General features: G+C 40.8%; 18 protein-coding genes, 4 long non-coding RNA genes and 1 pseudogene across 36 annotated transcripts; 12 read left to right on the plus strand and 11 right to left on the minus strand.

The window, feature by feature from the left end:
* Window positions 1-2,029: 2,029 nt before the first annotated feature.
* On the plus strand, window positions 2,030-2,952 carry LOC138928956 (uncharacterized). 3 transcript variants are annotated; one of them, XR_011445366.1, is made up of 3 exons: window positions 2,030-2,171; window positions 2,226-2,476; window positions 2,541-2,952. It is a non-coding gene; the product is annotated as an uncharacterized lncRNA (long non-coding RNA). The 3 variants fall into 3 exon arrangements; XR_011445367.1 differs by having other exon boundaries at window positions 2,033-2,171; window positions 2,223-2,476; XR_011445368.1 differs by having other exon boundaries at window positions 2,035-2,171; window positions 2,267-2,476.
* Window positions 2,953-5,321: 2,369 nt separating this feature from the next.
* LOC138929035 (G-protein coupled receptor Mth-like) lies at window positions 5,322-5,796 on the minus strand. The gene is made up of 3 exons (XM_070287570.1): window positions 5,676-5,796; window positions 5,434-5,616; window positions 5,322-5,378 (listed from the first exon to the last, which is right to left on the minus strand). The coding sequence occupies exons 1-3, from the start codon at window positions 5,750-5,752 to the stop codon at window positions 5,363-5,365; spliced, it is 276 nt and encodes a 91-aa protein (XP_070143671.1). The 5' UTR covers window positions 5,753-5,796; the 3' UTR covers window positions 5,322-5,362.
* A 28-nt stretch (window positions 5,797-5,824) lies between these two features.
* LOC108080746 (probable G-protein coupled receptor Mth-like 6) lies at window positions 5,825-7,188 on the minus strand (the record flags this gene model as incomplete). The annotated part of the gene is made up of 5 exons (XM_070286241.1): window positions 6,709-7,188; window positions 6,486-6,657; window positions 6,239-6,397; window positions 5,910-6,161; window positions 5,825-5,841 (listed from the first exon to the last, which is right to left on the minus strand). Coding segments are annotated over exons 1-5 (1,080 nt in total), but the record flags the coding sequence as incomplete, so codon positions are not given.
* A 957-nt stretch (window positions 7,189-8,145) lies between these two features.
* On the plus strand, window positions 8,146-10,878 carry Fip1 (Factor interacting with poly(A) polymerase 1). Its single transcript, XM_017175729.3, has 4 exons — window positions 8,146-9,721; window positions 9,784-9,876; window positions 9,946-10,016; window positions 10,078-10,878. The coding sequence occupies exons 1-4, from the start codon at window positions 8,287-8,289 to the stop codon at window positions 10,600-10,602; spliced, it is 2,124 nt and encodes a 707-aa protein (XP_017031218.1). The 5' UTR covers window positions 8,146-8,286; the 3' UTR covers window positions 10,603-10,878.
* A 2,145-nt stretch (window positions 10,879-13,023) lies between these two features.
* LOC108080814 (uncharacterized) lies at window positions 13,024-91,521 on the minus strand. The gene is made up of 14 exons (XM_070287330.1): window positions 91,445-91,521; window positions 45,670-46,629; window positions 42,804-43,201; window positions 29,642-29,741; window positions 20,708-20,818; window positions 19,671-20,505; window positions 17,011-17,101; window positions 15,937-16,943; window positions 15,623-15,799; window positions 15,370-15,562; window positions 15,037-15,301; window positions 14,801-14,978; window positions 14,481-14,492; window positions 13,024-14,414 (listed from the first exon to the last, which is right to left on the minus strand). The coding sequence occupies exons 2-14, from the start codon at window positions 46,301-46,303 to the stop codon at window positions 13,196-13,198; spliced, it is 5,220 nt and encodes a 1,739-aa protein (XP_070143431.1). The 5' UTR covers window positions 46,304-46,629; window positions 91,445-91,521; the 3' UTR covers window positions 13,024-13,195.
* Window positions 21,325-23,117, minus strand: LOC108080815 (cilia- and flagella-associated protein 53). Its single transcript, XM_017175717.3, has one exon. It carries the CDS (start codon window positions 23,014-23,016, stop codon window positions 21,424-21,426), a length of 1,593 nt encoding a protein of 530 aa, XP_017031206.1. The 5' UTR covers window positions 23,017-23,117; the 3' UTR covers window positions 21,325-21,423.
* Window positions 33,702-34,835, plus strand: LOC108080742 (actin-related protein 2/3 complex subunit 1A-B-like). Its single transcript, XM_041774395.2, has one exon. The coding sequence runs from the start codon at window positions 33,702-33,704 to the stop codon at window positions 34,596-34,598; it is 897 nt and encodes a 298-aa protein (XP_041630329.2). The 3' UTR covers window positions 34,599-34,835.
* On the minus strand, window positions 47,540-48,508 carry LOC138928883 (uncharacterized). The gene is made up of 2 exons (XR_011445292.1): window positions 47,787-48,508; window positions 47,540-47,716 (listed from the first exon to the last, which is right to left on the minus strand). It is a non-coding gene; the product is annotated as an uncharacterized lncRNA (long non-coding RNA).
* Window positions 91,522-93,074: 1,553 nt separating the features above from the next.
* On the plus strand, window positions 93,075-117,457 carry 5-HT2A (5-hydroxytryptamine receptor 2A). The gene is made up of 8 exons (XM_017175721.3): window positions 93,075-94,229; window positions 105,845-106,962; window positions 110,396-110,620; window positions 110,678-110,876; window positions 111,690-112,130; window positions 115,280-115,651; window positions 115,844-116,140; window positions 116,656-117,457. Exons 2-8 carry the CDS (start codon window positions 105,924-105,926, stop codon window positions 116,840-116,842), a joined length of 2,760 nt encoding a protein of 919 aa, XP_017031210.1. The 5' UTR covers window positions 93,075-94,229; window positions 105,845-105,923; the 3' UTR covers window positions 116,843-117,457.
* On the plus strand, window positions 97,833-98,596 carry LOC108080819 (MICOS complex subunit mic25a). The gene has a single exon (XM_017175722.3). The coding sequence runs from the start codon at window positions 97,966-97,968 to the stop codon at window positions 98,476-98,478; it is 513 nt and encodes a 170-aa protein (XP_017031211.1). The 5' UTR covers window positions 97,833-97,965; the 3' UTR covers window positions 98,479-98,596.
* LOC121503281 (uncharacterized) lies at window positions 102,324-102,847 on the minus strand. Its single transcript, XR_005991349.2, has 2 exons — window positions 102,785-102,847; window positions 102,324-102,713 (listed from the first exon to the last, which is right to left on the minus strand). It is a non-coding gene; the product is annotated as an uncharacterized lncRNA (long non-coding RNA).
* A 1,446-nt stretch (window positions 117,458-118,903) lies between the features above and the next one.
* On the plus strand, window positions 118,904-122,520 carry LOC108080782 (uncharacterized). Its single transcript, XR_011445133.1, has 6 exons — window positions 118,904-119,042; window positions 119,123-119,372; window positions 119,451-119,555; window positions 121,846-121,961; window positions 122,029-122,221; window positions 122,506-122,520. It is a non-coding gene; the product is annotated as an uncharacterized lncRNA (long non-coding RNA).
* A 4,674-nt stretch (window positions 122,521-127,194) lies between these two features.
* LOC108080769 (micronuclear linker histone polyprotein) lies at window positions 127,195-148,547 on the minus strand. 4 transcript variants are annotated; one of them, XM_070286599.1, is made up of 7 exons: window positions 148,399-148,542; window positions 130,171-130,382; window positions 129,236-129,578; window positions 128,840-128,958; window positions 128,190-128,759; window positions 127,765-128,120; window positions 127,195-127,622 (listed from the first exon to the last, which is right to left on the minus strand). In XM_070286599.1, exons 3-7 carry the CDS (start codon window positions 129,449-129,451, stop codon window positions 127,522-127,524), a joined length of 1,362 nt encoding a protein of 453 aa, XP_070142700.1. In that variant the 5' UTR covers window positions 129,452-129,578; window positions 130,171-130,382; window positions 148,399-148,542; the 3' UTR covers window positions 127,195-127,521. The 4 variants fall into 4 exon arrangements, with proteins under 4 accessions (XP_070142700.1, XP_070142699.1, XP_070142701.1 ...); XM_070286598.1 differs by having other exon boundaries at window positions 130,171-130,385; window positions 148,399-148,536; XM_070286600.1 differs by lacking the exon at window positions 130,171-130,382 and having other exon boundaries at window positions 148,399-148,547.
* Window positions 130,662-132,048, plus strand: MED31 (mediator complex subunit 31). Of its 2 annotated transcripts, XM_017175635.2 has the most exons (4): window positions 130,680-130,778; window positions 131,024-131,212; window positions 131,348-131,437; window positions 131,498-132,048. In XM_017175635.2, exons 2-4 carry the CDS (start codon window positions 131,185-131,187, stop codon window positions 131,998-132,000), a joined length of 621 nt encoding a protein of 206 aa, XP_017031124.1. In that variant the 5' UTR covers window positions 130,680-130,778; window positions 131,024-131,184; the 3' UTR covers window positions 132,001-132,048. The 2 variants fall into 2 exon arrangements, with proteins under 2 accessions (XP_070142702.1, XP_017031124.1); XM_070286601.1 differs by lacking the exon at window positions 131,024-131,212 and having other exon boundaries at window positions 130,662-130,778.
* Window positions 130,741-133,313, plus strand: slx1 (Nuclease slx1). Its single transcript, XM_017175633.3, has 2 exons — window positions 130,741-130,778; window positions 132,322-133,313. Exons 1-2 carry the CDS (start codon window positions 130,766-130,768, stop codon window positions 133,224-133,226), a joined length of 918 nt encoding a protein of 305 aa, XP_017031122.1. The 5' UTR covers window positions 130,741-130,765; the 3' UTR covers window positions 133,227-133,313.
* On the minus strand, window positions 133,323-134,376 carry Dlip2 (Dorsal interacting protein 2). The gene is made up of 2 exons (XM_017175634.3): window positions 133,920-134,376; window positions 133,323-133,866 (listed from the first exon to the last, which is right to left on the minus strand). Exons 1-2 carry the CDS (start codon window positions 134,326-134,328, stop codon window positions 133,571-133,573), a joined length of 705 nt encoding a protein of 234 aa, XP_017031123.1. The 5' UTR covers window positions 134,329-134,376; the 3' UTR covers window positions 133,323-133,570.
* rpk (ripped pocket) lies at window positions 134,502-136,451 on the plus strand. Its single transcript, XM_017175627.3, has 2 exons — window positions 134,502-135,581; window positions 135,636-136,451. Exons 1-2 carry the CDS (start codon window positions 134,586-134,588, stop codon window positions 136,386-136,388), a joined length of 1,749 nt encoding a protein of 582 aa, XP_017031116.1. The 5' UTR covers window positions 134,502-134,585; the 3' UTR covers window positions 136,389-136,451.
* On the plus strand, window positions 136,902-142,510 carry Karybeta3 (karyopherin beta 3). The gene is made up of 5 exons (XM_017175626.3): window positions 136,902-137,267; window positions 138,160-138,309; window positions 138,368-139,462; window positions 139,862-141,215; window positions 141,286-142,510. Exons 1-5 carry the CDS (start codon window positions 137,187-137,189, stop codon window positions 141,921-141,923), a joined length of 3,318 nt encoding a protein of 1,105 aa, XP_017031115.1. The 5' UTR covers window positions 136,902-137,186; the 3' UTR covers window positions 141,924-142,510.
* Window positions 143,530-146,224, plus strand: spartin. 2 transcript variants are annotated; one of them, XM_017175630.3, is made up of 5 exons: window positions 143,530-143,710; window positions 143,780-143,874; window positions 144,214-145,372; window positions 145,441-145,747; window positions 145,811-146,224. In XM_017175630.3, exons 3-5 carry the CDS (start codon window positions 144,229-144,231, stop codon window positions 146,040-146,042), a joined length of 1,683 nt encoding a protein of 560 aa, XP_017031119.1. In that variant the 5' UTR covers window positions 143,530-143,710; window positions 143,780-143,874; window positions 144,214-144,228; the 3' UTR covers window positions 146,043-146,224. The 2 variants fall into 2 exon arrangements, with proteins under 2 accessions (XP_017031119.1, XP_017031117.1); XM_017175628.3 differs by lacking the exons at window positions 143,530-143,710; window positions 143,780-143,874 and adding an exon at window positions 144,001-144,150.
* Window positions 146,691-211,038, plus strand: smash (smallish). 8 transcript variants are annotated; one of them, XM_070286596.1, is made up of 15 exons: window positions 146,691-146,796; window positions 147,417-147,552; window positions 159,323-159,375; window positions 171,484-171,538; window positions 181,054-181,093; window positions 191,671-192,055; window positions 193,184-193,390; window positions 194,968-195,110; window positions 195,285-195,441; window positions 196,265-197,545; window positions 204,475-205,609; window positions 206,109-206,485; window positions 206,541-207,478; window positions 207,602-207,810; window positions 210,850-211,038. In XM_070286596.1, exons 6-15 carry the CDS (start codon window positions 191,948-191,950, stop codon window positions 210,858-210,860), a joined length of 4,566 nt encoding a protein of 1,521 aa, XP_070142697.1. In that variant the 5' UTR covers window positions 146,691-146,796; window positions 147,417-147,552; window positions 159,323-159,375; window positions 171,484-171,538; window positions 181,054-181,093; window positions 191,671-191,947; the 3' UTR covers window positions 210,861-211,038. The 8 variants fall into 8 exon arrangements, with proteins under 8 accessions (XP_070142697.1, XP_017031108.1, XP_070142696.1 ...); XM_017175619.3 differs by lacking the exon at window positions 210,850-211,038 and adding an exon at window positions 208,485-209,610; XM_070286595.1 differs by lacking the exon at window positions 210,850-211,038 and adding an exon at window positions 208,073-208,217 and having other exon boundaries at window positions 207,602-207,834.
* On the minus strand, window positions 181,837-182,826 carry LOC108080747 (uncharacterized; annotated as a pseudogene).
* Window positions 183,448-184,094, minus strand: LOC108080773 (uncharacterized). Its single transcript, XM_017175636.2, has 3 exons — window positions 184,029-184,094; window positions 183,661-183,978; window positions 183,448-183,603 (listed from the first exon to the last, which is right to left on the minus strand). The coding sequence occupies exons 1-3, from the start codon at window positions 184,092-184,094 to the stop codon at window positions 183,448-183,450; spliced, it is 540 nt and encodes a 179-aa protein (XP_017031125.1).
* On the minus strand, window positions 184,304-186,746 carry LOC108080749 (uncharacterized). The gene is made up of 4 exons (XM_017175603.3): window positions 186,713-186,746; window positions 184,894-185,024; window positions 184,519-184,836; window positions 184,304-184,459 (listed from the first exon to the last, which is right to left on the minus strand). Exons 2-4 carry the CDS (start codon window positions 184,960-184,962, stop codon window positions 184,304-184,306), a joined length of 543 nt encoding a protein of 180 aa, XP_017031092.2. The 5' UTR covers window positions 184,963-185,024; window positions 186,713-186,746.
* Window positions 211,039-212,862: the final 1,824 nt, after the last annotated feature.

Below are 212,862 nucleotides of genomic sequence, written 5' to 3' on the forward strand. Positions count from 1 at the left end.
ACCGCACAGAAAGTCAATTGCTGCTGCAGCGCCACCTGGCGACAGACCGAGTGATTCATCTTTAATGATTTCTTCTCGCCTGCTTTCTTTCTCCTCCCTTTTATCCTTCACTTTCCTCCATTTTGAAACTATGAACAGGAAGGAAGAGGAAGAGGAAAGTCCAATGATATTGAAATATTTGCGGTCAGCCGGAAGTCACTTATTTGACCTAGTTCTCCTCTTGCTGTCTCTCTCTCTTTTTTGCTATCTCTATCTCTTTCGATTGGTAAATGATGGCCTGTTCTTCACACTTTTTAATTAATAAACATAAAAGCGAAAACGACTTGAATAGCGGGAAATAAAAGGCAGCTGAATGGAATTGCGTGTCCATCTTCCACCTTTAATTGAGGTTAAGTGAGCGGACATTAAATTGTTTATAGGGCAAGGTTGCGACGAAACTGCTCAAACTATTTGTAAAATATTAGCTTTTTATGCGAGAAATGAATCGAATTGAAGGACAACTCTGACGGTGGTCAGTTATTGGAATAAAATGAATTAAAGCAAGGTAAGATTCGTCTGCCTTAATTTCTGAAACGGATTTTTGACGTTTTTAATTGTGTTTTTGTTTATAACGTTATATAAGGTTATATAAAATATGGATACATTTTCCAAAGGAGTTTTAAGCTATCTTCAATTAATTAATTTAATTAATTTTTGGTTTGCATACATAGGAAAAGAAAAGGAAATACACGGCTACATATAAGCCATTTATGCAATATAGAACATTATTAAACTGAGTTCAATTTGTTAGTTTTCTTATTTATTCAATTGGTTGAAAATACCGTATTCTCATTTGAAATTTCCCGCCTTTGTTAATATAGTAGTATATATTTTTCACCTGGCAATGCCAATTACGTTATATGACTACGTATTTTATAACGATAATTTATTGGCGCGAATATTCGAAATGTAACGATAACAAACGATTGAAATTATTCATATGCGCGAAAATAATGTTCTATTTCTATTTTGATAATTTTTGTAGATTTTTATATAAATTGGTAGCTATAAAAAGAGCATTTTAAAATTGTTGAATTTACAGTTATCTCTAGCTATATACGCTTAAATATGTATGTTTATTTATTAAATTATAAAATTATATTAATTATTAGTTTCACAATTTGAGTGTCTTTCGATTTGCATATAAAATTTAACCTTTATTTTAAAATTATAAAAAATTGATAAGTTTTAAGGAGATGGAAATACTATGTTCAAAACACTAAGAAGTTATTCATTTATTATTTCTTCGATTGTTCCTATGGTAGCATTACTTTAAGGTCGTTGTTAATAGAAACAATACATCTGCCAAGTTTCATAGCATAGCTTTGAAACAGATTGACGAGATTGCGTAGAAATGGACAAACGAGCATTAAACCGGCGCTCAACTATACAATTTTTGGTCATTAAATAAAATTGAAAATTATAAGCTTGGTATTCAAGTCCTCAGGGAACTTACTTTTACTGATCCCTTGATAACTTTAATTGGCAATCGGACCCCTATACGCATTTAGTTCCATAAGTCACCCAGCCCTTATCAATCAACTTCTAAGTATTAAAAATCTGAGCTTTAAAATTCATTCTATGTTAATAAACACAACCAGCTTTTAATTTTCTATACATATTTACCTTTTGTATTGGTCTAGTCTTCTTTTATTCTCATCTTTTCCACAAACTGCGACAAGATAAATATGGTTATTTCAAAATTTTGGTTAATTTTAGATGCTCACCTCTCCTTTAGAAGCCGAATCGTGTTGCGCTTCAGAATAAACGACACGAAGATAATGATGCCAAGGGAATAATCGATGTACCGACTTATCCTTTCAAGAATTATACAATTAAGATAGAGCAAGATTAGACGCAGGCTCCATTGCACATCCATGATAAAGAAGATACGCATAATTACTTTACATCTATGATTAGGTTATGAAATAATCAATGTTCCCGAAGTATGTTTAAGTTTTTTTCTTACGTATGTATTCTAGAGCTTGTTATGGCCTGGTTGTGATCGGAAAAGTAAAGTAGAGAGTTTTTTACTTTCATAATACTAATGGTCGTCAGTATAAAAAGCATTCCGTTCAGTGCAATTAGAGTTACAATTGGCCAAACAAAGAATGCATCCCAAGTCGAACCTGGTGATTAAACGAAATTATTTTCGTGAATTTCAAATCTAATCATTGCTCTAGTAGAAGCCCACGTTTTAAGTCACAATACTCCCATCCAACTCCAGGTATCCAGCCAACTTTGCTGGGATCGTCATCCCACAACTGGTCCATCAGGAAAAGGAGTCCTGTCATGGAAGCCGCCGTTCCCCAGGAGAAGATGCTGTAGGTCAGGAAGCTATGTCGAGATTCATCTTGAGTTATCGATGGCAAACCTTTCCACATCCGATAGCTCAAGGCAGAAAGCCAAATAAATCTTGCCATAAGGAAGAAGTAAAGCAAGTAACCTGAAATTTATTAAACTTAGATATATTTTAATAGTCCTCATATATATTTCTTTAGTTATATCAGATACAGTCAATTTTATTTGAAATACAGATTTCTTTAAACTTGACATATGGCATGATAGATTGATTTGGCTGTCGATAGATTGTGATCGATTAATATTTAACTTTATGGGCTCGCAAATGCCTCTTTTACTATAATGGAAACGTTTGACTTAAATAAGGATATTTCAAAACAAACCTCGTAGAAGGCAAAACTTCAAGGGTATGTGGAAGTGCATCAGCCACTTATGGAGCAGAAACATGAATATAGTGAGCATGTAACTGATGAAGACCTTGCCGTGCAGATTCCGGAGCTTTTTCACGCTGAGATACACTGCTGTCGTCAGAATCAAAAATGCTTTCGAAAGCAAAATGACTGAAAAGAATAAAAAAATAGGTTGGGACAAGGTCTTTATAAATAGGCGATATATACTCACGCTCATTCGCTCCCGGTTGCAGGGTCTCTGGGTTCTGGTTGAAAACGCTTTCATGAAAAGCCACCACAAGAGAGCCTCTGTTTTCTGAACTGAACTGGTCCGGGTGCAGGCAGTCATATCCCCTAAATGCCTGCTTCTCGCTGTTGTAGTCCTTGAGCAACGCACTTCCGTTCTAAGGATCTCTAATTAGTCTGAGAAACATAGGACAGATGTGACAACAAACCTCGAACAATGTATACTCGTGTTCCTTCCAAATATCCCTGAAGCGCATTGCATCTCTTAACACTATGAAATCGCTGAGCAAGTTTCTTCTGACCACAGATCCGTTAAGGAGAGTCACGTTCAAGTAGGGATTGATGTTGCTTAGTTTGTCCATCAGGCCATCAGTGCATTCGCCATTGGGCTGCATGTCCTTGAATCGGCAACAGATCCAGATACAGGCCTTCAGGTGGCAGACACATCCTCGCGTGTGCCTTTTCGCACTATTATTGACTCCCCTTTCCGTCTCTATGTAGTCATATTGGCCAGTCAAATGAAAAGGAACTAACAAGTTATCCTTGTATAGGTAAGACCCATTTGGAAACTGCGGACTGAACGACAAATCCACAGTTTCCAAGTAGTTGCAGCCGTGAATTTTCGCCTCCGATATGTGCAGGATCAAAAGCACAATAAATGTATTAAAAAGCTTCATTATGCTTAGGAACACTTTCCGCAGAGACCAAATTTGGACTAAGTCCTAATGATTGGGGGCTGAGAATAACATGCGATATTAATGAAAACCATAAAAGCGAAAAAGGCGAGTAGGTCTATAAAGAGGGAATTACACATGCACTGGCCAAAAAAACTGGGATACGATACTGGGATACATGTTAAATATATGAACAAAAGGTATATTTGCTTGGTTTCATTTATTTATACGTCAAGTGCCGTTTTGCGTAATCTTTTTTTCAAGAGTATGTGGAAAATGGGAATATCTAAATAAGGAAACACTTTCAAGAGTTTTTATACTGAATGGTGGTATAACATGTTTTTAAAAATAAAATTAAATTCTCAGCATAAGTAACATTTGTATTCTCGGCTTAATAACATATATTCTCTCGGTGTAGCACTATTCCTTTGGGGACTTGTTTTTGAGAAATTCCCTTATCGATTTAATTAGCCATATCAGTATTAAAAAACATACAAATATAAATGGGGCTATCCAGAAACTGCTAGGAATTTTAAAAAGAATTTAAAATCAACACCCACATTATTTTCTACAATTCGTTATGGAATGAAATTTTAACCTTTTAGTTTTATGATCCATTTAAATCGCTCTTGTAAGGTATCAAAGGATCATAATTAATGGCAGAATTTTCTTTATATTTCTATGATTTACTTATTCTCTGTATTAAATATCTATTCCTGGCTACGGTGTGCATCATGCGCTTCGGTCTATCCCTAACTTTCCTCTCGCTCTGCTGAGGATTCAATTTTCTCTCTGTATCTAGCCCGAATTCGGGTGTGGCTAGTCTTAATGTACCATAACCTAGGAGTGCCTTTTCATACCTTTTTTTATCGTTGAATTTTTTGTGTGTCATTTTTTCCTATCCTTGTTTTTCCGCCATTTGATTGCCATACTAATAAATTGAGATTTTCCGATACCAAAGCAATGTTGATGAAACTAAAAAGAATTAGGATATGGTTCGATGAAGGAAAATGTTGCCAAAAAATGTTGAGTAACCCATTGATGCTACCAACACAAAATTTAATTTACCGATCGTTTCTATGCCAGCTTTATAATAAAGTCTTTCGATGTGCATAATATAATATAATTTAGAACAATATCTAGAATAGAGTAAAAAATTACTCTTCCACTGCTTTGCAAATTTTTTACTAAAATTATTTTATTCTGATAGTTATAAGCCGACAGAAATACGTCTCAATAGTCGTCGCTCCAGTTCAACAACGGTACTCAAATTGGGCGACGAAGAGGTGGCACGCCGCTCTCCTGATAATAAAAAAAAAAAACATAGAATCCATAAAAATAGTATTTTTAGTGCAGCCCCTAATATCATAATAGAGGATAGTCAACACCCTGAAAATTATCAATGAAGTAACAAAAGTACTTTGAATGCTTAAAAAATGTTAACATCAGTTTCAATATTCCGCACTCTACGGAAACCTTATCGAAAACTGGCTGTCAACTATACAATTTTTATAGTTCAATAAAATATATGTATCCCATGATCAACGTTAATTAGCATAGGGACCTCCATAAATCACCCAGTCCTTATCAAAAAACTGCTAGTTATTACAATCAATTTATGTAAGTATGTGTTAAAGTATATGAATAATTTAAATTTTATATATATAATAACCTTTCGTATTGTACCAGCCTGGCCAAAGTCTTCTCTTATTCTCATCTATTCCGTATACTGCGTTGAGATAAATAGGATTATTCCAAAAGTTGGTCAATTGTAGAAGACTCACCTTTCCATTAGAAACCGAATCGTGCTGCGCTTCAGAATAAACAACACGAAGATAATGATGCCAAGGGAATAATCGATGTACCGACATATCCTTTCCAGTGTTGCCCAACCAAGATAGACAAAGATGAGGCGCACGCCCCAGGGCACATCCATGATAAAGAAGATACGCATAATTATTTGATATCTATGATATGGTTAAGGATTAATCAAAACTAATGTATTATGGTTCAGTGATATCCTTACGTATGCATTCTAGATCTGAGATTTGTTTTGCTGTTGTTGTGATCGGAAAAGTACAGCAGAGAGTTTTTTACTTTCATAATACTAATGGTAGTCAGTATAAAAAATATACCGTTTAGTGAAATTAGTGTTACAAGAGGCCAAACAAAGAATGTATCCCAAGTCGAACCTGGTGATCAAAAAAACATTTTTCGTGAATATTTTGTAAATCAAATCATAGCTATAGTAAAAGCCCACGTTTTAAATCACAATACTCCCATCCAACTCCAGATATCCAGCCAACTTTGCTGGGATCGTTATCCCAGAACTGGTCCATCAGTAAAAGGAGTCCCGTCATGAAAGCCGCAGTTCCCCAGGAGAAGATGCTGTAGGCCAGAAAGCTATTTCGAGATTCAGTTTGTTTTATCGATTTAAAATCTTTCCACATTTGAAAGCTCAACGCAGAAACCCAAATACGTCTGGCCATAGAGAAGAAGTATAAAAAGTAACCTGAAATTCGAGTGTAGTCAAAAATATAAAATTAAATGTCTTTCTTAAATCATATTTTCATTGTAAGGACAACGAACCTCGTAGAACGCAAAAGTTTAAGGGTATTTGAAAGTGTACCAGCCACATATGGAGCAGAAACATGAATATAGTGAGCATGTAACTGATGAAGACCTTGCCGTGCAGATTCCGGAGTTTCTGCACCTTGAGATACACTGCTGTCGTCAGAATCAAAAATGCTTTCGAAAGCAAAATCACTTAAAAGATTAAAAAAAAAGAATAATAATGAAGGAAAGGAAAAAGTCTATCTTAATTGGAGATACTCACGCTCATTCGCTCCCGGTTGCAGGGTCTCTGGGTTCTGGTTGAAAACGCTTTCATGAAAAGCCACCACAAGAGAGCCTCTGTTTTCTGAACTGAACTGGTCCGGGTGCAGGCAGTCATATCCCCTAAATGCCTGCTTCTCGCTGTTGTAGCCCTTGAGTAACGCACTTCCGTTCTAAGGATCTCTAATTAGTCTGAGAAACATAGGACTGGTGTGACAACAAACCTCGAACAATGTATACTCGTGTTCCTTCCAAATATCCCTGAAGCGCATTGCATCTCTTAACACTATGAAATCGCTGAGCAAGTTTCTTTTGACCACAGATCCGTTAAGGAGAGTCACGTTCAAGTAGGGATTGATGTCGCTTAGTTTATCCATCAGACCATCAGTGCATTCGCCATTGGGCTGCATGTCCTTGAATCGGCAACAGATCCAGATACAGGCCTTCAGGTGGCAGACACATCCTCGCGTGTGGTTTTCCGCTTTAATTTTGACTCCCCTCTCCGTCTCCATGTAGTCATACTGGCCAGTCAAATGTAAAGGAACTAACAAGCTATCCTGGTATAGGTAGGACCCATTTGGAAACTGCGGACTGAACGAGAGATCCACAGTTTCCATGTAATTGCAGCCGGGAATTTCCGCCTTCGATAAGTGCACCATGAAAAGCACAATAAATGTATTAAGGTATCCCAAGTAGAGCTTCATTCTGCTGTGAAACGCTTTCGGCAGAGACGAAATGCGGACTAAGTTTCAATGATTGGTGGCCGAGTAAAATATACTCTTTTGACAGCGATTTTTGGGAATAACAGAGAGCGCAAAGAGCGATTAGGTCTATACAGAGGGAATCGCTCAAGCACTGACCAAACTAGAACTACATAGGTATATTTCTAAGCTTAATTTGTATGCAACTTCTTAACTTATTATAAAATACATATTTAACCAGTCAGAGCCAGAGAAAAAAAAAACAACCATAAATAGGGGTAGTTTATTTATAGTTTTATTTCTTTTGTTTTACTTCAAGGTAATATATAATGGTTTTAAAAATATTCGAAAATTCCAAGTTTAATTCTCTTAATTTAAATTCTCTCTGTGTAGCAATATTCCCTAAGGGACTTGATCACGAAGATTTTAATTTCATGGTAATATATAGCAACAACAAAATAATATTGGGGTTCTCCAGAAACCGCTGGGGAATATAAAAACAAGCCCTAACACAATTTTCCACAATTTGTACACGAGTAAATATTTCTAAAATGTTTGCTGTAAGGTTGGTGACGCACTTAAATTGATTTTTTAGAATAATTCTTAGAAACGTAAAACATTTTAGAACAGAAAAGATGCTTAAATTTGCTAGAAAAGGTAAAATTGTTGTTAAAAATTTTAAAAAATACAAATATTACCTTTTTGACTTTATTTTTACTTTCTTTTCATTATGAATTTCATCTGCGGCCCCTAATCCATATTTATTTTTAATAATGGAAAATTTACTGGTGACAAAATTCACAGGTAAAAGTTAACTAACATTTCAAATTTCAGATAGGGCTGCCAGAGTTTTCGATAGTGAGTACCCAGCGTTGCCAGTGCTTTCGTTTACGAATCAGCGTTGCCAGTAGCCAACAATCGCGGTTTTTTTCTGGGATTTCGCGCATTTCGATGTTTTTTGGGGTAAATCATACGGTCACACTGGAGAAGAAGATTATGTTTAAGCATAAACTTGTTACTATAATTGTTACTAAAATCCTGGGAATATAACCATTATAAGAACAGGAGTCTGAAGCTTGGCCGAGATTACTGAAGCAGAAGATGGCGGACGACACCAACGAAGACAGCTGGCTCTACGGCACCTCCAACCCGGACTCGACTACCGGCGAATTGGGCAACGGCGGCGGCGGCGACGCGCTTACGGCGGAGCACGAGGCTGCGGCAGAGGCCCAAGCTCTGGCGGCCGTTGTGGCGGGCGATAAGCCGGGCTCCGCGTCCGGGGTCGATGCGGGGGGACAGTCGCCGCTCTTTCCCAAGGAGGAAGTGCCCGAGTACTCCGAGTTTGACGATCCCGCGCAGGAGATGGAGGAGGACGAGGAAGCCCTACCGGACACCACGGACAGCAGGAGCAGAAGGGAACGCGACCGCGATCGGGATCGGGATCGGGATGCGGACCGGGCAGACGCACATTCCTCACCAGAGCCGGAGGACGGGGAAATGATAGATGGCCCCAGTTCAAGAAGGGAGAGAAACGGGTCGGGCTCCGACGATGATGACGACGACGACTCGGACGACGATATCAACGTGGTGATTGGCGACATCAAGCAGGCGCCCAGCACCTACAACATCAAACAGCGTCCAAATCTGCTGGCTGGAGGCACTGGAGCCGCCGGCGACAAGGCTAAACCCGCCGGCCAGGCGGGCAAGTTCAGCATCGAGGACTTTGAGGGCGCCGGGACCATAAATGGAGTGGCCGTACACGAGTTCAGCATCGATTCACTGGAGGAGAAGCCGTGGCGCAAGCCGGGAGCAGACATCACGGACTACTTCAACTACGGCTTCAATGAGGAGACGTGGCGCGCTTACTGCGAGCGCCAGAAACGCTTCCGGGTGGCGGAGAGTGGCGTTGGCCTGGCCAGCCTCACGCAGAACGTATCACTTAACCAGAGCACTCCGATTGGCATCCTCACAGATGGCGGCATGGGCATCGGCCCGCCCGGCATGCACAGCATTCAGCCCATGGTGGGATTGGGTGGAGATGGAGGCATGCAGATGCCGCCGCCGGGAATGCCGCCGCCCATGATGCAGCACCAGTCACGGTCGGGCCTGATGCAGCGGCCACCGAGGCCGATCTCCACAACGGGCAGCGAAAGGGGTGGCGAGCGAGGAGGAGGCGGTGGCGTCAAGGAAAATGCTATTCAGGTGATGACCGCCGAGTGCCGAGAGTACTCGCGTGGTCTCGGGCCGATGGCTCCCAACTTCCCGCCACCCGGCGCCTCCGAAGAGCCCTTCTTCCATGAGCCGGAGCCCTTCGATTATGGTTACGAACCCACCCAAGAGTCGCAGTGGGGCAACGATAATGCAGGCTGGGTGCCTAGCGGTATCAAGGAACTGACCCCTGGCCATGCTCACATGCAACAGCCGCCGCCAGGAATGCCGCCTCCGGGAATGGGAGTGCCACCGCCACAGATGGGCGGCCCGCCGCCTAATTTACGGGGAATGATGCCACCCAACATGCGCATGCCGCCAAATATGGGTGAGTCCCTGACTATTGTGTATAGGGTTCTTCAAAGCTAACACTTGTGATACATATTTCAGGCATGGGACCGCCTCCAGGAATGATGATGGGGGGGAATGGACCTCCACAAATGCGAATGGGCATGGCACCGCCACAGAGAATGGCCATGGGCGGTAAGAACGAAGTCCATTTTTAAGGTAAAAGCTGCGTTTATATTTATTTTAAATTTGTTTGCTTCGCAGATCGTGGCAGTTACGAGGACGACCGTGAGCGTAGACGTCGCGAAAAGGACAAGCAGCTGAAGAGGGATCAGGTATGGGTCAATGATAGCTTTTAATATTATTAAACTAATAGCAGATTAATGTCCTTAACAGCTACGTAAGGATTTTCTGGACATGCTGAGGGAACGACATGACATCGAGCGACACACGCGGTGGTACGACGTGAAAAAGAAGTTTGAAGCGGATCCGAGATACCGAGCTTTGGACTCGTCGTATCGCGAGGAGTACTTCGAGGACTATCTGCATATGTTAAAGGAGGAGAAGCGCAAGGAGCGAGACTTCAAGGAACGGGAGAGGCATCGCGAAAAGGAGCGATCGCGGGACAAGGACAAGGAAAAGGATAAAGATAAGGATAAGGACAAGGACAAAGACAAGGACAAGGAGAAAGAAAAGGATAAAGATAAGGACAAAGACAAGGACAAGGATAAGGACAAAGAGAGCTTGCGTCGCGAGCGCTCCCGATCCCGCGAAAAGTCCAGCCGCCGCAAGTCCAAGTCCCGCGAGAAGGATCGTAGCGAACGCAGCAGCAAAGGAAGTGGCAGCAGCTCCTCGACATCCACTTCCACTCGCAGCGAGAAGAAAAAGTCACATCGCAAGGACAAGGAAGAAGAGGAATAGCATTTGCTTAGGTACTATTTGGATGACGCCCAAGAAGCAACTCCCTAGGCTGCCCACCCTAAACAAATAACAAAAATCCAAACGAATATCTGAAAATTCACTTCCAATAAACGAAGAAAGCCGTAATTGGCGATAGAGGAAAGAAACTGAGAGTTGTGTGAAGTAAAATACACTTTGTATATTGTAAAGGAAACCAAGTAGTCTTAATTGGGTATTTCGATGTTAAATGATGGAAATCCTGTTACACATTAAACCATGGTGGGTCAAAAATGTGTACACTTTGTTTTTGTACTCCTGGAGGAGTTGTGTTTCTCCAAAAAGCCTTTGTTTTTCAGATAAGATGGCATAACTCGCCAATACAACGTAGAGCTGAAAGAGTGGCCATCTATATTTTTTTATATTTAATTATTTTATTTTGCATAGAACTGATTTTGCAATTAAAATGTACACAATTGGTATTTGTTCTGCACTTCTCAATTATTTGTTCATAAATCACACCCTTGACAATGCTCCCATTAAAGTCAATATTTTGTTCTTCACAATGAACTAGTGAGTGAAAAAAGTGACACAATAAAATAATTAAAAATTGTCTGCATATTTAATTCCACAAAAAAAGGGCAAGATTTACCGCGGCATCATTTAATCCCATTCATGTCAGACAATTGATGCGGTATTGTGTCTGCGACACTTTAAATAAGAACATCATGCTGATTTTTAATAGGTTTATGCATTTATTTATTTGTGTACACATAAATGTGTTGTTCCGGTGGAGAATGGGATTCACATTTGAAATAAAACAACAAGTGACAGCCACACAAGTGCGGTCTTAATTAACACGAAATAAATGTGTTTGGTTTTCACAGATTCATGAACGGCACAAGGAAAGTAAATACATATTTTATTAATCTGCTGAATTAGTAGTGTATGGCTTTGACTTAATTGACATGGTAATTGTCGCAATAACCCATGAATTTTGAATAAACCAAATATTGGATAATTAGGTGTGACTGAAACGGATTTTCTTAGGTCTAAGGTCGGGTTAGTTGTAAAAGTTTTGTGGGTTAGTTTGAGTTGGCTTTGAATTACATTCTGCTTGAGTTAGCTAGGACTAGGGACTATATGTAGGTATATATATATATTAGAACTGATATTTTAGTTTGATTTCCTCTATGTGGATAGACTTCAGTTAATGCTTGACACACATGCACTTGATGGGAGTAGTTTACAATTTGACTACGCTAAGACATCATGATCGTAGAGCGGTTACAAAATATACCATATATCGTAGACAGTGAGACAAACCTTTATCGATCTCCTATTGGCACCCGCCTACTTGGTTTGTGTTTATTTAAAAGTAACAACGATTGTCTTTAGAAAACTAAATTCACGTATGCGAGACTTATTCGATAAATATGTTTGAATATCCGCTAATATCCGCTAGTATTCCGACTGAATTCAAACTCTAATTACTTCTTTGATTCTCAAAAGGAACATCATGTACACATATTTCCATGTGCTTTTTATATACTCTATATATTTAGTTTAATTGAAAAATCCATGCTAGTGGAACAGAGAAACAGCCCGAATGCTCAGATCAGATATACACATAATAGTATGTAGGTAGTCATTATGATTACTTGACAGGTTCAGTATAAAAGTTTAAGATATTTTGCAATGAGTTTACTTAGTTTTCTTTGAGTCTTCTTAAGAGTGTTTAATACTTTTCAAGAAGTGTTTTAGCTAGTGGTAAGTTACCATTATTTACTTATAGAAAGAAACTTGGAAAAATGAACAATGAGAATCTACATATTGGAAAGTTAAAATTAGTTTAAATCAGACTCTAAAGGTATGTTTGGTTGCTCCAGAAGGCTTCAACAAATAACAAAATATATAAATATTAAAAAATAATTTCAGAGATAGCAAGTAGAAAAGTTATCCAATGAAACAAACCCAATCAATTATAATTAGATCAATTACCTTGATTTGTACTACTTTGGCAACTTGAAATGAATAAACGCGAACTCATTTGATTGAATCTATGTAGGCTCTAGGATCTACGTATTCGACTTGGCGATTTGCCGATGCATTCTATGAAAAATGGACAATGACTCGGGTTCTAACCACAACTTGAACTAATTCTCAACTAAATTGTACTTTCATTTGCAGCTGGAACCAAGTTGGCATTCGTTGAGGTACTTTGCTTTCCACATCACAACATTGACAAATCATTCACATACTCGCTCACACATCACTCTGGTGGCTAGACTTTAAGGACTTGAGTTAGGTAAGAATCGGAGCGAAAATTTGAATTCAACACTGTAAAATAAACTAAATTATTTAATAGTTTCAAGAACGAAATCTAAAGATCTTTCATATGGAATGTTTAAAGAAGGGAAAATAATAATACCTTTATATAGTTTTAGTAATATTAATATATGTATAACTAAAAGTTTACTCATAATCTTTTTGTAATTGCCACCATTTTACACTCACTCCGACTTGCACACTCACTCGCTCACACACTCAAACTGGGTTCGGATGAGACCTAAAGCTTTGTTCGGCCGCCCTTTTTTTGGGGGTCTTAGATTGTGCCCTATCTGCTTAGCAACTGCTCCACATTCAGGGTCAGCTCCTGGCCGGATCGGCTCCCGTTATTGTTGTTGGGCGCCACTCCGTTGGAGTTTGAATTGGAATTGGGGTTGGTGTGGCTGCTATTGGCACTGTGGGCGTACATCCCGTTCAGGGTTCGAGAGGGCGCCGGTGATGTGGGGGCAGACAGCTGGGGAGGACTCAAGGGCGGCAGCGAGGGCAGCGGCGGCGACTGAGCCTCCAGCGTCGAGGGCGGACTGCGGTTAAGGTTGCTGTCCAGGCTACTATGGTGTTGTGAGGAGGCCGGCGATAGCGGGATCTCCTCGATCTTCTCCAGATCCTGGGTGATCGAGGCCGAGTTTTGCTTATGGGCTCGGGTCAGCGTTCCCTTGGGACTGCGGGAGGTGTCGTGCAGGAGCGGTATGTCCAGCATGGAGCACTTGACCCCAGTCCCTCCGCCGCCAGCAGCAGCACCAGAACTAGCCACCAGGGAAGAGTAGTTGGTGGCCTGCAGGGAGTGCTGGTGGTGCTGCTGCTCTCCCTTCGCCTGCTGGTCGTCGCGATCCAAGCTGAACTGGCGACGCAGCAGGCGACTGGAGCCGGGCTTGCTGTCGAAGCGGGCAGCGCCTCCAACGCTACCGCTGCCGCTTCCGGTTCCGGCCATCGCGGGGCAGACGCCGCCGCTGCCCTGTCCGCTGCAATGTCCGCTTCCTGCCCCGCCCCCCGAATTTCCGTAGAGGTATTTGCCGTCGTAAAACTGCGTGAGGTTGCTTTCACTGGGACTGAGGCATTTGTAGTGGTTGTACGGAGAACTGAGGTCCATCATCTCCTCAATTTTCTTGTACAGCCTGGAACTGGATCCTCCTGTGGAGTTTGGCAGCCGGTTGAAGCTGTTTGGGTTCAGCAGATTATCCGGCGTAAGTTCGGAGAGCTTGCGGGACTGGGGACTTGTACTGCTCGGCGTTGTCTTGCCCGGGAACTCCGGGCACAGCGTTGCGTTGGGGCTGATGGTGTTGGTGGAGTTGGAGTCCAGGGAGTACGAGTTGGGCAGATTTGCCCCAGAGCCCAGATCAGCGTTCGTCGGCGGAGTAATCTCCACCTTTACCTCCACGGACTCTCCGGCCAGCGAGGAGCTTTGGGACGAAGACGGGTTCGTGCTCGTCCGGGATTTGTTGGCCTGTGCCTTGAGGGTGATCGAGTTCCGGATGAGGGACTCATCCAAGCTGGGGGATTATTAAAATATTAATTATAAAACCTAAATAATCGTGGAGTAGCTTTTGGAAACCTACCCATGTGACTCTCTAAAGAGGGTGGAGGAATGCATATGGTAAAATTTAGATATTAGATTAAGGATTAGCATAAAACTAAACTAATATTAGACAGTAAAAGCTGAACTGATAAATCAATTAAAAATTAATTGAACAATTAATAAAAAGTCGTCACTAATATTTAATTACAATTTTTATATCAACCGAAAGAAGTTTTAAAAAAATAATCCTTTTTGCAAGTAAATGGTCTTGATAAACCATTTGGACATCTTCACAGATAAATAAATAAATAAATCAAACCTTTAATCTAGGAAAGGAGCATTTAATTAACAAATACTCACCCGATCGGCGGTGGTGCTGGCAACGGCTTATCGAATCCCTTCTTGCCCAGCAACCAAAAGGTGTTCATCATGCCCTTGCCCTTGATGTCGATGAGGCCCCTTGGCTCGATGGCATAGCCACCTCGGGCCTCCAGTCGGTCCCTTGTCTCCTGAGACATGTGTATGCGCCAAGAGGAACCTGAGAAAACAGAATTCTCTGGTGACACATGGCCCAAATGGGGATGAGCTCCAATTACCCGTAGACTCCATTCGCGATGCTGTGTTCACAGTGTCCCCGAACAGACAGTATCGCGGCATCGTGAGACCAACTACTCCTGCACAGCAGGGACCTGTGTGAAGTCCTATCCTTAGCTGTAGAGGAACACCTGGCAGATGTTTCACATTGAAGCGACCACTCTGGTGGAGCAGGTCCAGGGCCATGGTGGCGATCTGCTCGGCGTGATCGGGTATCTTCACGGGCAGCCCACTTACGACCATGTAGGCATCGCCAATGGTCTCCACCTAATTGGCAAAATATTTAGGTGTTAATTAAACATAAATAATATCTCAAGACTATATTTATATTTTACCTTGTACACATTGTAGGCATTGATCGTGGCATCGAAAATCGTGTAGAGATCGTTGAGCAAATCCACAACCTGCACGGGACTGCAGTGGGCAGCGATTGTTGTAAAACCAACAATGTCGCTAAAGTATATAGTCACGTCGGAGAACTCCTCCGGGTCGACGGCCAAGCCCATTTTTAGTTTCTCAGCCACCGAGCTGCGGATAAGTTATTTGATCAGTTTTGCTTAGTTTATAGGAAAACTTGTAAGTTCAAACCTTGGCAGCATGCGATTCAGCAGCTGTTCAGTCTTCTTTCGTTCAATGTCCAGTTGTTCGGTGCGCTCCCGAATCAGTTCCTCCAGATTGTTTGAGTACTTCTCGAGCATTTGGAACATGGTGTCTACAAAGTTCACTTTGCGGCCGTGGTTCAGCATCTTGAAGCGTTCATAAACTCTAAAAAAAGGAATGGGTAACCCATTAGTAATTCTTAATTATGAAAATTATGAAATATCTAAGACTCGTTTACTAAAATATTTCTTGTGATCTATTAGATATTGTATCTATTAGTATTATTATATATACAAACTTACGAGTTAAAATCGGGTCGCATGTCAGGCTGCTCGGCCCAGCACTGGCGCATGATATTGATGGCCTCCGGCGGAGCGGCTCCCTTGGACACAGAGGGCCGTATCAGTGGCGGTGGCTTCTTGATCTTGGCTATAATATCCTCCGGCGAGAGGGAGAGCATGCAGTAGGGTTCGCCCCTCACCACCACCTCCTGCATGATGATCCCAAAGGAGTAGACGTCTCCGAGTTGGGTGCCCAACTGGATGCGTCCATGTTGATGGTGATGATGGTGCTGCTGCTGGTGGTGCTTCATGCTGCGCAGCAGCTCCGGAGCAGTCCACAGCAGTTCCTTGGCGCTCCTGGGCATGGGTGGCAGCCCCTGGGACTCGTAGAAGGAGCTCAGACCATAGTCGGTGATCTTGAGTACCCACCGGGCGTCCACCACGCAGTTCCTAGAGGTCAGTGCTCCGTGAACCCTCAAGGGAGAGGTGTGCAGGTACCGCATGCCCCTCACCAGGTCCGTGAGTAAGCTCAGTCGGAATGACCAGTCCAGCTTGATTTCATCCATGATCAACACGTCCTGCAGGGATCCCCGCGAGCAGTAGTCAAAGACCATGGCAGTCCGGTTGGGATCTGAGAGCCATCCTATTAGTGGATTGATATTTTCGTGCCTCAAACCATGGGCCATCACAAGGAGATCCATCGCCTTGGCTCGCAGCTCTGCGGATCCATTCATATGCACTTCCTTGAGTTGCACCAGGTCGCCATTGTATCTCGCCCTCATGTCCAGATGGGCGGGATTGTGCCTGGCCAAGCTGCCCGTGGCGGAGGATATACTCTTTCCATTCACAGTGGCTGCGGTGGTTCCTCCAGAATTACCCGGAGCAGCTGCTCCAGGTATCACGAAACCAAGATTCTTTAGGGAGCCAATAGAGCCCTTGAGCAGATCCGGCTTATCCACCTCCGGGCCACCGAACTCCTGCAGCTGTTGCAGCCAACAGCAGAGCATGGCCTCGATGCCCTCGTCAACCTAAAACGAAGAGGAAGTATTGTATAGGAGAAAGAGATGGAATTTAGTTTGAGAGCTAAGTTCTTACCCTTCGAGAATCCACGGGGAACACAAAGTCACTCGCGGAGAGCACTATCTTGTTGGGTCCCTTGGACAGCCGCTTTCGCAGGAAATAGTTTCTGAAAGAATTCAGTCATTACATTAACTTTTGTTTTTTAAGAAGCTGGAAATAGTTCAAGGTCAGTTTACATATACATATTATATATAAAGATATATCATCTTTAGATACTAAATAAAAACTAAATATTCATTGAAGTAATCTCTCAACTTTAAATAGGCAAAGACTTCACCTATTTAGCAGGTCCTCTCAATTATCTATGGTATCCCATTAGGCAAATTCTTAGCCACTACTTCAGGACAGCGTGATCCTTTATATTCGGCCAATGCAATCTGCATCCATTAACACAGAAGCCCTATACCTTAACCCACTAGCCCCAATGAACGACCCTCGTGTCGTTGCGGTTGGGACCATAAAAACTTTTTACTACTACCTGCTTACTCGCACCCAACACCTCGAATTGGCCAGAAGCTCTGGAAAAATAGGAGGAGCCTGCGAAACCGCAAATTCATGCAGCAATTGTTATGCCAGAAGTTCGCCACGTGGCCGGAGTCAAGTTGGGTTAAGTGTATTAGGGGCATTAATGGGCTGCTCGCTGTTTCAGCAGGAAAAACTCTTTGGGCCACGTGTGTCGCTTGTTAACTAGATTTCCAGATCCGCCCACCCGAAAAATAACAGACAGCGGATTCACTATTCTCATGAATGGCCGAACTTCTCGGCAAACTGGGTAAAAGTTTAACTAGTTTTAGGGTATTGACAATGCTTGATTTGAAGCAATTTTAAGGTAAATCAAAAGAACAAATAATTTAGATAAATATTCATAATTTATGAATTTTATTTATTCCGATTTTTGAGATATTAAAGCACGTAAAGAGAATAAATTAAATGAATTTTTATTAAACCACAAAACATTCAAACTTTTCAGGAGTAATTAAGGGATTTTAAAATTTTCAGCAAAACCAAGCTTTATTTTTATAAATGAAATATTAATATTATTAATAGTTGATGTGAATAAACGAAATATGAAAACCTTGAATGTTTTTTTTCTACATTTTAAACAAACTACATTGAAACCATCCCTCTTTCCTCATTAGCAAAATCCGTTTAAGGGAAGCTCGTCGAGCGTGAATGATAATGCTTTTATATAAAAAATGTACACACAAATTTTAGAAAGTCCCCCCTGGAACACCAATGCTTATACTTTTGTTTTTCCATTTTGTGTGCCGCGGATTATCCCAGCACTTTGTCAAATGGAACGCCCAAGGGTATTTAAGCATCGTTATAGTAGAGTAACTTTTTTATTTTCGCCTCGGCTGGGGCTTTGCTCCTTTCCCGCACAGGTGTGTCCTTCCCGGGCTGGTTGTCCATTTGTTGGATCCCTGTTTTTTGCCCTGTTTTGTTTCGTGTCGCTCTCGCTAATTAAAACTTCATGAGTTGCATTTTAGCTGACGGTGAAAAAAAGCCCTCGGTTCGTTGCGGTTTAAAGTTGCCAGCGATGTTAACTAGCTTAAATCGGGCTATTTGTGCTGCGATTAATGAGGGCTTGCCTGGATCTGGATCTGGGTTTGAGTGTTAACACCCGTGGGCCACAGGAAATGTTCTGACGGCATGCCGAGCAGTAAATGATTTGTCCTACCGCACTTGACGGCGTGTTTTTGTGTATAAATGTCAAACGGCAGGCGGCGCTTTGATGAATGTAATTAATTAATTAAATGCTTGCTTTAATAGAACCCACATTGTGCGGGCTTGAATGGATGAATAGTGGGAGCTGAATGTGCGGTCGGGTATTGATTTTCCACGCATGATTTCCAGCAGCCGCAGACTAAAATCTGACATTAACAGAGCTGATGCTGTATGGTATATATACATATTGCCCGCTGAGTGTTTGACTTTGGCCTGAATAAATTATTATAAGTGTGCATTAACAATTAGCTGAATACTAAGTGGGTTAAGTGATTCAAAAATTTCAATTGGAATTGATTAATATGATGGAAAATTCTTTACGTTGCTCTCTGTTTGGTTTCTGTTTCCATTTAAACAATTTTCCGGCCATGCCTGAATACATCATCTGGCCAAATACAATTAAAAGCGAAATTACATTTTATGTTCGCAGTGAAAACTACAACTGGCACAGCAATTGGCAGTAGCTAGGAAAAAGGGAAAATAGAGCTGCGAGGCTGAATGGAAATTGCCACGCGCAAAAATACGTTATGCCCAATCCGATCCCGATCCAAGGATATTGGGGCCATTGCGTGGGACAAGGATTTACAGAAAGATGAACGAGGGGCAGCCTTTCGGGCGTGCTAATTGAATATTTGCAGGCGAGAGAAAAGTTTGGAGAACCGCGGTAAAGGGGAACCCCGGAGGGAATCTTAATTACGCAACAACAGTTGTTTCATCTTGAATTTTAAATGCGAATTGGTGGGTTCCAGCCCTCGAAGTCCCTGGAATTTTAGCCTTGAGTCATAGCCAAAAACTTTAAAGCAATCATAAATTCCATTTTGAAATAAATTAAATATTTTAAACATTTCAAAATGATTAATCCAAGGAGAATCGTTTAAATCTTTGGTTAGATAAGAAACTAATAGAACGTTTGATAGTATTTCGTATACAGTTTTTAAAATACTCACCTCATGGCAATCCCGGCTGCCACACTGGCCACCACGATGATGACCAGCAGGCCCACGCAAATGGCCACTATGGTCCAGCAGATGGCGCCGCACTGCCATAACTGGACACTGCTGACCAGCAGCCACTCATCGTACCCAGGCTGCACGGAGTGGGTTATGTATGAGCCGGTGCCTCCACCGGCCGCCGACCCATTCTCCCAACCCCGCCTGTCGCTCTCCAGGATGAGCAGGGGTCGCCACTTGTAGGTGGCCAGCGGGACATCCCTAACGATGTCCAGCACAACGAAATCATATTTGGGAATTTCTTCCACTCGATCCGATTGCGTTGCCGTAGTCACAACCAGGTCATACAGGGGGACGAGGTTGCGGTACGGATACAGCTTGTCCAGACTGGCATTGTGACGGCCAGTGGCCAATGGTTCCGCGTGGCTCCCGTTCTCCCCGCCTCCATTGGGCGTGCGAAAATTCTGCATTGTTGCCATCAAACCGGCCGCATTCAGAAAGTGTCGATGTCTGTCGCTTAGCAGAGTCAGCACCAACAGATTGCTGCTCACCATTGCCGACTGGGAGCTGGTATTCCGGTCGGAGTGCCCCTCCCTCTGCCCCTGCCTCTCCGTCCGCCCAATGCGTGTCAAATATTTGTAGAACCGATGCTCGACATCCAATGAGCTGGCCACCATGTCGATGAGGAGTATTTTGGTGTGCTGCCTCCAACGCCCCGAGGCCTCCACCTCCTCCTGCTCCTGCTCTCGCTCCTGTCGCGCCCACTCGGGTCCGATGCTGGAGAGGAGGCGTAGATTGCTTGCATCGTTCAGCGGGGCCGTGATGATAATTGCTGAAAGTTGAAGCCACACAGAGCAAAAGTTTTAATATTTTCTTCACATTATAAAAGTTATCTTAGAAAACAAATGAAACAGTAAGTGGTTTAAAATGCATTTCGAATATGTTTTAATATTTTGTCTCAATCAAGGGATTAAATATTTTTATTTATGGCCCTCAGTGCAGTGGATCCAGTGGCCAGGAGACGCGCTACTCACCTTTACCCGGCTTATCCTGCCCATGCAGGTCACGTATTGTGCTGCCAATTTCGATGCGATACGGCACATGCAAGTTGGCCGCTATGGCCAGTCCTAGGCCCCAATTGTCGTCTGAAAAATAGAATGAAAAAAGGCACTGAATAAGGGCGAGTGAGAACGGGAGGCGGAGCCGGGGACACTGTCGGATGTTGAAATTAAATTGCGTTTTTGTGGCACGTAAAGCGATGGTGTCATGTGTGTCCTGGCTGTTCCCTGATGCACCCCCTGTGCAATTTTACAGCCCGTCCTGGGTTCATAATGAGCATTTTCATGGGGTTTTGTATGCGGCTTGCTTATGCAGTCCGAATTCATTGTGACCAAAGGTGGATATGGAAGAGGATTGTGGGTATAATTAAATGCGGTACAAAAGAGTCCTAGGGGCAATCTTAAGAAGGGATTCGGATAAGGTCACTTCATGGAGTTTACCAACATTTAAAGGGAAGTTATATTATAGTATTTTGAGTTCGAATAGTAAATTTCACAGACTTATGGTAAGGAATCATATTGTGCGCGGCAAACAAATTTAAAACTTAACATTAAAAATGGTCAGTTAAAATGTAATGAAATTGTTCACAATATTATCTTGCAGCTTTAAATTTATTTTACAATTGCCTCAAGAATATAACATTTAAACAATTTCAGAATGCTGCCGGAAGAATGCATACAGCGAACTTGCACTAGCCGAACTTGCAATGACAGTTCCTGAAGCCGGGCTTCTGAGTCATTGGGAGTGCCTCAATGGCTCCCTTCTTCGCCTTGGGCTTCGGACCCTCGGGAGGAACGTCCCAGCCACCGACGTCAGCCATGAATCCGCAGTGCTTCTCCGCCGCCTTGGGACAATGACACTTGTCCAAACTGGCGGCAGCTACTCGAGCGTTGAACTCCTGCTCCGTGGTGGGGGCTCTGGGTATATATTGAATTGGATTGCAGGCCAGCACCCGCCAGTTGGGATGCGGAGCCAGGTAATCAATGCCGCTGTCCAGGATCTCCTTGGCCATTTTTTTGCAAACCACAGGATCGTCTATGGCGGCCATTAGGCGACTGTCGAACTTCTTTTCCTCCTCCGCCTGGATGCGCTTCATCTCTGCGATCTGGGCGTCCAGGTCTGCCTTGTAGCGGAGCTTTCGGCACATGATCATTTCGTGGGTGACCTCTGGATGAACGAAGCGATTCTCTGGCATTTTGTTCTCACGCAGCTCTGCATCCCAGACGAGCCTTCTCTCGTAGTCCTCACATATTTGCTTACGCAGGATTTCGTAGCACTTGTCGGCCTCTTCGCGCTTCAGCCGAATCCTTTCCTTGATATTGACCTTGGTGCAGACGTCCAGCTGGAAGAGGTCGGCGGTGCGCTCGTCCATCATCTTCTCGATGCCCAGCTCCAGGGACTGCATGCGGCGCAGATAGGCCAGGTACTCCAGAGTGGCTCTGTTGAGGTCCTTCTTGGACTGGGCAATCCTTTCATAGGCCTCAGCCTCCAGGCGCTGCGTTTCGAGGCAGAAGGCCCGATGCTCAGCCTTGTCTGCCTCCCACTCGGCCAGGCGAGCGCAGTGCTTCCGCTGAATCTCCTTGAGGAGCTCGGCCTGGTAGGCCAGCTGATCCACAGGGGCAGGCTGGTGCTCCTTGTCGAACTCCTCCAGGCGGATCTCCTCCAGCAGAGCGTTTATGACCCGCTCCTCCTCCAACTTCTCCGCAAGCGCCTCCTTTCGCTTCTCCTCGTGCTCAGCCACTTGGATGCCCAGGACGTGTTTAACTTGCTCCTGAACCTGCTGGCGCTTCAAGTCCTCGTCCGCCTGATTGCAGTCGTACTGGGCCCACCGTCGGCGATTCAGCTCCAACCACTCTTGCTCCAGCTGGCACTCTCGCCGCTTCTTTCGCTGATTCTCGAGGATCTGCTCCTCCTGGATTATCTTAGTCTCAATGAGGTCCTGATGGCGCATAGCCTGTCGAATCTCATAGCAGTCCAGCATCATCCTCTGCAGGTGCTTCTCCTCGAGGAACTTCTTCTGCTGCTTGGCCACCTGTTCCTGGATGGCGTTCACGTGTTCCTTGCGCTCATTCATGCGTGTCTTTACGGTGTTGGAGAACTCCTCTTCGTAACGCTTGTGCTCCTCGTCGAGCATCTTCTTCAGCCTCTGGCTACGCTCTTGCAGCTCCTCGGCACTGACTTGCTTCGCCTTGGCTACCAGTAGCCCGATCTGAGTGTGCAGGCTCTTCCGGTCCGTTCGCTGGATAAAGTCGAAGTGGTCCGCTCCACGACCAGAGTTATTCATCGTGGCGAGGCTATAAATCTGACTAATCAAAAAGTATATATGGAAAGGTATGGATCATGCTATGATAATTTTCTAGATGTGACTGGGTTTTAAGAGATTCGTGACGCTAATGTCAACGTAACAGCTTAAAAAGGTTTCTTTTATATTTTAATTAAAGTGATTAACTGCAGAAGAGCCCACGGGTGGTACCTCCTTGTAGCAAACCATTTCCCGATACACAACTGCCTTTTTCGTCGGATAAATGAACTTGATTTATGATGGCCCTCAGAGGGCAAAGCCACATACACAAGTACACCTTGGCAGTCCCCTTTGGGACTCCATAAAACTGACTAATATCCGCAGGGCAAGTGGTTCATAGATCATGTATAATGCTGAGCCCATAAAGTGCACTATTCCGCCAATAGATTTTCCCGCATTGTCATGCCAATGGGCAGATCTCTGAAACGGTCTCACGGCTCTGCAAAATAATTTATTATCGAAAAAACACAAAAATATGGCTAAAATCTGGGCAAACCCGTAGAAAAGCATGCATTTTCATAGCAGCTAATGAGACACAGCCCATACGCAGCGCTGTCAAAGGCATTTAATACAATTACGCAGCTTCACTGAGCTCCCGAAATTAAATTACTCTCAGGTGAAAAAGAGATTGTATTCTCTGAGCAAAATATTTAAAAACGCCTCTGGTTGATGCCAGGATTTGGCAGGCTTTTCATTTCCTTTTTCCACTTTCCCTTCCCTCTATCAACTCAATTAGCAATGCAGCTGACAACACGCTAATTAACTGAGATGTGAGCTGGAAAAACTTGCCAAAACTTGAAGGCAGCCACGTGTACAGGGAAAGCAGCAGAAGAAAATGGGAAAGAAGACGGGATGTTAAGCTTGTGCACTGAACAAAAATATAATATATTTCATGTCGAACACAGTCGACTTTAGCTTTCTTAGTAGTTTTTGAATTAATTTAAAATATAAGAAATATTATTAAATTAAAGTCAAAGTTTTACGAGTAAAGAAAGGTGTTTCCAAGGATTTTCCCGAGTGTGAGGCGCAACTTTATGGCTCAGCTAGGAGTGGGGAGTGAAAAGGAGGTAGTGAACTGCTTCTGCTCCTGCCCTTGCTCCAGCCCCTGCCCCTGCTCCTGCTCCTGCTCCTGCTCCTGCTCCTGCTCCTGCTCCTGCTCCTGCTCCTACGATTGGCAAGTGCATGTTTGCCCAAGTGCAAAATTGTGCAATTACGCAGCGCAGCAGCGACTGGCAGGGCCAAGACGTATACTGGGGAGCGGCCGAAGACGACATCCTGCGATGGCTCAGTGTGAGCCTTAGCCATATGCACTCCGACTGGGATTTTCTTTTCGCTGCCCCTGCCAGCTCCAACCCTGCCGCATTCAGGACAAAGTTGTGCGGTTGAATTTTCAGGCAATTTGCATAGTTTCCACGAACAATAACAAAACGTAATAACTGCTGGGACAAAGATAACCCGGTCGCGTGTGTGTGCGGGTGTGCGTAATAAGCCGCTGCAGCTGTTCTGTTATGTTCTGTTTAAACTGGAAGGCCGAAGGGCAGAGGGCTGCTCCTGATTTGTTTCGAGCTCCTTTTGATGCGATTCCTCAATGGCAGGGATTTCCCATTATCCGCATTTCTATATGAACTGTGAACTCAGCTCGTGTGTGGTTAATTCCTCTGCATTGCTCCTGCAAGGCCAAGGCTTTCCGCACACACGCTAGTGCTGCAGGAAAAGCCATAGGAAAAGCGCATACTTAACGCCAACTGTCTGCTGCACTCACAGTCGCACACACACACACACGCGTGGCACTCTCATGTGAACACAGATGAGTGCTCTTCATGCTCGTATTTGCATTTGTGCTTTTTCATTTTATGCATTTAAATATTCATGCGCTCGACTCAAAATTTAAATTGCGGCGCGTTCACTCGTAGCTGTGTCTGACATAATATACGCAAACAGTTGCGGCGAAATAAAAAGGTAGCTTCAACATTTTTTGTTTTGCTAATGAATAGGAAAACGTTGATTTATCTTGAACGTTTCTTGAAGTTGTTGGCAACATAAAGGCTTTCAGTCAAACGTAAACTTTTATTTAAGAGGCCAGTTTATACAATTTATTTATCAAAGGGGTAATACACCTTCATAATATGGACTATTTTAATGCATTTTTGAAATATTATTTCTCAGATATCGGACTAAACAAAGTCAACGGAACTTAAAGAATATTATGGCTTTTTATTAAGAATTTTTAAATATATATTCTTAGAATAATAGAGTAAATATTATTTGGTTTTCATTCTTTGCAAACCAAATTACTAATATTTTGACCACTGCTGTACTTGGTAGCCACACATATACATAACTACAGTGCATTTTAAATGTTTGTATGGGTTAGCCACCAGGTTTGGTCAGCCAAGCGTTGTTATTTACCAGAAACTCAACAGCAGAGGCAACAAAAAAAAAAACAGCATTCCAAAAGGGTTTCCAACCAACAAAATAAGTCAAAAAGAGAAGAATTGCATTAGAAATTCCATAATATAACAGAAGCCGCACAATTCTGCCCCACCGAGCGTCGCAATCCAGGCGGGTAAACGAAATAAATGCGACGTGCAGCGCTTTTACTCTCAGTTAGGGCTAGTTAGGAAGTTGCTTCTTTCTCCCTTTGTTGTTGCCAAAATAAAAAAATCGAAAAGATAAACGGTAAAAATTGTGGCTGAAAACACGCAGAAGCACAAATAAACGGCCAGGCAGGTAAATAAATTGGCCACAACCATAAAAAAGGGGGAAACAAACTGTAGCAGATTGTAGATGCATACGGGATCCGCTTCCATTTATCTCTAAGCCGCGGAACGCCCGTGCCTGTTCCGTCCAAATGCAATCAACACATGTCGCACGTGGCGTATACGTTATATCATTTGCATAGGCATACGCCATGCGCCATGTGTCATGCGAAATGATGTCAACAATTGAATCCCAAATGCGAGCTGGCTGAGGAAGCTTTATATTCGAGTTGAAGGGAAAGAGTCCCAGCCGACGACCTCTTGCCATTAAATGGCCATCATAAACTTGTTCCTCCATCAAAACCAAGTTTCAGTTCACAGATGGCACCGCACATGTTCCATCAAACGGCACTTGTGTTAACCCAAAAGGCTGCCAAAACTTTGGGTGCACATTACTTAAAATATTCACACATTTACTGGGTCCGGAGGGACATTAAAAATTAAGCCATCATTTACCCAGAACGCCTGCCACGAAAGATATGTATGCCACAGAGTTTCTTTTTATTTAATTGAGCATTTTCAAGCCTTATCGGCACAACTTCAGCCTGGAAAAACACAACCCAGAACTTTAACATAATTATGTTAATATGCGTGTGTGTGCTTTTCTGGTAGTGGAAAAACTTGCCGAGTACTTTCCAGCTGTACTCTTGGCAGTTTTCATTGTTAATGGGGGCGGCGGGTGAAAAAGTTGCTGCAGTCCATCGAAATGCAATTAAAGTTGCAAATTGCTTTTGCGCGTACACACAATTTACATAATGCAGGCGATATAATCTTTGAGCACAAAGTTTCCCGCCAAGTTCTGAGCAGTTCAATTGATTGGATCCCCCACATTGTCATGGTCCTCGTCAATGGCTTGTTGTTGATATGTAGATATGCAGATAAAGATACAGATAGACGAGCAATGAAATTTTCTTTTGGATCACACGGCCAAAGTCACAGTGAAAGTCAAACCAATCAGCGTGAAAGCCGGGCCAATAAATCGCCGGCATATGGCTCTTGGTTCCTGGCTCCTGGCCAGTAGACACCTTTTTATGGCCTTCGACTCCATTAGCTGTCACTTAGCGTAAAGCAAACCATAAATAGGCGGACGGCAACGGCAACTCGCGCTAATTACGCTGTCATAAAGGCGAATCCGCGCCGATGTTGATGGGCGTTGCCCAAAAGTCGGCCTGCCCGACCCATCACGTTAATTGTTAAACACTTGAGATTAATGTCCAGTTGCGGGCGAGGGGTGGGTATTCAGCAGCATCCTCCGGTTTATGGCCTATTTATAGACAAAGATGTTGCAGCATTATTCATAAAAATGTTTCCAGTCTCCACCTAAGGCAACCCAGCAGGATTCATGGGGGCATAAATCAAAGGAGGTGCGTGTGGCGTCCTCCTCTTCCTGTTTGGCCAACTAAGCGCCCATCAAGGACCTCAGACCCGGGTCCTGGCGCTTCCATTCCTCATTCACCCAGCACAGATGTGCGTTCTCTTGGCGTGAATCTGACTCGGTCACGTTCTATGGATACTAAATGTGTTTGATGTGTGCGTTTCTGGTGGGTTTCTGAGTTTCAGAAGAACACTGTCCAAAAAGGGAGATTTTTGTATTTCAATTTAATTTTTTTTTCAAATAAACATGAAACTTTTCTTGCTCTTTTTTTTACATTTATTTTTAATGTATTATTATTTTTGAATAATTTCCTTAAGTTTAACTGCATATAAATAGACTGTTTTGGAATCATCATCTTAAGAATATGTCAAAATGTCGTTGACTAATAAAAGAAAGACTATCCTCAAACTTTTACAACTCACAAAACTACCCTCTTTGGTGTACACTTGAAGATTTCTCCATCTTTAGGTTACTTTCTTGGTTCTATTCCAACACAGAACTTTAACTGCTGTCTGACTGATTTTATTAGCTGGCATTTGATTCTCCAGCCCCACTCCAAGATGGTCGGTAGCTCCTTTATGCCCACACCAGCGATGACATCTCAATTTGCGTAAGGTTTCTCTGTTTGTTTTGCTCTGGATTTACATTTTGTGCCCCGATGTCTCAGCTCTGCGTTTGCGGTTTGCGTTGGCTTTTATTTTATAACTTTGTTTTTATGCCATTTCTCAGTTGCTCAGCTGCTGTCACATAATTTGCACTTTTTACTTTCTTCTGCTTTGTTTTGCCACAGATAAATGGAGAGGAGGCAAGAGGTCAATAAACTTGGTCAGTTGAGAAATGGCCGGCACTTGGGTAAAAAGAGTGAGATAAGTACACTCGGAAAAATTCATCTGCTTGCAAAAAAATTAGAGTAAATTAGTTAGCTCTATCTTAAATAGATCTGAGAGATCTGGCATAGATAGACATTGCTTCATATGCTTACCTTAAGATTTGATATCATACAAATATTGGATAAATAAAATTAAAAAGAGCTTCACAAACTAATAAGGTATATGTGAATTTGTCAAGGACCCCTCTTCATCAGTGCTTATTTGGTATTGAAATCGTTGAGTAATCGAAATTAATTGTCAGAAGATGTTTGCCAAGTGACTTCTGTTTTCGATTAACCTTTAATTAAATGGCTCCGTGTGATTGGCAGTTAAGCTAATTAGGCGACATGAGAGATATTTAAGCAGGGAAAGCTGGCTGGTACATAGTTCGCCTGATTTGCCGCGGCCACCTAATTAAATTTCAAATGCGGCAGTGTCAACTTAATGGTCCTCTTTCCGCCTGCTCGTTGCCCCGCCCCCTGTCACCATATCCACAGTATATATATCTCGCTATCTTTATGTGCCTGTCAGCGTTTGTGCAAACACTCGACACACACACATACTGCCCCCACACTAACACAGCGGCAGTGTTAATCATAATAATGTCACCACTAATTGCATTGCGTATACGCACACGTGTACTTAGACTTCTCTACGAGCAGCTTCCTTCTGTCCACATTCCGCCACCTCCTCTCTTTCCTCCGCCCCCTAATTCCTGACGACCCCATAATTTGGCATTACGTGGGCGCGACCCTGCCATAGCCACGCCCACATCTGTCGCTCGTCGGGCTCCTCCGGCAAATGTGTTTATTTAACATTTAAGCAAGCAGCTTTTGCCTTCTAACCATAAAATGGGAATTGGGAATGAGCGACCTGGGATACCGTGGGATACGATGGGTTGGGATCTGGCTAGTTGGCTTCCCTCTTATATGTGCGCTTATAATTGAGCGGGGAAAATTAGTCAGAATAGTTGGCTTGGTTGCCGAGAAAACAACAAACTTTTGGCGCAAGTCATTAGAGCTTAAATAGAAATGATTAAACTTTGTAGAGAGTTTTTATTATAATTTTTTTTGAGAATTTCGATAGGCAAAGGTGGAGTTCCTGGAAAAAAATATATGTAAAGCCAAAGTGTATATCAAAGCAAAAATTAAAAACTAATTAAATCTAAAAATTTTTACGAAACTAAAACGTTTAGATCAAGTTTCTTGTGACCTTTTTGAATTCATAAATTTTGAATATAATGAATAAAAATTTCAATAGAAAAAGCTCTAAACTTTGTAATAACAATAATAGCATAAGCTTTAAAAAAACAAAATATATATTTTAACTATTGTTTAGTAAATGCCGTTAAAGTTTGTGGCTTATTTATCCCAGACTTGTTTAAAAATTGATAAAATCCGCCTAGTTCTCATGGTGCCAGAAAGCCATTTAAAAGTTTAATCACTGACTCAAACTCTCCGGCACCATTACGATTTCAATTTAATTTCAAATGGAACAAAAGCAATTTCAATGCAAATGAAATGCCAAGTGATCGGCTATTAAAATGAGCGGAGCAAAAACCAAAAGCTGGGTAAAAGTTTAGAAAGGAAATGGGTAAAACTTACCGCCGACATAGATATCAACTTGCGACCAGTTCAGCTTGGCGGAAATACTCTGCACGGCCAGGGAAATTGCCTCGAATGATGGCAGAAAATTGCTGGAGATCTGTAAGAGAGAGATAAGTTCTATTTTAGACAGTCGCACGCAAGGAGATGCTTTTCCGAGTTACGGCCCAGAAATGGCATAAATGAACAACTGGGAAGTCGGGGGGCCCAGGCCCCCGGCCCCCGGCCACCCTATAAACATAACTCTCTCCCGGCCCCAGCCAGGGGTTCGCCATTGTGTTTATTCTGTTGTTGGCTCTGTTGCTTCCCATTCCCTGGCCCTTGCCACCACTTCAGCAACACCTTTTGTCTCTGTGGGAGGCTGTAAATGAAAATCTAAACACTCTAGTGTTCACTGGCTTGTTTGTTAAAGTGAAACAAATTAAATGCTCAAGCAATTAAAGAATGCCGAGGGAGAGACAGAGGGGTTTGGATGTACACTTGGCAATGGGAAAAGGTGTGCATCTTGTGGCTAGGAATCTTAGTTAGTGTTTAAGTTAAAGCATTCTTAAGCATTTATTATTCACTATTTATATTCTACATACTTACTTCTTTGCATCAGTAATAATGATTAGACATGGTGACGTGATTTGTGTTGATTTTTGTTTTTTTTTTTTTGCTTGTAGGACCCATCAGACAAATATCCAAGCAACATGGCCATAGACAATTCAATCATGTTTAATCAAAGCATTAGAGCAACTGGCTCCAATCAATAATCGAGGCCGAGTCCCCTCATATACAAGTATTTCCCTCCCCTACCACTCGTAATCATCGTCGTGCTGGAGCATAAAAGGTCCTTGCTCGTTGGAACTTGGGTGGGAAAAAATTCGATTTTCCCTTGGCATTGATAAGGGCCAGTTCAGCCGCCGGGTCGGTGGAGGCTCAGCTCGTCGATGGAAGACAGCGGACTGTCAGGAACCCAGCTTTAAGTTGGTTTTTGTACCTTTTTGACCTTTTTTTCCCCCAACTTGTTTTTCATTTTTGTTTAGACTCATTTGTCGGCATGATTTGAGTTTGAGTTCGGCAGGACAGCTGCCTGTTGGATGTTAGCCGTTGGCCTGTTGGCCGCTTCATTATTTTGGCAGACGAAATAAATTGAAAAACGTTTGAGAAAATACGTGTAGGCAGCTTGGACACATACAATTTTCTACAAAATTGAATTTCAAAAGCAGCAGCGACAACAACAACACCGGAAGCAATCAGAGGGTCCAGTGCTGGGGGGAGGGAGTTGCTTCTAAATTGAAAGGCTTTCGATGTGATTAGGCAATGATTTTTCACAATTGCTCTTTCTTGTTTTTCTTCTTTCATCCCTAAGCATTATGAAGAATAAATAATGCTCATAATGACGATTAGCTTTTGGCCAACTGACCGTACACTTTTAATATATATTTGAAGAATACATATATCTTAACCTGACTCTTACCTCTATCCCAATATCTAGGTGTTATTGGCATTAAGTAGCATTTTGATTTATTTTTTGAAGTCCAAATGAGCCGAAACCCCCTTGTAATTTAGTGGCATTGTTAACAATTATTGGTTCCTGCCTTGCTGGTCCTTTTGCCACCAATAAGCCGTGCCAAAGTTCGAAAAACTTTCGACCGGGCAACAATAGAGGGAGAGTGCTCCTACAGAGGGGCGGCGTAATGCGGCAAATTGTTAAAACAATTGCAACAATTTGGCATCGAAGTGCATTTCGGACGTCTATTGACACAACGTGACCAGCCATTGCAACCAGGGCATTTACTGGTATTAAGTACACCCCTTTGGCGCCCCCTCGATGCCACGCCCCTGGAAGCTGGCTAAGTGCACTTGGGAAATTTAAAAGGAAACTATGGGAAAGTGGGACGCTGCTGTAGCTTTGTTGTTCGGACTTTGTTTTATGGCTCGGACAAATTGTTTAACGTTCAATCAATTTAATTAATTTGGCTGGCGGAAGGAAATATATATTATTTTGTCAAGCAGCCGGAAAATGAGTTTTCCTTGCGCTTTTTCCCTCCAGCCTGCCTGATTTCTTCTTCCTGTTCTTTGGCATTTATTCACAGGTGAATTGCTTTTGGCCCCCAGCCGAAATGTTATGCAAAGGAGGCGAGAGCGCCAAAAAAAAGAATCAACATTAATCACAGCTCAGCAAATATTTGACATTTGCCAGCCTCTTTGGCAGATTGTCGAAGGCGCAGAGGCCAAAATTCCAGGGTCTCAAACCCGCCAAAATCCGATGCTTGGCTTATCCCCAATTCAACTCAGGCGGCGTCTTTTGTAGCTATATTTTAAGCATACATATATATTTTTGTTGTGCGTGTATATCTTTTGCTGCTTTACAACTCGCTACACATAACAGCTTTGTAAACTTATTCACATGTTATTAATTCAGTTAGGGGCGTGTGCACATCCACACAAAACATTTCAATTGGTCTTTTGTGGCCATTTCTATATACACACGCATAGCGAGGACGAATTTATTTATGAGGGCTTATTAAATTTATTTCTGTTGAAGGGTTGACAATGAGATTAGGGCAACACTTTGAGGGGTAAGATGGAGGTCTAACGATAGTTTTCAATGCTGGTTAACCCTCATCTAATGGCAGATATATACTTTGCTCTAAACTCTTCTTGCTAATCAAGAAGTGACCAAAATAGGGACAGCTTTAAAGGTTCAAGGTATTTAAAGTCTGTAAATGTAATACATTTTCCTCGAAATAAAGTTCAAAAGGGATCGTAAAGTTCAGTTTCTTTTGAGGCTGTCAGGGAATTCGGTTGCTTATTCATTTTCAATAAGAAATAACCAACAGCTGGCGCAGCCAGATAAAAATTAATGGCGGAATTCTGTTCGTTTTTTTTGAGGGCCGTCATTATTATCAATACGCAATAAGAGAAAAGCAAAACTTTGGCGACGGGCACTTAATTCGCTGTCATTTAACCGAGGATAAATGACCAGGACATGCGGCTGCAGCAAACCCATTAAGATGCCGCAAAAGAGCAGACGAACGATGAAGTTTTGGCCTACATCGGACAGCTCTTTTCTTCTGCAATTCCAGGAGGTGATAGTCTCCAGACAAGGTCGGAGATAGTGGCGAACAGGACCCGGACACAGGGAGGAAAGCACTTTTATTGTGTGGCAAAGTGGCAGCAAACATTGAGGTGCTATAAAGTTACACAGAAGCAAGGGCAGGGAAGCGTCCCAGCTGGCTGACTGACTGTCCAAAATGGCTGTCATCTTGGCCAACACATACATATCCTGGAACCCATACAGATGCAAAACACACTCGCACGTGCTGCCATTCCCAAATTGTTTTCACTCTCTCCTAAGCACATGGCAAATGCCTGCAGTTTTCCTCCGCTCCTCGGCAGTCCTTCGCCCAAATTGAATTCGATTTGAATTACGAAATGCTTGTTTGATTGTTTCTTGTTTCCTGTAATTCTGGTTTGCTTTATGTATTCGCCCTGCCTAGGAAATGGCTTTTTAATGCCAAGCAACTATTCAAAAGGTCCTCACTCGACGATGAGGTCATCCGGCATTTTGCCATTTGTAATACAAGCATCCTTTTAAAATCGGTTTAGCTGAGCTCTTCGACAAGGAAATGGTAACAGAAATTATGATATTCTTAGTAGTCAACAAAGCTATGCCCAAGTCTTCGGATTAGTCTCGGAGCATAAAAGAAACTCAACTTAAATCAGATTGAAACTTATGGAATGATAAAACAAGAAAGAAAGCTAACTTTGGCCAGCCAAAGTTTGTATACCCTTGCAGGTAACAATTAAAATATATCATAATTAAGGCAAAAATGCATTAATTTCGATTCGGAAAGCAGTTTTGTGTTAGTTTTTATTCATTTAAAAAAACTGCATACCAAATTTAAAATTTTAAGAAATCAAAATTTTTTGACATTTTTGCTAATTTTAATGATGTAACCCCTTATCAATTTTCACAAAATTGGCCAAAAAATCGATTTCTTCCGGACATGTCTAGAATGATTCCCCTGTTGATGCTGATTAAGAATATATATGGTTTATGGGGTCGGAAATGATTCCTTCACTTACAAAAATATTATTTTGTATTATTACGCTGGTGCTGCTGCGGATTAATCGGGCAGCCACCTGCGTCAAGTGGTCGCCGGCGGAAAACAAGTTTGCTGTGGGATCTGGAGCCCGTCTCATCTCGGTGTGCTACTTCGAGTCGGAGAACGACTGGTGGGTGTCGAAGCATATCAAGAAGCCTATCCGCTCGACGGTCACCTCGTTGGACTGGCACCCGAACAACGTGCTCCTGCTGGCCGGCTCTACCGACTACAAGGTTCGCGTCTTCTCGGCGTTCATTAAGGACATTGAAGAACCGCCATCTCCGACGCCTTGGGGCAACCGCAAGCCTCTTGGCCAGCTGATGGCCGAGTTCCGCAACTCGCTGACGTCGGGCGGCGGCTGGATCAACAGCGTGAGCTTCTCCAGCGACGGCAACAAGGTCTGCTGGGTGGGGCACGACAGTTGCGTCAGCATCGCGGATGCCACCAACGGGAACACGGTGATCCGCTGCCGGATCGGCTACCTGCCCTTCCTCTCCTGCGAGTGGGTCTCACCAACCTCCGTCGTGGTAGCCGGCTACAGTTGTGTACCTCTGCTATACAGCTTGACCGCGGATGGGAAGCTGGTGCTCAGCGGAAAGCTGGACAAGTCGCAGAAGCGCGAGTCCAGCGGCATCACTGCCATGCGCATCTTTCAGTCAATGGACCGCAACATGCGCACGGAGAATACGGACACGGTGGTGGACTCAATTCACCAGAACGCCATCACCAGCGTCCGCTTGTATGCCGGGGACAAGGACAGTGCCACCAAGGTGTCCACCTCGGGCGTCGACGGCCAGCTGGTCATCTGGAACGTCGAGCAGGGCGGCATAAACGGCGGCATGCGCAACCTACAGATCTAGTTCAGATCAAGACGGTCCAAATTTACATGTTATTGTCGTCTGTTAGCGAGTGTGTTGGCGTTGGCCTGGCCAAGTGCGCAGTATTTTGCCAAAATGTTTTCCAAAAGCGCTTCTCCCATTGTTTTGTACCGTGCGAAAGCCTTTTTACATAAATTAACTGAAGAGACTCGTTCTTTTCTCGCTACTTCTTCCACTTACAAGGGTTCTGAAAAGTCTGTGTATGTGTTTTAAAGTGTTTCAACTCTATAGCAAACTGAATAAAATGTTTTTTATTCGCCAAAAAAAAAAATAAAAATAAAATCTGATTTTTTATATTAAAAAACTTCTTAATTTTTTTAAAATTAAAAATATCATAACTCGGCCAAAAGAGCATTAATTTTAAATCGGAAAACTGTTCCGTGCAAGATTTTCTACAGTTAATAAATCTACATACTTCATTTAAAAATTTTGAAAATTCAATTTTTTATCAAAATCAAAAATTTTAATGATGTAACCCCTTATCAAATTTCGCAAAAATGGCCAAAAAATCGATTTCTTCCGGACATGTCTAGAAAGATTCGCATGTTAATGCTGATCAAGAATATATGTTGTTTTATGGGGTCGGAAACGTCTCCTTCACTGCGTTGCAAACTTCTGACTGAAATTATATAATACCCTGCAAGGGTATAAAAATAAATAATACACACCTATTAAAGGGACTATATAGGTACTATTTTCTTAAGCAAATAAATATCAAGGATACTTTATGATTACCAAAAATAAAATATATTTTAACTTTGAAAAAGCCTTATGAAGACGTAATAAGTAGACTGCCTTGTGTGTCCTCGAACCTATTCAAAATTGGTTTACTCATAAATAGTTATGTTTGGTGAAGGGCTATTAAAATATCTAATTCTTGTAAGGTATCAGGTGTAAATTAAATTACTGTGACAGCTGCAAACAGAGTTCATAATATTTTATGGCCAGAGAGGCAGTAAAGATGAATGACAGGCGGGATTAGGTGACCTTCTTTGCCACACCTGATGGGGCCCATATAAAGTGATTTGACTGCTTGTTAAACGATTTAATTTTTGAAGGCTCTGATCCGACCCGGAGCGCTGGCTCTGACCATTAAGCACTCGCTTTTGGGCCACGTGTGTGCAGCACTTTGTTGGGCCAACTTTATGAATAATTGAGCGATGCCTAAGTGGCAACCTCTTTGGGCCGCCTGCCTTTTTATGAGCAACTCTCTGCTCTACCGGCGAAATAAAGGACTGAAAATACTGAAGAAAATGTGCGAAGCGAGAGGGTTTCTCGCAAAATAAGCATCATTGAATTTATTATGATTTTTATGCAAATTGCTGCATCCCCAAAGGGCGCACGATGAATGCAATTAATGTGGGAAGCGGCGCAAAAAGGTTTTATGTCCCTGCCACTTAGCGTAACGAAGGGCTTTCACCAGAGAGTGTCTCAAAGGTCACCTCCTCCGAGCCCCTCCTGCCCCGATTTTTCATCCCTGCTCTATCTTTCTGGCCAACTAATTGTCAGCTGCCGTAGCTCGAAATCCGTTCCTGGAAGAGCTTGATTATTCAGCTACCGACAGCTGTGGCTTGGAAACAATATTTACCAGCTTTGAATATGCAGAGGGGGCCAATCGTTTGATGGGGGAAAATTCAACAGTTCGCAGTTGCTGAAATAAATCTGCTGAGCACTTGGTTAAAACTTCGACGATGACTTGGCTTATTTCGGAACAAGTGGTCTTAATGCACGTTTAATGTAAATTTATAATGCTGCTGCAATGGCAGCAGGGATATCATAAATCATTCAGATATTATATAGATATTTTGTTAGCTTAAAGCAGGAATACGAGGTTTAGCCCAAAAGTACTGATTTGGTTTAAGTATAGTCAACATATAACTAAATAAATAAACCACCGCATCTTTGCTTAATGTTTTTCGCAAACACCGAAATAATACTTTATTTACAGGGAATTAAATCTGATTGCTCCTGCTGGTTACAGTTGTCCTGCGAGCTGGTGTCGTGTGCACTTAACTTCCTGCCGCAGATGAATCAAATATGCCACACGCACACACAGTCACGTGGATGAAAATGAAATTGTTCTTAATTTGCGTGATGCGAATCAAAAATCAATGGAATACCGCAAATCAAAAATCAATATAACCAGCAGACCGGCAGACAGGTGTGGAGTCGACACGAACACACACCGGTGCCCAAAAGTAAACTCAGTCACAGATACGAATGCGAATTCGAATACAACTGAATACCTGAGTACCAGGCGATTGACTGACCTGCATGTGTAATGTGGCACCTGCAGTCCAGTGCGATAAGTGGAATTATAATTCCTGAGGTGGCGAAGTCAAGTTAAATGGAGTATATATAACACCCTAAGGTGAGTATATTTTCGAGTGAATCTTTTTGTTGATAAGTTGATTTTTCGGACAGTCCCTTTGAAATCCACTATCCATATATTTTGTATAATATGTAAATCACCTTTTCTGTTCATCATTCTCCCTATTTTCTGCATATTTCTAAAAATTTGGCTGATTATAAGTCGGGGCATTGACCGCAACATGGCATCATCATAATAAATAAGCCAATACCAGCTCCTCCTACATCTTCATCCCTTGGCTTATGGCGCTGCTGCTTCTGCTGCAGCACACGCTGTTGATGATGATGCTGGCAAACAAAGCTCCATTTGCCTTGCTATTTACTGCAAAATATTACGTATACGCCGGGTAGGGAGTGGCACTGCGAAGCATTTAGAAAGCTGCAATGACTTGGGCATGTGGGAGGGATAGGTGGTCCTATATGTGCGCACTATATGTGGGACCGTTGACAGCTGGTGCTGCAAGTTCTGCTGAAATTGGGGAAAAACACAAACAAAGCGCAAAAAGGGATACAGGACGCTGCACTTAATTGTGTTTGTGTCTGCTGACTCACAATGGAGTTTCCATTTATGCGAAATGGAAAGTGCCAACTTGGAAAGGAGCTTAAAATTTGATTAGTCAGCTGGCTGAGCGAACGAGACACGTTTTATTGGAGTGTTGGCAGGACTTTAAGCCATCTAGCTTTATATAATTCGATTGCATGGAAAGCACATGCAGAAATTGCAATTCCGTCTATGCGAAAATCGAATTACAAGAGTGCCAAAAAAAAAGCACACAGTCCAAAAGCGATTCGCTGAAGTGCCAAAATTCAATTTGAACACTTCCCATCGCTGGCATTCCGCGCGAATCCATCGAACCCGTGGTCGAAACGCGTAAACAGCAATCAATCATGAACACGTAGCCTAGTCGGGAGCACCAGCGACTAGAGAAGGCGAACAGCAAGTGCTAAATCAGCGACGACTATATGGCACACGCAGGAAACGCAGCCAAGGGCAAAGTGTCCAGTGATGATATGGCTATGGATAGGTAACCAGGATCAATGCAGTCGAAAAGTGTTGTATATTCTATATTTGTTGTTAATTTTATGCTTAGTTTAAATGTTTTTTATGTAGATTTAACTAACAACAAAAGTGTCCGCAAGGGATACCCTGAAAGACTCGGTATCCGTATTATTTACTAGTGTTTGTACTTCTACACAATCATAGTCATCCACCCACTTATTGTTGTGGACACCAAACACAAATACCAAACCAAGCTCCCAATCGCAGTTGGTCATATCAGTGCCTGGCCAGAACGGATGCCATCGTTATCACTGATGCAGCTCTCCGCTCCCCCCGCTTGCCATGCAGTTGTCAATTGTCAAACTGATTGAGTGAAAGGCAAATGCACAGTGGGACAAAGGAGCTGGATCTGGGCTGGGATGGCTATGGATGGAATGACATGCCAAGTGTTTGCTCCGCACTTTTGCCATGATAAACTGCAGGGCCAACTGACAGGCTGACAGACTTACTGACTGACTGACTGAATGACTGTTTGACTGCATGCATGCATGAGTGAACGACTGACAAACCGAATGCTGTCCAATCTCTGACTTGACTGTACCCTCGTGTGACTTGATTCGCCTGCGTTCCCTGCAAATTGTTAGATAAATGCCCAAGTCGATCAAGATTGGCAATGCAGAGCTGCCGGGTAGCCGGGTAGCGCATCCCTGTGCGATTCCAGTTGTCTCCTGGGGATTCAAGACTGTCCCTCCCTCGACACCCCTTCAGAGCCCCCATTCAATTGAAATGCAACATTAATCTTCATTAAGCTGTTTGCAAGCTCTCTGTGGGGAATTAGTTAGGTTGCAAGGATAACAATGGTGCACAGAGGAAAGTGAACCGCACAATTTCAAGTAGTTCATCACAAATTGAAGGGAAGTGCTTAATAAATAATAAATAGAGTCTCAAAAGTAATCAAAATAAAATTAAAATAAATAAAAGAAATAGTTTCCATTGAACTTATATTCTTTTCTGTGTATATACAAGTATATTCACATATTCAGATGTGTGCGGGTCAAACTCAATTTACCGTATTAAGCAATTCGAGCGGAACAAACAGCAGCAACAATACAAACATTACTTGAAAAACCACAAGAGTTAACAGAATGCAGCAAAAGTTACAAAATGCTGTAAATTGCATGAAATTGATATGAAAAAAAAAGTCCTGGGAATCTGGGCAGAATATTCGCTGTATGGAAGGAAAAACGGGGCTCAGTTGGGTGGCAAACTTTGCTCGGCCTTCCCGGCCACTTCAAATTCAATGACCGTTATGGAAAACTAAGCCCGAAATGTGTTTGATGGGGGTTTTTCCTGGTGCGTTATTGCGGGTAAGTGTGTGCCTGTAAGAGCGTTTATTCCATTGTGGCATACACTAAGCGCCTTGTAGAACAGCGCACAGTATGTTTTTATTATTCAAAAATGAAAATTAAATTTATAACTAATGGTTTTTTTTAGAGAAACCTAGTGGGTAGGCTTGCAATTAATTAAATATGAGAATATACAGAAATTTTAATAAAATCAACAGTAAAGTCATACTTAATATTAACTTGTAGTTAAAACTTTGAAGACAAAAAGAAAGAGATTACAAAATTAAATAAATAAATAAAAAAATCATTCATGACTTCGCACATTGCCTTAACATTGTAGGCCCACATGGCGTATACGCAATTCTGTGCCATGTAATGCCGTGCCATCGCTTTAAGCTGGCCGTCTTTTCCCACCCCCTACTTTCTACCACCCAAACCACTGCAACAATGCCCCAATTTCTACCCACTTTAAAGGCATTTCAGGGAGCTGGCGGGCATTCCCAAGTCACTGGCAGTTTGCAAATTTTTCCAACTCTCCAAAGGCCGCCCAGGGAACGATCGATGGGAACGATGGGAGGGATCCAAGTGGGGGGCAAAGGGCGCATCGCATCAATTGTAACACTGGTGCGGCGGTTGTGTCGCTGATTTAGGGGCAGCTGCAAGGGTTCCACGGCGCAGGATGGGCGAGTTTTGTTGCGCTTTCAGCGCATAAATATTGCAAGGCGCATAAAAATCACACTTAATTGCACGTTTTGTTACTTTGTCGCCATGGCTGGCCGTTGGATTTTCTGATTTTTGCTGTTAACCCGTTTTAAGTTCCCTAGGGTTTTTTTCTTTACGGCTTTCTGTAGTTGTGCGTACACTGTAGCCAGAAAGAAATCCTGCAGGCATTTATTAGTGTTTTATTAGACAGCAAAGGACCTTTTTTAATTGAACTAACATGAATTTATACGGATTGTCATAATAATACAACTCCCAAAAAACATACGAATAATTTTAAGTACATATTTGATTTACTGAACCAGTTAAAGTATGATTTTTTTAACATAGGGACAACAGGCTTTAATCACAAAGAGACATAATGTATTGGTCAGGATTCTAGATACTTTTTTTATAATCGGCTTGTAACAGCTCAGCTTGTTCCGAACGAAACCGTCAATGGTATTTGTGCTTTCTAACATGGCCTTGTTTTTTTCTGTTTTTCAATTAAAAACACTTTTATCCGCTACAATGTTTTTAGCGGTCCAGATTGATAAAAGTCATGGAGCCTCGACCCCCCCGTCGAATATATATATCTATATCTATATGTATGTGACTGCGACCTGTGTACATATTTTTGTTCATGTTATATGTACAAGCTCTTTAAAATGTGGTTTACCATTCGAGGCCATTCAATTCGATGTGAAAAGTCGCCATATTTTTTGTTTGATGACACAAATGTTGAGGTTTTTCTCTGGCACTTCAATTATATTAGACGACAGCAAAAAGCGCTTTCATTCCGCACTTAATTCAATTAAATTTGTGTACTCACAAAAAAGAAAAATCAATTAATTATGGCCATTCACTGGGGGATTAGTTGCTTCTTTTTGTGAGACATTTCACGTAGGAGAAATATGTACATAAGGGAAGGTAAATAATTAAAGCGGCAGTAAACAATCTTTTTGAGCAGGTCAAGCGAAAAAATAAGCTGCAGGAATAAAACTGTGAAGCATACTATTGCGGGCAGCAAAGAGAATATTAAAGTGGAAAAATCCATGAAAGGAGGAGCGTTATTAGTGAGTTTAGCTTTAGATGATGGTGCACTTATGCAGCGCTAGGTGGCGCTTTAGTGGTCCCTTTTTCACGAGCTGCGACGGTAGTACTTTCAAGGAATCGTGCATTTTTCGTGTAGTTGGCACTTTTAGTAACCGGCCATGCTGCACTTGATGTGCATTTCTCTCCGTCTCCATCCCGATAATAAAGCGAACTCAGCTGAGCTCAGCTCAGTTCAGTTCAGCTGAGCTCATAAAAACATACGAACGAACACACAGACAGACAGCTGCCAGGCTAAGCAACATTTTTGTTTATGATTGTGCCGAGTTTTATGGGCGTGATGTGTCGCTGCAGGGGCATGTCGGGTGCTGGATGTTGGAGGCGTTGGTATCCGGGGAAAAGGGGGCGTGGCACGTGCCCAGAATGGCCTCGACCAGCAGCTCTCAGTGAGTGATTTAAATGGCCGCCAGCAGCAGGGCAGCCTCCATTGCCGGGCTATTGGCATGCATAAAAATCAGAAATTATGGCTCTTTAACAATGTGAAATATTGTAGGACATCGTCGTCACTAACATCATCATCGCCGCCTGATTTGCATGGAAATAATATGCATTTCGCAACCAGACCCCATCCATCTTGGCCCTCTAAGCCAGCAGTTCATTATTTGGCCATTGCTCATGATGCTTGTGCTGCTCGCCAGGGAGCCAGAAGCGAATCCGTTTGTCAATCATTCCGTCACAGTATGTCAGTGCATTTCGGGTCTCGCAGATTTTCATTAATAACTTTGCTGGCATTTTCAACAAGTTAACAAACTTCGCCAAGAATTTCGCCCAAGCACTTGTCAATCAATTGTCAAAGCACCCAGTCCGGGCGGGATCATAAAAATATGCAAAAGTAACGAGCTGAATTTTATGTTGCACAACTTTGTGTGACAGTTTGGCCAGAAGTGGGAGCGGTGGCTTCTGGATTCGCAAGTTATCCTTCTGGGCACTTGTTGGTGTAGCCAAGTGCAGGGGCGGAAAGGTGAAACTAGAGCAACACTTGCCGCAAAAAGTAATTTCATGCCAGCGTCGACTTTCATCAAGCAATTTTCCAACATATTTCGGCCTTCTCCGCAGCCACCTCCAAAACTCAGCCTTTGGCCTGGCTTTTCCATTTCCTGTTTTCCCGTAACCTTCAGCACCCAGCCACAGACTTGACTTGATGAAGTTCTGTGGTGCGCACTAGCCCTCTGTCTCTCTTGCCAGCTTTTCCCTTAGTTTGAAGAATTGCGCTGGCAAATTGCAAAATTCTGCTGCAAAATGCCTGCGGCTCTTTCTAGGCATGTTCAAAGCTATTTGGCTTAAATTGCTGCTTAATTAACACACCACATTTTGTTGCCTGAATTCACATGTATATTAATCCAAGAAATATGAACACGTTTTGGGTGCGCCACAAGCCAATTTTTGTGAGTAGTGAAGGAAGCTTGGGATTTAAGTGGAATGCAAATTTTATATATGCTATATATTTTTTTAAATATTTTATTGAAAATTTCATATTAAATATATTCTAAAAACACAAATAAGTATCTCTTGGCATTCGACGGAACACACAATTTACCCCACGGAAACTCATTCAAATCGAATCGCTCATTTGAGGAACGTGTATTCAAACTTCCGATGATTGCCCTTATTTTTATCTTCCCATCAAAGATTTCCCTTTGTGTGTAAGGACGTACTCACTTTCATTCGCGGGCACGGCCAGAGGACGACGGTCTTATTATAATCGTGTGCCAGTTGCTCGGCCAGCTGATGACAGTGACCCAAGAAGCTGCGGGCGTCGCTCCACCGATTGGATAGGGCCTCCTCGCCCGCTGACAACGGTTTCGTCCTGATCTCCTGCTGACGATGATGATGTTGCTCCTGCTTCTGCTTCTGCTGCTGCTCCTGTTGCAAATGCTGACGCGGCTGCCTGGGCGGGTCAACGTTCACATTCGCATTGGGACTCCCAGTCCCACGGCCATTCGAGCCCTTGTTCACGTCCACGTCCACGTCGGTGTCTACATTAATGCCCGCATTTAAAGTCTTTACAACGCTCGTGTATTTGGGCAGCTCGAGTAATTTAATGAAGCCACTTAAATCTGTGCGCCGTCGTCATCGTCATCATCGTGCAAGGCAAGAAGAAAAGAAAGAGAAACATTTTATGTGGCATATAAAAACTGCTGCATATTTAAGCTGACTCGGTGAGTGTGTGTGTTTTTCTGCGAGTGTAGGTGTGCTTGTGCTTAAGCGGTGAAGTAACTGTTACTGCTGATGAAGGCAGCGGGAATCTGTCTGCAACAGCAGCAATATTAGCAGCTCAAGTCCCTAGCCCCGGTCTAGTGCTGCCAAATATGTATTGTTAGTGCTTACTAGTCTAAGGTAAAACATATAAATTATAATTATAAATAAATAAACAGAAAGAAAGTGAGCTCAAACTGGGAAGAAATTTAAGAGCTTTCGATATTATCTTTCTTTAACTATTTCATTCCTTTCTGTTTGGTTAGTAGGATACCTATATTAAATTTTCAAACAATATAATAGTCATAAAACAAAAAATAAGCCCAAAGCTAGCCCATGTCGACAGCCCTGTTTCGCTGCCGCCCCCTGTCCATCGTTCGACTTCAAGTGGCTTCTCTGGAGCTCTCGTCATGGCCTGCTGGCGGCTGCCATTGCAAGTAACTGGCCAAGTAGCCGACAAGTGGCCAGAGTTATGAAAGCCGGCGATTCACATGCCCCGGGACCGAAGGAGGTGCTTGACAGCGGCGCAACACTCTGGGAATTCTGGCGTAGGCACTGGGATGTCTGAGGGGATCCGAAAACCATAAAATACCGCTCTTGAAGGATCTCGGTTAATTCGCCGGCTTAAGAACTTTTGGCCGGGCAATAACGGTCGCTGTAAATTAAAAACTTGGGCGCACCAACTTTTAACTTATGTTCCTGAATATTTATGCCGCATTAGGGCCAGACCCTAATGATTAGCTCCTTAAATGAGTTTTCCCATAGATCGCGATAAGCCGAAAGTTCGCTTAGACTCAGTGCGGCACTTTCATTTGTTAAAGTTTCCTGCTCGACTGCCAAAGTCCCCGCCTGGCTATTAGTTTTATTCTTTCAATTTACTCTCTCTTCGCTCTGCTCGGCTCTTCCTAGTTAGTTAGTTTCAAAGTAAACACGGGTATCTACACATGGCCAACTTTTGTCCTCCACTTATTTGGCGCCAAAGTTTCTGCCGATTGCAACAATTTCGCAGTTGCCGCCTGTCAGTACGAAAAGTTTAAATTTGATATCTTTAATTTAGAGCGCTGTCTCGGAGGTGTCATAAATAAAAGGTGAAACTTGCCTGCTCCCGCAGTCATCTAAATTGATTTAAGTGCCCCGACAAAGAAATTCAATTTGCAAGCCAAACTAACGCAACATTTCCATTCCGTACAAATAAATTCCATTTGCAGTAATTTAACCTGTCTGTCTTGCCTTGTTGCGAGTTTTTATGTTTTGCAAAATAAAGAAATGGATTCTAGTTGCATATGGCCGTATTCCATTCGGCTTCTCCAACCCCCTTGCCCGGCCCCCAGTGACAATTTATGGCCATGTAGGAGTCTGCGAGTTTATTTGCTGACCAACGTTGGCAATGGCACAAGGCATTCTACCTTAGAGCGAAATTAAAAGGGGCCTTGTCCTGGGAAATAGTTGGATAATGTATTATGTAAGAGAGCTAGGATTGATTGGGCGCTAGCCCATGTTGCTGTTGTGTAAGCCCACATGAATGCCGGTCGTTCTGTGTGTTGCAATTGAATTGACAGCGTTGCGTATTTGCCATGTTGTCCAATTACTCTCGTAATTGATGTACCAGCAACGACAGCTGCTAATCTCTTCTCTATTCTCCTTGCCCCTCTAAAAAAAACCTTTGGAAAGACTTGAGCTACCATATATTATATATTTCTTCTTTTTAGAGAAAGGACTGCTTAGTAATGGTAGGGATATATGGTATCAGAAAGTTATTCACGACCAGCATCGTAATTAAAGTTCAAACTTTCCCGGAAAAGCAGTACGTGCTTAAATTAGTTAAAATGGGCTTGGGCAAAACGTGGGTTATTTATGGCGGGCAGCGTGAAAAAAATGGAAGAAAAATCAAGGCAAAGTGCATGCAAATTGAGTTAACGGAAGACTTGCAAGAAGTTAAATCATCTTCGTCCTGCGACACTTCCCGCAGAAGTTTTCTTCGAATCTTGATAGCTTCAAATTTAATTCCTGCGCCTGATTTGTATTTTCTCACTCAATTAGCAAAGTTCCCCCATAACTTCCACTCTGTTGGCTGACGGTAAATATTTACCCCAAGCAAACATTGCTCCGATTCATCTTCATAAACTGCCTCCCTTGGCCGACTCCGCTTCGTGTAGAATTTTTTGGCCCAAACAAAAAAATAAGGAAACTTGAGCATCCGTCGACACACATACACAAATCATCGATAAAACACGACGTCTAAATGCATGTCGGCAGGGATTTTCGGGCAAACAAGCATGCTTTGGGATGTTTTTTGGGATGTTGCTGATGGGTTGGCTCTTGTACTCACCCACGTCACGTAGAAAATCCACGCTGGCATTAGACAAATGCAGTTGGAAAAAGTCGAGGAAATTGTGAAAGCCCTGTTGCACATGCATCATATCCGTGTGCAGCGTAGGGGGTATTAAAACGCCCAGCCTCAGATGTTCCTGTCGCTTCTGACGGCGCTGTCCCTGTTGCTGCTGCTGCAGCTGCAATTGCTGGTGTTGCTGTTGCTGCTGGGGGCGCTGATGTTGCAGTTGCTGCTGCTGCTTCTGCTGCTGTTGTGTTGCGGGCTGTTGCTTTTGACGTTTCTGACGTTCAGCTTCACGCGCATTACGTGGGCTGTTTGCTTGTGTTGCTGTTGGCCAAATTGAATTGCTGCTGGGCGCTGTTGTTGCTGCTGTCGTTGCTGCGGATGTCCGCGTGGCCGCAACTGATGTTGCAGCAAAATCTGTCGCTGTCTTGGGCGCTTTCAGCACAAGGACACTCACCGCCGAGGAGCTGGACAAGCCAAAGGAGGAAGTGGCAACGGAGGTTGCGACGAAGGAGCTGGAGGAGGGATAAGATCTGAAGGCTAGGGAGGCGGCTCTGGGGGAATTGAGAAAGAAGAAGGCTGTCAGCAGCAGAAATAATTTAGCAATTTGACAGATTGTTAACTTCATTTATGTTGCGTATTTTTGTTTGCTTGGTTTCTCGATGTTGCTGCCGTTGCCGTTGTGATTGCTCTTGTCGTCGATTCTTGCAATTCAATTGTAGTTGTTGCTAGCTGCCACCCGATGTTGCCCACTGCCAAGCTGAGTGGGCCCTTTTCAGTTCCACCCACTTGGCCGTTTACATTTTGTTGGCCCTGATGTTGCAGTCGCCGTTGTTGCTGTTGCCGCTCTTGCCGTTCGCTCTATTATTGTTGTTAATGAACTTTGACGTAGCTTTGTTTGAATTTGCCATAATTGTGTTTCTATTGCTGGCAAATTGCAGTTTTTGGTGTTGCCTGCAAAAAAAAAAAAAACAGGAAAGTGAAATTGCATTTCTCATTAAAAGTTTTTAGTTGAAAGATTTAAATTGTGGTTTAAAGTGGGCACTTTTCGCAATTCAAAGTATTTTCCCTAAAATAAATAAGTGCTTTTCAGCATCTTCGCCCACTCTCTACTTCAACCAGTCCTATGTCTTCCTGTTTAATTTGCTAGATGACAGGCCCTCGTCAATAGGTTTTCCAGTGCACACACCTGCCGTCATGATTTATTTAAAGCCTCCATCAGGCGCCCCGACATCCGGGTTCAACCCGAGCCCAGGGGCGATGGAACTTTCCGACTCCCTGACATTTTCATTAAAAAATACGCACACAAATTAATTAAATTAAAATTTCAAATTAGTTTAAAAGTTCAGCTAGCACACGCACACTTACACAGAGGCGCAGAGCAGACAAACTCACACACAGACATTTACAGTCTGTCACGCACGCGCTTCCGTTGATGTGTCGTCTGTGTGCTAGTGTTGGTGTTGTCTGTGGGCGTTTTCATGCACGCCCTTCAGTTCCATTCCTCCCGGATTCCCGAAGTATTCCTCCGGGCACCGGGATAAGTTCCCGCGGAATCCCGCGGGACCGTCCATACAACGCGGCGAGGAACTTTCATACATAGGGTACTCCTGGCGAGGATCTCGAAATTCCGCCAGGAATCCGCACCAATCCCCCGGGACAGTCCCCGGGAATTTCGAACTCGAATCCTGCAGGAATCGACGAGGAATCCCGCGGGAAAGGCTGGCGGGCATCGTCAAGGAAACCTGCGGGAATCGTCGAGAAATCCCGCGGGATTCGCTAGCGGAATCCGCCAGGAATCCCAGATGAAAACCTATAGAAAATTCCTTAAAAATCCCCCCTTCCTAGTAAAAATCAGATGTAATTTATTCCTTATTTATTTATGGATTGTAAATTTTTATTTATGTTCACTTTTTCTGGTAGCATTACATATTTCTGCATAATTAAACATATGTATGTACATACATATATGTATTTATGTAACTGCGTGTCACGGAGCCTTCTCTGCCGGCTGCTGGGTCCTTTAAGGAACTTGTTCTATCTGTAAATTAAATACATACATACATATGTCAAATCGTAAATTGCAGTACTTTGCACAAATTTATACATACCAACTTATACTGGACAAAAAAACTTCGTAAATCCGTACTAAATCCCATTCACACCGTCTAGGTTGAAGTCGCATCCATTTTAATCGTCAATTCTGCAATTAAAATTAATAATTGAATGCAAATAAGTTCCACTTACCTTATAATATTTCATTTTTACGCAACTAATACGCAAAACACTTCTGAATGCAACAGCAGTCAACTCAAAATGCAAAGAGAATTAGAAGACAAAACCGAAGACCGAAAATTCTCGCGTGTCAGGGTATAGCCGACAAGGCAATGCCTTGTAATTAGATTCACAAAGGGCTGATAATCAAACGTGAACATTTCGGCCAAGTCAAAAGCACATTTTCTTAAGTGCTTATATACCACATGATTTTATACGTAAAAATTAATTAAATATAATCTTTAATATTTTTAAATATTCCTACTTATTTTAAAAAGGTCATTCTGCCGTCGGTGCAATACTCTTTGTTTTTTACACCAATTTTCTTTCCTCCCTTCCTTCCATCTCCATCTCTCTCTAATTTACGAACTCTCGCAACCGCTGCTTCGAACAGAGATCGAAAACAATAACAAATATGAGGATCGAACTTCGTGAAGCCCTCGGCAGTAGCCGAGCGTAGGTAGAATTTGTTTCGGCTATTTTGTTTCGAACTTCGCTGAACGAGGCCCATGTAATTTGTTTTTGTTTTTCGAACATACCGCGAGGAATCGGACGGGCCAGGAATTCTGGAACTGAAGGGCGTTTAAGCACTCACCCACACACGACTCTGGGCTCATACACATACACTGAGTGAAAATCCTTTTAAATTGGATTTCAATTAAGCCACAATCCTAGAATTTACTTTTTATTGCAGCTAGGTTTTTATATATAGAAAAAGGAAGTAAATTTAAAATAATTATAAAGTTAATGAGGTACAGAATTTAATGCAAATAAAAACCTTTTTTTCTCTCTGTTTCCCGGAGCTACTCAGAGCGGAAGAGGATACGCCAAGCTGTGCATAATTCAGGGCGAGCATTTTTTAGCTACGCCAGTCGCTATAAAAACCGAATAGCCATAAAATTGATTGAGCCTAAATAAATATTTTGTTGTAGGCTTACATATCGTATTCCTCTGGTCTAGTGTTTCATTGAAGCTCCTCAACTCTTTCTGGCCTTTGTTTACTTTTCCGCCCCTGCAGTTTCCTTCCTCTTGATTAAAGGCCACTTTGGAGCAATTTAAAGCGCAAAGTTCAGGCCGGGCTTTTGTCTATTCCGGGAACAGATTTTCTTCCGGCCCAGCCCACGGCAATTCTCATGCTTGATTACCTGCGGAACGCATTCGTGCGGCAATATTTCAATTCATCAACATGACAATCTAAACTTTCATTTGGATATTAAAAAAAGATGTTTTCTTTGGGGGCCTACTACACCTCTTGGCACATCCCGGGAACCCGGGGCATTGTCATCCGATTGCCCGGAAATGATTGATGCTCCTGCTTTTTGTTGTCACTGGGCCAAAATAAATAATCTGCCCCGCCGAGTCTTGAGATGGCTTGGCAACGCAAATTGCCGCACAATGACAATGCCATTGATATGGGGAGGCTGTTGTTGTTGTTGTTGTCGATTTATCCAGGGGGTAATTGTCAAAAGTGTGAAGGTTAAAAAACGGGGCTGCGGGCACACATGTGGGGTTTATATTATTGATGATGGATGGTGTTTGGCTTATGAGCCGGGCCAGAATCGTTGATTGTTGGCCTACTTAAATGGCGAGTTAATCGATTGCATAGCCTTCTAATACAGTTCAGAATGAAGCAACAGATTAAGATTTATTATTAATATTAAAAACCATTTAGAATAGCTTTGTTAAATTTTACAATAAAAATTAAATGCACTTAATGAAACTGAAACTTGACCCTCAGCCTTATAAAGTCTCCTCACCACCACTTGACCTTTTAACCTCTTCATCTGCCTTGGAAGGGGTAACCGGTAATGCAATCTCACCAAACTGAAAAACCTTTCAGGCCAACGAGGAGGAAAATAACGAAAGTTAAAGTATTTGCAACGACAGAATTGCTTTTAATTTTATGGCATTCTAAGAGCGATGTAATAAAGCTGCAAACTTGTAGTGGACAACCTGGGGTTTGGGTGCTGAGAGACTAAACAACAACAACCACGGAGGTAATAAACTACGTTGACGACGCAACGGTGGCCACATTGCCCTGCGTTTTATATAAATAAACATATTAAAAAACTTTCAAGGATGCGGGACATAAAAGCTGATGATGGGCTGGGTGGGTGAAAAAAAATGAGCTTTAATTCTGTATTATAGTTGATAGATCTCGGATGGGGAGGGCACTTTATTCCTCCTTCTACGCCTCATCAGTTCCTAGGCACTCTCATCTCGTCCCGGCGATGTTTACGTTTATTTTATTTTATTTTTCTTTCTTTCCCTTTTCCTTTTGCTTCCCTCCCCTTGAGCCATGTTGCCTATTTTCGTTTTGTTATTGAGTTTGTAGCTCCGACGTCCTTTCTTAGGGGCATTATTATTAAGGTATACACGGGCACACACACACACTTCCAGACTCTCATTGTGCATGTATGTGCGTATGCGATATTTTTGGTTGACGGCTTTTGGCGTCGATGGTGCGTATAAGCAATGCCCTACGCGACAGTCGCCCCGGCATCATCATCCTTGGAAATTTATAACCACTTGTTTTCCCGCTTATTTACATACATATTGACACAGGCCAAACGACAGTTAGTGTGTGTGTGTGGGTATCTGGAGCATCTTTAATACGCATACATATGCATTGGGCCGTGACTGGAGGTCGTAGTTCAGCGGTGGAAGCGTCGACGTCTTCTTCTTCGCCAAACTAACAATGTGCGGAGTGGATTGCGCGAGAGCGAGGGCTGGGTGGGGGTGAAAGGATAAAAGGGGGAGTGGCACTTAGAGCAAACACTATACACACACACGCACATCCAAAGAGACTCTAAGGGTCTGTTAGGTGTCTGGAGTATGTGTGTTCGTGTTATTTATCATATGCTTTGGGTTATGAACGCCTTCCGTTGTCCCTACACTGGAAAATGTGAAGGGACATTAATGATTTTCTTAATTTTCCTAGTTACAAATTATAGCAACAGAAAATAAACTTAAAGTTAGCTTGATTGGCTTTCACAGCAGGAATAAATGTTAAAACAAAATAAAAACTTTATGAAAATCACAATTACCGAAAACGCTCTTGGAAATATTTTTTTCTCCCAATTTTTCTCTCTGGCCAAAAGCCTGAATTAGTGCGACAAAGATCTTTAAATATGCTTGAAGTTGGGTCGAGAAGCTTAGGTAAAGTGGGGACCCCCTTTCTCACTATTAAATTGTTTTGAAAAGGATTGGCCTTGCCTTAGAATGCCTTTGCCAAATCTAGTTTTTCTTCCGGCCATAAAGCATGGCCTGCGAGATACAAGACATAGCATCTCTATCTCTGCTCTCCAAAAATTGTTTTGCAGAAAGTTTAGGGCTGTGGCTTCGACTGTAGCTCATGGCAGTGGCGACTTGATCTACCCCTAAAGAGATTCCATAAATTGTCATGCATCGCTTCTGGCCACATACGCCTCCCAACCCCCCGAGTACCGCCATCGTCTTTGTTTACTGCGAGTATTTTCGCCTTTCCCCTTCGTTTTTGTTGCTGCTCGTTGAAGTAGATTTATATGCGCCATGGGCAGTGTTGTCAGTGAGTGTAATAACTCAATTATGTGGTTGCCCCGGTTACAGTGACAAACGTCTCATCTCAGGCTCCTTGGGCTGCTTTTGTCCTGAGTGTGTTATTCTCGGTGTGTCCAAGTATAATAGGAAGAGGCACCAAACTATTTGATTTAAAAATCAAAATTGGGATTCGATTTAATATACATTTTTATAATGAAAATGGTTTCTGGGTAAAATGACTAAAAGTAAATCAAATTAAATGTAAAGAATGGTCTAAATATATTTAATATTTTTAAATTAAAATCTTCAGAACTATTCTAAATCTAAATTAACCTTAAAGCAAACCAAAACGGTTTTAAGGAAGATCTCATTTTGAGTCAATTTGGAAAAGGGTTTTCTGAGGGCTCTGAGGTCGGCTCAAATTACGCCCAGCGAAGGCACTAATTTTAATTTAAATCGCCCGCCAAGACCCAAAAAGTTCGGCGCGTTAAGTGCGGCTAACCGAACTGTCGCCCACGGCGGCAATGCTTGCCACCTTGATTGCGGTTCATGGAGAATGAGCCAAGCTATCTGCTCTTCTCCGGGCTTAGTTTGAGTCTGGTTTTGGGTCTGAACTTGGCTTCGATGTCCTTGGAGAGGCAGGTAATGGAAAGAAAACATTCAAGCGACTTCAACTCGTTGCTGCTTCTGCTGTTTCAAGGAAAGTCGAAGACAATCTCTTGATGTCTAAACTTGTATCCAAGATATACCTTTTGATGTGACCATTTAAAATGAGCTGAGCCCAAATTTTCTACATTTTTTCGCTATCAATCATCTTTAAATTATATGAAATTATGTCAAGCTTTTATGCCTTTTGAAATATGGCCTCAACCAAGATTTATACAAGGGATTTAAAATACATTACGGTTTCACTTTGAGGAATAATTGTTGTAGCTTGGTTCTCACCTCGAATTGCATTTGATTGGATACACACAAAGGCCTTCTATACCATTTTTTCTATGCCATTTTTACATTTTTTGCCAAGCAATCTTGACCAAGGGCAAGGACATTTTAAAGGCTTTCATGGGCAATTGCGGCATAAATCTTTACGAAATCCGAAAACTTTTAATTCTACTGCCCTGCGTATCGTTCTGATTGCAATCTGTGATTCGGATTCGGGTTTTCGTGGTGCCCTAGATGTGGGTTTTTTTTAGGCGAAACTTACATAAAGACCTGCCCGCGGGGACTCTGCTGATCCAACTTTAGAGCAACCGCTCGCTAACGTTGTTTCAGCCACCGTGTGAGCTGGTTTTTGGGTGCGCTCTCTTATTTTTTGTGCCACGCCGGCAGTTATTCATGTCTGATATGGTGGACAGAGTCGTGTGGCCTAGGGGGCGGCAGTGGTGGAGGGTGCGACCGAGTGACACATGTAACGCTTGCAGCGACGCGCAAAAATTTTCAGTTTTTCTTTTCATTTTCTCTTTTTTTGGTAGCCAGTGTGTTTATATCTTTGTATTTTTTATCCTGGGTATTTGTAGTAAAAATGGGCGATTGCAGGGGATATTGTACTTAAGAACAAGATAAATAATAGATCAAATAAACAGAGCGCGGAGCGATCATGGAAATTATTTATCAGGATAATCTGAATAGCTTTTTCAACAGGAATACGTATTTATATCGAATGTAACATTATTTTTTCACTCTATTTTGTTTATATTTAAGGTCATTTAGTGTTATTGATTCGCTTTCTAAACCTTTTTGAAAGTATTATGTTAAAATAACCGAAATATGGGTTCGGAAATGACTGCGTTTCAAGCTTTTGACCAAAATTAGTGTACCCCCCAAGAGTATAATAACAAGATTAATTAGATTATGTCCATATCCTTATCACTTATAATAAGTATTTCTTCTACGAGGTAAATAACCCACATTTGTGGCCTATATTTCTTGAGCTGGATTTTAAAAATCTCATAATACGACCTTCTCAGTTTAAGGTTTAGGTTAGGTTAAGGTTAAGGTTTTAAAGGAGTTGGGTTTATATACTTAAGTTCTTCCCATGTTAAAAGATATGTAGTAAAGACAGGTAGTTCCTGATCTATTATTTCAAACGAGAATAATATTAATATAAAAATTAAAATTTAAATTTAAAATTAAATATTGCTAATGGAAATATGAGGATCACTCCTATATATGTAATTGCGAGTGTATGAAGTCTGCGGCTTGCCTGTCTGTGTTGCCTTCGTTTTCAGCTTGCCGTTGCCTACTTTTTGGCGACAAAAATCTCTTGCGTAACTTGTGGGAGAGCGAAAGAGCGAGCGAGTGGGAGTGGGAGTGAGAGTGTGAAGGAAGGATTGCGTCCCGTCGTTGTGGTTGTTATTTTTGTTTTGGCTGCTGCTTTGTTGTTTATTACCGTTACAGCTGTTGGTCGCGCGTGTGCGTGTGTGTTTGTGTGGGCGGTTTGTTTTTTTCCTTCCGCCTTGCTTGTTGTTTGTGCAAAAATTAGTCGCAAGCGGCAGAGGAGAAAAAAGGACAAAAAAAAAAACAGCATGAACTTGGAACTTGAAGGCGTCTGCAGAAAATTCGCAACACGAACGAAATGTTGCTCTTCGCATTTTAGCTGGAAAAGTTGATGTTCTTTCAGGGCTGGTATTGTTGTTGTTGCTGTTGTTTTTCTTGTTGTTTGATTTCTCCTTGAGTGTTGTAATTGTAGGCAACAAGAAAAGTTTTGCCGTTAGCTTGGGTACTACTTTTGTTGTTGTTGTTGTTGTTGTTGTTGTTGTTGTTATTGTGCTTGTGCTTTTGATCGCCGTAAATGCCAATTGACATTAATGAGTTTTGTTTGCATAACCGTGGCTTAAATCAATGGCAGACATGTGGATTAGTTTAATGTACTTGCCAAGGACTAGGGTGAGATTTAAGGATTAAAAGGAACGTAATAAGGGCTCGGGGCTCGGCTTTAGTGTAGGAATTTCAATTCATGAGAGATTGCAAATGATTGATGCACAAGTTTTATGTGTTTACTATTTATATCCAATGTATGAGCTATTTATCTAAAGTAAAAATTGAGTAAAATCGTAATAATCATGACAATTATTACCCAATAAAATTTATGGGTATGATAAACTTCTGCAACATAATACATTTGTGTTTCTGTTGCACTGTAAACACAAAAATTTTTTAAGAATCTGTAGAAAATATTAATTTACAAATCTTTAAGTAGTATTTTTCCTTATTGGAGGATACTTGAGTTTAAAGAATTTAAAGAAATCTTGACAAGATTTATTAAAAAGTTTTTCCGCTTCACTTGGATTTTTCCTTTATTATTATTTTATTATTCAGTTATATGCTAAACTCATTTCTGACTTGTTTCTTTCTAGTGTGTCCTCGTCTTTTCACTCTAAACTTGGGCCTGTACAACTTTATTTGCTTATGTGGCCTGGGAGAAAATCAAATTCCCTAAAAGAAGCAAAGAAAGCACAGTAATGGCAACAAAAATCTAAAATAATTTCCATCGCATTATTTGCACGAATTTATGCAAATTTTCTTGTGCTTCTCCAACACGCACACGCTCATACAAATTATATAAAAATGCAGAGAACTTTTCATGTCGTCGACAGCTTGAAATTCATCATTAAAATTCTAAAAAAAATATATGTATATATATATATTTATATATATGGGAGAGAAGTATTCATAAACGAAAGCTCGCAGATAGAGTGAAATGTGTTCATAATGTCAAACTTTTCATGAAAGCAACAACACAAGCACTATGTATTCAGATTAAAACGTACAGACATATGTATGTACATATTTAGATGGATCTCATGTTTTAGTCCATGCCACGGGGGGACAGGAAACAAGCGCATATTTTTGGCTATAGGCTGCATAGTAAAAATTACCCAATACACCTATGTATACATATTTATTTACTTCTTTCTTGGGCTTCAGTTTCAAACAAAATCAACTTTAAAAGCAATTTGCATCTTGACGAAAATTTCCAAATTTGCTACTCGCTCCTTAACATTTTTATTCTCGTTTTATTTGGTTAGCGTTTAGCTCCCCTTTTCCTTGATTTTCCATATATATATATATATAGATATATATATTTTATATGTGTATATATTCCTCATCTGCCTGTGTTTGCTTATCTCAGTCGCTGACTTGGGGGAATGCGAAACGAAGAGCTCGGCACTTAAACCTCGCAAAGGTAATAAAGGAGGAGAAGTCAGAATCCGTTGGCTTCGTTATTCGAGTCGCTTTCCCTTTTTCCATTTCCATAGATCGATACGAGCAGCTATCAATATATGCGATAATAAACGATTTACGACTTTTCGACGGCAAATTTTGGCCAATTCAGTGAATTGTTTTTAAGCAATTTTGGGATAAACTTTTAATTAGGAAAAAGGTTTTATTTACATATGTATGTGACATTTCCGTAAAATAAAAAACAAAGCTCTTATTCCAACAGTTTCTACTAAAAGTAATAAAAGTAATAAATAATAATCATCTTCTAAGGTCAAAAACCTATATAACATTCCCTATATTTCCATACCATTTAAATCCTTACATCGCATATTCTTGAGACCTCTATTTTAGCAAATCCAAGCACATTCTCTGACGGCTTAACTAACCAAAGTGACAAGCCACAGCTGGCAGCTACCAAAAACGCAAACACACACTAGTAAGAGTTTCCCTTTGAACCACTCATTAGTTGGCTAACAGCTACATGCTAGAGGTTTACGCCGATGGTTAAAGGCATCGGCGGCGGCGTAGAGGTCAAAATGACTCGGCGGCGGCGGCGTAGTAGTCAGAAAGAACCGGCGGCGGCGGCGCGTCAAATAAGGCAAAAAGGCCATTTTAATGAGTTATTTATTTTTTTTAAAGTTTTATAAAGAACAATGACACTGAAGGCCGCGCTGAAGCTGCGCCGATGCCGCACCAGCGGCGCCCCGCGGCGCGCCGTTATTTTCATAATTTGGCGGCGGCGCGTCAAATAAGGCAAAAATCGGCGGCGGCGGCGGCGTGGCGCGGCGGCGTATATGTCTACTACATGCCCGAAGTGCTGGTCGAGAGCCTCGAAATTTATGCAGCCAAAATTGTTTGTTTGTCTGTTGAGCGTGGCCTGCGCATAAATTTTAGGCGGACACAGCCGAAGGCTTCTATTTCCCCAAACCATAAACATTTTGCAATTTCATTTCGGATCCACGAAATATTCTCACATTCTCACTAGGTCTCGGAAAAAAATTTAATTATGCGCACGCAACAAATTTGTTTTTCCTTCTTCAGCTGTTTCCCAATTTTCCTTGGTATTTTTCCTCGCTGGCTGTCTCTGTTCCGTTTTGGCTTTGGCGATTTTTATTGCATTTCTGCCATTTGGCGGGCGCTCTTTTAATGACTTTTATGTGGCACGACAACCCTTTTTGCGAGGGTTTCCTAAGCCTTTTTTAATGCTCTGTGGCCTTGACTCAAAGCCGCTACACTTGGCTTTTATTATATGGCTAGGTGTTGGGGCTGCTGCCCTCAACCAATTGGGTTAATTGAATTTTCAGTCGAGCCATGCAGTTGACGTCTTTCAGGACTCTTCCTCCTGGTCTTCCTCTATTTGCTGGCCAAGAACTTCTTCGGCTTACTTCAGAAATGGCTTACTGCGACAATCTGGCTGTCAACTAATTTCATTTAGCTCTCTTGCGTGTGGGTTTTTGCCATTGGCTTTGGGCCATCTCCTTCGGATTAGGATACATAGGACATATGGGACAGTTGTCGTTTGTGCATTGAGGTTCTCTGGGCGTAACGAAATGTTTTCAGCTCAGTATTTTTTCATTGTCCGAAGCAGACTTGTGAAAATCTTAGAAAAAAGTTCTTTGCAAAACACATATTCAGAGTGCTTAATATTTTATTTTCCTTTATTTCTTTAAGGAATGATTAGCCCAGTGTAAATTGTTCAGAGAACACACACGCTGCCCTTTCCGTTTTCTAATTGAAATACAGTAAAACTATGCGTAAAACTTGTTGAGCAAGGTTCTGGGGGTCCCCTCTAAAAACTAAGCAGCGCCAAATGCAATGAAAGCTGTTGGCCAAAAGTGTGCCCTCATGTGCTCTACCGTGTGTGTGAACGAATGGGCTAAATTGTTTTTGGGCCAGATGTAAGCGCATTAGAGCCCCAAAAAAGCAGCTAGCTGCGAAAATTGAAACAAATGGCGAACTTTGGCAAGTGCGGCCCTTAAAGCGTAAAGGCGTGCCCGCTAAACACGCAAACTTTGCCACTGCAGTTTGCAGTTTAGTGTTGCCAACGAACGCGTTTGGGCCGCATGCACGAGTGTGTCCAGTTGGCTCATTTACATTGAAGCCGGCGTGACTGACTGACGGAACCGTCGCACATTTCCGGCCAACGTGTGGCGACTTTTAATTTGGACACGAGAAGCCTCGCCTTTCGGGCGCTTAAATGAGCAGGCCATAATCACGTTGAATGGCTTTAATGAATTAATTTGAGTGCGACACTGACAAATTGCAGGCGATAATAAATGGTCAAGAGTGTATCTGGGGCGTATCCTAAGAGAGATTGTGGCCGGGAGACAACCTCAAGTGTTTTCCCAGCGGCAGTGGCCCTAATGAATTTCGTTTACTGGTTCATACTTTCGGCGGAAATCAGCAGGCAAGTCGCATGGCAGCTAGCCAAGTGGAAGAGTCGGTAAATGCGGAGAGATACTTTAGAGAGATCCTCCAAGGATGCGGATACGGATGCAGAGATGCCTTGGCGACCACATTTTCAGATTACAAAGTGTGTGACAAGTTTATGACTTTTTGGCGGCACTCTGGCTTAGTCTTCCGCCTTCCTGCCGGGATCTGAGGAGTATATACCCCGCCTATTCAACTCGTATGTCATGAGCCGACGCCCCATTAATATTTTTCCAACTCGACATGCTTCCTGCGGTTTACCCAGCATTTTAATGAGTTCATTGAACTCGCATGCGTGACTTTAATTATGCTGCGGAAACCACTCAGTCAAGGCCTTGACAGGTTTAATTATGGCTCTGAAATGGCTTACACTGTGAATACATTTCACCAAAAGTTGATAATGAGGCTGTAGCAAGTATCACATGGATAAGAGGGAGATTTTTTGCGCAGCAAGCTGAACTACAATTGAAGGTCCTTTAAAGAGAGCTCCACTAGTTAGTCACACTTATTATGCCCACGGTACAACCCATATCCATCCGGAGAGGGCTTTATTCAGGCTCATTCCATTGCCGTTAAATAACTTTATTTTGCCTTGGCCTCGCATTTCCCATTTGCATCTCACATATCTCTTTCAAGTTCGCACACATAAGCCAACCCGACTAGGAAATCCCTTTTCGGCACTTGCCCAGGCCAAGTGTCACACTTTCGAGCCAGCCAAGTTTCCCATTTAACCCTTTACTTTCAGCTAGCACGTTCTTCGGGGGCCGCCCTTGTCAGCCAGAAATGAATTTACCAGGGCTCCGGAGGGAGTGGAAATAGCAGACAAAGGAAAAGTGAAATTGGGAAAGGCCAAGCCGTTGCCTGTGATATTTTAAAGACTTCCTCCTCCAATTCCCAGCGTGCTTTCTCCAATTTACGTTTTCATTCATTGCCGGGTCCTCTGTAGGCCTGTGCCTAGTCCTGATTTTGGTCCTGGTCCTGGTCCCCAGTCGTTGTTTCTTGCGTAATTGTTGGAAAATGGCGCCCCCAACTCGGCTTGACTTTTCCTTGGCGCTGTCTTTGATTCTGGCCTTTGTTTACAGTTTGGTGAAATAAAATTGTTTGCCTTCATGCTTTACCCAAGTCTTATCCAGCTGCTCTGCATCACTTTCTGTGTTGGATCTAATGCTTAGGATTGCAATTTTGATTCCGTGAAAGTTTTTAATTAAAGGCATTTATTTGCCGATGTTAATTTGTGTTGACTTGCAAAGCAGCATTAGCATCGTCTTGCTCTCAACCCTTCGGGGGGCCTCCGCTAATTAGGCGCATTTAATGACATCGTCAGCGCCAAAGTCTCTCTCTTCGTCCTCTTTCTGCAGCCTCCTCAAGTCGTGTCCTGGAAATTGCTGACCACCAGGGGCGGGCTGGCTAACAAGGTGGCCGAGGTTAACCAACTCCCCGCAAACATGGATGGCTCTCTCAAGGCACAAACAGACGGAGTTAGAATCATAATAGTAAGTACTTCAAAAACTGATAAAGTATTTCTTATTAATATATATTAATTTATATTTTTAAAGTATATAGTTAGCAAATTATTCCAAGTCAATGACAATATACAATGAATTCAAACTCTTAAAATCTTAATATTGATACACCTTTTAAAATGACTTTTATGGCTTGCTCTTAACTTGTTTTTATAAGCTAAATATAAGGTTTCTTTATTACAATTATGCAATTAATTATTCTATTATCTTGACCACAACTGTTTTTATACCTGTGTTCAATTAGAAGTCTGCTGGATGCCTGGCACCTGCCCAGACTGCATAAATCACGGCCTGGACTCCATTAATTTGTTGCCTGGCTTCGACCCTAATTTTGTTGAATGCTTGTAATTGCTTCAGGCGGGAGAACACAAGTATAGTACCTAACTCTGTGATAATTTTCAGGCATTATCATTATCAAAGCTCGCTAAGGTAATGCCTAAGAAATCAAGTTGTTTAAATGGCTGCGGCTATGCGAATTTGAAAGAAATAGCATTTCTCGATGAGCGAGAGGAAAAAGTTACTATTAATATTTCAAACAAAAAATTCCTTAAATTAAATTAACCAAAGCGGATATTAAAAACAACACTTTCAACTTTAAAGCAAATATTTTCATTTAATTCTGAAATAAAACTTTAGTCCGGCATGCAAAAGCAATCAATTATTAAATGACTTCACTTCTCAGAATTCATTAACATTAAATGCATATTTCAGTTAATTACGGCAATTGCATTAAGTGTAATTTAAATGCGTATAAAATAACTTTTCGCTGCAACACAAATGCTCGTCAATTGTCCGCCGCATTACGCATACGCCACCGGCATTTAGGCGTCATTATTACTCAACGGCCATCGCTCAGCCACAACCACGAGCATAATTATGTATTTATATATACATATATGCGTGTGCATGTGGCACACAAGCACATGGATTTTCAATTTCCATCACACATCAAGGCATGTACACAGACCGGGGGATATTCAATCATATTCGCTGCATAAATTTATTTAGGCATAGATTTTGAAAGGGCTTATTACTCGCTTAATTAGTTGATGTAATTAGAAACCCTCGCTAGGATAATGGCTTCAAGGATGTGGCTGAAATGTTGTCTAAAAGTGAGTCTACCTTTGGGCCACATAAATTACCCGGGCTAAAACAAATTTCCCATTAAACTGCTATTGCATTCGCACAACAAATGGCATCGTTTGTCATTAGTTGAAACAAATTCGCAATAAATTAGAGTTTTCATGGATGGGTGTGTTTAAGCTGTTGCTATAAATGCTAAGCTCGTGGCATTTCTTTATACTTTTCAGTTCGTTAGTGGGCGTTGTTGGGGGCGTGTGCAAGTGGGCGTGTCACGGCATTAAATCATATTTGACAAGACAAATTAGCAAAAAGTTTGCCTTTCGGAGGAACAAATGCGCAAAGACAAAGAGCTGCAGACGCTCCTTCGGTACGAGAATGAATATACTATGGAATATCCTTTTGAACTTCCAACACATTCGAATTTTCAACTAAGACTCCATTAGAATTCCTCTGCGCTGTTTTTGTTTTGCTCGCCTGCCCTGTTTCTTTTGTCTGTTTACAGCGTGATTTTATTTTTACAAAATTTTGTTTTGCTTCCGTTCCATTTTCCTCGGCTTTCCCTGTCCCCGTTCCCCTTCCCGTTCCATCTTCTGTTGACTGTTTACGCATTCATGTGTGTATGGGAGAACGTGTGCGTCCTCCGTTTTCCATTTTTCAATTCCATTCAGCTCGCCTTAATATGGCATTAAAGCAGATTGCACTGGCTGTGCGCCTGTGTGTGAGCGAAGTAAACAAATGTGCTCGGCACTACAATGCCGGGCAGCGAATTAGATGCAGTCGAGAGTGTCGAATATGAAACGGATATCTGGGTCAACAAAATAGCAAAACATTTCGATGTTTCACCCACTCGGTTGTCTAAAGTCAACATTTTAGTGGGAAACCGCACGGCAAACAAAAGCATACATACATATATCTGTGGCAGATGAAATATAAGCCATCATCAAAGTGTCATGGAGTTCATCGGTTTGCAATCAAAAGCAGACCAATGAATATGGGGAACTAAAATGCATTTCAAATGTTTCTCATCTTATTTATGGAGACTTTAAAACTAGACATATATATTTTTTTTAATTTTATAGGGGTTTTCTAGATCTTATATATATTTCAAGAAAATTACAAAATAAAAAACCTTAATAGTGTGAGGAACTTTAGAACCGCTCCCTACATTTTTCTGATGTTACACAAATAATCTGAGTTGGGAAATTAGGAACATAATAAGCAAAAATCAATGAACAAATAGCGATGCAAATCCTGTGGGTAACGGGTATAATGACTACACTTAAATTTAAAGCTAAAAAGTAGTCTGCTACACTTGCAAATGAACAACTTTACTACTTAGCATTGTATCAATATATATTTATAAAAAATATACATTTTAATATTTTCAGAAAAACTCTAAATAATATTAAAGCCTGTTTTATGTCTAGGCCTATAAAAACATTAATTACTTTTCTTTATCAATATAAATATAAACAAGAAAGAAAGCTAACTTTGGCCAGCCAAAGTTTGTATACCCTTGCAGGTAACAATTAAAATATATCATAACTAAGCCAAAAATGCATAAATTTCGATTCGGAAAGCAGTTTTGTGTTAGTTTTTAATAATTTAAAAAAACTGCATACCAAATTTAAAATTTCAAGAAATCAAAATTTTTGGCCCTTTTTGCTAATTTTAATGATGTAACCCCTTATGAAATTTCGCAAAAATGGCCAAAAAATCGATTTCTTCCGGACATGTCTAGAAAGATTCGCATGTTAATGCTGATCAAGAATATATATGGTTTATGGGGTCGGAAATGATTCCTTGACTAAGAAAAATATTATTTTGTATTATAAAATCGGATTTTTTATATTAAAAAACTTCTTGATTATTTTTTAAATTAAAAATATCATAAATCGACCAAAAGAGCATTAATTTTAAATCGGAAAACTGTTCTGTGCAAGATTTTCTACAGTTAATAAATCTGCATACTTCATTTAAAAATTTTAAAAATTCAATTTTTTATCAAAATCAAAAATTTTAATGATGTAACCCCTTATAAAATTTTGCAAAAATGGCCTAAAAATCGATTTCTTCCTGACATATCTAGAAAGATTCCCCTGTTGATGCTGATCAAGAATATATATACTTTATAGGGTCGGAAACGTCTCCTTCACTGCGTTGCAAACTTCTGACTGAAATTATAATACCCTGCAAGGGTATTATTATGCAACCTGCAGTCAAATCGCACGAAATACTTTGCTTAAAATAAATATATTTTAATCCCTTATTTGAATAATTTCTAAACAGCGAAAACCAGAGAAAAGCGAAACGAATAAATCATCAAGTTTTAAATTAACCGCACTAAAATATAAACCCATAAATTAACGAGAGGCAAAAACATTTTGTGTGCTCTGCATGTATGCGGCTATAGGCAAAAAAAAAAAACGGATAAATATCCAATTCATTAAATGCGAAATAAACATTTAAAATTATGAAATTTCCCCCAAAGCCCCCCGGATCAGTTCCAGTTATGTTGGCCAAAAATACAAATACCATAAACGTTAAAGCAAACAAAAAGTGTTGGCATAAATGTTAAAATGCCAGGAGAAGGCAAACCAAATGCTTTGGCAGCTTATAAAAAATTTAATAAACGATTTCCAGCTGATTTTCAGTCCCGAAAAGGGACCAGGAAGGACTAAAGGTCCCTGAGAAATAATTACTGCATTTTCCCAGAAAAAAATAAACGAAAAGTATAAAAACCAGAAGGAAGAATTAACATAAATTTTTTGGAAAGCCGCTTAGGTCAAATGAAAAGCAGCCACGCTGAATAAGCGAAGGTTCAAAAAGGGCCACGCCCATCATTTCATTAGCTGGAATTCCTGATTTAAGTAACGAGTTTCTTTTAAAATAACCCCGAATTGGGGACTGGGATTTGCGTTGCCCAGGATAAGCCAAGCAGGATGCTCTTCGAAGGGTTCATTTACAAATACAATTGACTGTATTTTGTAAAGTTTCTCCCAAGAAGGAAAGACCAAAACTTAGGCTTTTTGCAATTATTTATATCATTTATTTGGTCACGTATTTTATTTAATATACTGAAAATGCGTATTCATGATTCGTGAGGCTTCACAGACCTCACCTTTTAATTTCACACAAAAGCTTGGCATTAAACAAAAAGGATGCCTTCTCTACTCTGGGACTGAACTGGTTATTGGCTGGCTAAGAGGAGGGCTTTTTAAAGGCCTACAGCCAGGGATACGAGGCTGTGGGAGAGGACACCTTTAATTGGCCACTCCGATGCTGAATGGCATAATGGAGTGGCATAAATCTACTTAACACCCAAACAGATTGCAACGCAAACATCATTGTTGTAGGCCGCACTCATTTCCTGCCACTGTCACGGGTTGGCTTTGTCTTTTTCACCCGCCCCTCGAGCCAAGGGGATTTGATTAACATTTCGTCAAAGCCTTGACTGGAGAACAAAAGCAAACACAGCAGGGAACACAATGTGGCATTGATTTGTGCATTTCAGATGTCTCCTAGCGGCAGTGTGTGGATGGATGAGCAATGTCTTCTTACCCTCTAATGAATACGCACATAGAGGGTGTCCTGCTATATCCTTACCAATGTACAGTGGGAGTTTTTTGAGTATAATAAAGGAACAATATAAACATGCATTGACATATAAGTATCCAAAATCATTGAAAGTTACCTGAATATATTTATTCTTTTTTAAATATAAATTATAAATTATTTATCAAGTTAAAGTGCGGTTTAAATCTTGATTATCATTGCTTTCTCCTCTCTGAAACTATTTCAGTCTACAACATCTTTTCACCACTGTTCAACATAAACTTGATGGCACATGTGACGTGAACATGTGTGTGTTTTTAGTCTAGTGAAAACTTGTTAAAGCCCAACAGCATGCTGTTGCTTACTTCAGGGGGAGCAGCCATGCAAATTTCTGGACTGTTAGCATAGTTAAAGCCACAAGCCGGAAGTTGTAAAGACAGTGAAAACAAATGTCTCACTTGGCTTTTTGACAGCCTCTCGTAAAGCGCTCCAACTTGAGGGCCCACCATGCCCACCCGAAATTCGCCGACAAAAAGTGTCCTTCCCAGGGAACTTTTTGTCTTGGATAGGCCTTGTATACATACTTAGAGCAAAGTGCTCGTGTATGTGTTTGGATTTATGTCGCGTATGCGACAAGTTCCAAAGTTTGGGTCGGAGGCGAGGAGTACACAGGCGTGTGGACGGGAATAGATGCGAGGAACAGCTTTAGTTCGGCTAGAAGTTTGGCGCACTTGACAAGAGTCTGCAAACAAAATTAGGATATATTTGCCGCACATACTATGTCGGTTAATTTAAAGACCCGGCCTTGAGGGAAGCTGCCTCGGTGTATAAAGAAAACCCAGCGAACTGGGTTAATAGATAAACCTTAATGGGCGTCATTACAGCCATTTGGGAAGCCGAGGAGGCGCTTGAATATATTTTTTTAAAAAGAAAATCTGAAGGTTGCTCTAAGGTTAAGCCATTTCCCTAAAGCGAATGTTTTTCTCTTAAATAGCAGATAGTTGCTGAGCTGGACATGAACAATAATAATGATTGTATTCAAATAAGTTAAGATAAACCCGTTAAATACATTGGATTGTGCGAAAAGATTGCCCTTAATCGAACATCAAATGGGCAAGAGAAAATTATTTTATATTTTATTATATTAGTCATTGAAATTGTATTAAAATTCAAGTCCAGGTTATTGTATATTTTTATGAATTTATTTCTCAATTAACTAATGACTTTAAAACGTAATTTAACCGTAGACCACAAAGTCATTTGACTAGACTAGACTAGACAAAATCAAATACGAAATAATTCAAAACTCAGCGCTCACATTTATCAGACATTTTATGACTGCCTGGCACCTTGACAAACTCTTAATCAACACAATAAACTCGTGCTGGCCATTAAGTATAGGGCTTGTCCCATTCGATAAGCGCTGCTCGAACCCAGCTCCACACTCATTCATTATTAACTGCCAAGTGGCATGCAAATCGCAAGGCATTTCGTCCTTTGAAAGTATTCTATTCTATTAACCTTTCCATTCCGTTTGCCACATGTCTCCGTCCGATTTGGTTGTTTGCCGTTCGGAAGGAAGGAAGTTTATCGACTAACCCAGTCCCGTGGGGATCGCATTTGTTATTTCTGAAAAATTTGTCTGTCTGACTTTTGTGTGACTTTGTCGCTTCAATTTGCGCGTGTATCTCGCTCGCCTTGGCTTTGTTCTCCAAGCTCTATTTATTTTATTTTATTTTATTTCGAGCTTTTCGTCAAGTAGTTGCTGCTGCTCAAAGACCTTGGTCATTGTCATAACAAGCAGGTTGATTTGGCTAACAAGCGGCAAGAGCAGCAGCCAAGCGAGACTTGCCCAGAAATTCAGTGCAATTTATAGCTACAAATTGAAGCAGAACCACGAGTTGTTCGTTTTCGCTACACTTAAACTTAATGTATTGTAAAATACTTAGGTTAAATAAAAATTTAATTATTTAAATTAGAGAAAAAAATATATAAAGTACAGAATAAAGTATAGATAACTCTGGAACTCTGAAAATTGGTATGTGGTTTTACTATATAAAATTCGAATATTTATTTGGTATTTTATTGCTCTTTAGAAAGTAAACAAAAACAATAACTCATGGTTTATTTTCTCAGTGCACTTTGAGTTAGTTTCACAGTGTTGAGGTGCTTAGCTGACTTTCCTGACTTCCCAGCCAGCACATGCCCGCTGTGAGACATGGCGTATACATAACATAAGCTAGTGGCCTACAATTACAAAGCACACTCACCCAGCAGGTCTAGGTCCTGGCTCTGGCTCCGGCTTCGATGTGTGAGAAGGAGAATGTGTCTGCTCTGCCTAGACACTTTACACTGCCAACTGGCTATTGGCCACTGGGACTTTAAGCCGCTTTGAGGGCTGTCGACAGCCCAAAAAGGCTTGTCTGGCAGGAGATTTGGCGTTTGAGGTCCTTTGCCCGTCTGCGACACGCGCACACTTCGCCCGAACGCACACACACGCACTGCCGGAGTGCAGGAAATCCTTTCTGCCGGAGGCAATTAAAACGATTCGACCGTTTGACTTGCGCCGTGTTCTTGAAGCTGGCTTTTGGTAATTGTAGACTCCCTGGCTCATATATCCCTCAACAACATCTTCATGGCTGCCACGATTTCACTGAAAAATGTAAACGTTTTTTGCTTGTTTGTTGTTTCTCTCTTTGGGGTGGAACTTCTCCGCCTTGCCGCACACAAATATTCGGCAATTAATCCCAGCGGGCGGGTGATTGGGAGGCGCCCGGTGCGTAGCAGCGTTTGTGAAGACGGAATTGAAATCGGAATGCCTTACGAGTACGCGTACTCGCTCCCATAATGTGGGCAGGCGTCAGCCGGCTGGCGTGTGTCATCTTTAATGGCAGCCATGGCGACGGCCCAGTTGAAGGGGCTGGGAAAGGTATTTTCCTCCGCTTCTGGATTTTTGTTGCTGCCGCTGTTGCGGTTTGTTGTGTGATCTGATCACGTATTTGCCGGGTCAACAGCGGTGGCAACAACAGGGGTGACACTTTGCGGGCCCGGCTGGGCGGGGACATTCTCAAATAAATAATTCACATTAGGGCAGAGGGCCGAAAGAAGCTTTTTATAATCTTTTGGGCTTACTTTAGAGCCTATAGATTTCCAGGAATTGGGTAACCTAAACCAGGGATATTGGCTAAAATTGCTTGGCATCTAAATATGGGGCAGCATTTGTCCTTACGTCGCCCCTTAAGTGTTTTCTTAAAGTTTTGACTATATATTTTTGGTTCAAATTCAATAAGTATCTAACAGAACTTCCCCTTAATTTTCTAAAGAAATTCCCTAAAGCTTAAAGAGCCTTATTGCTCATTAAATTCATGTTAAATGTATTCTAGTTATGGGCCTCCCTCTCTTAGATATTTGTATGCATCGGCATAACTTATCTTCACTTTCAGGGGTACAATTTGTGTGTTAAAATGTCCATATTCACTCATAGATCGCTTAGGCAGCCACCCGCCGAGTTGCTCTCGAAATGTGCGTTTCACATTGTTTGCATTTCATTGGGCAGGCTCATTAATACCCATCTGGGACAAGCAGTGCCATTGATATGCCTGGCACGCCTTGACTTTCAGACCGCGCACACATCGCACACAATTACCAGGACCCGCTGCCGCCTGGGTGGTTCATTCATAAAAATCCTGCGTCTTGGCAGAGTTAAAGCTTTAAACACCAAACAACACACACACACATAGACACTGCTAGTCAACTTGAGTGGGGGACTTCTTGCACAATTCGCGTTGCCTACTTTTTGGGGCAGCAGAACCAGAAGCCGCGGCACAAATCGAAAGCCGCGCGCGACTTGCGCCGGAGTTTTTGGAATTTCAACGAATTTGCTGCGGACACACGACCAGACGACTCGGGATTTGCACGGGAACTGAAACTGAAATCGAAACGAAGCGATACGAGACGAGTCTGATTGGGTCGCAGCAGCCGCCAAATGAAAGAAGCTGAGTTACTTCGTCGACAACGAAAGTGAAACGTAACGCATACGCAGCGTTGACCCGCTTCCCCACATGAGCGTCCATCAGAAGCTTTTGCCCTTCGCGAGCTTTCAGAGAGCAAATGGGTTGGCCAGAGAGCGCAAAGGACTCGGAACAGCTGACTTTTGTTATTAAATCCTGCCGACTTGCCGGGCGGCCTCTCGATTTGTTATTGTGGTATGTCCACGGTTTCGTTTATGCAAAGTTTTGTTTGGGGATTATCAAGTAATTGATTGCATTACCCGACTATCAGCCAAGGATTTCGTTTGCTGTTGATATAGCCCCAAGGTCACGCTAAACCAATTCGGTAAATATATCACTGCCTACTAGCAGCCCACACTTGAGCTCTTTTGGTGGTTAGCCGAGCTTAAATTGGACAGGATAAATAAATGCAGCACTTGGCGCTGGGCAAATGATAATGAGCGAAGATAGATTATATAATTAATTATTTAAACGTTTAATTGCAATGTATTGAGGGATTTGGGAGGTAAATTTCGTTAGTTGGAGATTTATTTGAATAAAATTAAGTTTTTAGGGAAGTTGTATTAAAAACCATTTGAAACACAGAAGAACATCTTGCATTCAACTTTAATACAGTTCATAAAAAATAAAATAGCATTGAACATACCATTAACATGGCTTTCATCTCAGAATTCAGCAGCTTGAAGAAGATTAATTCTTATAGGTACTCAGTCCCGGTTTTCAATACTTGGTTGTCTTCTTACCACCCGAACAATTAGCCATCTAAAAGCTTTTTGAGCACACGTGTCCTCGTCTCTCATGCCACAAAACCATTTTATGAATGAACAAGCCGTATATATACCACCGTATACACGGCTATGGAGCCTAACTGTCTTCCTTCCTGTTCGGTTCGGTTCCTGCCGGGCTGCCATTATGTTGATAATTTGATTCCCATTGTCGGCGCTCGTCGGCTTTGTGCGTTTCATTGCCTGCGCCCTAAAATGCCATTATATTCTACTTACTGCCTTCGTCGATTCTTGCATTTAATAGGAATTTAATTATGTGCGTGCGGCAGGAAAATATTTACTCTTGTTCGCCGCTGTTGCTTTGCCTTTGTGACGCGGCAATTTATTTGAGCCAGGCAAAATCTTGGACGGAAAATATGCCTCAGCCTAGGCCTATTTAGTCATTAATAACGAAAGCATTTTAATTACTTGAGCAGCTTTTCGCATAATCGGAGAGAAGAGAACGGGAAGGGATGTGTGAGTTTGGGCAATCAGATTTTGGGTCAAATTATGTTATCCGATTAACTTGAGTAGCTTGCTTTGGGCAAGGGATTTGTAGCTTTTCAGTTTAAAGTGTCTTATAAAAGAAATTATTATTATTATAAAACTAATAAATACATGGTTGAAAAATAGCTTCTTTAACGAACGGGTCCTTTACTTGATGCTTTATTGTAGCAATTTATAGTTTAATAATTGAAATTGACTACTTTTGGCTTATTGCAAAAGATTAATTATCTAATTAAGAGCTTAAAAAATTCCCAAAGCTCATTAATACACTTTTCCAGGACTTCCATCTAAGGGAAAAATAAATAATACCCAAACCAGAAAAGGTTTGCTAAAAGCTGCCCAAGCTTTAAGTTTTAAAGAGCTTTTAGTAGGGGCTCTTAGGATTTTAAGCTTGCCTTATTTAGGACCAACTAAGTTCTAGTATTGGCAGCTATGTAATAATATAAAGGATACAATTTGTGTAAAAAATATATCTCTAGAAGCAATACAATTGTTCCCAAGACCTTTTAAAAATTATAAAACGCTTAGCTTATAAACAAGACTAAGCCACAGGAAAAGTCAACGTTACTAATCCATCACAACACCTCAACCTCTTTACATTTCCCTATTTTCCTATTCACCATTTCCCTTCCACATGCCCAAATTTTATTGTTTAACTTTTCGGCCCGAAGCCTTTTTGCCGGCCAACTGACCTTTAAACAGGAGGTTGGCCCAGACCTCAACGATGCCCAAAAAGTTTTCACAGGTCAAAGAAAATATTTTGGATGGGCAACATAACAATATGACAAGTTCCCTCCTCAGGACTACCCTTCTACCCATACCATCCCCTCCCGCACACCTTGTGCTGTTGACTTTGTGTTTGTCGTGCAATAAAACAGAGAAATTATCCTTCTGTAGGATGTGCAAAAACGTAAGGGGTGAAAAAAATCGAAGAGGACCAAATGGCAGACGAAACCGCAAACTTTTTAACTCGATCGGCGACGGTAAAAATGCATGAAAATCTGTTTAATTTCGCAGATGCGGCTAACCGTTAACCGCCAAGCGAAATGGAGGCAAGGCTACCATCTGCTTGATTACATTTCGTTTATTTCACTTTCAACCAAGGCGGTCCCTCGATTTCGCTTAAATAAATTGAAAACTGTTTACGGCCTTTGTTCCACGAAGGCAACACTAACAAGAAGGAAAAAACTAATTAAATTGGCCATTTGCCTGCCGCTAAAAACTTGGCCCGAAACTTGGCTTAGCTTTCGACACCTGCGAACATGTTTACACTTCCTGGGAAAACTTTTGGTCAAACCGGCTTTACATGCCGAGCACATAACTCATTTCGAGTATCCCGCTGCTTCCCCCTTTGGACACTCCAAACTTGGCCAATACAAATACATTACATGAACACACGAATACCTATATAGCGAAAGTTTCAATGTCCGCCGTGAGCCGTCAAGTATCTTATCTGCAGGCTTTAATATTGAACTCATTTCCACCGGCCTCACCTTGACTTTATTATTGGCAAACTTTTTTAAATGACTTTCGCTCAATAGATTTATGAATATTTTCGAGAGCCTTCATCCGCACGGGCCTAATGACGGATTTTGGTTTAATTTCAAAAGCCAAAGTTGCTCTCTGATGGAATGGCTGGCGAATGAACCAGATGAGTCAGGCCACAAAAAGGAAACTCATTCAATTAACGCGCCAATTTCAATTCAATAAATTTGAAGGAGTTCTCTTAATGGCTCTGTCAAGCGGGTATTACGATATTTGCAAACAATATGACAAAAAACACTTTATATTAAAATTAAGAAATTAAGAATTGTATACTAGTTTATAAAAATAGACTGACTTCTTTTCAAACATGTACAATTTACAAACTGTCAATTTAGAGCATTCTCCAGTCAATGAAGTTCACTTTATCTGCGACCATTCCCTACGGACATCAACTCTTTTTATGGCCCCCATTAAGGATATATTAAAATCAACATTGTGGAATTTTTATGACTCGGCCCAACAATGAGGGTCATGCTGTGGACAGGCCACGTTCTGTCCTCAACTAGACAGCGGTCAGCGTTAAATATTAGCGCCTACATGTCGTATACGTAATTGTGCATACACCATGTCGGGGCGATAAAGAAGGGGTTTCAAAGACCACCCTCCTGAATTCCTGCACGGCACAATAATTTACTACCTCGCACAGCTGCAACTGTACAAGCCATAAAAATTAGGCACTGAGGAGGGGAAACGGGGCCACAACAGTTTAGGCAGCAACTTAGCGACATTGTCTTAGCGTTCGACGAAGCCAACGAGATGGAAATCTCGAGGAAACTCACTTGTTGGCTCAACTTTATTTTGTTTATGTTTTCGATTGAAACTTTTCTGGGGTGAAGCTCTCCAAGAAATAAAAGAACATCCCAAAAAAAGTTTGGAACTCACTGCAAAATTTCATTTGGATATTCCTTTTATCGAGAATTTAATACCATTTAATTAAAGTTGACGAAAATTTCATCATTATTAGTTTTGCTTTGAAAATGAAAATCTCAGAATAAGACCACAGCAAACTCATACTCTAGAAATAAATTGATTCTCAAAAACATTTCCGCAATAGTTAGAACTTAAATAAATATCAAGTACAACATGACAGGCACAATAAACCAATATCCATTTGGTCGTCAATGCTGCAGCCTTTAGCAAGCCGTAAAAGTTCCATTCATAAATACAAATGGATGGCAATTGGTTAGCAAGTACATTTTCCCAGCTAAACTAAACCAGTATTTAAGAGCTTCAACCTGAAATGCTTAAGAGAAAATATCCCTTTGAGCAGAATTGCCAAAACCGACATAACTGATTCGAATAAAACTTTATTTTGTTGTATCCCTAATATAAACTATTACGTTTGCTTATAGATTATACACATGTGTATAAGTAAACTTTTTTTTACCTTAAATCGCCATAAAACAAACTAATTTCGTCCGAATATTTAGATATTCGCCCTTAAAATGGAGCCAAAGGCGAGTCTAGATTTAAGAAAATTTGAAAAAAAAACGAAAAATAATTTAAAAAACAGTAATAATATTTATATCTTTCCTTAAACTCAAAACTTTTTCTTAGTTGTATTAAAATTGTCATAACTTTAGGGCTATAGTCGGTCCCATTCGACTGTGAATATACATATCTGTATCCTTGATCAACATAGTCAGTCAGTAATAATAATACAAGCCATAGTAATATTGTTCACTGCATAAAACAAAGTCCAAGTAAGAAAAAGCAAACTAAGAGAAAATTTCCCAAAGGCATCAGTTATCCAAGTCTTCTAATAGCTTTGGGAATGGACAGGCACTTAAGGTGCCTAGAATCTACAACTTTAGAAGCTTTGGAAAACATACAGATTTGTATTTCAAAAAGAAACATAAAAATATACATTAAAAATTTTTTATACGAAAAGTTTTAATATGCTTTACAGATTTAAAAATCGTTTTAAACTTTCTTCTTTCCGTGCTGCTCAACTCCTTTCAAATACAAAGAACTGCAGGGACAAAATAGTTTTCTTTGAGTCCCTACAGTGTGGGAATTTTTGGCTTTCCCTTTATCAACATAAAGAAAATCTTCAGTACCTTGGCGTTCTTTACAAAGAGCACTCCATGGGACTTCCCTTCCAATTAGCCGACAATCAGCATGTTATTCTCCATAACTTTATTACTCGTGACACCCGTGTAAATGAACCAAAATAAACTTTGGGGATAAAAGGACCACTGACCCAGCGGAAATCGCACGCTAAACGTAACAATAAACACAATTTGCGATTCCCCTGCCCGTAATTTCGGCTCTGGAAGGTCGCTATAATTGAGATATAGTGTGGGGACTGGGCATTCGAATCCGAATCCGAATCCCAAACGGAATTCAATTGATAGGCTTGTCAAATTGGCAGACGATTATAATTTGCCATGTGCACACAGAATCCGAATCAGCCAGACGCTGGACTGAGGGATCAATAGATATAGCAGCGTCAGGTCAAAGTTTTGCCAGCCATATAACATTCATTCTATGTTTCAGTATCGCATTTGCAGTTTATCTTTTATCTTTTTATCTTTATTTTCTCTTCTTTTCGGTATCCTGCGAATGGCCAGGAGTAGCATGACCATAAAGGACCCCAATACAGTTCAATGTAAGTGCAAATGGCGCCTGACAAGAGTCACAGAGTGTCCTTGACATTGATGGCCACCGAGATGGAGTCTGAACGCTTTCTATATGTATTTATATACTTTTTTTTTGTCTGTTCTGCCCCAGATATAATTGCTTCCTGTGCCATGTTTATCAAGCCAAAGTCAAAGTCAAAGTGCAGCGTAATAGATGTATGAATGTGCGGAGATATTCCTGTCAGTTTCATGTTTGCCATGACTTGTGAAAACTTTTGCAATCTACCTTGGGAAATGGGTATTTTGATTGGCTTCCAGGTAGGCGGTATCCAACAGCCACAGACTATTATTTCAATGAAATGTGAAAAACGCCACATTTTGGGGACATTATAAAGTTATGAAATCGAGTTCAGAATGCATAAAAAGTTGCCTGCACTTACGAGCCAGACCATTTGAATATTGTTGATCGCCAGGGTAATAAAGACATACAAAGAGAAAAATTATACTTCTATATATATATTTTGTATCAGCGAATTTTAAATATATTTTTAATGGTATTTTAAGTATTTATTTAAATACAAATATTCTGCTTTACATAAGCAGCTCTCAAAGTCGAATACCTGATCACATTTTGTATTGATTTTCTTTCAGTGCTCAGCTCCTTTGGGCGGTACTTTGCTTCCGTTAGCCATGAAAATAAATGCGCAACAATTCGTGTGCAGCGTTTTTCCATTTTCCATGCATACATCAGGACTTTCACTATTGAGTATCCCGGCATATGGAGCGTTTCGGCAATTGCCTTCGCAGGACCGAGACGACGCCACAGAATGTTGAGACTAGACGCGGAAAATACTAGCTGCGAGGAACATTTGGCCATAAAGTTCTCACTGTCACTTGGCTGATTGCATTTATAACAATTTTTTACTATTAAAATTTCGTTGGCTTATTTCCAATGGCCGGACACATATTTTGGATACCCGGGGACAGAGAGACTTTCATTATGCCAATGCCAAGTTGCAAGGACAATGAGTGGAGTGGAGGGCAAAAACTTGTCGACAAAAGTTCCCGGCAGTCGGAACAAAAAAGAGAAAGTTCCAATACACTCGCCTTGATTCGGATTTCGGTCTACGGACTTCTTCTGCTGGCTCTTGGAGGGATTTCCATAGCTTTTAGGCGAATTGAAATGGCAGCGGGCCGGAATCGGGATCAGCTAAGCGGATGACAATGACAATGATGGCAGGGTCCAAAGGAGAAAACCGGGCACACGGGACCAATCAAAAAGGTCAACGTAATTAATGTTGATGGGCATTGACCGGTTCGGGCTGCGTGTTATATAAATGATTTGCATTCAATTCGAGGCTGGCATTAATTTGTCAACAATACAAACGCTGTCAGGTGGACCAACTCGGAGCTGGCACGTGCCGCCAGGTTGAGGTCCTTGTACGCGTAATTGCTGGCATAATTAATTATGTTCACTGTTGTTTCCTGATTTGTGTAGCCCTCTTAAGGACGAGCCCTCAGGGGCTTCCTTTTTCGCTCCGATCTAGGCCATCATTAATATCCGTTCATAACCAAAGACGCCGACAATACCCACTCCCATATCTAGCTTCGTTTTCTATATTCCTCTACAAATTTCGCCCCATTCGCACCGTTATTGGCGTATGCATAGCGTTTAATTGAATTGTTCATTGACATTTTCAGACCCCAGCAACCCGTTTACATTGTCAACTTTTTAATTGAATTATGTAATTGAATGCAGTACAAAGTTGCAGCAAAGTGTTGCACACGCTGTAGGGGAAAAAGTTTCCCTCGGCTTTTTTTTTAAATGGAAATTTTATAAATTAATATCAACAGCGAAGCGAGGGGGTTGGAATGCCTCGGAAAAGTTGTGAAACTGTATTTGATATGCTGTGAAATATGAAAATAATTGAATGGAAGCTCGCCAGTATTGGGTTGCAGTATTGTTTAGGGCAATGATTTTTAGATAAAGAAATTTATTAGATAACTTTACTTTATAGTGGAATATGTTTATAAGCCATTATTATATTAGTTTGTTATTTCTTTTATTTTCATTGTTTTTAAGTATAAACCATATTCTGTGGGCTTTAATTGTTTCCCTTATAGTATTTGTAATTTTCCCATCGCATATCCAAGTTAGACATAACCTTTTGACTTCACCGAGCTCTAAGCCCCAAGTAAACTGGGCTAACCACATGTGGTCAATGATTTTGCATTATTTATCGGCATATTAGTTTCCATCCCCCGCCCTCCGATAGGCACTTAACTATATTAAGAGCTCTCGAAGGGCCGCCAGGTGCCGTTGGGCTTGATTAGGTTCGAGATGGACATGCGATGCATGCCCACAATTCTGAGAATTATTTATAGCATCACCGGCCACTTGAAGGCATCATCGACTCCGGCCACTCGACACCTGCCACGCCCCCCGGATTGACATGAATGCGCTGTTAGCCAAGTCCAGAGCCCGGCCCATTGGTATTCATTGCTCATATCAATTGGCCGGCAGCCGGGTGGACCATTTGCTACACACTACCGGCTATCTTAATTGGCTTATATTTATATGGATTTTTACGGCCTTGCCTTAATACCAAGGTAAAAGCACTTAAAAAAAAACTTCACATTCTTCTAGCATTTAATCATGATAATGTTTAGCTCATTGTTAAATAAAAAATTAATATGTAAGTATATTTAAATATATATTTCAATTTCGTATTTAACTTTTAGAAGACTTTCCAGGTCTTAGCCGATCAAGTTATATCCATTTTACATCACGGAAAAGAGTAGATGTAAATAAAATGGTGCGAAAACTTCAAATAGAGTTCTTAGATAAAAAACAGCTAAAACAATTGTACCAAATGTTCGAAATAATTAGTTTTAAGACAACCCTATAGATTGTAGTATTCCCTGATTGAAAATGATATGAAAAAAGGTTGAAGCAAAGGGAACAGAAATCAATTCATCAACATTGTACGACTCCTAAAACTTATTACATTACTTATAAAAGCATTGAAAAATTAATAAATAAATAGAAATAAGAACATGATTCTTTATTGAAATATATCATTAAATTGAGCTTCCAAAACTCTTTTTTCTAGTAAAGAATTAATTTTCCCCGTGCATCTACAACCACAATATGTGTGTGCTGCCGTTTTGATGATTGCGTGTTAATTAAGCGTTTGCACGCACAGTTGCACAGCCAGAGGGATGACTGTAGGGGAGAGGCTGGTGAGGGGGGATCCAGCATCAGGCGGCAAATGCGGAACATAAATTTACCCCTCTCCGTTAGTGCAGATTTATGGCAGAGCAGCTGCCACAAGTGTCTGTCCCGGTCCCTCCACTCCGCCACATTGGCACCTCCAAGCCAAACCTCCCAGCCTTCGGCTCTCTAGACCTGTTAGCCCAGCAGGTCCTGCGAGTCCTGGGAGCCTCCGAAAAAAACTTTTAGTCAAGTCGCAAGCGAGTGTGTGAGTGTGCGTGTAGGCGTGCACTACTACACGCACACGTAAGCACAAGTGACAGGTAATTTGTGCATAAAAGCGTGTTCAGGAGCGGTCTAGGGGGGTGGTGGCGATGGAGGTGGCGAAATGGGCGCCAGCGCATACATTATTCATTTCATAGCCAGTTTTTTTCCCGCCTGTGTGCACACTTGACAATTTTCGCAGTTGTCCTTCAATGGCTCTATCGCGCGCTTTGCACTTTTCAACGGATTTTCACGGGACAGTTGTGACAGCGGTCTGATGGCTTATATGGCTAAAGTCGGTTAGGTTGGTCGAAGCCATGTCCTGTCTTATTATCCTGACACTGGCACAGTGCCGAAATATATGTAAAGTAAAGTACCGTTTGCGGTCGGCAGTTAATTTACAAAGCACAGAGTTCTTGTTAATGCCGCCCTCTAATGCAAACACAAACATTTTCCCAAGCTAAACCAATTATGCATCGCACAGAAGACAAAGGCAAATTCAATTACTTGTGCAGAATTTGCACAAAATTCAATCAATTCAATTCAGACAGGCCAAAGAGCCCTCCGGAGAGCCGTCTGTCAACAAAAATTATTGTGTGCAATAATTCCTAACGAACTTACAAAAGCAAACACACACTGGCATCTAGGATATGCTCACAAATCCTGATTTTGCCATCGACAGGCATGTGGATTACTAACATATTTCCCTCTGATTTATTTTAAGCTGTTAAGCCTTCCACTTTTAAATACATTTTGTAATTATGAAATATTACAATAGCAGAGGCATAAATATTCTCTGAAAATTGTAAATTGCTGTATAGGGTAAATTGCAATTGGCAAGGGAATTTCTAAGAAAAGTCGTATGCAAATAAATTGAATTTAATTCACAAAGTGTGAACAAACGCAACAGGTGAGCAAAATTGACAGCAGTCAGCCCTCAAGGAAACTGCTTGGGAAGATGCATTTTAGAAGAGTAATATTGTTGAGACCAAAAATAGCAAATAAGTTTTACCTTTCGTAGAACTCAACTTCACTAATTACAACTACTGCTGTTCACTTGTTTAACTCAAACAAACTGAGCTTGAAAGAATTCTTTAATTATTTATATACAAAATATAAAACCCATTTTTCCAGCAATTTATGCGAATTTAATTTGTTAAGCAAAACTTTCCTCTTAGTAATTAGTCCCAACCCGTATAAGCCAATTAACGCTCTCGTTTGGGGCACATTAAAAAGGCATTAAAAGTGTTTTTGCCAGGCCAGCTAATAAGTGACCAGCGCTGGAAAACTTTGTGCATAATCAACAGATTCCGGCTTTGGACATTCGAATGTCCTGCTCGGCCTCGGGCAACAAGTAGCTGGCGTAATTGTTAGCGTTGCCATTGTTGGCGGTTTGTTTGCAAGCGATTCAATTTCAGGTCAAATTGTAGGGCTTTTGTACATAATTGCATTGATGCTCCAGCGTTGCATGCTGGGTAAGCGTAATAAGCTGCAATATCAGCCACTAAATGGCTTGTTACGGCCAGCAAACAAGAAGCAGCAAAGGCTGCAGGCAAAACAGTCCGTTATTACGTATACGCAGAGTGGGCCGCCTGGGAAGGTGGAGTAAGTTGCAAAGCCCTTAAGTGCTTCATTCCACTTGCTTTCTGTTAAGTCGGGTGAATTACGTAAACCATTGGGGTCGCGACAAATTCCCTGAATAATACACAGAGGAAAAACATCGTGAGTATTTCAGTTCTATAAATATTTAAAATTAAGACATCAGATAGCTTTGAAAGTTTCTGAATTTACACATTTTGCATACTATTTTATATTTATTAATTCCCAATTGTATTTCAAAAAGCAAAGTGTAAAAACCTCTGTGTACTTGCAAACACCGTAACACCCTTAAACCTCCTTTTAGTGGCTAATAAACATTGCGGGCTCCACTTTCCCGCAGGTGCGTGTTTCCTTTCGCCGAAATCCGTTCAGTCGTAATTTGTATTTTGCAGCCATTTTTCCGAAATGCTGCTAAATTGCATTTCCGCACATACACCATGCTCAACTGGAATGTGGCTCGTAAATCTTACTGCTAATGTGTGCATGTGATTTTCCCGGGCACAAGAGGCCGGCGCAATCCTCTGGCCGGTGGTTTATTTATGCAGTTGTCGACAAAGTTTTTAAGTGCATGTCAATGTTTATTGCGGCAAGATGTGGCCCATCCTTGGGTGTGGGTGTGTTGGTCTGTGCTTTTGGAAAGTGTGAAAGAGTAAGTAAACGTGTTACGTGTCGAGTTTGCTGGAAGGCAGGGCCATGTTTATTCTCCGGTCAGCTGGGAAAAGTTTTTGGCAATGAACCGCACGTAATGTAGTTCGACCAGAAGTCCAGCCCATTGAATCAAATTCCGGCAAAACAAGTGTGCCCCTACTCAAGTTGACCCTTGTTTCTGTGACACTCTAATCTCCGACAAATGAAAATGCAACTCGTTTTGTGTCGGCCAGAAAGGTAACTGCTTGGCAAGGTCGTTCCATTTCAAAATTGCTGACCACAGAGCCGCAATTGGAGCCCAGGATGTGTGCTCTGAATGTCCAAGAACCACAAAAAGATCCAACTCTTTTTGGCATTGTTTCGCTTGTGTTTTGACAGAGACAATGCCCAGTTTCCTCGTAATTGTTCTAGGAAAATTGTCCAAAAACTAAAATTTACAATTTAAAAGGCGCCCAACAAACTTTGTGCTAGTTTTTTGTCTAAACAATTAACATACGCACAAATGGGTAAATATTTTCCCTTGTCCGGCTTAATTAAATGTTGATACAGGACACCGCAAAAACCAGTGATACGGGGGGTCAAAAATTTGGCACTCGACACGTCCAGAATTCCGGCAAATGGCACAACAATAAATATTTACATACTCATTAAACTTTTCACATTAAAATAATACGGCGACGAGAGGAGCTGCTGCCTGTGTCCGGGACGCAAACTAAATAGTGAACTACAAGAACAGCAGCCAGGAGCGAAGCTTAAAACTTTTTCGATCTCCCTCGCAGCAGGAAAGTTGGCCCAGTAGCCGCACTACCCGGCATGAATCCTGGCCAGGACGTGTGGGCCCGACGGCGAATCCTCGGCTCACGTGCGGTGAATTATAATCGGTATAAGGAGAAGGGTCCTGAGTTCGAGGCTTTGGCTTGTGGTTGTCAAAAAGCCGGACAATTGAAATGTTCGAATGACAAAATATTCAGGCAGTTGGCCTTAATTACAGTAAACTCGAAACAACGAGTTGATTGTGGTTAGGATTTTATTTATTTATTTAATTCTCAGTGCTGTAGTATTGCTAGTTTTTTATGGTTTTATTGGTAGCAAAGTATTTATTCAAAGGTTTTATGAAGAGGTTGTCACAAATATTACTTTAAGATCTTCTTACTCTTATTTTAAAAAAATACTTAATTTTGATCTTATTTAAATGAAATCTTTAAACTCTGCCAATTAGTAGTCATAACAGAGTTCTTACTTAAAATGAACTTAATTTAAAGCCTTATCTCTTCATCTTTATTTCTCTTTAGGTAACTTGTTTTGGGAAATTTAAACATTGAACAACCCAAACCAACATTCAGTTGAAACCACCAGACGAAGGCTTCGAAGGGAAAATTCATAAATCATAATTTCGGCCATGTCATGGCGTGTTACGTGTTCCCGTCAAAATGGCCGCCAGCCAGCAGCAGCCACATCCGCAACAGCAAATACCCACACAAATACCTGAATCACCGCCTGCACACCTTGATGTGTGAATGATTTATGTAAATGAAATTGTTAGCGAAAAGCGTTTGCTTCATTTAAGTGCATTGCATTTTTGCCAGCCACATTATGCTACATTATGCTATGCCGGCGGTTTGCACATTGCACAAAGTGCCTGCAATTGACTTAAATAATTGAGAAACGTGCTGCGGTGGCGACATGCAATTTTAAAGTTTTAATTTGCTATTTACATGGCCACACGGACATGAGGCTAGACCATTGTTATGTGGCCCCAAGCGCCGTTATGAAACATTTAAGGCCGGCGTGTCCCTGCCAGCAAACGGCCTTGAGCGCCGGGCAGGGTGGTTGTCTGCCACACTCTTTTTTTCTGTTTTGTCCGCGTTGGCCACACATTCACAGTCAGCCCTCATCAAGTGCCAGCACGTTGATGGCCAGGCACAATTAAGTGCATTTTATGTATGCTGCAGTTGCTCAAGTATGCTAATGGCTACTGCCCCACCTCCATGGCACATGACACACTGAATGCACGCCACTGCAACACTACACTGTGACAAATAAACTACATATATAGAAGTTGAAAGATATAAATGCAAAATCAGCCACCGATTGAAAGTTGTTACAAACAAACAATTTAAATTTCATTTTTTTAGAATCTTTCTTTATCAAATATTTATGAATTTCTTTAAAGGCTAATTCTACCTTTAAGGTTGTCTCTTTAAGCCATTTAACGAACTGAACGCAAACAGGAGAAACCGGCCCTAATCGAGCTGCCTGAATGAACCGAATGTGTTGGAAAAATGGCCACAGGAATCAAGACCACTCGAGCCCAACGAAGTTGCTACGATTCAAAGGGCCAGAGGAAACGGTCAAAGTGGAGTGGGCTGTGGGGAAGGTTGCGTTCTTTAAGGTCTGGGAAAAAATGTTCACTGATTGGCGCCTTAAAGTCTGTAAGTTTGTTTTTTATTCTGATTTTTCAATGCTTGATTTCTTCCTCGAAATCGCCAAAGCAGAGCTTTTAACCTAATGGTTTTTTAATATCACAGAACAATCCCTTTGACCGGCCACAATGCATAACCCTCCATTATTGTAATTATAGCAATGGATAGCCTGATCTTTGAGTATAGCTAAAGTTGAAATTAAGCCCAGACTTTTAATGTTCAAACTTAGCTATTGTTATTAATGGGTTTCTTTCAATGATTACAACAATTACAACAAGGAGGAGAGTATTTGGAAATTTAAAGTCCCTGGTGTGTTTATTCTATGGATCTAGGTTATTTCCCCTCATCTGAATTTATTCGTTGGCTTAAAAATATCTAAATTAATTCCCCACTATCGATATTTGTGCAGGTCACTGTCACCATCACTTAATGTTACACTAAATACACGTTGACCGAATATTTCATCCAAATGCAATCTCTGCCCGCAGCCATTGCGCCCGTTCATTATTTTGCACAGTTCGAATTAAGTGCCTAATTGGAATATGTTACAGCTGATTATGCAAATCCACTCGAATACCCGTATACTCTCCCTGCTAGCCATTGGATTACCGCAGGTGCCCGCACTTTACTGTTTGCAAAAGTATCAGAGACAGCAAAATAACGCAAATGGTAGTCGAAATCCAATGAATTTCAATTTTAGGTGATTAAATGATTGCGGACACTGCTGGAAAATGGGACAAATACTAAACTGACGTTTGAGTGCTGATTTCCCGGCTGACGCCACCAATTAGAATTTAAATAAAATCTTTTACCTTTTGCACGCTGGCAGCAATTTCCACGAATTGCGGACAATTCAATTACTAATGCTTCGTGTTTGTTTTCCTTTTTGCTTATAGTTTGCTTAATTAAACGAACAACATTTGTGAGACTGCTTTTAATGAGTTGTGGCATTAAAATTATATAACTGACACTTGTGCCTGTGAATAATTTAGGTTGCTATGACTAAAGTCCTCCCAGAAGGCTCTCTTGACTTCTCCCTGAGCCTAAGCTCCAATTCTCCATGCACTTTCCGTATACTGAATGCAGCACAAACATTCCATTTCGTTTCATTTATTCCAGACAGCAGTTTTCAATCAATAATCCCTGCGAAGCCCCAGTAAGGATGTCTTGTGCACAAGGCTCCTTATCTCTGCCATACTAGCGTTTTTGTTCAATTTAAATTACATTTGTCTCTCGGCTGCCGAGAAAGGAGGAGACCAGTTGCCAATGCGCCCGACTATATGCTGCACATACTTGTCTTATGTCAACGCCAAAGGAAAAAGCTCAAGCACAGTGGTACCTGAAAATGTATAAACTCTTTGACGGAGGAGTGGGATATATTAATTAATTTTTAAAACCTCATTTCAAATATTTATATTTTCTTTTCTATATCTTTCTTTACAACTTTGACAAAGATTTTGTTGCTAATAGTATTCTTGGTTGTCCTGGAATTTTCTTTAAAATAAATATAAAACTATTTTTGAATTTCAAAGTATAAAAACTGGTAGATCGTTCCAACTATGTGTGCGATTTATAGTTGCAGATGTCGCCACCGCCGAGCCTGTGCCGCTGTCCTCGTCACAGCTCAGAAATTTGCATAAGTGGAAGTTTCTGTTGCTTTGATTCGGCCCGAGTCCTGCGTCAGGCGCTTGAGACCTGCCACATGTGGCAGCCTGGCATGCGAAATTATGAAAATGAAGACGCAGTCGCACAGGGCCTCCCTCCCTCCGCTCAGCTGTAATCGCTGGCATGCGTTTGCAAATATTTGAAAGAATTTCGTTAATGGAATTTGACTCGCAGCGCAACCAGGACATGGATGTAGAGAGCAGCTGGAGAGGACTTAGACAATGCATGACAGACAATAGCTGGTTGCTGCGAACAATGCGAACCGCACAAGTTGTCAATCAGGCGGAAGGATCTTTTTTTGTTACGACTCTTCCTCTCCCATCGACTCTTATCGTCCTCAAGGGCGTCTTAAAGTCAACACGAAATTTAATTAATGCCAAACTTGGCAAAGAGGGAAATGGGAAACGGGCCAATGTCGACGTCGTCACATGATGCCATGGAATATATTCCGACATTAGCAGCTGCTGCTCTCGCAGGACACGTGCTGGATTCCTTAGAATTTTTTAAGCATTTAAAACAATAACAAGACACGCCGAGAAGCCCCGGGCTATTAGCGTTAGCCAGCCCCGTGCCAGGTAATAAATCTCAGCCTGTCAGCCAGCTGCCTCCGCCAGCAACATCAGCAACATGTACTAAAGCGGCAGCAGAACCAGCCACAAGAGCAGCAGCAGCAACAGCAACATCATCCGCACCGACTTATTTACAGTATTTAAAAGGCGGTCGCGGCATGAGATTTTCCCGCCCCCGCTTTTCCGGCCCAAATTACCTGGCATTCTGCCGGAGACGACGACGCGTTAATCTGGTCTTGGCCAGGAGTTGGAATGAGTTGAAAGCGCTGCCGAGGTGCTGCACGCAGCTCTCTCTCTCAGCGCAGATGCCGCCGCGGAAAGATAAACTGCGAATGAGTGAAAATCAATCAAGGTAAGAGGGCAATTCGTAAGCCACTCGTTTGGCAGGAAAGTATCCATAAATTTCGGAGAAGTATTCGAGTTTTCTAACACTTTCAAAGTGTTAGTATTAAGAAGTTTTTAGTTCGAAAGCTCTAAGGTAAATGTTCCTGGTGTTTTTATCTCAAAAGAGATAAGAGGTTTCCCTCTTAGAGATTCAACTGCTCAAATATCATGGATCGTATTATATATATATCTTTCTTGGAAGTTTTCCAATTAAAGCAACTGATACTTCCTTTTTTTACAACCTACCAATATAAATATATCCTTTTAAAATTGATATGCCCCAGTTAATTCCTTGTTTTATTTCCATAGCAACTTTAAAAATAAAACAAACCCTTGACAAGTCAAAAAATTTATTTTCATAGGTTCTTGTTTCTTTGAATCCTGATTCTATTATAAAAGCAAACAAAGGCTAGATAACGCACGTGCATCTCGCTGATTGCCATGAATATTTTTGGAAATTTCACGCTTGACCTTTCTTTTCTTCTTCGCTCGACAATTGAATTGAATTCACCATAACTCAGTAGATACGCCCAACAGGAGCGGAAATAAATGTCAATAGCAGGTTTTAAGTGAGTGGGATGTCATGCCAATGCCATCCCCATGTGTATATCGATATGGATATAAACATGAACATAAATATACGTACGTGCATGCCGGTAACTAAATAACTAAACTTGTTGCGGAGACGGGAGCGCGGAGTACAAATATTTGATACGCCAGCGTATGCCTCACCTTTGCTTTGAACTCTATGGGAGGATGGGAGGGGACAGGTGTGTGTCCTAGGCAAATATTGTCTAAGAACCCGTGGGAATACTAGCACACAGCAGACGCGCGCGTCCTCCGCTCCGCTGCTTTGCTACCTAGTACATGTCGAGTTAAAGGGTATAAGCAGTATAAGCATTAAATGCTTGAAAATTTATCCAGCATTTTAACAAAAGATATTTGCTTAATAAAAACTTGATATCTCAGGACTACAATTATTAAAATATCAGTAGAATGCAGACTCAAGAAGATCATTAAAAACATAGAACAACTAATGCAAATGAGAACTTTTTGAGTTACAGAGTATCACTTGGTCGAAGCTCTCTGGATCAGGTCCTGCCTGCGCTGTTGATATCAAGTGGCAGGCGGCAATCAAAAGCGACTCCTGTTTCCAGAGTTTCCCCCAACCACCTCCGGTTGCCATACTTTGTAACGATACAATAATGCTGTCTCCAAAATGGTGCAAGTGGGTGTGCATGAATGTATGTGGCGAGGGTCCTTAGGGTAACCCGTGTGTCCTTTATGCCCGCATGAGGTTGCCACGTTTGCGGATTTTATGCCTCATATTGGCTTTTAATTTTACGCGCAACTGCTGAGTCGCAGTGTCAGCAGCTTTGCCATTGGGCCGGGCTATCAGCTAAATTATTGTTGGGATCATGCGGCACGGGCATTATCCTGCCAGGCTGCCTCATATCCGTCGCCTGCATTCTGCCCTGCCATGCCCTGCCCTCGGTTTTTTGTTGTGCTTTATGCAAATAAATGTATATTTTTACGTCTCGCTGATATTTACGGGGACAACTACGGGTATTTATTCATTCAGCATTTGCATGTAGGATAATGATTATGGAATCCCGCCCCAGCCCCGGTAAATATACTTGGGCGCCTTGGGGAAATCAGAACGGATGCCGCACAACAACACAACAATGTGCGACGACACAAACTGTCGCTGGTTTATTTTATTACCTTGCAGATACTCACACCAGCAGGAGCGGTCCATACAAAGGATCACCCACGTACATGTGTATAAAGAGCATTAAAAATGAATACACCGCACGGTGATTCAATTTGCGGCATTTTACTTTTCATTATCGCAGCCGAGTTGCGAAATTAACAATAATCATTTTTATGTCCCACACATGAAGTTATTAAAAAGTGTACGTGCAGCCGTGTGCGTGGGTCCTGCACTGAAAGAAAAGTAGACGATTTGTGTAAAGTATGGCTTGAACTTGAACTAAATTGTGAATCCTAATGGAAATATAATATACTTCAAGCTACAGAATACAGTTTACAATTGATTTAAATATTTTAAAAATAGTCTTTTCATTATTTGTTTATCTTAAGACAAGGTAATTTTATTAAAAGTCCTTAGTCCATTCATCCTGCAAATGCAATACACTTGATTATTCATTCTTGTGTCCTTTTTTGTGTACTGTGTGCTTTTAAGTACAATTCCGCTTAAGCTCTTAATGAAAAGAGAATACACTGAATGAAAGAAATCTTCTCATCTTTGCCGTATACATTATTCAATTATGAAATTTAATTTACAATGACAACAACATTAACGAAAGGTTATATCCATATATGAGGTTAAATATATACACGTGGGCTTCACACGTGAATTGTTAACCTGCGGTAGCGAATAATTAAGTTAAATAAGCAAACCATTAATTGGCCACAAATAAAGTCCAAAAGTTGCGTATTTTAATATCGAATATATCAGTTAATCTGAAGTGATGAAACAATCATTATTTTCTATTCACAAAAAAGAGCAGATTTATAAATTAAAATTTCAATGACTTAATAACTATACATAATATGTAAGCTTATATATATTATATAAAAATTAAGGTTTTTTATACTTTGACATGCATTTAAGCTTTAAATTGAAATATTTGTAATTTCACTCTTATTAAATTCTGCTATTTGTGAGAAGTAAATTTGTTTATTATATAATTAACTATAGTTTTGCAAGCATTTTCCTTTTATTAATATTTTTTTGTCAACCATTATTTTTACTAACCAGCTTTCGGGCACACACACACCCGTGTCCATTCCTTGGCAGCCATAAAGTGATTAAGCAAGCTCTTGGTGGCCTGTGAGAGGCAACGGAAGCGGAAGTGGAAGTGCCGCCACATACTCGGGAATAAAAAAAAAGAATAAGCTATTATTATTTATGACGGTCGTGTGCGGCGGTCAGCTGGCTTTGCAGCGGAAAGTCAGCTAGTTTCGTCACACGCTGCGTATGCTTAATGCGCTTTCATAATTCAGGAGCTCAGCTGCAGGTCAGAGAGCCCAGTCAAGCGGAGCAAAGGCTTTAAGCCAGAAGAGGGAACAAGCAGGGGATGTAAACAAGGATTATTTGGCTATAGACGAACAACAACAAAAATCCAGGACAAGTCAAGCAAATAAATGTAGCGGAAATTCTAGCAAGACGTCGGTTTAAGAGGTTGTCCTGCTGAAGGGCACTTCTCTTAAAAGTACTTCACATGTACTTACTAAACCTTATTACTTACACCACTGATAAAATACAACAAATTCCATTTATTATAGTTAATCCCGCTTGAAATTAATTTTGCTTTAAAATTTACAGCCCCCTAAAAATCTCAACCATAACCAGTAAAAATTTCAGAAGATTTTATATACCCATTAAAGCGCACATAAATTCAGTAACAAAGCTGGCCAACTTGGCTCGTTACGTTCGCTCATATCACAAGGCTATTAAATAATGCGAAATTTACTTTCGCTTTGGTGAGCTTTTTTCGGTATAATACAGACTTTTAGTCTGAAAACTTGAGCGATAAGCGGATTCTAGTTGGGGATAGTTACCAGCCAGGGAGACCTTGACAGCAAGTTAACTTGATGTATGCTTTTCGTCTGAAATCTGGCACTGGAATCTGTGACAAATGCGGTTCACAAACTAAAATAAATATAAAATTTGTCATTAGTTTTTCTCAGATTTTAGAAATAATTTACCCTTATGGGACTTCCTTGAAGTTGCCTGACTTATCTGAGTTCCCATAACTTTATCCTGACCATTTTTGCGCTCATTAAATTTGAAACTGGAAGCCGAGTTTGTGGCTTATCTTTTTGGCTAAAAGGAGTCCCAGCTGCTAATTGGCTCCTGCGGCAATGCCACTTATTCTTTGGTTAATGCAAAAATATATAGCACTAGGTAAAATTAGAGAGCATCTCCTTTCAACTGTTTAAAGCACGTATTTGCCGGAGGATACAATAAGGCGGATGTTATATGTACATTTGTTTTTCTACTTTCATTTTATTGAGACCAACACATGAGCCAGGAAATCTTCCGTGGCAGTGTTGTCCTTGTAGTGTCAACCTTTATGGGGTCTCCTGCTTATTTCCACAGCGCGGAAAATATTATAGCAAGCAATATTCTTACAATTTTTTATTAGCTCCAATATGATAGACCTTTTTTCTTTTTTTCGGTCCTTAATAAAATGGACATATTCCACCACTCCTGACCCTCGGAAATCTCGCGTTTATCCAACGCGAAGCTTGGGCCCGCATTCCTTTATTGGCCATTTGCCTGGCAAATTTCCCACTTGTCAACGGAAATTGCCAACCGGAAATTATTGTATGTGACAATGGAACTGAATTGCGAAAGAACATTTTCTTACGCAACTATATTAAGGTAACACCCTTCTTCAGCAAGGATATTGCGGGGCACTCTTTTATTTCAGACCTTATTTCTGAAATTTATTATCTTAAAGTGCTGAATATGAATTTTAATTGAAATTTCCATCTTTTTCATACAATTTTTTTATATTTCTAGGCTGAGCTACGTTTTTTTTCATAAATAACACTTTTAGCAATTTCAAACAATATATTTTTGGTTAAGCTTTTGATCTTTAAAGCAAAATTATGTTGGAATGGAATGTTTTTCTAGTACATTTTTGTAATTAGATAATATAATTATTTCAGTCAATCAGGAAAAAAGCTTTTCAAGCCATAATTTAATTATAAGAGCACCGAGATTTATACATATCTGCCTCACCTGAGTGTCTTTTCCATCACCACACCTTGCATTAATAATCGAATTCAATTTCAAAAGAAAATGTAAATAAATAGCTTAATAAATATAAGCCGAAATTTGTATACCCTTTAAGTTAGTTACTTTATAAAGACCGCTCAAAAGTTATGAAAATATAATGATTCCAATTCCAATTCTCCCACCACAAAGCCTTTGTTTGTCTTCGACAGATGGCCTTTCATTGAATTTTTTATAAAACAATTTAATTTAATACACATTGAATTTAGCCTAATTTGTTTTCGTTTCTTATAGCGTGTTGCCTTGAATTTCTGTTTTGGTCCTGTTTCTCGCCTGGGGATTTGTGGATAGTCCTTTGAAAGCACATGTATTCGTACGGATGCAGAGTGTGAGGCGTTTGCATGTGAGTTTGCGGTTGCTCCTGTGCCTTTCATGCAAATGAAGACCCATACAAAACCCATCGACTTCCATTGTTTCGCTGCGTTTTCTCATTTTATTGCCTTTTCCTTTTATTGGTTGCTATTGAAATTGAAATACACGACAAAAATACAGAGCAGGACTCTTATTTTTTGTTGTTGTTCTGCTATTGAAACGCAAATAATTAAAAAACTGACTGTCTACATGAATTAATTATTTGTGTATCAAGAGCTCTCTGCTATTAGTACCGATGGAAAATGTAATTTAACTTCTGAAATGGAAAAGTTTTCATTTACTCACTGTATTCTGTACATTCCTCTTCTCAATGCGCAACTTTGTTAATTAACCATGGACAATTTCAGTGAAATATAAACAAAGAAACAACCAAGGCAGGTTTAATGGGATGGAATGAGAAGCTGATTGGTACCTTATTCAAGATTGAAAACTTGAAAATGCTAAACTAAAGTTAAATTACATAACAATGGTGAGTTTTAGATTATAGAAACTAAAGAAAAATTTATTAAATTTTGTATTTAAAACATATGAAATACAGTATTTTCTTATTTATAGATTTTTCGTGTAATCACCAGATATTCTTTCTTCGTTTTTTTACGTAAATAGGATTTCCCAGAAGGCAGAGTAATTCAATACGTGCTGCATGCTTTCCATTTCCCAATAAAGATCTTAACTGACAGTTTCATCAATTTCTATATGTACAAGTCTTCGCCCTTAACTTGGCTCTAATTTTAGCTGAACAAATTAGCTGATTGTCTTGCCGATTAGCTATAAGTTTTCGGCATAAAGCAAAATTACAGCAAATATGCAAATATTTATTTTCACACTAAGCTTTGACGATAATGCCGCGGAATAGCCTGCAGGTTGAAGGCAAGCAGAGCAGATAAAAGGCATCGTGCAACAGGACAAGCAATTGCTTTTAATGCCCATGATTAGGATGCTTAAACTGAGCTACTTCACTCTGTTTTCGTTGTCTACTTTTGGGCCATTTAACCAACAAGCACAAGTTAAAATGCTTTTGTATTTGGCTCAAAGAGACAGAGAGAAAGGGGGGGGGAAGAGCCGATCCAAGCACGCACAGGGATTGTTTAATGGGGCGTATGAGTAACGCTCGGTGTTTGGAATTATCAAATTAATGCCTGTACCAGTTTACCTCCCATTTTCTTCTTCTAGTCTATTTTCGCCTCAGAAAAAGTTGCGTTTCCTTAGAAAACTTTATCCTGCTTTTGCCTGCCGGTATTTTACTAAGTACGAGTATTTTAACTTTTTTATTAAATACGCCCGCGCAAGCTGGCCAAGTTTGTTCCTGTTGCACAGTCTGCCTCAATGCCAGTTAGCTTATTAAATAAATATTTGGCATAACTTTTGGGGTATCCAATTGACTACATCAAAATGGCAAAAAATCGCTGGAAAACAAGTGCACAGTGCCTGAAGAAGATTACACTGTTTCCCTATAAAATTGTGTCTGTTTTAACGGCCTAATAGATATTTAAACCCAAATTGGGTCATTAAAATGGCTGCAAAAGGTACTAAACATTGGGCACTTCAATGAAACTCGTTAAAAGTTAACTTGTATTTTAAAATAAAACTTTTACTTGATGTCAAACGGAATATAATTTTTTAAAGAAAATATTTATATAAACAATATACAACAAAATAGCTCAAAGCACCGTCAGAAAAGAACTGCTCAAACATTTCAAAGTGGTTTACAGAGGTATTTGTTTTGTACATTTTATTATATTTTATTTGCCTCACAAAAATGTCATCTAATTCCTTATACTTACCGAACCAATTGTCTTGAATGATCTTAACTACTTAATTTATGTTTTTTGCTCTTAATATATTCCCACTTTTTATCTTGATTTACTAAACTGGGGCTACTTAGAATTATGAAATGTCTTTTACCATACTCCTGGCACTTTGCCCTGCAATCTCTTTAGAACATCTGGCGCCATTAAGCTAACCATTTTGCCATTTGAATAGGTCTCCATTCGGCCATTAGTCTACCAGTTGCCGGTTAAATATCTAGACAAAACAAAACCAGAGACATTCAAAACAGACGTTGCGGTGCTCCTCCCTTAATTATTTGAAAAGGGTAGGCTCGTGGTAAGTTGAAATGGAAACTGCCTGGAATTGGCTCTCAAATTGATTGCGAAAGCGGCATCACATGGTCGGATGACGAAATGAATAACTAAAGCCGCCGCATCTGTGAGTCAGTTCACCGCCAGAGAAGTGGGAAAATAAGGTGTCAATGATTGTGTGCGGGTTATTCGACAAGGCAGAAACGTTTAAATAAAACTCAACCTCAACCGCATAAAATGGTTGTTGTTACTGGGATTAAAATGACAGATACAGGGACTGTTTGAAGATTGTGGGAAAAGGTATAACCTTTTTGAAATTGGAATCAGGAATTTACTTAATTTTGCAATGCAATGTGTTGAAGGAGAACCTTGATCTTAGAAATGCAATATATAATACAACTTTTGATTTGACTTTTATTTCCAAAGATATATAAACTACATATCCCTTTTCCTTTCAATACAAAGAAGCGAATTCCTAGATCGAACTTTGTATGGCTACTCTGTTCCTTATGGTGAATAGGGGCACGTCCTGCGATGCATTGAAAGTGCAGGGAATATCCACTGTCGCAGAATTGCAATTGGATGTGACAATGTCTGTCCATAAATACAGGCCAGGCACGTAGAAGTGACGTGCATGATGATGTATCGTATAAGTTTCGCCCCTTGATTTGATCTGGGGCTCAACATTCAATAGACCATCCACACACAAGTGAGCCAACAAAAGTTACGGCCGCTTGCCTAGCAGTATTGTTGGCCAATACGAATCCCTATCCCTTCCACGTGCCAAAGTTGGTTTTTAGCAGGATTCAGTAGTTGGCAGTCCGGTGAAATCTGTGTTCGCTATTAAATACCGTTGTAAAGCAACCGGAATTTGTTTACATCCTTAGGCCAGTGAGCAGGTTATTGGTAATGGTGTTGGCCCTCATGCAGAATTCGAGACACGTCCGTGACATGTTCGTGTTCGTATTCATACTTGTGTATTTATTCTTCGTTGACACACGGAGCTCCTTTCCAATGGCCTCATATACTATGGGGCAACCAGTGCACGTTTCAATAAATTACATTTAAAATATAAAATAAGAGCACAACATGGTGGAGGAGTAGGAAACCCACAGGGAGGAAACTGAATTTGGGAGGGACCAAAATCCTATTATTGAAACTAGCTCAGGAAAAGGCTCTGCATATAAATACAATTTTCTTAAAGCTCTTTTTCTTCAAAAAACATATTTGAGATACAGTAGCAAGCTTAGAATTAATTATCCGAATTTCATATCCATGCATTACACATGCAAAACATTGAAATGCCACTAGTTATTCATAATATTTGTCTTAGTCAAATAAAACTCCATTATACTAAACGCATGTACTTTGTTTATTCACCCAATTTGACTTGAAAGCCATAACAATTCAAAGAAAAGTAATATGGCCATAAATTAGCGAAAAACTCATCAAATTATTTCCATTTAATTTTATGCTGGGAAGCTACCAGTCTACAATTTTCGCGGAATATACATGTAGCGCCAGCCGTCCTAGGACCTCAAACTACAGAACGCAATGATTTGTTCTATTCGGTTCCGCTTCTCTGTAGGTATATAATTCATTCATAAAATACGCACGATTCGGAGGGGACGGGAACCCGTGCCAGAATCACGTACCAAATGTTGACAGCCATAGATAGAGCCAAAGCACGTGGCCAACTGCCCGCACCCTGTGCTTGTAGCCCCTAGAACAGCGGCAATTTCCACGCAGAATTTCCCAAACAAACCCAGGAAAATTTCCCACTGTTCCACACCAGAGAAACAGAGAGAGAGAAACAGAGAGTAATTCGCAAAGATGAGCGGAAAATTAAGAGAGCGTACGACGTCGACGACTGCGGCTGCTGCTGTTTTCCACTTGGCTGTCGGAGCCAATGGACCAGTTTGGAAAATTCACACAGTCAGTTTGTTTTGAAATTTCGCCGCGCTAGGTTCGCCTCCGAGGGTTCACTGCTTCCTACCAAAATATATTCTAACATACAAAAAAGTACTTTTAAAATAAATAAACAAAAATAATTATAAATAATAAATAAGCAACAACAAAAACTCATAAAGTGTTTCGGATAAGCTAACCAATTTTCAACGGTTTTCATGGCAAGCAAAAAATGCGACTATATTTAAATTTGTTTTTAAAAATGTTTGCTCTCAACTATTGTTCTTATATAAAAAATAAAACCTAAACATAAAAAAAAATCAGCGACAAACAATCATAAAATAACTCGCTTACATGTGCGGCTTTAGGTTAAAGTTATTAAAAAAGCTTTGAAAATTATAAATGCAGCTGCAGCTAATTATAAGCTTAAAATGTGAAATATTAAGTAACAAAATGTGGGGCATTTCCAAAAAAAAAAATATAGATTATAGCCACTAAAAAAGGTATATTTTAACCTTTACGTTTAAATATATTGTGCACCCAATGGATTTATTATCTCAAAGGAAACTGTGAATAAAAAGTAAGTAGCTTTGACACTAGCTCTTAATCCAAATAAGTAAATTGTTCCAGAACGAATTTATAAGTAAACATATTTGACTGAAGTTGGAAGTGGAAAGAGGCGTTCTTTAGAATTTAGAATTCTTTAAAATTTTAAAAATTTACAGCAGCACAGGAATTGATAAACAAGAAGTCTAAAACTACCTTAATCATCTTCATCTTTAAAAATGTATAAATTTAATGTTTGTGAACCCAAATAATACATTTAAATTAAAAACATAAATTTCAAATATTGTCTTCAAGACTTTACTCGTATTCCTTACTTTTTAACGACCCAACGTAAAAGTTAGTCAGTTTGTTTAATCAAGCTGAAGTGAAACAATAAGTTAAATGCAGGGAAAACACAGCACGCAACAAATGCAAATTAATTAAAATAAATAGCTCCGAGTGCTTTTCACCCGTGCTGGGTGTGTGTGTGTGTGTGTGCAAGTGTAAATGTACATTTTCGTGTTCGCAATCGAGTTTGTCGTGTCTTTGCAAATAAGGGCCAACGGAGGAACCACGTCTAAGCCAAGGGAAGAGAAAACCTTGCACCGATTACGTAATTAAAAGCAAATGTTCACAATGTCCCTGGTCCGCGTCGTGACTCACAGAAAAATTTGTAACGAAAGGTAAACAGCATTAAAAAGAATATTGGCCGTAATGCAAAGGGAATGAGAAAAATCCGTGAGCTTATCCAGGACCAAAGTCACCCAGCGAAAATTAACTTAAAGCCAAGGAATCTCGCAATCTCGCAATCTGTCCCCGTTTTCTCGGTTTTTGCACTTCCTATCTGGGATCTAACCCCAACTCGCACATGATTACTCACATGTCAGCAGAAAAAGAAGATTTATTGCCAAGAAACCGAAAACCAAATGTTTGCCATTTCTCTTTGTTTTGGTTACCTTTTGTTTTTACCTTTTTTTTTATTTTTTGGGTGCGACCCTCTATACCTTTTTCCATTTGTTCTCTTTTGGGCCTTGTCGGGAAATTAAACTATTAAGCTTTTTGCTAGCGCTGTCGCTGCTGCTGCTGATGTGCGTAAAGTTTTAATGAGACATAAAGGACATGCCGAAATTATGCCGGCCTTAGGAAAGTATCCCAGATCCGGCTATCAGAGCAGCTGTCATTAAGACGGAGCTAAAGCCATTTCCATGCGGTCCGTAGACGAATTCTCTGCCCTGCCAGATAAGTGGAAAGGCCGTAAAAGTTTAGTGGACCGAATGAACATAAACTGCCGCTGATTACCTGGAGGTAATTTTTTTTGTTTGTCGCTCTCTCCAGCGTCTAAGGTGTTTAAGCCAGGTTCGAGGGTCTGTCAGCAACAGGCATAGAAGTTATGACACTTTCGGCTCAAGTGTTAACCATTAACATTGCGGGTTGGCCAAAGGAATATTCGTTGAGGGTGTGTGTGTGTGTATGACACCCCGGGGGGTTTTGGAATGAGTTTCAAGGGCTCTGCTTGCGCTTGAGGTTAGCCGCAAATCAGAAGGTTGTTTAATGACTTTAAAAAATAACTCAGAAATATATATGAAAATATAAAATTATTATATTAACTATATACAAATTATATCCATTCATAGTTGTATCCTTAGCTTTCCTTGATTTCATTTCATTTCACATTTTGTTTATTTTCTAACCGTTTGTTTATAACAAAAAGTGATTTAGAAAACATATTTCGTACCAGTAAATTAATTCGATTCACTCATATTGATCAGCACATGTACTATATATCAAGATTCAATCAACACAATCCATATTTTATGCGGCAATTAAATATTTTAAATATTTTGACCATCCCATCATCGCCTCAACTTGGCGTGCGGCAAGAAAAGTAAATAAATTCAGACGAAAGTATGAGCATTTATCTCTCCCGGGGGCCTGATTTTTATTCATTTCTATTTATCTGGTCCCGTAGATTTATGGATTTCATACGGGCAAGCCAGAAAATTAACAAAAAAAGAAAACTCTAAACGCGTACTGCATTCAATTTAAATTCATTCACAGATATAAATTTCAACCGTATGCGCTGACTTTATAATCGCCTTACAGTTAAGTGGTATATTTTACGACTCTTTCCAACAGTGCAAAAAATTTAATGCCCCAAACAACTTTTCTATTTAGCTTTGAACAATGTAGGTCCAATCAAAAATCCGATGCATAAATCTAAACAAAAAATGGGGATTTGGTTTAAAAATAGCATAGAACTTTTTGTAGTCTTTTGTTTTGTTAAATTCTTAAGAATTACCTAATATGTTTTAACTAAAAAAACTAAACTATGTAAAGAACTTGAGTAAGGCTTCATTTTAGAGCCTTCAATTAGAGCTGAGCTTCTTTTTGTTTAATTAAACAATATTAGGTAATAATATTTTTAGAAGTAAACAAAAAAAGGGACCATAAGATAATCGTTTAAACTTAAACCTTAAATTATTAATTATTTACATAATGAATTTAATTATTGTTTACAAAAAAATACAATTAAATTACAATTTAAATAGCAAATATGCCTTTGGTAGTATACATCTTAAGACTATACCGATCCACAATCCGTACACTTTGTAATTTGTTTAACGCAAAAAATGTGTGTTTAGTTAGCGATTCGAAAAGGCTCGAACAGCAAGTTGTCTGGGCGCCTGCCATTCATTCGATCGATGAACCGACGCCGGTAATTAATCGTCTTGCTCGCTGACTTTGAGCAATTGTTGAAACATTCTTATGCCAAACGGGCATTCGGAAAATCCATCCCTCCCCCCCCCCTGCGGCTTATCACTTAATTGGCTGCTGTGTAAATTGCTCACGAGCATTCAAGTACTGGCAATCAATAAACATTATTCAATATGTGCGACCTCCCGCGATTTCATATGATTTGTCAGTTTGCGCGAACGCATTTATCCAGCATCCTCATTGTGCACATTTTGCATATATTTAAATTCATTTCCCATTACAATTTATTGTGTTTCCGCTTTGCCGCTTTGACCATCACGAATTTATTTCATTTCGTTTAACTTATACGCGCACTTTTCATCTATTTTTCCGTTGGATCTGTGCAAATATGCAAAATGATTGACAGCACAATTAAGACGCCGCAAACGAGGGAGTCTAGTATCTCCGTTGGAGGGGCACTTGCCGTGGCAGGGGACGGAGGTGGCACATGGTGAAGCTGCAACCTTATATGGCTGGAAAAGTTAACTTTTTTGTTGTTCCCTCATCAAAAAAGCAAAGCGCGTCGCAAAACATGTGTAACAGCAGACAATGGACGCTTAATTTAAACTTTATATACATTATATATGTATGTATGTATACTTTTCAGAAAGGTTTCCAAGGTGGGGTAGTACCAGGGTGATGTAAAGTGGTTTTTGTTTTTGTGATAAATACAACGATAAAAGTCTTATAACTTTGTTTATACCTCATCAATTAGAGCGTTTATTTATCCTTATTTCATTCTTAAAATGTAACACAGTTACCTTATAGTAACAGCTATCTCTTAGTTAAGTAGTTGGACTATAGTTTTGACATTTAATAAATACAACTATAAAAACTTGATAATGATAAGGGTTAAATCAGCACTCAAACTTTTGCTTCAATAAATCAAAAAGTTGTGACTCTTGACAGCCCTTCGTGTTTAGGGTCAGAAAATGTCATCATAAATTATCATAAACCTTAAATCAGAGCACTAAATAAATATAAACCAAAAATAGTTAAAGTTTCAATGTTCCTCCATGGGTGCCAGCAACAGCCAGCCGCAGACAGTGCCGATGGCCAATCCCATCCAGATCACCCGTGATGTGGCAGATCGTATCAATCAGGCCACTGCCAAAACCACGAACATCTGCGAGACATGTAAGCAAAGGTCGGAATCGGGAGCTATCCGCGATACAGCCAACACATCACAACACCAGCCGAACGAGGCAAGGGAAGTGCAGCTTGCTAACGTGGCCAAGTCCTGGAAGAAGCGCTCATCAGAGGTCGAGGAATCGCACTTCGATGAGTCCGTGAAACGAGTTCAGGAGCTCTTCGGCAAGACCAAAATGTGGGCTACGGATTGCGCTAGCGACATTAGAAATCTTGAGCTTGAGGTCATAAACTGCTACCAACGGTATCCCCAAGAAACCCTGCAATGCTCTGATTTGGCCAAACAATATAACCAATTTGTGTTCGGCAAGCAGAACTCGGAAATAGCCAAGATGAAATCGAACCCTAGAGATGTCGGTGAGCCCAACCTCTTCGTTTAACCCAGAGAAAGTAACTAAAGATCACAAGTTTTACTGTCAGACGGCATCCATCTTCAGCCAAATTGTATATAAAATTCCATGGACGCCAGTGGTTTCAATAAAATCACTTTAAATATTATATACGTTATGCTTAACTCAACAAAAATTAGTTGCATGCAGCCTAAATGTTTTATTCGGCTTATTCTTTTATTAGCCTTGGCTGATTGCCAGCAAACAAGAGTCGTCAAACAAATGAATGACAACGTGAAAAGCATGAAAGCCCGAGAGTGAAACATGCATAAATAAAAAACAAACACGCGCCGACTGCTCCTTCACCCGCTCACGTATACGTACGTATGTGTTGCTCTTTGTTCCCACTTTCTGTTTGCTTTTGCGGATAACTATTTCAGCGGACCACGCGGCGTATGCGCAATGTGTCGCTCTTCTACGCTTTCATACCTGTCCTGCGATTCATTATAAACGCATTGCAGACGAAAAAAAAACTTTGCTAAGTGAGTGGCCAGAGTGGGCGGTGTTTTGAGTAAAGAAAAACCCCAACACAGAACCCATACGGTCTTGGGCTCAACGACTGCCTTGAACTACTTTGCGCCACAATGTCTAGCTCAATGTGCATTAGTGCAACTTACTCTCACCATTCCAGCAAATGACATGGCTAAGGGCACCATAACATGGTGGGCTTTACACTCCTCAGAATCTCAGGGCATTCAAAATATAAATAAAAGGTGTCTCAGATCGGAGAGAAGGCCCATTCACGTTAGAATTTCAAAACAAATCTCCTTATTTGAATTATTATTTACAAAAGATCACAAGTTAAAGGTTATAACTATAATTAACATCTTGAGATTTTATATTGAAATAGTTGTACTTGGTTGAATATATTTATAAATTCATACCTGCTCTAGAGTATTGCTGCTCTCGACTTTCAAAAGAAAACATTTTGCATGCAATGGAAGGCCCTAAATCATCTTACCAACTTCTTGCGGGCGGCTTAAGTTTTCCAGTCTTATTTTCGAGATTTCCACAACCATTCCTTTTGGTTTTGCCCACGTTGTAAAGTGGTCTCACACTTTTCGCCATAAATCTCCACAACAAATGTGCACCCAAACACATACTGTTTAGCGGGAAAACCTGCCAAGTGCCAAAAGTTGTTGCCGCCATCATATTCAGAAGGGGAAATTGGATTTTATACATTAAATTAGTCTCGCACCTAAGGCAAATCCAGAGTTTTGGCAATTATTTATGCAAATTCAGTTTGAGCCAAGCGGAATGACTACAGAATAAAGCCATCCCATATATGTTTCTCCACTTGAAAGCGAAAACCCCTCCCTTCCCCGAAGTAAAGTGGCTGCGAGGTCAAGTGCAGCCAGCTATTAGCGCCCAATGACAGAATCGTTGGCGCTATTTTTGCGATATCTGATGCGTTTTTGATTGAACTATTGAGTAAACTAGGCGGCTTGTTGAGAGCTGTCAGCGTCGCCAGACGTTCGTTTTTTAAATGCAATTTTCATGTTGTGCAAATGTGAAAAAATATATGCAAGCCGAGAGAAGATATATATGCTTATTTTTTAATACATAAATGAAACCTTATGATACTGATTTTATATTTGTAGCAAGATACATAGAATTTTACAAAATATATTTTTATGAAAAGTATTTTTATATTTTTTCGACTCAAGAATAAGTTTGTGTATAACACGATGAAGGACTTTGGACTTAAATTTTAATTGATATCAAATAAGGAAACCTGTGCAGAGACACTCTGACAATCTGAGAAAAATCGTATAAAAAACATAGAAGTTATTAGACAATAAAGTTTTTGTGAAACTTAAATCTTTGAACTTTTGCCACATTTTGAGTTGACAACACCAATGTGTATTGCTAAACAGTTTTCTAGCAACATTTGTTGTTATTTATTAATTAAAATTTTTAATATGTTTTAGCTTAATTACCGCAAGAATACTTTTGGTAATGTTAATGTTTCCATTAATCATAAAAAAATCGATATGACACATTTTTACAATTTAATGTGCTATTGAAAAATGTATCTCACCTCGTTAGCAAGTGTTTTTTTGGTTGATATCAGAAGTTTCTCGTTTTGCAATGGTTTTCAAATGAATACATTTTTCATTGCGCTATAAAAGTTGATGTGTTTTAAGATACTTTTTACTGCCTGTTGCATTCCGTTCTAACTGCAAGTACAGGGGGTATAAATCAAGGAAAATGTTTTGTCAACAATATAAATGTATTTTTGTTTTAATTAATTCAATTTCAATTAACATAAAAAAATTAATTTATGTTTTAAAATTCCCTTTGTTTCTCATCAACTGTAAACATATATATTTAAAACAAAAAATGTTTGTGTATTTTAATTATTTCTATTTGACTAATGCCGACACAGTCGTAGAAACAAATACCTGCTAAGCTTATAGTTGATTTTAATTATTTAAATATTCAGGGCTTTGTTTTCGATAATCCCATAATAGCCAGTCAAGTGAATGAAAATGCAATGACAAATATTAGTGAAAAGCCACACAGTTCAATGCACGCTGCACATTTCATCTATTTTCCGACTCTGGCCTATTTGTCTCGCTTTCGGTTTCGGGTTCATTTGTTTCGGTTTGCAACGTGCCTGGCATATCTGGTTGAACGGTGACTAGACTAGGAGGGCATTCTTGGCGACTTTAGTGCACTCCTCGGGTTCATTTACATTCGTAGGCCAGTCAGATTAATGGTCAGGCATATATCTCCCCCGTATATTTATGGGAGTGGGGGCTCAGAAGTTAATGCCGTCGGTTTCATTGCTTCATATCTTAGCACTGGCATCGCTATTAAAGCGTGAAAGTTATTAGAAAAATGCGTGAGAGGCGGACTAGTAACGAAAAAAATGCCCAAAAATACTGAAATACCGACACGAAAACGTAAAAAACGAAAATTTATTGATGCTCACTTCCGCAAACAACCGCAAAAAGCCAGACAGCAAGAGCAGCCACAGGAAGCTATGTGTTCGAGCAATGAAAATAAAACAACATTAAAAATGCATAGCAATTGGCAAAGCGGCACTCGAAATACACTTACTTGCTGTGATTAAGTAAAGTTAAAATAAAATAGGTAAAAAAATAATGTTTAAAATAACTGCCCATTGAAATATGTCTTTATTAAAGACTGGTTTATCATTTGGTTTATCTTAATGACTATTAAAAACCCAAATGAATAACGTAAATATTTTAATATGTTGTAACTTAAATTACTTTATTAAAAATTAACCAGAAAATAAGCAATTTGATGTGATTTAAAATAGACTTGTACACAAAATGTTAATAATGTTTGCTTTTATATATCTCTCAATGGGTATTCTTTGCACTAAAATTCCCAAAGAACATCTTTTCACCTTTAACCAGTATTTAGTGTTTTTCTTTTTCATAAAGTCCGAATATGATTTATTGAATTATTTGATTACTTTAGGCCAAGATGACCTAGATTTTGTTATCAATAGTATTTACCGGTTTTTTTTTTTATACAAAATAAACTTATAAAATAAGTAGAAAAAAACAAAAAAATTTAAACTGAAATATTCCTATAAAGGTTTTTTTCCAAAAACCTATATGATTTTGCTTCATACCCCTTGGGAAAAGGCAAAGCAATTGGAAGGGCAAACATTTATAAAACACTTTTGGCCATTTCTCTTCATTAACTGCATACCAGGCGAGACTTCCAGTGAGGGGAGTCCCAGCTACCAAATCCTTCCCTCTGAACTGTGCCCATTCCCTCTCTCATTCTTTTCCGTCGCCCCTTACACAGACAGAAACAACTTTAATTTCCTTAAATAAATTTAAATCAATACCAAATATTTTTAAATAGAGAACGTTTTTGTTCTAATTTATCCCCTGAAATACAAGGTTACAATATTTTGTACATAAATGTAGATCAAAATTTTGTAAATACGAACAAATGTATATTCTTTGCTCATTCTCCCTTTTTTTTTGGGTGTACTCATCTCTTTCGTTTATGCTGGAAAAGTGCGTATTGCGGATGTCCAAGGAGACGCCGCTTAATGAAGTTTCCCGCCCAAATTCTTGTTGGCCACTTGATGGTCGGACATGGCATAATTGATGATGAGGGATGGGAAACCGGCGACACTTTTGACAAATCACTAAACGCAGAACACCGTCCAATTAAAGTGTTGTTGCTCTCGCTTACCATATTCATGGATCATATTTTTCAAGGGCTCTGGTTTTCTGTTACGACAACAAAATATATATCTGCTGGGCTGTCATTAATTTGTTGTAATTCCATACGATACGCCTACTTGAATATTACAGGCCAAGAAAGGGTAGTTATGTATATCCCAACGTGTTGTCATCAAATGTTGTCTATAAATAAAGCGAAATTGAAACCGAGAAAAATTCTGAAGGTGTGGAAAAATGCAAAATGCAACGCCCCGTTAATAATTAATTGCATAATTAACCGCAAATTAAGCCACACACGAGCGGTGGCAGCAGCAGCAACACCAACCATGGATAACAATAACAATAATAATAAAACACAATGTCAACACAGTTGGTAGCTCATTCGGAGAGATAAATAAGATGGGATCCGAGAGCCGCCGAGCTGGTCACAGATCACTTGGAAAAGTTGTATTTCACTTTAACCGATACTTTGCGCATCACTCGGCCGAGGAACAGCAATAAAACACAATAAAAACCATAAAGCAAATATTGAATTTCAAGCAAATATTATCTTTCCTGTTTTTGCTATTTTTCCTGGTACTTGTTGTTGCACTTTTTGCATTGTTTGGTGCAGCAGAGTTGGCAGGAAAACAAGTTTTTCTACCCACTTTGCCATATCCCCATTTTGCTTTGCCTTTCCTACATGAGGAAAGAATATCAAATGTTGCTCAATCATACATATGTATTGCATTATATTATAAATATTTTTCAACTCGAATACAATATTGGAATTCGTTTTTCTTGTCTTGTTTGCTTGCCTTGTGTAAAACGAAACTTTAAACAGAGTAAAATTAGTTTCATATAATTTTTTAGGCAAATCCTTCTTAAAGATGTAAAGGTTAAGCTTCTTAATTTTTTTCAGAAAAAATTATGGCTTTAAAGGTCTTAACATTCAGCTTTTCTGCGTTGCATTTGATTTTTTAAGAAGCGTAGGCCGACATCATTATTTTTAACTTACATCAGCAAGGCGGCTATAATTATGGCACTCGTCCTGCTCTCAGCTGCATAAATGTATCTCTCTGCCATACTTGCACCGAGACAAAGGCGTTGCTACGCGTCGTCAGTCAGTAAAGAGCCTGAGCCCTCGACTTTAAATTGCAGCGACATCATTAAAGCCGTGTCGCTCTAGGATGAGACTTTATGTGGGTGTACGTGCACCGTGCTTGTGAAGGTGGATAAGGATGCGGGGCTGGCGCCTCGTCGCCACTCAAATTAAGTCGGAAAGTGCACTGTCAAAGCGCATTTCATATGCATAAGGGGACCCCCAGCCTTGTTTACCAAAGTCATCTGTGTGGTTGGCCTACTTTTGGGGTCCTTTAAAAGTCTGTCGCTATGCAGGCGTCCAATTCTACCGAAAAACAACCCTTTAGTAGGCGTCAAATTGAATGTCATGGCGCTTGAGAAAAAAGACAAGAACTTGTGCATTTTTATTATAAAGATAAATTGATGCCGAGAAAGACCGAATAACAAGTACCCTAGAAACGATTGAAAAACTATAAAAAGAAATGAAAACATTGTTGTTTTTCTTTAAAACTTTGCATTTACTTGTAGGTTTAAAATGTTAAGTTTACCATTTAAATTTTGTAAAAAAACTATGAACAATGATAAAGAAATTATCGATTAAAAAATATAATAAATCATTTTTCTTGATTTAAGTTTTGTACCTCTGGGGATTTCTTTTCTTTAAAATTGCTAGACCCGAATATTCCAAGGATTATTATTATTTAACAATGAAATCACATTACCCAAACATTCCCCCACAAGTGAGGTCTCCAAACAAAGCGACCGCATCCCATTTATTTTCATTTTTACTGTTAACCGAAGGGAAAAATGTTCATTTTCCCACGCAAGCCCAAAAAAAATGTATATAATGGCCATGGCGGATGCATATGTGTTTGCCATCCTGTGGCCATAACGCTACTTTCCCTCTCAAACCAGAGCATCCTCCATACTATCGCGGTTGATTGGCCAAATCACTTGCCGGCAAGTTTGTGCACTTTTTGGTGGGTCCTAGCCAAAATACAGATCCCAGGGCGGTGCCTTTTCACTTTGTGGATGCAAAAAAAATAGTTTTAGAAAATACATACATTCATATACAATCTCTTGATTGTACAATATTGCCGCGCGCACTCTCGTCATATTTGTTTTGTGAGGGAATATTGGTTGTAATGTCAAGTGGTAGCCAAGAAGGATATGGCAAAAGTTACTAGTATAAGAAGGAGACCTATTATATTCAATAATATTAAAATCTAATCTTGTTTGCTTCCATTTATTTTAATTAAACTCTAGCATGTCCCTGGTACCCTAAGTTTTTAATTTTTTTTAGAAAGAATAGCCTAATATTAGGACTTAAGGTCTTAAGGACACATGACCTTAGTTGTTACTGGCCAACATTTGACCTTGTTCCTAGAGTGACAGCAAAATTCGCTTGCAATATTCCATCAAAGTTTTCGGCCATAATTTAAATTTAGTTTTCTGCCAACCCCAGAAGTTAACCGAATGCAACTGCCCGGCGCAGTGCTTGCATAAATCTTTGCTGGTTCGCAGAATTTTTAATTAACTTTTCGGTTAGTGTGGGAACTCATTATCAACGGCAACAACAAATTTGTGCAAGCCGCCAATGAAAACAAAATATAGTACAGAAAAAAATTGGAATAGAGGAGCGCGTGGGTGACGGCTGAATTTGGCACTGACACCAGCACAAAAGCCCCATTCAAGGCTGTTTAACGAGGGGGAGTTGGAGGGCGTGTTGCTGGGTAGAAGGTAAGGGGGATAGTACCAGGGCATGGGACTCTTTGTTCGCGGTGCCATTTCAAGCGAATTCAAATCGAGTCGCCATTCGACGCTTGTTGACACTGCCATCGTCATCAACATCTCCATCATCTGATGCATCCCATCGAGCTCAACTCTTCAGCTGTCATCTATTGACAGGCGCACACTGACACCCACTCCGTTGTAATTTCAGTCGTTTTTTCTCTCTTTTTTCTAATTAGAATGTGTACCCTAATCGCTGATGGGGTTTTCCACATAAAAGAGATGAGGCCTCTATTGTGGTTGTTAGGCAAACACTCCCAGTGGAGAACTTGAAGTAATCTCTTGTAAATAACCAACTGATGATAAAATTTATATTTTTTTTTTAGGCAATTATTCGGTACTCAACAACAGCCACTTCAGGGAGTTGTTGTTGACGTGGAGAGAGGCGCACAGCTTTAGAATGAAATGGAGATGCAAAGCTACTCTGGTCTTGGACCAACGACAGCAGCAGCAGGAGCAACTGCAAGTGACACGGCAGCAGCATTCACAAAGCGACACTTCAATTGCCGCCTGGAAGAGGCGGCTCGGCCTGAGGTCTGGCAGCCGCTTATTAGCTGTGAAAGCAGCAACACCAATGGCACCACTTCCAGCATTAGCAGCAGCCTCCTGCCCGCCAGCAACATCCTGGCCGCCAGCAGCAACAGCATCATCATCAGCGGCGGCAACAACACATTCCAGTGTGCTCGGCAAACATTCGATGAGGCGGGGCAGACGGCATCCTATAGATGCGATGGGGAGAGTCCTTTGTCTGAAACCTGCTCGTTGAGGCTGAAGGCGCGACTGTTGCGAGTGCCACACGAGGCGTATGCGCAATTTCGACTGGCAATCAACGAGGCCCTCAGTGATAATGCGAGTGATACACTAAGTGATAGTTCGAGCTGTGGCAGCGGAGCAGGGGAGGAAAGTGAGCTGCACTGTGAGCTGGGAGAAGAGGAACCCTTCCTCTGCCACTTGCAGTCACTCCTCCCATCCCAGGCTGAGCCGGGGGACTCTGCCTCGAACAGCAGCCAGCTTGAGGCCTATCAAATAGAGCTGGGCAACGTGCAAGACGGCCTCTGGTCCTTCCTTAACTTCACCGAGCTAATAGATCCCGGCAACGACACCTTCGCCATGGGAAATGCCACTAGCACCAGCCTGGACATGATTCTGTCCAACTACACGGCACTGACCACCACAGCAGTGCCCTCCACCGCAGTCACATCGAGCGATGTGGGGGTTACAAGGAGCTTTCTGGACTACAGCCCCCACGGCTACGATTGGCTCTTCCTGTTTGTGGTTTTCTTTATCTTTGCCGGTGGCCTGGGCAACATTCTCGTGTGCCTGGCGGTGGCTCTGGATCGAAAACTGCAGAATGTCACCAACTACTTCCTCTTCTCGCTGGCCATAGCCGATCTGCTGGTCAGTTTGTTCGTAATGCCCATGGGTGCCATACCAGCTTTTTTGGGTGAGTAAGCAGGTTTCAATGAACCATGCGAATCTTGATTTCAATTTAAATATTTTTTAAAGTATTTTTTTAAGTTTATAAAATTACTCTAGAGTGTTTTACTATCAATATTTATTTTCAATTAAACCTATGGCTTTCTTAGTTCATCGAACCAACTGCAGTAGCATATTAATGGGACTTCTCTTAATATGACATGTAGTGACTTCCTCAAATCAAAGTTTTCATCTTCCACTTGGCTCTCGTTCGAGTCTATGGTACTTCGGCAATCAAGTGGCAATGCATGTCAGGGACTAATGCATTTGCACATGAATTATTTCGACGCCATTTCCTCTGCACTCGCCGTTCATCTCAAGTCGCTGCCACGCCCTCTCTTCCGCCTCCGACATTGTCATGAGTTGTTAGTCTTGTTGGCTGCATCCACAATGGCTCACTTACACTTAAACAGCGAGGAAGTCAAAGAAATGAATACCTAGACCTTAGCTATCAGTGTTTTTTAACTGATATTTCTTATTCTACATTCTTTTAAAAATATTAACAAAAAACGTTCGTAACTCAAGAACGTTTCCACAATTAAGAAACTATCTTTGTTTTCAAATATAAATCTTAAAAAATATGCTAAACCTTTTTCATCAGTGTAGCAAATGCAAAAGCAGCTAAAGCAACAAACTAAAATGACAAACGCGTGACTTTCCTTGTTGAGGTTTGAATTAGGAATTTATTTCTTCCTTCTACACGTTCTCCCTTGTGTCTTTTCTTATTTTTCCAGTGCAGCTGTAAAAACTTGAGTGGCGAAATAAAATGTGTGTACACGTTTTTGTGGAAATCACTTAATGCCAGCCAATTTTAATCTTGGTTTTCTGGGAATCTTTAAAACGAAAAAAAAACCTTGATATCGGCATCCCGACTCATTGCCCTTTAAATATGTAAAATGTTCGGTAAACATATTCAAACTAATTTGCATATGACACTGATAAAACCTCAAAACAAAATCCCGCCCCTCTCTGGCATTTTTATCCAGGCAGAAGAAAAGCCAACGTAGCATAAACAGATCAAACGTTGGTATAAATTAAGCGTGCACTCATCGCCGTGGCCAGGACCCCAGCCAAAAACCAAACCCAAAACCGTACTCATCGCATCTAAATAGATTGAGTGCCAGTCCAAGCACATTAACAACATTGGGGAAAACTCATTTTGCTTTAGAGCACATTAGTTTGCGCACAGAGCGCGCTGGCATTTTATAAATGTAAAGTCTACTTTTGGGTCATTAGTTAGGGGAACGAACACTGCGAGTCGCTGGGTTTAGATTTAGATCCCTTCAACAGGTCTCATTTACGAAAAGGAAAGAGCTTTACAAACTAGTATAATTTTGTATTTAATTCTAAATGTATATTTTTAAATATTTAAAAACTAAGGGGGTCTTATTTAGAACAATTTTAGTTAAAAGTTTAAATATCAGATTAAAAATATTCTGTTAATTTTATTAAAAATATATCTCAAAATAATTGTTTACTTTGCATTTACCGCATTTTTTACGCTATCCAAAATTAGTTTAAATGCATAAAAAATCATAGAAGTCAAAATTAAACGAAAGTTTGCCTCGTTAAAGTTCTTCCAAGTCCCATGACTTTCTGCATTTTCCGCTGCTCTAAGCTTTTTTGGCCGTCTCCATTGTTTATTTTTCGGTTGCACTTTAGCCGCGCCGCATTTTATGCAACTGTTTTTTATGTTTACTTATTGCGTCACTGTTAAGGCCCATTCGCAGTCGCAGGACTAAGGGCAAGGTCTGTTATTCCACTTTTCTATTTTTTTTCTTTAGTTGCTTTTTTGTACCGAGAAGTCAACGACAACAGTAAACTAAATGTAACTAAAAGCCTTAAGTGTGGTTTTAGCCTCTGCAGCAAACAATAACAAAAACATCTGCCTGAGCCTTTGCCAACAATTAAGCCCATAATGGGGCCAGGCGGAGGCCTTTAGTTTATTTTAACATCAAGTTTATATAAACATCAGTTATTGTTTGGGGCAGGCACAGTTATTTTAGTCCCACACTCGGGGCGTCTAAACTTTGAAGCCAAGCTCGAAACAGACTTTTGTAGCCACATTTGCTTTGTTTTCGCAGGCCAAAGCCATTAAAAGTGTTGTATGGATTTGCGGAGTGGTCGGAAAAAATATAAAACCAAATTTACCACAGACTTAGCCAAAAGTATATAAATATATTGAAGCTGGCCTGGCTTTACTAGCTTTTGTGCACAACTTCGGTTAAGATGATAGTATTTAATAGTTTTTATGTATTTTCTGAAATTTAAATCTAAATTTTTTGTATTTATAAAACATCCATTGAATAAGGTTGCTTAATTGCCTAATAAGAAGTCAGCATTTATTTCAAACTCTACTTATTCTCACTAAAGATGATTAAAGTATAAAGAGATTTTTAAAATCCAGAAAAAACCATGTAGAGAAATCAAGATTTGCTTAACAAGGAAATGAAACGTAGATGTTAGTTTAGTTTAAAATAAAAATAATAATAAAAACGACCATGATCTATCTTTGATTAAATTTCTATATAGTATATATGTTAGAATATTATTTTGACTGCATCTGTATTTGTTTCTGCTTCTGCCACTCGAGTTGTTTCAGCACCTCGACGCACCACATGGCGTATGCGTAATAAACACATTGACAGGGCCCCCGCACACATCCACCGCCTGTGTCTGTGTGTGTGTCAGTGACAAGCATATAAAACTAAATAGGATGATGGTCACCCCTTAGCCGCCCACTCGTGTCCTGTTTGTCTGCTTTTGTTTGAGGAAAGGACCCTCATGTGTCTGTCTCTGGGCAAATAGCCCAACATCCAGCAACACCCGACGCATTTAAGCGCAATTTGTACTAATTAATACTGAATTCGACTCCCCCCTGGGCAGCAATTGAGTTTTTGCTGGGTCTGTTCTCATCGAAGCTGGTTCCCGCTGGATTACCAGGCGCCTATTGATGTCAAGGTGAATGAGTCAGTCGAGTGTTAAGCAAAGGATCCACAAACGGATTGAATGCGAATTAATGTGACACATCAGATTGGGAAATTATCACACGTGATGGGTGTGTTATTCAACAAAATATGTGCCTAAGGAAACCATTTAACCCAACCTCTTTAATCCCAAAATCGCAGCTAAGCTGCAAGCTTTAAATGTAACTTGTAAAGGCTTTAATTTCAAAAACCTGACATTGACTGTATTATTCACTTTTCCCATTGCTGCATTTGCAAGCCTTTTCATCCAGCAATGTGAGATGAGTTTTCTCCATATGAGTTTACAAAGCAACTACCCCTTTCAAATATCAAATAAAAAGTGGCGAGTCTCCTACCGAGCTTCTATTCGGCTGAAACTCAGCACTACCTGACATTTATTAAACTTCCTCGAAACTGTTCAATTTCGCTTTCCAGGATATTGGCCTCTTGGTTTTACCTGGTGCAACATTTACGTGACCTGCGACGTATTGGCCTGTTCGTCGAGCATCCTGCACATGTGCTTTATCAGCCTGGGCCGTTACCTAGGGATACGGAATCCTCTGGGCTCTAGACATCGATCCACAAAGCGGTTGGCCGGCATTAAGATAGCCATTGTCTGGGTGATGGCCATGATGGTTTCCAGCTCGATAACCGTGTTGGGTAAGTATGCCAAAGCAAAGTAACAAGAATTTACTTACCAAACTCTGGAACATTCAGGTCTGGTCAACGAGAAGAACATTATGCCCGAGCCAAACGTTTGTGTCATTAACAATCGAGCCTTCTTCGTGTTTGGCTCCCTTGTGGCCTTCTATATACCCATGCTGATGATGGTCACCACCTATGCCCTGACCATTCCCCTGCTCCGAAAGAAGGCAAGGTTTGCCGCCGAACATCCGGAGAGCGAGCTGTTCCGCAGGTGAGCACACTGAAAGAATATAAAACAAATAGCACTAAATAGTGAAAATGTAAACCGAAAAAAGTAGGGAAACAAGTAGGAAATATCTCGGAGTGTATATAGACAGCTTTCCTTGACACTGAAATGCTATTGACATCAGAAAAAGTGAGCCAATGGAATAGCGTAAAGCAATAAAGTTTCCTGTTAATTAAGCATCCACATCAGCTCCAGCAGACTCTTTTCTATTCAGCTAATCAATATTGTTAAATTATTCCATGTAACGGTCTTCTTTTACTTTTCATCTGGCTGCAAACTTTTCCAGAGGATTTAAATTTCCGTTGCAGACTTCCGGGGGTCAATCTCTTTTCCCCTTTAAACGCGGCAATTTTCGCCACTGATTGGCTGTCGGAGGCTAATAGGAACGCGGCCAAGCGCGTCAAATTAGCCTTAACTCAATCAACCACCAGTTCGCACGGTCATCGCTTTTCATTTAAGAGTAGGATTCACTAGAAATAGCTACTGAATAAATTTATATTTTTTCCATGAAATGTGTGTTAATAAACCTTCCTTTATATTGTTGTATTTTAATAAAATTACAAATTCCTGCACACATTTATAAGATACTTAAATTCCTAAAAATTATTTTAGTAATAAAACAGTTTTTAAGCTAATTACTTAAATATCTTAAATATGATATTTAGGAGTAAAGTCATTCGTATTGATATTCATAAAGTATTCTCTATCAATCCTTAAAAAGTAATGTAAACATTTTTAATGTGTTAGAATATATTTTTTGCCTAAGTGTACTCACATTTTTCTCTTGCTGTTTTCCAGGCTCGGCGGCCGCTTCACTATAAGGCCACAGCATAGCCAGCAACAGTTGCAGATGCACAGCAGCTTCTCCAGCGGCAATTCAAAATTCCTGCCAATGAGCGACAGCAATCGCAATTTTAACAATGCCGGAAGTGGACTAGATGGAGCAGGTGGCATCAGGGGTGGTGGCATGGAGGCGGCCGAACGTCCTTTGATGCAACAGCGAACAACGAGCACCAGGAGCATAGGAACAGTCAGCTTCCGCAACGTGGCCAATGGCAGTGGAGCCGGAGGAGGTGGAGGCACTAAAGGCTCAGCGACTGCTCGCAGTAGCTTCCGGTTTGCCGGCGGAGGCATCCTGCGTCACTCGTCATCACCAGCCTCCAGTAGTCACTCCACCGGGAAGGCGCAGTCCAGCAGCTTTTGGCGAAAGCACGGCGGCAACCCCAACCTAATGGACAGGTAAGTGGCTAACACTTGAAAACTTAATTAGTAGCTCTGCGGTGTCCCAATGCAAATGAGTCCGATCCTTGTCAATATAAAAGAGAAAATGCAGTGAAAACGAAATGTAACTTAAGTTGATTTTATCGTTAATTAATTGGTTTAAAATCCTCTTATTTAATTGTTGAAACGCTTTAATTATATATATATTTTTATCCATGATATTTCTTTTATATATCATTTAAATGTGTATAATTTCTTCCTGACTAGTAGAACTTTGGTTAATTTAAGAGTTAAACAAAGTTTAAAGCACGCAAGGACCTCCTAAATATCTGTCTTTACCTAGCTTGGAGTCTTTTTAATTTTTTAAGTCAAGCTCTCTCTTTTCGCAGTTTATTTTATTTTATTATTTATATTAATTTTATGTATACTCCATTTTACCAAATTAAATTTGTAAGTGTGCCAAACATTTGCTTTTAATTAGTATTACTTGGAACACAATTATTGCACTCTCCTTTTGAATTTGAATATGATCTCGACCACAAATCGAAATCATCCATGAAATTGAAAGCTATTGTGGGCTCAACCGCAGGACCACAAGCAATGACAAATCGCAATCGTGTCCAGGGCTCGCAAAACAAATTCCCCAATCAATGCAGCAGACCGAAAGAAACCCCAAACAACGAAAAATAATAAAGGCAAATAACATGTTGATTATCTCCTGTGCATACAATGCTTTTAAATTTATTACATTTGTTTTACAAGACTTTCCCTTCCGCCGGGCAAAAGTTTTGTGGGGTGCGGAGGGGGTGAAGCTTTCGGCGCCATTATGAGCAACTTTTGCGACTACTTTCGTTTTGGGAAATTTACATAATTTCAAGTGTTAGTGCAAAGCGGGTTTCTTGTTGCTGTTGGCTTGTAACTACCGCTCCCAGGAGCGGTTATGTTTGTATTTGATTTAGGGTCCTTTGGTGTCCTCTGACACAGCTCTTTAAGAGGAGAATTTCTAGTGAATAAAGGAAATTGGAGACTGCATATTCTTTAATTATTACAAATGAATACCATCACCGTATTCAGAGTTGGCTTAAAAATATTTGTAATATTTAAAAATATATTCTGCTTTAAACCTTGCACACTTCATGTAAGCCTGAGTAAACACAATCCCTTTCCAAAGCCCCCAACAATCAATTATATATCTTGAAGCAATTAAATACACATTCACAAATGTCGGACAACATGGCGTATACATAATTCGGCACGGCTTGCCTCGTCTGGTCGCTCGCACATAAATCACTCATACGTCATGTGGTGCAGCGGGACACGGAAAAAGATGCAAACACGAAACCGTTTGTCGCACCACTTCAGCTGCTGCCACATTGTTGTTGTCAGGGCACAATAAATAGCGCATAAAATGCAAAAAGGGAAGCCTCAAGAATGGAACAAATGTGGCATTCAACATTGTTGCCAGCACTCCCAAAAAAGAAAAAAGACACCCAAAAAGCATCCGAAGTGAAAGCAAAGTGCAGCCAAAAATGCCACAGAAATTTGCAAATGACTTTGCCTGCTGGTTGTCAGCTGAATTTTAGCATAACCAGAGTCAGAGGCGAACTAAGTCCTCGACTTGGGCAAAAAGCAAAAGCTGATGAATGTCACGTTTATGCGCTCTGCCTTTTTTTTAAATTTTCGGCGTGTGACGACGAGCAAGTTTCCGCATAAATATATGAATTCCAAATGAGCCCGGAGCCCAGGTTGAAAAGCAACAACTTTTCCACCCTCACTACAAAAAAGAAAACGGTTTAGGGTAGGGGTTGGGAAAACTTTTCGCTTTGCAAAATTATTAGTTGGACATTTGACGCCACTTGGGCGCTGCTTATTTAAATGTTTCTGCCTCTCTGCCGGCGCCAGTCAGAAATTGAAAAACTTTATGCTTTATTCGCTGAGGCAGCAACAGTTACAAAGTCGGTACCCCCGCCCCTTCATTTCAAATGCAAGGCTTCCGGGGCGGAGAAATGCAATACTATAGTCGGCCTCCAAAAAAAGGAGCAATCTGCATTTTGTCGCCAAGTTTCTTGGAGTCAGCTGTCGGCGTTGGGATCACTTAATCTGATGTCATGACAAATTTTCACTTATTTAATTTAATTGTAATATTAAAAGGCTATGATTTATGCATGCATAAGCTTAAATATGATCTTTTTTGCTATTAAATTTCTAAATTTCTGAAGAATAAATGTATTACTTGAATACCAAAGGGTTAATTTTTAATTGCTGAACGTAGAGATTTTGTTTTTTTAATTCTTGTAAATAAAATAAAACCTATTTTCATATTATTTTTATATTTATTTACAATGTATCCCTTTTTCTTTAACAAAAAATTTAATAATTAGCCGAAAAATAAATTGTGTGTATGCTCACACAAGCCTCCTTTAAGCCAACTCTCTTGCTTTTTTTATTCTAGGCTAGGCATTTGGTGAAATCCCTTCCTATTTTCCTTTAGCACTAACATAACTTTTATTTAATACGTCACTCTGCCGACTGTTTTTCCACCATTTCCATCCGCCCATCTGGCAAACAAAACGTTTAGCTGAATTGCCAAAGCCAAAGCCCAATAAGGGTACATATGCAAACAGAGCCTGGCCTCAGACCCGAGAAAAAACTGAAAGTCATTACATTTGGCTCTCTTTTCCCCCCGAAACTTCCCTGCCCTTCATTACATTAAAAGTCAATTTTATCAACTGTTGAGTTTGGTGTCGGTGTCGGAAGGTTCCCGGCAATCAAAAGACTCAAATCTAATATCAAACACTCGCTGAACGAAAAAGAAAACAATCTAAATATGCGACTCTTAATACACAGAGAGAATAAATATATAATACAAAAAATAAGGAGGTATAAAATGTGTTTGGAGTCAAATTAGTTCTGAGTTACAAAAAAAATATATATGGAAATAGTAAAACTTAATGTTTTAATAACCCAAGATTCGTGTTGGTGAATAATAGGTTTCTTCAAATAATATGCAATTAAAAAATGTATTAATAGATTTTTTTTAAGATCATTAATATTCTTTTATTTGGCGACTAAGCGCAACTAGTTTCTTTGCTTTTAACTTTCGATCATCTTAATACTCCATTTTTGCTACTCTTATTTTGCAACTCTTGTTCTCCTTCTTTCGATAGCCATCCAAACCGAAGGGCCTCTGTGCATGTTAGCATCTCTCAGCCACAATTGGGTTACCCGACAAATGGAAATGGGGGTGGAAGTGGCTCTGGATCTGGAGGAGGAGGTGGCAATGGCTGTGGCGGCGGCAATGGCTCAGCTGCTGCGACACCAAGCTGTACAACTCCTGGGGGCAATGGATCCGGCATGATGAACATTGCCACCATCCAGGGACAGGGCTTGGGCCACAACCAGAGCCAGGGAGCTGGCAGCAATCATCAGCTGGAGCAGGTGAGGCCTACGGCCTCGAAGCCTGATGAACGGCAGCGCCACAAAATGCGTCCCTTTAAATTTGCTTTAAACCGCGTGGCCACGCCCACGCTCAATTTGCGGTAAGTGATGCTCGAAATTATTAATTACATTCCAAAAATAAAAGACAAGACTATATATAAATGTCCATAGCGACCGCAAAAATCATTTTACTTTCATTTTAAACCAATAAGAAAGGTTGAGGAGTTTTTTGTTAAGCAAAAATTGTTAATTTCAAAATTATTTTGAAGGAACTCACACTTTCCAATTTCCAGTTTCCTAAACAATCGCAGCAAGAGGAACAGCCTGTCGGCCAATGCGGTGGCCACCGAGCAAAAGGCCACCAAAGTGCTGGGTCTGGTGTTCTTCACCTTCGTGCTCTGCTGGTCACCGTTCTTCATCCTGAACATCATCTTTGCCGCATGCCCGGAGTGCCAGGTGCCCGAGCACGTGGTAAACACCTGTCTCTGGCTGGGCTACGTATCCTCGACGATCAATCCCATCATCTACACCATTTTCAATCGCACATTCCGGGCGGCCTTCATCCGCCTGCTGAAGTGCAACTGCGAACGGTAAGTGTTGAACACCAAAGTCGGCAGTGGATGAAGAGAGGGGGATTGGGGGTCAATGGGAATCGGAGAACAATTTATTGTTCCGGAGAGTGCACTCGGCTGGGAATTGATGTGCAACGTGACGTATGATTGATTTTAAGGGATTTGTATTTTGGCATTGAAATCAATGCTGCTTCTGGAGGCAGTGTGTGTGTGTGGCAGCTAATGGATGAACAGCGATTAGACATCGAGCTCTGTCCAAATAAATTAGGGAGAATATGGTAGAGCCAAGCAAGGGGAAGGAGAAATTTAATATAGCAAAGTGGTTCTAAATAATTTTCGGTTAGCAATGAAATAAAGTAATTCTTAACAGGGATTTTCAATTAAATTTTAAAGAATGCCTGAATGAATTGAAAAACGTATGCCTAACCTTTCCTATGTCTGCTTGTGGGCTTTATCCCGAATCCTTTTTATGTAAAAAAAAATATCTTGTAAAAGCAAAAGCCAATAACCTAGTTATTGCCATCCCATTGCAGTTCTGGCCGCCCGCTGCGATTCCGATCCGTGACGGAAGGACGAGGCGCCCTGAGCCTGTGCGCCCCCTCGGCCCTGCCTCTGGCCATATCCTTCCAGGGAGCGCCCCTCATGACGCCATCGACGGCGAATGCGACGCCACTGAGCGAGTTTCGGGGCGGCTACACAATCACCGACGACGAGTGCTGAGCCACCATGGGCCGCATCCTTCTCTTCTAAATAAAATACGAATTTATACCGACTAATGAGCAAATCGAATGGAGTCAACTGTACTTGCTAACTGCAGGGTGATTCACCTAACCAAAAACTAATCACAATCAACTGGACGACTTTTGTAGCAACTACTTATAAAGCGGAATACTAAACTTAAATCTCATCCATATCATTTGTATGCCGGGGGAAGGGGAAGAGCACCAAAAAGTAGGACTTAGAGAGTGAGTTAGTGAGTGCAACGATGAAGTGACTGTACCTGTGTTTCATTTCCATATTTCCAGCATTCTTTAGCTTAAGTGATCGCTGTATTTTAGAGCTAAGCAAATATATGTGGAAGCGTAATGATTAGATTTAAAGAAGCATTGAAATTACCCATAGCAGCTGTGTTTAGTAGTCGTTAGCAAGCTAAGACCCTGAACCGAATTCTACTAATAAGGAATTTGATTTCCCACTCACCCACCCTTGATGCCTATTCCAAATGTCCATGCAGCTTTGCTGTTCCTTTAGTTTTTCCTGTGCGTAGGTGTCTGTCTTTAGTAGGTAAGCTAACTGTTAAAGAACATGAATTGCAATACTTGATAAATAAATATGAAAAATAAGAAAGAAAAAGTGAAGAATATATTTTTATAAAGAGGAAAGTTAAAAGGTGAATGGTAAGAGCCAGAGAAAACCTTCAAGCCTGAAACTTGGGTACTATTTTGATATATAACTAAGCTATGATCTAAAAATTTACTGAAATTATGGTAGTGAGATTATAATCAATGATGAATTTTAATACAACGAGTGACGGTAATTTGCGATCTAAGGCTTTAGTAGTCCAGGATGGACAATAATTGAGTTTCGCTGACCACATACATAGGCGAAAACTCATGCCATGTTCGAGAAGGAGACGAATACGAGGACATTCGAAGCAACCTCAATGTGTCAGGCCTGGGGCGTATCTAATCAAGATATGCGAGTGTAAGGCAGACTTAAGTGCTTTACGTCACAATCCCACTAACCCCATCCCCTTGCAGCTTTCCACCCGCACAAACAGAAATCCTACCCCTACTGTCCGCCTCGGTTACTTGACAAGCGCATTAAACTTTGTCGCTGGCTTCAATAATGGTGGGGTTTCTGTGTGTGTTTGCCGCTCATAAATGCCATGAAAACTGCATTATTGTCATGAATTTAATGCAATTCGAATGCTTTTATGGGTGCCCATGCCAACGACGAAACTTTTGTGCCCCGAATTTCTCTACTCACTGTTTTTTATGATTTTATTATACACGATGCTTGAAATTGCCAAGAAATACAGAGCACAGGCATTTAAAGCCTTTAGAAGATATATTTAATTTTTTAAGAACAAGGAATTATTTCAGTTACCACTTTTAAAAGGCAAATTGAATTGATAAACATCAGTAATAATTATTAATTTCATTTCCTCTGACTTTCTGAGCACCGGGTATCTAATAGTCGATGCACTTACCCAAGTCTTTAATCTTCGCATTGTTTGTCAAGTGAACTGAAGCGAAAATCGCAGAGCTGGCAACAGAAACCGGCTGGCAACGACTGCTTTAAGTTGCAGTTGCCAGGACAAATTTCCCCTGTTGCACATCATGATCTGGGGATCACATTGACTCTAGCAGCTCCAAGAACTCGAGCTACTAAGACGACACACAAAAGCCAGACGTCGCAGAGTGCTAAGAGTGACAACAACAAACTTGGTAAGAACAATTAAGTTTCTGCTGACTGACTGTTGTTTATCCCTTGGTGTAGTCCTTGGTTCACCGTGAAATTGATTGCATCGCTGGCATTTTACTGTTTACTCTTGCACTTTCCATGTCCTGCGGCATCAAGTGCCTCGATTAACATCTCAAGTCGGATGCAGTTCGTTGGAATTTTTTTAGATATAGGTAATAATTACTTTAACAGAAGCTTACATTTTATTTTATATTACTAAAAATAAATTTATTCGTGTTCAATTTAAAATTAAACTTGTGTTTTATATGTTGTAGTTCTATAAGCAATAATTTAAGAACCTTTTCCAACTTTTAACTGGTAAATATAGCCGTCCGATATTGACACATTTTAAAATCGGCAAAAATAAAGATTTCAAATTGTGGTTTTAAAAATATCAAAATACCTTTGATCCTTACTTCAGTTTAACTGTGAAAGTGACAAGGAAGTTGGAAAGGTGACCAAAGTTAATTTAATATTTTTTTTGTATACATTTTTAATATTTGCTGTATATTTATTTAAATGGTTTATGTAAAGATGTGTTATGTGGAGTTTGGTGGACGCGACCGTTTCCGCGAACGAGAACGCCGTGAACTAGAGCATATTATCCATGACTGGCGCGAGAGGGTACTGAGGGCCAATCAGATGTTGCCAAATGGGCCTCTTGGCCAACAGGCGCAAAGGCCGGAGGGGCAGGAGCAACGGCAGCAAGACCAACAGCAGCAAGAGCAGCCACAGCAACAAGACCAACAGCTGCAGTAGAAAACACAAAACAAGATTAATAAATGTAAATAAATAAGAAGTCCTTATTCATTTTAAACAAATTTATACATTTTTATTTATACTTGTTTTTCGCTTCTTTAAGTATATTTTCTGTTGATCTAACCAATTTCTTGGAAAGCCAAGTGAACAAATTCAAGATGATGAAAGAAGATTGCAACGGCTTTTGATGCTAATCAAGAATAAAGAAGTATGTAATTAGCCATTAATAAGCCATCAGTAACGATTCGTCACAAAAATATTTTAAAAACTTATGATTTTTACACCGAATTAAACAACGAAAGAGATAACCTTGAATTTATTGTTGGTTTATATGTTTTGTTAGCATCCTGATAAGAATTTGCAAAGTTCTTCAGACTCGATTTCAAATCAAAATATCTCTCAATGAAGTAAGATTTAAGTGACGATTGCGCCTTCAACTCAAAAAAATTCTGTTGTGAAATTTAGAGACGAATAATGGTTTATACAGGTACAGCTTTTTGCAAAGTTCTTCAGACTCGAGGTCTAGTCGGCTTTGATTTTATAAAAATCAAAGGCGCGTCTTTAGCGAAAGTTTTTGCAGTTAAAGGCCCAATCTTCTCTTTTATCTTACCTCTCTGAAAGGAATTTTTGTTTTTTTTATTATAATTTAATCAATTCGGATTACTCACTAAAAACTTGAAACGTTGACAGACCGGTATATAACACTTCAGTCAACTTGAAGCAGCTAACTTGACTTGATCTTATTTAAGTCAAAGAAATTTAGTAGTCAACAAGTCGCTCGTGTTAAAAGGCTAATTTTGTAACGAAAATGATATTAAATCGCATAGGAAAATGGCTCCGCCTTTACCTTAATATTTCGTATGAAGTCCGCGCACTTTTCAAATTTATCCCGCCCAGTTAAAGCATGGTGAAAAAAATGTTATTAAGGGGGGATATACATGTAAGCGGTAAAAATTTGGCCATTTTTCGTGCATTTTTTTTTACAAGAAATAGTCAAGCAATCGTCGTGAAACTTTGGATATAGTTAAAAGTAGAATCATAGATGATAAAAAAAATTAGTTATAAACAATATTTTACAAAATGGCGGATTTATGGAACACATGCCGTAGCGCCTCGAGCTTTGAGTTGCCGTTCTATGGACACGATAGAGCTCGTAATTCCTGTCCAAAATCCGTAAACTAAATTTTTTTGTATTCATTACACCTGTATCTTCTATTTGAACCTAAAAAACTAAAAAGAAATCAAGACAAAAAAATTAAATTTTGATTTGAAGGAAAAAATGACTTTTTCAGGTGATCAGTTTTCACTTCCCACCCTCTTAAAAAATAGTAATACTCCGTTTTATAACAACCATGTAGGTTCAAATAGAAGATAATTTCATACTGATCATAATCCTTTTTGATTCACTGCGATATGTTACGTAGTTTTTTGTAAATCGTGTCCAAAGCATAGGTAAAAATGCAAAAATTAAAAGCTGAGAAAAAGACGTATAAAGTTTTTGATGCGCTCACGTTAACACTTGTATACCTTGCGTGCATACTTGATTTGAGGCACTTCAAGTTGGAATTCGATATTGAAACTTATACAGTATATTCTTTGAGTAATAAACTATTTTTTAAACAAAAAAAAAAATTTGCCCAAAAAATTTTGGTTTACATGTATATCCCCCCTTAAGGGTATGAGAGCATGTTCGGCCCAAAAAGTGGTAGACCTGCCAACAGGAAATCACAAGCAACGCACAGTGGCACAAAACGGTATCATTCTTATTTAAGAATATTAAGAATACTACAAATAAGATAAACAAGTTAATTTCTACATACAAAAAATAATAATAAAGTGACAAAAGATTTCGGTGAAATTTCTATTTCTAGATTGTGAAATATTTCTTTTTGTTAAGCCACCGAAAATATTTGACATATATGCATAGCAATTTTATTAAATAAATAAAATTAAATGTAACAACGTATTATTTTTCCACCTTTTATATGCAATTCCACTGCATCGAGGCGCAAGCTCAAATGAAAAACAAGTTTAGGCATAAAAAAAAAAAACTGGCAAAAATAAAGAAAAATATTTCTCCTTCCAAAACCGGTTTTACGTTCCCTTTGAATTCCTTCCATAAAGACTGTCTCTCATTCCCTAAAAGAGAGTCAGAGAGCCTTTAGATTATTTTAATTTTTATTACAAATTTATATATTTCTTGGCTATACAAAATGTACTAAAGTCATTGTCCTAATCCCTGTTTTTAATTAAAATATTAAAATATTAAATATCAGTTAAAAACACGAATACATTACCACCTTGAGGTTTCTCTTTCTGCCAAAGTCTACCTGGCACATAATGATTAATCTCAAAAATGGAGTCCCTTCCTAAAGGGGCGTCTCTAGAATGAAGATAATCTGAATCTTAATGGAGGTGATGTCTTAAATGAATTTTAAATATAAACATAAGAGAGTTTATATTAAAATTAACTAATCCCTAAAACATTATTGTAATAGATACTGAAAGTCGGAGCTATGGACGTTCGACTGTGTGGTGGAATTGTTGCTCTCATTGGGACAAACTTAAGAGAAAATGGAAGGTACCAACACAGTGACGAATGTGGTGTACAGGTGTAAGTAAAACCATACGCATACCAGTAGACGCTGCCACTCATACTACATCCATAAATGTGTGCGCAGGCGCAATGGATTTGATCAATGGAGTGAGTTCGACTCCCGCCCAGATATAACCAACAATAACAACCGGCGCGACGTGATGTCATGGCCGAACGCAGTTGCCATTCGGAGGATCTTAAATCATCTTCGGCCGGCCGGCAGAAAAGATCAGTAGCTGGAGTTTAAGTTGGACATGCGGCTGTTTTCCCAGAAGCTGGTAAGATGATGCAAAATGGTGAAATCAACATAAACTTATAAAATGTGATTGTGCTGGTGAAGTGTATTTGTGGGAACTTGCATAAACAAAAATTTTTAAAGCATTTTTAATTTGTGGGAACTTAATTTTCATAATGTTTTCAACTCAAGAAACTAAATGGAACTATTGAAAAGATAATTATTTAATGAAATATACAAGTATATCCACCAGAAGTGAATATATGTTAAGCAGAAAAAATGGGTCTAAAAGAGTCTTTAAATGTATGTATGTGTGTTCGGTTTCAGATATCTTAACCACGCTCGTCTACATTGCTGATGAACCTCAGGCTAACAAACACGTGGAGCTGATGGAAGTGGACCCGAAACCTGTACTTAAGATTCCCCAAAATCGTTTAAAGCTGCGGTTTCAAAATAAGGTTGTTTTAAGTATTTCAAAGGACAGAGCCACAGGAAAAGGATTTATAAATACAAGCCGAGAAAAGAGGCTGTTTTTAATTCGAAATCATGAGAAGAAAAACTATTCAAACCCTCGACAAATAAATAAATGTAGTCTTACTATATTTATATCTCCTTAAATTTTATTACATATATTTTAAATTTATATAATGTCGAATTAGCAATGAAAAAATATTGAAAGAATTTTTTTATTTTAATACTTCATCATATATTTCATTTAAATATATTTGTAAGCACATAAGAGTCTTTTACCATTCAGTATTATTGCTTCATTATAAACCAAATTCTTAAAAGTTCCAATTTATACCGCTATGAATGGTAATAAACACCAAAGTGCCATTAATGTATTCAAGTAAAAGTAAGATTATTCTTCAAGTAACTCAATTACTAAAAAATAGAATTTAAAAAATCAAATTAAACATCTATTATTATAGTGATAAATAAGTAATAAAAAATATATTTTCATTGTAAGGTCTATACATTTTTGTAATCTCTTTATTTCCTTTGTTTTTGAATATTCAATAAATAAGTGAAAAATCGAATTGAGGAGTGTGACTTTTGTAGGGGCCATATACTTAATTTATTTATTTATTCAAATCAATTTTCAATTCAATTTTTTTAATATATAATTTGGACAACAAGTCTCTGAAACGAAAGTACATATGTACATATATCGCCAATACGACAATTTTCAATATTTAAATGATTGCCAACTAGAAAGGAATTTAACTTCGGGACGCCGAATTTTATATCCACTTAAAGTCTGTAAGTTGAGAATTAAAATTTAATCAACATTCTTATACAAATTGGCAGCTACATATTGATATTCATATTCAGTAATTTAAATTTTAATACAGATCGATAGATTTTAATTTGTTCATTTTATATTTTAAAACTTGTTTATACATTTACCGATTTTTCCTATCGTTGGTATAAGAAATAATCTTGCAATGTTCGTATAACTAAAAAGGAAATTCTTATATAATACTAAGTGCAATCGCTGAGTGTACATATGTATATGTCGGGGAACTGTGTTTTTTTCGGTCATTATTGAACTAGAAGATACCGTCTGCCTTTGCTGCCTAATCCGGCATAACGCCACTTTAACCTTTTGCCCTCTGTCCTTGTTCTGTTATCATGTTCAACTCTCATTGCGCCGGCGCAGCGGCCACACTTGCTTGGCTACACTACTTCGAAGACCCGAGAATGTCGAATAATGCTGTTGCCAAGGCAACGCGCTTTCCTGAGCGCATTCCGGAGCACATTCCTTAGCATGACTGAAAAATTTACACTTAGCAACGAAGAAATAATTCGAAGACGAAATTATAATTTTGTTTGTTTTTATTTAACAATCATTCTTAGTCATAAGGTATGGTGGTACATACATACTACCTAAAAAGTGTCATTCAGATGCTTAGCTTTAAAACTGATAAGACTAGTTTGCTGCCTTTAAATATACTTTATAAAGTCGAAAATAGTACATTGCAAGGGTATAATAAGGGAATTGTGTTCGTTCCTTCTGCGTAAAATCATAGCAAAGGCACAACAAACTGCTGATCACTCAATTGTTCACTGAAGCACACATTTGCAAGAACGGTATTCCACTTATGTATTTATTTTGCCCTCAGAGGGTGAGGGTTAACATATATGTATTGTCTGTGAATGTGAGTGCCACAGACAGTCTGTCATTCAGCACTTTGCCGCTTCATTAGCCAACAGACAATTGGCACAAACTGCCTGATTACAATACAAATGTCAGCCGGCAAATTTGCTTTGACATTGAAGGAAAAAGTACTTGTTTTGCTCACCTATTTAAGTTAAAGAAAAATTAAAGAAAGTTTATGGAAATACGGTTAAAAAGATAGGAAGAATTTGAAGTTACGAAGAAGAACTGGCAAACAGGAAAGTCGATTCTTGTCGTCTGCGGGTAAATAGCAAGCCAACAAACCGAAAAACCGAAGTAGCAGGGCAACCAGAAACCGTGGCTCACGGGGCGTATGTGTGATGGACAGCTGGATGACTTCGTTCTTGTTGATTTTGGCACGCTTCTTGTGTTGTTCTTGCACTCATTGTTTGCTGTTTGCTGCCAACGCACGTGCCATTAAGCCAGCAACCACCCACCACCCTTATGGCACCTGTTCGGCAGCCATGTATGTAATTGATAAAAGGATTTATGTTGCTCCCAATTTAGCGAGCCTGAATAAGCCTTTTTGGAGAACACCTCCGAATCATTAGCAAGACAAATTTATGCAACGCAAAAAAGAAATCTTGATTGGAATTTATGTGTAAACCGGAAAAGTATACACTGCCAGAAATGATGTTATCTGGTTTATTTTTTTTACAAGTAAATATCTATATTTAAGATCCATTGTAGACAGCATTGTTTTTCGTTTTGAAACAATTGAAATTTTAAATTTGTTATTAGTATTTAAATTAGATTATTATTTATAAAGCTAATTAATATTTTTTCAAATTATAACGAAAAGAAATAGAATCGAATCCAGCATTCGAAACTCACAATCCATTTGAGCCACTTATTTCAAGTGTCTGGAAACCACTCAGCTGTGTAGTTTTTAACTTAGACATACAGCAAGCGAATTAACTACCGCAAAATGGTTTTCCCGGCTTGTAATCCGCAAGCTGAAAAAGGAAAGGACGCAGGACCAAAGACGCTGCCACCTGCCAGTCAGGACTCTGCCACCTTTTCTGTGTGCTCTGCGCAGATTAGTCAAATTGGTTTTCGCCATCCCTCCGTTGCTAGGCAGATTCCCATGTTCACGCCCCGAGATCAACTCCGCGACAGCCTCAAGTTAGCCGCTGATGGCCAAGTTATTTACTTTCCGAGCCCCGAGAGCCATTCACGTCTGCCAAGGCTGACAAATTGAGGGCTTCACTTTGATGGCAACAAAGGATGTTGAAGGCAGGACCAGTGTTGGCATCTTTTTTTTCGAGCGACAAAAATGTCAAATTAAAATTAAAGTTAAATTAACACAGCATATTAACCCTTTTTTAATATTTTTAGTACTTTTTTCATGAGAAATAAAAGGTTTACTTTATCCGGAATAAGACATTTTTAAAAGTAAAGTTTTCTGAACTTTTTTTTACTAATATGTAGAGCCCTAATTTATCTCGTATTTTTCACGAAATTATTCTCAAAATTAAGGCAAACTCATAAAAAGGATACTGTCGAAAAAGAAAGACGGCTGTCTTGACTCAACATGTTGCTGGACCCTGATTAACCCAAGGGTGAGAAACCCTTGGCTGAGTCTCGGGGAAAAAAGTGCGAAAGGTTCTATCATAAATTGTGCTCAACTTGGAATTGAATTGTCTAATTAGGCGGGCCTAGCAACATTTGCTAATTGCTTATAAATTGTTAACTGCTTTCAAACAGCTGACAGGCGACAAAGGGTTAATGACGACGACTGCCAAAGGATCCCAGAGGGGAAACAGTGGATATCCACACGCGTCCCTCAACGTGGCCAAAGCAATTAGCAAGCGAAACAAATGACCATTTTGTGTTAATTAGCGGATTGCCTTCCATTTTCGGGTGGTATGGGTGATATTGGATGGTGGCTGCTGGACACCCCAGTTCCGGGGTGGTGATGAGTGACGGGCGGATTGGTGTGTTTGGCCTGCTGCGGTTGATTAGCATTGACAACTAATCGCATTGACCGTGTTTAGCTACTCGTAGTTAATAGCCTTCGAGCTCTGATTAAGATTGAGTTAGTGGGAAATTGACAGCCCTTCTAAAAGGAATTGCAACGTGGAGTTTCGTGATTGGAAAAATTTAATTAAAGTTCCAAGCTCAATCTCCGGTACCCCTTCATCACCACCTAGAGCTGCAATCAATCACAGAAATTAAAAATATTCACTTAAGTCTCGGGGTAAAAGGAGACGGGAAAGCAAAGACAAAAGAAAGGAAACAAAAAAATCGGATTAAAGAGGAGTGAAAAATGCTTCCGTTTTTTTTTTTCGTCGTCTAAAATAGTCTAAGGGGTGATTTCTACCCTCAGTGTGGTAGGGAAAAGATAGACAGACTATAAAAGAATATTAACAGATAAAGTTATTGTCAAGCAAATCGGTTCCCTACCCTATATACTATACATAAAACAGAGTTGAGCTGCTCTTTCCATCGTCAGTTGGATCTTTGTAATCAAATGTCCGTTTATCTCCCTGTTTTTTGTACATAAATATAATAAAAATAATATATTTATATACCATTGCATTTGACATAAAAACCAATAAGCATATATAAATTAAATATATAAAACACCTCCTCTTCAAAATAGATTTATCTTCGGTTTGCACAAAGAGAAGACTGAAGTATTGGCTGCGACTTGCCCAGGGAACATTTCATTCTCCAATCGTTTGCACACACTTTCGAGTAATTGTCGATTACCGGCAGGAGAAGGGGGAAGGGTCCTTTTGTTTGCTCTTTGCTTGAAACTGACGTCTGCTATAAGCCAAACCCCAAACCGCCCCTAGCAATGGCCAATAAAAACTCAATTGTCTTTGATTTCTTAGTTTGGACAATGATTAATTTGTATTTCGGGAAAGGCGATTAACAATATCATTGATCTTGGCTAGATTTACTTTCAGTGTGAGAGCTTGCCATATTGTATGTACACGGAAACTTCAAGATTGTTCGCAAAAACATCAGTAAAAGCGCGCTCCGAGAGCACTAAATGTTAGAATGGATCTGCTTAAATATATAACTATTAACTATGCGAAAACTTAATGCTAAGAGAAACATAGTCTGCCTAATATCCGGTGGTTGCATTCTTCCTTCTCGAAGTTCCACTCGCTTTTCCGAGTGGCTCACTTCTCTGATCCACCGGTTTCAGTTTACTTTAGCAGGTAATCCATCTCTGACTTGGTTGTGGACATGTACACATCCAGCTCCTTGTCCAAATCTTCGCGTTTCACTTCTGGTCGCTGGGCTTTGCCTAGTGGGGGACAAAAGTAAAACATTATTAGCAAATTGTGGCTTGGAATTAAAAAAAAAATGGAAGAAGTATGTTGGTTTTTAAGTGATGATGCCCAGAGATCCAGTCCGGTTGCTCTCCTGGCCACCTTTCACGCTTTTACCTGTGGACGGCTTGCGACTACGACTGCGTCCCCGGCGAGCCTGTTGCTGCGGTCCCGGGCCCTGTTTCCCTTTATTGGCCGCCTTTCCCTTGCCATTCTTGTTGGTGTTACCATTTCTGTTGCTATTCTTGTTGTTATTAGAGTTGTTGTTGTTGCCCTTGGCAGCGGCCGCACTGCGTCCACGTCGCTGGCGAGGCTTGGCCCGGCGGCCCGATGTGGTAGCAACGGCAGCGACAGCGGCAGCAGTTACAGCAGCAGCGCGATTGCGAGAGCGTGAGCGCCGCGCGGAGGCGGGGGCGGAGCCAGCACCAGCACCGCCACCCTTAGCAGCAGCAGCAGAATTCCTGGTAGCAGATCTAGAAAGAAATAGAAAAAAACCATTGTCAGTATTTTATTTTAATAGAAATAATTTCCTATTAGCTCACCTTCCGCGTTGTGGTCCCCGACGTCCAGCGAGTGAGGCGGATATACCCTTTTTCTGGGTGTTCTGGCCGTTGCGACGCTTCTCGACCCGTCCACCGGCCACGCCCCGAAGCTGGCTTGATGCCCTCTGCTGTCTTGGGTTCTTAGTTTGATTTGACTGACCGGGACGCACACCCAAACGGTACTTGACCGAAAGACGCTGCTTGACCGGGACACGCCCCTGGGCGGAGCGGTCGCGATTGTTACCGCGATTGCGGCTCTGGGAACGCCCAGCACTGCTGCGTCCACGGCTCTGGGAACGACCCCTTTCTACCCGCGGCGCCTGCGGCAGCCTAGAACGGGATCTTGAACGAGAGCGTCCGCGTAATGTCTGCTGTTGCTGCTGCTGCTGCTGCTGTCGCTGACGGCGCTCGACGCGCTCTGCAGCGCCGCCTACAGAGGGCCGGCGTTGTCCCAGCCGCTGACGGAGTCCACCGCCACCGCCTCCGCCAGAAGCGGGTAAACGGCGGTTGGCGCTGCCGCTGCGACGATTCCGGCCAATATTGCCATTGGCCACGAGATCGGCGCGCATCCTGAGCGATTAACGAAGAAGTACAGAGATGTTGCAGTTGATTGGGTTTGCTTTAGCGCAATTATAGTCGAAGATGCTTACGTTGCTACCCGGGTCACGTTGTTGGACCGAATGGGCTTTCCATTGGGCGCCAGGCGCATCGACTTCACGCCACCGACGCGTACTCCGCGTCCGATCACGGCCGTGTTCCGTAAGCTTCTCTGTAAGGAGGCATAAGGTTGTGGATGGATTTTTTGGTTTCAATACGCAGCTGCACAGTGTTGGAGTTCAAGTTCAAAGGAGAGAGAGATAGAGAGTCTGAGAGGCTGGAGAAGGTTCGGGGATCACGCAGAAGGCGCAATTTATCTCAACAGCAATGTCCGACTCCATCTCCTCCAGGGTTAATCCCAGCAACTGCTTTCAACTAGAGGAATCTGCTCGGTTGCCGCTCGTGTTTGTAATGTTCGGATATTTGTTTTTTGTTTGGGAGACACGTACGCGCTTCAGCTTGAGGGCCGTCTGGACGGTGTGCCGACGCTTGAACTCCTGCAGCAAGCGGGAATTGGCCGCCGAAACTCCCGGACTCCCGGCGTTACTGTCCACAATGCGGCGGCTCCTGCTTCTGGAGCGGCTACGTCCGCGTCCCTGCGGCTGCGGCTTCTGCGTCTGCATCTGCGTGAAGCGCTCGTTCAGTGAAATGCCAGTGTGCACCATGATTATTTTTATTCGAGTGTGTGTTCTATATCGCGATCCTTAAAATCTGTGATTTTTCTTAATTTTTCCTTTTCGACAGTTGAACTGCTTAAATCGGTGACTTGCCGGGTTGAAACTTGGTTTGCAACTGAAAAGTCAAAGGAAAATGCGTTGAGTTTTATATTCGAGCAGGTAGAAAGGCAACTAGGATATGTGATATGTGATATATTCAGGTAGCTCAAGGACAGGTTATGCCAGCTGACAGCCATAAACGCTAAGCTCACGCAAAGGTTTCCTAGCAAAATCCATCAATAAATCTGCAGCTGCAACGCTAGGGTAGACATGTGGAAAATCAGACAGTAGCAACCCCTTATAAACAATACAGTGGTGGAAAATGAATTATATATACCTATTTTACATTAGCTAATATTAGTGAGTCTACAAAATATTTTAGAAAGTCTATTAGTTATCAGCATTATTTATTTCAAACTCATAAAACTAAATTTTTTATTTAACATGTGTTTTATGTTCCTATTTGTATTTTGGAGATATTATTTTGTCCTCGACTGTATCCCCATATTGCTGGTTACCTCTTAACACTCCCCACTGTATTCTAATAATAGCATGCTTCAACATGAAATTTTTGACGCGAGAGGCTGAATCACTACCGGAATTGGGGTCATATTTATTTATACAAAATTCGAATTACATAAAGAAAATTTGATTGTTTTTCTACTCACTTTTTCGACGCCTTTTGCGTCGCAGCTTCACTTTTCCCTGGCCTGCAATTGGGACTTCCAGCAAACTTTTTCGCCCCGTTTCAGTTCTGGTTGCGATTTTCACAACTCAAAATCAATGAATAATGGTGATTTGTCCTCGGAATATTGTGTTTGCCGTTGATGGGTTTCAATAAACTATGTTTTCCACACTAATTCCAGTTTTTTCACGCAGTCTGCTAACAAAGATGTATCACAAATGTACAGGCGATTAGGCGAATTCCGATTTCCTAACGCGTCCACCACAAACTGAGAAAAATACTATATTTTTGCTTCCAATATTAGGGGTACTCGTGTTATAAATTATATGGAAACTACATGTGGAATGGTATTTTATATATATTAAATAAGAGCTCTACGGAGGAGTAAAACTGTTTCCAAAAATATTTTTTTATTATTTATTTTATTGAACAACTCGAAGCCGCCTAAATCGAAGAGCAATCTGTTTTTTTCTGCCAAATAAAATACTAAATCGTCAATACGCCATCCCTGGACTCAGATAACTGGCTTGACGCCCTGACAGCCGCAAAAGCAGGGTTGTCACTGGCCGTCAGCTATAATGAACTCCTACGGTTTGTAGACAGAATTAAAACTTGAATTTAACTGCTTTCCCACAAGAAATCACCAACACAAAAGGAGCGACAGCCTGCCGCCATTGCCCCGCCGCCCGTCGATCATTTTACGAGCCGCTTTTTGTTCGCTATTTTCGTTCTTTGGCCCCCCCTTCAATTCGCCGCGCGTCCCATACATTTTGTTCTTGCATTTTGCACAGTGTATATTATTATTATTATTATTTATTTGTGTGTTATTTGTTTAGTGTGAATTTTCGTTTACAAATTCGATGGTGCACCAGAACACACAGCCACATCCACATAGCACCACACTGAAAGAAAGAAAACCCAGAAACCCAACCCGACACCGAAACTGAATAGACGCAAAGACCGAACCAACGAGACCCTTTCCACAAACAAGTCCAAAATGGCCAAAATGTACGGAAAGGGTAAGAGTAAGTACACGCCAAACACGCGCACTTTTCCATTGCAAAAACTAACATCTACTGACACAACCGCCTGGCATGCAAAAAATCTTCTGATAACTGCTTTCCACCCAATCCTAATGCTTCCCCATGTCTTTTCTGTAGCGGCGATCGAGTCGGAGGAGCAGCAGAAGCGGCGCTGGCAGATTGAGCTGGAGTTCGTGCAGTGTTTGTCCAACCCGAACTATCTTAACTGTAAGTTTACCGTTGAGAAACTTGAAGTCCAATTTTAATAAAAAATTCTCAATTTTACAGTCCTCGCCCAGCGTGGATTCTTCAAGGACCAGTCGTTCATCAACTACCTAAAGTATCTGCAGTACTGGAAGGAGCCTGACTATGCCAAATACCTCATGTACCCAATGTGCCTCTACTTCCTCGACTTGCTTCAGTACGAGCATTTTCGTCGCGAGATAGTCAATTCGCAATGCTGCAAATTCATAGATGATCAGGCCATACTGCAGTGGCAGCACTACACTCGGAAACGGATCAAGCTGATCGAGAATGTGACGGCCGCCCATCAGCAGCAGCAGCAGCAACAACAGCAGCAGGCAAACGGCGGCGAGGCAGCAACGGGAGGTGAAGCGGCAGCTGCAACTCCCAATGGGAATGGCGCAGCTGCCACCGCCGATGGCAGCCAACAGGCAACGACCACCGCTTCCCAGTCTGTCCAGGGTCAAGTAGGGAATTCTCAGCAGCAGCAGCAGCAACAAATCAATGGTTTGGCCACAGGGGCCAACGTTAAACTAGAATTAAACTAGCTACCGGAAACAAAAAGTTTAAAAATAAATTAGTCTAAGAAGAAGGAGCATGATGTATGTTTTTTCATTGCAGGCTAACCATTTCGAGTTTTTATTATACTTTAGAAGGATAAGCTCCTCGTTTGAATGTTCTCAGATGAGCTTTTTCTGTTACTCTCTTTCAATAACCACTGATGGTGAGCGCTAAAACATAAATCTGTAATAATATTTATAGCAAGCAGATGTCTCCTTTTGGTGTTGATTGGTCTTTGGTTGATTTCAGTTCCCAGCTCATTTTAACACTCGTCTCCAGATTAATCACAGCTTTCTCACAATTCACAGACACCCAGACTAGAGCTCTTGTGGAGCCTGATGAGGAAGCCATTGCCCGGAAGGGTCACTTTTACGGCGTATATTTGCTCTGCAGCCAGAGCCTGGATCCACGCTACCGTGGAAAATGCTATGTGGGCTTCACCGTAAACCCGCAACGTCGGATCCGACAACATAACCGTGGCTGCGACTTTGGCGGAGCCAAGAAAACCAGCCGAAAAGGACCCTGGCAGATGGTGATGATTGTGCACGGTTTTCCCAACAACATTGTGGCTCTTCAGTTTGAGTGGGCATGGCAGCAGCCATCACTTTCCACCCGGCTAAAGATCTTTCCGGAATTGAAGCGCAAAAAGCCCAGAGAAGCCCACTTTGACTATAACTTTAGGATCCTTAGTCGAATGCTATGCGTGGGGCCGTGGAATCGGTTGACTCTGACAGTTCGCTGGCTGGAAACAGACTACGAGAGGGGCTTCGAAGTATCGCTGCCCAAACAAATTGAGATTGTGAGTGGTAAGGTTACCATTACCGCCTCGCAGCGGAAGAGAGGCGGGACTGCAGAGGCTCCTACACCGATTGCCTGGGCTCCCGAGTGTCACTTATGCATGCAAGTCATCGATCAGCCGGAGCGATCTCGTTTGGGTTGTACGAATCCCACTTGTCGGCTCACATGTCACATGTTGTGCCTGGCAAATTATCTTTTGGGCGATGAACCCGGTCACTATATCCCAGTTGGAGGAGAATGTCCGCTGTGCGAGACTCGTCTCAGTTGGTCGGCCCTGCTTCAGCGAAAGCGTCTGCTGTTGGGCGTGCCAGAGGAGCCGCAGGATCGGGATGAGGCAGAGGAAGACCTAAGCGATGCACCCGACGTAGACAGCGACGTCGAGGAGCTGGAGCCGGAATCGGAATCGAGCGATTGAAAGGAGAGTGCTACAGTATTTTACAGGAGATTTTTCTCTGAAGCTTAAACTTTTTCTATTGGATCATAAACACAAATTTAATTAGTTTTTGGATCGTTTAAATTTGATTTTTTTTTAAATTTGCACTTTTTTTTACAATTTTTTTATACAACTTAAATGTAAGTAAAATTATTATGTCTATCTTAAAGTGAAGAAAACATTTTAAAAATTTCTTTTGGCTTTTTTAAGCTAGGCCAAAACAGATCTTGCGAAAATATATATGTACTTATTCCTATTTGGCTTGGGGCTTCAATGACTTCTTCTTAACGAAACTTAAACCCTGTGCAGTTTTCTGAGTCATCGTATCAGAGATCCAACCTAGACACCTGATCTTTTATACTACGGAGAGTCCTTTTGTATTCTTCTACCAGCTTGGCCATCTTCCGCTTTTCAAGCATATAAAACTCCATCGACATTTGAACATACTCCTCACCCTTAAACTGAAACACGGACACCTCGGAGGTATCGATAGCTTCTATCTGGTCCGGGCCAAAATCCGCAGGAGAAGAAATTTCCGTACTAGGAGGTTCTCTCGCAACTTGAGGGACGTTTGTTGATTCCCTTGGGCGTTTAGCCGCGGGCGATTCCAAGTTGGTTTCAACTAAAGTTTTTTCATAACATTACTTGTTAGCGGCAATGATTTTGTTCACTTACTTTTCTCCCCCATATCCTTTTTGGGTTCCATTGATGTGGACACTGCCTCCAGTATAAGTTCATCGAGCTCTTCGTCGCTCAATTCAATGGAGAGGTCTGCCTGCGCTGCGGAGCACTCTTCGTCCTGATCGGTATCCTTCTCATTTATGTATGGAAACGGTACCGCCTCGCCCACAAGCAGTGTTCGGTTCTTGTTGCTCGATATAAACTTTGTATCAAAGTGCTTGGAGCACAAAAACCGCTGGTTTTGTGGAATCTTTGGATGCACCTGGGCATTCTCAAGCCAGATGCGGACCCTCTCCGGCTGTTTGGGAAAGGAGAACATTGTCCATTCCCCTTTAGCTACCGGAGAGCCGTGGACGGAGTAGTAATACCCACAATCTTTGTAGACGCAGCATCTTGTAGCCATTATTCGTAATTTGTTAAATTTGAGTTTCGTTTCCAGTGTTGAGCAGTAGTCGAATATTCCCACTTTAGAGATGGACCCCAGATGCGCGACATAGTGTTGAGCAACGTGTTTACGTAATAATACTCTAACTTGACAATCTGGCAACTCCGGCCAGTAACGGGACTATTTCATTTTTCTTTTATCTTTCTATTCTCGCATTCTTTGCAAGTTTCTTTTATGTTTATAATTATTATCTGTTCGCAAGCGACCTTTCAACTATGTTTGTGCGCGCCAAGATTGGGCTGGACACCAGCATGTCAGTATCCAATTTCGACATTGAGGATAGTGTGGATCTGACCCCCAAAAAGAGGAACAAGAACCGGCTCTCGTCCGTCGGAGGAGCTGCCGCCGCCTGCGAGGGATTCATGGTGACCTACCAGGAATACTGCGAGCACACCTCGATCCACGGCGTGCAATACCTGGGCGAGCGGCAGCGACCGATACCGGAGCGAATCTTCTGGCTAATCGCGTTCCTCATCTCGATCTGTGGTTGCTCCATGCTGATTACCAGTGCCTACACTAAGTGGACGGAGACGCCAGTGATCGTGAGCTTTGCCGAGAAGTCGACGCCCGTGTGGAATATCCCGTTTCCGGCGGTCACTGTGTGCTCGGAAACCAAGCGGGTGCTGAAGCAAAAAGGCAAGGAGACCACCTATGCGGATCTGTATAGCCAATTCAGCGAGGACGTGCGAGCCTCGCGAATCTTTAAACCTCAAAATGTAAGCGCCTTGGAGATGGAGGAGTTCCGGACCCTGCTGCATGTATGCAATACCCAGGTCATTGATGAGGATTTGCCATTGATTGCCGGTGATGATTTGGACTACTTTGAAGTGCTCGAGCGGATGCTGCCACAGTTCGATAGATATTTCTTCTACTGTCGATGGTTAAGCCGTTTCGGGGAATGCGAGAAGTTCTTCCGCAAGACCCTTACCGAGGAGGGCATATGCTATACATTCAATGGATTGCGGGCCACAGAAATTTATCGGGAGGACACGTATCAATACCAGCATAGTGGGGAGGTTTTGGAAATGGAAAACATTAGCTCAAGGCACTCTCCGTGGACGCTGGAATCCGGCTATGCGCACAGCAGCGATGTGGAAACATTTCCGGCCAGGGTTCTCAGCGCTGGCGCAAGGTCGGGAATATTCCTGGCACTCCAGAGCTTCAAACAGGAGGTGGACTATGCCTGCCGAGGACCGGTGCAGGGGTTTAAGGTGGGAGTTTATTTATATTTGTTTAATTTCAATTAAAATCCGGCGTGTCCCTAGGTGCTGCTCCACGCCCCTGACGATGTGCCGCAGGTATCGAAGCAGTTTGTGCGCATTCCCATGGGCAAGGAGGTGTTGATCGCGGTGAAGCCGAGCATGATCACCATGTCGTCGGGCATCGCAGAGTATCATCCGCTGCGAAGACAGTGCTTTCTGAGTCAGGAACGTTCGCTGCGCTTCTTCAAGGTGTACACTGAATCCAATTGCCAGCTGGAATGCCTGGCCAATTTCACCCTGACTAAATGTGGATGCGTCAAGTTCTCGATGCCTCGGAATATGGACATGCCGGTGTGCGGCGAGGACAAAATCCATTGCTACGAACGTGCGGAGAGGCAGTTGCTCGTCAGGGAGTTCAAAAGGGTAAGAGCACTGAACGCCGCACGCGAGGACTGGCGAGGCGTGGAGTCAGCCTGCAATTGCATGCCCGCCTGCACGTCGCTCGTCTACAACACCGAGATCTCGCAGGCCAACTTCGATCTGGAGGAGATGCTTTTGGCTGAGGGCGACACCGAGTTCCTGAAGGAGTATCCCGGTTCGCAGTTGTCCCGCCTGTCCATTTACTTTAAGCAGAGCCAGTTCATTACCTCGAAGCGATCGGAGCTGTATGGCATGACCGAGTTCTTGGCCAATTGCGGCGGCATCTTCGGCCTCTTCATGGGCTTCTCCATTCTGAGCATGGTCGAAATGATCTACCACTTTACCTTGCGGCTCTTCACAAACCTGAAGCGCCTGGCCAAGGATCAGGAGCAGTAATACAGTAATGCCTTATCTCGCACAAATTGATTTTGTACGGCGAATAATGGAAACCTTGTTAAACTGTCTTTTGTAATTTATTTTTTTATGTTGGGTTTTTCTTTGGTAAACGCAAAATATGTGAAAATATTATTTAAGTGTTCTCTGCAAATTTAAAGTTAAACAAATTGTACTTTTAGTTAATAGTTTTTATGTACCCATGTTTTTTTAGATGCTGTTTAAAATTGAAAAAAAAAAAGTTAATATTCAATTTTTTTCTAATACAATTAGGAAAAAATCAAATTTTCCGATCCGTTACATTATTTTCTTAAATATTTGGTCTTAATTTTGACTTTAAAAAATGTAAAAATACATATGTAAAAAAATTCAAGAATGTCTGGCAGCTCTGTGGATGCCAAGTGGCATCTCGAATTGGGCAACCCTTTGGCTGTTCGCGTGCCCGCCAAAAGCCGACGGTTTTTATCGATAAGAACTGCAGTGTTGCCACCGGCGCCGCAACGAAATTTCTAGCGTGCTTCGGGAATTCCATTAAATAGAGCATCAGATTAATAATAACTAATTAATTAGGCAGCAACAGCGATCATTACCACTCCCGCCCCACCCGAGAATCCGTCATTCCGAGAGCTAGTGCTGAAGCGAGCGGGCAGTGCGCGAAAGTTTCCGACGTTTTGACAACCCACAGAGTTGTTCTGCTCTTTTTAAGGCGGCCGCCGTCGCGTCAAGACTGACACTGAAGAGAAAATCGTGGTTTTCACGGAGCGCTTGTGTTTTGTTTCATTTGAAGTCAGATAAAATAAAATGGCAGCGGATCAGGTTCAGTTCCAGCAGCTCCTCGTCTCCCTCCTGTCCACGGACAACAATGTTCGTCAGCAGGCCGAGGTGAGTGTGTGTGTTACATTTTACAGCCCTGCCCCCGCTGGCCGCGGGTGGGGCGGGGGATCTGCACGTCAAAAATATGGCCCTCGGATTTTGCAATGCGCAATTTGCAGAAAGTGCACATAGTACACTTGGCGGATTTTGCGTGTCTGCTGCCGTGCCATCTACGAGAGGATTGGCCGGCAATCCAAATATTTTTCGGCAGAATTTCTGCCTGAATCATCGCAGCTCACACACAAAACGTGTTTTCGCCCTCCGCTTTGTCATTCACGTTCGCATGCTGTTGCGGGCCTGCTGGCGCTTGTATGAGTGAGCTAGTATGTGTGTGAGCGTTTGCGAAAGAGAATGGCGGAGGAGGGATGTGCGAAGCAGGCAGACAAAGCAAAATCGAAATCAAAAAGATATTTGTACAATTTGCATGGCCGCCACATGATTTTTGATTTGAATGATGGGCGCAAAACGGAAACAAAGAGCAGGTGCAAAAATAATCCATGACACATAGTCTGTGAAAATGCAATCTGTTTTGGGTGATAAGGCGACCGGATTGTATTCCGGCGCCACATGGCACCGCCCCAGCTCACCCCACCACATTTAGCGCTGACCTTGAGCGCCAGCCGCCCACGGAAACCACCTGCAGTTATGGTACCGCCTTTATTTACCTTGGTGGCGGGGCACCAGTTATGTGCCAAAAATACACATGTTCATAATCCAGCAGTTCTCTTTGTTTTCCTGTTCTCATTCAGAGAAAACTAATCCTAATTGATTTGTCGTAATTCTATTAATTATTGATCAATACAAAAAAATAAACAAAATATTCCTGAATATATAAAAATTACAAATAGTAAAAAACTGTAAATTCGAATTATTTAATCCATTCTTTTCCATATTATTACAGGAGACCTATAACAATCTTGCTAGGGAGCTGAAGGTGACGCACCTTTTGGGCAACATCCAAAATGGTCAGCAATCGGAGGAGGCGCGGCAGATGGCCGCCGTGCTGTTGCGCCGACTGTTCACCACTGAGTTCATGGAGTTCTACAAAGAGGTTAGCGAAAAAGAGTAAATAGTTCCCGTTCCAAAACTAACGTCCATTTTACTTGTAGATTCCCGCCGAGTCCCAGAATCAGCTGCTACAGCAGATCCTGTTGGCTGTGCAGCAGGATGTGACTCCCCAGTTGAGACGCAAGATCTGCGAGGTGGTGGCCGAGGTGGCCAGGAATCTGATTGACGAGGAATGCAACAACCAGTGGCCGGATGTCCTCCAGTTCCTCTTCCAGTGCGCCAATTCGCCCAATCCCCAGTTGCAGGAATCGGCCCTGCGCATCTTTACCAGCGTGCCCTCGATCTTTGGCAACCAGGAGGCCCAGTACATCGAGCTGATTAAGCAGATGCTGGCCAAGAGTATGGACGCCAGCTCCGATGCGGAGGTGCGAGTCCAGGCTGTGCGTGCCGTGGGCGCCTTCATTCTCTTCCATGACAAGGAGAAGGAAGCAGCCATTTACAAGCACTTCGCGGATATGCTGCCCCGCATGATCCATATCACGGGGGAGACGATCGAGGCCCAGGATGACCAAAGCCTGCTTAAGCTTCTCATCGACATGACCGAGAACTGCCCGAAGTTCCTGCGCCCCCAGCTAGAGTTCATCTTCGAGGTCTGCATGAAGGTGTTCAGCTCACAAGACTTTGAGGACAGCTGGCGCCACCTTGTCCTGGAGGTGATGGTCTCGCTGGCAGAGAATGCCCCGGCGATGGTGCGGAAGCGGGCTGATAAGTATATCGTTGCCCTGATCCCTCTAGTCCTGCAGATGATGACGGACTTGGATGAGGACGAGAATTGGTCCACCACCGATGTGGTCGACGACGACGATCACAGTGATAACAATGTGATTGCCGAGTCCTCGCTCGATCGCCTCGCGTGCGGATTAGGCGGCAAGGTTGTCCTGCCGCACGTGATGGCTTCCCTGCCGGCGATGTTGAGCCATGCCGATTGGAAGCATCGCTTTGCAGCCCTCATGGCCATCTCGGCCATCGGTGAGGGTTGCCACAAGCAGATGGAGGCCATTCTGGACGAGGTTATGACCGGAGTCCTCAACTTCCTGATAGATCCCCATCCCCGCGTGCGCTACGCCGCCTGCAACGCCATCGGCCAAATGTCAACCGACTTTGCACCCACATTCGAGAAGAAGTTCCACAGCCAGGTGAGTAAAATACATTATTAGCCTTAATTTTTTCCGAATACTAAACGCAACGATTTGCAAATGTAAATTCGTAATAAAATGGTTTGCCAATTGGTAAATTTTAATTAGAAATCTGTCTGCAGTTTGTCGCTATAAACGCTGTGTACACATTTGTAAATAATCAATTCACACATTGTAAACAAACGTTTTGCAAGTATATAAACAAAGATTCGTGCACAATTCCGTTAAATTGTTTACTTTTCCACACGAGCGCCGTGTTCGTTTAAAATCCCATTTCGCTATTCCCATGCCAGGTGTTGAAACAGAAACCTCTGAAACCTGATCACCAATGTATATAAATTTGTTTTTAACTTTTCCGAAATGCTAGAATTTAATATAACTAACCTTTAACATTTCCAGGTGATTCCCGGTCTGCTGTCCCTGCTGGATGATGTGGAAAATCCACGTGTGCAAGCTCACGCCGGCGCCGCTCTGGTCAATTTCAGCGAGGACTGCCCGAAGAACATATTGACACGCTACCTGAATGGGATTATGGACAAGCTGGAATCGATTCTCAACTCAAAGTTCAAGGAACTGGTGGAAAAGGGCAACAAGCTTGTGTTGGAGCAGGTGGTGACCACCATTGCATCGGTGGCAGATACCTGCGAGGCGGAATTCGTAGCCTACTACGATCGCTTGATGCCGTGCCTAAAGTTCATCATTCAGAATGCCAACTCGGATGATCTGCGCATGCTGCGCGGCAAGACCATTGAATGTGTCAGCCTGATTGGCTTGGCCGTCGGCCGGGAGAAGTTCATCGGCGATGCTGGCGAGATTATGGACATGCTGCTGGTTAACCACACTGAGGGCGGAGAGCTGGCCGATGATGATCCGCAAACGTCTTACTTGATCACGGCCTGGGCTCGCATGTGCAAGATCCTGGGCAAGCAATTCGAGCAGTATCTGCCCGTGGTAATGGGTCCAGTCATGCGAACGGCTACCATGAAGCCAGAGGTGGCCATGCTGGACAACGACGAGGTGGAGGACATTGAGGGGGATGTGGACTGGTCTTTCATCAACCTCGGAGAGCAGCAGAACTTTGCCATTCGCACAGCTGGTATGGATGACAAGGCCTCCGCCTGCGAGATGTTGGTCTGCTATGCCCGGGAGCTCAAGGAAGGATTCGCCGAGTACGCCGAAGAGGTGGTGCGCCAGATGGTGCCCATGCTGAAGTTCTACTTCCACGACGGCGTCCGCACGGCGGCAGCCGAGTCGTTGCCATACCTCCTCGACTGCGCCAAGATCAAGGGACCGCAGTATCTGGAGGGCATGTGGCTGTACATTTATCCGGAGCTGCTCAAGGTCATTAACACGGAGCCGGAGCCGGAGGTGCAGACAGAACTGCTTAACTCGCTGGCCAAGTGCATCGAGACCCTGGGACCCAATTGCCTAAACGAGGAAGCCATGAAGCAGGTGCTCGACATTATTAACAAGTACGTCGTTGAGCATTTCGAGCGCGCAGACAAGCGTTTAGCCGCTCGCAACGAAGAGGACTATGACGATGGAGTCGAGGAGGAGCTGGCCGAGCAGGACGACACAGATGTGTACATTCTGTCAAAGATTGTGGACATTACGCACGCCCTCTTCCAGACGAATCAGGCCAATTTCCTGCCAGCCTTTGACCAGGTGGCACAGCACTTTGTCAAGCTGCTGGATCCCAGCCGATCGGCAGCCGATCACCAGTGGGGCGTGTGCGTTTTTGATGATTTAATCGGTAGGTGTCTATGTTTTGGATTTGTTTATAATTTCCAATTAAAACCACATTGTTATCTTGCTTTTTTCAGAATTCTGCGGCCCTGCTTGCGCACCCTACCAGCAGATTTTCACACCAGCTCTGTTGCAGTACGTCTGCGATAAGTCGCCAGAGGTGCGCCAGGCGGCCGCCTACGGATGCGGAATGCTCGGCCAGTTTGCCGGCGAACAGTTCGCAATGACATGCGCCCAGATCATTCCACTGCTGGTGCAGATCATCAACGATCCCAAGTCCCGCGAAATTGAAAATATCAATGCCACTGAGAACGCGATCTCGGCCTTTACGAAGATCCTGAAGTACAACAAATCAGCGCTTACCAACGTGGACGAGCTGATTGCGACGTATTTCTCGTTTTTGCCCGTTTCCGAGGATGGAGAGGAGGCCGTCCATATCTATGGCTACCTGTGCGACTTGATCGAGGGCAATCACCCGGTGATCCTCGGTGCCAACAACTGCAATCTGCCGCGCATTGTCTCCATCATTGCCGAGGCCTTCTGCACCAAGGTTGTGGAGGCACAAAGCCAGATAGGCACCCGTATGCTCACCATTGTCAAGCAGGTGGAGTCCAATCCGGATGTGATGGCGGCCTGTGCCAGCACCCTTAGTCCGGAGCAGCAGCAGGCCCTGCAGGATGCCTATCGGGAGTTGGCGAGCGTGGCTACCGCCTAAGCTAACTCTGTGGCTCTCCCGATCTGGGCAAGCTCCAGTTTATCGTTATTATTTTCATCTGATGACCGACTTTGGCGTCGCAAATGCATTATGAAATATTCGTTAAAAAAAAAAAGAAAACATACACGCATACTTACATATATATATATATATATATATATATGTGTACGATAGAGTTATCCGGGATATATAATTCTATATATAATGTGATTTCAATCAAAAGATCTTCTCTCCCGAAGAATAAAGTCTGCGCCTCCTTAGAATTTGACATGTTGTATGATGGACCGCATCCCTGGGCCATTGCAACATCACACACAAATTCCAATAGAATATTTTCTTTACTCAAGTTTTCATATGTTGTATATACATATGTGTGTATATTCGGCCCCCACGGCCGCCACCTGCTCCCTCTAAACGAAACAAAAAAAAGAACAGGATGTGAATGTCGTCCGAATCGACCGAAAAGTTTAATTTTGGCATTAAATTTATAGATCCCAAAAATATTTAAAGGAAATAACATTTAATATTTTATTTTAAAAAGATGATAAGAACGAAATAAATAACACGTCAAACGAAATTTTAATTGATTTGTCCGCATTTTTCATTTGGTATCATAAATATTGTAGAGCCAGAAACCTTATATAAGAAATATATAAATTGGCATAAAACAAAAATTCTATGGCGTTACCCATTATGTTATTACAAGGTTTGTGGTAGAACAAACGACTGTGTTCATAAAAAAAAGAAGTATAAAGTCTGGTCACGAATAATTAATTGGAATAAATTATTCTTTGATGTGACTACCATACAATATATTCAAAGAAACATATAACATATGTAAATATGTACGTCAATTTAGTAGCCTTCTGCACACTTAATGCTTTTATGGGTTTCCCAAATCCTAATTTAATTAAAGTAAGTACGTTTTTGAACATTTTCATGGCGATCAGTTTAATGATATAGTTAAATTAACACCACAATTCGGAAAGAATAAGAATAATAAGATATTCCTATCTAACTCCGGCAAATAGGTAGTTAAAAATTCGTATATATTTATGGAATATTTGAGAAAAGGACCTAATTTTTTTTTTTATAGTATTTTTTATAGATTTCAAGGAATAGCTTTTCATTTCGCGATCTTTTTAACTAAGCCATTAATTTTTTGTTTTAATTTAAAGATGGTTTCTATGACAGCTATAAGATAAGTCGTCCGATTTTCATAAAATTTAAATCGAAATTCTAGCCTAAGAAATTTAAAATTTGTCTGATTGTTCCTATGACAACTAAAAGATATAGTCGTCTGATCCGGAAATATACAGTAATGAAAACAATCAAAAGACTATATGCGAAATTTCATATTTACAGCATTGCAAACTTCTAGTAAAATTATAATTGCAAAGGTATAAAAATGGGCACATCTTCAAAATAAAAATATGCTGAAAAACAAAGTTTATATTTTTTATGATTTTTCTGACCATCTATGTATATACTTGATATTTATATAATAAAATAACCGCTATTAAATTTGTATTTATTGAAACTTAAAAGAATGATGATTTTCTGTCAGCCCAGTCTGCACGTGCGCAGACCCCCTGAACATCTGATGCGAGTCGCAAGGAAAAATAAAAGCAAAACAAAAGTGAAAAAGACGCAGAAATTCCACAACTTGAATAAATAATGCTAATTTGTTTATACTATTTACGAATTTAAGCTACTTTTTTTAGTAAGAATGACAAAATCATAAGCGAGAAACGGAAAAATCAGGCTTATAAGCAATGTAATGTAATGTAAGTAACCAAGTTGCGAAATCAAATCCGTGACGAAATATAAAAAGTGAACGTGTTTATTGTTTTTAGCTCGGTGACTTGGTGGGCAAAGTGCACGGATCTGTATCTGTTCCAATCGCAGCACAGCGACTAGAAGAAATCTCAGTTGAAAACAAATCCCAAAGGTGAGTGCAACAGGTGGGCGTGAAAAATCGGATGGAATTAAACGCAGAAGAGCGGAAGCAATTTCGCTTGGTTGGCCACAATTCAATTTTGAGCGGCGCCAGCAGCTGCTGCTGTCCCCACGAAATTTCAAGAGATTCCGAGGAGAGCAGACGCAGCTGCAGCGGTCTTGTTGACCAATTCGATGACGCATCCCGCTGGTCGGAAAAGTGGATTGCTCTTGGCCCTTTTAGTTTGCCTACGTTAGTCAGATCGCCAGGATGAATCTCTGTCACCATGTCGGTTCATACCACCGGAAACCAACTCTTTGAATTAAAACTAAGTGTTTTTATTTATTTCAGATACTCAACGCCATAATGTCGGAGGAAACTGAATTCCTGGAGGCCTATGCTCGCATCCAAGTAGCATACAAGGCAGCTATGACCCAGGTGGAGCTGGCCATTAACCACGAGGAGCAGGGGTCACAAGTACAAGCCATCGATGCCTATGCACTAGCCTTACAAATGATAGAGGATACTTTCGGAATCCCTGTTGGCCTGCCTGATGAGATAGACGCAGTGCAGACGGAATGGAACGACGCCTGTGCCCTTATCCAAAAACTAAAAAGCGCCAAGACAGAGGTCAGCTATCGAATGAAGGTGCTCCGATCCCAGAACCAACCCGTTGACGATACTGCCGTGGAGGCCAAGGAGGACAATCGCTCGGTAGTGGATGCTGGCAGGCCATGGCTGGCAGAGAATCCCTCCACCCATTACGATATAACCAATGCCAGTGGCACACCGAAAACCTACAGGGAGCTGGCTGCCGGATTGCGGGAACTATTGGCTGTTCGGGACTCCCATGCCCAGCTGGATGAGCTCTTCCGTGCCCAGGTGAAGATCTACAGGATTGAAGCTAGTGGAGCTGTGACCACTATTAGTGGATCCTCCACCATGTCGCTGGTCATGTGCACGGTGGGCGGAAAATGGAAGTACCTCAGTGGAATTTATTTCATCCAATGCTCCATGCCGAACGAGGACCCGGGAATGATCTGGCTGTACCCACTGGTACCCTCGATCACCAACTGCTATCGCACCGAGTATGGAGCGTTCATTTTCCCGGATATGGAGTGCCAACAGCCGGGAAATGCCTTTGGCTTAATGCTGACCAAGGAAGGCCAACGTCCACTGAGCACTACAGCCGGGGAATCGGAGGAGGAGCAGCTGCAGGATCTGCAGCAGTTCTTCCTTGATCTCCTGGAGGCTGTGCTCGCTGGCACGGTGGAGCAGTTGAAATCTCCGACCTCCCAACGTGCAGGCCTCGGTTCCGATACCACTACGGGTTCGGAGCAGGTGTCTAGACACATTGTAAGTGCGGCTGATTTCATTGCCCGGAATTTGGTGAAAGGCGCCGAGAAAACGGGTGGGCTCATGATGCGGAGCACTCCCTATCTCATCTCCAAGATGACCCCCGCCTCGGCCGATGCTCCTACCCAGGTGCCCAGCTCAGTGCAGACTTCAGGTGAGTCTTAATCGAGTATCAATTTGGAAGTAATGTATATAAACTTTATTGTCTTTTAATTTCTGCAGTGGAAGTCGCCCAGAAAGTGACCCACGCAGCGGCTGGGATGACAGGCTGGATAGCTGGGAAGGTGGGCACCGCCTCAATGGCCGTGGGTCGTTACTTAGCTCCACACATCCAGGAGCAGGGATCAAAGCTGTTGCAAAAAGGCTTCGGCTACGAAAGCAGCGAGGCAAACAGCACAATGGAAGGCGCATTGACCATTGCAGCGGGAGCAGTCGAAGGAGTCAGTACCGTATTTGATGGCCTGGAGACTTCAGCAAAGATTCTGGGATGCAGTCTCAGCGAGAACTCCGTCAAGATCATTGAGCACAAGTAAGTCAATCTAATATTTTGATGACAACTAAAAGTATGCAATACAAACAATTGCTTTTTTAGATACGGACAGCGGGCCGGAAATCTGGCCAGTGGAACCTTTGATGCAGTGGGCAATGCCTTTGTAGTCAGCCAGAACGTAAACTACATTACCCCTAAAGGTATTGCCAAGAAGATGGTCAAACGGACGGGAGAGGCTGTGGTTAGCGACTACAAACGCGACTTACGCAAATCGGAATCTCATTATATTAATGCCGGAGCTTTGTATCCGGATCTGCGGGCTTTGAAGGAGTAGCCCCTTACCAAAGATATTCTCCAAATACATAATCGTTGATATTGATATTCATTGATAAACATTTATAAATAATTTATATAATAGCCTGATTTTAGCTTTTCTCGAACACTAGTTCATTATGCAAAATAAAACTACCATTTATTGTTATACAGCTTAATTCTATTAAATTTCTAGTCTATCGAGATGTATTGAATGTGGAATTGAATTTTAGACAAAATAATGACAATTATTTTAGCTAAACTAGCACTAACTCAATCAAATTAGGGGTAAGGTTATGCTAATTTGTTAACATATTTTAAAATTTTTGAGATATAAGGGCCGATTATGAAAAAGGTAATCTTGACCATGTTCATTTTTTATAATTTATTTTTCATCTTACTTCTTAGGAAGTACTCCTAAATAAATTTTAAAGTAAAGTGCTTACAATTTGAAATAAAATTAAAAAGCTATGGGTTTTCTACCTTTAAATTTATATTTTTTGGTTTTTGTTATTTGTATTATTATATTTTAAAGTCTTATTTGTGGTCTTTTCCCCTTTTTTAATTTGGTATAAAAATTGTTATGTTAGTGTGCCCAGCTGCCATGGTAGAAATACACCGTTATATATCCGGCGAGTCTCGGCATTTCAAACGGAAAACCTGTTGGGCACACTGCCCGAGGAGGCTTTTAACAACAAATTAAACAATAACTAAATGTTGCCGCGTTCGGACGTGAGTTGTGAGTTGCGGATGATCGCCACTTCGTGATTGGCACGGTAAATTATAAATAAATACAAGAAAAGTGAACAATATTTGGTTCTCGTTCGGGTTAGTGCGTGGTTCGCAGAATCTTTTATTTGTTTTCGATCGCGTTAAATTGAAATTACTGTGAAATTATTGCACCTGTTTAATGGAAATTATTGTGAATTTGTCGGCGGTCTAATTATTGTCTGCGTGTGTGTGTGGGTGTGGGCTGCCTTATTTGCTGTGTGTGAGTGTTGAGTGAGTGCCGTTTTTATTTTGTTGGAAAACTGAAACGGAAAAAAGTGAATAATATACAGAAATTAAAGTTTGTTGCACATTTTACGACATAGAGGAAAATTATTATCCGCTACCCAATACCAGTTTAAACCACTACATATACAAGGGGCAGCCAGCAAACAACAGCGACTGTCGCTTGTGGCCAACAGCAAAAGCAACAAAAACAACAACTACAGTTCTAACAACAGTACACAAACAACAAACACGTTTTCCGTTCCTTTTTTTCTGCTTCGCGTTTTCGCCTGCCTGTGTGTGTGTGAGATGCTGTGTGTGAGGGTGTGAGTGTGTACGTGTTGCTCGTCTGCGTATAGAAATTTCTAATGATTTTTGGTTGTGTCCCCCCTGAAAAAAGCAGCTCCAAACAACAACAACAACTATTGGGACTCTATTGAGAGTGCGTGATTTTCGTAACCTGCATATCTCAATTTTTTTTTGGTAAAAAACCACTGCAGCAGCTAAGGAAATAGATAAAACAGTTTCGAATTTGTGTGGTGAGTATATAAAACAATAATGAACTATTTTATTAAATGTACTGTTTTTTACAGTATTCAAAAACAATAAAATTTAAAAGATATTTTACTAAAAGTTAATGTTGGAAATAATAATGATTGTACTGACTTGAAATTGGTGGTAATATTTACCACAAAATTAATTAAATAACTTAAAATATTTCGATTATCTATTTTTGAATTATTCCTTGCTTAAAACTTGTTACGATATTTAAATTTTTATAAAGTGATGTGGATTATTAATTATTCGTTAAATACCTCATCTTTACATTCTTTCAATACTTGCCTAAAAATGGAAAGAGTATGTCGTTTTAATAATTTTAATTAATAAAAATTTGATGATTAAAATTAAGGGTCTTGACAATCCTCATGCTTCAGGCCAAACAAACCCTGATAAAAAAAAAAATTTACAATTTGTACATACTTCTTTACTGTTGTAATAGTTACCATTGAATTCGGTGTACCCCGAATACTTATTTAAAAAATCAAATTAAGCTCAAGTCTACACAAAGATTGCAATATTTTATACTAACAGAGAATTCTAAAAATATAAATATTTTGTTGAGTTTTGTTTTTGAGTAAATATTTTAGTATCGTGTTCCCTAAAAGTTTAGGTTTCGTTTTCTGTTGCTTTTCAAAGCACCTGCTTATTTATTTAGCGTTTCTCGTTAGGACATCCTAAACTATGGATGCAAAGGTAAAATATATTTCTTTAAGTTATATAATTTTATTCAGCTTGACTTCTGATTCAGCTCTAAAAGATTCCTGTACTGAATACAACAATAACAGCGAAATATAGTATTGTAAAACCTAGATTCAGGGACTTACCTCCGGTTATTATGAGTATACTTCTCCGATTTATTCACAGATTTTATAGTTTTGCGTTTTGAGTATTCCCTTAAACTGCCAATACCTCACGAATATATTTTTAAAACATTTTTCACACATTTGACACGAGTTTCTGTGCCTGCCTGCTTGTTCGTCTGATTTTCCTCCGACATTTTCACTTTGCATGCCAAAAAATATCGTCAGCACTTAAACTATGTAGCTGCGTTTAGGCGCCTGGTCATTTATTTTTGATATCATCGTCATCACCTGAGCAACAGGTTTTTAGCTAATAAGGTAATGGCAAAAAAAAGATGAAGAAACGAAGAAAAAATGGCTAAATTATAATCGAAAGAAAAAATCCATCATTGGAAAGTTGATTTGATTGCATTTGCGGAATGCAGTTGCCAGGGTTGCCTAGTTGTGCGACAGGGCGACGCATTTTTCGCCAGCCGAGCACTTGGCTAATATTTCAGGTCTCTTCATGCTTCATTTGATTTTCGAGCGGCCGGGCCAACTTTCGCAACAAATCCGCTGACAAGGGCGATTGGATTCGATTGTATCAGATCGGATGGGTTGCTGGGTGATGGTTTAGGTATAGTATGGAATCCGATGGGATGGAATAGGAGAAAGGCATTCGAATTGAGCGGTATAGATTACACACGCCCGTCGACACTCTCCAACTAAAATGAGTGTATCTTCTCTAGTAAAACTTTCCTAATCTGAACTTGGGAAGCTTTAAAAAAGTATTGAGAAATCTTTTGATAATGCTGAAAAACTATTACCAATTTCTATACTATCCACAATATTGGGAAGGAGTTGCATAAGTTCCAGTCATTTTTCTTTGCTTAAAAATTTAATATTAAGCATACGCATTTAAAGAGCTTTAGTACGATTAAAGTTTTTAAATCATAATATTTTGCTAAATTTAAAACTCTTCCAAAGGTATTTAATCACTTTTCAAGTTAGTCTTACAATTTCATTTATATTTCTGTAATTTTTCAAGTGTAGGGTGGCGGCATTCGAAGGTTTCCCGGTGGCCACAAGCTTTTTCCGCTCTCTGTTTCTAGTGCCACCCACTATAGCCGTAATAAATCGCTCCGGGTGACAGTCTCTCAAGTGGTTGGCCACTTTTTGCTGCAATTGGCAGTCGGGAGAGTGGGGGCCTTGCTCCCACGCCGCGAGGTTCGGGGACATTACACAATTATCCAAAAGCATTTCCCCAAGCGGATAAGTTTTTCCAAGCCCCACACATGAAAATCAATTCCTGCCTCCCCTTAAAGTCAGCTCCCCTGCACAGAAAGAAAGTTTTTATAGTAATTTTCAATTTTCATATTGGAATTGATTGAAAATCATAGGTCTAAGATGACCATCAACGATATTCTTTATTTTGACAACTGTTTTTATTCAATTATAACAACAAATTATACATTTAAAATGATAATATTTTTTCTTGTGTAGCTTCCCTCTTCTATTGACGTTGGTTATTTTCTTTGCCGTCTGTTTTTCGCTTTTCTTTCCGCTGCTGCTGCTGCTGTTTTGTTTATGCTTTTCCCATCTTATTGTTTTTGCGCGCCTCGTGCGTCAATTTATGTGAGTTCAGTTCGCCTGCAAGACGGAAGCGCTTCTTAATGATACAAATAATAGTAGCCGCAGCCAGCGGCAGCTGGAAAACCCGAGGAAAAAGGGTGCCCCGGCAGCTTTTTGCATTTTCCCTCGCACCCCATCGCCCACCATTCCGCTCCACGGAAAACTCCCCGTGGAAAATTGGCGCCGCTGCTGCTCAAAACTCGTTTGCCGCATAATTTCCAAAGTTGCAATTTTCATTTTTTATGGCCATTTGTCGTGGAGTTGTTTTTGTCTGTTTTTTTTTTTTGTTTCTCAGCTGCTGTATTTTTTACATTTCAACTGAAAGTGTTTGCAAGATTTTTTTTCCTCCTGAACCATTTTCTTCTGGCCGTTGAGGTAATCAGAATTACATAGAAGGAAACGCTGCATTTTCATTATATTTTGTAAGTTTGCCCCCTATTATGACTGAACTTTTATGAATACTGAGAGTCAGAGTACTTGGAATTCAGTGAAATCCTCTGGCAGTTTCCATGAAATTCCCGAGTTTGACCCTAGGTGTTAAGTTTTAAATAACCTATAAGTCTATTTCTTGCCAATCACTGATCTTTCTCGTAATCTAATATAGGATTTAGGAAATTAAAATTAATTAATTTTCAACTCAATCTGGGATTGACTTAATGGTTTGAATCTTCCCTTCTTTGGGGCACCTTGTATCCGATTTCGTAACAATTTCTGGTTTACTCTCCAGTCTTTCATAACCGCCCACAAGCACTTGCCACTGCCAACACCGTATTACCACCACCATAGTTTTCTGGGCCCAGTTTGGGCTTGTCTCTTACCTGTTCCACCGCCAAGCACAAGTGACACTTGTGCAATTATTGTACAAAATGTTTATTGTCCACTCCGGGAAGCGGCTGTGTGTGTGAAGTACGGCAGAGTAGAACCCACTTGGATGGTCGGGTTGTTGCTGCGAAACGAATTGTTTTATTTTCCACTGATGTTCCATGCTTTTCATGACTGTCTTTTGCCGACGTCACCGTCACCGGCACAACAATGCCTGGGTATTTAGTGAAAATGCTCGGTGTGCGGCGCGTAGCGGTGGCAGAGCTCGCTTATTAACTTACCTGTTATTCCAACCATTTTCAGTTTTTCACACGCACGCAGATCTGGAAAATGGAAAATGCACTTGCCTGTGGATTAGTTCGCCCTCGCTGGGATTTCTTTTGTCCGTCCCGCTTTCCCGCTCCCGCTTTCCTCAATGAACACGAACGGAAATGCCTCGGGGGGTGATTTCTTTTCAGACGTTCAGTTGCAATACACGTAGAAAAATAATTGTGGTACTTAAATTATAAATAGAGTACCATGAGTATTAAAGAGACAGTTTTTCTTACGGTTCAATACTTTCAAGTAAACCAACAAGGTTACAAAATTAAATGTATAATAATTTATTAACTAAATAATTCATAGTCAAACTGTTTTAACAGAAAGGTATAAAGTTTATACTTTTTTTTTCTTGTGTCCCATGCTGTTTGCTTGGCCTAAAAAAAGGGATGTTCCCTAGAACTGTTTCTTTTTTTTGGTCCCTTTTGAATTTTGAGCCAGGGCGTAGACAATTTGAGCTCCTATCAAGATCTAGTAAATTGACGGCGCCCAATGCCTATTTATTAGTTCGTATTCGTGACTATACTGTATAATTAAAATGCAACCTGATTGTTAACTTCGGTCTTTGGGATTCTGCCGGCTGCTTATCATTAAAGCGCGATTAGTTTCGAAGCTTGATTTAATGGCTCGCCTTGAGAGAAGAGATTTGTTCGATTTTTAATGAGTTGGACTTGTTGGTTCGTAATCAGAGCGGCGATCATCTTATTAGCGTCGGTTTGAATTAATAGTTATGATCTTGAAAAGATTCCCCCTTGCCACAGGAAATAATTTAAAGAATTAAACTGAACTCATTAATGTCCCCAAGGATGTGTATGCCACTAATTGAAAATTTTAAATACATAAACATTTGGCTTATTGCAGTTGTGGGGCTTCACAACTCCCCTCAGACAGTTGTCAAATATGGTTGCCTGATAGCTTTTATTTCACCAGCAACCCACTCAAAGGATACATTCCTATATATACATATTTATATGTGTGTGTGAGTGTGAAATTTGTATATAAGTGCCATGTATATAGAATACAAACTGTTGACCTAGCTCCAAGAGCACTGGCAAAATTAATTGCCACAGGCATTTGTTGTGTGTATAACGCACAAAAGTTGAGAGTTGGTTGGGTTCTGTATCCAAATGTGTGGAATAACAGTAGCAAGTTAACAGAGCTTAAAAATGCACAGAATAAAAGAAACAGTTCTAGTACAGCTATTTAATTTATAAAGTTACTGTATTACCCCAAATAATGTAAGCCACCCTCAACCAGTGATTAACCTATTAAGTTTTAAATATTTCATTAATATAAGATACACATTCCATACCGCTCCAAGTTCTCCTTATTCTTCTTTGAGTGTATATTTATCATACGTTTGAGATATATTCGAAAATATAACCACCTCCACGATTGTTAGTGAATATTTAAATTTATTCAAAATATTATCATAGCCCTTCAGTACAGAATTCAAATTCCTATGGGGGAATATTTACATTTCGATGTAAACTTAACCACCCTTAACCACCCGATAAACCTATCCCAAGCCCACCCCTGTTAGGCTGTTAACAGAGCAGTTAGGGGATGGGAACCAACAGCTGTTCCCCGTTCGGGGCGTCGCTCCCGAAGCAAAAAACGAGTGCAATGAAGTTATATACCCACTCCCAATCCCTGCAGCAGGGACGACAGCTTGTGACCTATATAATTCATATACACATATACTTCTATATATGTATCTACAGATATTGCCAAGTTTTAGGTGCTTGTCAAATGTCCCCCAAGTATGCATGGCAATGGCTTTCGATGTTCCTGTTTGCCCAACTTCAGGACGAGCCTCTGTCGGTTTGCGGGGCCTTATCAGTTGGCCCAAATGCTTCCGTCCCGGAAAAATGGCTCAGTTCTTTTTGCGGCCTTAGCGCGTCAAGTTGGGCTCTGGTATATAAGTCGTTTCCGTCGAGAAATAAATGACGGAAAACTCGTGAATTTTTAATGTATTACGCCAGGCATAAAAGCAGGTTAAAGTGAGTGGATAAACGGGATGAAATGTGAGCAGATATCAAGATGTGCACTGCCTCCACAAAGGTAGATACATTTTCTCCTTTGGATGTAGTAGGTAAATATTTAGACTACCCTTTGCCAGGCCCTGTCTGGGTTATCTTTGTTCTGTCTTTATGCCTCCTACCTTTGTTTCTGCGATCTCATTTAAATACTGCAATTATTAACACCTCGCAACCTTCAGGCAGTCTTATCAGCTGTGTATATATATTTAATTTTTTACACGGGCCGGTCCAGTCACCCATTTATGCAAATATAGAGCTCTGATTGCACCTCGAACTGCGCCTCAATCGGATTTTATATGTGTGTTTACGGAATACGAGAGGGCGCTTGATTAGAGTCAACAGAGGAGTCCGGCTAGACATATAGACTGGGTCCATATATAGTACCTATAATGCAGCGTCAACGTTTATCAGCAATTATCAAAAGAACGTCAAGTTGTCTATTTGTTTAGCGGCACAACGCCCCAAGCTCTCCTCTCAGGTGAAATAAAAACATTTCTCTGTTTACATTTTTGTAGCAATTAAGTTTCTTATTTGTTTTTCGTTTTAGGCTTTTGTTAACAAAGTCAATATTGTTTTGGAGTGGAACACAAAGGTGCAACAATTGGAAATCAAGCGAGCGAATGCTGGGTATTGAAACCTGCGATTTGCAGTGATGATTTTTGCACTGTTTGTTTAAGAATCATAGCTGATTTTTAAACACTTATTTAAATTTCTGTATTTTAAATGGATACTACAAATTTGGAAGGAATTCTTTGCTGTGCTCGCTTGATAAGCTATCGCCAATAATTGAATTCGTGCGCTATCTCTGTGTAGGAATTTGGCGAAAATATTTCTTTGTTCTCATTTAATTTATATGCCAGTGGTTGACCGACATTTTTCGATTGTTACGTCAAATTTCCAGGAAGGGGAACTGCCTGAAGCGATTAGTTAAGAATTGCAATAATAAAAGTGACCAAAAATGAGATCGATCAATTTGTTCGTTCCTCTTGCAGCGCAATTAAAGCATTGAATTGGGGCTTAAATTAATGTCCGCTGTCTTTTATATTCATTATTATTTTTTGTTGTTGTTGTGCTGCGAAGGTCACTTGGGGCGTGGGGCTGGGGGTCACATGTCAAAGTCGATTTAGGGGGAACCTTAAAACCAGATACCCCACGAGAGACCTTCGCATTCGGTATTTCGGGCCTTTATCCGCTATCCAGCTGCCATGTTAATTAACGCATAATTTTTTAGGCCTGTCGTACGCTTTTTGTTTTATTTTTGTTTTTTAATTTTTGATAAATGGGTTCAGGTTACTTCACAGTTTCGACGAACAGTGACCGATCTGTTGGGTTCCGATTACCGAATTGATATTGTATATACTTGAGTGTACCGAGTACCTTAGAGCAATTGTTTGCCTACTCCTCGTATCGTATTCAGTGCAAATAAACACTTTCCTACTTAATAGAGACTTTATTTTGCTTAAATGCAACAATTTCTCTCTCTGGGAAAAGATTTCACTTTTATTTCTTTGGAGCCAGTTTGCTCACCGCTGCGGTTACTTTTGGCTTTGGTTGCCACACGAAAAGCCAGGCAACTCGAATAAATAAAATAAATGGCAGCGGAATTGTCTGTCTGCCTTGTGAATGTGGATGTTGCAGTTGCGACTAACAAACTAAAATGTATCCGATTAGATAGGAAGTTTTTTTAGCTCTCTAGCGAGCATCCTACGGAAGATCTACAGCTAATTGAAAGACCCCTATAAAATGTAACAATTGAATTTGTTTTGAATTTGTTTCTTAACTTAAAACTTAAGAGTTTTCTCAGGCAGCGGAGCCATCCCAAGATGATTTCCTTTTTTCTTTAAAATAATTTAAAATCATTAAAGCCATTATAAAATCACTTAAATATATTCTATTAAGCATTTAACTTGATTAATATTACCGTAGTTATTACTGCATACATTTTGTAATCCTACTGCAGTCCTCCTAAGGGAGTCATAATCATTTGGAGGAGCTATAAAGTGATTTCCTTCGCCACTACGTAAGACCAGCTCTCTTACCGAAACTGGAAAAACGCACGTATTTTACGGCCGGCTGACAACCTTAAGCCATTTGCCAAGATCCAACACCTCGAGCCATGCTCTTTGCATTTCCTTCCTTCAGGCAAAAGTAAGGCCCCCAAAGGGCAAGGAAAAAATGCTTGAGGAAAATTTAAATGAAATCGTGTTCAAGCGGAAAATGCACTCAGAGTTAAGTGGAGTTTGGCCAAGAGAAGGGGGAGGGGGTGGTGTGGTAGTGGAGGAGTGGTATCTAATAAAATGCACATTATGGCGAATTCGTTATGGCCGAGAGTGCGGCTGGCTCTTGGCTCAAATCCGCACGCCGGGATGCGGGCCTTACAATTATTTGGAGACTTGGCTTCGAGCAGCTCCAGAGAGTGGAGTTTGGATCGGGTTTTCGGAGCGGCCTTCACCTCGCCAGGGTAGGCAGTGTTGCGAAGCGACAATTGCCCCAATGTGACGACAGATGTGCTCTGTCTTGGCTGCCAAGGAATTCGCGCAATTTGCAGCAGCAGCAGCAGCAGCAGCAACATCAACAGCAGCAGCAACAGCTAAGGCCACAGCAACCATCAACTGGGAGTGACTTATGCGCATGCCCAGCAACGAGTTTTGTGGCAGACGAAAATCGCTGCCACCAAAGTAAACAAACTTTTCTTTCACTCACACCTCCCCCCATTAACTCTTTCTCTCCCGATACAGTCGGAATTCCATTAGTCCAAGCACTTGAAAAAGTATAGCTAAACTAGCAAGTTTAAGTAAATTAAGATGGCAAAAGGATATATTCTTTGGATAATTGATTTTTCCGAAGCTGATTTTTAAAATATTTCATGCAGAATATACAAAACTCCCTGGAGAAAATATGATTATTTTAACTATTAAGCTTGGTAGAGTTCCAAGTCCCAGGAATACCATGTTGCACACTCTTTTCTTTCTCTGTTCGCGCCTGGCTGCAAAAGCCGGTTGTTTGTTATTAGTTGGCCCCCAGACAATGTTGGCCATGTGTGCCGCCTCTTGGTATGTGTGCGCGTTTGTTGGCCTTTTGACGTCTCCCTTGCCTGTGCGCTCACCTCCTTCCCTGCTCCGCCCCTGGCCATCTACCGCTCTTCATCCTGCTGGCGTTGTTGCAAGTTCAGTGACTGCAGCAGTCTGCAATCTGGTGAGGCCTTACACTGAAGCTTGCAGCCTTCGATCACAATCAGTTTACGCTTTGCTTACAAAATTGAATGACCAGCCATTGATCATCATCATCATCGTTGTCGTGGCGGGAGGGGAACGACCACTCCCCAGTTGGCAGCTGCTTTGCATTGACCAACACTGTCAAAGGTCTTTGAGCCAAGTTAACCAAATGGTCAATTTCCGCTTGCGCCCATCCATAAAAATCAACAATCATGAGTTATTTATAGACTGGCGGCCCAACTGAAAGTTGGGGAGACCTCTAGAGCTTATCAGTCCGTAGTCTTTGTCGAACCTGACATAGTTTACTTACTCAATCTCTCAGTCAGGTGTGATTAGTTAGTGCACCACCTCGGCTGCTAACTGGTTGTGGGGTCTTAACCGGCTTAGGGCACACTATAATGACGGCCTTTTGTCGTCGATACAAACACAATGCATTGCTTTGTCATTTGTTAGTTTGTAATCATGGCGAAATTACTTTATCTGCAGTGCAAGATTAGAAAATAAGTTTCTGGGGGCCCCCGTAAATAGGGAATGGCTTAAGGTAGATCTTTCTATTTTACTGCTGTTATAAGGAATTTTTATTTATTTTGCAAACTTGTTCGGTTGTAAAATATAAATTAGAGTTAGTAGTTCGTAGTTCTTCCTCTTTGTTCACCATAAACCGCCAGTATATGGCAGGTATAGACGTTCCTTTATTAGTTCCGTGAGCTCGTAAATAATGAAAGGCCAAGAACCATGTTATCGACAAATGCGACTTTGAAAGCCAACTATATAATGGTAAAATGCAATTGTAAAGCTGTAAATTATAGTATGGAAAGCTATGCCAGACAAGAGAAACCATTTGTCCATCAAGCCAATGGCAAAAGCAATAGCCAAAGCCAAATGCACTTGACATTCTGTGCTTCTTTGTTCCATGCAGCTTTCGTCTCGATGAGCTTGCAATGTCATACATTTGTTTTGACTTAATGGCTCGGCTGTGTTCTTCTGGGTCTGCTATTTCTGTAGTTTTATTTTTGTTATTCTTCACAACAGAAATAAAAATAATAACAAAGCAACGCCAGGAACAACTTTCAACTCGTCATCAGTCGGGCTTGTCTCTATTTGCTTTCGTCTTATTTAGACACAATTAGTAATTTTGTCACGAAGTTTTCCCCCGACTTCTGTAATTGTTTGCATTTTTGTAAAGCGTTTTCTAATTTGTATGCCTACCTGGGCATTCGGTTCTTTGATTAACTTTTCATACAGACATTTAGGGGGTTGGTGGGGATATGAATAAAGACAGACATCAACGGACACAATCGGTTCATTCTATGGCCATTCTTCTGGTGAAAATGTCTCGCTGGCTTTATGGATTTTTGATGAACGAAACGAAGAAAGTCTCTCTAGACGCCTGACCATATTGCCCAGGTTCCCCCCATCTCCAGATACGTGCCATTGAATTGGGTCTTAACTGGGTTATTTGGTTATAGAAAGTTGGTTTTTCATTCTGTCAATTAATTTTAAAAGTGCTTCAAAGAGGGGGAAAGTGTTCTGTCAAGCGTATTGCATAATTCTGAAAGATTAATTATTAAGACGATAAATAGTTTTTCCTATTTTAATGGAGATTCTACAAGTGTCTGGTGTTTTTTGTCATCTTCTAGAATTGCATATTTTCGGCACGGCTCGTTGACTTTTTATGATCAATTAGGTAAATGATCCCAACCCTTTGAGCTGACATCACTCACCCAGCGTTTGATCTTCAAATGAATACAATATCTGTATATAAGATGGATCTGGGAGTAGATAGATCGCTGTGCGGTCTGAAATTTCCTCAATCACTTTGCGTGCGTTAGAAATGTTTCTGTGCGTTTTAATTGCATATTTATTAGCAACCGGCAATTGAAATAAATTGCACGGCCACACGAATCTTTCGTCCGCGAATTCGTTTAATTCTGCTTTTCACATTGGCGCTGCGCTTCCAGATACAAGATACAAGATACATCTTCGCTTTGGCGCCATGCGGGCAATAAAAATGTTTATTTTAGCACACCGAAATGACGACGACCAAGTTTTGTTCATCTTAATTGAAACGGCCTGGGAAGACTTGGACCGAGGTGGATCGGTGTGGGTATGGGGTTGGGGATGGGGATGGGGTTGGCGATGGGAATGGGAGAACGGCCCCAATAAAGCGACAGAAACCGAAACCGCGAAGAAACAAATATTTCTTTGCAGATTTGTCGAGAATTTTGGTTTTTGCTTGGCTTTAGCCCGTGGCAATTTGATGAATAGTTCCTTCCATTCTCCTCCTCATCAATTTTAATTGTTTGAGAACGAACCCATCCAACAGCAAGGCTTTCAATCATTATTAATTCCCCCATAGATACTTATCTCCCCGACTCTGGCGACCCTGCTGCCTGCATAATTTTCTGTAATTTGTTTGTCGTTTGCCGAGCTGTCAAATGAACAAAAACCAGCAACAGAAATAGCGAATTTAGTGACTATTTTTATGCTGCTTCGCCCTGCCCGGCTGATCCTAAGGAATTTTCAGTTCTTGGCTGTGTAAAAATTTAAAAATCGCCTGCATAGCTGCCGAGGGTGATGCTACGCATTTTTGGCTAAGCAAATTATGCAGTCTGTAATTAATTTTGAAAATATTTATAAAAATATATGAAATCTGAATATTATTTATTGCAAAAATATTGTTCGAGTCGGACATTAATGGGGCTACTAATAATATATTTAATATTTTTCTCCACAAAGTAACTTTTTTAGGCTTTACATTTCAAGTAAATTCGCCTTAGTCTATCACTGGAAAGAAGTATATTTGGTTTATAATCTGTATTACTAAATAAAAATCCAAAAGATTAATTCTTTAAATTCTTCTTTTGTTTCTTTAACTTCAGTTATGACTTTGAACTCTTTTATCTAATAAATTTCTTGATTTTCTTATCTATCTTTCAGGCTTGAATGTGGCCATAAAAAATCGAGGCGGCAAGGCTGAACTGCTTTTTATGGTAAGTCAATATCTGGCTCTTCTTTCGGCGGAACTAAAACGTGCATTTTAAGCCGATTGCCAATTTGTTTAAACTTTAAACACTTGTATGTAAGCAAATGTTACTCACTGAACTGACTGGAATTTCACGTATCTCTTGCCACACCCTTAAAGTTAACTGTGCTGCGTTGAATTATACATTATTAATTGGTCATTGCTTTCGGATAATTTATGGATAAAGAAAGTGGTGAGCAGCTTACACGATTATAATGTAAGCCTTTCAATTGATAGCGGGATATAACGATTATAAACTGATTGTGGGCTTAAACAGTAGCTGATTTATGGGTGAATACATTTAAAATATAAGAAATACGTTTTTTTTGTAGCAACTCAAAATTTCAGTGCATTTTTTGCTCTTAATAAAAATAAATGAAAATCATAGATAACCCGGATTGGCTATAAATCAGATGTCAGACTTTTATGCGCTCCAGTTGTAAGCCAAATATAAAGTTTTTCTTTTTAATGGCCTAGCGCCAGTTCAAAGTGCACGGCATCTCTGCATTCTCGACAATTTATGGCGAATGAAAGGAATATTTTATAGAGCGTACCATTTAAATTAGTGAAATGGAAAGAAAAGAATGCCAAACTATATACGTTTACACTGCCCCAAAATTATAAAATGGGGAAAAAGCTTTTATTTCGATTTTTTTTTTTTGTTTCTTTTTTAATGTTTGCCAGACAAGCGCAAACGAAAACAAAGTACACAAAAATGGAGCAGGCCAAATAAAAAAGCATAAAAACCAAAACCGAAAACCGAAAAGAAGCCAAATAGATAAAAGACAAAGACATAAGGGAGGGAAAGGGAAAGGAGTATGAAAATGCAATGAAAATTGAGTTATAGAAAGAGGAAGACGGCGACGAAAACAGCGCTAAAAATGCGCCTCACAAAAATAGAGCAAGGCATGTGGATAGAAATGAAAGAAATTAGATGAAAATAGGTTCTATATAAATATATAGGCGTATATGTATGCTATATATATATATATATATATATATATATATACTCATGCATATCCAAGATATTTGTAGAGAGCTCCCTGTCTTAGCCAGACAGGAATTCTTCCCGTTTCTTCGGCTTTTTCGTGTGGAAACGCAGTGAAAACGAAGCTGAAAATTGGGAAATGCGCATTTTTATTCTGTTTTTGTATTTTTCATTTGGCGCTAAAGACGACATTTTGGGACAACTTAATTTATAATGGCTCTTTTTAGTTTTTATTTTCCCGTTGGGCATTGGAATTTGCATAGAGGAAAAACTCCCACTTTAAAGGAAGGAATTTCTGGGTATAAAGTTAAAAACTGTGACTAAGATATACTTTGTTCTATGTATATTATAAAAATAATAACAGAGTAGTCAGTTTAAATGAGAATAATAATTAATACGTAAAACCTATAGATCCTTTTTTTATAATTATAACCTTTTTTCTATTTTGGATACTCATTTCATTTTCTTAAACCATCATCTGACTTTAAATTCGGTTTATCGCTTCTTTTCGGAAAACATCTCTTTTATGTCCGTTCCCGAGATACATACTTGTCTTTGTCAAATCGTAAAACGCTCAGCAGGTCGATAATTTCGTGGGCTCCCCCTTGACTTAACCCCAATCCAATCCCTTTAACATGGACTTTCTATAGATTTACGATCTGAGCATTTAAATGTCTACAAATTGTTCATAAAAGAATGACATATTCACAGGTTTACTTTTAGATTACGATGCGATGAATATTATGATATGCATAATAATAATTTTTTGTGTCTTTGGAGACACACGTGTTTCGAAAGTCAACTCTCCAAGTCAAATGTGAAGAAAACTTTGATGGACATGGGACAGGTTGGAGAGGCGAACAATCATAATTTGAGGAACATTTTTAGCGTTTGAATAGGCGCTCATCACAGAGAATAATTTTTTGATTCTTTAACACAACTCATTTCAGTTGTATTATTAAAAAAAGCGGATGATTCTTTTCTTGTTTTTTTGTGGGTTTCATTTTATTTTCAATGTTTAGCAGTAGCTCTTTTTGTCTCGCATTTCTCAGCCCAAAAAGCCTGAAGCGCTTTTTGTTGGATCACCGACAGAAACCAATTTCCAAAGCAAACGAGACTGAAAACAAAAACATAGACTTTTTCTCAGAATTTGTAGACGTTTATGGTTTTATTTTTTTTGAGCCCTTTCCCTTGTGTTAGTTGGGTGAAACAAGGAACGGAAGAGGCTATTCTAATCTCTTGAGCCAGGCCCAAAAACATGTACAGGAAGCCGTGAAAGAAAAAACTGAAAGCGGAATTGGTCAAATGAGTTCATTAGCCACCCAGAGAGAGGAAATTGTATTTTTAAAAATTTCTAAAATATGTTAAATTTGAAAAAAATAAAGGTTTATTTAATATTCATTTGAAGTGATCATTGAATTGATTAAAATTAGATTTATTACCCAAGGAAACTAAATTTATTTAAAAGAAAAAATATAATTTTACAAAGTTTTTATGTTAGATATTAAAACAATACATATTTCTCTGAAATTCCTACACCTCTCAGCGCCTTCATTACTTTTTTGGCTTTTCATTGCAAATTTTCATTTAATCTCCAGTAACCTTTTTGCAACCTTTTTATAATCTTACCGCTTTTCGCGCTCGCCAGGTTAATTTTCGTTGTAATAAAAGTGTTTTCATGCTTAGACCGGGCAAGTCCTAATTAAAATATAAAATATGCATGCCCATGAAATATAATATTTCACGGTCAAGTCTCCGGGGGCCAAAGGAATAGAGATGAGATTATGTGGCTGAGCAGGCAGAACAGCTCCAGGAATATTTGTGTGGGGTTTGGCAGGGAGGAGGTCTGTGGCCCATTGGCGATGATGACGACCACAAAACGCGCTGATGACTCTGCTACTCTTTGGTGGCTGGGCCTCTTCGGGTCTCGGATCTCGGGCCACTTCAGGTGGCACTTTACCTTACACTTCGGGACAAACAGTAGCAAAATTGTTCAACTTCATTTGATGCCCCCAGACTTTGCCTTGTGTTTACGTTTTTCGTTTTCATCTTTTTCGTTATTGCTATTGCCAGTGCCTTTGCCTGGCTTGTACATATATTTGTAAACATGAAGTTTTCTCAACTCAATTCCCACGCATATTTCTTGGCTCTGGCACTCGTCGTTGGCTTAGTTGTAATAAAAATAATAATAATAATTTTGTGGTTGTGGATGAGTCCCACTCGCTGGCGAAGCATCAAGTGCCCGCGAGTTCGCCGGGTTTAGGGGATTATATAAGTCAAATGCGTTTTCCCGTAGATGAAATTGATAAATTGGAGTTTCGGGAAATGGAAAAAACATTGGTGGGTTGCACTTTCTCGGAGGAACCATCCGATAGCTACCAAAGTTCTCTCCACTTAACCACCTACTTTTTTTTTTGTGGCATTAAACTGTTTTGACATTGGGTTTCTTCCACTTAAATTTAGGCCCTGCGAATTTGGGTCGTTTAAAACCGCAATGGCGCTTATTACCCACTTTATATACATACATTCAGCTTTGTTGAGTTCCTCTTTTTGGTTATGGCCAAACGAAATTTATATGCAAGTTGACAAGACGCAGGGTTTCCTCTGTTTTCTCACTCTCGGATGCAGATTTCATTGTTTTTTTGTGCGGCTTTAGTGGTTTAAGAAACATTTATCTTGGATGGTGTTGGCAGATGGTTAAATTGCATAAAAGTCAGAGTGGGTTTCTGGTTTTTTTGCTGAATTTATTTCTTTTGTTTTCACACATTATGTCTTGGGAGATGGCAACAATTATGAGAAAGGGTTCCAGCACAAAGAACATAAATTTGTGGAGCTTTAGAGCTCTGAGATTGGCTTAAACATTGGCTTACTAACTACTACCATCATTGATTTACGAATAATTTTATATTTTAGCAAGAAGCTAACAATTTATGAGGTTAAGCTGTTTGAAATGGTTTTTAAATGGATCTCGCTCTCTTTTCAATAAATTTCTTTATCAAATTCAGTAAAAATCTAGAGCAAGCGAATGAATATGGCAATGGAAACGCCGAAATCGCATGAATGATTTGCGCTGAATATTCGCATGAATGCGCATACGAAAGTCTGAGCCAAACGTGCACCATTCTATATATCGGGGCTGGGAGCCGAAGCGTACGTTTCCGATACAGATACAGAAAACACTACAAATATGAGAACTGAAGAAGTAAAGATTATCATGTTAATTTTCAGATGTCTTCTCTTTGTTTGTGCTTTTGGCTGTGCCCTGAAATTTGCATAATTTTTCGGCTACGACTCGTGTGCTGCTCTTGCCTTTTGTTTGGCTTTCTGGCACTTTTTGGCTCGTTGGCGTTTCAATTAAATTATAAAAATAACAATTTGCTAATTTTTATATCACATTGCTGTATCTGTATCCGTATCTGATGCTGCTTCTGCCGCTGCTGCTGCTAATGACGATGATGAAGATGACAATGACGGGGTTTCTTTTGCGGTTGACGGGCGACTGTGGGCGTTTTACTTTAGCTTGAAGTCGCTCTTTCTGCTGCTCTCTGGTTTTCTAAAGAATTTCTCGAGAGATGATATCATATGCTGCATAGTTGCAGGGATTCCGTTCCCCTGTAACCCAATTATGTCCGTCCATCAAAGTGATGCTGGGTCTGCTGGTCTGGTCCGTCCTCCCTTTGGAGCATCTTCCGCATGCGAAGATCTTAACTTGGCTATAATTTGAGCTGCCTGGGCGGATGAGTCACGAGTCACGGATCACGGAACAGACCAAACCAGTCCAGTCTCCAGGTTATTTTTTTTTTTTTAAGGATGTGCTGATTAAAATTTACGCACAAGGTCATTCCGGCTCTACGCCTTAAACCCTTTTAGACATGAAAATTAATGCATGGCATAAATATTGCCCATCGGAAAGAAGGTGAGAGAGAAGAGTTGACGCGATCCCCAAGGCGAATTTAGCTTAATCAACAACCGGTTGATTTTGCAGAGAGAGAAAATATGAAAAAAGGTCTATCTTGAAATTAATATATCATATCCTTTTGAATAGTTTAGAAAGTATACACGAAGTCTTTACTCCTTATCAAATTCTGATAAATCTATATAGCTTGAAAAATGTATTATATTGGTAAACCCGGTAAAGCACATCGCTGACCGATTTCATTATTTCCTTTTTTCCCAATGTGCTGGCGGCTGATGCTTGGCGGTTGGTCTCTTGGCCCGTGAACTTGAGGTCTGAGCCGAGGTTCATGGCTGTGAAGCGAACGGCATCGGATGCATTTCGGGCACAGCTGCGCATAGAAAATGCATTTTCCAACAACGACACATTTCTGTCATCATCAATAATGCCGCCATATAGACACTTCTTGTCGCTTGTCGGTGGTTGTCGCTTTGCGGCTTGCCTTTTGCCTTTGCAACGGCGCCGCAACAAAAGCACAAACAAATTGGCACAATTTCTCCTCCATATGCGTGTTATGTTGCCAACGCCATGTGGCTTTTGCTTGGATTTTGCCTTGGCCCGGGTCTGGAAGGCAGTAGAAGCAGCAGCCCCAGCAGCTGACATCTCTTGCGGCAAAGGCAACGTTCAACGTACAACATTCAACCATCAACGCTCAATGTTCAACTCTCTTTTCAGTTGTTGTTGTTGTTCTTGTTGCTGCTGCTGTTGCAGATTTGTTGCCGGCTGTACGATATTTAACATAAATTGTGCACAGCTGCCGCAAAACGTTCTCCTCAAGCATCAGTTTTGCATACCCTATATTTGTAATATCAACTATGGCTAGTGGTGGTTTTTGTCACTTGAAAATAATATTTAAAACAAAAATCAATTTAGTTGGTCTAGGGTTTAGGGTTTCATGTATTCATAACAAAAAATAGCCTTTGATAACAAAATACCCAAAGGCCTTTATAAAAACTAAAGTTTATTAGTTACATATAAGCTTTTACTTTATAAAGTTAAAAATCATTATTATTTCTTTAACTAAATTTTTTTTATAGTAAGTAATTCCGTTGTAGGGTATTCCAAATTCGTTTCATTGGCAGCTTAAATGCACTTTCTAGTCGGAGAGTGAATGCCGCTAGATCTTTAATCAAACAGTTAGAGGCGCCGCCGACGCAGAATTGCTGCAACCTTGGTAGGCGTTGCCGTGCATTGCACCCTCCCTCGTAGCTCCCCCATTAATCCCAGTAATCTCCTGAAACCTCTATATGTATATGTTTATGCCAAACTAGTGTTCCCGGTTTCCTTTTATTTTTTGGGGCGAATTGGAGCGCGTGCCGTTCCATTTTGGCTTTATATCGCATTTGGTTTTGCGTCGAACTGACGTTGCATTTTCTAACGCAGCTGTGTCAAGGCGCTAACAAATTTATGTGGCCCATATGTACACTGGAAAGAAAACAAGGTTGAGTTTAAAATAAACTGATCGAAGTAATTTCGTTATAATAATAGATTGCTTTACCACAACTTCTGCTTGAGAACAGTCATTGTTCTAACATTCCGTTCAGAAATAGGTAGAAGAATTTTTCCCTGTGTACCAGTGTGTGTGTGTGCCTGTACCAGGCCATGCTACTGTCTTTTGTGGCTTTAATTAACGGTCAACGGAAACTTATGCGCTTTTGTCTACGTCTTGGGGGCTCTTGCTGATTTTTTTTCCCTCTCTCTCTTGATGTTGTCTTAGGTTACCGGCCAACCAGCCAAGTTCCGCTTTCATTTGGGGAAAGGGGTGGGAAGAGAGGGCTTTCTTAATTTGTGGTTTTTGCATATCGATATGCCTTTCCCTTCTGGCCCCTCCCTCGGCCTCCTCCATTTTCCAACCCATTTTTTTTTGTCGCTGCCTGTGGCATGCTGCGATCTCACCCGATATGTCAATGTTCTATATGCCTGACTGATTTGACTGAACCATAAAAAAGGAGAATTGCTGCTGTTGTTGTACGAACGATCAACTGTCAACTTTTGTAAACTTCCGGTTAGTGTTCTGGGTTTTGCTCGGCTCGTTGGTTCGGGCCACTAATGGATTTTTTCCGTCTCTCTTTTTTTGTGAGCCCAAAAAAAAAGGTTAAAATGAAGGGGGAAATGTTTTGGACTTTTTGTATTTGACCTGGCTTGATTCTATGAATTTAGCTTTGCACGCAATGAAAAGTTGAAATGTGTACTTTCAAAAGTTTAATTTTGAATTCTAATATTTCAACTAATTGAAATATTAGAGATCAAGTTTATGGGTGGTCTCATATTTTAAATTTAAATAAAACAGCAAATTCCTATTTGACAAAAACTGGTTACCTAAACAGAAAACAATTTGCATTATGAATGCCTAAATAACAAGGCAACCTCAATGCTAATTCTGTAGGCGACAATGAGATCTTATCACGATTTGATAATGCTAAAGGCTATTAATAATATTTATTTAAAACCCTACTATAGATAATAGATGGCCCATCAATTTGCTAAAGCATTTGTACTGCTTGTGCACATTTCTGTGAATTTTTTCATTATTTTTTGCTAATCAAACGCTCAAACATCATTGTCGTGTCATAAATTGGTATAAATAATGCGCAGACATGTATCCAAAACAAGCTGTGACCAGGATGAGCCCAAGTGAACAATGGAAATCATTCAGCCCGAGCCTCAGCCTCGGCATCGTCGTCGTCGTCGTCTCTGCTCTTTCTCCTCATGACCATCATCTCCGCTCCAAACAATCACTTTCGGCAAGGGTTCAATGCACTCGTCAGCATAATACATGTAGTGGAGTATCTCCCCTGAAGATGGAGATGGCGATGATGATGGTCGTAGCATAACAGTCAAAACAACCGAAAAACCGATGATGACAGAAAATAAACAACCAGCCGTAATGACTGTGGCTAAGAAACGACAATAACCATAATACCGGCAACCGCATCGGCCAATAGTAGCTACAATGTTGCAGCATCTGGCTTATCGCGACTGTTGAACCGTCTGCGGAGGAGAGGAGAGCAGTAAACTTGGCTTATTATGGTGACACTCAAAGGAGCTTTCTGGCCATTAGTTGATAGGGCCACAACGAAGTCGATCAAGGCAGTACAATATGGCTTTAGGTGGTTTCTTGGACACATGGGTTTCGTGTGGGTGATATGAGAGTAATATTTAATTTTTAATTAAATCTAGCAGAAAGTCAAATAACTTAAGCCCAGATAAACCCATTTCACTAGAAATTTAGCCAAAAAGGAGCTGTCTTGTTTCTTTAAAGGCTTCTATCTCTGACCTTCCTCAACATCCGACGTGGTTACTCATCAAATCAATTGGGAAACTAATTTTGATTCCAGCTTATTATTTTAAAATTAACAAGACACAACATAACATTTTAAACAATAAAATGTTGCAGTTAATGTCTTGCTTCAGGAAACCCACGGACATCCCCAACATTAAATCGAACTTCTCCCGAAAACTGAGATTACCAATTCCGATGAATTAAATACAGGAAATTAACAGCTGAGCAAAAAAGTGTAATTAAGAGAAAATTAGCGTCGAATAAAGCAAAAAAAAAAAAATAGGCTGTGCGTGCGTGCGAATGTTGCAAGTGCAACTTGCAATTGTTGCTCGCCTCCAATTATTCGCTTGTGTGCGAGATCGTTGGATTTCACGGTACTCTATTGTTTTGCATTTTGCAATATAATGCAGAAAATACATCAATAACGAAACATGCAAACTTTTGTCTTCTTCTATTAGTGCCAGGGACACAAAAAGCCACAAACTAACGAGGCGAAATAAAATAAAAGCGGTGTGTCTGCTGTGTTGCCACATCGTGATTTCTTTTTAATCGAAAAAAATCACAATTTAAATAGCTCGCTTATGTCATCGCTGGGCGAATCTTTCCTGCAAATTGTGTTTTGTTTCTAAAATTAAATAAACCATTCAGATGCTGAGAAGATGACAAAATACCGCAAATACTTTTGTTCATAATACACTGCAGCTGTTTTACTGCCAACGAAAACAATCCGCATTCATTGATTGTTTAGCTGAATAAATGAACCATGCGATCTCCGATCTCTGATTCATACCCATCGAGAAGCTTCTGAGCGTTGCCAAATTGCTAATGCTTTTTACAGCGACAAGTTTACATAAGCTTTTGGCCGCTTTGGGTAGCCAAATTGTCTACAGAATTTGGTGTTTTATTACGCAATCAAAATAATGTATAGAGTTTGCTTTAGCATAACCCGTTTCAGGCGAACTCCCTTGCGAAATTATATAAAAATGTTAATTGTGCTTAGTATCAGTTTGGATTAGGCTATAGAATCTCCATCCCCGACAGACCTGGCCCTAATTCATTATGCATGTACATAAATTATAGACAAACTGTAAATTATATGGCCAAGTGGTTGGATGGCAAGTGGTTAGCCTTTAAGCCAGGCCAAAAAAGCAGGAACATTAGACGAAATTAGACCATAAATTCGAATGTTCAAATGGGGTGCAAAAAGTTAGCAAAACCCTAAAAGAAAACTACTATTGAACTTAAACCATTGCCAAGAGAAAAATAAGAACAAAATAAAAAGGAAAATGTTTCCCTATAAATTTAGTAAACGATAATTAAATATTAATTTGTTCTTTTAAATATGAAGTTTAATGAAACAAGATTACTTATCAACCCAAACTTCCAAAAAGAAGTATAGTTAAAAATTATGAAAAGCCAATAGAATTATTCTTCTCTAAAACAAAATGTTATAAATATAAATTGTTTTTCTTTTTTTCACAATTTTCACTCTCACATTGAAAGCATCTTGATAGGCGGGCCTGAAATCACCTAATTATTAGCACAAAAAAAGCAACAAATGAGTATGGAATGTATGAAAATAAAAATACATATCTTTCGTTGCCATTTTAGCATTTTGCCTTTCACATATGGGGGAAAAAAGATATATTTACAAGCGAACCAAACAACGAGATCTTTGCCTGGATGTGTGTTCGTTTTGTGGAAGTGTGAAATGGCTTATAGGCGGCATGAATTTTGCTACGTATTAAGAACTGCGCCTCAGCGTTTCTGAATTGTAAACAATCCAGCCAAAGGGGCAAACATATATGTATGAAATTTATTAATTAAACGCAGAAAGGAAAGCCATAAGTGCTAAATTGTTTACACAGAAACGTACTGAAGGCGGGGGAACGGAGACCCGAAAATTCGATGTCGAGGCCAGCTGCAAAAATACGAGCCATTTTATATTTACTTTTTGGCCAATGAATGAAATAGATTCTCCCCCGTCTGTTTTTCTTTTAAATTTTGCAAAGCTTTCAGTTCAGGGCCGAGGGGGCGTATGCTTGTTATTAATAAATGTGAACCGATAATGTGACACAAATGTGCCAAACACGAAAAGCATTCCTGCCTAAATATAGGTATATTTGAAATCAAAAGTCCGATGTCGCCTATATTTTCCATAGAACTTTCTCATTTTCAGGGTCGAAGCGTCATCATTTTAAAAATAGCCAACAATTGCATTTAAATATTTTGACACACCAAACATATTTGTCACTATTTAAGGCCGGTAAAAATCTGTATTGACATTGAAACGTTGGCGAAACAAACTGCAGAGATAAAATATTCAGAGTAAAATAAAATATGCTAATCTCAAAGTCACACAAACGCTGAAATTAAAGTCAACAAATTAGCATAATTTTGTCCTATACAAAACTGTTAAAAAGTCAAGCATAAATTTGCGAATGTGTTTGGAGAGTTTAATGATCCATTCCCGCTGACAATTGATTGTTTTGCAAATTTCGTGCGCAGACATAATATATCTGTGTGTTTTCTGCTCGTAGCTGTAAATGGATATAAATTGTACGATTTTGTCGGTGCTTTTGTTGTTATATCATCGTATAAATGATGAAAGTTTTTAATTTTTTGGCTAGCTGATGATTTGTGGAGGGAAAAAGTAGAGCAAACATAGCTAATTAAAGCGTGTGGCCAATTCGGTGAATGCATTTCGATGTATTAAGAGCAATTAAGACTAAATTGTTAACCCAGAGGTTTCACAAGGTTGAGGAAAATAGGTGTTTAATGTTTCAGGGGCCCAAATTGAAATTGTTTTGTGGCTCCAGGTGTTTTTCTCAGTCGTCTGGCTTTCAAATCTTAGCGTTAGATCATCTTAACCCCAAAGAAATTACCGTACAGTTTTCACATTCAGTTTTCACAGCTGAGTGTGAAGATTTTTCTGGGCTTTTGTCAGCGGTCATTTGCCGGCCAAGAAAAATACAATTTCTCCTCGTATTTTCTTAGCCAAACAATGACAGAATATGAAGATAATGCAAGTTGTGGCCAGTTCTAAGTGGAACAGTTGAGTTAGCCTGGTTAGAACTCTTTTTGAATATCATTAGCACTAATTTGAGTAAGTTTCTTTCATAAATCAGCAAGCCGGACTCAAGATAATTTACCCCAAAATATCATTACAAAATATTCTATAATTCTTTTTTTGTTGTCATCAACATTAATGTCCAGAGGCTTACACCTTTTTTTCTTTTTTGATAATTAAAGCCAAGATACAAGCTTTGCCTTTTCGCTTTTTTGTCTTTGGGCAGTTTTATTGCTACTAAATGATTATTGGGTGTCTTTAGCGGTAAACGTTTTATGGGTCAGCTCTAAGAGAACTTCTGATGACCATTGGCCCCATGGGGAGAGGCGTTAACGTGCTCCTACCGCCTCCCCCGAGCCTGTAAGAAGCTAAGACTTTATGGTCGCTTAAGGCTCAAATTGGTGGCGGCTTTTGCTGCCTGTTTTGGTTAATTGTTAATTCCTAAATCGATCGCTGCTGGCTAGGATTATGGGCATTAAAGTATTAATGGACTTTATCATTTGTTGTGAATTTACTGTGCACTGTAAGAAAATATGGGGTTCTTATGTTTTCTTTTAACTTAACTAAGAATGTATTTGTTTTTCATATGCGAAGCGATGAGATATGGTAGTATTTTTATTGAAATATTATTGATTTTTTTAAATAAATAGTAATAAAATAAATAATATTCAGTATAAAAAGTCACACACTTTGATTGTATTCACCTTTTTTAAAAATACTTATGATTCAGTGATGAAAAGACAACAATTAATTCCTTCATTCTTTGGCTTCTATTTGCAGATCCCAACGAAAAACACTTCGACCAATCTCCCACTCAGTCAAGACATTTCAACAGGTAAGCTGGCCAAATATAGAAAATAAACAAAGTCCCCGACATCCACTCAATCGCGCGAAAATGTTAGCCAAGGGTCGTTAATCAAAAGGCATCAAAATAAAACGCACAGTTTGCCGTCTCACACGGCGCATTGCATCATTAACGTTGAATCAGCGGCTACGAGATACAGATACTATACGTACTATACAGGCGCATATGCATACCTGCCAGATACAGATACTTATAGATCACAGAGGCAGCTGAGTGAGTGCACCGAGTGAAACAGCGTCAAATTGCATTTAAATTGAATGAAATTAATTTGACATGCAAGCCGAGTTGAGTCGCCGCCACAACTCAGCAGCTTACCTCACTTCACTTCATCCCAGCTCGGTTCGGTTCAGCTCAGTTCAGCTCGGTACTTGTAGTCTGCCTTTCAACAAAGCGTTATAGTTACATGTGTACAGCTACGCACTCCATATAGGCAGCGAAAGATACCAGCCACAGATACAAGATACAAGGCACACGAACTGCAACCAGATGAAAGTCAGTGCACATGTCGGGCGAAATCAAAATGACAGCCAGCCCATACAGAGGGAGGCATGTTCCTATAAAGGGGGCTAAAATATATAGAGCTGGGCGGAGCAGGCGCTCCGCAATAGATAGATAGATTCTAAACGCATACGCAAGATACAATGGTACACTCAGCTCAGTGTGTGGGGGTTGCCTGCACCTTTCTGCCTTTGGGTGCTCCGTGCTTTCTTTTAAAAATAACTCAGAAAATGATCTATGCCTGGCTGCCGGGCTGCCATTTCCCAACCCAACTCCTGTTACTGTTCATGAAATATTTTCATCAATGCTTACACAGTAAAAAAAAAAAAAAAAAAACATTTTAGCTTATATTTAATACATTTATTTAAAGGATATATATTCTTCTGCGACTCAGGTACTGGGCTAATCACTAAGCCGTTCTGTCATTACAAGTTACTACAATGAGATGGCTTGGTGATATGTTTCTTTTGTACCTTTGAATCCTCTACACCTCTATAGTTTCTTTTCATTTAATCAAAATTATTTAACTTTCTCTTACAGCTGCCTTAAAATTTAGTCAAATTTAGTGTTCTGAAAGGACCATCTTTTCTCCAGTTAAATTCATCTCATATTCTTTTATATTTATGTATTTTTCCACTGTGTAGATACGTTAGCATCTGCATTCGCAGTTGCAATGCCCTCGTGATCATGTAGGCGTTTTTTCAGTTTTCCTATTTTGATTTCCTTCATTTATAACACTTTGCTGCCAGCTTTTTCTTCCGTTAGCTTTTTGTAATTTCTAGCCTGCCATTATTTTGTTTTTTTCTTTTTGGCGCCTCGAGTCTTTGTCTTTGAATTTCGAATTTTGCATTTCGCATTTTCGATTCGTTAGCATCCGTATGAGCTGGGAGATATGTATCTACGGTGTCTAGCAATGACTTTGGCAGGCAGCTAAATGAATGATTGCCTTATTCGTTGTCATCTTTGGGCTCCAATCGCTTTGATCTCGCTGCAGTGTGGGATTGTCTTAAAGAACGATTTCGGGTTGCCTCCAAGGTTAGTCTCCCAATGAAATATTGTTTTTCTCCCTTGGCTTTGGAGTTTTTTTTTTGCACGATTGGATTTGGTGGGCTGTGATCAATTGGTTGCTGTTTGTAAGAGTTGTTTTAGGTATTGCCTTCTGTGACGGCTCTTTTGTGACACTTTTATATATTAGCTTTGTAATAGAATGTACAATTCTTAAGGAATTGAAAGATTACCAGAGATTTTGATCGCTTAAATAGTTGCCTTACAAGATGGTTATTATGTTTAGTTATTAAGTATTAATTTAAATGAAGCATTTTCATTACATAAATCTTACATCTTTGACTTTATTTCTTATACGATAAACTCCATCATTAATCTGTTGAATTAGTAGGAAAATTCTGTAATTTGTTCGCTATTTATTATATAAATTTAACCTTCAAGGACATTCTCTCTTACGTTCAACAAGCTAACTTAAAGGCCTAACAATAAGTCCATTCACAGTCGGCCTTTTACGACCATTCGACACAATAGTTAATCAATTTGGAAAACACATTTGAAAATGCCATTTGACCAATTTGCCCGTAAGTACACACATTAGGCACACATTCTTTCAAAATTCCTCTGGGCTGGGCAATACTTTTGTGGGTGGCCGTTAAGAGGCACACCCAAATTGAACAGTATTTATTATGGGCAAATGTACATTCTAAAATAAATTCAATTTTCGGCCAAACTTTATTATTTGGCTTTTGGTTTGCTTGGATCATTCTGTTTTTGGCATAAAATTACAAACCTCGCAGCACATAACCGATGTGAAATCATTACGAATTGACGGCCAACTGATGGCGCTGCCAGGCCGACGTTTAATTAACCATGAAGCCCGGCAATCAAATGCAAAGCGTAACCACAAAACTGAAATTAAGTAAGAATCTAACACAAATGCCAGCCATAATGCATAGGGGAATAGGCATTAAGATACTGTCAGTGCAGAGTGGCCTGCACGGTAACAAAAAAGGTATGGCATTTAGATAATGAAAATATATTTGATTTACAATTAAAACATATATGCATACGAGGGATACTTTCTATTGTATTATCAAATTTATAAACAATTTATTTTGCATATATTTGCTATACTTTTTTCTCTGTGCATTTGCGATTCCGGCATTCGAAAATTATTTCGCATATTCGCTGAGAACAGAAAAGCACGGCCAACACGTAAGACGTGAGAGGGCGCGGCAGAGCCTCTAAGCCAGCTTGGAGCCAACACTGCATTCGTATCTTTGTATCTCTCATGTTTTTGTATCTCCGAAGCTTTGTATCTATAAGTCTCCCCCGTCCCAGCCTTTCGGTGAGCTTATGTAGCCCGCAATTCAAAACGCGTAATTGTTACACCCTGATTACGCGACCGCAGCGAACAATAAATGGAAAAAATATTATGGAAAATTACAAACTATACACAGGGAACTGGTATAGTTTAAAAATCTTATTTAATATAAATTAATAGCTTAAAAATCAAACTTAAATTAGTTTTATTTTCGTTAGTGGGAGAATATAGAAATTACTCATACAAGAACATGGTAACATTTAAATATGTCCCACTGTAACCGCGCTTATGAGATTTTTGCCTACCAAGTGGCAGGTTGGCAACAGGTAAAGATTAAGTCTGAGATACAATACAATCTATGTAACTTGATTGTTCACATGAAGCCGCGATTGTTGCAAAGTTTCGCCTTTTCGGGGCGTAGTGCGTGTGAACGGAGGACGAAGGGGGCTGGAGCTAAACTTGCATGCTTCGTTGGGTCTCTCAAGGTATGAGAGTCAAGTATTTTGCATGACACTCGTGGGGGAGTGGATGAAACCTTTAAGTTGCAGTTGCCAGATTGTAAGATTGAATAAGGGAAAGAGAATTTAGTGGAGAAAATGTTAAGCAGAGTTCATTATTTAATTCTAATACATAAAGTTGGGTTTAGATATATCAAAAATGTATTTTCTGTAACTTGCATATCAATTTATAAACTCTTTATATAAATTTTTCCTTGCTAATCTAAAGTATAAGGTATTTCTAAGATTGCCACAACATTCTTATATCTAACATTCTAACCAAATACAACTTTTTGCCACCCATATTTGCATGCACTGACCACACCAGTTTTACTTACATTCACCGGAGCACAAAAATGATTTGTAATAAATCAATCCTTATCGATTTCGATCGCAAGTGAAAAGTCAAGCCGTAAACCGGCAAATATCGATCGCCCCACTAAACGCAAAAGCGAAACAAAACTGTTCCACTTCAGTTGGGAAATACAAAAAGAAATACAAAACAAAAAACGGAATGAACACAAAAACAAGAATTAGAGAACAACAACAGCACACAAAAGTAGTTTAAAGGGAAATTAATTTTGCACGATCATTGTGCTGATTCTACTCATTGAATTCTGTTGGTAATTGTGTGTATCTGTGTGTCCGTATCTGTATCTGTATCTGTAAATGTATCTGTGCTCAGAGGGAGACGCTGAACTTTGAATGCGAATGAAATGGAAACTAAGTATCGATTGCAATTGAAAAAAAAAAGAAAAAAACTGGAACTTGGGGGAAGTGGCCGGGCAAATTGAGCAAACGAGCATAAATTATAGGCCATATGGCAACGCCGATCTGTCGATCCGCAGGGGAAATCACTCGAAATTAAGCTAATCAGTAGTTGGCATGGAGCAGTGACTCTCAAACTGGGATGCATGCCTTGATTGCTGATTCTAATTAATAACTTGGCTTACACTTTCCTATTTATAAAATTAACCGTTGCGCCAAAGTCCGTTTTTTTTTTCTGATTTAATTACGGCAGCTTAGCACCTACGGTTACGGTTCAATTTCCTTTTACTGGAATAGCTTTATTTACGATTTTTTTCTTTTAGAAATAAGTAGCAAGTCTTGCATAGTATTAAAACTCTTTAAAATTAGCAGACTTATACCATTTATATTTTTGTAAATAATATTAATTCTGAGTGACTACACCAACAAAATTCCCATTGGCTTGTCATGTTTTAATTGTGTTTCCCCCATACATTATACAAACTATTCTTCTTCAGCTGCATTTAATCATCGCCTGGCCTTCGCCATGTGTCACGGTTTCGCAAGCATTGGCTTTGATCAAGAAGAGTATATAAATAAACAAACAAACAAAAAATTCTTTGTTCCCCTCGCCTTAATATATATACATATAGATGTCGTATTTCCTTCTGTCTCGCTCTATTTTTGTTTGCACATTTAACTAATGCATTTGATTTTAACGAGCTTATTTAATGTGCAACTGCAATAAAAATAGTTTTTATGAGCTTCTCCTGCCTAAAATCTTTCACACATGTGCCATTTCAAGGGGGGGAAGTGCAGGCTGATGCAACTGTTTGCGACTTGACTTGGGCAGGCTTTAATTGGTTCCGTTCAGTTGGGTTACTGAAAAGTGTACATTATAGAACGATGCTTCACTTCAGCTTGAAACCTGAACTAAATGTGTATGAGTTTAAACTTGGAATTTCTCCAAAAACGTTTACTTACAGGTGTGCAACAGAAAACCTTTGCAACTCACTTCTCCACAGGCTTTCTTTTAAGGGAATAAAATACGATTTACTATAGGTTATAAAATAATTTCTAAAACAGTTAGATATAATCTTTCGATGTATGAAAATCATACTAGATTAGTGGGAAAATTTCTTTACACAAATTGTTTCTTAATAAATAAAATCTCTACAAGTTAGGAAGGGATTCTGTAACCAGCCAGCATATCCCTTGAAATTCCTGTGGCTCTCCAGTTGAACTCAACCTTAAATCCATTGACCCAAGAATCTTGCTGTACCTCAGCGCAAGTTCAAGTACGCCGCACACACGCAGACTTTCGGGTAACCATGACCACATGGACATGACACCATCTGCTCCGGCTGGCTGGCAGGCCGGCAATCAAGCTCAAGATGCGGCCACATTGAAGTTATGCCGGTCGCCGCCGAGAAGGGAGAACCAGAAATCAAGTCTGCTTAGTCATCGAACTTGGCCTAATGCAAAACACAGGCAGCCGACTGCCGACTTGAGGATGACTCAGCCCTGGACTGGCAAAAAAAAAAAAAATAATACAACAAATATCTGGGGGAAAAAAAAGCGATAAAGAAAGAAGGAAATGTGCTACCAGTTTAGGCCGAAGATCGAACTGAACTGGCCCGATGCCTCTGCTGATGCTGTCCTACTCCACTTCTTCGTGGAGCCGGGACCTCGGAGTGTAGTTGCTTGTTGGTAGTTGGCAGTTGCTTCTTGGCTCTCGCTGCTTGTTATGCCCAGTCATGGTTTGTCGGCTCTGGAACGAAAGAACGCCCTCAACAGGCTTTACTCCCGTGGCACCCGGTGGAAGATACTCACGGCGCACACATGTGTCTAATGGATGCGGTGCACCGGGAGAAGCTCGGAGGCAGTGTGCGAGAATCTCAGATATGATGACTGGAACAGGGTTTGCAGAAAGTAATTTAAGGGGGGATATACATGTAAACCAAAATTTTTTTTGGCAAAATTTTTTTTTTATTTAAAAAATAGTTTATTACTTAAAGAATATGCTGTGTAAGTTTCATCATCGAATTCCAACTTTAAGTGCCTCAAGTTAAGTATGCAAGCAAAGTATACAACTGTTAACGTGGGCACATCAAAAACTTTAAACGTCTTTTTCTCAGCTTCTAATTTTTGCATTTCTGCCCATGCTATGGACACGATTCAGAAAAAACTACGTAACATATCGTAGTGAATCAAATTTTATTATGATCAGCATGAAATTATCTTCTATTTGAACCTACATGGTTGTTATAAAACTGAGTATTACTATTTTTTAAGAGGGTGGGAAGTGAAAACTGATCACCTGAAAATGGCATTTTTTCCTTCAAATCAAAATTTAATTTTTTTGTCTTGATTTCTTTTTGGTTTTTTAGGTTCAAATAGAAGATACAGGTGTAATGAATACAAAAAAATTTAGTTTACGGATTTTGGACAGGAATTACGAGCTCTATCGTGTCCATAGCACGGCAACTCAAAGCTCGAGGCGCTACGGCATATGTTCCATAAATCCGCCATTTTGTAAAATATTGGTTATAACTAATTTTTTTTATCATCTCTGATTTTACTTTTAACTATATCCAAAGTTTCAGAACGATTGCTTGACTATTTCTTATAAAAAAAAATTCACGAAAAATGGCCAAATTTTGACCGCTTACATGTATATCCCCCCTTAATCTAAAAGTTATTGTTATATTTCACCTCTAATTAGTCACAAGTTTTTGCTAAAATGTTCTATAAGTTTTATATATATTACAAACTGGAATAGCTTTAGTTCAGTGCATGTCCACATTCTTGCCTGGGGTGTCTTTCGTACGTGTTGTGGTGTACACTCTCAATTAGTTATTCATATAACGTGCTAAACAAAAAATGTAGAAAATGTAAAAAAAAAGTAAGCAAATAAGAATCAGGGACCACCGCCCCCGCTCTCCGCTGAGTTGATTAAGGCCCGCATCCAGCCGCATTGGCTACTTATGTCTGTGAGGGCGACCGGCTCATCCTCATCTTCATCATCATCACCATCCATCCACCTCCGTCCTCAGCCTCGTCCTCGTCCTCCTCCAACAACTCGAACATTGTTTGCCCGTCTGGGCTTTGACAAAACTTTGCATGTCATGTTGTCATTATGGTTCCTTACCCTTTTCGCTTCCACGGGCGGCTTATTCCCGACAATCCCCTTAGTCTCTTTGGGCCCCCTCCTTACAAGAGCGGATCCTTTGGGCTGACATTGTTTGTCTACTACTTTGCACTGCGGTCCCTCGTGGTGTCTGCCTGCAGCCGGATATTCATAGACATTATAGGCACTTATCATCGGTTTAGGCTTCACGCCTTTTGTCTCAGATCCCTGGTGGAGTTTTTCTTGGTCCCTCGTTCATAACCGCAGTTTCCTTCAGAGTAAACAGCGATATCTACGGTCTTGCCAGCATATTAAAGTTGTCAAAAGCATCGGCTTACCCTCCATTACGAGCTGTAAATGCTTGTTCAACTTAAAGCTGAGAAAAGTTGGTAGAGTGACTCAAAAATACGACATCCTTCTAAGGATTTGTGGGCACAAGAGGGTGTTTGTCATGTTAAAAATATGGTTTGAGTTAGTTAAATATAAAAATAAAATTATTCTGATTCGGTAGCTAAAAATTCTAGACCAATTTTAAGAAGCTTAAAAAACTATAGCTGTATTTCTAGAGCATCCTAGAATTCCTTGAATTGGGAATTTCAAACATCTGTGCATCTTCTGTGTTGATTTCGCACTCTTCCACAGACGCATCCATAATTCGTATCTCCTTTACCTCATCACTGGCAACTTTATTGACCATTTCAAAGGCTTAAGCGTATTTGGGTCACCGGCACTCGGCTTCGCCTTCGTCTAGGCTCCTATCAGGAGGTCAGCCTTGCATCGGGCCCAACCGCTGGCGCGTATATGGAATATGGGACCAGGAGAGCTATAAAGCTTCATAAACTGCAAACTGTGTCAATGGGACACAAAGCGTCTTCTTTGTTTTATGGCGGATCGTAATAACTTCTATCTGAAACTCTTCAATAAAAATCAGAGTCGTAAAGCCGACACCCGAATAAAGGTAAACAGAAATCGGTATTGATTTGAGCTTGCACTAATTGTTTATGGCGTTGATAATGGCCAAAGCGAAGCGCACCATAAAGTGTGGATTGCATAATCGTGGAACCGAAAAAATTACAACATTTTGACCACTACAAAAATGGTGTATGTAGTAATGACACGAAATACGTGGAGAACCGGACAGATTTGCTTTTGTGGCAATCGGCTTGGCATTAACCTTTGGCATTTCGGCCTGCCTCTGCCTTTATTTATAAATATCTGTGCTTCTTATTATTAATGGATTGGTTATGAAACGATGTCTGACCCACGCCACGCCGTTGCACACCCAAGAAATGTCAAGTGTATGACGACAGAACCAACAGACAGAGCCGAAAAGTATCTGACACTCGTCCAACGCCTCGGTGAAGCGAATGCATCGCTCGGATTGCTTGGACTGCCCCTACTGTTGGGTTGCTGTTGCTTGGCTTGCCTAACAAGCGGAAAGCAAAAACATAACAGTAAAGTAAATTAAGTAAAAACCACACAGCGGCAGCGGCAACAGCACCACCAACAAAGTTACAATTGCAACGCCAGCAGCTCTGGCAAAAAGCAAGAACCGGACAGAGCCAGCTCTTAGATGATAGTAGATGTTGGTCAAGAGTGGCCGAGAATAGAGAGTATATGTTATATGTGTACGTGTCTAGTCTACACAGAGAGAAAATAATTAATATATTTATCAAACATTTTATGTTGCATTGCATGTCTGAGTTGATTCAGAAAAAGCATCTAAAGGGTGACTAGTTCTTGAAGATGCTTTGCCTGCTTCCTTGATTTTCACAAGTATCAGTTGGACTTATATCTTATTTAACCAATTTGTCTCAGTGTACTTGCGGCTGTGCGCTGTCTCATAACAAAAGTGGCTGACCTCGAGAATTCTCGCTTACGTTAGAAGCCAAAGAGATCACTCAAATGTATCTGTATCTAAATCTGAATCTGTAACTGGCCGCTTGCTAGATTCTTGTTCTTGTTGTTTACCATCCTTCGCTTCGAGCCTCTTCTCCCATGTCGATTTCATATGCCTAAAATTGGTAGCTTGCCTCATAAGTCGGCTGTATTCTTTTGGAGCGAGCAGTTGAGTTTTGTTTATCTTTTGTTTGTGGTTTTTGTGCGGTTGTTTATGCTGGTATATAACTGTCAATGGCCATTCCATTAGAGCCTCTTTAGGCGGACTCCAAAGTCTGGTTTTAAGTCGTTGAAAATTCTCAACAGCATAAGTAGTTAGACGCAGTCTAAGTTTATTATTACTAATTTTTGACATATTACAATGTGTATTTTTGCTTTCTTGCAGATCTGATTGAAACCCGTGACAATAACTACTCTAGAAACTGGTAAGTTAAAAAAAAAGATTAATTATTAAAAGTTACGAAACACTTTTTAATTGGAACCACCTCCGATCATCTCAGCTATATTCAAACTCAATGTGTTTGGCGCAACTTTATTACTTCACTTCTTTTGACGTTTTTTGTTTTATGTCGAAAAAAGTGGTCAACGACTTCCGCTTATAATTTTTTACAAGCGCTGTTATGGTGTAAAAACAATCAAAAAATAATAACAACATCCGTTATTAAAAAAAAAATCTAAAAAATATGTTGATAAAATATTATTATTTGGGTAACATATATATGTATATTTTTTTGTATTTCTACACTCTTTAAAAAGATGCAAATCAGGAAAAAAGTTAACTGAGTGGATCAGTGATCAATGATTATTAGCCATAGGTTTCTTTACTTTTTTGTCTTAAATATTTTTCCACCTTTACAATTATTTAAAATCTGTCCAAAAAATACCAGAATGATAAATTCAGACCCCATTGAAAATAATTTTGTTGATCTCTGACCGAATCGCCTGTTCGCTTTAATTTCCCAATTGATATTACTTGCATTGATTGCAATTTTTGTATAATTATTAGGGACTGATAGATGGGACAATCACTGTCTTGTTTTTTATGGTTGAGCAGAATAAAATTTTTTTAAATTATTATTCCTTCCACTTATATGAATTTGCTTTATTTTTAATAACTTTAACAAAATTGTGAAATACATGCTGCGTATAAAACACAATCTTATTTCTCATTATTAGGGGTTGCGTTTTACAAGGTCCTCTATGAATACAAAACTTACATTTGTATCAAATTGTAGTTTTTTGTCAAAATACCAACGAAGAGCCAGCAGATAATCGCCAGTTGGAAATGGAAGAATCAGAAGTTCGGGTCTCAGATAAAAATCTTTCACAATTTGCGGTCCCTGTTCGAAAAAAACAATCTATTAGATACGTTTATATGATGACGATGAAAGAAGCAACTTACCATGTAGGGGCAAGTATGGTTAATGTTGGAAAAATCTTTAAAAAGATTAAAAATGATGTTCCCAAATGGATCATATTTTTTGCGCATAAAACGACATGCATCCATTGGACTGTCCAGTAACCATGGTTTGTAACCACTTTCTTTTTTAAAAACCTGATAATGCATTATGATATGGTGCGCCGGATGCAGTATGGTCCCGTTCATGTTGAGTATGACCTTGTTCCGACTAGACATATACGCCGCCGCGCCACGCCGCCGCCGCCGCCGATTTTTGCCTTATTTGACGCGCCGCCGCCAAATTATGAAAATAACGGCGCGCCGCGGCGCGCCGCTGGTGCGGCATCGGCGCAGCTTCAGCGCGGCCTTCAGTGTCATTGTTCTTTATAAAACTTAAAAAAAAAAAAATAACTCATTAAAATGGCCTTTTTGCCTTATTTGACGCGCCGCCGCCGCCGGTTCTTTCTGACTACTACGCCGCCGCCGCCGAGTCATTTTGACCTCTACGCCGCCGCCGATGCCTTTAACCATCGGCGTAAACCTCTAGTTCCGACCCACGGCCTTGAGGCGACAGTTGTGAAAAATAAACCAGGACTCGTTATAGGTGGCGCAGGCAAAGTTCGTAAACTTGAAAACTACAGCTTCCTAAAATGATATTTTTTTATTTATTTTTTTCATGCTGAAAATTAGTTAACTTACGTTCAATCTATCTGATAGAAACGCGGCTAGGACAACACATATAAAATATGAGAACCGCATCGTATGAACAATAAATTCAGAATCATTAGTCTGAGAACACTGAGTAAACTAAGCATGAAATCAAGCATGACTTTTAAATCGTTCATATCTAAAATTCAAATTTAAAATTTATAATTTAAATTTTTTTTAATTGCAATAGGTTTATATTTTGCCTTATTAGAGGACAAGCAAAAAATTAAAACCAATTGTAATTATTGCATGTGGTTCAAAGTACTAACTTATTAAAAATAAAAAAGATACATATGATACCAGTTACATGCAAACTCATTTTTCTATGATTAAGGCACTCTCCTCACAAGCACGATTCCTTTGAGTCGGGTATTTCTTCTTTAGAAGCTCCGGAGATTTATTTGTTTACAATTTAAAGTGAACTAACTTGAAAGAATACCTAAATGCATAACAATTTTTATTACATTTGTCATTGAATAATACAAAAGGTAATAATTGAAAAATGAAGAAATACTTTTGAAATAAATATTTGCAACCACTTCAGATGGAAAATGAGCCCTGTAAAGTAAATTTTGATTAAACTTATTTGGAGAAGTTATATAACTTGATTTAAAGCCATCACTTTCCTTTTTGTGAAGTAGATTACAAAGCTAAGGAATGCCAACCCAGGGGTCATTGCCAATTCTCTTCAAATGAAAAATATATACCAGTGGAAATTATTAGTGTCTTATCGGTATACCACTTAATTAAAACTAGGTATTCGCCAGAAGGAAGTGGAACTGGAATCTGTGACCCCAGGAGGTGGAACCCCATTACGTAGACTGGCCCCTAAAAATCAAATAATTTAATTATTTTAATGTTATTTGAAAGTCTGGAATGTCTTACGTCGTAGGGACACGGCTTATTGAAGTTTGAGAACTGTTTAAATAGGTTATAAACGAGTATTACCACTGGTTCGTAGGGTTTTCGCATAAATCGACAGCCGTCTATGGTGATGTTATAGAGCCACGGCTTGTATCCATTAGCCCTCTTGAAAATCTGGCCGTGCACCCGGACGTTATTAACTGTTTGCTGCAAAGTCCCATTGAAGTTCAGTGTAGTTCGGTCCCGACGAACTGCCTTTAAGCGGCATTTGTGCACCAAAAGCACGGATTCATTTAGTGAATCACAAACAAAGTTGGTAAACTTAAATCTGGAAGCATGCTAAGAGGACAATTTTATTACTGCAAATAATACTTAAGATAGTGACTTACAACGGAGCCAGATTCAAACACCATAAATAAAACCAGGAGTGGTACAACGTTTCCTATAGTTCTCATCGCGCTGATCTGTTCCTAATGGATATTTAAACAAAATGCGTTCACTAAAGTCTTGCCTGAATGATCATTTTAATTAATCATTTTAGTAAGTGCGATTAGTTGGGAGTAATGACAAAGACCAATTACAAATACATTAAAATCATAAGATAATTAAACTATCAGTGTTTATTACCCTTGAACTTGTATTCCAAATCTGTTTTATTTTATCATCATGTCAAATTCTCTTCGAATGAGAAATAGATGCCTGTCGAAATCATCATTAAGTCCTTAACATACCACTTAATTAAAATTAAATATTCGCCAGAGGGAAGAGGCACTGGAATTTGCTCGGCCATGAGATAAAATCCCATTACATATACTGAACCCTTCAAAAAATTATAGTTGATTATTTTTATGTATTACTAAAGATTCTACACAAACTTACCTCGTAGGGACAAGTCTTATTGAAGACTGAAAATGATTTAAATAAATTGAAAACTAATATCACTGGCGCCTCGTAGGGTTTTCGCAGGAATCGACAGGCCTCGATGGTGATGTTGTAAAGCCAAGGCTTAAAGCCATTGGCTCTCTTGAAAATCTGAGCATGAACTCTACATTTGTTGATTGATTTTAGGAGAGTTCCATTGAAGTTCAGTGTTGTTTTGTCCCTGCGAACTGCCTTTAGGCGACACGTGTGCACCAAAAGCACGGACTCGTCAACAGAATCGCAAACAAAATTGGTGAACTTGAACCTGGAAGGACTCTGTAATAAATTGTACTCTTTTTTTGCACAGTGTCAGAACAGAAATGTATTACTCACAATAAAATCGGGTTGTAGGACAATGAGAAAAGCCAGGAGTAAGACCACAAAGTCTAGCCGTGCTCTCATGATGCCGATTGATATTTGATCTACATTTGAGCTTTTTAATGACTTTTGCTTTGGTGTTCGAGCTACAAAATAAGTATATATTCGAAAATAAATAATCAAGCTAATTCATCAGAATGGCGGCAGCAATTAATTGATTCAGTGGACCCCGCCAGCCAATTTAGAGAACCCCCAGCACTCCGCCGGCATCGAAATCATGGACCCAAACAATTGGTGTGCGTTGGCTTCTGTTGCCTGGCCAGCGATGCGCACGAAAATAAGTTTAGTTCGCCTCGCTTTCATGCTGCATGTGTTCTGCACATGTGCAGCAGAGCCACCGGCGGTTTCAAGGGGGTGGTGCATGGCATCCGCATTTTGTTTAAACTCGGTCCACTCGGCTTGGAGCAGCTGCTCTGGCCACCGGACTCGGTCGGCGGGAACTCTCGCCCCATACAAACGACGACATTAGCCTCAAAACCTTAACAACAATGAAAAATGGGCCTACGCATGCGTCAGTTTGTTTTTGCTTTTAGCCCACTGTTGAAAGATCAAAGCCAATATTATACAAGCACCGAAGGTAGAATAAAGAAACCTAAATACTCTATGCTGTTTTTTAAGTTATCTATAAAATCTATTAAGACACTAGTGGTTTTTAAATGAGACATTTTGTAATCCTATCTTGAATAATGTTATTAATTTGCTTTAATCAGGATTTTAAATATTTAACTACAGGGCTTAATTTTCATACTAAAAAAAATGCATGACCAAATTGTGGCAAATTATTTCTGGAAGTTATTTGATTTTCCCTTGGCTTCTTCACTTTGGCATATCGAATTGAGCATTCCGTCACGCCTTGAAACAAACTCGATTTATAAATCCAAACCGTGTTATCCATGTATGCAATTTTAATTCCAGCCTCGGAATATTCTCGGGCAACCTTTTCTTTTTTTTTTTTTGTTGCTGTAAGTTCTTTCGGTTCTGGGGCTGGTCTGTGGGGCGTGTCCCGCGGCTCTGGTTCTGACTTCTGGTGGGTGTGTACGAATTTAAATTTTTAACATGTAACTCATTTTTAATGCAAATAAAATAACTTTTCACCGCGCGAAATGGGTCAGGCAGAAAAGTGAGCGTGTGCCGAGGGTCGAGGGATTGATTAAATAAAACCCACCGCGGCTATATTCGCTAATATTAATGAAGAAATTTGACTGTCTGACATTGGGCCTGGGGTTTCCAGTCTTGTCTTGGGGCTAATGAAGCGAGCGGAGTTCAGAGATCAGTGGCCAACAACACAAAAAAAAAAAAGTAAAATAAACACACAGTCCAGATGGCAAACCAATTTGCTGGCAATTGCAGGCACCAGACGGCAGTTGGCCTAACATGCAACTGTATCTGAGCGATACAGATACAAATGCTACGAAATTGAAATCAAATTGCCGCTAGAATGCAAGTGCCGTACATTGTTTGATTTTCCTTTCATTTGCTTGATTTTTCGCAATTTTCCTGCTGATTTGGCAAACTTTTCTGCCTCCGGATAGAGTTAGTAGTAGATTTCTGCACAGCAAGAAAAATGCCTTAACTTGAATGTTTAATAGCTGCTTGAGAAGGTTATCAAATGGATATATTTTTCGCCTGTGTACTGGCAAAGATAGAGACATGCATGTCACTGGCAAACAGCTACAAATTGCAACTCAGCGCAAGAAGAATGTGCCACGATAAGTCAATAACTATTATTAACATAAGCTGACGCTGCCGCTGCCGCTACCGCGCAGTAACTCACCGATTCAGATGGCGATTTCCAGATACAGATACAAACGTACTAGCTACGTTTTTTCAATTGCCACCGATTGTATCTCGTTGGAGCGAAAGTGCATTTCGGTCTTATCGATATTGAAATGTTAATGAACTGAAAATTTTGCGTGTCCAATTGTCGAACAGTTCGCGCTGGGTATGTTTTTCTGAGATCGCCGCTCAGATCGCGGCACCGTGATAATTGCCCAGCTATGTACAATGATATACCACTAACATACAGAGATTGCCATTGCCGAGATTGGAAAGGTAGGCAGCAACGAAAGACAAAGACCAAGACCAAGACCAAAAAACTCTGACTCGAACTGAAAACCCATTCGAGACTTCACTTCACACTTCGCTTTCCATTTTGTTGTTTTCTGGCCACGCTTGAAAGATATTTCAATTATTGCAATCGAAAAATGAGTGGGCCAAATAGAAAAAAATAAGAGTGGTGGCTCTAACAAAAGGGTTAAAATAGATTTCCAATATGCATTTTGTACATTTCAATCATTTTATCACGGAATCTATACAAATACTCTGGCAATTTTCCTTTTCGCTGGCAATTTTGATTTGTTTTCAATGTTGAGGCAAAAATATACACTTGAATAATAGTTTGTTTATTGCTGAAATGTATTATTAAATTGTCTTGAATATTTGTTACTAGAACCTATGAAGTTGCAGGTGATTGTGGCAATATATATTATCATTTTATAGCAAAACTTTTCATATTCTGATGATCTTAAGGCTTAAAGATCTGATAAACAATCCCATTCCTTTAACAAATAATTCATTGGCTAACATCACTTGACCCCTCGTCTGTCATTACACAACCCCCGGGAGAGTGAAAACGAGACTTAAATTGAAATGCCCGTGGATGGTGTGCATGTACATATGTTTTGGCCCGGCCTGTCGCCTAATGTGCCTGATATCTCGCGGATGCACGTAACTTGTGGCCACGAAGAAAAGTATTCATTGAAGCGCACGAAACGGCCGTCGTCTCGATTTATTAGCCAGCCCGCAGCCCCACCAGAGGGGGTGGTGGTGGTGCTGTTGGGAGGTGGCTTGGTGGGCTGGTGGGTTCGGCTTCGTGAGTGATGGCTGCACATCAGCGACCACAAAACAAACGGCGACACTTTCAATTCCACGCCTCGAGCTCGGATTCGGATAGTGAATCGGATTCGGGTTCGGGGAATGCAGATTGAAACGGGAACTTGGACCTACACAGAGAGAAATGTGTGAAAAATTTGACTTTTTTGAGGAAGAATCTAGGTTAAATCGGTGATTTCAAAGAGCCTTGAGCTAAAGATGATATATTTTATATGTAATTTAATCTCTATACCAATTGTATCCTTTATTAAAATCGGTTTTAAAATATTTTAAAAATGTTTGGAACCTTATCACAAAAGTTATATTCAAATTATTGATCGATTTAAATGCATTTTTCTCAGTGCTGCGGGCACTTTCTCGGTTCGCGCTTTGATTTGTTTTCTTCGGGTTTTCTTGCTTTATTTTTATGGCTTCTTTTGGCGCAACAATTTGAATGTCATTAGTGTCACTGGCCGGCAGCTAACAGAGCTTGACACCATCTCGTCTCCGCCACCCAGTGCCGAGTGCCCACTGCCCACTATCCTCCACCTCTAGTGGTATATTTTCCAGCGCCGACCCACTCCACCCACTCCACTGTGTGATTTTTCTTTTTCACACTTTTCAACGGCTGAAGCCCAACTTTAAGTTAAAGTCACGTTAATCATTTATTACAATGCCACTTTCCAGCTGGTCAGCTGTGCCCGCTGCTCCACTTTTGCCTTGGTTACCGAATCGCGGTTACTCGAAAGTGTCGCCGGCTCCATTTTAATGCACTCGCTCCGCTCAGCAGATCATTAGCGTAGAGTTGCTTATCTAAGCGGCTGGCAACGGAGTACCTACAGTTATTATTTGCTTTCCCTGCGGACTCCGGGGAAAACAACACACAGGCCCGGCCCATTGTACTGCTCCATAATCTAGATTTTACTTGGCTGATAAGCTAATACGTTTGCCCCTCTTTAGATCGAAATCCCTGATAAATATTTAATTAGATATTTTGCTTTTACAGAGCGTTCTGCTTATTGTTTGTCCGTCGTCTTTCAAGTAACAAGCACACAATGGTCTTCTCTTCCAGAGCCACAGATATCTGTTTGTTTTCGCATTAGACGCTGGCAAACACGCGGAGCAAAGAAGCTTCTTGTTGTGATAGAGTGCCTGTAATATGCTGATCCAGCAAGATCTCATCTCGAGATGGGGCCAAGGATGGGTCTGATAATAGTTTAAAAATATTTGCAAATACTTAGGGTTTGTTTTTTGGTATAAACAAGAATTTGAGAACTTAAAAAAAACCACTAATTATTATTAGTTTATGGAGTGTTTCATCAATATGCTTAGATGAGTTGAAACGTGCCATTATGCTAAAGCTTAAGATTGTTTTGTCTTGACCTTGTTCAACACAAACAGAAGTCTTCTTGGACCATCAAAAAACCTAGCCACTTTTTGTGACTATCAACTAATAGTTCCCTAATTCAATTTTTACATTTTAATACTTGGTTCTTTACAAAATAATAGATACTTCCAGGCCAAGATCCCTCAAAGCCTTGCCCTTGTTTGCCGCTAAAACACAACTCTGTACGAATCGTTGAGGCTTGGAGCTTTTCTTTGACGTCGGCAATCGGCGGCTTTGAAGTGGCTCTAACCGCTGCTGCTGCTAATTAGCTAAAACACAGACCCAAAGTCAACGGCAAAGAGACAATTGCGAGGCATTTACGCAAAGAATTCCCCCTCTCTGCAAATATCTCTCACTCTTTCTCGGTTCTCGAGACTCTGCCATCATCATAGTCGCCATTTCATCAATTAATTCAGCGCCTGGGCCCCTACGAAACACATCTTGATACAATTTATAACTGAAAGCCGACAAAACGGGGCTGGGGTTACTGCTAAGACATATCCATCTAATGTTACCGCCTCGACTTGAGTCGCGATCTTGGCTCGCGTCTGGTCTCGCGATTGGCGCCATTGAGATAAGCTGCGACGCCGATTTTTTTAGAGCCATTTTATCTAATTATCATTTTGCTTGCTTAATAATTATTGCTAATGCGTCGAGACTCGGAGGCAAGCAAAGCCACGCTTGGGAAAGTCGGTGGGTTTTTATTTTTATGTAAAAGGTAAAGCCAAGCTCTGGCTTTCTGTTTAATTTAAATTATTGCAATTTTCTGCTGACGTCGTCGTTGGCCTGGTCATTAAAGTTATCCATTGAAGTTGTTGGCTTGTTGTCGCCGTGTTTTTTTTGTCATTAGGCTAGCAGAAAACACTAAAAGAAAATAGTGAGAATACTTAGCTAAGTTTAAATATTTAAATGCATTTTTGTAAGGGCTTTATAGACGACCTTTTTAAGTTAACCAAATAATTCTAGTTAATAGAATATTTAAAGTTTAAGCTTAAAAGATTTCAAATTAATTTTATAAAATTTCTTTCTACATTTTTGAAGCATTTTCCCACCGTGTATAGACATTGCAGCCGTTGCAGTGGGTTAAAACCTCCGGGCACATAGTTAATTATTACAATTTGAAAGTTTTGCTTTAATTGTTGCTGGCTCTCAGTTAAAGTTATCTGTTGGATCTAATGCCTGCGTTGTTTGTTGTTCACTGCATTTTCTATGCAAATTAGCAAATCTACAACATCAACAACAACGACTAGTGCTCAGCATCGGAGATCACAGCCCATGTTGATTAGCCTCGTGCCATCTTGAGTCTTTTGCGCCGACGAGTCTTCTATCTCGAGTGCCTGTCTTCGCCACTCAACACGACGGGAGTGTTGAAAAATGTTGGCATATTTGTGTTGATCAAATTTGACAGAGAGATCTTAAAATGTAATCATGATCTTTGTGGCAATTCAGGCGAATCAGGAGTTTTGCGACCAAACGTTGGTTAATTACAAATTGATGTTACTATTTCGTATCCCAACTGAAAACTCAGCTTCAACTGCAGATAATTTATCAAGACTCCAGGAGAACTCTTTCCTAATGATCAGCTCAAGTTTCGATTTGTTGTTTGCTTTCCATAATACAGGAAGCCATGGGCATACCTAATACTTATCAGCTGTCATATTAACCTCATAATTACGACAGATACAGGTCCGAGCGCTCTTCCTCCCGACGGCAGTAGCCCGCCTTTCCCGCAACCTTTTGAACCCACTGTCGAGGAAAGACTCAAAGTAGCATGCAGCGTTGCATTCACAAAAATTAATAAACAAGCTCGATTACAAGCTGGGGAAGCATGCCAGAATACTTAATAGTTATTAATTAGTAGTAGGGAATGAAAAGCGTAGCAAAACGATCAAAAAATACCGGGTCACATGGAGTGAATGGAGGGCAGGAAAAATGGGGAAAACTTACGGAATGGGAAGAGTCGTAGGCAGACAGATGGATGACGAACGATGCGGATGACTGTGTGGATGGATGGCGATGGGGTTGGGGATGTAAGATGTACACGATGACGATGATGACTGTGGCAGAAGTTTATAAGATTGACCCGCATACCAGCGTGTGGGACCCAGGCAAGTGGATGCGGCAGCCAGAGCTAGAGCTATGGCACTGCTAGCGGCAGAGGCAGAGCCACATCCACTCAGACACAAGTTGCACAATTAGATAAAGCCTCTTATGGATGCACTTTGATGAATGTTAATTGAACTCCACGCTGTACTTTTCGAGCATTGTTCAGCTGGCAGTTGAGGAAATGCCAGAGACTTTTCCACAGATCCTTCACGGATCTGCCATGCCAGAAACTGGCTCAGCTAAACACCGACACCTGTCCATGGGGTCGGGGTTGATGGCTGCCAGGTGAATCCGGCACTCAAGTTCCAACAGCTTTTTTAATAATATGCGTTCAAGGTACTCAATGATGTGTTTCTGTTATCTTGCAGCTAATGAAATCGGACACCTCCGTGGCCCCCGCCCGATGTGCGTGGGTGGTGGCGCATCGCATCTGAGTAGGAATCAATTCTCGAGCGCGGAGACATGCTGAGCCAGTGATTAGGGGCCGAAGAACCCGCGTAGGAGTCCGCTGCCATGTGAGCAGAGCCCATCTCTCACCTCATCTCAGTCCGAAGCACACAAGAAGCCCAAACGGGAAGTTACGGAGAGCGCCAGCGCCAGGCGACAGTTGCCCAGAGACAGGTTGCAGTAACATTCAACACCAGAATGGAGGCCACCGAACAGGATGTCATGCTGGAGGGCAGCGAAGACCTCATGTCCACATCGGCCACGTCCACAAATGGTAGCGACACAAACGGTTGCGGCAAGAAATCGGTGAGTTAAAGGCCTAGGCTTAAGATTTATTGGGGTTCTCTTGGCAGAGGGTTAAGTATGTATATTTAAATATATAGAGCGAATATCACTTTACAAAGAGACTGATTGAGAAGTGAGTGGTTATTCTCTCTCTCTGTTTTTTAAACTAAGTTTTCACTTTTTGGCTGAGTGCTTTAAGGGCCTGTTTTCCTAGAAAGAACACTCTTGGGGCTTGGGTTTCCACATCGAAGTTCTGAGTTCCAGACGGTTTTTGTTGACGGAAGTATTTGCGGAGAATGAGCTATGGATGGGTGGCCAAGCCTCGCTTGACTTTTGCTACGCTGAGTTATAGACCACTTACAGACATGAATACTCGTACTTACATAGCTTAGGTACATACATATGTGGGTGGGTTGGTGGGTCAAAGCACTTGAAATACGGCTGAAAACCTCTGAAGCCAACAGTTGAAAAGTAAAAGCACACAATAGATGAAAGCGGAAAGTAATAGAACAGAAAAAGAACATAAAATTTTGAAAGTGCCTCGTAGGCTGTTCAAAATGTTTGGGAAAGAGAGTGGGAATAAACACTTAAACCTATTCCAAGTTCGAGCTAACTCAGTTCCAGTTTACAACGCAGTAAATCAAACAAATGGCGTAAAACAGTTTAAAATGGGGCCTTATTTTCCGAACTTCTCGTAAATATTACTCTGACTCATCGCCAGAGCTTACATAAACTTTCGAATATTGTAAATATTTCGCCAAAACAAATCACTTAAGGACCCAAGGTTTTCCTTGGCTTGGCTGAAGTATTTAGCCAATCAGAATGTCCATATAAGTCGTCGCTGAATATTTTATGCAATTAAAGGCAGTTCAAGGCAACAGTGCCAGCAGTTCGCCTGCCAGCTTAATAAGCAAAATACTTAATAGGATTTAAGAGCACATATAGGCACAGGCTGCCCACACACACTTGGTAAATATGGAAGCAATAACAATGACTCTCCACACCCTGGACATCGGACTGCTGACATTTGCATTTGACTCTCGATCTCGATCTTGATTCCCTCTCTGCCTCTCGCCAGGCTCCAACTCCATTCAATTGAAAGCAATTCATGCTAATTACAAATTTTATTGCATTTATCGTTAATTGCAGTCCGCAACCTCGCCAGATCCCACATCGTACGTGGCCAAGGCGCGAGTGACGCGTCCCACGCCGCCAGCCCCCTCGAAGAATCCGATGCAGTTCGTCCAGATCAAGCCCTGCAACCTATACCAGACCGCTCAGCAGCAGCTGAAGAAGGCCGAGGAGGTCAAGAAGCTGAAGGAGGTGAAGAAGGAGGAGCCCGAGGAGTGGCAGAACGTAAGTCCGGATCATATATCACACCGATCCGAGAGAGAAACTCCCACTCGATCGCAAAGGCGTGACAAATTTGTAAATGCTTAGACGGGGTATTTGTATACCCTGATATTAAGTAGTTTTCTTGTACATAACAGGGTCGAAAGAAAGTCAAATTTTTAATAATTAATTATTACTTCATGGGGCAAAAAATGCCTAGAGTTTAGATTCTTTAGCATTTCTAAATATTACCCATTTTTATGATACTTAAAGGTTACAAGTTTGTATATATATATATTGAAAGGATCAGAACCTCCATCGATAAAGCCATATAACAATCGAGATTAGTTGTATTTTAGAGGGTATTACGATGTCCTAACCATCAAGCTGGCCGCCTCCTTTCCTGTTTGGTTTTCACTGGCCTCTGAAAAGTTATCGCCGCGGCCAAAACTAAAGCGAAACCACTTGGGCATGGCACATGGCACACGGCTCTAGTTGTGGCCGCTCCAGTTTCCAGTGCACGTCGCTCCGTTAGCGGACAAAAAAAGATATTGCATTGCATAATCACAACTATTACATTTTGTTGATAGTTTTTTTTTTACCCCCGCTTCTATTTTCTTTGCACAGCTCTGTGTGCTGTGTGTCTTACATGCAAATTTGACGCTGCCATAACCCCGGCGAAATGCTGCCTTTGACGTGACTGTACCACCCAACTCATTACCTAATCAGCAATTGCGATGCAATCGTTGCATTTGAAGTGGTCGACCAATGTCTATCGCAATTTCATATGTTCCCAGACATAACTTTTGTGCCAAAAAACAAAACACAACGAAAAGCAAACCCTCTTAAAATGCGTAGAGCGTTTTCAAACTGGGTGACTGCGAGTCTTTTCGATGGGAAAGGAAGTCGAAAATGTCGGTTTCATGGTCTTAAAATGTGTAAATGGCTTCTTCTGTTTTTTGCCAAAGATTGTTAATCACCGAACGGGGAAGAAGACATTTTTATACAGAACTGCAGATCGATAAAACAAACAAAGCTGGCCACCGGAAGCTCTCACAACTGTTAAGCAAACGAGGAAATAAAAGAACACCGATATGATTGATAATAAGGCAGACGTTAGTCATAAAAACACTACCCAGCAGATATAGAGTCAGTCGGGTTTATTAATGAAATTATCAGAAGAATTCACCATAGATTATAGCAAAATCTCCCGGTTAAATCTAAACAATAGCACATCTCTCTGAGTCATGCAAAATGTAACCCAAAATTCTTGATTGGAAGTCGAGCAGTCGTGGCAGTCGAAAATGAGCGAAGTTCACGCGCCTCGGAAACATTTCACCTTTGTCACGTAGTTCCGCAGCTACAGCGTCGCGTCAAAACTTTTTAATTGCCATCAAAAGAAACTTTTTCTCTCCACTTCCACAATGCGAATAATATAGCGACAATTTTTACACTTACACGTCTGCCCATTCGATGTTTTCTATACTAACTTTCGCTACCTTTTTTCTGCCCCAAAACAAAACACGACCCACAATGCGAACCGAACGAACCGGTGACAAACAACAAACAATAAATAATAACCGGCGAACACACAAAAACAGAACCTTGACAATTGGAAATCGTCAAGGCGAAAACGTGTCGAGCACATCATCGATCGTGTGGTGGAGACGAAGAAGCTCGAGCTGGAGGAGCATGATCGCATGCGGCGGAAATCGAAGACATTCACCGAAATGATGGAGGAGAGGCAAGTACAATATCCGAAATTTGTCCGAGTCCGAATTAAATCCTTAAAAAGGGAGAGTCATTAAAACTATAACCGCTAAACTCCAATAATAACATTATATCCTTAACTGTGTCTTTCCTGTTAGAAATATATATTTTAAATGATTTTTTTAACCCAATTCTTATCCTTCAACAGGGCCGAAAGGGGCGGACCTCGGGGCCGTGCCAAGCTGGCTTCCCTGGCCGTCTACAATGAGGATGAAACGAATGATCTGAGCGACCTGGGGATCGGGACGAGCAGTGCCAGCGGCAAGAGCAGCCTGTCCGAGGATTACGACAATAATAGTGTTATGGTGAGTACAAGCCAAGTACCGCGGAATGGGGGTCAATGTAACACCCAAGATCATTAGCACGATTTCCACTCTCTCAGTCCGTTTCTTGGCCATTTTGTTTCATCTCCTGTGAGCTCTTGTCGCAGCGTTTATAAGCAATTACAACAAATTAACAATTAAATCTAATTTACCATCGTTTCGCCGCTAAATCCAAAGCTTTCAATTGGCCAATGCAATGAAGCCTCGTTGGAAAGTGTTCGGGCTGCCAGCAAAGCGATGCGACGCGGGCTAATAAACACAAATGGTTTATTAATCGAATGCGCGCACAAGCAACGCCACAATAAAATCATAATCATAAATAATAAACAATAAGCGTCGAGCAGCAACGGAGATTGGGATTGAAATTGAAATTGAGCGAAAGATTGAGCTCCGGATTGAGCAATTAGACGCGCTTGTCGCCAGGCCGTAAAATGTAGTGCCGTAAAATGTGGAAAATTTATGTTAGTTCATGGCCTCACGGGACCCCCTAGGAATGGGTTTTAGTGTCAAAAGATCGGAAAGAATCTCAGTCTAGAAAGGGAAATTAACTGGGGGAAAAATGAAAGTAAAATAAGAGGCAGACAAAGCTTGAGGAAGGGCAAATAATTGTTACCAAAAGTGAGAGAAATAGCGAGAGATAGAGTCGTAAATGACTTTTAAGTCTTTAAAATAATAAATATAAGAATATTTCTAAAAGAATCTCTTGAATTTAATTAGTATATCATCAGTTTTGGGCCATTACTCGCTCCTTCCACTAATCACTTCTTACATTGCAATCTAATCTCAAACTTTGTTCCTTCCGCAGAGTGACAATGCCGCCGAGCTGGACAAGGCCATTGGCGCCGCTGGTTCTGGGGCTGCGGGAGCAGCTTCCCGCAACGTGGACGAGCAGCAAAATCACATCAACCGCAACGGCAGCAATGGCAACCACAACAACGGAGTGGCCGTTGGCCAGGCGAGCACATCGAATGCCTCCAAGGCAGCAGGCAGAGAGTACATCTCCTCGCCGGGATACGACACATCCTCCAGCACGGCGCCAGCCAGCTCTCCGGATCCCTGTGAATACACCTACGAGGGAGCGATCCAGGACTACAAGCAGCGGGTTCAAAGGGCCAGCAGCAATGGCAATGCCAATGCCAATGGCAAGGTGAACGGTGAACCCATCGCATATCCCACCCGGCGTGGCTCCAAGATTGAGGACCGTCTTAGCGGCTTCGAGGTGACCTCGCCCAGCGACACGCAGGAGGGCGTCGAAAAACAGAAAGTGGATGTACCCAAGGTGGACATCTCGAAGCGCAAGGAAATCTTCGAGCAGGCCAAGTCGAGTAGCTCTCACGGAGCTGCCTCTGCTGCTCCCAAAGTGGTGCTGCGGGATCGCCTGACGAATGGCAACGGCGGAGCCCCGGCTGGCTTCAAGCCGGAGGTAAAGCGTCTCTCGGGCGACATCTCCAGCATTCGAGATCGGATGCAGAGTCTCGAGCAGCAGCGCAACGCCTTCAATTCCAGCAAGAGTGTGGATGTGCCGGTGCCGCCACTCAAGCAGCGCTTGAACAGCCTGCAGCAGTCCGTTACCAAAGAGGAGCAGAAGAAGCCGCCGCTGGTGGCCCTCATCGATGCCCGCCAGCTGGAGATCATGAGAGGAGAGGAGGAACGGATGCGTCAGCAGCAGCAGCAGAAGAAGGAGCAGCATCTCGCCCAGCACCAGACAACGGTGGCCTCTCCGCCGACGGCAGCTCCACCAGCTCTGATCATAGAGGAGCCGCCGGCAACATCCGCCAACGATGACAGCGGCATCCAGGAGGACACCAGTGAGGAGCTGCAGCAGCAGCAGCAGCAACTCAATGCGGCCATCGCCGCCTTGGCCCTCGAGGAGCGTCAGCTGGAGGAGGCTGCCAATGCGGTCAACCAGATCGAGGCGGAGTTTGACGAGCTGACCGATCTGAATCCATCGCCATTGCCACCGTCGCCGGCTCGACCCGCGGCTCAGACCTCGTCTTCGTCACCGTCGTCGTCGTCAGCTGCTTCAGCTCCAATTCAAGCGGCCAATCAGGCGGCAGCTCCTCCATTGCGGGACATGGAATTTAGTGTAAGTTCTACTAACAATTTTATCGAATCCGCTAAGATAAGTCCTTGTGATGATGTAGTAGCTGCTTCAGCGGTGTCGGTGTCCAAATCTGGCCCCACTCCCACTCCCAATCCCAATCCAAATCCGAATCCCAATTGTAACTTGCGTAGAAAGCCCTCCAATGAAATGGTCCATCATCGCAACTTGCTTAAAATGTTCAAGGAAACCTTTCAAAACGACGACGATCTGAAAGAGGTCGGGGAGCCGGTCACCTCGCCGGGTCAGTTTACCCAGATCTTTGACTTTACCAAGCAGTCACCAATAAATCCCCCGGCACCTTCACCACCTATATCCATACCACAACCACAGTCAATACCAATACCAGCACCTTCGAGCCCGATTCCCACCCAAATACCGCGTCCCCTTGGCAAGCCGCCCATGTCTCCAAAGTCGGTGAGATTAGCCGCAAGTCCCAGGGCTGCTCCTGTTAGCTCACCTCCAAGCTCCGGGTCCACGCCTCAGCAATTTAGCATCAATGGTCGCGTGGAGATTTTCAACTCAAGGCAGCTGGACAAGCCACCAACGCCACCAGCTCCGCCCAAGAGATCGGTGAGGATTGAGCAGCCAGTTGCCAAGGAGGTGGCTACTCCTCCGCCAGAGGTGGTGATGTGTGCGCCTCCCATGACCATTGTTCATCCCGATGAACTACCGAAACCAAACACGGTGAAGGCCCTGTCCAACTGCTTCAGTCAGGGTGATTCCACCCCTGTTACCTCGCCCATTATGTCGCCCAAGCCTCTGCCCAGGAGCCGCATTCCCCAGATCACACCACCGTCTTCTCCGAAGCCCTCGAAGCGAGCTCAGATAGAGCTGCCCTCGCTGGACGTGGTAGATCGCAGCTCCGGGGACTATGCACCTGTGGTGTGTCAGACCAAGGCGATAGTGCACTCTCCACCGAAGAAGGTGAATTCGCCTCAGGCCACCAAATCGCTGGATCCTCTCGCCCCGAACGATTCACTGTACCTGCACACGTCTTCACCGTGTGAGATGCCAGCCCTCAAGGCCTGCTCCCCGAACGAGTCCAGTCTGTTCAAGATGGTCTCCTCGCGTCCCACTTCTCCCTCTGTGGAGATTGCCCTGTGCCAGCAGTTCCTGGACAGAGAGGCACCCAAGGACCTGCAGATGGCAGAAGAGGATCTTAAGCGACTGGAGCAGCTGGCTGTTAAGGAGACGCCCTGTGATAGAATCGATGTGACCAAATCACCGCTGCCCAGCACGGGCTACCAGAATGTCACCGAAGACCTGGTAAAGAAGTGTGACGGAAAGAAAGAGTCCCAAGTGGCCAGGGAAGAGCGGCAGCAGCTGGAGGAGGAGCCCAGCCAGGAGGACATCGCCTTGTGTGCCGGATTACTCGATTGCTTGGCCCCGGCCCAGGAGCCCGTCTGCGACAGCATCGATGTGAAAAAGTCCCCAGTGCCGGCCACTGGCTTCCAGGACATCAGCGAAGAGGAGGTGAAGCGGTGTGATAGATCCAGCAAGAATTCCGTGATCATGAACAGGCCCAGCTCTCCGATCGGTAGTGCCCGGGCCGCCCACTCCAAGGCCTTGATGGACACTTGCGAGCAGATTATAGCGGAGGAGCGCCTGGCAAGCAGTCAAATGATGAAGACCTCGCTGCCGGAGACGGTCGAATCGAAGCCCTCGACTCCTTTAATGGGTCGCAGGTCCAAGATACCCATACCCAAGCCCTGCTGTATTTCGGCCTCTGGAACTGACTCCATAAGCCGAGCGGGCTACGCTCCCACTGCTACGCCTTCGGAAGCCGTGGAGCAGCCGCTGATAGCGCGCACCCACCTGGTGGAGACCGAGATCAAGGTGAAGGAGATATCCCCGCCCGGTTCGCCCAAGCCACTGCGGGAGAACCCATCCTCGCCTGCACCGCCACCTGTCAAGGAAAAGAAGACTAAGAACATATTTGACTTCCTGCGCAGGAACTTTGGTCACCACGAGGAGCCGCAGCCGCATCCCACGCTGAACGAAACCCTCGAGAAGAAGGTGGTGTTGACCAGCACCAAGAGCGGCGTGGATGTGGTCAATGCCGACGAGTTTGTCCGCGTGGACAACTCCAAGTTCTATGTGGCCAGCGAAGAGGAGGATGAGCCGGCGCCACCGCCCCTCCCAAAGACTCCGGCGCCCGTGAACATTGAGATACGCAAGAAGATCACCACGGACGAGATCCTGGAAAACACCACGGAGCAGGCGCTGACCCAGGAGATCAGCGACTTGCTGGACGACGAGATCATGAAGCTGGAGGCAGCAGGAGCCGCCGCTCTAACGAAGTAGATTTCGGAAGAAGGAAGCCCCGCAGGATCTGAAAGATCTTAAAAGCGGAGCTGTGGCTGCTCTCTCGGATGATATGTGATCTCTCCGCTGAACTAACTGAACCGACTGCACCCCATGACCTAATGGCTCTCTAGATATTCGGGGATTATGCAATATTAGACACAAAATTCAACCGAACTTGAACATTTTGCAACCGAAAACAACGAATGAAAACGTTCATCGAATTTATTTTTTACACAAAAGAATATTTATTTAACCCTGGTTTTTGTTTTATTTTCCAATCGACTTTTGATTATTCGATTTATGTTCGACATTTTGTTATGGGCTCAAGCTACGTAAGCTACAGTTTTTCTTTATCCTAATATTATTATATCTATACTAAACCCAATTTATATGTATAAAACCAAATTTGATTTTATGTAAAGAGAAATGTCAAACATATGTTTTATGGTTATATATTTTATACACAAACATACACACAAAAACTAAAAAGAAAACACACGAAGATCGAAACCGATTCGCGCTAATACACAAAAAAGATAATTAGAAACCTCAAAAGCATACCAAATAATATATAAACGAGGGAACAATATTATATAAATACAAATGAGATATAATTGTTGTGCTATTTTATGAATAAACCTAAACTAAAATCGAAAACAAACTGGAGCTGCAATTTAAAAAACAATAAGAAAAGGAAGAAACTACATTTTTTTACATGCCGCTTGTGTAAATTTACGCTTAACCGAGACGCAAACGCTTGCACTGCTTGACGGGCGTTGTAGAATTACATTACATTACATTGTATGTAAAAATAATGAAATACGATCTATCATATCGTATCCATCAGGCTGCAATGAGTTTAGTTTCTTGGCTAGAAGAAGAGTCACCCCAAGGAAAAAAGGACGAAACGAAGGACCGATCGCTCTCCCCTTGTCTAAATAATCCATACCCGGCCATCTATCCCTCCTGGAATCCCCAAAACCTATTGCCAGAGGTTGAGGCTACCTAGTTAAGGCTTTATTTCCATCATAACTATAGTGCTATCTCTGATCTGATTCATCCACTGTCATAACTCGTATGTCTCTCTTACATGCCTTGCGCTCTCGTTTGTTGGCTAAATAATGTAAATATGATCTATCTATATATATATTAATGCAGTTGCATAGTTTACACGCTTACTGCCAGCAAAAGTTGTTGCAAGTATACAATTTCCGAGGTAAGCGGCTCTCTCTATCTCTCAATCCCCCTGACCTGTGTGCCCTTTTGTGTTCCTGTTGCGTTCAATTCCTTTTGTTTGCTTCGTTTCTGTAATGTTTTAATTGGTTTTTTCGTAGCCCGTACTCGTTGTGTTTCCGTTCTAAGTTGCATTGCATGTTGTAGCCGAGTTTTACCCACTTAGCACCTATTTAAAATGCCAAAAGTCATCCATCCATCCGCCTAGTGGGGTTTCCCGGGTTCAGATTCAGCGCCGCCCTGCATACTTTGGGGGGCTTGGCGACGGGTGTCCATCAACCCCCATCTACAGACCCTGGAGAGTGCTGTCTCCGCAGTTTTTCCGCCCCATATACATATATTCTTTCGTACGTTTCTTTATCTAAGCGAATCGCTTGGATCGATTCGGCCGCCTACGCTGTCAGTCTGCTTTAAGCCCTCATCGGGCCTGGTTCGTTCGTAAAAACACAGTGTCGTATATACGGATCTATATACCTAATGCAAGACCTCCGTGGCTTATCTTTATAGTGCCCAATAACAATAATAATATAATCGGTGCAAATAATTCGCAAAAGAGGGGATACACGGACGGTCCCCTGCTATCTAGAGATATAAATCGATTGCAGCGCTCCAGTTCGCTGAGTTCTTTCGATCGTAAAGCATTGGTGAGCGGCCAGTTTTAGACCACTATTTGAAGTGCTTCCCCTGGAATTTATACAAGTTTTTCTTGGAATCTCTTGAGACTTTTTTGATAACCGGAAACAGTTGATAACATTTTGCGTAGGTATTTATTTTTTGAGGTTTCCTTATCGATGGGGTTTCCTCGTGAGACTTGGGAATATTATTAAAAATAGCAAATTTGGCAACTGCATAATCAGTTGTTCTTGAACTCCGTACAGTCGCCTCTTAATTTTTGTGATTTTTAATTTTAATTTCCAAGTAAGGTAGAAGAGAATCCTTTTCGAATCTATAATTAATATTGAGATAATCATGTTATCTTATTTCGTATAAAATTGTGTCGAATATATCATGAATATATATATATATCATGAATATTATTCAATTATTTTCTATACCCTTGCAGGGTATTATAATTTCAGTCAGAAGCTAGTAACGCAGTGGAATCACTAAACTAAATTAGAACAGCTCTCCAAATTTAAATTAATACATTTTTGTCTTATTGGCAAGAGTATACAAATATCGGCTTACCGAAGTTAGCTGTTCTTCTAGTCAAAGTGGTTTTAGTTACCTGGAAAAGTGTTCCACAACTAATGGTTATACCAATTTATTTTATATTTGCCAAGAGATTACCTGGGAATTAGCTTAACTTATCTGTTTTATTTTTGCACATACACTGCGCGTCACCAGATTAGCGCCCCCCTTGGTGTTCGCGTTTGAAGTGAAATATTATCAAAACTATTAAAGATTGAACTGTACAATTATTATCCAATATAATTCGATTAATTCTCTAAATAAAAACATATATTAGAAGCCAGTTGGTATTTGCATAGAATTGTATTAAATTAAAAACTAAAGAAACACGTTTATTTGGAAGAAAAAACTGCGTCATCAGATTAGCGCCCCCAAAATATAAATTTAAACATCTTTCTTAACTTGCTGAGCACAGCAACCATTTTTTTTTTGCTGTTGAATTAAACATTTTTCTTCAATTTGACATACAATATGGGCAGAGGAACAATCTTATCTTCGGAGGAAAAATCGAAAATCGAAGCGTTTAATGAATGTGGACTTTCTCTTCACAAAATCGTCGAAAAAACGAGAAGACATCGCAAAACCATTGCAAATTTTCTTCAAAATAAGAAAAGCTATGGAAAAAATTACAAAGGAGGTAATAACAGTGTTATTAGTTCCGCAGATCGCAGTGCTATACTCCGAGAGGCGTGCAACTCCCACGACTCGACCGCCAAAATAATAGAAAAAACTAGTGTTAAGACAATAAAATCGACTTTTTTAAAGGTGATCAAGAAAGCTGACCCTTTAAAGTAGCTAAAACTAAAAAAAAAAACCACCCCTTAACCAAGTGCGAACAGAAATCCGCCTAAAGTTTGCTCACACGCATATGACATGATCCAATGAGAGGCATAACGTCGTATTTTCAGACGAAAAAAATGTAACCTAGGGGGTCCTGACGGATATAATTATTATTTCCACTATTTACGCAAGGAAGAGCATCATCTGGATCGCTTACATAGTCGGGTTGGAGGAGTAATGGTATGGGGAGCCATATCCTATTACGGCAACTGCGAACTGCAGTTTTTAACCCCAAAGATGAACGCGGAAAATTACAATTGCGTTCTAAAAACTGCATTTCCCGTTTTTAAAAACTTATTTGGAAATCTGAAATAGCATTTTCAGCTCGACTAAGCCCCAATCCACAGAGCCCGGTCCGTAAAACTATGGATTCAAAAGGAAAATCTCAGTGTCCTGGAGTGGCGCCCATACTCCCCAGACCTGAACATAATAGAAAACGTCTGGGGATGGTTAGCTAGGAGGGTGGCAAGCAATATGCTACCAAGGAGGATTTAATTCACAGTATAAAACAGGCCTGGACAACAATAACGTTGGAATATCTCAAAAACTTGTATGACTCTCTCCCCAATCGAGTTTGTGAAGTCCTTGTAAACAAGGGAGGGACAACCCATTATTAAATTTCCTTAAAAATGCTTAAACTTAAACATAAAATTGTTAAAGATAGTATTTTGTAAGAACTTCATCAAAAAAAGTTAAGTTAATGTGGGTGGCGCTAATCTGATGACGCAGTTTTTTCTCCAAATAAACGTGTTTCTTTAGTTTTTAATTTAATACAATTCTATGCAAATACCAACTGGCTTCTAATATATGTTTTTATTTAGAGAATTAATTGAATTATATTGGATAATAATTGTACAGTTCAATCTTTAATAGTTTTGATAATATTTCACTTCAAACGCGAACACCAAGGGGGGCGCTAATCTGGTGACGCGCAGTGTATGTACATATATAGGTATTCCTAATCCCTGAAAGTTACAGATAGTCGTTACTCGCCATTGCTATCGCCCTTCCAGCTGCTTTGGATGAAAAGTATACCTCTGTTCGTTTTGTAAAATATTCTGCTGCAAGCCCCACTTTAGCAATTAATTTGAATTGCGTTTCCGTTCTCGTCTTTCCCCAGTAAATGTTTGATTGAATTTCGTTTGTTTAATTTAATTTTGTTTATCTTTAGTTGATTTTTTCCTTTTTGATTTGCAAGCCAGCATTTTTCTTGTGTAAACTAACTGAAATTCATGCGATCCATGCGCGTTCTTCTCTCTTTCTCTCTCTGTCACGCACGATGCTTTCGATGCTTTCTCGCTCGCTCGCCATGCCACGCCCACCTCATACCGCCCCCACAGATCAACGAAGCTCTTGAATTGGCGCTCGAGGCAATCGATCGCGAGACGACACCCAGGCCAATGGACAAGGCGCAGCAACTGGCAGAGAAACCGGAGGAGGAGGAGGAGGAGCACCACAACGAGAAGCAACAGGAGGATTCGAAGCAGGAGCCAAAGTCGGAGCCTGAACAGGGGGGAACACACACAGAGGGTGGGGGGGATATGCCAAATAAAACCGACGAGCAGAAGCAGGGGGAACGAGAGCCCATCTATGAGAATGTCAGCTCGACTATATCTATGCACGAAGTAGATAATGAACAGATAGCAACGATGACGATAACCACACAGACCCAGGCGGCGACGCGTAGGAGTCACAGGAGAAGCATTCCAAATAACCAAACCAGCAACAGCAACAATAACGAGAATAATCAAAACACTAATCAAACCAACAGCAACAGCAACAACAGCAATCAGAGCGAGAACAACCCAGCAGCAGCAGCAGCAACGGCAACAGCACCACCACTAGCCCCCATTGTGCCACCAACAGCATCGGCGGCGGCGGGTGAAGCAGAGCCCTACTATCAAGTGCCCAAGGCCACGGAGCCCTACTACGATGCCCCCAAGCATTTGCGACCCGTTCCCGTCTACGAGAACATCGAGATCTTCTACTCCGGCCTGGAAATCAGTCAAGGATCGGCGCTACCACCCGTGGGCCTGATGGAGCCGCCTAAGGAGAAACCACCGCCGCCGCCCACCGAAAGTCCGCCGCCAGTTCCAGTTCGCGACAGTCGAGTCGATGAGCTGGATGGCTTGGACAGCAGTCTGGGGCATAACACCGACACCTGGTCGTCGGATAATACCTACGAGACCATATCCAACGGCACACGCCGGCAGCTGCAGGGACAGCTGCTGGAACCTGCCCAGCCATCTCCGCCCATCAAGCGGATGAACTCCACCAAGCGGATCAAGAAGGAGCTGCGCAACAAGCGCTCCAGTTTCCTTGGCATCGAGACCGACGGCGATCTTGATGACATGGAGAGTTATCTGGAGCTGACGGTGGCCCCGCCGCCGGATATGGCGCAGCTCCTGCAGGAAGAGCGTCGACTGGAGAAGCAGCTGTACATCAAGGCGGGACTGTGCGACAGTTCGGACACGGGTGAGTCCCATACCATGGTCTCTAAGTATAGTATTGAGCGGTCGAATGGGAGAGGAAAACCGATACCAAAAGCCAATAGGGCATAAAAACGAAAGACAGAGCAAATCACAAGTAGAGAAGGGGCAGCAGGTGACGGGAGGTGGAGCATGGAAGGTGCCAGGGGTTGGCCCCCAGCTGCCCCCGCGAGGTTAAGTATAAATAATCCGTTTAGTGTGCGTGGCCCAGGGAGCTATGACAGCTTGGGCTCGGATGCTTCCCCATTTGGGTTCTTGAACTGCCACACGGATGCCACTAGATGGAAAGAGCTTGCTTGAAAATCATTAGATATATTCTTAGATCAATATTTTATTTAGAATGATCTCATTGAATTTTAAAATATATTCGATTGTATTTCGATTAATTAAATAATATTTTCTAAATTATCAATGGGTAATCCTTCCAAAGAGTGGCAATTTCTTTCGTCTAATCCCCATATTTCCCACATTATCCCCTACCCCAGGCGATAGCCGCGACTCGGGCGTTTCGGAGAACCACTCGCGCCAGAGCAGCGAGCACTACACCAACTCCTCAGAGGAGAACGATACGCAGTCGGAGGCCACACCGCCACCGCTGCCTCCGCCGCCGGCTACCACGCATCTGGGCGAGGTGATTTACCAGAACGAAAACCTACTGCTGGCGGCACAGACACCTCTACTCCAGACGGTCAAAGGTAACTCGGCCGAATCCTGGACAGAATCGGCAACGGCGGCTGCGGCGGCCACTCAATCGCTGAGCGAAGCCACTGCAACGGCCAATGCTAAGATGCAGTCCATCGAGGAGAAGATACGGGAGCAGGGCGAGGTGTTGCGTGTGGAGCGAGAACTTCTGCACTTTTCGGTGAGTAAAATGACCTGATTTTGATTACCAAAATATATATGTATCTACACCACAGCAGGAGGAACTGAAGCGGCAGCGTGAGAATCTTCTGCTGCGCGAAAACCTGGCACGTCGGGAGCTGCAACATGGGGCAAAGATGCTGATGTCAAACAACCGTCGTTCCCTGCAGGATTTGCACCATGGCCTGGGCATTGGCAATGGGATGCTGAGCGCCTTCCAACCACCGCCGCCGCCACAGCACCACCAGCAGCCACTACACCCGACGCATCCGCAGCAGATCTACGCCAACGTGCCACAGCAGCAGCAACAGCAGCAGCAGCAGAAGGCGGCGCTGTATGCTTATCACCAGATGGACACGGACTACCGCAAGTCCATGTCGGATCTAAACGAGTTCTCCAACCGCCTAATGTTGCCGCCAACGCCGCCCACAAAGCCATTACGAGCAATGCACATAGCCGCCGCCAATGGTCACGGCCTGGAGCCCGACTATGCGGTTAGTACGAGGCAGCGACAACCGCCAGTTCCTTATGGCGGCTCCCTGGTGAAGATCGCTGGGGCTCCCATGGGCCCGCGACTATCCGGTCCCGGTTATCCCGTTCAGGCCTCAGCGGCGGCTGCCTACCACCACCAATCGGCCCAGAATCTGAGCAATATGTCGCGGAATACATTGCTCGCCCTGAGTGCCACGCCCAAGCCCAAATACACAGACGGTTGGGTGCAGGTGCAGCAGCGGAAGAGCTACGACAGCAACTTGGCCAACGATCCGGCCTGGCTCTCCGCCCAGCAGCAGAAGCGCAAGTCCATGCCGGACTATGGCGGAGCCGTCTACAACAACAACCACTGGCTTTTGCAGGAGGCGGAGCAGCGACGCATTGATCAGCTTAACCGGCGATCGATGCCGGCCAGCAAGTCGAATGGAAAGCCCTTGCCCGACTCCATCATCCAGACGCTGACGGAACGCGTTCAGAGCAAGGGCATTGGCGAACGAAAACGGTGAGAATATTTTTCTTAGTTTTTGGTTGTACTTTTTCTTTAAAAGTCTTATTTTAAGAGACACAATAATATAATATATTTCTAGTTAATTAAAATTCTTCAACTTAATATTTTTCCCAATAGCTTTGATGGTAATGGAAACTATAGCCAGGTCAATGGCAACACCAACAATGGCTATCAGCAGCAACCGCATCAGCAGCAGCAGCAGCAACCGCAGCATCCGCAGAAGACCAACAGCAGCAGCAACAACAACAACAACAGCAATGGCAGCCAGGAGAAGGTGCTCAGCGTCAGTGGCAAAAAGAAGTGCTCCCATTGCGGGGACGAACTAGGTAAACTTTGCTACTACGTTGGTTGTGAGTGTTGTGGTTATTCTTCTATCTCCCGTCACCCCCGACTCTCATCAAGCATTCTTGGTAACATTTTCTAGGCTTGTGAATCACAAGAATAACACACACTCAGACTCACTAGCCTCATAATTTGGTATCTCAAGTGTTGGTCATTAAAAGGCTCCCTCCTCTTCCTGATCTTTCTGAATTCCTCATAAACTAAAGGTGTTATATTTCTCTATTCGTACGTACATGTCTGTGACAGATCTGGGCTGCACCCACGACAACTGTCGACAAGTGCACAAAGCACTCAAATATATTGTTTGGGTGTGATTAAACAATTTTAAAACTAATATTTAATAAAAACAATATTTATAATTAACAAAGACTTGATAAGGATAAATGACTACTTAAAACTAAGCGAAATCTAAAGAGTTAAGGTATATATTAATTATGGCGGATCGATATTTGTTTAGAGTTCTTGTTTTTCATGTTTGCTTAAGAAATTTCATAATTGTTTAGATGGTTTAATTAACGTTTAACTTAATACTAGATATCATTAAAAATAGTTAATTGGTTAGTTTTCTTGTGTTACTTCCTCTAAACACCTAAGCAAATCGATCCACCTAAACTGTTTTTATTCTTAAAAAATAATATCCATCACTTACTTTCTACAGGTCGCGGTGCTGCCATGATCATCGAGTCGCTGCTGCTGTTCTACCACATCAACTGCTTCAAGTGCTGCGTCTGCCATGTGCAACTGGGCGATGGCCTCAATGGAACCGACGTCCGGGTGCGGAACCACAAGCTGCACTGCCAGAACTGCTATTCCAGCGACGAGTTCAAGTTCAGCTGCGTCTAGGAGTTACAGCTGGCGAATGTTGTTGTTCTTGTTCTTGTTGCTATTGCAGCAAATTGATTGTTGTTGTTGTACTAGTAATATATAGACACTAACTACAGACGCGTAATTCGTATGTTCAGATATGCATATACAGTACATAGATATATCCATGTTGAGAACAAAGTCAAATGCAAAACGTTTCAGATTAGTGTTAATTAATCGCTTCAATATAAGTATGCAATTTTTTGAATGTCTTTGCATTGCTTTTTGACTCCGATTTTAACGTTTTTTATATACGACGATATATTCTACATGTTTGAAAATCCGACGTTAAAGCTAAGCTCTCTACAGTTTTATGCCAAGTCAAAGTCAAATTTCAAAATGCAATTGCAATTTATTGTGTGTTTGAAAATTATATAAGACAAAAATAAAAACAAAAAAAAAGTTCTTTGAACGTTGTTAAAATTTTGAAATTGTATATTGCCTACATAGATATATCTACAGACAAACGAGTTGTACATTAATTTTCCGACCAATGCGCTGACGTATTTCTATTCGCATTCGGTGTCTTCTAATTCTGAAGTTTCTATGTACTATCAGTTTCTTTACACGCCCCAGCCCACGTAGAATACCTAACGACGTATCCAATGTACCTAAAGTTATATACAAAAATACCCATGCACACGCAACACACTAACATAAGTACATATTATTATATACATACTATATACATACTAAACGAGATATGCATATAACGTGAAAGATTTCATTTCTAATTGTCGTTATTCTTATTTATTGTAATTAAGCATATGAATCAAAATCATGGATATTCTATATACACTTCTTGGATTTTATGATTAACTTTTAAACTTGATTGGTATATGAAAAATATTTCTGTAAAAATACAAAGAAACGATTTGAATTTCGCTTAGTTTTATAATAAAGTATTTAAAAGAACAAAATAATAATTGTTTCATTCTTTTGTCTGCCATGTTTTAGTTTCCTCAAAGTGGAAAAATAATGGTTACTATACGTGCGGGCAAAATTTAAATAGTTATGGTCTGGGGACCGTCGATATCTTCGCCATTCTATTCTTTCATGTCATTATTTACTTTCCCAATATTTTATATTTTCAACTTTTATCAGAAACTTGAACAAGAAAGGAAGCTAACTTCGGCAAGCCAAAGTTTGTATACCCTTGCAGGAATCAGGAACCGGAATTTTAAATCTTCATAACAAAGCCAAAAAGGCATTAATTTCAATTCAGAAAGCGATTTTGTGTTAGTTTTAAGTAGTTTAAAAAATCTGCATACTGAATTTTTAATTATCAGAAATAAAATTTTTTGTCAATTTTTGAGAATTTTAATGATGTAACCCCTTATAAAATTTTGAGAGAAATGAAAAAAAAATGTTCCTTCCGGACATAGCTAGAAAGAATCGCCTGTTGGCCCTGATCAAGAATAGATATGATTTATAGGGTCGGAAATGGCTTCTTCACTAAATAAAACCTAAAATACCCTTCAAGAATACTAGAAATATTTGAATTCTTAAAATCGATATTTTCCGATATATCTTATATTTTTTTTTTGAAAAAAATTTAACATAATATAGTTAAAATGAAAAAAGCATCAGATTCAATTCGGAAATTTTCCTTTGCTAGTTGTTCTAGCTTAAAAAGTCTCCATTATGTGAGGAATAGTACTTAATGAAATTTCCCCAAGCATAATTTAACCCATATTTCCTATATATGATATATGTAGTTGTCTGATTCATATAATTTTCATTCAGAATGCTCCTTGGAATATATACATATAACAAGAAAGGAAGCTAACTTCGGCACGCCGAAGTTTGTATACCCTGCAGATTGGTTTCGATGTTTATATTATAGTTTTAAATGCTGAAAACACTCACAAAACAGAGTTTCATTAAATTTTACCTATACTTATTATATTTACAGTTTGACAGTTTCAGTTTTACACTCCCAGCTTTACATATTTTATACATTTACCGATCGCTTTTATGGCAGCTATATGATATAGTTGTCCGATTTTTATAAAATTTATACCAGAATTCTAGAATCAATCGGAAAGCTGTTCTGCATTGGGATTTCTGCGCTTCACAAAACTGCTTACTCAGTTTTTCTTAAAAACTTATCTATAATTTTATTTAATTTTACATAGCTTTATTTCTTATATTTACAGCACTCCAATAGCAAAAACGAGAGCGTGCGCAGGGATTTGGGAAGCACAAGTTCATCAAGTTCATTGTAATTGTTGATTGATGATCATCTGATCGGCAGAGGTGAAGCTGGAGGAGCGAGCAGCTGGGATGACAGATCTCAACCCGATGGCAGTGGAGGACGGTGATCGGATCTTGGGTCCGGGCTAATTAAAACCCTGCAGGAGGCGTAAATAATTCAAATATTTATAAATGCAATTTAAATATGTAAATGTAATTGATGGAACACACAAATATGAATCAATAAAAGATGGTGAAATCAAAGTGCAATTTTTTTGTGAAGGCGGCATTTATTCGGGATCGTTTGGGGAAAAATCTAATTATTTTCAAAGCAAAATCTAAATTTTTAAATTTGTTTTCTGAATTTTAAACATTTTTTTCGGATGTTTTACAATTCTTCTAAATTTTTAAAAAAATTTTCTAAATATTAAAATTTTTCTGAGTTTTAAAATTTTTTTTCTGAATTTTTAACATATTGTAGATTTTTTATATTTATTTAAGAATTTTTTTAGAATTAAACAAATTTTTTTTTAATATTTTAACTGCCAAATTTGAATTTGAATTTAACTGCCAAATTTGAATTTGAATTTAACGACGATCAGTTTCAGTGTGCCCAGGTGCAGTTGTAAAATAACACCTAAATTTGGATTCAAAAGGTTTGAGTCTCCGCTAACTTGCGCAGGCTCCAAAATGGTTTGGAACTTGGACATTTTATAACACTTTATACCAGTTTTCAGCTGCTTGCTGCTGATTTCTGTTCGCCTGTTACCCCAATTTGGGAAACGGGCAATTTGCATGGAAATGTTCGGAAATTGGGATGGTCTGCTGTAGGGATGTTGTTGTAAAACAGTTGTTGTTGCCATAAGATGTTGTTGTCGCCAACAAATAGGTATAAATGCATAAAATGAAATATAACAGTTTATACCAATTATTATTTTTGCCCAAAAGTTTTTATAACAGTTTATACCAGATTTCAGTGGCTTGCTGCTGGTTTCTGTTCGCCTGTTACCCCAGTTTGGAAAGCGGCCAAATCGAATGAAAAGTTTTGCTCACTTGTATCAGAGATGCTCATCTGCATCAGTGATGCTCATCTAGCTATTTTGCATTATTGGGACAAAATGGAATCTCACTAACTGCCAGTGATGCTCATCTAGCTATTTTGCATTATTGGGACAAAATGGCATCTCACTAACTGCCAGTGATGCTCATCTAGCTATTTTGCATTATTGGGACAAAATGGCATCTCACTAACTGCCAGTGATGCTCATCTAGCTATTTTGCATTATTGGGACAAAATGGAATCTCACTAACTGCCAGTGATGCTCATCTAGCTATTTTGCATTATTGGGACAAAATGGCATCTCACTAACTGCCAGTGATGCTCATCTAGCTATTTTGCATTATTGGGACAAAATGGCATCTCACTAACTGCCAGTGATGCTCATCTAGCTATTTTGCATTATTGGGACAAAATGGCATCTCACTAACTGCCAGTGATGCTCATCTAGCTATTTTGCATTATTGGGACAAAATGGAATCTCACTAACTGCCAGTGATGCTCATCTAGCTATTTTGCATTATTGGGACAAAATGGCATCTCACTAACTACCAGTGATGCTCATCTAGCTATTTTGCATTATTGGGACAAAATGGAATCTCACTAACTGCCAGTGATGCTCATCTAGCTATTTTGCATTATTGGGACAAAATGGCATCTCACTAACTACCAGTGATGCTCATCTAGCTATTTTGCATTATTGGGACAAAATGGAATCTCTCTAACTGCCAGTGATGCTCATCTAGCTATTTTGCATTATTGGGACAAAATGGCATCTCACTAACTGCCAGTGATGCTCATCTAGCTATTTTGCATTATTGGGACAAAATGGAATCTCACTAACTGCCAGTGATGCTCTTCTAGCTATTTTGCATTATTGGGATAAAATGCATCTCTAACTGCCAGTGATGCTGATCTA

The sequence above is a fragment of the Drosophila kikkawai genome, chromosome 3R, assembly GCF_030179895.1.
Source record: "Drosophila kikkawai strain 14028-0561.14 chromosome 3R, DkikHiC1v2, whole genome shotgun sequence".
Taxonomy (NCBI): Eukaryota; Metazoa; Arthropoda; class Insecta; order Diptera; family Drosophilidae; genus Drosophila; species Drosophila kikkawai.

Excerpts from the sequence above, each read along its gene's own strand:
- LOC138929035 (XM_070287570.1), bottom strand. The coding sequence starts at position 5,752 with ATGAAAGTAAAAAACTCTCTGCTGTACTTTTCCGATCACAACAACAGC. Across the intron at positions 5,617-5,675 it reads CTCAGATCTAGAATGCATAC|ATATCAAATAATTATGCGTA; the intron begins GTAAGGATATCA and ends ACCATATCATAG.
- Fip1 (XM_017175729.3), top strand. The coding sequence starts at position 8,287 with ATGGCGGACGACACCAACGAAGACAGCTGGCTCTACGGCACCTCCAAC. Across the intron at positions 9,722-9,783 it reads GCGCATGCCGCCAAATATGG|GCATGGGACCGCCTCCAGGA; the intron begins GTGAGTCCCTGA and ends TACATATTTCAG. Across the intron at positions 9,877-9,945 it reads ACAGAGAATGGCCATGGGCG|ATCGTGGCAGTTACGAGGAC; the intron begins GTAAGAACGAAG and ends TTTGCTTCGCAG.
- LOC108080815 (XM_017175717.3), bottom strand. The coding sequence starts at position 23,016 with ATGAATAACTCTGGTCGTGGAGCGGACCACTTCGACTTTATCCAGCGA.
- LOC108080742 (XM_041774395.2), top strand. The coding sequence starts at position 33,702 with ATGATTCCTTCACTTACAAAAATATTATTTTGTATTATTACGCTGGTG.
- LOC108080814 (XM_070287330.1), bottom strand. The coding sequence starts at position 46,303 with ATGAAGTTAACAATCTGTCAAATTGCTAAATTATTTCTGCTGCTGACA. Across the intron at positions 29,742-42,803 it reads GGCCGTGCCCGCGAATGAAA|ATCTCCAGCAATTTTCTGCC; the intron begins GTGAGTACGTCC and ends TCTCTCTTACAG. Across the intron at positions 20,506-20,707 it reads GCAGGATAAGCCGGGTAAAG|CAATTATCATCACGGCCCCG; the intron begins GTGAGTAGCGCG and ends TTCAACTTTCAG.
- LOC108080819 (XM_017175722.3), top strand. The coding sequence starts at position 97,966 with ATGGGTGCCAGCAACAGCCAGCCGCAGACAGTGCCGATGGCCAATCCC.
- 5-HT2A (XM_017175721.3), top strand. The coding sequence starts at position 105,924 with ATGGAGATGCAAAGCTACTCTGGTCTTGGACCAACGACAGCAGCAGCA. Across the intron at positions 110,621-110,677 it reads CAGCTCGATAACCGTGTTGG|GTCTGGTCAACGAGAAGAAC; the intron begins GTAAGTATGCCA and ends TGGAACATTCAG. Across the intron at positions 116,141-116,655 it reads CTGAAGTGCAACTGCGAACG|TTCTGGCCGCCCGCTGCGAT; the intron begins GTAAGTGTTGAA and ends ATCCCATTGCAG.
- LOC108080769 (XM_070286600.1), bottom strand. The coding sequence starts at position 129,451 with ATGGTGCACACTGGCATTTCACTGAACGAGCGCTTCACGCAGATGCAG. Across the intron at positions 128,959-129,235 it reads CGGCCCTCAAGCTGAAGCGC|AGAAGCTTACGGAACACGGC; the intron begins GTACGTGTCTCC and ends GCCTCCTTACAG. Across the intron at positions 127,623-127,764 it reads TAGTCGCAAGCCGTCCACAG|GCAAAGCCCAGCGACCAGAA; the intron begins GTAAAAGCGTGA and ends GTCCCCCACTAG.
- MED31 (XM_017175635.2), top strand. The coding sequence starts at position 131,185 with ATGGCCAAAATGTACGGAAAGGGTAAGA. Across the intron at positions 131,213-131,347 it reads AATGTACGGAAAGGGTAAGA|CGGCGATCGAGTCGGAGGAG; the intron begins GTAAGTACACGC and ends TCTTTTCTGTAG. Across the intron at positions 131,438-131,497 it reads CAACCCGAACTATCTTAACT|TCCTCGCCCAGCGTGGATTC; the intron begins GTAAGTTTACCG and ends TCAATTTTACAG.
- Dlip2 (XM_017175634.3), bottom strand. The coding sequence starts at position 134,328 with ATGGCTACAAGATGCTGCGTCTACAAAGATTGTGGGTATTACTACTCC. Across the intron at positions 133,867-133,919 it reads AAAGGATATGGGGGAGAAAA|TTGAAACCAACTTGGAATCG; the intron begins GTAAGTGAACAA and ends AAAAAACTTTAG.
- rpk (XM_017175627.3), top strand. The coding sequence starts at position 134,586 with ATGTTTGTGCGCGCCAAGATTGGGCTGGACACCAGCATGTCAGTATCC. Across the intron at positions 135,582-135,635 it reads GACCGGTGCAGGGGTTTAAG|GTGCTGCTCCACGCCCCTGA; the intron begins GTGGGAGTTTAT and ends GCGTGTCCCTAG.
- Karybeta3 (XM_017175626.3), top strand. The coding sequence starts at position 137,187 with ATGGCAGCGGATCAGGTTCAGTTCCAGCAGCTCCTCGTCTCCCTCCTG. Across the intron at positions 138,310-138,367 it reads TCATGGAGTTCTACAAAGAG|ATTCCCGCCGAGTCCCAGAA; the intron begins GTTAGCGAAAAA and ends TTTTACTTGTAG. Across the intron at positions 141,216-141,285 it reads CGTTTTTGATGATTTAATCG|AATTCTGCGGCCCTGCTTGC; the intron begins GTAGGTGTCTAT and ends TGCTTTTTTCAG.
- spartin (XM_017175628.3), top strand. Across the intron at positions 145,373-145,440 it reads CAGCTCAGTGCAGACTTCAG|TGGAAGTCGCCCAGAAAGTG; the intron begins GTGAGTCTTAAT and ends TAATTTCTGCAG. Across the intron at positions 145,748-145,810 it reads GTCAAGATCATTGAGCACAA|ATACGGACAGCGGGCCGGAA; the intron begins GTAAGTCAATCT and ends TTGCTTTTTTAG.
- LOC108080773 (XM_017175636.2), bottom strand. The coding sequence starts at position 184,094 with ATGAGAACTATAGGAAACGTTGTACCACTCCTGGTTTTATTTATGGTG. Across the intron at positions 183,979-184,028 it reads TGTTTGAATCTGGCTCCGTT|CATGCTTCCAGATTTAAGTT; the intron begins GTAAGTCACTAT and ends TTGTCCTCTTAG. Across the intron at positions 183,604-183,660 it reads ATAAGCCGTGTCCCTACGAC|GGGCCAGTCTACGTAATGGG; the intron begins GTAAGACATTCC and ends TTTGATTTTTAG.
- LOC108080749 (XM_017175603.3), bottom strand. The coding sequence starts at position 184,962 with ATGAGAGCACGGCTAGACTTTGTGGTCTTACTCCTGGCTTTTCTCATT. Across the intron at positions 184,837-184,893 it reads TCCTACAACCCGATTTTATT|AGTCCTTCCAGGTTCAAGTT; the intron begins GTGAGTAATACA and ends AATTTATTACAG. Across the intron at positions 184,460-184,518 it reads ATAAGACTTGTCCCTACGAG|GGTTCAGTATATGTAATGGG; the intron begins GTAAGTTTGTGT and ends AATTTTTTGAAG.
- smash (XM_017175619.3), top strand. The coding sequence starts at position 191,948 with ATGGAGGCCACCGAACAGGATGTCATGCTGGAGGGCAGCGAAGACCTC. Across the intron at positions 197,546-204,474 it reads TGCGGGACATGGAATTTAGT|ATCAACGAAGCTCTTGAATT; the intron begins GTAAGTTCTACT and ends CCGCCCCCACAG. Across the intron at positions 207,479-207,601 it reads GGCATTGGCGAACGAAAACG|CTTTGATGGTAATGGAAACT; the intron begins GTGAGAATATTT and ends TTTTCCCAATAG.